At 38.8% G+C, this 288358-nt stretch overlaps 1 protein-coding gene and 1 non-coding gene across 5 annotated transcripts; one reads left to right on the forward strand and one right to left on the reverse strand.

The window, feature by feature from the left end:
* Positions 1 to 23964: 23964 nt before the first annotated feature.
* Slc24a2 (solute carrier family 24 member 2) lies at positions 23965 to 238424 on the reverse strand. Of its 4 annotated transcripts, XM_005335902.5 has the most exons (11): positions 238070 to 238421; positions 235026 to 236108; positions 106896 to 106934; positions 104122 to 104230; positions 82119 to 82169; positions 66990 to 67088; positions 63550 to 63668; positions 49193 to 49336; positions 40534 to 40623; positions 35936 to 36102; positions 23965 to 31152 (listed from the first exon to the last, which is right to left on the reverse strand). In XM_005335902.5, exons 2-11 carry the CDS (start codon positions 235953 to 235955, stop codon positions 30903 to 30905), a joined length of 1998 nt encoding a protein of 665 aa, XP_005335959.1. In that variant the 5' UTR covers positions 235956 to 236108; positions 238070 to 238421; the 3' UTR covers positions 23965 to 30902. The 4 variants fall into 4 exon arrangements, with proteins under 4 accessions (XP_005335959.1, XP_021589363.1, XP_005335961.1 ...); XM_021733688.3 differs by lacking the exon at positions 106896 to 106934 and having other exon boundaries at positions 238070 to 238424; XM_005335904.5 differs by lacking the exon at positions 82119 to 82169 and having other exon boundaries at positions 238070 to 238419.
* On the forward strand, positions 43104 to 43196 carry LOC120890166 (small nucleolar RNA SNORA20). Its single transcript, XR_005734414.1, has one exon. It is a non-coding gene; the product is annotated as a small nucleolar RNA SNORA20 (small nucleolar RNA).
* Positions 238425 to 288358: the final 49934 nt, after the last annotated feature.

Genomic DNA, 288358 nt, shown 5'->3' on the forward strand with positions numbered 1-288358 from the left:
AGATCAAGCCGGATTCTGTTACTTAAAACCAAAAGAGGCCTAATGAATACTGGATTAACCTGTAAGAAGAATTACTGGGTACAGTTAGGTCTTAGGCAATGCTGAACTGGAAAAGGAGCTTCCCCACCTCTACCCAGCTGTCCCCTTGGAGCCTACATTCAGGGTGGTGATGACACAGGCTCACCTGTAGAGACCCAGCCTGGGCTTCATTTAGTAATGCATTTCCTTTCCTAACCGCATTTCCCCATCTCATTTGAGAGAAGAAAAATCATGAAAATTTGTCTTCCCAGCTCTAGGGCCCCCAACTTTGAAACCACTTCTGCAGCTGCTAACAGAAGTGTCTTTGTGAACAGTGTGCTCTGTTCTTTTGGAGAAATCCAAGAATTAGTAAAAGAGCAGCCAGCTGTTTGTACTGTCAGGAGAAGGAAGGGAGCTTGTCAGCATTCTCTCTCCTACCTTCCTCAGCTGAATCACTCCCATCTTCCTCTTCATATTTATTTTGCACTCAGCTTCCCTGGTCCAGGAACATGCACCTCTAGCTCTGGGAAGACAGAACAGCCCAGTCCCTCTTCCTCTGTGCAAACTGGATGAACAATAATGGTTGAAGCAAACGCATGAACATTTTCTTGATCTCTTCCTTTCACAGATACATAGATGGCTTAATGTTCCAAAGACTCCTCCAAACAAAAGTCTTCTGTTGTAAGCATTGAGAGCTTCTGGAAAAGAGATGAAAGATGAGCATCAAGGTCACCGGTTGTTATTCTGCATCTGGCAAATCATGCCAGCTTTGTATTTTAAATTTGCTATTTACTAAGTGGAGTGGTCTTGGGTATCTTATTTCATCCTTTTTAAGGCTCTTCATTCTCATTTGCACAACTGAGATCATGATGGTGTCATTTCTTAGGGATGTTGTTAAGATTAAATGAAATTGGTCTGTGGGTCTCAAACTTGGCTGTACAATTGAATCTCTGGAGGAGTTTCAAAAGTCCGGTGCCAGGAAGTACCCATAACAATTAAATTGAAATTTCTAGGAGTAGCAGCCAGCATCAATATTTTAAAATCTCCCTAGGTAGTTCCAATAGTCATCTAGCATGAGAGACAGAGAGATAGTACTTATAACAAGCACTCAATGAATAATAGCTGCATTTATTAATATAATTAAAAATTGATGAGAATCTCCCAGATTTAATAGTCTGCTGAAATTGAAGACTTACTAGGACCCAAAATTCATTTCCTCTTGAATTTATCCATCCAGCAATGACTGAGAATTTACTATGCGCTAGGCTCTATGCCAAAAGTCCCCTTCTCTGATTGAAAGTGAAAGCATATTGCTTTCAAGATGAAGTTCAGGTATTTTAGAACAGTCTGACCTTCCCATCTTCTTCATGCCCTATTGCCCTCACTCTGGTAAGCCCAGTCTCTCAATGCTACTTGGGATCATTGCAGGCCCTCTGTGTCTCTGTGCCCTTCTGCATACTCTTCCACTGGCCTAGTAAGTCCTTCCACAGTTCTCCCTCTGGGTTTTCACCTGATGTACCTCCTAGAATGGAGTTCCTGAGACAGAACCTGAAGAACAGATGGGTGCCCAGCACTGACTGGCAGTCTCTACTCCTCTCTCTAAGGCAGGAACTAGAGCTAGCCAATGTCCTATCAGTTTCAGATTCCTTGAGCGCCCTGTGGTGAGTGAATGATTAGTTCTCAAGGTCTCTTGTTGCAGGAGGGCTGACATCTCTGCCTCTCTCAGCTCTCTCTCATACCTCACTCTGGTGGAAGACTGCACAGGCTGAGTCAGGCTTCCTTCCCTTTCTCTTGCTTATCTGGCTGTATAGTTCCAGGACCCCATGGTGCTCTACCCCAGGACCCCTCAAAGGGAGGGAACTCTTTTTGAACTGTCCATGAGAACAGGATGGCTTAGATTTATTACAAGGAGTAAACCGAGAAGCTGGAGGCTGGATCTCCTGTGGCCACTGCATGAGGTTGTCAGCTCTGGGGGAGCAACAAGAGACACAGACCCTTTGGTGTCTCTGAACCAGAGGTACCTAATGATACCGCTGATTATCTGCTTCCCCACATGTTGAAGTATAACATTAGAGAGGCACGTCGAAGCAAGCATATAAAGCAGGGTTTTTTTTTTTTTTTTTTAAAAAGGGGTAGACTTCTCTTGGGAGGGAGGTCGGGGCCAGAGCTGGTATCTTGGTATCCCAAGAAATGAGGCATTCTGCCTTTTTTACGTTTCCTAGGCTTCCTTTGTTCTCCTGCTCTCCTCCCCTTATCTCTCTCCTTCCAGCATTCTTGACTAGACCCAGAAAATGCTCGGTGGGATGGCCAAAAGGCGGGAAACAGGTGGGCTGAAGGGGGAAGGGCAGGATGGAGCAGCCCCGGACCTATTAATTAACGACTTTATAACTCTCTGTAGGGAGGGGCAATTCCTGAGACAGGTTTCCTTAGCAAGAGGTTGGAGCAGGGGCAAGTTCTTGATAACGGTGGAGGAAGGGCTCTGAAGGAATTAACATTTCAATCCCTCAGGGGGAAGTCCCTGACTTCCAGACTCACTCAAATTGGCCTCCTTGATTTGACCTGACTAGATTTACCTATTTATACTGACTGCCTGTCTAATTCTGGCTTCACTAATAGGTGAGGGGCTGTGGTGGCTGCTGTATCTGTGGCAAATTCTGCTGAGGCAAGCATTTCTGTTAGGGGCCTTCTGGTCCCTTCCTTGCTGAGAGCTGCCTGGTAGGGTGGCTCTGCTCAGAGAGGTCCCAGTATGCTCTGTCCATCTATGGGTCCATCGGGAGGTGGCCTAAGGGTGTGGATTAGCATGTCCTCTCACTGGGCCAAGTAGGGTATGGCTGGAAAGACCATGCCACTGAGCAAAGTTATGAATTTTGTAGGGAAGTTCAGGGCAATGCCTTCCTGTAGCTTGGAAAGGACATCCATCCTTCAAGATATATATTCTGTCACAGGCATGGAAAAGGGGAGAGGAGGCAGTCTTTAAGCCCTTTTTACATATGGTATCTCATCAAACTTGCAAAAACTTCATGTATCTGGGTAATCTTTCAAAAGAGAAAATACTATTCCTAAGGTAACGTGTTTAGTGAACAGAAAGCCAGGAACGAGAGACGGGTATACAAGAAATGAGACAGAGACCAGGCAGAGATACACACGAGTTTATTTGTCAGAGCTGACCAATAAAAGCCATCTCTCTATAGCAGAGAGAGGCAAAACAGGCTTGGGTTCCAGGACTTTTATGGGGCAGGCTCATGAATCAGAGCAGGGCAGGTCCTAATGCAGGCAGTTAGGGGTTATGTGGGTATGAGGGAGTGGTGAGCCTTTCTCAGAAACGCCTTTGGGAAAGTGAAACTTCTTCCTTAAAATGGCGGTCATCACTTAAGATGGCCGTCCAGATGCTAAACAAGGACCTTATAGTTAGGATGTTAATTAGATTCTGCTATGTCAACCCCCCCCCCGCCCCCATCCCCCAGTGGTTTAAAATGATCATAACTTACTTACTCACAATTTTAGGGACCATCTGGCTCTCAGAGGGTCATTGGAAAGAGGGTCAATTGTCTCTCTTGTCCTCCTTTAGTTTGCCTAAGCAGTTCACATGGTGGTGTGGTAGGATTTCAAGAGGAAGATAGAAGGGTGGACAGGTCTTTTGTTGTCTTAGCTTGGATGTGGCACTGCATAACTTCTGCCACTGTCTATTGGCCAAAGAAAATCATGAGGCTGCCCAGATGTGAGGGATGGTGAAATGGACTCCACTGACAATGGAAAGAACTGCAGAGTCAGTGCAAAGGGCATGAAGACAGGAGGACTCAGGATTGGTTCCACTTTTGCTGTCTACCTCAGTTGTTGAATGGTAAAGGTGGATTTTACTTTGTAATTATTAAAATATCATATGTCCTTTGAGTGTAGACCAAAGAGTAGGATAGCTGAGTCAAATGGTGGTTCCATTTCAAGTTTTCTGAGGAATCTCCACACTGTTTTCCAAAGTGGTTGCACCAATTTGCAGTCCCATCAGCAATGTATGAGTGTACCTTTTCCCCCACATCCTCACCAACATTTATTATTGCTTGTATTCTTTTTTTTTTTTTTTTAAAGAGAGAGTGAGAGGAGAGGGGAGAGAGAGAGAGAGAGAGAATTTCCAACATTTTTTATTTTTTAGTTCTCGGCGGACACAACATCTTTGTTGGTATGTGGTGCTGAGGTTCGAACCCGGGCCGCACGCATGCCAGACGAGCGCGCTACCGCTTGAGCCACATCCCCAGCCCTGCTTGTATTCTTGATAACTGCCATTTGACCCAGCTGTCCCACTCCTCTGTCTGTACCCAAAGGACTTAAAATCAGCATACTATAGTAACCCAGCCACATCAATGTTTATAGCAGCTCAATTCACAACAGCTAAACTGTGGAACCAATCTAGATGCCCTTCAATAGATAAAAGGATAAAGAAACTGGTATATATATCTTCAATGGAATATTATTCAGCATTAAAAGAGAATAAAAATATGGCATTTGCAGGTAAATGGATGAAGTTAGAGAAGATTATGCTAAGTGAAGTAAGCCAATCCCCAAAAACTAAAGGTCAAATGTTTTCTCTGATTAGTGGATGCAGATTGTTCTATGATGGAAGGGCATGGGAAAAATGGAGGAACTTTGGATTGGGCAAAGGGGAGTGTGGGGAGGGGTTTAGAGGGTAGGAAAGATGGTAGAATGAGATGGATATCACTACCCTAGGTACATATATGTTTGTACGAATGGTGCGTCTCTGCACTGTGTGCAACCAGAGAATTGAAATGCTATGCTCCATTTGTGTATGATGAATTGAAAAGCATTCTGCTATTATATACAACTAAGTAGAACAAATAATAATAATAATAATAATAATAAATAGCATCTGTACAGGAGAAAAATTTAAATAGGGAAAATGAGGAAGAGAAAGGGTTATTCTTAGTCCTAGGGTAGGAAAATGCATTCTAATCTAGTCTTACTCTTCATACGTAAGGAATTTCTTGTAACAGGGTGTGGTGGTTTGCATCTGTAGTCTCAGCTACTTGGGAGGCTGAATCAGGAGGATCGCTTGAGTCAGGAGTTTGAGGCCATACAGGACAACATAGCAAAACTCTGTCTCATGTACTCTTGTGTGCAAACTTGATATAATATTTTTTGGTGCATATATACAAATGGGTGTCCTATTGTACACATTGCTACACTTGGTTCTTCCAATTTAAAATATAGCCAAGAGCTCTTTCTATTGTAGCACAACAAGAAATAGTCCATTCCTTCTAATATCGACAACAGTAATCAACTGAATTAATGCACCATGATTGTTCAAACATATCCCTTGTTGGACATGTAGGTTGTTTCACGTTTTGTTGTTAAAAAAAAAAAAGTGCTGCAATGAACACTTGAACACTTTTGAATAGCCTTTGGATACTTATTGATTGGATTCGTAGTGGAACTTCTAGGACAACACATGCTAACATACAGATCACAGGTTCCACCTCAGTGAAGGCCTAATGTATAAATGAATGATGAGTTCACTAGTAGAACAGATAGAGATGAGTGGTAGAGGAATAAAGTGAATCATCACACAGAAAACAACAGTATAGGCCTGATGTCACACTGAAAAGGTATATTAAATGAATTCTATCATGTGCACAGTGACTCTCATGTTCATGAAAACTTAGTAGCAAATACAAAGTGAAGCAATTTCTTAAGATCTGCCGCAGTCTGGCTGGGCACAAAATCACGAGCCACTCACAGCCTTGTAGATTCAAACAGCAATTCTTTATTCCCGAACTCACACCGGCCTCTACACACACGTTCTGGGGAAATCCACGTTCTGCCAGGCTCTGAATTTCAAAATACTCTCTGAATCCCACGAGAACTCAACAGGAACTCAAGGTGCCTGAGGCAGCAGGATATGCCCTATTCCCAGCAGGGTACACCTTAAACCTGGAACCGCCAAACCCAAGGAGAGCCCTAAACCCGGATCCGCCCTGGTCCTTGAGCAAGGTCACCTTACATGCAATGTCACTGCAAATGACCTGGGTCCAATATGGAGAGTCCTTCCTCTAAGCAACATTAGGTAGGCTGACAAAGAAATTGCCATGTGTCATTCCTACTTGGCAATGGCTCTCAGCAAAGATCATGGTCTTTCATTTGTTAAAATTGATTTCAGATTTCTTCATGTATCTGAGGCCCACATTCCCCTACCTATGTGCTAACTTTTTACCAGGTATGCACAGACCTGATTTGACTATGACTAGCAGTTGGCAGCCATCAGAATCTGGAGGAGGCGGGCAAGCACACACATATATTTCACTGATTCTCATAATCCTCAGGTTTGTCCCTGAAGAAGAGATGTAACCAATAATTCTGCAGAAGGGAACAAACAACAGGGGGCTCATTTCTATGATGTGGACACTCTTCATCTCAGGGCTATTCTGCAGATACATTTAAAGCAGTGCACTTCCAGAGAATGTGGTTTCAAAAAGAACTATAAGCAGGCATCTTGAACTCCAGAGCAGGACATACTCAACCTCCCATCTGTTACTTAATAACGTAGACATTGTTGTCAAAATGGCAGAGTTTTGAAATATTCCCACGTTCATAATTCATGAGGAGCGATGTTGTATTCCACGATACATTGAACAGTGATTATTTTAAAGGCTAAGCATTGACCTTTTATATTAACTTGTTCATTTCTTAATTTACTTCTTGAAGATTTAATTTTTGAGTTTTATAACATTGTACTAGACACCATTGCTAGGTGTTGAGGAGCTAAAGATAAATCAAACACAACCACTGTCGGTCTTAGTAAACTCTTGCTATATAATAATTACCTCAAAACTTGGTGACTTAAAACAAAAACTTTTATTTAGTTTACAATGTTCTGAGTCAACAATTTGGTCTGGGGTCAACTGGCCAATATTACCATCTGACTGAACTTTTTGGTCTGCTGAAATGCTGACATTGTACATTTTTATTTTTTGCTTTATTAATTTTTATGGTGCCGAGGATCTCATCGAGGGCCTTTTGTGTGCTAGACAAGCACTCTCTCACTGAGTTATATTCCTAGCCCCAGTTTTGTCTTTTAATCTATGAGACAGTTGGAATAATCTGTGAAATATCACAACCACCAAACTGTTGGTCATATCTCACAATCATCCCCCCCTCCTCCTCTCCCCACTTTTCTTCTTCTTTGTTTGTGGAGTTAGTGATGGAGTCCAGTCATGCATGCTAGGCAAGTGCTCTTCCACCTGAGCTACATCTCCATCCCATTTCACAGTCTCTTCTATGATACCATGTTTAGGTTTGGTTGGCATATGCCTACGCACATACATCCCTTTCTTCAACTGGAGACAGAAACCATCTTGTTAAGATGCCTGGTGTGAAACCAATGAAAATAGGAGCAAATATCTGTCATAAAATAGGACCTCTAAACTGAGGGGCTCATTTTTTACTCCATCAGAAAATCTATGCCAACCCTGCCAGATGCACATAATTAAATTAATTTCAAATGCTTGCTTTTTTTTTTTTTTTAAATACTAGGGCTTGAACCCAGGGGCACTTTACCATGGAGTTACCTCCCCAGCTCTTTTTTATTATTTTATTTTATTTTTTTTTATTGTGAGACCCTATCTCATTAAATTGCTTTGGGTCTTGCTAAGTTGCTGAGGCTGGCCTCCAACTTGTGATCCTCTTACCTCAGCCTCTTAAAAAGCTGGAATTATAAGCATGTGCTACCATACCTAGCTAGGGAAAGGTTTTTGATGGTGAGGGGTAAATGGGGTGTGGAAGGTTATTATTGTTAGATAGTAGAAAAGAAGACCTGTGAAGTGTTGAGTTACTAGGATGTGTAGTCATATTGCTCTGAATTCCTCACTGTTAAAGGTGTTTATAATTAAACATTTCCTTGTTAATGTGTAATATGGGTAGACTACACTTCACAAATTAAAAGAATACCTATTATAGTTCAGCATTGGCTCTAAATTTTTATTGCAATGCTATCATCTTACACCAGGAACAACGTAGTAAACTGGGAAATACATGTGAATGATTGATTCAACTATTCAACTAAAACCCACCGATAGAATGTAGATTTTAGAATGTGTTATTCCTATGCAGTTATCATTTACACGTATCAAAACAGTCTTCTCTATAAATGTCATTGCTGGTTTTTCACAGAGGGAGTTGATGAAGGCTGCACCATACTTAAAACCCAAATTCAGGGATTGGTGATTCCTTCTCTGTACACTGTGGGGGCTATTTTTCTTTACTGTGGCTTTTGGGAAGTTTGCATGTTATTTCTAGTGGTGATGATGCTGTTGTTCTTGATCCTTACCATCTACATTTTCTCCTTTAGTGAACTTCAAAGATAGGGCCATGTGATCTAGCATGATGCTCCGCTCAGGTGCCTATTGTTTGAGAAAGAGCATCCACCCATGTGCCCTTCTCCCACCAGGTGAATCGCTGAACAGAAGAAAGCCTTAGCTGAGTGCTCCAATTTCCAATATCTAAGAATCACCAGGATGGGGGGATGCATAGAATTCCTGTTAAAAATTATATGTGGGGAAAAGGGTACACTTGTACATTGCTGATGGGACTGCAAATTGGTTCAGCCAATTTGGAAAGCAAATTGGAGATTCCTTGGAAAGCTGGGAATGGAACCACCATTTGACCCAGCTATTCCCCTTCTCAGACTATACCCAAAAAACCTAAAAAGAACATACAACAGGGACACAGCTACATCAATGTTCATAGCAGCACAATTCACAATAGCTAGACTGTGGAACCAACCCAGATGCCCTTCAATAGATGAATGGATAAAAAAATGTGGCATGGAATATTTCTCAGCTCTAAAAAATAACAAAATCATGGCATTTGCAGGGAAATGGTTGCCATTAGAGCAGATTATGCTAAGTGAAGCTAGCCAATCCCTAAAAAACAAATGCAGAATGTCTTCTTTGATATAAGGGGGGTGACTCAAAACAGAGCAGGAAGGAAGAGCATGAGAAGAAGATTACCATTAAATAGGGATGAGAGGTGCATGGGAGAGGGAGAGAGAAGGGGAATTGCACGGAAGATGGTAGGAGACCCTCATGGTTATGCAAAATTACATATAAGATGATGTGAGGGGGAAGAAAAAAGAGAGAGAAACGTGTCACAGTAGATTGGGTAGAAAGAGGTGATGGGAGGGGAGGGGGGATAAGAAGGGCAGCACAATACAATAGACACTAGTAAGGCCCTAGGTATAAATGTGGCTGTGTAACCAATGTGATCCTGCAATCTGTACACAGGGAAAAATAAGATTACATACCCCATTTGAATCAAATGTATGATATGTCATGATCATTGTAATGTTTTGAGCAACTAATAAAAAAATTAAAAAAATTATATTCTTTTATCCTACCCTCTACCCATTTTGCTAATTCTCTCAGGTAATTTTTACATAGATAGGTCAGGAGCACTCTCTGAGGATCATTGCCTTAATCTTAGAGAAAGACATTTTAGTTTCAGAAACAAACTTTGGGGTGGGAGCTGGGGGCAGATTAGGATCTTGACATTTCATCTTACTAGGTAGAAAGGGCCAGCTCTTGGTCACCTGAAGATTCTGACATGGATTAAATTTACTAGGGAACTGGGGAGGTAATAGCAATAACTTATTCACAAAGGACCCAAACGACTTTCTTTCAAAACACCCCATCTGTCACCAAGGGGAGTGACTGCAGCTGTGACTTGTGGATGGGCACATAGTGCTATGGCTGAATTTCCTGTAGGCTTGCAGAGCTCCTGAGTGTACAGGTACAAAGAGAATCTGAGGCCTCCTTGTTAAACTCTTTCACTTTAAAGAAAAACTGAAGTAGAGGGTCTACTCTAACGTGGGAGAGATAGGGCTGGGACTGTAGCTCAGTGGTAGAGTGCTTGTTCAGCATAAGTGAGGCACTGGTTTTGATCCTCAGCACTGCATCAAATAAATAAAATAAAGGTTAAAAAAAGTTTAAAAAAAGAAACTTCAAAAAAAAACCTTTGGGTGGGGGGAATAAAGTGATAGAGATACCACTAAAGCCTAGGTCTTTCAATTCTTTAAGATTCTTAAATTTCTCAAGAAATGCAGAGTGTGTGGAGCTCAGCTAAGCTTCGGGGTTGTCTGAGTCCCTCTGTGCCTCACTTTCGTTATTTATTTTTCTGCCCTTTCTCTGTGAGGCAGCCAGCCTAGTGGGGAAGAAAGACTGTCCCTGAGAATCTTCTTAGTGCCCCTTTCTGGCAGGAGTGCACTGGCTGGAGTCCGGGTCTGACTCTTTGGGCCAAAGCCAGCAGGCAGGTGCCTCAGGCAGAGGAACTTCATTCTGAGTGTGCTCTGAGCTGTGCCACGGGTACCTCTATGCTGGGGTCTGAAAGGAGGCAAGACAGCAAGACAGTGTTCTCACCTGCTTAGCGTCTGCCCCATGCTGGCTACACTGTCACTTCCCCCCCACCTCCCACCAGACCTCATTAATCCATTATGATAGTTGTTCCAGTGGAGCAAAACCTGGTTTCAGAGTCCCCAAGACAAATCTGTGGGCAGCCAGTCAGCATGAGAGAGGAGACTTGTTTGTAATCCTGCTTCAAATGAATCTGTTTAAAATCAATTCTAAAATCGATGTCTAGAGAATAGGCTCAGAAGATGATAGGGAGGCAGAAGGCACAGAGTTGGGGCTGTTGATGAACATGGGAGTTGTTCAGGGCTGGGCTACCCCTTGGTAGCCCGGCTAGAATGAGCTGGGCACAAGATAGGTATGGTGATCTCTTCCTCTTCCCATTGTATTTCCTGTCATGTGTGTGTGTGTGTGTGTGTGTGTGTGTGCATGCATGCAAAACACAAGATGACCTTTTAGAACTGTGGATTGGGCTTGCAGCTGTAGTACAGAGTGGTCTTACTGATGGAGAGCAAACTGAAGTCCTTGGCTTGTTCTAGTGTGATTCTCAACAGCTGAGCCAACAGATGAAAACCCAACAGAGAAAAATAAAGGCTCCATTGTTTGAAGTGGTTCAAGGACCAGCACACTGGCTTCTTCTGGGAACTCGTGAGAAATGTAGAATCTCAGACCTCACTCCAGACCTACTGAATAACATTTTAAAATTTAACACATTTTGCCTAGTCACGCAGGGGATTTGCATGCATATGAAAGTTTGAGAAACAGTGGCTTGGAAAAGTCACTGTATAGCGCAGTGACCTCAAACTGATTATATTTTAGGGGTCTAATGTGTGCCCAGAGGTGTGTGGACTCCTTGGCAGATACCAATCAAGCATATGAAGGTTCTGTCTTCAAAGATAGTTCTGTAGATTTAAAGCCATCAAGAAAGACTGGATCCATCAGTCATGTTGTGCTGGAGGAAAACTCTGCTCTGGTTTTGTGCCCCCCCTTTATTTGTATCCTTCCTTTGGCTCTTCTTTCACAGTTTCATGTTGCCCTGCATTGTACAGGCTCTAATAGCCAACTTTCAGAATTCCTCCCAACTTTCTTGGTGGCTTTGGGGTTGTCTGAGTCCCTCTGTTCCTCACTTTCGTTATTTACTTTTCTGCCAACTTCCTTCTGGCTCCAGATTTAAAATGAGGCCCTTGTTTTGTTTAATATACTGATGAGGTCCCACCTCAGCCGTGACTGATTTTGTTATTCTGTTTGAAAAGGACCCTGAGTCTTAGGCAATTTAGAAGGCAAATAATAAGGCTTGGAGTAGGATTGCATGATGGACCCTGTTTGCTTATTTAATTGATTCTTTAGTTGGGAGTCCTTCTTTTGTTCTGAGACTTACTAAACATGACCTTGGGCTGGAATCCCCATCTAAGTGGGCACCGAATTGCCAAATGACAGATGCCAATTACATTAACCTGATAATATACCCTAGTATCTTTCTTCTCCACATGAAGAAGGCTGAGTAATGTTAGATCATTATTATCCCTGTCATGTTCATGGCTATGAGTAAAACTCAATGATGTATGTTGATTATGTCCTTTTTTTTTTGGTTCTGTGGATTTAATGCAGGGGTGCTTAACTGCTGAGCCACATCCCCAGCCTTCTTTTGTATTTTTATTTAGAGACAGGGTCTCACTGTCTCACTGCATTGTTTAGTGCCTCACTTTTGCTGAGGCTGGCTTTGAACTCCTGATCCTCCTGCCTCAGCCTTCCAAGCCTCTGGGATTACAGGTGTGCATAAATATAAATATCCTTTTAATATTTAGAAGAACAGTGATTAGAATGAATAAGACAGGGTGTCTTTAAAGTCTGTCAAGTGACTCCAAGTTGACCTGTTGAAATGGTTCCATTAGCTTTACTGCTCTCAGTCCATTAGCTGGTGGCACAGGGCACCTACCAGCCACCATCCCTGGCTTCTGCTGGCTGCCCACAGCAGGAAAAACGGGCCTCTTTTAAATCTGGATAACTAAGGTTGCAGATTAATTGTATGTCTTTATCTCAGATGCTGTTGATAAGAATTCTGTCAGCATTTTCATTAAGAAAAGTTTAATGAATGATATGACAAACTGCTCAGATGTTTGTTCATTTCCCCTGAGGATTATTTTGGATGAAGATTTCCACGGCTATGGCATTTTTATACAACACTGTAGAATCCTCCACTATGCAATGGAATAGCTACTAACCCCATGTGGTTGTTCAAATTAATTAAAAATAAATGAAAGATTTAGTTCCTCTGTTGTACCATCTGCAACATTTTAAGTGCTGTTAAGGTTTGGATGGGAGGTATCCCCCGAAAGCTCACGTGTGAGATAATGTAAGAAGGTTCCAAGGAGAAATGGTTGGGTTGGAGAGTCTTAACTCAATCATTGGATTAATCCCCTGATGGAGATTGAGTGGTAACTGAAGGTAATAGGGTGTGGCTGGTGGAGGTGGGAACTTGGGGCGTGGCTTTGGGTATGTCTTTGTACCTGGCAAGTGGAGTCTTTCTCTCTCTGCTTCTGATCATCATGTGAGCCACTTCCCTTTGCCACACTCTTCCCCTGTGATGTTCAGCCTCACCTGGAGCCCCAAGGAATGGTGCTAAACTTTTATGGACTGAGACTTCTGGAACTGTGAGCCCTCAAATAAACTCTTCCTCTTCTACAGTAGTTCTGGTTGGGTCATCCAGTCACACCAGTGGAGAAGCCGACTAAAACATGTTCTGTAGCCCCATGTGGCTAGTGGCAATGGACAAAGGATATATCCACAGATTATTTCTCCTATTAAGTAGCTAAATGACTTTGGAAAATTCATTTGACTTCTCTAAGGGCTCAGTTTCTGCATTTGTTAATGGGATAATTCTACCTGCATGACAGGGTAGTGGTGAGGCTAAATGAGATGGTGACTGGTGTCACCATGATGAGAGTGACTGTCCAAAGTCACTCAGTCGCTCAGTGAGTGTTAATCTGCCTTTTCCTTCTGCCAAACAACCTATTTGTCTCAATCCTTAGATCATCTGCCTGAATGGAAAGTCAGTCTGAGCTTGAAGGTCCGGCTAGGAGCAGAGAATCACCTTTTCCTCAGTGGTACCAATGGGAATTGTGATGTCTTTGAGATTCTAAGATTGTGATACCTGCCCAGGCAGGGAAGGGACGGGTTTTATTTCTTCTGCACACTGCCTTACATAGTTACTCCTCTATGCTTGTAGTTATTGCCTGAAATGAATAGGTGTGTCCCAATCAGTAACATTTGTTACTTAAACAAGACACCAAGGTTTCAGATGATGATTATGTTATGTAGATTGGTGGTTCTTAAATTTTAATGGGCATTAAAGTCACTTTCAAAGCTTAAGGCAGAATTGCTGGGTTCCACCTCCAGTTTCTTACCTTGTATGAAACTTGTGTTTGCATTTGAGCTCCCAGGTGGTGGTCTGCAGCTGCACTTGAGTTCTGGAAGTAGGAACACCTGTGGTGGCAAAGATTATTTGTATTCCTGGATTACACTAAGAAAGTCTAAGGCATATTTTTGAGGGTATGAGAATTCTTTATAATGTTGCAAAAATTGCAGTTTAATTCTCAAAAAAGACCTTTTTTTTTTTTTTTGATCAGATCTCTTAGGGACTAAAGATGACCATCTCAAATCCAACTGCACATGTGACTTTTTTTTTTTTTTTTTGCCAATTTCTACTTTTGTGTTTACTGTTACATTATCACCAAGTGATTTCCAGAACTGGTGATGTTACACTTTTGATCTAGTATTTCTGTGGAGGTTGTTGGACGTACGTAGAAGTCCAGAAGTTCCTAAACTTGAGCCCCAGCAAAAGCAAGACCTTATCAGTGTTTTTCACAGGGAGCTTGCAGCATTTTGAGTGAAGAACTATTTTCCTGGCAGGACATTTAGTGTGGCCTTGCCCACTGAATGCCAGGAGATGTGTGCCAGGGTCAGGTGACAAGCCCAAACCACTTGCACACATTTTCGAATGCTCCCCTGGTTGGGGGGAGGTTATGTTCTTTTTATTTATTTTTGTGGGATCCCTTGAGGGTCCCACAGGCAATCAGGTTTGACTTAAAACAGCTTGATCTCTGCAGGTCTGGTGATCCTATGGCTGCTGCTGGGCCCCTGGGCCTCCCTGTACTTGCTTTTGTTCTTTGTGACTCCCAGGTAAGGAAGTGAGACAGCACTTGGTAGAGAAAGGGGGCGCATCATAATCTATTATTTTGCCTATAGAGGGCAGCAGCACCGAGAATGTCCTGGCCACATTTTAAGTGTGAGTAGTCAGCCCTGAATCTCTCCGTTCCCTCTGTCCTCCTTCTCACCTTGCCCTTCATTCATATCGAGAAGAGATATTTTCAAAATATCCTGCTGCCCCAGCAGCTTATGGCCAGGAAGGCGACCTGGTATTGACTGGAGATCAAACTGCTCTTTGGATGTGGTTTGGGGTGCTACCCTGTTCCCACAGCCTGAGCGTCTGTAGGAGGAGGCTGTGGGAAGCTGGCGCCTGCTGCCTGCATCTGGGGCTTTGCTCACACAAATCCTCTCTTGCTTTCTTATCCCCAAATGCCTCTTCCCAGAAAGAATCTGAGTCAGTCTCTTGTCATTAAATTAGTTCTTGCCAAACTACGACAGATGTCAAAGCAGCTGATAGGAAGTTTATATCCTCCCTGCCCCCCTTCTACAGGCAAAGGGGGTAAAGAAAAGATTTGCAGGAAGGGGGGGGGTGTTTCGGAGGGAAGATGATTGTCAGACACAGTTCAAAGGAGGGGAAGCGGCTTGATTTTGGTGGCTCAATAATTACCCCTCTTCCCTCTGTGAAGACGCAGGAAAGGGTCCCACTTAACTCCCTGTCTCAACAGCCAACACCTTTGGATTTCATGTTGTCTGGGAAGGAGACCTGATAAACATGATAAATACCCTTTGGCTTGGCCTGCACGCTTGTAAAAGTGAGGGCTTTTCTGAGGAGGATTTCTTTTGGTCTAGTGCTTTCTTTCCTGTGTGAGTTGGCTCTCACCAGCTCATGCATACAATTTCAGTTTATCTTCTTTCTCTCAAGCAGCAGCACCTGACTTGTCATTAATGACTCCTGCTCCTTGATTCTTGCTGAACCTCTGGAGGTCACTCTACAGTAAGACCCAGGGGTCTCCTTAGCTTGGGATCCTCCTGCAGTAACCCTATTCCTTTTGATTTTGTTTTTGGCTTGGGATTATTTTTTTTATTATCACCTTATCCATATTTAAGCATAAATAGTGTTGATTACATACATATTGTTGAGCAACAGGTTTCTAGAATTTTTTCAGGTTGTAAAACTCTGACTCTGTTAAACAACTCCCCATGGCCCCTCCCACGAGCCCCTGACAATCACCAATCTGCTTTATTTCTAAGTGTTTGTACTGTTCCAGGCACCTCATATAAGTGAAATGATGCAGTGTTTGTCTTTTTGTGACTGGTTTATTTCACTTAGCATAATGTCTTTGAGGTTTTATTTTGATTCCCCCATGGGTTTTTATTGCTGCATTATGGTTGTACACAATGGTGGGATTTGTTGTTACATATCTGCACATGTATTCCATGTAAAATATAATTTGGCCAACATCATTCCCCAGTATTTTCCCTTTCCCTCTCCTCCTCCCTCTCTCTGGTCCCTTTCCTCTACTCTACTGATCTCTCTTCAATTTTCACGAGACCCCTCACTTTTATTTTTCTTTTTCCTCTCTTGCTGCAAGATTTTCCTTTTCTTAGACCTCTCATTCTTCCACCTCAACTCAGGCTAAGTCTTCTCTGAAGCTTTCCCTGAACCTCCAGGTGAGGTGAATCAGGCCTCTAAAAGGACATGGAACCCCAATTTTCAGCAATTATTTATCAAATTGGGGTGTATTGTTTACTATAAGCTAGGCACCGTTCTAGGGGTGCTTCAAGTAAATATTCACTGATTAACTCACATAGAACAATGATTATGAGGTCATGTATGGGGAAATGGAGCACAGAGACCTTTAGGTCACCCGGCTAGTAGATGGAAGAACTGGAATTACAAACCAGGGTGTCTGGCTGCTTATTTTAGTACAAATTCTGTATTTGTTGCCTATTTGTCTCTTCAGCAGACTATGGAGTCTTTAAGAATAGGTATGGGGACTTATTCTCCTTAGGAGCCTTGTGCTAAGCCCTGAATCTGGTGCATTGCAGGTCCTGAGCCCCCATTAATGAACACATAAATAAAGATAGGGTGCTCTACTTAGAAAAACTTGAAGGCACAGACTCTTTCTAATGCCAGTTATAATTTTCACTGGGATGAGGGCCTTTAACTAACAGGATTTCCAATTTTGTTTCTACCCAACAATTCTATAGGTTATAACCTTGTCCCTTAATAGAGGGCTATCCATGGCTTGTACCTGGGAGAGCACATTGGAGAGGTTGGGGTTGCACCTTAGTGGATGGGGCTGGGTTTTACATATATAGTTAGAAAAAAAAAAAAACAACCTCTAGGTGTTTCTGATTTGCCCTCTGATGCAGACTTTTGGTTGGGAATCATTGAGCTGGAGTTGTAAGGCACTAAAATGAAATGCGAGGCCAGAGCCTGGAGATGGAGAATGGGGGAATCTGAGGATGCTGGGAACAGTGGGGGACTTTGCTCTACCTGCCAGCTCTTTCTAAGGACCAATGTGAATGAATACAATATTTTCGTTTTTCTCCCCACTCCTCAAGTTCAGTGGAACTGCTACTGTGGTTGGTAGCAGTGAGCTGACTGTCCTGTCTCTTTCTGGGAAGCTGACTGTCCTGTCTCTTTCTGGGTGACTCCCAGAAAGAGACAGGACAGTCAGAATGTTTACAACCTTTCCTGACCTCATTCTGTTTTAAGGACATAGGTCATTAACTGCTGACTGAGGACAGAGCGATAGAAAAACATTCCAACACCTTTGTGATTCAATTTGGGCATAACAATATATTTTTGATCCCTGAAGTAATTGTCATTATTTACTTTATAAAATCCCAGCAGCAGCAAAAGCCTTTAGAAAATCTACCCAATTTTCATTAATTAGAACCTGCTATATTCACTGCCTGACCATAACTTGTCTAATGCCCTAACTTTTAAGCATTTTAAACAAGAAATCTTCTTATCACAGTAATTTAGCTACATTAGTAAGCAGTAAATCTTTGACCCTGAGACCCATGTGTCTCATGGTTGGTATACAAGTATCCTTGGCAACACACAAAACAGCTCAGATGCAAAAATCTATGTACGGATATCCAGTTCTATGATTTAGTAGTGTACCTCAGGAATGTGAAATTGCCTGTTTAGTTCTCATTTATAATTTAGGCTAGAAAGTGTCAGCGGGCTTCCCTCTGCTGCTGTGATTGATTGGTAGTAGCTGTTTGTAATGCTTTACTGAGAAGAAGTATAGTGGGAAAGGGTGCTGTAGTTGATTGTTGATGTCTGACCTGGTGGAGGGAATATTAATACAGAATTTACTCAGTGTTTACCAACTTTAGGTTTGTAATGAGATAGTTCCTTCTCCATGGAAATATATAGAATGTGGTTAATATTCACTCTGGCCCTAAAGACAAGATCGACCAATCAATAGTTTTGGTATGTTATTAGTATGTATATATCATCAAAACCTCCAAAAGATGTGGACATTTTGTAGGTTTTGGTGCACCCCCGAAAATTTAATGTCCTGGATGAGTTTGACACACAGACTGAAATTTAATTCTTCTTGGCATGTTCTTACTGACTTGGCGAGACTTTTAGATTCCCCAGGTCACCTGCTATGTTCTGGATGAGAATATGAGGAGATAAAATCATTGGCATCCCAGGGAGTGATGGGTTTTCTTTTCTTTTTCTAGTTTTGAATTTTTAATTTGTTCTTCTTAGATATACATGATAGTAGAGTGTATTTTGACATATTATACATACAGGGAGCCTATCTTATTTTAATTAATTAATCCCATTCTTGTGGTTGTACATGATGTGGAGTTTCACTGTGGTGTATTTATGTCCAATTAATTTATTTCCAATTAATTTCACTGGAATTATGGGTTTTCTGATCATCAGTTTGATTTTGAGAGAGATTTCGCTTTGTTGCCCACGCTGGTCTTGAACTTATGGGCTCAAGCCATCCCTGCCTCAGCCTCCTGAGTAGCTGGGATGACAGGCACACCCCTATGCCCAGCTTATCCTGGTGAAACTTAGATCTGTAAAATTGTATGAATCAAAGCTGGTCTGGATGAAATAATGGAGAAGATTCTCAATAACTGAACTATGATGGGTAAAAATGTTCAGATACAAAAAAAATTAGTTCCTGTTTTAAAATTTACATAGAAAACCAGCTCTCCTTGTGAAAATTTCAATAAAATAAAAAAGGAAAAAGTGAAAAATGGTTTAACTGCATTCTATAGAGAGTCACTTAAGGATTTTAATTTACCTCATGAATATATTACCCTGAAATCAGCATTGATGAAATCAGCATTGATGTAATTCTGATTAAATATTTACATTCTTAAATATAGATGGAAAGTACCATCAGAGCCAAATCCTAGTATTTTTAAACATCATTGGGTTGAATTCAGAGTCAAAATGATTTATACCTTTTTCTCTAAATATGAAGTGATACATAAATCCTTTCTGAGAAGTGGGATTAATTTGGGGAGGCAAAGAGATGAGAGGAGTGTAGATTTCAAACTTTTAAAAAGCAAAAGAGACGTTAAATCTTCCTCCGGAAGAACTCGGCTATCAGAACTACCCCAAAGAACATTCATCAATGAGGTTACCTCAGAGTGTGGCTTTGGGGATGGGGGATTTCCATGATTGTGACTTGTAGAAATTCCTTTAGAGAACGGCAAGGCTTTGCCTAGGGAGAGATCCAGAGACTCATTAGAAGCTGACTTCTTAACCTAGATTATGTTGGTAACCTTTTCATCCTTGTGAGGGAGTGTTCCCGAGCTTAAGCTTCAGTCAAATCTGCTGTTCACACACAAGATCACTTGAGGAAATGATGCCAAATGCCTTTTTCTTGTTTGAATTTTTACCTCTTCACTTGTTGCATTTCAGTGAGGGTGTGGGATGTATGTGTGTGTGTGTGTGTGTGTGTGTGTGTGTATGGAGAGAGAGGGGGGAGGGAGGGAGGGAGGGAGGGAGAGAGGGAGATTTCTCTATAGACTATTTGACAAGATTACAGCAGAAGCTTCAAGGCAGGTACGATTTAAAGTACAGCCATCCTGAGGTAGTGGGCTGAGTTCTATCTGATTGAACAGTTCTCAACTGGGGGAAATGTTGCCCATCCTCACACTATTCCCAGAGGACACTGGGCAACATCTGGAACCATATTTTCTTTGTCGAAACTGTAGTACTGAGTGGGTAAAAACCACAATGTACAGGACAGTACCCACCAATAAATAATTTTCCGTCCCCAAATGTGAGTTGTGCCAAGATTAAAAAATCCTGTAATAGAGGTACCAAGCTCCCTTCAACCAAATACAGCTGGTGTGCACGCACTGTTTATTGAGAAATGTAAGTTTAGGAAAGCCAAGAAAAGAGGCAAGGTACTAGATTGACTTTGGTGTCTGTACTCTGTCTAGTTGCCAGGCACTTTGCAATTGTGAATTCTGGAAAATGGGGGTGGGGTGGGGTAATTATGTATATAATGTGGTAAAGTAAAAAGTAATGATTAATAGCTCAAACTTGGGTAACAGAAAGACTCAGGCTTTAGTTCTGACACTTACTATGTGACCTTGGTTGTATAACTTAGTTTCTTTGGGTCTCAAATTTCTATCTGTAAGACAGATACCCAATGATGGTACCCAACTTAGTTGTTATGAGGATCAAATAATATGATGCATGCCAAACATTTAGCATTTGTTCAAACACATAGTTGTCAATAACGTGTTTGGAAATGTGGTCAGAACAAAGAAAATTATGAACAGAATGAAGAGTCCAATCAGGCAATAAATAAATTAGTTGAATACAATCAAGTGGTATAGAAAAGGAAAAAAAAAAGGCTATCACTCAGGTAGGGCTGCAGAATTTACCTGCCCAAATGAGGAGCCAAAAATTTGAAAGGTAGCCAGGTCTAGCTGTACACACCTGTAAACTCAGTTATTTGGGAAGCGAAGTTCAAGGCTATCCTGGGTAACAAGGCTTCCACTTCCACTCCCCTTCCACTCCTTGCCCAATGCCATCTCAAAAAAAAGTTGTTTTGGAAAGGGATTTCAGTGGAAAGAACAGTAATGGTAATGGCGATGATGTCTCTTGGATTGCAAAATTAAAACATAAGTGTGGGCTTGGCAAAGACTCTCATACTCCCATCAAGGTCACTGGACAGAAAGGACTGAACAGATCTACCTGATCACCTTTGGTTCTAGTGGAATTATCCTAGCCTATATATTATGTCCTGAGTTCGATTCTCTAATAAAAAATGAAATGTGACTCAGCTTTAGTCATGTTACCTGGCCCAAGATTAGAATCTGCTCCTTGGGTGGGTGACTTTCTAAAGCATGGGAACATGTTATAGAAATGTAGAGATAATGAATTAAAATCAAATTCATAGTATGCATACTTTGGTGTGGTTTATAAATTACTGGGATATTCTATGTATGTGTTTATTTTAAGGTGTTTGAAAGAAATCTGGCATATTTGAAATGTTTAATTTATGAGATTCATTAATTTTAGAGGAATAGTAGGCATATTGTTTTTAAATGTTTTAAAAATGTTTATGACAACCCATTTTACTATATTTTAAGTTTGTTTTGTTAAGTTAATAGGAATTGCTTATGTGCTTCGGAAGATTTTGCTTTTTAGGATTGTAAGTCTATTAGACTTTTGGAGTGTTAGAATCAGGTGTTAAATATGTACAATTTAAAAAGTGCCTAAAGGAATTTCATTAACTCAATTTTAAAATTTAAATTTAGTCTTTAAAACTTATCAGTTGATTGAGCATAATCAAAGAAAAAAGTGATCATGGATTTCTATTTTTATATCAAAATATTAGATTTATAATAAGACTTCTAAATTGACCTTAAAAGATAGGGCAACACTAGTCTTTTGAATTTATGCTTCTACATATTTAACTAATTAAAATCAAATTGCCTTGGAGTAGACCTTTCATAAAGTTCCTGGAGACAATTAATAGCTCAAATGACATTAGTAGGCACTCCATCAATGATAGTTATAATTAATGGAAATGTCTGTGAGTCCTCCTGTGCCCTTGAACCTTTGCATTAAAACTTCTACCACTGCACATATATTTCTTGAGACCTGGAGGGTCCTGATTGACTTCAGGTAAGGATTACTCCAAAAAAAAACACACTCTTTTTTGAGTTGATAATTTTATTACTATTGTTTTCACACTGAGGAGACTTAGTTACATAGAGTCATATTCTATAAGTTGATTATCAGTAGTAGAAGCACAAAGATGTGGACAGTGGAACAGGAAGGAATGTCTTTTGTCAAAGTGCAGTCTGTGTGACAGAAACACATTCCTCCAAACAGCCTATGTACAAATAAATATAGCTTTCAGTTATGTATAGACATATTCACAGAGAATAAACTGACACAATATCGCCATATATCTTGTCATCCAGTGAAAATTGCTCATGATAAACGCAACACATACAAAATGACAAAAATTGTTTAGAAGTGTATCCACTGGATTCTTGAAAGGGTAAAGATAGGGAGTTTAGATGTTTTTTTAAATGGAGGCAAACAAAGGAAGATGAGACCATGTCTGTCTCTAAAAAGATCCTTTACAAAAATGGCATTTGGTACGTTTTAAAATCTTTTCCAAATATTCATGGCAATATTTAAAAAAGTGTTTTCTTTTGATTGACATAAATAGTTGTATGTACTTAGGAGTACACCATAGTGTTTGGATTCATGTATTGTTGTGTGATGATAAAATCAGAGTCATAAGCCTGGTGTTCTGTTGTACAGTAGGGTGAATATAGTTGACAACAGTATGTTGTATATCTGAAAAGAGCTAGAAGAGAAGATTTTGAATGCATTCTCATGTTTTTACTATAATTTGTCCAAAGACAGTTTACAAGTTTTAGAGCAAATATCTGTGTTGGAATCAACATTGAAAACATTTTCTCTGTCTTGAAAACAAAAAATATATTCTATTTTTCTTCTAGCAGCAACTTCATTAACTCAGATCGGTAGCTTTTGCTATTCTTGCTTTCAATGCATTGCTTTTCAAGTCTGCACTTTGAAGATGGCAACTATTGCTTGTGGAGTTTTTTTTTTTTTTTTTTTTTTCAGACGCAAGCAGAAGAAAAGTCAAGGCTAGAAGCAGGGCTCAAATGGACTCTGTGTGCAGGGCTCAATGAGGCAAAATGCCATCTTATGGACCAACAGTCTCTGCCCTTTAGAGAGACTTTTCAGGTCATAAAACAGCCTCTAATAGAGGAATATCACTGGCTCTGCATCCACACACCCTTTCTTTAGGGAGAGGTGGACATGGAAGCATCAAGTTGATGGGGTTGTCCAATTTAACACACGAGTTTATTCTACATAGATAATTTAGGTACCCAATTGTGGTGGATATTTCCAGGCTGTTAAGCGCCTTTTGGTCATATTTTAGCTTTCATTCAAAATATATAAAAACTTATGATGAAGTAAAAAATTATAAGTTTTAGTTGTAGGACGTCTGTGTATATACGTTTGCACACGGTCTACCATATTAGGTCAGAAACTGTGTGTTTTGGTAGAAAGGTGGGGGGAACCATCCAGTGCCTTACGAAGTCTGCTACTTTACATGTTCTTCCAAGGAATTTTCTTAATTCAGGCAGAAGAAATTATTGACAAGTTGTATATCTCTATGCCATTTTTATAAGGGAACCTCTTAGATCCATCCTATAGTATATAAAAATTCAAACACATCCTAAATTTCCCAGGTATGTTTGCTAATTATCAATTTCACTCTCCATATGGATGAACCTGGCTTTACATAGCAAATGGATTCCTGAAAAACAGTTAATCTATAATTATTTTTTTTAAAAAGGAAGAATTTTCAATGTAGTATCAGAACTTGTTATTTAAAGGAACTGTGTCATAAGCTATTTTGGAAATGAAGAATGCTTCTGTGAAATAAATAATTTCTTTGATTTTTCTAACAGTTATATTAAAGTACATATTTAAAATTTAGTAGTAGAATTGTCTAGAACAATAATTGTAGGTAATAAAAAATAGAACAGGTAAACTCCAATTTACAACAAACAATACAAAACAGGAATGACTCGTGGACTGCTTATTGATTGCCTATATTCAGAAGCCCTGAATATATGTATTATTGGTATTTTATGGCTTTAATTAAGACAATTGTCTCTTATGAAGTACCATAAAGTGCAATATTAAAAAAATTAAAAAACCCAAAAGGCATCCATTGTCCTTCAGTTTTATCCTGATGAGAAGAATTGGAGATTTGTTTAATTAAATGGCAAAGGATTTATCTACTCTTAATTTGTGCATGCAATTTTATTCTTTATATTATTCAAGGATTTAGACTTATTTCACTTTTTTCTTTTCTATTCTCTTGTGTGTGTGTGTGTGTGTGTGTGTGTGTGTGTATGTGACATTATTTTAAAAAATTAGCATTCTCTTTTGGTTAGCTGAGAGTTTGAGAGAACCATTGATCCCCAAGGCCTTAGTTACTTATAGATCCATTATGAAGAAATACACAACCCAAAATATAAGACTGCAGGAGTATAGTCCCATTCTTACAGTGAATTTTAGACCATTTTTCTAGGCCAGGACACCTGTCAGCGACCTTACAGTTCCTATCCATTCTACCACACGAGGAAGTAGGCTCACTGCAGTACAGATGGGTAAGCTCTGACTTACTATTTAGAATGAAAATTTTAACTCTTCTTGGAAAATCAAAGCAGGCAAACACAAGCCCAGAGTTTTGGAATGATCTTGAGTGGTGTCTCTCCTATGCTGCGTTCTTTGTGAGTGAGGGATGGTGGGCTTGAAAGCAGAGTTTGTAAGCTATGCCCAGTGCTCAGACTAGTCCCTGGAGAACCACTGCCTATTGTGCTTGTGATAAGCAAGACTCTCTGGTGCTCTACAGTTATTTCTACTGCTCTCTTCTCCTGTGGTTGTGGATTCTATCCATATTTTAGTAGCAGTTAGAAAGGATCCCCCCCCCCCCCAGCAAGTAGTCAATTATGTGAAAAAAAGGTTGGGAGCAGAGGTCTAGCATTTCTGAATCTTCCTATCAATGAGGAGGAGGAGGAGGAGAAAATGCCCAATTTGCCAAGCATAAGCACACTGGGAGGCTGGTGGTAAGAACCTTGCAGGGGTATAAGCACTGGGTCCAACCTGGACTTGAGAATTGAAAGTGGGGTTGGAAATAAGCAGGCTGAGACCTCAATAAGGCCAACTAGAGACTCTCACAGTGGGCAAAGGCCTGTGCAAATGCTTTGGACAAGCTGAAAAATGCCACTGGCTTCATCTAAATGTCTCAGAAGAGAGAGAGGGGGCCACAGAGAACACAAGATTAATGTGAATTAGCAACGAAGGATGACTTTTTAAAAGGGAAGAACAACAGAGTGTGCATAACAAGGGAGCAAGGCATTGAGTTCCAGGCTGGAACTGTCAGCACTGTTCAGACTTATACTCATGTCATGATTAGTCATAAGGTACCATAATCCAAGAGCAATATAAAGCCTTTAAAAAGTCTTAGTAAAGGTGAAGTGGGAATGATTAAGAGCATTTAAAAAAGACTCTGAAATATCAAACTAAGGAGACTTCTGATGAAAAGAGGTAAAGGGTCACATTGTGGTGACTTCCAAATATGTCAGGGGTAAAGAATGCAGAATTCCCATATGCATTTTCTCCCAGAAAGAAAATTAAATGAAGTCATCAACTGTAGGGGCCGGGGTTAACCTGAAAGAAGACTTTTCTGACACTGAAGGTTGTTAACATTGAGCTTGGTTACACCAGGAACATCTCTGCTAGGATCCCTTAGGGGTCTGTGTGAGAGTGTGTAGGGGGGATGCTGTCCTTTGGGTCAGGCCAATAGGCTGAACAAACTCTCTTAAATGGAATTAAATCTTTGGTGTGAGCCTATGCAAACTCCATGGCACTCTTTCAGACTTATTTATCTGCTTAAAAACAAACTCTTTTAGGTTTTCCAGTCTGTCAAAATTTAGTAAAAGAGCATTGGCTCAGATCATATGGTGCTCCATACAGTCACTCACCATTCGTACACTAGTTTGAACCTAGCCTATCAGAATTGCAAGGCCACCTTGGTCTTTCTAAACATGGCTGAGTAATGGATTCTTTTCTTCTTTGTGGCTCTCTCTCACTCTTTCTTAAGAAAAGTCACTAACCAGATTAGAGACCTCTGGGAATCCAGGTGGTATGGAGCAAGGCTGATGATCCACATGTGAGGAAGGAAACTACAATGGCTGTGCTCAAGTTGTTTTGGGAAAAGGGGAAACCACATTATTTCTGTTTGTAGCCAACAGGAGCACACCTATAGCTTTTGTAGGTCTCTGTTCTCCTGTTGATTAGGCATTGCAGCCTGTGCCTTCCAAAGTGCCTGGGGAGGTGAAAGAAATATTGCAGTGGTATAGTAAGAAGTAATGAAGTTGAGCTGGCTATATTTCCTTTATTGCTTTTTCGGTTTGCTATATATTTTAAAGAATATGAGCCTGCAAAATTAAAAAGAAAACACAAAGATACAGAGACAGGGAGCTAAATTTAAATGGACAGTGGATCAGAAATACAATTATCTTTCTTCTCCCAAGGCATCTTGAGAAGGGATAAAAAAAATCTAGAACTGTGTATACATAAGGGCTCTTGTAATTGTTTTAAAAGCCTGATATTTGTTATTTTAAACCACATAAGGATGTGTTTCAATGCGATGCTTTCTTTCTTAGGAATTCTAGTAAAAGTAGATTAATTTCTCCTTTCTCCCATGTGTGTGTGTGTGTGTGTGTGTGATCACATATATATGATAACCAACTACCTCATTGCCAATGCCTTACTGCTGATTGAAGATAATATTGTTTAGGGGTTGAGGATGTATCTTTTAAAAAGCCATGTGGTTATGTAAGATCTGGATTAGCTTCTATAGCACACTTTCTCAGAAATCACCCTAAGAACAGCTTTTATTTATTTATTTATTTATTTATTTATTTATTTATTTATTTATTTATTTATTTTCTGGAACAGAGCTGCCACCTGTGATATGACCACTTATTTATTAAAGTAACAATCTGTCTGGGGTTAAGGAAGCATAGCATCCACGTAATCATGTGTGTGTGTGTGTGTGTGTGTGTGTGTGTGTATGTGGGGAAGAAAGCATACTAGAATTTTCTGAAATGCTTACATTCAGACAGGCCATCAGACCCATGACAGACACTTTCAATGTAGAAATTTCAACAGAGCATTTAACTCAAGTCCTATTGTCTTCAACACTATCTGGCCAGCAGCTCTACAGGTTGTCTTTTCCTTGATCAACTTTCTGTTAAGGTGGTCTGGGATGGTGGGCTTCCCTTTATAGGAATCTCGCTGTTTTAGAGGCGTTTAAAAGATGGGAACAATGCTAGGGAGATTGCCAACTCTCTGTCTGTTAGCATTATCAAAAGTCTAATCACTGAAACAGCTGTGTTTTACTGAAATGGCTCCAAATCACCTGATTTATGCCTCCTGTATAAAAGATATTATAATGGCCCCTGTCAGGTGACACCTCACAAAGCATTTTTTTTTCTGAATATTAAACAATGCCTGCTTCTCTTTATGATCTTTTGAGCAAGGATTTAAGATATTCTGCTGTATCTTTTGAACTAATTAACAATCCTACTGGATGGTCCCTGTGCATGTGTTCTGTCTTCCCCATCTGTCATTGCCTGACTCAGTTTAGGTCCTGAGTGACACTGTTTAATCTTGTGTTTCAGTTCCCTAGGAACTGGTCAGGTCCAGAGGGCAGCTGGATATGTCATGTGCAAAATCAAATGCAATTCAGAAGTTTCCGTTTTAGAACTCTTGGTTTGATGCAAGTTGCTGGGTTCTTCTCGGCTGACTAGGGCTATCGGGGAGGTGACAGCAAGCAAGACCTGCTTGGTGTGCTATGAACCAAATGGAACCATTTGGGTGTAACTCATTTATTTTAAATCAAGTAGTAAAAAGTTGGCTTGAACTTTGGATACTATTTTATACTCTGCTCCAAAGAAGTAAAGAGAGTACTGCAGTCTAACAGTTTCTTCTGTGCTTCCTGTTGTATATTCTTTGCTTCTATGTCAGCATTAAAGATATGGCTGGGGCTGGGGCTATAGCTCAAATGGTCGAGTATCTGCATGAGAGGCTCTGGGCTTGATCCCCAGTACTAGAAAAAGCAAAGGTGGAAGAATAAGACTGGGCAGTTTCTTAAGGCTGAAACATCTATATTCTGGGGGTGGGGAAATACAGGTGTTTATGTGTGTGTTTGTATGTATATACGCATGGAAGAAAACCATCTTATGAGATCAGGAAGAAATGCTCCCTTTGGTTGGGACTGTACTTTTCTTTGACTTTGACTTTGGCAAACTCGATACTCCTTGCTTTTGAATTCTAATGTGATTGGGTCTCTCTCTCTCTCTCTCTCTCTCTCTCTCTCTCTCTCTCTCTCACACACACACACACACACACACACACACACACCACACACACATTCATGCACATGCATACACACACAGAGGCATACAGAAAAGGGGCTAGAGATGACCTACTCTGGAAATCATAATGTGGAAAGTTTTCTTTTAATTATGTGAATGAGTGTAGGCCAACACATAACCACTTATTCACAGACGCAGCAATGAAGGGAAAGCCAGGGCAAGCACTGGAAGGTGCCTGTGTGCCACTTAGGGGGACACTGCTGTCATAGTCATGCCTAGCACATGCCATTGAAGTGGGAACCAGGCTTGGAAATGTTGTCTTCTCAAAAGCATTTTTTTCATTAAAAACTACAACACTCCCTGTAAAGTGCATTCCCAGCTCTTAGGTGAGTAAAATATTTCCTGGTTGCTTGGACAAGTCTTCACTGTGAGCTGGGAATGAATGGGAAGAGTGAGGAGGAAGGGGAGGATCAGGAAGTGCTGGAATAAGAGCAGGGCTACACCTGACCTCCTGCAACCTTTCTTATTTTGTATATTCTACCTGTCATTTTGTCAAGGTCACCTATTTAAGCCTTTCAAACAACAAATTGGTCAAGAATATAGAATTCACACAATAACCACCTATGCTCCCTTCAAGTAACACACAAGAAAAATGACTTCCTCATTCTCTTTCACTCTAAGTACAAAGTCTTGCCCTTGAACAAGATGCAGGTTTCCTTCACACATTAGAAAATTCCACTTTGCAAAGCTGGAGAGATCTGAAAACAAGCCTGGGGGGCAGTCACCTTGAATTCTTGTTTTCTCAGAGGGGCTTCATTTTTCAGTACTTATTTACTTGTGGGGGAAAAGCCATGATGGGTACTGCTTGCTGATGCTTTACGGAGTGAGCTAAAGTTTTGGGGGAGAAAGGACTGACCTTGCCTGCACTCTTGGGTCACTTGACCTTTATCTTCAACTATATGTTCTGCATCCTATCTTCCCTTGTCAAGAGGAACAACACAGCACAATCAGAGCAAGCCTCAGGCACACCACAAGCTGAAGACATGAACATGTGTGGTGAAGAGGCCCATGTATGATGTGTGTCGACATTCATGTAGGCTGGGCACAGAATGATGGACCATCCTCTGTTTACTTTTGCAAATGATTTTAAGGAAATCACGACTTGGGGAAATGAAAGATTCTACATATTTTTCATCAATTTAGTTTAACCCCATCCCCCCACTAGTCTTATTTTCTAATGAAATAGACCTGAGAAATCATACAAGGTGGCAAATAGAACTTGGGGACATTGAATGAATAAAATGAAAAAAAAAATTCCAGGTAAAGTTGAGCAAAATCAGAAAATAAAAACTCGAGGTGACTGGGTTGAAGAAACTGTGGAATATAGTCTTCAGTGTACTTTAAAAACTAGAAAAAGTCCCATCTGGGGTCCTGATGGGAGGAGAGACATAGACATTGCACAGGCTTTAACCAAATCCTTGAAATAGAACCCAGAAATCTACCTGGGGTGCACCAAGTGTGCAAATGCCTTTGCAAACACCTCAAAGCTGCCTCCAGCCAAGTAGTGTTGATCAGAGTTGATTTAGATCTATTGGGAATAATGATTCTTAGACACTGAAGCCCTTTATGATCACATTGGATAATGATTTAAGGAGTCATGATGCCCTTACATTCCCATTAGGTGGCAAGTCCCGCTGAGCACCTCTACTGGATGGTGTTTCTTATCACACATCAAGGCTCTCCTGGCAGGTGTTTGACTTATATGTGAGCCCTTAGCATCAAAATATGTCTAAATGGTAATCACAGCTAAAACTGCCCTCCTTCTTTCGATGATAATGGGACATGCATTGGAACAATATAAGTTCAGTTTATGTAGTTTTGCTGTCCTAGAAAAGCACTAATTTGGTCTGCAGTCATATTTTCTACTTGCATGCTGGGGCAATATCAGAAAACAACAAAACAAAACAACCCAACCCTAGTCACCTCCCTCCTGTCCCCAAACCAGTATTCACCCAGTCTTGGTTTTATCTCCGTCTGGCTTAAGCACTCAATATGGGTACGCAGAACAGTCTTCCCTGTATGATTAGTGCAAATGGTTTGGAGGGCTCAACTCGTGGCTCCTCCAGACTCTCTCTGTTAAGCCCTCCTCCCTACAAGCAATTTTCCTAAACCATCCACCTTGTTAGGCAGGATCCCGGTAAATCGAACATAGGCTGAAGGTGACAGCAACACCACCTTTGTCTGTGGATTCCATTAGATCACCTCTTGCACCTAGAGGTAAAGTCCAGTCTGAAGGTTGAAGGTTGATGCCCCTCTTCAAAAAGGTACTATAAATATACTAGAGCTATCCCTGAAAAGATGCATTTGTACTTACATGTATATATATATATATATGACTTTGTATATATATATATATTTATATAATTTTTCTTTCTTTGTGTTTGTGTACAGTTATGTATTAATCTATAGGTATGCAAAGAGAGGAATAATACAGGAACAGGCAGGATTTGTGTGCTCGTGTGTGTATATTTATAATATGTATACTTTATAGGTGTATATATAGCCTCTGTCCTTGTTTGCTTCCTTTCAACAAATGTACCTCCGGCCAGCGAGGAGTACCTGTCAGTGGTGAATGGAGGGATGCCCCATGGTCACGGTTCTTTTTGTCTCTTACGTGGAGTCATTTCTGTAGGCAAGGGTGAAGAGCCTGTGAAGTGAAGGGTCCCATGTGAATCCATCCCTCCTCCAATCCACCAAGGAGGGACACTTGGCTGGGGCTGTGTGCCAGCTGCCTCTTCTCAGGAGGCCAAGGAGCCTAGAGCCCAGAGCAGGAAGGGACCATCCACGCTGTTGGTCCACGATATGGCTTTTCCGCTAGATGGAGACGGGACACATGAGAATTCTGTCTTCTAGGAGGACGCTGATCACCAGGAACACGAAGTAGAGGCCAAACATGATGAAGCCCAGCACTTTGTTCATCCGCCATTTGCAGAGGGCAATGGAAAGAATGACGAAGAGCAGCATGATGAAGAGGAGGACAATGGCACAGAAGAGGCCATTGCTGCTGACAGCCACTGGCTGGAATCTGTGAATGACGGTGTACAGGAGCCAGGGCAGTGGGAGCCTGGGAGGAAGAAAGGAAGAGCAGGGGAGAGCAGGCAGTCAGGCATGTTGAGAAGGTGCTCGAGGACAAATCTACCCCTGAAAAGAGTGTCATGAGATCACATAAGGAAATCAGGTAAAATTTGAAAATGTTTATCTATTTCCTGACCAAATTAGGGAGACCAGAGATTGGTCCTACAGTGAAGCAATATCAAAGACATGATTCTTGTAGGTGTTTTCTGAATTTGATTTGAAATTTTTTTGTTTTCTTCCTAATGAAGAGTAAAAAATTTTGCTCTCAGCCATAAAAAGGTGAACTGGAGGATTTGTACAGGGTGAGGGGAGAAGGCGACAAACGGAGAGAAGGCATAGAAATTGATGGTAAAAAATGGAAAACATTATTTTTAAAAAATGGAGATAAAGAATAACAATGACTTAACAATTTAAAAGCAAGTAAAATTACATGATGCTGGGCGTGGTGGCGTACACCTGTAATCCCAAAGCCTCAGGAGGCTGAGGCAGGAGGGTTGCAAGTTCAAAGCCAGCCCCAGCAACTTAGTAAGGCCCTGAGCAATTTAGTGAGACCCTGTCTCAAAATAAAAAATAATAATGGCTGGAGATGTGTCTCAATGGCTAAATACCCCTGGGTTTAAAACCCAACCAAATAACAACAATAAAAAACAAAAACCAAAACAATAACAACAAAAAACCATGATGATGGTGAGGGCCATGATAGGGTATAGAATTCTAAAGTTTATCCTGGAAAGGATACTGATCTTCTTTTTGATTTAAAAAATTGGTCTTTCTGAAAAATCTGAAGAATATAATTATCTTACATTTATAAAGTTTAAAAAAACTTTATTGTGTATTTCTAAACATGTTTTCTACCTTTACATTTGATTTTTAAAATCTAATAACATCTTTTGTTTCCCTTCCTGAGTGGTGATTCTAAAACACATCAGGAAAAACAATTGCTAGGAATTATGGTTGTTGATGGTAGGACTCTCTGGGAGGGGAACATGGCTGAAAATATCAAACCCAAGTGGCCTGGGCATCTGCAGGTGGCTGGGTGAAATGCAGCTGGTTCTTCCCACTGAGTGTAATGATGGAATGTTGGCTGGGGAGAAACTGATTCAGCTGGCTGTACCTTCTGTATGGCCAAAGAAAGTTGAGTTTTGACCTGGTCTCAGGGGTATGGAAGAGGAGCTGCCCTTTTGAAACATGAAGTGCTCCAAAGAAAAAAGCAAATAGTTTGTGAGAGAAATAATGAGGGCGAAAAGGCAAATTATGCATCTGCCTCCTCTGCTGGAGAGTGTGTAAGAGCAGAGCCCAAGCACTGCATCTTTGAATCACCAGGGCTTGACACTAGCAGGCCCCCACCTGGGTGCATATCTTAAGCAGGGTAATGCTGAAGTGACTGATGTGATGGCCTGGTGGTGATCAGTACAGGCACTTTTCTCTGGCCAGGAGTGCTCACTTCAGTGAACCCTGTTGGGTTGAGGTTCCCCAGGGGGCAGCCTGGAACAAGGTGAAATTCCAGTACTTGACAGGAGAGGGCAGCCTTGGGATCCTGGGTTCAGCAATGGAAAGTCAGAAACTGGGAGGGGAGGGCCTGACAATGTTGGTGAACTCATCCTGGTGAGTTCTTCTTCCACATTTCCCATGCCTTTTGAAGAGAAAGACCCTAAACCATTATACTCTTATTAAACCAGATGTTGTAGTTTGAATCCTGAATTGTACCCCCAAAGCACTTATGTTGAAAGCTTGCTCCCAAGCCTATGACACTATGGGGAGGTGGTGGAACCTTAGGAAGAGGGACCTAGTAGAAGGGTTTTAGACCATGGCAGGGTGGGCTCTTGAAGGGGAATATGAGGACCCAGTCCTTCCCTCTTTTTCTTTTTGTTTCCTGGCCAATGAATATCATAATCATGTAGCTACAGGCTCAAGCAACAGAGACCATGGACTGAAACCTCTAAAACTGTTGGACAAAATAAACCTTTCTTCCTTTTAAGTTGATTACCTTAGGTATTTTTCACAGTGACAAAAAGTTGACTAACACACTAGACAAATACATGTATGTTTAAATACACACACACACACACACACACACACACACACACACACACACATATACACCAGACATCCAGTTCTGGTGAAGTTGAGCTGACAGCACAATAAATAGTTTGTAAACACCCTTTGGGGGAAAATGACATTTTTCATAATAATTTGAAATGCAGATACAACTTGATTCAGAAAAATGATCATTTCAGTGTTATTTGAGTAGTAAAAAATCGAGGATATCATCTTAAAACTTCCAATGGGAAACTAGCCAAATAGTAAATCAATGTAAGTCAATGTAATGTTATATGGCTATTTAAAATCACAAGTTTATAGTGATACAGAAAATATTCATGAAATAACTTTAAATTTAGGCTTTACTTATTAATTGCAGTGCTAGCAAACTCAGAATCTTATGTGTAATTTAAATTTAGAATGAAAGATTTACATAAAAATAGCAATGCAATTTTATTTGCATAAAATATACACATTTTAAAATGTCGGTGAATTTTCACTGATGTTTATATCTAAATCCTTTATGCATTATTCTATGAGCAAATAGAAAATGCAGGTAATACTATGCAGAAACTTTTACACTCAATATTTTTGCTAATGATATCACTTAATATATTGGCAATGACATACATTGGTATAAACCTTAGGAAAGAAGCTTTTGGAAAAGAAATATATAAAATATATCATAGTCATTTTAATGTTAAAAATATTTAATCCATTATATGGCTTAAAGGCATTTATCCTAATAAAATAATTAAAAGAGAGAGATTTTCTGCATAACAAGAAATCTAAAAAAATATAAAAAGATTCTTTTAAAGGATAATGGTTAAACTGAAAGCAACAGGATGGAATATTTGGAGGTTTAAAAACACTTAGAAAATAGGTCACATAATTTACTAATTTTTAGTAATAAATGTCTCTTTTTGCTATGTACACATGGCTTCGGATGAAAAACATAAAAGCCCTATAGGAGGACAAAACTGACTGTTCACTAAGAAAACCAAAATATTTGAAAGAACATTAGAAAAATAAACTGTGTTTTAGTAGGTTAGGTGGTACTTTTCTTTAGACTCTCATTTGTTGTTATGATCTATATGTAATTTTAGACCAATGAACAAGGAGTGTCTTGCAACTTTACTAGAATAGTTATTTTTCAAACACATGGCAAAGATGCTAACTGAATACCTAACTTTTCTTAGCTTATAGGATTTTCTTTTTACGCTACAAAGAACTTTCTCTCTCTCTCTTCTTCCTTTTATTTTTTTTTAGACAAACATTGACAAAAAGGCTATTCTGAATGTGTAGCCAACAGAGCAAAGAGGTATTCTTTACATTAGGATAATTTCCTTTAAGGCATGTAACTTTGAAGGCATCCATCTGTCAGTCCTTCTGTCCGTTCCATAAGCATTTGTTAAGCCACTACCATGCAGTCGGGGATGTGCTAGGCTTTGGTGAGTGCTTGCCCTTGGGAAGTCTGCAGGCTTGTGGGCAGACACTCCGATGTGCAGAGGATCTATGGGAGTAAGAGCCCTAGCTCAGACCCACAGGGATTAGAGAAATAAGGATTTGAGCTGATACTGGAAAGGTTAAGAGAGCTTTCCAGGTAGAGAAGCAGGGTGGGCAGAAGAGGGAAGTTTCACAGGTGAGGGCACATTGGGACTCACTGGAGTTGCAGACAGTGGAGACCCAGGGTAGGGTTTTATGAACAGACAGTGTGGTGGACAGGATTTATTTCCCCCCTCAAATCCCAGCTTCTGCATTTACCAGTTGTGTGAACTCTGTGCCTTTCAGTATCCATATCTGAGGAATGGGGATGCTAATATATAACTCCATGATCATTGTCTTAAATGGAAAAAAATGTATGAATAGTATACATGGTGGACATTGTATGAAAAATGATAAATATGTGTTTTGTAATGAAAAGGTAGAAGACAACAATATTCAAGATACTTAAAGAGAACATAGATGCATTTCATTGGATTTCCAAACTCAAGTGTTAAGAGCCCTGCTCTTCTGGGAACATAAGGATAAAATCCTGTGTCTTTCTTTCTCGGGGGACTGCCATTCAGGGTCATGAGTGAGCCTACTTTTACTGTTGATAAGTTAATGTGATGGGAGAGATAATATCACTCCTCTCAATTTGGCTTACTATAGAGATTATTCATACCTAGAACTCTGGTGCACTTAATTGTAAGGAAAAAAACCCTTCATTTTCCTACTTCCAAAAAACCTAGACTATCATCACGGGCACAGGTAAACCAATGAAAACACCAAGGCTGCCAACATTTTCCGAGGAAATGGGATGTTTGTGCTGTCTCTGCTCATCCCAATCTGTCTTAAAATCCAAATCTTGCCTGAGGCTGGTCAGGGATATTAACTAGAATATGGAACAAAACCAACGTGAAACTATCAGAGCATCGAAGTCTTGTCTGAATTCTGAAGATTCATAATATGTGGTGACTACAGTTAAATAAGTGGAATTCTCCTAAAATATTTTCTAAAACATTAATTCTAAATGCAGATATGTGTTTCTGCTTATCTAGGAATGTCTTACTCTTCATTAAGTTCTCTGAAAAATAGAGTTGGTGAAACTGAATGGTTCTCCCAAGCCTTTGTTTTCTGTTGGTACTGCTGAATTTTGGGCTCAGAGAGCCTGGTCATGTCTTTACAGACTCTTGGAAGACAAAGTCAATGATGGAGCTCGTATGTACTTTTATGTAGCTCTCACTTACCCTACGGTGATGTCAAAAATATTACTTCCAACGGAGCTGGATACAGCCATGTCTCCTAGCCCTTTCCGAGCCACGATGACACTGGTGATAAGATCAGGGATGGAAGTCCCAGCAGCCAGGATGGTCAGACCCATAATCTCTTCACTAATGCCGATGGTCTCTCCAACCTATACGTCAGGACAGGGGAAAACGTAAGTGTTGCAAGTCACAAAACCATCCTAACCACAAACATTTCACCACAACCCATTTTAATGAGTTCCTTCTCTGTGTTGTGCTGAGGGCTGAGATAACAAAGATGAATGAACTACAATCATTGCCATAGAGGAGTTTATATTTTTATGACATTCAGACTCAAGAGATCAGCAATTTACGTGAAGATTAAGCAGATAATCTCAAATAAAAAAGAGCCACAGAGGGCTTGAGTGAAGCTACCATATGGTGTTTCCTAAAACCGAGGCAGGGATTCTGCAAGATTTGAGTTATGCAAGCCAACTGGACTATTGAACCCAGGGCCAAGCAGCACCAAGTCCTGGAATGTGCCCTTCAATTTACCATCAAAGATGAGGGACAGACACTCAGTGTTCCATTTGTTTTCCTTTAATATCTCTTATTGTCTGTACCACTCAAACATTTTTGGATTCCACCATTTCCACAGGAAAATTGATTTGGCGTGCGTTCAGGTTTGGTAATATGAAAAAGCAAAGCTGCTGTGTAGAGGCAAGAGCCAAGGAATCAGAGGACCTTGGCCCAAGGTCTGGTTTGGTATCTGTTAAGTGCTTAATCCACTGCTAACTGTTTCATTGTACAGTGTCTTCCGTTCTTGCTTTCTTACCCGATAAAGTGGTGTTGATAATATCTGCATTAACAAGGGGGTTGTGGGAACTGAATGATAATCTGTGGAAAATCCCTTCATAAGTATACATCACTATCAAAAAGTGAAATGGAGTTCACAGCAATTACATTTTCTTATGGTCTTTGTCTTTTAAGACTGATATTTCTTTGGGGAGGGTTGTTCTAGCCTCAGAAGCTCTTCCATTCTTTTGAGCAACTTGTCTTGTTGGGACTTATACAAATATTGAAAGTATTTTCTGGCGTTGACGAGTTGCAGTTCTGAAAATCTACATAATGCTTTCCATTTGGGCTCCAGCAGCCAACTTGATGACATCCAGAGGTTTTTTTTTTTTTTTTTTGAAAAAGTTTAAGGATAATGATAAAGGTCTTCAGGGAATAGAATACTCACTTCTTCTACTTTTTTTTATTTTTTAAGTTTATTTTGGCTCACAGTTTCAGAGGTTTTGTCCAAGGTCAACTGATTCCATAGCTCTGCACCCAAAGTGATGAAGAATATCGTGGCCGAAAAGCATGGCAGAGGAAAGCAGCTCAGAATATGACAGTGAGGAAGCAGAGAGAGCTCTGCTCACTAAGGACAAAATATAAACCCCAAAGTCATGCCCCAGTGACCCATTTCTTCCAGCTACACCCTACCTGCCTATAATTACCACCCAGTTAATCCATTCAAGTGGATTCATCCATTGCTTAGGTTCCAATTCTCATAGTCTATCACCTCTCAACATTCTGGCATTGTCTCATGCATGTGTTCTTGGGGGAAACTGCATATCCAAACCATAACAAATGAAACCTGTGTTTAATTCTAGCACTCCTAATTGTGTAACTTGGGGAAAAAATCACAAAACCTCTTACTTCTGGCTTCTTGACCTGTGCAATGAGAATGCTTCTAGTTCTTTTACATGGCCTCTTTTAAAAATATGTGTCCAGAAATTTATAGTCATTGAATTTTGAACACCATCTCTGGGGTTTGAAATATATGCTAGGCACGTACACCCCAGACAAAATTAGTGCCAAATATGCTTTTCTGTCTCACTGCATTATGCTTTCCCAGCCATAGCAAGTCAGTTACCTTTAGCAACCCAACAATAATTTTTGTTATTAAAACACTTTATAGACATGGGTTCAATCTCTAATTTAGTTAGAAAGTTAGCTCTTACCTGGTCCCAGCTGATTTCCCTACATACATAGAATACTTACTTCTGAATCTCCTTTTTTTCATTTATAAGTAACTTCTTGGCTCTTATTAGCTTAAAAGCATAGTTGAGAGCTTTATTTATTTTAATGGTCATGCTTGCTCAGAAACTGGTGAGCTGCCTTAGTTTACTATATGCTTGTGGCCCACAGATTTACTGCTTCCCATTAGAAAGTAAGGTCCTTGCCAATAGGATCCTTGGGCTCTATGTCCCTAATTTATAGAGCACAGCCTGGTAAATAGTAGGCTCCGAAGACCTGTTTGCTAAATGAACAAATCAATTCACATATGAAGGTTATTTCCATAGCATGTTTCCCCACTGATTCTTTTAGAAAAAGTTAAATAAAAATTTTGCACAAGAGTACCTTATTTGAGCAAAATGTTCTCCTTGATGTCTTATTTTTGTTATAATCAGAGTGAAATGTCAAAGACTATGAAGATGCTGACTAAATGATTGATGTACTAAGAAAGGTCTAATTTATTTAACATTTTAATTTACATTCTTAGGGAGAATTCTAAAGCAGGGATGGCTTCAAAAACCATTCGTATTTGGAGTTTGAGTGCTAGTATAGATAGGAAGGGCCAGAAATCGATGAGGAGTATGCTGGTGTGTTTAAGAGCGGTGGTTTGGGACAGAGAAAGTCCTGGGTGCATATTCTAGACTGTAATTCCAGGGCACAGGAGCCACCTTCTCTGGCTCTCAGTTTTTTCCATCTGTAACATGGTGTTAGTAGCATCTACTCAGAGTTGTTATGATGGTTATGCGTAATAATGCTTATAAAGTAAACAATATGGTGTCAGGCATAAAGTAAAGGATCAATGAATATCAGTTAGTATAACTCAGACATTACTTATTTTACTCTCCAAATTATGAGACTAGCTATCAGGGTTCTCCCAACATGGACAAGAGCTAGTTTACTGGGGTCAGCCACAGTGTGGGAAGTCACGTGAATAATGACATTTTCTTAACAAATAAGAATTTTCATTATACATTAAACCCCTGATGAATCTGGGTGGCTCTAGAACTAATATCACTGAAGAACTATTTTTTTTTGGAGGGGCACTGAGGATTGAACTCAGGGGCACTCAGCCACTGAGCCACGTCTCCAGCCCTATTTTGTATTTTATTTGGAGAAGGGTCTCACTGAGTTGCTTAGCACCTCACCATTGCTGAGGCTGGCTTCAAACTCGCCATCCTCCTGTTTCAGCCTCCTGAGCTGCTGGGATTATAGGTGTGTGCCTGGCAAGAACTGTTCTTCATAAGCATGTTTGGGTTACCCATCACTGAAGCTGATTTATGAAGAGCCAGAGGAAAGTTGAAGGTCACAGGGATGGGATCCTACCCTGATCAAATCAGGTTATGTAGATTTTCTATATTTTCTTCTAAATATTTGATAATTTTTGCTTTTAAACTTAGAACCATGATCTATTTGCATATGATATGAGGTAAGGATAAAAGTCAATTAATTATGGTGCATGGAAATCAGATTTTTCCAATGCCACTTGTTAAAAGAGTCTATTAACATGTGTTCTTGGCACATTTTATTTCAAATTGCAGTTTGATTTTATGTTAACAATTCTAAGACTATATTAAGCAAAGAATATAAATGGGCAGTTTGGCATTTATGTAGTATATAATCAAGATTAAAAGGATGAATTCTGGAATGTCCTGGGTTAGAATCTCAGTTCTGCTATTTATTCTCTATGTGACCTTGGCCAATTTTCCTATCAGTTTTAAGTTTAACTCATTTACCTGTACAGTGTATATAGTAATAGTGCCTTCTTCATAGGATTTGAACCTGTGTACGGGTTAATGTCAAGATTATAAAGACTGGGGCTGGGGCTATAGCTCAGTGGTAAAGCACTTGCCTAGCACCTGTGAGGCACTGGGTTCGATCCTAGCACCACAGAAGAATAAAGGTAGTGTGTTTATCTACAACCCAAAAATATATAAAAAAAGGTTATAAAGACAAAGAGATGTGAATTGCCCATCTTATAGTACATCATATAATAATGGTCTTCAAGGTTTCTTCATGAAACCTTGTATTTTATTCTTTCATTCATGTTTTTCGACTACAGTTACTGAGGTCATATTTTGTAATAAGCATTGCAACTGCACTGAGCTTAAAGTGATAACATTGAAAAATATTATTTTTATTAGCTGAAGCCCAAAGAAGCCATTTAGTCTCTAGGTCCTTTCTTGAGAGTCATCTGTGAAAGGCTGGTGAGAGCCATGCTGAGTGGCTTGCCCAAGATAAATACCATGAGTCAGGTACAATGTGACCTTCCTCTCAGCCCTGGGTTGGCTTGGCCTCCGGCAGGAAGCATTCAGGCTTGCCTTCCTTCATGTGGCTTTCTAGTGGCTCTACCAACTTGATTCCAGGCCACAGGGAAAGGTCCAGAGACGAGGGAAAGTTCAGTCCTGTAATCTTTAACTTGGTCAGTGTCACACTCAATATTGTTGTGACAGTTTCAGAAAGCAAACACATTGATGAACCAAGTGGCAACCAAGACTGAGAGGACATAAAGCAGATGGGTATCACCGTCCAGGTCTTACCTGATGTGCCCACCAGACCATCAAATAAGAGAAGGCTGCAATCCAGGTGATGGAGCCAAAGAATGTGATGGGAAAAAATTTCCTTGATGACTGAAAGACAACCAGAGGAGGCAAGAGTCAGAGCTACCAATTGTGATGGACCTGACAGTCTAACGCTAAAACCACCTGTGCAAACACTGTCCCCACAGTTCCTTCATTTTGGTAAGACTGGCAGTCAGAAGGCCTGAACTCTCTCTCCTCAAGTTGCATAAAATTCTTTCTTGGAAATGTGAAATTGGTGGAAGTGGAATAATTGCAATGCTGGTTCCTGGGTTGGAACTCTCTTATTAAAGAGAATACGTATTAGTTCCTACAGTTAGATGTTTAAACACCCTCTGCTCCCACCCTGTCTTAGGCCTGGTTTCTCAGTCTCTCCTTCTGACTGTTAACTACATCATATTCTCCATCCATCTCCTTCCCTCTTTTTAGATTGCTCACAAGTTCATCAGAATCAATTTCTACTTCTTACAAATGTTGTATCCTAATAATCCATATACCAGAAAACCTATGCAATTAATGACATTGAACAAGAAATGGAAAGGCTCAGTATGTTTAAAAATAGACTGGGTCATCTTATAGTCGCATTTATTATCAGGAAAGCTATCCAGGAGGCACTACAGTAGTTTATATAAATTCCTGGTGGTGGCCAGTTTCCCAGACACGGGACTCCATGTGTCAGCTGGAGAGGACAGAGGTGGAGATGCCCAACTGGGCTGATCTCCATTGGTGGGCAGGGGCAGGTCAGACCTTGTTGTTGGGGATGTTTTGTTCTCACCCCAAGCTATATAATGTCCAGTTCTGCTTCTTGCCTTGAACTTTGTACAATCTCAGGCTTCTATTTTGAGCACTTTGAAAGTTTTCTAGGATCATCAATAAAAAATTAGATACCCAAAATGCAGTGTTTCATACCTGGCCTCACCACACAGACATCCAGGCTTGCACTGAACTGTTCTGTAGATGCCCTTTGTGGAATATTTGGAATCTCTCAAAACATGCTCAGACAGCAGGAAGCTGTCTGAGAGTCTCTCACCTATTATTATCAAATATTTTTTATTTCAAAGCTTTCCATATTGAGAAAAAAATCCTCTCCTTTTTTTTTTTCACTTTGATAATGTCATCTAAGTTTGTCCAGAGAAAACAAATCCTGGAGTTGACCTGGATAAAAGTAAGTCAATTGTCTGAAGGGCTGACCTGGGGTGGTTACAAAGAACATTTTCTGCCATGGGTTTTTTTAAAAAAATGTTTTAATTATTGCATTATAGTTATACATGATAGCAGGGTTCATTTTGATATAATCATACATGCATGGAATATATATGCTTAAACACCCTCTGCTCCATTGCAGTCCCCAGTACTACCTGGTTTCCTTTCCTTGTCTCTCCCCCTAGTCAATTTCATTCCATGTTCCTCCCTTTTCATGTATCTCCCTCCAACAGTCTCCATTGCTCCAAACTAGGTTTATGTTCTCTATTAATTTCAAGTTTTCAGTAAATGTTGTTATCACTCACATAGTCCTTAAATTTTATAATCATTGTTTTTCTCTCTAAATGACTGCTGCTTTTTTGTCCATTCATTACCTGGGATGTCTGAAAGATCAAGAGGACTTGATTAAATTGTGGGAGGACATCAGGCCACAGCGAGTAACCAAAACCTTCCCCTTAAGTGCTTCCCTTGTTCCTTCCATTTCTTAGAAGGAAAATATTTTGGGCAAGGACTCAGGTCCCTGGGAACACTTCTATGGGTAATGGGGGAAAAATATTTTTTAAAGGAGACTGAGACACAGCCCTATTTTGTATTTATTTAGAGACAGGGTCTCACTGAGTTGCTTAGTGCCTTGGTTTTGAACTTGTGATCCTCCTGCCTCAGTCTCCTGAGCTGCTGGAATTACAGGCATGTGCCATCACGCCTGATGAGAACTTTATTTCTGAAGGTAAATTTCTTTAAAGCTGGGACTACAGCTGGATTCTGGAGAGCAAATTTCCTGAGCTTGGGCTAAGAGATCAAGTTTTCCCAACAAGGCATCTAGCTGATTGGACCTCCCAACTCTTCCATCTGATCTTGAGTCACTGTCTCAGGGTTCTGCGTATTGCAAAGTTTCTGATCCGGGGTCCCGCTGTGTTACAGGGAACAGAAGGGCCCTTCTTGCCATGTGGGTCCACACATGATTTAAGCATTAACCAGTGCTTGATTCTGACCATTGCATGAGGAAAATGAAGAGCTTCTCCCTACTTTAAGGTGTAGCTTCTGTGCTGCATGTCCTGGGAGAGTCTTCATTTCATAGATTGCTCACTTTTCATTTGGCTCACTTACTAAATGTGTAATTGGTATTCATTTTCATATTTAATTTTTTTTTACCTTTGCACTTTTGCTCATTGAAGTGACTTCACAAGTCAGAATCAAATCACTTGAATTGATTTCTCATCTGAAAAATGGCATCACTGAACTACAGAATAATCCCAGGCAAAAGGTAGAAAGCAAGATATCAGTCTAAGAACTTAATGAAACTAAATTCAAACAAATCTGTTAGAACTTCTCTCATTCAATACATATGGGATAAAACAATATTGGGCCATTGTAAATTGAGGTGAAGTCACTTTCATCTCTTCTTCATGGTCTAGATAGTGTTTTAGGTATATACATATAAAAGAACTTCTCTCATTCAATATTTAATGCTGTGATTATTAATCAAGAAGCTAATTAGTAATTAATGGGCATCAGAAATTACCTAATGTTATATTAGGGCATCATTAAAAGAGGTTTAAAATCAAATGTGTGAATTTTCAGGGTCTTCATGAACTAAGGGTAGGTAAAGGATGGGCACTTACTTTCCAACTAGTGATAAAATTCAAACTTGGTCTGCCTGACTACACTGCATGTATTCCTAACATGTATGTTACACTGATTCTTTTCTAAAGAAAAACCAATCGTGCTCAAAATACACCCGGCTATAGACATAATGATGATGATCATCATAATACTAGGCTCTGCTCTGAATGTCGGAAAATAAAAAAAGCACCAGGGAAACAGAGACTAGCATTCCAGCTGCATGGCCATCTGCCTCTCTAACCTCCCATATTGTTCCTGCTTCAGAAGTTTTGTGACCCTTCACGCATCAGCAGTTTGCCTTAAGTGTTTCCCTGTCAAACTACCTTGCCATGCCCAATCTCACAATCCAGGCATTCCTTCCTCTTCCATATTTTTATGGACCGTTCCCTTTCTTTGGACTCTATGACTTCATTCCAGACAGCACTTCCCTGTAGCACCTGTGAAGCTGTTTAGTTACCAGTCTCATTGGAAGGGAGAAAATATCCCTTCAAGCCAAAGTCTAACACATCAATGTATGTTTAGTCTCATCCTGACATCTGTTGGGATAGGCCTTGTACTAATTAGCAAATAAGCAAATTATGTCCATGTGCTGTCTATTCTGTTTCCAATGTAATGGTTTACTTATACAAATGACAGTGAATGTTCTCATTAGAAGCTTTTAGTACACCAGAGTGGTATTAGCTTGGCTTGAAAAAAGTTGCTGGACATTAGCTGGCTGCATAAATTGGCCATATTCTTACCTATTTAAATTCAACAAACATCCATTCAGCATCTACTCTGTGCAAGGTTCCAAAGTATATGGTTTTTCCTTGTGGGGGTTGGGATGGGTGAATGGGGGTCTTGCTATGTTGCCCAGGCTGACCTTGAACTAGTGATTCTCCTGCCTCATCTTCCTGAGTAGCTGGGGCTATAGGCCTGTAACCTACCACACCCAGCTTGGAATATGCATATTTAACAAAGTTCCCCACAAAAATCCCATTAAGATTAAAAGTGTGGTCCCTGGATTAATATGACTGGTTCTGAAATCTCTTCTCACAGATTACCAGTGATGTGCCCTTAGACCAATTACTTAATCCTCTTAAGCTTTTATTTTTTTATTTTAAAAATGGTAGAAATATAAAAATCTAGTTGTTCTGAAGATTTTACATACATAAAAGTTCTAACAAAGTGACAGGCACATAATAATTGTAGCTGTTATTAGATTTATAAAGCTTCATTTTATTTTTTAAGGAATGAGGAAACTGACATGTGGGGAGGTGTCAGTGACTGTGGAGACGTGGTCTAGAGCCTTGGCTTTGCCTCTTACTTGGTTGATTGTGTTTGGACAAGCTGACTAAACCTCTCTGGGTCTCAATCACTTCGTTCTTGCTATAGCTGTGGTTGGCTCATAGTAGGCACTCAATAAATACTTGGCAACTGAATAAATGATAGACATTGCAAATATCGAGCTGTGTTCTCAGATTCCTTTTCAGCTGTAGTGTATTCTGTTTTCATAAATCATGAGATACATTCCTGTTTTGTAAGAACATCCGTGCTAGAAGAGAAATTCGGGAGTCTTTATTTTGCTTTTTATTTTCAACTTTTCACCAAAAACATGTTCATCATTAAAGTTTACATTTTAGTTGTTTTACTTTTAAAACAAAGTCACTAATTTAAGAAAACTATAAATGTGAAGCTCATATTAATTATGTGAGCTGAATGTGTACGTGATCCAATAAACACTGTCAGGTAATTTGCATATAAATGAAGTGGAAATAAAGACAAGTGGGAGTACTATTTACACTGAAACTAGAAGTATACAAACATGTTTTCCTTGTAATTATTGTTAAGGTTTGGGATGCTTGTCTCTAGGAGTAATTAAAAAAAAAAAAAAACACTGAAAAGGCAGAGCTGCCAGGCCTCAGGATTGCCAAATATCTCTTTCTAATTTTCTCCTCTTTTTGCTATCCATGGACATTTTCTCAGGATCTCTTTGTGGAAGCATATGAGGCCTATGGTAGGGATGCATAAATGACCACAAGACTTGGTTGCTCTTCTCATCAAGAGGAGAGGTCTATCTCCTTACTCTTAGAGTCTAGCCTGGCTTTATGACTTGCTTTGATCAGTAAATGTGGTGTCAATAACAGTGTATAAATTCCAAACTAGATCTCAAAAGGGCTTTGCAGCTTTTATTCTTGCTGCTCTTGGCATTTTACCATCTAGGCTGGCCTGCTCAAGGATTAGAGGCCACGTGGAGCAGGGATATACTTCCTGCTCAAATACCCTCATGTTAACCAGCAGGCGCAGCAGAAGAATTGTCTAGCTGAGCCAAACCAATCTGCCAGGTCACAATATTGTGGATTAAAATTGCTTGTGGTTTTAAGGTTGGGGTATTGTGTTATACACCGAAGGAAAGTGAGAGACAATAAAATCTAACAAGACTCTTCTGCACTAGCATGATCAAGAGGCATCTTAATGGCCTTTGTATCAACTGGTATGGTTTCTTTCACTTGGCATATCATGTTATGTAGAGGAATCTACTTCCAAACCAGTATGTTTTGACAATAAACTGGGACTATCTTGGGAAATTTGGGATATAAGGTTACCTTAAATTTGCAATATTTTATCAATGGTTATCTTTTTGTTTGTGCTGTCCTTAATCACAGACTGTTATGGCTAACATTTTGCCTTGAGATTTTCCAACCCTTTATTCACAGTAGAGGAAAAATATGGACCAGAGTTGAAAAGTGCCTTTTGTAAAGCTACTCACACCCACTGTAGAATGTGGCAGTCAGGAGACCTGGGTACAAGTCCAGCTCCTTTTACTAATGCAGTGAAATAATCTTGCCTTGTAATTGGCTGCATATGAGCATGCCTTGTTTCCTCTACTGAACTTAGAAATTGTGAATTTTGTGTCTTTATATCTCTCAAAGGGCCAGGCCCAGCTCAGAATATAACAGGTATTCAATAAATATTTGCTGCAAAAGTTTTAAAACAACCAAATACTCCTCATAAAAATCTTATTCCTGCTTAGAATAATGCATAGTATGTATACTCAGAAAAAGACACAAACATTCTAGTAGGTCCCATGGTTGGCACTTGGGGAACAATGAGGAAAAGCCCATTGGCCACCTGAGCCCAGGGGACAGGGGCTGGCCCTCAAGTGTGGGCTGCACAGGGAAGGACAAGTCTGTGGTGCAGAGCAGTGCACCATTTTCCTGGATCGTTCTCCACAGTATCACAGCATTGGCCACAGCAATTGTCACGCTCCAGGTGACTGCTGCCTTGGTTAATTCTGGTTTGTTTTCCAGGAGTTGTTATTGGGGAGTTTTTGATGTTCTCTCACAAGCTTCCTTGACCCTTTGGCTCAATACAGGCTGAACATTTTGCCTGCCTTTGCTCTAAGAGTTCAGCCCAACCCTGAGAGCCCAGGGCCTGCGGTTATTGGCATCTTCTTCCTGTTCCCACACAGCTTCCTGGTTGCCTCTGTGGTTTGTGCTGACACCCTCTTAGCTAGTCAGCCCTCTCTCCTGTGAGGGTCATGGCACACTGGGCCATCTGGAGGGATTAGAAAGCCATAGCTATCTCCCTGATTTTCCTCCCTGGGGCAAACAGAAGTTCTGGAACAGCATAGAAATGGAGAGAGAGAGAGAGAGAGAGAGAGAGAGAGAGAGAGAGAGAGAGAGAGAGAGAGAGAGAGAGAGACTGATTTAAAAATATCAGTGTGATGTAAAGCAAGGGCAAAAAACAACTCCATCAAAAAAAAATAATAATAACCCCAAAAGCCATATACACAATACAAACAAATAAAAAACAAACAAACAAATCCCAAACATCTCTAATTATTTGATTGTGTTTTCAGGAAGCCAGGCCTTTGTATAGGATAGATGCTCTGCAGTTGTGTTTTACATAAAGAAACCTAAGTGCCACCTTAATATTTGGGTTTGAGTTCTTCCACAAGGGGGTCCTTTCCTGGTGTATACTGCATAAGAAATGGCTTTCTATCATGCTGGGTTATTTAAAGTCCAGGCTAATGATTTTTTTTTTTTTAACTGGGGATTGAACTCAGGGCACTCAACCACTGAGCCACATCCTCAGCCCTATTTTGTATTTTATTTAGAGACAGGGTCTCACTTAGTTACATAGTACCTCGCTATTGTTGAAGCTGGCTTTGAACTCACAATCCTCCTGCTTCAGCCTCCCAAACTGCTGGGATTACAGGTGAGCGCCACCTCACCTGGCTAATCCAAGCTAATGAGATGGGATTTTTCTCTTTTTTTTCTCCTTTAAGTGAGGAAAGTAGGATCATCAAGGGACTCCTGAAGATTTATGCTAAATTATGCTTGATGTTACCATAGTATTCTATTCCAAATGAATTTAGAAATGATTTTTTTCCCCTGATTCCCACTTTCTGATGTCATGATATATGAGAAGTCATGTGTTCACACAGACCTTGGTCTGAAGCTCAGTTCTATCCTCTAGAAAGTGGGCAGGGGTAAGTCTCTCTCTCTCTCTCTCTCTCTATATATATATATATATATATATACACACACACACACACACACACACACACACACACACACGTATATATATATGTATATATATGATCTGTTTCTCTCTCTCTACCCTAGAGGTTTTCTGAGATTCCACAATATAACTTACTAAAAATACTTAGTGCAGAATCTGCTGCATGGTAGGCATATGCTTTTCTTGAGTGGATATGTGTGAAGTGTCATGAAAGAGAGTAGAGCTGTTTCTCCTTTACTTCTCATTAGTTCTTTCACCTCTAAGATAAGCACTAATGGCCAGGAACCATTAATTGGCCAGCAACTCAGATTGTACTTTGCTGACCATAAGACAGTGCTGTGTTCACAGCACCCTGTATATCTGGTAGATCATCTTGATTATACAAATGATAATAATAAAGGATGAGGAGGATCACACATGAAGGCATTTTCACTACACAAATGCATTTCTTTAAATTATTTTTTGAGTTAAGTGAATAGTCCATGTATATTGCCAAAAGAAAATTCTAGGAAAAGTGAATCACCCTTCTGTCCAGACCTATAGGTGTGCTTCTCAGAAGCAATCACTATGGTTATTTTAAAATACGGTTGCAAGTTCTTTGACACTCTTATCAAGAGTGTCATATGCTATATGTGACTGATATATTCTAGGTAAACTTTTTTTTTTATCTCCACCCCTTTAATCACCACAGGATGACTGCTTTGGCCAGTAGAGTATAGTTACTATATAACTTCTGAGACTAGGACATCAAAGACCACAAAGCTGCCTTTTGCTTCTGGAACACTCACTCTTGGAGCACTGACCTCTTATGTAAGATATTTGACTATCCCGAAGCCTCCATGCTGTGAGGAAGCCCAAGTCACATGAAGAGGCCACGTTGAGGCATGCCAGTCAACAACCCCAGCTGAACCTGGCTTTTTAATCATCCCAGCCCAGGTGCCAGAAATATCAGCTAATTTGCCTCCAGGTGACTGTAGCTCCCAGCTATGAGTCACCTCAGCCACTCAAGCCTTTCCAGCTGAGGGTCCAGACACTGTGGCATAGAGGCAACCATTCTCTAGTGTGTCCTACTCCAATTCCTGATCCACAGAGTCCATGAGCAGAACAACATGGTATTTGTTTCATAAGTTCGGGGGTGGCTGGTTATGCAGGTCTGGTAATCTGAACAGTCTCTGCACATTTCTCTGTCCAGAGAAATGTCAGGTCTATGTAAGAATTCACATTTATCTGTATCACCTCTCCTCTTCCTTATGACCAGGGACTTTGTCTTCAAAAATACTTTACTCACAGGTTTGCGAACGTCAGGTAAGGTGATCCAAAGAGGAAACACTATGGGGAAGACGATCAGGAAGGTGACCTGCTTGCGGGTTTCGGAAGGCCAGGCAAGGCTCAGGGGCTGGTCGTCGTCCTCCTCAGCTGTCTCTGTGGTCTGCTGTAGAAGGAGATATAAAATGTAAGCAACCACGAGGACAGTGACACAGGCCTCAGAAAGAAGTCCACAGTGAGGGAGGGAAGTTCCAGACCTCATTAGGACTTTTCCTGAGCTGCCCCAGCTGCTTCACACACGTACTTTTTGGGTTTGTAAGAGAACCCAATCTGAGTGTGTGCCAATCTGAGTCCTAGGAACAAACAGTAAATCACTCAACCAGGAGCATTTAAGAACTTTTTTTTTCTCCTTGAACATTCCTCAGCTTCTCACTTTTGTCAACTGATTATTCAACATGGGCTACAGCTTCAGTTCAGGAACTTTTTTATGAGAAATATTTGCAGAGCAACAGACCAACAACCTCTATCTCTCATTTCCCGTCTCCTTGAGGGCTATGCCAGGGGATTCTGAATCCTTGGAAGGAAAAACACTGGTAAAAATTAAAACTCCTTTTTTTTTTTCCCTTGTGCTAATTTTTGGCAGACACATGAAAGTCACTGCAGAAACAGTTCAGTAATAATACTGAGGGGGTTCAACTCCCTCCTGCTGGCCTAGGATTGCTTAAACTCAGTGATTCTTGTGTGTGTGTGCGCGTGTGTGTGTGTGTATGTGTGTGTGTGTGTGTGTGTGTGTGTGTTAACCTGCTTAATCACCTGTTGAATTCTAAATGATTTCACTTGCAGCCAAAGGCTTATAGTGCAGATACATGCCTCCTGCCCCAGAGAAATGGAGGGTAGAAGTCAAGCAAGCCGCTGGGCCTGTACGGGGCCTCAGAGCCAGGCAGTAAAGGTCCCACTCTGATTTGGGAGCACAGCCAGTGTTTGACTTGCCAGCCAGCAGCCACTGCAGTCAGCAGCTTCCGCAGTCCCAGAGCTGGAAGAGATGAAAGGCAGATCCGCCCGGCAGGATGACCATTAGCCTGTCAGATGGGCCCCAGAGCCTCCAAAACAGCACTGCAGACACCATCCATCACTCCCTTCCCCGCTTGTTTAAAAATGAAAGTGCAGCAGTAGGACCAAGCATTAGATCTAAAAATATCAGCAGGAACTTTTCCACTGAGGCTTCCTTTTGAGACCAGAGAAACAGCCTGCGCAGGCTTCACAGAGCCCCTGCCCTCTGTGGCCCCGCTTCCAGCATCACAAAATATCCAAGCAGTAGTAGTGACCCTCCAGCATTTGTGGCCCTAAGGGGGTGGCAGGTGGGGCAGGCTCCAGCCAGATGGCTTAGGACTCAACTAGAGGTCAGGGCTGGGTGGGAGGCCTGGTTTGTGGTATGCGAGGTTACATTTAGTCCCAAAGGCTTCAGAGTGATTTACACAATTGCCCCATTTCATCTCTCTCTGGACATTAAAATTAATAATAATAATGATAATGATAATAAAGGAATCTGAAGCCTTGATGAAAAAGAGTTCTTCTGCTTTGGTGTGTGACCTCGGCTGTGGGTTAAAGATTCTGCAAACTGCAAATGTGAAAGTGTTATGGGGATTAGGTAAACAAGTTGAATTGGAACAGTGTGCATTTTGGTCACCTGGATCCTCATTAACACACTTCTATCCTTTTGCTAATGCAATTCACTACTGGTCCATTCACTGTTGTCTTTACTCCATTCAAGGACTTCCCATCCCTGATGGGATTTTGGGGGTGCTGGCTCTTGACCCTATTCCATGTAATCTCCATTCTCTCGGAGGAGATGTAGCAGGTAAGCGAAATCCTTCAAGGCATCAGCTTGCTACAAGAATAATCTGGGTGTCACAGGACTAACGAGGGTTTAGGATAGGAGACCAGTGGGTTTTAACAGGTCCCATGTAGATATGATCTTTCTGGCTTAACCCAAATAAATGACCTTCCCCTTTTCCCTGGTAGATGCCCCAGAAATGAGCATGGGAAAATAGAGGTATGCATTGTTCCTTATAAGTGCCTTGTCTGGTTTTACTCCAGCAGAGGATTGGCTGCCCTGAAGACCCATTGAGCTGATCTGATGAGTTCATCAAGCTCCTCCCCCTTCCTGGGTGGCCTCCCTCTCCTCATCCTGTCCCCACTGTCATCCACAATCTAGCAACTTCTCTTTAAACTCCAGGCTAACCTTTTTTTTTTTTTTTTTGAGAAAATACAAAAGCAACTCTTTATGACTCATATCATTTTAATGACACCAACAGATGGTGACATTTCATCAATAACCCTTCTGCTTATAACCTACGGATTAGCTTCTTTCTCCATCTGCCAAAGTCACCAGGCAGGCAGTGCCACTAGCAAATAGTAGAAAATAATTGTCTGTTTAGATGCATAAGCTCTAAACACACTACTGTCCAATGCAAACAATTAGCTATATTGTGCGGTTTCCAAAAACTGCATTTGAGGTGGCTATCGCTAGGGCAGAAATGAACTAGAAGAGACTGTGCCTCAGGCCATGTAAACAGCTTTCTGTGAGCCTCTTGGGGACCAAGACCTGCTTCAGGGAGGTGCAGACGCCTAGAACCCCATGGTGGACTGAGGAGGTGTCCCTGGAGCAAGGCTGTGAGCACCCTTTAGGAGACATTGTCTCCATCTTCTTGCCAAATGAAACCTCACTCTGGCTCCACGGGTGACAGCTTGCAAGCTGGCTGGAGAAGTAGAAGAAAAACACTAAGTTTGGGGCCTGTTTTGCTTTGCCCAGGCTGCAATGCCAGCACCGTCTTGGTTTCAACTCTTGGTAGAGGAATCCACTGAGGTTTCAGCAGTGATTTTCTGGCTTTTCCCAGAGTTCGGGCCTGTGGGCTTTGACCTTGTGATGATCCAGTCTTACTTCCTATAGCTTTGGCAGAGTGTCCCCCAAAACAAAACAAAGCAAACTGGAGAGGGATACCACTGCAATCCAGAAGAAATTCAAGTGAATTTTGATATGAGGGATTAAAATAGTTGGATATCTGCTGGGATCTCTGCAGAAGCTCTAGAATTATGCAAAATCAGAGCCAGTGATGACGGCTATAGGGCCTTGTAACCTCTGATATGGAAAATCTGAGATGAAACCACACGGCCTTTTATTCCCACGTGGTGGGTGTTGTGCTGTTGTCAGGTCTTATAGCATGATGGGAAGAGCAGGTGGTAGAGAGTCAGGAATCCTGTTTCTGCTCAGGCTGTGGTTTCTTGGGCAGTTATTGACATCACCTGTCAGCCTTTACTAAACGCATTTAGGTGCAAAGCAGTGTGCCAAATTCTAGGAGTCTTGCTTTTAAGGAGTCTTGCATTTAGAAGGGGGAGGAAAAAAAATATAACCCCCAAGAATTTATTACTGATAAGTACAGGATTGCTGGCAGGAAATGAGGCAGTATACTTTGGATTTTTCTCCAATATCTATTTTTGTCTGCTATGAATTGAATTGTGTCCCCCATTCAAATTCATGTGTTGAAACCCTAACCTCCAGTACCTCAGAACTGTATTTGAAGATAAGGTCTTAAGAGGAGGCTAAATTTAAATGAAGCTGTTAGCATGGGCTCTAGACCAGATGTCTTTATAAGAAGAGGAGATTAGGACACACAGAGACACCTGGGGTATGTATATATGAGGAAAGGCCACATGAAGAGGAGGACACAGCAAGAAAACCAGCATCTGCAAGCCAAGAAGAGAGATTCAGAGGAAATATGTCCTCCCAGCAATTTGACCTTAGACTTCCAGCCTCCTGATTGTGAGAAAATGAATTTGTGTTATTGAAACTATCTAGTCTGTGGTATTCTGTTATGGCCGCCATGAGCAATCAAATCTACTGCTTGGTAAGCAGAAAGTCCACCTCTACTGAGGCCCGGAAGACAGACTTTGCTTCTCAGCCTTCCCAAGTGAAGCTGTGGATATGTGATTAAGTTCTGGCCAATGGATGTAATCAGTATCCTCCATAACTTCCTTTAAAGGATCAGTTCTGTCCTTACTTCCTCCTTTTTGTTAGCTGGAATGGAGACATTTTGGCCAGTGAATGAGCAACCATCTTGGACCATGAGGTGGAGGCAAGAGGATCACAAGTTCAAAGCCAGCCTCAGCAACTTAGTGAGGTCCTAAGCTACTTAGTAAGACTCTGTTTCAAAATGAAGAATAAAAAGGGCTGGCTCAGTAGTTAAGCACCCCTGGGGGTTCAATTCCTGGTTAAAAAAAAAAAAAAAGCCATAGTCCTGAAAATTGACTTCAGAGAGACAGTAAACTATTTATTTAAGCCCCTGTCATTTTGAGAGTTAGGATAAGGTCACAGTGGAACCTTATCCTAACCGATCCAGTATTTTTTTTGTGAGGATTCAAGGGAGAAGTCTCATTTCTCAGCATGAGGAAAAGTCACGCTTCGTTTGAGAAGCATTAAAAAAATCTTAGACATACTGTTCATAAGGCAACTGAGTCTATTCTTTCTTTGCTTTGTCCACTGGGGAGTTCAGAACAAATGTGCAACCCCCTCCACAGTCACAGTATTGGAATCTGTGCCCCTTTACTCCAGTTTCCCTATTTTCCTTTCATCTTCATCCTTTGCTGTATTTTCTCAAAACTATTCACTTTCCCCTTTTTTCATCAGATGTTGCTTTACATGCAACCTTGAATTGTTGTGGTGTGGCAGACTTAAGTAAATAATAAAACTATTTAGTGATCTAATAAACATTTTGTTAGTCCTAAAGGTTGATATCTGGAGGTATGGCATCAGAACATCTACAGAAGATGGAATAGTTCTTAGTGTCAGAATCTTCTGTGAGGTCTCTAGAGTGATAAATTTGTTTTATTTGTATTTGTCTAGTGAACAGGAGGGGCCTGGGTGGCCTAGGATCATGAGCATCTATTATCCACCTTCTTTACCTGTGCACCTCATGCTCTGGTGTGGATGGCTTGCCCCAGAATAGGCCTCAGGTCTCCAGTGGAGGGGTCTGGACTGGATTCATTAGTTCAGAGTTTGCCTCTAAAGCCAGAAAACTACTTCTAGGAAGCAACTCCATTTCTCATTTTTTTGTCTCCTTACGATTCCAGTGGGAGGGTGAGCCCACTTTAATGTGATCTTTCTATCAGATAATTCAAATGAAAATTCAGGAAATGTCTGAAAACAGGCCACGTTCCAGATTCAATTTTAGGATGGGTGATCATATCCCATTCCCTGTTCACAGGGCACAGCCTTGGAGATCACTTGGACCTGCTGAGCCCAGCCTGACTGGGGTTTGATTTGGATCAGAATTGAAGTTTTTGACTTCTCTGTACCCCATGGACAGGAAGGACCCCTGGCTTATTGAGATTTTCGATCCCATTTGATGGATGAAGACCGTGGGAAGAAGGATATGGGAAGAAGGTCACACTGCCAGGCCAGACCTGTGTGGCTCCAAACTCCCATTTCTTTCCCATTCTAAACTGGTTCTTTTCCTCAGCCCTAAAAAATCGGTACGCATGTGCTTTATGCTCAATTATACCAGGCTTCTTCCCAGGTTTATTTTGCAATAAACTTGACCTATTTTTTTTTTTAAAGTTAGCTAAACACTAAGCACTGAATTGACATTTTTTTTTGTTGTTGTTGTTGAACCTAAAACTAATTTCTGGTGGTTTTGGGGGCCCCCATTTCTATAAAAACCTGTTAAGAAACACACGAACATTGCATTTATTCCATTTCCTAAGCATCATGTAGGATCCACAGCAGCATCGAAGGGACACAAAGGGCAGATTTGGGGTTATGGATAGGAGGAGCTGTGGTGATGCCCTCTTTTTTCCTGCAGCACTTTGAGTGATATCTCTGAGGTGCACATTTAAAAATGTAATACAGGTGCTGATAAGACACCAGGGAATAGCAGGCTTTCAAATATAGGTTAAGAAGAAAGACTGATTCTTTTACATTTGTGCCTAAGACAAAAATGCAGAGCTTTCGTCTAGGTTGCTGCAGGAGGAGTTGGCTACGTAGCACACTAATGGCTGGAGTGAGGGCTTGAGATTTTATGTGCATTTCATTGTTCGACGTGACCCTGGATTCCCATAACTGTGGATAATTCTGTACTGGCTACTTCTAAAATGGATATCTTGTGGATGTTGTAGAAGATGGATTAAGGTCTTTACAATAATAAACTTTCCTGGGGAAAACTTGAGCAAGAGCTGAAATAGAAGATGAGTGGTTATTTTCCGACTTCAGAGTTCAGTGCTTGAAGGCCAATAAAGCCCCATGGGAAGAATGTGCTTAATAAAACATCTTCTTTAAACAGGGGGTATCTGCTTCTCCTTTCCCTTCCCTCCTCTGTTTCATTATTGAAATATTAAAAATCCCCTGACAAAGCACATTTCATTTCTTCAATTAGGTTTCTGTGGGAACTGGTCCAAAGGCTTGTGTGCCTGTACAGAGGGTGGGAAGAGGGGATCCTAGGGAGAGAAGAAATCTTGACAATGCCTTATCTAATGAAGGGACAGTTGGATAAGGGATCAGCAAGGATGACCCACTTTTCATATGGTTTCCTAGTAGACAGGAAGTCAGACATAAGGTTGTCTTAAATATGAATCCTGTTCCAGAGTGTTCTTCTGTAACACTGTTGTTATACAGTTAAAAGAGATAATTTACAGAAGATACTTAGAATAGGATTTGACACATAGTAAAAACTCAAACAAAATTGGTTATTATTATTAAGGACAAATATTCAGGAAAACAATTTCTTTAAAGACATCTATGAGAAAAAAATCTGACTAGGTAAACTGTAATGACATTTCCAGCAATAAAATTCTATAATTCAATTATTTGACATAAACACGGAAACTGCAATGATTTTCTTCCTCTATTTGTCCACTCATCCAATATTTATTGAGCATTTTTGACTGTACTGATATCCACAATCTAATTTCTTTTTCTCTTAGGTAACATGAATAAATTGAAGTCCTTTGTAAGTAAGATGAAAAGGAAAATTCCACAGCCCCAAGGAGAAAATACTATTTTATTCTAGTAGGTAGGCTTTCAGTAGATTGTCTAAGAAACAAAGCTTCTAAGCAGATGGTAAGTCTCATAATATTGTGACACTTTGAATCTGTGTTTTGGGCAGAACTAAAAACAATAGTAGAGTCGGGATTCTCAAAGGTAAAATTACCAAAAAATGCTCAGTCACACTTAACAACAACTTAAATCAACACTTAAGTCAACAACTATCTGGCAAGTAAAAATTGCCTTCTAGGAAACATTTCATAGACTCCCCTCCTTTTTGTAAGCTTCAAACACAGCATGCTTTGGAACAAAGGAAATGCCTGCAAACTCCCATCCTAGAATACTGGCTGGCTCAGGGACAGTAAGTTGTTCTCATCTCTATTTCCCCCTATATGTATTGGCCAATTAATGGGGCAAATGTACAAATGGCCTAATGTCATTTTTATGTCATTCATTATATTCAACGAACTTCAGAAATGGAACATTATGCTTGAAATCATATTACTGGAAAAAAAACGGACTCATAAACATATTCAGTACTGTGTCATGGATCATTCTGGTCACATAGGCTGAAGACCTGAATTTAAAATCTCTTAAGTGAGATGTAGAAAATGAATTTTTGGGACAAAATTTGTTCTTGAACTTGCCAGACCAGGTGTGCTATGAGTCCCTTTTAAAGCAAATTCAGAGTTCTGGGATGGTTCTTCTAAAGACCACAAGTCTAGGATAAAGCTTCATTTGCCTTTCCACTGTGGAAAGACAGTGAAAACAGGAGAGTCCTGAAGAAGAAAAACTGTCTGATCAGATGATGAAAAACCAGGGAGCCATATTTGGAAAACTTCAGTTATTTAATGCTAAGATTTGAGTCCTTACTAACAAAAGACTGAGAGTTATGTTTGAAGCTCTCCCACGCAGGATGGTGTGTTTCGAGATGGAATGTCTAAGGAAGTAATTAAGGTTAAATGAAGTACTGAACCCAAAGGGTTAGTTTCCTTTAAGAAGAGATGGAGTGCTTGTTCTCTCTCATTCTCTCTCTCTCTCTCTCTCTCTCTTCCTCTTTGCTTCTGTATCTCCTCCCCTCCTCCCAGCCATCAGAAGACATAGTAGGAAGGTGGTTATCTGCAGCAGGAAGAGACCAAGTCTGCTAGAACTTGATCTTGAACATATAACCCCAGAACTGTGAGGGAACAAAGTTTCTGTTGTTTAAATTATTCAGTCCATGGTATTTTGTTATGGCGGTCTGAATAGACCAATACAATAACCATCTAGATATCGATCTTTTTTAAAAAATCTCATTTTTGAGTATAGATATGACTTTGAGATAAATAATTGTGTCTACTTTGTATGATTCACTTTTAATGAATTTTAAGCCTTGCTTTGTGATGTAGGAAAATCTATTTTTGTTCTTGGTTTCTCAGTGTCTTTATATTCATGTTTTCTACCAACATCCTTCATTCTCTGCATTCTCATCTTCTACGTTCCTATCTCTAATCGACAAAATAAGTCAAAAAGAGATAAGTCAAAAAACATCTCTTTTTGGAAGGGAGCTCCATCTGAGACATTTGTCTTGCCTTCTGTGTGGATACCCTGAATCAACAGAGCTAACATTTAAGTAGAGAACAGATTTTTTTTTAAGTGACAAATTTTTGCCTGTCTGATGGTAGGAAATAACTCACTCTCCTTATAATACCATCATATGGTTTGTTTTACATATAGATAGAAAAATTCCAGTATCAAGAATTTAGCACATTAAATACAAAATGAGGTCTCACTGAGCAATGGCAACCTGAAAACAACTTAATCTTCTTGTACAAGGCTTTGAACTGAAACCAAGCCTTCAAAATATTTTTCTGTGAGTGATGAAACTGCCTGAGCCTAAGCTCTCCAAGAAGCCAAGAAAGCATTTCATAATAATGCAAAATGGCGCCCGGAGAGTCTGGCAGAAGGCAATTACTTTCCTTCACTTTGTATTTGGCCTAAATGATTCTGGGGTTTCTTCCTAAATTGTATTGTAAATTGGTTTTTGTGTAGTTTTCATGGGCTTTGTAAATCTTGCTGATACAATTCATAAAATATTTGTTAACATAAAAGCTAACTGGATAATTATAAAAACAATCCCCAAATCATTTTTATCCTCTTATTATCAGTCAGATTAGAATGCTCTAAGAAATAGTGGCATTAATGTTAGTATTTTTTTTTTCCAGGGTGGTAATGAAGTTTTTTTTTTCCTTTTTAATAAGTAGTCAGCCCTTAATGTATCATATGTGAATGATAAATAGACATTCTTCAGAATCTGCAGAAAGCACAATGACAAATGATATCATTAACAGCAGAAATTCAAGAGTCTTGTGGTTCATTTTGTTTTTTTGGTACTGAAGATTTAACCCAAAGTTCTTAACCACTGAGCCACATCCCCGGCTCTTTTTATTTTTTTTAATTTGAGTCCGGGTTTCGCTATACTGCTGAGGCTGGCTTTGAATTTGCAATTCCTCCTGCCTCTGCACTGCCTCAGCCTCCCCAGTCATTGGGATTACAGGTGTGCCATCACACCAGCTATGCCTGAACATTTTTATCAGCATCATGAGGCTTCAGGAAAGCAGATCTTAAAACACTACTGAGTCTAGGAAAAGACAACACTAGGGAGAAATAAATCAGAGCTGTGTCCCAACAGAAGGAACAAGGGCTTAACACTGCAGGTGATATTTGAAATGTAAAGTGAGAAAACAACAATAACAACAAAGCTTGCATTTTACACATCCTCTATCTTTGTCTCTTTCTCTATCCACCTGCCTGCCATCCGTCCACCCATCAATCCAGGAAAGTGATTTCTTATATAAATCTGTTTGCCCACTAGTGCATCTTGGGCCACTCTTAACCAGCAGGGACAATTTTGATTTTTCTAAGGACAGAGAGAAAGCTTAGAGGTGAAATGAAATAAAAGCAGCAACACATAAAAAGCTTTCTCATGATGCATGAAAATGTAGGACACAATTTTTAAAAGTAAGCTCTTCAGAATTCAGAAACGAAGAACTTCGCAAGGCACTTCCCTCCCACACCTCATTGTGAGCAGTATCTGAAGGGCTTTGAAGTGTCGCAGCAGTGGGGATCCTGATGTGGCCCGGGAGACCGCACCATGGCATATGTGGGCCAAGAGCCATCACCTGTCTGTTGTCTAGATAGGCAGAATTAAAATGTAAGAAAATGCTGGGTTCTGGGGGGAGAGCGTATTTCTTTGAAGTGTCTTTTCAAACCTGGCTAAGTTCTCAACTTTGAAAATTTGGGAAGGTTGGTAATTTCTCTGTGTTGGAGTCAACACATTATGCCTACAGTTTGGGAGAAGATAATTAGCACGTTTAAAAAGTCAAACTGTTTCTTAGTTCCACAGAATATATAAATGGAGGAACCTCCCTCCTGCACGGGGGCTTGTGTCCTCTGTGAGAGAATATTCTTAAAATGCTCTTCATTGCCCATGTAAAGTCTGTACTAGAAAAACCTTTCAGAGATGAGGCGTCAATGTGAAATGAGTTCACTTGTAAATAGGGTTTTAAAACACTAGGTTAATTAACAAGTCGGGATAAACTCTCAGGAGAATACCAGCAATGAGCTTGTGGTGTATGGGACTCATCATTTCCATTAATAGAGTCGAGATACACACCTCATTCATCATGTAGCTCGATAAAAATACAACTTGGAAATAAATAAAACTAACAGAACACATAGGCACTGAATCACTTCTGTGGCACTGTGCTTCAGGTGGCCTGAATGTTCCTGATGCACATCTTTTTTCTCACTCTGGAGTCCTGGCCGTAATTCAGCCCACCACACAGTCTCTACCTTGAAACCTCAGCATTGTCTAAAGCTTTCTTTTCTTATCAACTACTGTGACCAATTTATTACCAGATCTTCTCAATTATGGATCAGAAATAGCTCTCAAATCTGCCCTTGCCACTCACTCTACCACCAATATTTTTGTCTAAAGCCCTGTCCTCTGGGCTACTTAAGAGCCATTAAAAAAGATTTTCCTAAGTACCGCTAATAATAGCAAACACCTACACTGTGCTTACTGTGTACGAAGAACTGTTCTAGGAGCAATCGATTCTCACAAGAGTGCTATGATAGATGCTGTTGTGTCTATTTCACAGAGAAAAAAGAGAGAACAGAGAGGTTAGGTAACTTGTGCAAAGTCATACAGCTGGTCAGGAGAAGAACTAGGATTTGAACTCAAATGGTGTGTCTCCAGAGTCTCTGCTCCAATGATTGTTTTAATTTAACCCATTATTATTTTATTATTATTTTTATTGTTGTTACTCCTTTGGAGTAGGCAACAGTTATCTGGTTCAAAATTCAAAGCCACAGAGGGCATATATTGAGAAGCCTCTCACCTAAGTTCTCTGTTGCACAGGCCCCTGCTCTGGAGGTATTGCATGATTAGTTTTTTCAATAGCACCCCAAGCAAATGCCTATATGCTATTTCCCTCCCTTTTTATGGTATGCAAACATAGTATACTCTCCTATAGTCTAGAATACAATTTGGCAAGTTGCCCTTTTCAGTTAACAACATGGATTGAAGATCATTCCAAATCAGTACATGAAGAGTTTCCCCATTTCTTCATTTTTTCCTCTCTTTCTTTAAAGACTGCAGATGGTCTATATTAGGAATGGACAGCTTTTTCTATAAAAGGCCAGACAGTAAATATTTCAGGCTTTGAGTTCCATATGGTCTCTGTCACATATGCTGCTGTTGCTTTCCTTCTTAAAAAGACATTTTAAAAAACAAAACCCACTCACGGGTCATACAAAGACAGGCTACTGGCCAGGTTCTCAACCTTGCCAGGTTTTTACCTTGCCTCCTGGTACTCATTCGTTTTTCTGGCCTGAACTCCTTCTTGACTATTCTAAAACGGCAAACTTCCTATAAAACATCTGAGGCTGCCCCTGCACTGTGTGAGCCCTTCACAGCTCCCCTATTCTGGTCCCTAGAGTCTGCTAGCTCTGCCCGACTGTTCTCTGACGTCATCACTCCCCATCTCCTCCCTCCCTTTCTTCCATCCTCTCCAGCTGCATGAATTTTTTCTGTTCCTCAAACTAGCCATATGCATTTCTGCCCTTGAGGTACGGCTCTGCTGGATGGCTCCTTCCTGAGGTGCAGTCTCAGTTTGTATCCTTCTCCTCAGAGAGGCCTCCCCCGCCCACCAGGGATGGCTCCCCATCCCCCACCGCTCTGTTTTCCGCGGTCCACGTGGCATCTGTAATCACACTGGTTTATCTTTACAGTCCTGGTTCCGCTAGGACAGAGGGGTACCCCAGTGCCCAGTACGTTGACTGATGCAGATGAACAAACAGAATTTTCTGATCAGGTGAATGGAGTTTTTATACCTTCCTGAGCTAGGGTCAATGTCTTCTTTGTTAGCTCTGAGAGCATTTTGTACAGACCTTCAGGATCCCACCCGGCTGTAAATAGTTGCTGATCACAAATGCTTATTGGTTGATTTATATATATCTTGAATTGCTGATCACAAATGCTTATTGGTTGATTTATATATATATCTTGAATTGCTGATCACAAATGCTTATTGGTTGATTTATATATATCTTGAATATCAAACATCATGCATATCTACAAAACCTTTTCAATAGCTACAACAAACTCCTTCAGGTCAGGGCCACCTTGAACGGGGTTTAAATGGCAAGCATCGACACACATGGTACTACTTAGCTTCTATCCCTGGGCTAAGTGCTTTCTCACATGATCTCCTTTAGCCCTTATAGTAACCTCGATGAAGAAACTAGAGCTCAGTGAGGTTTGTAAGTTCTCCCTGGCAGATTAGGAATTCACCACCAGGCCCTCCTGCAGCCAGCCATGGTGGGATGACTCTTTGAAGCTCTGTTTGCTCTAGAGGTCTGAGGACACCAGCATGTGGCACAGACCTGCCCTGTGTCCCTGCACTGGGACCTGGAGGCCCAGCTCTGCTCAGGGAGGAGTCAACCGAGACTCTCTCCCTCCCCTGCAGCAAGGTCCTCCCTTGGAGGGGCACAGATGTCCCTCTGCCAGCCAGATGGAGAGGCATGGTGATGAGGCTGCCCTCTGCACACCTGTGACTGTGCCAGCCCCAAGGGCAGCCAGATGTCCTTGGGGCCTGCCTCCTGCTGCCACATGCTGCTTATCCATGTGGACATAAGCTGCTCTGCCAGCTCACTCTCGGGCTAATGCAGAGGGACTACAGGGGCTCTGGGCAGGAGGGCCAGGCGCCTAGAAGGCAGGGGAGACAAGGGCAGCAGGAGCAGTGGTCTCTTTGTCCTTTCCTTTAAAAGAAGAAAATTTTCTCACAGATCTATCAGGGAATAATAACAGTAGACAACAATCAACCTGATTTTTCCCTCAGAAGTATGGACTCCTTCTATAGCAAAGCACTTCCCAACATCAAGGAGAAGACAGTATTGGAATATTTTAGCAGTGATCTGGTTTTATTTGTGAGCAACTTTTCCACTCCTTGGGAAAATTCTGTCAAGAGAGTGGGTTTCAAATGTTAGGCTAATGCTACTCAAGGTGTGGTCCTGGGACAGCAGCATTGACCTTACTGGGCAACTCCAGAAATCTAACAAGTGCCACTCTGATTCTGCCTATTTTTTGTGCAACTGTGGTTCAGAGGCAGTGTTGCATTTAGATGCTCCTGAGATCAGATCTCAGCTCACTGCCTGCAAACTAGGTGACCCCAACTAATTACTTCATCTCACCGAATGACAACTTCATTAACTAGTAAAATCAAGACACAATGTCCACACTTTCAGCTGTGAAGTGTAAAAGAGATAATGTACACAAAGTGCTTATATCAAATCAGCAGCCTATAGTAAGTGCTTGGTAAACATTAGGTATCACTCCTATGGGAAGAACATACCAATTGGTGTGCCATTGAACATTTGATTGGGTCAGAGTGTATTCATTTCACACATAGGGACAGAGAAACCCAAAGGGGTTCACTTAATGAAGCACAGTGACTATGGTTTCTGTGATATTTACTCTGACCTTAAAGACAAAGAAAAAGGATTATGTGGTAGTAGCTGTCAAATTATCAAACACTAAGATCTACATTTTCATCTGCAGGACTTTCGGATATATATGTCTTCCAACTTGAGAAACAGTGGCTTAGAGAATATATGTTATTCATTCTACACATGTAGGGCTTGATACCTGTGGATCCCTGGGGTGGGAAATACACACCAAGCCCTACCTGGTGTCCACCCACCTAGGAGCTGGGGCCTCCAAGAGGACTTAGGGTTTGTGCTGCTAGGCCCCGACATCAGTAAGAGCCGAAGCCCAGAAGAGCAATGCAAAAAGGCCTTACCTGGGCTTCTGCAGCTTCAATGCTGTGGGAGAGATTTCCATTTTGTACAGGTTCCGAAGCATCGCTGGAAGGTGTCATTTCAACTTCTGTGCTCGTGCTATTTGGGAGTTCGATTTTTTCTGTGACATAATTTAAACACACACACACACACACACACACACACACACACACACAAAGAAAACAATGGAATCAATGGTGGTAAAGAGTCACATTAAAAAAGAGCAACCTAAAATGCTGGGCCAGAGAGAAGATAGATGGTGGTGTCTGAGGCCTGGGGCTGGTGTTGGCTGAATGGCAAAGGGCCTTTACCATCCTTCCTGTGCCTTCTAGCATACTGCCCTCCTGCCCTTTGACAGGGCTCTGGCTTGCACTGGCATGATATCAGCTTGTGTGCCCCTCAGCCCCGTGGAGCTATCTTTCCTTTCCTTTTTCTATGATGCTGGGGATGGAACCCAGGCCATTGCACATGTTAGACAAGTGCTGCACCACTGAGCCGTGTCCCAGTCCTCAGGTCCCACGGCATGTCCTTCTCCAACAGAGGCAAACTAGCCATTCAAAATACAAATGTAGATACTCAAAACCCAAAGCCACACCCAACCTATGCACTGCTGTTCACCCTCTGGACCTTGTCCCTTAGTGTTTTCTCACCATGGGGTCTTGCACACTGTACTCTGCAGAGGGTATTGGTACCTGGGCATTCTGCCACTATAAGGTGTTGTCTTAGGCAAGTGTCCTCCTTCCTTGGGGTTTTGACAACCTTACATGTGAAGTGAGCTCTTCAACTGCTGCATCTCCAGGGCCTACTCCCTTCAGCTACTTCTCTCAGGCTTTGTGAGTAGAAACTCTGCCAGTGCCTGAGTGTTCACTGGGAAGACAGGCTTGGCAAGCTGGCCCTTCTCATGAGCCTGGGGAATGCTACTGAGCACTTTTCTCACCAGGGCATCCCATGGCAGGCCAGGCAAAGAGGAACCAGGCAAGCAAGAGAGGCCCAAGTCCTGAATGAGGCAGTAGTTGGCTAAAGGGGAGCGCTGGGTCGGCAAGTGCAAAGACAAATTTTCTTCTGAGAGTTGAGAAGTGACTCGAGGGCTATGATTGAACACTGGGACTCTGTGACGCTGGGAACCAGACAGGTCTGTGTTCTGGATCTCACTCTACTTCTTATGCAAGTGACTCAACCTCTCTGACATTGAGGCAATGTTAATAGTACTACAATTATTATTACCACTACTGCTACCCCCACCATGACTACAGGGCACTTCTATAAAGATTAAATAAGAAAATGCATATAAAGCACTTAGCATAGTTCCTGGTACAGAACAAGAAAGGAGAGACAAAAAATGTGAGCCCTGTTACAGTGCCTGCCTTTTACTAGAATTTTTTTCTCCAGGGCTAAGAGGAGCACCTCCAGGTGATCAGTGTTCAGGCAGCGCTGGGGTCACGTGGGACTTCAGTGGGAAGGAAATAAAAAGGTTTCTATTGGAATGACACGTTGTGTAGGGTCAGGCCCCGGGCTTCAGGGGAAAATGAGGCTGTATGGTGCACTATCAGGGCTGCTGGAACCTTCCAAAGGCTCATCAGTGTCAGTTATAAGCAGGATCAAGTTGCTCACAGAGTATCAGAATGTTTTTATTTCTAGAGACTTCAGAAGAATTAAAGGTTTCTGATATTCACACAGAAGAAAACAATTTGAAAGGTATATAAACATTGTTGTGCTTGAAGCTGCCTGATATCAGAAATCACAGGAAGTGCATTTAGTTGTGGCGTACAGAGATATAAACTGATTTAAATATGGAAAACCACAGAAACTCATTTTTACTTTATCTGTCCATGTTTTTAATAGTGACAGCGATTAGGAGTTGATGTTTTGTGGGGCTCTGCCAGTTTATCTTGGTATGTTTGATTACTAAGTACCTTGGGGAGTATTAAAACCCTATTTGGGAGAGCATACTGGCTGGAATGATAACCCTCAGGATTTGCCAAACTTGCTCCTAGCGACACAGGATTCTGGGTACCCAAAGGGAATAAGAGCATCCAAGGATAGACACGAAACCACCCACCAGGCCTAACACCTAACTTGAGGATGCACATCTTAGCTTAGGAAGTACTTTCGCACGGCAGGCTGAGGTTTTTGTCACCAAGGAAAAGATAAAAATAAATCTTGGACTTAACTTTGAAAGCTTGGATTTTAGACACACTTCTATTTTGTAGTTACAAAGCTATTCACAGACTGATCGACTTGCAAGGCTCCTTGGAGTCCTGTGTCCCACCTCATCATAGGTCATCGTTCAATAGGAAGAGGGCAGAGCTGGAGCCCAGGCATTTAAATCTTACTACAGACAACTTCATTCCACAAAAGAGAAATCCAGTGGAGAAGAGAAAATAGATTGTATAATTGAACCTAAATATCACAAGCCAAACTTAACCTGGACAATAGATTTTTGTGGTATGGTTTTACATTTTTATAATACAAAGGCGAAACATGCTTATTCTGAAGAAAATGTGTCCAAGTTCACAGAAGCATAAAGAAGCAGACAAAACACACAGTTCTTAGTGCTGACTTCAAGAGATCACCATTGTTAACATTTTCGCTGATTTTTGTTCAGTTTTTCTTTTCCTACCCAATCGAATCTTGACTATTTCTTGGCCAAAAATTTCCCTGAGCTACAAGTCAGGATAACAGGAGAGGCAGAGACTCTTCTACAGAGTGTCATGTATTTTGAGTGCAACACTGTTGAATTTTGTCTGCAGATAATTTTAGTTACTTGGGCAATAGCTTCGTTTATAGCATAGATCCAGATTAGGTTAAATTTAGTTTGAATTTAGAATTAGAGAACTGTATTATAGTTACAGACAGGAGAGGAGGAACATCATGTTCCAAGTTAAAATAAGATGCCTGAATGTCACAATCTGGTCACACAGGAGCTCTGGAAAAGTCAGCCAAAAGAGACCTGGGCTGGTACTACTGAATTCTTGAGAAAGAAGAGGCAGCCTCGACCCAAAGGTACCAGGCCATGCAGGGAGTGGCCAATTGTTAATTTAGTGAATGTGCTGCAAGCAATGTCCTAGGTATTAAATCTGGTTGCTATTTCAGAAGGGGTACCCTCACCTTTGGTTAAACATTAGGTGACGTGTGTGTATGTGTGTGTGTGTGTGTCCTTTATGTGGAATCCCTGAAACAAAGCCATTATCTACTCCTGAAGGGTAGTGCCTAACTGGGAGTTGGCTACTAGAATCATTTTACTCTCCTTGGACTTCCCCTAGAGTTATTGGTGGAATACTGTGTCCTTTTCTTCCTTGGATCCATGTAGGGAAGAGAGACCCATGTCCAGGTCAGGGCCAACCTACAGGGTTCTGTGTCAGCACTGAGTGAGAGGTGCCCATGCTGTGCCCTGCCTCTCAGCTCCCAGGAAGGGCATGAGATGGGGTCTCCGAGCACTCACCCACGTGATTGGCAGCCCCATTCTGCCTCTCGTTCTCATCCACTTGGCATTTCTTCTTGGCAATCTTGTGGAGAATTGAGGCCTTTTCTCTGAACCTCCCTGAAGCAAGAGAGAGTGGTGGGAAGGAGACAGAGTGAGAGGAAGATCGAGTCTGGTGGCAAAGGAGGAGCCGTGGAAAAGCATGTGGCTTCTTCAGTTCTGCTGCTCTGGAGCAGTGACCACACCATCCTGTCCAACCTAACGCCCTAAAACCTGCAGGATCTGTGATTTCTTACCTGTGTGGGGTCGTTAGCCTGGTAATCTGTTTGAGAACCTCAAGCTGCTGGAGCATAGATGAAAGGTTTGTGACTTGGACCTCTTCCCTTCCCTCCCAGTTGCTTACAAATAATCCAAAGCATCAAGCATCACTGAAACTCCCTGCTGCTGAGATCCAAAACAGGTCAAAAGAAACAGAGCTGCTCTGGAGGCACAGACATTTCTCTGGAATTAAATGCTCATCCCAGATTGGCTGTTGACAATGGATTGGGAAGAAATGCCAAGCCCAGGAGTCTTTTGTATTGACTTTGACTTTTAAGCTTTTATCATAATTAACATCACAGTTTCTAAATGAGTTAGGACTGGGCATCCATGAGCTTTCCAGATCAGCCAAGTTCGCTATAGTTAAAGCTCTAAAAAGGCACTTGGTTCCATTTGGGGATCTAGAGCAAAGAATGATCAACTGAGCATGGCAAGTAATGCTGGTGCTGAGAAACTTTAGGAAAGGTGCTGGAACAATACCCTTCCCAAAGCAATCATTTAAAACAGCTGTGCCACAAGTGGAACACATCATTTCTTCATTATGACACAATGGGTAAAGGCATGCAACAAGCACAGAAAATAAGCATGCAAAAATGTAGATTGGGGAGACAGCACATTTCTCTGGTCTTCTTTCATCTTTGATTTTCTTCCTTGGGAGCACCCAAGGTGCAAATATTCTCATTTTAAACCGACTGATCATTCAGATCTGATGAGTTCTTCAAAATGCCATGACCCATGTCATTCTTGTCATGGGGCGAAGTTTTTGTTGGCTGTGTTTCCTAGCAGCACGTTAACAGGGCTTTCCATTCCACTTTTCTAGTTAGAACCAAACCAAACTAAAATGTTCCTCCTGGAGAGGCTCCTCTGGAATGGGACACGGCAGGTGGGCGTCCACCTGCTCCTCCCATGGATGGAAATCATGGCATGTGGTGACATAGTGGTGACATGTATGACTGGTTGGGAGTAACAGAACCTGTAAGCTCCACTGGTGAATGTGGCAGGGGCTAGGGCCATTCTGCTCACAGCTCCATTAGCCATGACCTTAGACACCTTGCTACATCAAGGCAACCTCTAGGCAAAGAATGTGCAGCCCAAGGTGTATTCTCAAAGGCAGCATCAAGGGAAATATCATACACACACACAAAAAAATGCAGGTCAGTCTTCTGTGTGGGCTGCAGAAGGGACGAGAAGGAAGGATGGGGAGGGGGGCATGGCATCCATCTTTGAGGGATGCTGAAGGTCAGCCTGAGGTCAACTACCTGGAAGGTAGTTTGAATTTGGTTGTTTCTATTTAATCTCCCAGGTAAACTGTAGGAAGAAAAAGGTAAAGGAAACAAGGCTAGGGAAAGGAGGAGGAAGGAGAGCAAGGAAGGAAAGAATAAAAGAGAAAAAGAAGGAACCAGGAAGGAGGCGGGACGCAGGGGATGAGATTGTCCGGAGGTTGCCCAGGGGGTGCTGAGACCAGGTACTTGTCTGGCTGCCAGATCTAGTGTTTTCTGAAGCCCAAGAATATAAGAGTGATCTTCAGAAACTCTCTAGCCTTATGCCTAAAGAGGGGATACTCCCCATGGAAGTATCCCAAAAGTATCCAATTCCAAAAAGTCCCCAAACCACATGATTTTTACTCTAGAAAATAAAAAGGAGATTCGGAAATGTCATTGGAGATGATGCTTCTCACAAACCCTGTGGTGTCAGGATTGCTCTGTGAGCATAGATCATGCTGTAGCTCTGTGAAATAAAGATGATCAATATTTGCTATTTTAAAATTATATATAAAATAATAAAGTAGGAAAGAATTCAGAAGAGGAAATAAGATTGTGGAAATAAAACCCGAGATAATAAACCAATCCAAACAAAGTCCTAAAATCAAGAATAAAGGCAGAGAAACCAGCTAGAAACCAGCGAATGGCCTATTGTTTGTGGTTACAAGAATCTTCCCAGAGATTAGGTGTGTGCCAGAGAGAGATACTTACAAAAGGGACCTCGAAATATGTTAGGGTATAGTCAATTTACTCTGCCAGGAAGCATCCTTCAGTACAGTGTTGGTAACACACAGAGTGGGGTTTTCCTAAATTCTCCAAGGGAGGACTATGTGGACACAGTAGGGAATGATTCTCGACCTGGGATTTTGGAGTTTCTCATACATTTTACATGCCAGTGAGGGTTTTCTGAACTGTCTTAGTATTTTTTTTTTTCCACTGTAGCAGCACCTCTGATTTCCTCTGCTGTTGAAAAGTTGAAGGGATTCACCTTGTTTGCTTTCTCTTGGGATCTAGCCCTTTGGGCAGGAGGTAAAGCAGCTGAGGCTGGTTGGTGAACTATCTTTTCTGCAGATTTCAACTTCTTTCATTCACCTTTTCCTGACCATTGTTTGTCCCCACTGTCATGACCTGACAACCATTGTACATTCTAAGTGCTGCTGCTGCTGCTCTATAGCCTGGAAGGATTTCCCCCTTGAAGATTAGTTTCTTGAAAGGCAGAAATGAGGGATGACCTTCAGAATTCAGCACACACTGATGCTCCTGGGGGGTGATGGGCGGGGCTTGACAAAGGGAGGTATTCCAGTCCTGTGGACATCCCAGGGACACCCCAGAGTAGCTTCTGAGAAATGAGGCTCACAGGACAAGAATGACCATGAGATCTCTGGGGCAGAAACCAGCACAGAACCTGTGGTTTTCAAAGTGACCCTTTTGCCTTAGGGTAGGAAGACATGGCACCTTGAGGACCTGTTCAGGTTCAAGTCACAAGCAAAACGTTTGTGAAGGGGACAGCAGGGTATTGTGGTTAAAAAATTGAAGCAATTTAGAGGCAGGTGGGTCTGAGCCCAAGCCCAAGTTCTGTTGGGTGATTTTTGGTACATTCCTGCATAATTCTGGTCTTCAGTTTTCTCATCTCTTACATGGGGATTCCAATGGTATTGGATCACAAGTTAAATGTAAGTAAGCCTTACAAAAGAAAATTTGTGTATAGGGCTCATCACAGTGTAAAGAATTGGAAAAACTCTGTCAATAAGAGGAAAAAGAGAAACAAATCAACAAAATGCTCAAGGGCAACGGTGATATGGCTCCAAGTTGCTTTAGGAGGGCTATTGCTATTTTCTCTTCTTTAAATCCACATAGGCAAGAGTGGAGAATCAGTCACATGCAGACCTAGTAACATACTAAGACCTTGTGGGATTGGTGCTCTGGTTTTACAGAATCCTTAAAAAATCAGCTCCAAATTTTAGGCACATATTGCTGTAAGGGATGGCACAGAGGAACTGATCTAAGAAACAATCGTGCAACTTTGTGCTTGGTGACAAAGAGTGAAGGTATTCTTCAGTACTTTTCAAGGTCAACGAATGAGCGATTTTTATCATGTTTTAAGGCTACCTTAAAAAATATACTCTGTTGTGGCGTAAACCTTAAGGTGTTGAATTTTTATATAGCTACAGATATTTGTATACTTAGAAATCTCAGAAATAGCAAACTCTGCTCAAATCGTGAGGCACCTACGTCAAAACCTAGTGTATAATTTTAAGATAGATTAGCTTGGTCTGAAATTTGCAAGAGTACCAGCTGAGTGTCCTTAGAGGAGTGTGTGTTGTGGGGGTGGTAAGGAAGTATGGAAGGAAAAGATCAAAGCATAAAGGCCCAATGTGAATAAGAATGAATTTAGAAAAACATCCGGCAATCAAAATCTTTGACCAAATCACTCTGAAATGAAACAGAAATCCCACGCTGCAGTGCAAAGAAAACCATCGGAGGGTCTGTTCACTCAAAGGAAATAATTTGGCTTCTGTTCTGCTGGTTAATTAATTAAGACAGCCCCTTGCACATTCCCACCAAGCCTGTAATAGTCAAAAAGAATCCTTTGGGTTGGCAATCTGATTAGCTCCAGGCTGCCATGGAACATTCTGAGCATCAGCAACAGAGGAAAAAAAAAAAAAAGAAAAAAGGGACAAAAGAGATAAGATGCAAAAGGAGCTACCACACACCCCTCAGTGAGCAGCCTGTGGTTTGGGGAAAAAAAAGCAAAAAAATGAAACAGAAGGGAAAGTTTGAAAATAAGTCTTTTAAAATCTATTTTTGTGTTTTCAGCTCTGCCTGTCCTGTGTTTCTCTGAAGTTTGTGGCTTGGCAGGTAGCTTCAAAGGCAGAAGTGCACCTGAATTTGCCTCCCATTTATTCTGTGCCTTTTCTCCAGACTCAGATCATCATCAGACAGACCATCCTCACCCTGACAGGGCAACACAACTGATGTGGCACTGCGGGGTCATCCTGGGCTCCTCTTTCTCCCATCCTCCACGTGCCTTCCATCAGCAACTCTGGTGCCTCTATTTTCAAGATATTTCAGACTCTGCCCACTTCTTCCTCCCCAGGCGGTTACCCCTGGGCCCCACCAGAAACAAGTCTCTCGGGAGCAATCTGTCTAGTCTGCGTGTATCCTTCCTACCCTTACCTCTTCTTCCCCCAGGCTCAAGGACTCAACTCTCCCCAGCACACTTAGGGGTCAGTAGTGTGGACTAGGTTTCTCTCTTCTCTGTGCACAATCCTGGAATGGCTCTCTAGGTCAAAGTGAAAGTCAAGACCTTACAATGCCCTGCAAGATTCTATCCAATGAGGCTCACCCTGGCTGCCTGGACCTCATCCCCACTCCCTCTCCTTGCTGAAGGATTCTCTTTGGATACCCACACCCCTCCTTCCCATCAGAGAATGTGGAAAATTCAATATTCTTAGGGCACTTCATACACCAGTCACAGCCTCTTTTAGCTTGCTGCCCACATGTCTGCTTTGTCCACCAGAGGGCAGTCTTCTCTGGGGAAGGGACTTTCTCCCCATCATGTTACCCTTCAACAAGTATCTTAGAATAATATCTGGCTCATCACACACCCCCAGACTGCGGTGAAACTTGCTATAATCAGCTCTCCTGGGAAGCTGAGCTTCCTTTCAAGCCCGTACAAGTCACAAACAATCTTCCACACTGCAAATATTAAGCAAACTTGTGCTTTGTACTGGGTACCTAATTTGGTGAACAAGGTAGATTCAGCTGCTGCCCTTGTGGAGTTCATAGCCTGGAATGGAAAAAAGAAAAGTAACAAGGACTTCAGATTTGTTCTTTTTGACGGGGGAGGCCTTCTTGGAAGGGGTATGGATGCTCAGAGAATAAAACTGAAAGCTTCTTTGTAAGAGATGCTACCTAGCAGCTGGGGTGGGGGAGAAATGGATCCTCTTCCCATTCTATAAATTGTCTTCGTGGAGCAGTTTATATATCTAATAGGGGCTAGCTTGATTTTTATTCTTAAAAGTAAAATAGCAATGATAATAATTTCAATTTAAACAAAAAACTCACTAAGAACATAGAATTTTATTTAGCCCTAAATCTGTTTTTGAAATATAGTTTCTAAATTATTTTTTTTCTAATTTTTGTGAAACATCATGGAAATGATTTATTATACTACAATGATATGACTGAAAACTAAGCTACTCTTATGATAAAGTATTTTTTTAAAGCGTCTTTAGTGAAGGAACCACAGAATAGGGATGATTAACATAATTTGATTGTCATTTTATTTACAGACACAATCATAGGAGTAGTTTCTGTAATTAATGAATTGTATCTCAAGTGGTGGCCAAACCCATTGTATAGTGAAGGGATCAACTGGATCTCCTCATTAAGTCTCTCCTTAATGTTGTTCCTTAGGAATGACATTTGTGACCACATATAAAGAACAGATCTGTCTATGCGTTAGTTCTATCATACTCCCTAGCAAGGTCACCTGGTAATTGGGAATACAAGCTTGTTTTTGTAAATATTTTGAAATGTTTCCGATGTTTTGCAAAGGCTGGCATCCAAAAGACTGATATTTTATGTTTATGTTTCCAATTTCTTGTCTCCCCACAAAGTTTGTGGAATCAGTCGTCTCCAATCTGCAGTCTTCCCTTTCCCCTCAGCATGATCATGGTCAAATCTCTCAATTTGGGAGTTTTTCTCTGGATTTCAGATTTCCTGCTAGCATTTTCCCTCTCTTACCTGCCTTTTGCAGCTGTGCCTCTCTAAAGAACCATCTCTGCTGTGCCTCTATTTTCTTTGTCTCCTTTGTTATAATAGTAAGTCTGCATCTGGCACCTGCCAGCATTACTCCAAGGGACCTGCCTTCTGCCACTTTTTGCCTCCACGTGACTTGATTTCTCAGTGGTATTTGGTATTCCTCGCCTCTCCTCTTCTATTTCAAGAGTCCCCAAGAGTTCCCTTTAAGTGTTGGTATTCCTCAGTGTTCCCTCCTGCCTCTCTTCCCCATTCCTCACTGTCTCCGCAGAGGACCCATTTGACCATGACCTGAGTGTCTAGACTCTCCTCTTCTGCAGACTTTGAACACCTTCTCTTGGAAGTTCCTCTGACAGAAAAGCTAAACATGCCCAAACTTCACACATTGTCCTCCTTCCTAGGAATCTGTCTTTTGCTTGTATTTTCTACTGGTGATTTCTGCACTCCAAAATTCTCCCAGCCATCCTAGAGATCTCCTTGTTGCCTTTATCCAATGAGTTGCCAAGTCCTTTTTCCTCTACCTTTGAATTCTTTTGTTCCAACTTTTCCAGCCTTAATTAGCCTCCTGGTTCTCAACTGCATCTCCTCCATTCCCCCAATTTACCCTTCCTGTGGCTTGGAGTGTTTCCCACTTACATGCCTGTCTTACTGCCTTTCAATTTTCTGCTTTAGGAAAACTTCTTCTATCACATTACCCTGATACCTGTCCTATCACGGCAGTGGTCACAGAGCCTCAGAGATATTTTATTGGGGCCCTCTCCCATGCTAACATGCAGAGCCCTGGATCACAAGGCTGTAGTATCTGTCCTCCTCGAACTTACTGTCCAGGATGGTTCTCTGTTTATGAGAATAGCAACCTTCATGCAAAAAATAAAGAAGGAGATGTAAGTGGGTGGGTATGGGGGAGGTGCTTCAGTTGCTTGCTACATGAAACTATTCCGAGTTTCCCCTTTGGGTGGTGGATAGAGAAAGAAGAAGAACTCAGAAGCACATTCCAGGAAACTCATCAGTCTCTCTGCTTGGCTAATATTTTGGTTAAATTTCCTAAGTCTGAGAGCATGTATAGTTAATATTTTTCTGTTTGGATGTTCTTTTTTTTAAAATGATCTCTAATCAAGCTCAGTAAAAACTGGAACTTTACATCAAAAAACTTGCAGCAGGTAACAGGATTGCAGAGAACAATGTTTCAGGAAAAGGGCCAACTTGGCTGACTGACACTGATGGAGAGCTGATGTGTTTTATCCTTTGGTCACCTGCTTTTATTATTTTAGGAATTAAATTTTCTGAACATTTCTATCTTGTATTACAGGGACACAAATGTCTCACAGAAAGTTGCAAACAGGTTTGTCTGAGTCTCAGATTTGGAGTTCTGAGTCATGAAGCCATGAAGTCAGATATAAGCTTTAAACATCTTCCTTTTGTTTCCGTCCCTCAAGCCCTGTGGATATCTAAGATATAAACAAATGAATCACTTTACTAATAAGGCAGACCTCATATTTGAAGACCTGCCAACATTTAACCCAACTTCAACCTAATGGGTGGAAAAAGTTCTTCCAAATCAGGTTGTCAAGGATTGATCATGGATATGTCTCTCTGCAAATGGGTGGTGACATTAATCTATTCATCTGGGGAGAGTTTTGATTTGTTCACAGCACCTAGAAAATAGTAGATGCTAAATAAATGTGCATTGAATGATTACTATGACCTATGTGTAAAAAAAGCAGAACTTAAGAAAACAATTCTTGGCCTACACATTGCCTAATTATTTATCTTTAAGTGAAGTGAAAAATTTTGGATTTGGCTAAAAATTTATATAGCGACAGCTACTATTTTGTGTACATAAATCATCTGTTGTCACCTGGATTTCATGTGTCTATGAATTGGCACTTAATTTTTTTTTAAATCCTCAAGTTTATATTGTAACCTGGTACTTACAGATTACCTTTGAAATGCGGGGTTGCAACAGAAATGTCAGCACATTCTGAGTTCTTAACCAAAGGCTTAGAGGCCCATGACTAAAAATAAGATGATTCAATTCATTTCAGATTTAACTATAAGAAACTTACCATGCTTAATTGAACATGCCAGCCCCCTGGTATAACAAACTCTCAAATTTTTTTTCCTTAAAAGAGAAAGCTGTGTGTGTATGCATGTATGCGTGTGTGTGCCTGTGTGTGTGCCTGTGTGTGTGTGTGTGTGTGTGTGTGTGTGTGAATTATTCATTTATAATAACAGTATTCAAGTTTGACTGATGAAGGCAACTTAGCATTTTCAGCTCTAGGGATGTCAGAAACAGACAAAAAGAAGCATCCACAATTTGCCTTCTGCTGCCATTTAACACCTTCTACATATGCAATGTGGCAAAATCTGCCTGTACTTGCCAAGTCCAATCTTTCTGCTTTTACTGCTGACAGTTTAGATCATGAATATAAGATGCAATGAAGTTTGCAAAGCCGGATGTATTCACATCAGAGGACTTCCTTGGTCCTGGTTTTCAGGAAGACCGGGGCTTTACCCACACAGCTGGTTTGTCCTTGCAGCAGACCTAATGTTGGTTACTAGCTGGTTAGTTGGTTATGCACATTCACTAGGCTGCTGTCTTCCTAAGATCCAGCCCCAGGGATGAACTTGAAAGAATACATCTCTGAAGACATCATGTGACTAAAAACTGGTGAGTTCAAAAATACATCTATTTTTTTTTTTTTTTTTATAAAGCCCAGCCTTGAGAGAGCAACTGTTCAAGTGCCCAGAATCATCGCTTGGCCATGAAAGGTTGGACTGAATGAGTTAAACCATAAACTTGGAATGAATGAAACATAACATGTATTGGAAATGGTGTCCATGCACAAGAGGGGTTTCTTTCTTTGGTAACTATGGGGTAGAAGGTTAAGTTGCAGTGTGTCTCGACTCTCTAAAGGAAGTGAGTGGCCTGGAGGTGATAGGGGCATGTGCTGCAGCAGGAGCTTGATGTTCTGTGTAGGAGGAAGAGTCTGATCACTCAATTTTAGAGAGGACAAATACTTTCATTGTAACTGTACCCTGGCTTCAGCTCAACTTTGGTAAATATTCAGGTTTCTAAAATAGGTAAATTAGAATGTAGCTACATTACAAAGGAATATCTGCTTTGTAATGAAGTCAGAATGCATCTTTCTTCAAAGGATTTAAACTTGCTATTTGAGGCTCTCTCGGCACTGTTAGTGGGAATACAAATTGGTGAAATCAATATGGCACCATCTTTCAAAACTTGATGTGTATTTGGATCAGGCATTTCTATTTCTAGGAATTTATTTTATGTATCTCTACTCAGTAAAGTTTACAATCGGGGATACTTACGAAGATGCTCATTTAGCATTGATGTAATAACTAGATAAATAAACAAAAATGAAAATACTCTACGTGTTCATCAACAGAGGACTGATCGTACCCACCATGGAACAGCCATGAAACGAATGGGATACTATGCAGCCATCAAAAAAAATGAGGACGGCCTAAATGCACACATGTGGAAAAATCTCAAGATACTATTAATAAACAAAACTCAGGTTTCATTATAAAAGAGAATCTCTGTTAAAACACTGATGAAAGAAGTTATCTCTAAGAAATGGGTAGAATCTGGGATAGAAAGGAGATTCACTTTTTATTACTTTTCCTTAAGTAGTATCTCCTTTTTCTTTGTGCCCATAATGTTTTTATAATAAAAAAGAATAGTTAAAATTAATTTGTGATTTGAAACTTCTACTGTGATAAAAGTTTGGATTTGTAACTAAATATACTTTTTTTTTTTCCGTTTTCTTTGGTAATGGGCATTGAACCCAAGGGTTTTTAAAAATTTTTTTTTTTTTAGTTGATCATGAAGCTTTATTTTATTTATATGTGGTGCTGAGAATCAAACCCATTGCCTCACACATGCTAGGCAAGCGCGCTACCACTGAGCCACAACCCTAGCTCCCTGAGCCACAACCCCAGCTCCAAACCCAAGGGTTTTTAACCACGAAACCACATTCCCGGTCCTTTATATTTTGAGACGTGGTCTCACTAAGTTGCTCAGAGCCTAAGTTGCTGAGGCTGGCTTCACTCCCGCCATCCTTCTGCCTCAGACTCCTGAGCTGCTGGGATTACAGGTGTGCACCACCGTGCCCGACCTTTCCCATTTTTTAAAAAAGATCTATTCTATAGGAAATATCTCATGCATTGTTTGCTATGTTTAACCACATTAAAAGAGAATTTGGCTATGGATTGGATCAAATAATATGCAATCCTTTTACTTTAGACATAGTGACCTAGGCACTACCACAGTTCTGGTGGTGGCCCAACCAAGCACAAAATCAAGTTTTTAGGAGTTGGGGTCGACTGCAAGCCCGTGTCTGCCATCACTCTGAATAAAAGATAACAGGACAGAATTGTGGACATGGGACTGGAGGGGCCATCCTGTCCATTATCTGAACATCTCAGTGTTGGGGTCCTTGGCTTCTCCAGTGCAAGGCCCTTCTGTCTTTGGACATGTCTGTGAGGAAGGTTTTCCTACACCAGGATGAACCTTCTCTTCCTGAACTGAGGAAGGTAACTTAACTCCTTAACCAAGGCACCACCCGCTGGAAGACTTGCCTAGGAAAACCTTCAGCACAGCGACCTTTTCGTCCCTTTCCCCGGCACCTAGGTCTGCATGGATCCCTTCTCTCTGCCTGTGTCTTCTTCTTCGAGCTCAGGAGTTCCTTAGGAGGACTGTCTTAACTCCAGAGGCCTTGCCCCCCATCTAGCGACTGGCCTCTCCTGGGTGTCAATGAGTGAATGCACTAGGAGTGACTGAATGAGGGGACCAGAGTCTGATTGTCTTGGGCTGGGAGAGGAGGGGGGTGTGGCCCAGGGAGCTGCTTCAGTTCAGGTAGTTCACCTGAATGCCAAGGGAGGGGAAGAAAGGGCTCTGAGGGCAAGGGCAAACTTTGCAAATGCAGGAATTTTGCCCAGTGTCAGAGTAGGTATATTGTTTTATTAAAATAAATTTTTTACAGTAAAGTGTTTGAGTAGGGTTAATTTTTTTTTTTAATGTAGCTCATTGTCTACTCTGTGACATTCTTATTCTTGATCCATGGTGTACATTGGTCCTTCCCGCACCCCCCCCCCAGCCCCGTTCCCTACACTGTAGCCAATTGCACTGCCCCTATTCCTCACATGTGCCTTGTGCAGTAATCTGAGGGCTACCAAGAGGGCAGGGACTCTAGGTGACATAGTCCCAGGTTCAGGTCTTGTGTCCCTACCTGCGACCTCTGGTTCCCCAGAGCAAATTACTTTGCTACTCTGAGTTTCATTTGTTTCATCTAACAAGGTACCTCTTGGAGCCTTGGTTTTCTTATTTTAATGAAATTTGCTTGTGTGGTCATGATAGAGACTAGATGATGTATGATCTGTAAAGCCCCAGTCTGAATTTGGCAGGTTGGAGGCAGCCAGGAAGCACAGGTGTGTTCCCCATCCTTTCATCCCTCTCGCTTGGCGGGTCAGCCCTTGTCACCATTCTTTACCAATTTATCCTGTATTTCCTGATCTTTTAAGGCCAAGTTCAGAGACTACAAAATCTCTCCATAAAATCTCTTTCCCTTGCCCATCGAAGCCATCTTTCCTCCTCCTGCCATCCATCCACATCTCTGGACACCTACAGGACTTACCACTTTTTCTTGGCACCTCAAGGATAGCTGTGTGCTATTTCTCTCCCTGGTCTGAAAGCCCCACGGGAGCTAATCTCCCACCTTTTAGTCTTATTTCCCTAAAGCGCCTACAGAGTAACTTGCACACAGTAGGTGCTTAAAAATAATGATCAAAATATGTGCAGGACAATGCTGTATTTTTGGAAATCATTGCCCAATTCCTCTTTGGATATGGGGTATTGTATATACCATATCTTTGCATTGATTCACTTAGTGAGTTAAAAAAAAAGAGAGAGAGATTCATCCCAAGTAGCTGACCTCACACAATGTCCAGAATATTCCTGAAAAGTTATACATAAGCAATCATAATAAAGCCCTGCTCAAGAGTTAGTTACAGCTCTGAAATTGTGAAAATGCCTGGCTGGAGGGCAGTATTTCCCAAAGGCTAGATAGTTTACAGTAATTGTCCCCAACTTCTTCCTTTTTATTATACTTTCTTAAATTGCATAGCATGCAAATGACATCTATCAGAGCTATTCTTACTGTTTTTCAAAGAGAGGAGAAGGGCCCTTAAGAATATGAATAAGTCATGCCTGGAAATTGCCAGATTTGAGGTTACTGAGTTTAGTCTTTTTTTTTTTTTTTCAGTATTGGGGATGGAGCTAGGCAAATGCTAGGCAAATGCTCTACTACCAAGCTACACACTTTTATTTTATGTTGACACAGGATCTTGCTAAGTTGCCTGGGCTAGCCTTTAATGTGGGATCTTCCTGTCTCAGCCTCCTAAGTTGCTGGCATCACAGGTGTGCTCACTGTTCCTGGTTGGCTCCGAGTCTTTTTGAAGGAATCCCAGAAAATTAGGGTTAAGCCAAACTTCGCTTTTAGGGAAGCAGCTGCCCAAGGATATGATTCAAAGTGGTTGAACCCTTTTCTGAAATTTTATTTTCACTGGTACCTGAGAGGAATTGCTATGTGTTAGGAAGACTTTTTAATCTTTCAGAAGTTCCTATTTCAGGAGAAGGATTAACCTTAGCCAGCACTGTCCTTGGTCCCATGAGAAGCTCCTTGTTACAGTTCTCAGATCAAAGAAGTATGGGAAATCTTGTGTGTTCCTTCTGCCTTAGGATGTGCTATAAGCTGCTGCATATAGCAACATATTGAAGCTCCAAGAAATCCCGTGGGAAAGAAATCTATTTAACTCAGAAGCTTTCCCACTTATTTAACTAGGAAGTTAATTTTTTTGGGATTGTTGCAAAATAACTGGTAACATCATATGAAGCTTGCATTCATAGAAGAGCATTCTAAAATTCTGCCTTAGCTATATAAGTTGTGACCATAATGGGGATGAATGTTCACCTATGATGGGACCCAGTGGGATATGCACAAGGGGACAGGAAAGTCAAGAAGGATAGTGAATGTTAAAGTCAACCTGTGAGGCCCCAAACACAATCTGACAGTTCTGCTAAGGACCTTGGCTCACATTTCAGGTATCAATTTGATTTGCTTTCCTGCTTCAGAAGCCCAATCGTTATTACGTGCTATCATCAGGTTGGAAGTGCCACATTTGCCTCTTCACGTGATCTTGAACTGTCTAGGGCAAGGAGGAGAGAGGAAGGGAGAACTTGGACAGCGACATTTGCTCAGAGGATGTGAAAAAAAAGGAAGGAAAGGAACAGAGTAAGGAAGAAAGGGACACTGAGGTGACCAGGAGACAAAGGCATATTGGCAACAGGAGTTGAGGGTGGAGGGCAGTGGGCAAGGTGGTATAAAGAAGTACAGTGAAGATCTGTGATGGGCCAGGTAGAAGTTAGCAAAACCCTCCTCCCCAAACCAGGAATAAAATAATAACTGGTCCAGGATCCTTCCTTTAAAGATATTGCAGTGTCCTTTCTGTCCCCTGGTGGTATAGGATGCTTATTCCTGCAAGTAGCGTTCTGCTCTTGGACTTTTCACTATCCAAGGGATTACATTTCCCCCATGAGGTTGAGAGGGCCCAGTTTGAGATCCTAATAGTGGCCTGCTGCTTTGAAAAACATCGCAGAGGTTAATTTAAAGCACGGGATAGTAATGGAGAAGGGACCAGGTGTTGTGCAGAAGCCAGAGTGCGGTGGGGCTGAGAAGTGGCTTCCTCTTACCCAGGGCTGTCAGATGGTTCACTTCTTACATGCAAAGCAACTAAGAGACCTTTGGCAAGCTAAGGCAACTTAGAAATATTGGAAACTGAAAGCAAGATATGCAACACATTTGGGAATTTCTCTCTCATGTTGAAAGATAAAATTAGCTGATTCCCCTACCAGGGTGCCCTTTGATTTATTGTTAGTGTAAAAGTCATGTAAAGACCTCAAATGTTTTCATCACTTATGGATACTACAGGGGAGAAGTCCATAAAACAACTCCTTTTACAAGAATTCAAAAATTTCAAGCTGCTGTTCCGTGTTGAACTTAATTCAGAAAAAAAAAAAAAAACAAAAAAAAACCCCAACAATTCTGCTTGGAACAATGCTGTCCTCTGGGGGTACTGCCTGGAATCCATTACCAAATACATTTAAAAATAAATCTCTACTGAGGAACAATGGCTCAAATGATATGCCCAATCTCACAGAGTTGTGTCCCCGTAGAGAAAATTCCACTGGCCGGAATGGTGTCCCTGGCCTCCAAGACTAAAGCTCTTGTCTGAGTCTGAGGACATGAGCCCACAGCCTTCTGCATCAGAATTGAGTTTCAAGCAGGTTTGGGGTGTTGAGTTACTTTGGATCTCTCATTCCTTTGCATAAATCAGAAACCCATCAGAACATAACCCCTCTCTGAAATCAAGGGCATATAAGATGAGTGTTTCTAATCAGTGCTGTGAATGTGTGAGTGCTTACTTGTGTTTAAACTGCTGACACCATTTCTCTGAGTGTGTTACACAACTGGATGGTTTGGATTGTTCGAATGGAATAACATGATTACCCATGGTATTGCACGTCTCCAATTCCAAATAAATACAATGGCAAAAACTAGACAAAAGTGCAGAACAAATAATAAATCACACAATGTCACTGAAGTCATGCAAAAAGGAAAAAAAAGAAAGATTTAAGAAATGGGCAAGCAACGGACACAATAAATGAAAAGAAAAGAAAAAGGAAAGAAAGAGCCAATGCATACAATTCTAAAATCATTCTTACCTTCTTCAGTCATTGTGTCATAATATTTTAGTTTTCCATATGATCCAAGTTCTACAATATCACAGTAAAAGACACAAAGATAAGGAACGAGCTATAATGCAAGAACTTTGTTTTTACACATTCTTAATTAATCAGATTCAGAGTTATACTGTCAGATTCTGCGATCGTAACTATATGGAGATGTGCAAACATGGGCCATGTGGCAGACAGCTTTCACAGCCCATTTTCAGAAATCACTTAAAATATATTATTCTACAGAGGGTAGGATGTGCCCTGCATTACAGAATATGTTAACATCCAATGAAACAGAATAGTTGGCACAGATACTTCACCCCAGGCCAAGTCTAGCTCATGATTTTTATAGAGGTGACACTCCAGGAAAAAAGAAGAATTGGATGAGGACAATGTCCAGGTCCATGAAAGCTTGTGGACACTGGTATTTCTTGCCCTAGTTCAGCAGCCCCAGGAGTTCATTTCACAGTTTTTCTCCAACAGAAGTGCTTCCTAGAGAATAAGACAGCTACCTGGGAGAATCCAAAATGAAAAACCAGGTTTTAAACTTTCCTTTAACTTCTTAAACTTCAGGCAGAAAACTCTGTTGTGTGCAAAGCATGCTGGAAAGAGCTGTTCCTGGTGTTGAGTGCTTCTGGTGGGGAGCAAGAGTGAGGCATATTCCCAAAAAACACTGCCCGTTGCACACAGGTGACAGAGAGGCTACAACTCCCAGATCAAGGCGTCATCGCCTGCTGGCCTGCTGTGGTGTGAACAGTAGGGATGGGTAGACCCACAGCCCCTCTTCTGTATGCAGGGCACCTCTGGATTAGCCTGTAAGGGAAACCACTGGCAGACAGTTTGTTCCCAGTCAGCTGGGGGTGTGGCTGGTGGGATGGGGGGAGAGGAAAGGAGGGAATGTACCACTTCTTTTTTCTTACTTTGGTTTTAAAATAGAAACTTTATTCTTGCTTGTCTGAAAATCCCAGATTGTTCTAAGCAACACTGTGAGAAGGTTAAATATATTTTTCTTGGTCATGACAACACTCTCCCAATAAACTTCAAGAAATTAATTAGACTCAAGAGATATTCCCGTAATTCTGCAGAACACTCTATGGCCCATTAACTTGGGCAGCTGTTGGAGATCCACATATGAATCAATTTCTAATCAATGGGTTTGTGTACAAGAGAAAAGATCTAGCTTTAAATGCAACAATAAATATTCTTGGATTATTATATTATACATTTTCTATGTACTCCTTTTCACATGCCTAAAATTTTATCTAAAGCTATTTTGATATACCAGTACCAAATTGTGTCTTGGGGAGAAAAATCACCTCATTTTTATGTTCTGCAAAAATCTGCCTATTTTGACTTTTATCGGAAATACTTTTGAGTTCTCCCTCCCAGAACCTTAAAAAAAATGCAGGTTCTTCAATAAGAAAATGAATTTTGTATAAATAAGAAAATATTTTATGACTTCTGGGAATTGCCTTCAGAGGGATATATATATATATTTTTTCTGGTATTTTAGAAACAATAGTCTATTATACATTCAACATTGCACAAGTTTGAAATTCTCAAATGATCTAAATACCTTCATAAATATTAAACATATTCATAGTGGCTTCACAGATAATAGATGTGGTTGTGTGTATGTGTGTAATCTTGTAGTAAGTTGATGAATTATATCATCCAACTAATTTTTTGTAGCCTTTCTTCCTTCTCCCAGGTAAAATACTGAAACAAGCAGCTGGCATTCATGATTATTTGCTCAGGAAACAGAACATGGGTGGTTTTGTTTGCAAAGTTGGCTGTAAACCATATTTTGTACGGTGATGAAATTCCATTGCATTTTTATGGATCCATATTTTTGATGCAAACCTCTCTGTATGTGCACACCTGTTTTCATGTATCAGTTCCAAACTGTCACACCTCGATTTGTGGCAGATGATACTATTCTCAATTTCATCTCTTGTGGAAACCAGGTATACATCAATAAATACAATCATAATATTTAATTATCACTACATATTTATATTTATAGTCAGAATTGAAACTGTTCCTGTCTGATAAAACGCATACATTCTTGCCACGGTGGCAATATCTAGATTGATAGCTGCTTCCTTAGATGATGACAGAGGAACAGGAACTGGGCACAACATACCACAAATGAGGCTAACGATGGTGGAATGAGAGTAGTGACAAGCTGCAGAACAACAGTGGTGGGGAGACAACTCAAAGCACATGGAGGCAGGAGTCGAGGGAGCAGTTTCTGCCTGAGAGAAGGGAACGGTGTTTGTAGCTTAGGAATTAAAAGGCAATAAAAGTTGGAGGAGGAAACCAGCCTGTTGGAAAACAGTCTTTCACACTGGATGGTGAGATGGGGAACAAGCAGCCTCATGCGGAACAGGCAGGCAGCCCTATTTCCTGAACCAGGCCTTGAAAGGCGCAGGCTGAGGAGTGTGACATGCGACCAGGACAGACACAACATGCACGCATAAGCCAGAGCTCATCACGCACCTGGCTGTTGCCCTACAGCCCAGGATGCCTCAGGAAGAGTGGCCAATAGCCACTACTGACAGCCTGTGGCCAGGCCTAGCCAGGCTGAGAGGAGCTGGAAGGAATGAACAGACTCACCTGTGCAGGAACGTGGCTTCCCATCAGCACGCTCCCCATAATGGAAAGCCAAGGCACCTTCAACTTATTTGGATTAGGATTCAAACTGGGCCTGATCCCAGCTGAGTTTCTTTAGGGTAGAAGGGAGGAGGTTCAAGAGGGTGTTGCTTAATCCCATCTAGTGACATTCATTGTATCAACGGAGCAAGAGGCAGTGAGGATTGGAAGAGTCGTGTGGCTCACCTGTCCTATCATTCTGGTCCCATCTGATACCTCTTCTCTATAAACATTTCTTTAAGAAGGCCACATGGCCTGAAAAAAATCATTACAGAACCCAGTGGCTGATGTTTGAGTTGAGCCTATAATCGGATCATGTACTTGCTTTCAGGCCCTCTGGGGACACAGGTGTCCAAGCTCTTGCATCTTTGGGGTATGAACCTTTACTGATCCACTTTCTTCCAATCTTGCCAGAACCTAACTACCAGGATGTAAGGTACCTGTGACTTCTTGTCTACACTTTACAATTGCCAAAATCAAAGTAAAAGTTTTGCCATCAGTCTTAAAGAATGTGTGAATAAGAATTAGCATTTCTGGCTCCTAACTTCCTCCCTTTTTAAGAAGTACACAGACATAGCTCTCCCAACATTGTAGTTCTTAGCTTTACTTTTGAGGCTTCTGGCATTCTTGACCCTTACCCCACCACAAATCCTAGAACGGGGAACAGTAGAAAAATGACTTCTTACATCTGAGAACTTGAAAGTTGATATATAAAATGGAAAGTCAATGGAAGGACCTATGCTAATTCATTTTATCTGAAAGAAATCAAGGGGAGCAAGTATTTATTATTTTAAGTATTAGATGATGGGAAAAATAAGGATTGCTTAATTTTTTTCAAAGATCTAGTTTCTTTTTGGTCTTTTTCTGACCTGTGTACAAAGACCTAAAAATTAAGGCTTTCTCAACACAGACAGTAGTTTCTTGGTAAAACCCTCTTATATGGTGTGTACAACTTACTGGATCACACCAGACTCATGGAGGATTATTTTCACTAGTACATGGAAGTTAGAATATGAAGTCAGAAGTGTAGGTCTGGACCCAAGATCTGCCACATATTAGATGTGTGGCTTTGAGCAAATGGCTTCACCTCTCTGAACCTTAGAATACTCAGCTCCAAAGGGACTTGACTGTTTTCACCCTAAGGCAGCTGTGAAGATGAGGATACACACACCTATCGATTGACATGGAAGCTGTCATATTACAAGCATCACAGGAAGTGCAAAGGAGAATCCAGGGGATATGGAGCAGGGTATTTAGGGGGCTTCACATATTGTACACTCCTTAAAAAACAAATCCAACACTCCTTATAGAGGTGTAAAATAGGAATTGTGGCTCAACAAGGAAAGACGTCCCACCATGTCAGGGCTAGTATTTAAAAAAGATCTCTTCATGAATTCTGCTGGCTACTTTCAGATCTAAGGAACTCAAATATGGACTATCCCTGGGGAGCACATGTGGACCCTCCACTTCTGGAATCATCAGTGTTCCTATGTTTTCTTCTAATGTTTGCATGGGAGCCTGTCTCTCCCACAAGTTGACCCTATGTTGGAGGTGGAGATCTATTCCTCCTTAGATCTGTCCTAGTAGAGCACAGAAAGGTGCTTTTCTCACACCACACACTCTGCTCACATCTCTTAAACAAAGTGTACAAATGGACAGCTTCAAATGACAGTGCAGCTCAGGAGGCTTTGGTTTGTTGATCTTCCCCGGATTTGCCGAAGTCAAAAAGGGCTGGCACTGATGTGGCTCTTCCTCTGTGGCTACCAGGGCGTTACTATATGACTAGAGTGAGTCTGAGTGACACTGAGCAGACAGCTAATGCAAAGGCTCTACTACTCAGGATCTGGGTGACCTCTTTGAAACGGGGTCTTCTGTAAAATGAGGAAGAGCAATGACTTTGAGACATGTCTATGGGGTGGTGCCAGCATCTTGAATAGTAGGACCCCTGTTCATTAGATCCTTTGAACATCTGGTGCAAGCTAGTTAAATCCTATCCAGTGATTTTTTTTAAACTTAAAAAAAAAACCACCTTAAGAGATGGAGGTTAAATGAGGAAACCACCAAGAATCCTTACTTCTTTCACAAGTTGGAAGGAAAGGAATATTTTAACCTTCAAATTCTAAACCTCACTCAAAAAAGCTTTCAAAGTACTGACTCATTGCAGAAGCTCTTCTTAACATTCTGCGGGGGATCGATGTTCGAGCACTGAACTTCCTTAAGAGGCTCTTAAATGTGTACACGGCTGCCTGGGGACAGCTGCACTCAATATGTGGCACATATATGTCATACGCGAGGTGTTAACAGAGATGATTTTTCCCTATGGTGTTCTTCTCACATCTGACTCTTCCCAGGCTATGCTAATGAGCACTTCTTTTTGTTCTATGAGATTCAAACCTCTCAGGCTTTTGGTAGGAAGGCAAGAACTTTGCAAAGGAAAATAAAGAGCTGAGCTTGTGGGTAATTACTATGATTTGAACGTATCCTCTCAAATTCATGAATTGGAAACTTAATTTCCAATGCAACAGTGTTGTGGCTTTTGGGAGGTGCAGAGCCCTCGAGAATTGATCAGTGCCTCTAAGAAAGGGCTGTGGAGTGGGTCCTCTTTCTTGCTCTTCTGCCGTGGGACTGTGCAACATTCTTCTCCTTCAGAGACATGTGTTCAGATCTTGGAAGCAGAGAGTGGGCCCTTACCAGACTCCAAACCCACCAGTGCTTCATCTTGGCTTTTGCAGCCTCCAAAACTGTGAGAAATACATTTCTGTTCTTTGTAAATGATCCAGTCTAGGTATTCTGTTACAGCAGTACAGAATGAACTAAAATAGTCATCATGCATCAGCTATTGAATGAGTTTCAAGTAGGATCTACAACCACACACACACACACACACACACACACACACACACACACACACACACCCCTGTCATATAGTGTTGTCATCTTACTTCATGCCCTTTGAATCCAGCCCCTTCATGAAATCCTCACTCTTCCCTTGTCAAGTTTCCTGCAAACTCAGACACACTGGCTTGTTATTGCTGTGATTAATCTTCCCACTCTTCACATGTACTTCCTTGTTTATGTCCCTATGTTGATATCATTCTAAGGCCCCAACCTCTAAGAAATGCTGATGCCACATTGGTGGCCAAAAGATGAGTCAGAAAGATCCCTAGTGACTGCAGCATAGTAGGCATCTTGATAAGGTACCAGTGAACTACAGGGGCCATAGATGTGCAAAGCAGGTTGGGGAAACAATAGGGAGTAGTGGGGATTATGGAAAACTAGCACATGTCTAAAAAGCAGAGCAATCACTCAGCTCCAAGTCTCCTCTCCATGGGGGAATGCAGTCAGGTGTGTATTGACAGATCTTTTGATTATCCAACGAAAGCCAGATATTTGGATTTTTATGAGAACTCTCCTGATTTTTTTAAATGCTGCCAACTAATTCCAAATTAAAAAAAAAAACCAATAACATGGCAATATCAATCTGTAGCCCTTAGTTTAAAATCATGTTGCTTGGTCCAATTTTCTTACAAATAAGAGTTGAATAAATGAATGAGACCAACTGTTAGAACTGGAAGGAATTCTTTCTAGGCACCTTGCTTCAGAGGATCAAGGACTCTGGTTTATTTCTTTATCTCCCTCAAAGCTTATATTCCTCACCTATTAGGATACCATAATCTGCTCATCTCTGGATTAGATTGAGTGTCAGACCTCAAATTCCTCTAGGACCACCACCATGCTGATGTTAGGCAGACTGAGCTGTGATGAGCCTGTGACTAATCCCCCTCATTATCTATAGTCCTGACCAGCCAACTCCCCCATTATGCAAGCCAAGAGAGTGATTTTGTTTTGTTTTGCTTTAAATTTTAATTTGAGAGGATTAGAAATTGCTTATTAAGTGTAAATATCCCAAATGATCTTGCAGGGAAATATCTGGAGTTTTGGAAAGTCCAAGGCAAAGTTCCGAAAGGTAGGTTTGGATCACAGAGGGAGGTGTCAATATAATTATGTGAGAATTATCATTTTTGAACAGTGAACAATAATGTGTGGTCATTACTGTGGATCATCCAGATGGTTCATAATAAAATGTCCAAGTGAGTCCCCAGATACTCTGACTTCTTATAAATTTGTCACTTAATTTGCAGCCAGCTCCTCTGTGGTGTTGCTTAGCAATATCAGTGGTTACTGATGTCAGTCTGGTGATGAGCTGACTCAGGCTATATCTCACCATATTTTACATGCTCTTGATGATCAAGCAAGAAAAATGGGACCTGGATGTACTGTTCTGCTTCCCATTTGAAGTGGACTAGGGAGGAAGGAGAGTACAGAATAGAAGAAGCAGGTTTCTGGAAAGAGTTTTTAAGAAAAACAATGAGTAACCAAGGCAAGAGAAACAACCCCAACAGTTGAGTTAAATTGTGTAATTTAAAACCTCAGTAATAATCTTCAGATAATTTTCAACACTGACTCTTTGTTGGAATATGTTTTTTTTTTTCCTTTCTTTTTTCCAGAATCAAGGAGAAAAACAAGTGATGGTGTATCATGGTAGCCATGTGTAAGGTTTGGAGCCCTGCTGTCTGCCACTTACTAACCCAGATACCTTGGGCAGGTTACCTTATCTTTTTGAGACTCACTTTAAACACTTAACATAAATGGGAACCGTCATAGTTGTGTTGTTGGACTGTGGTGAGATCACAGGTCCTCAATACATAATTGACACATAATATTCACTAGAAATATGGTAGATATCAGTTCTGACCTCAAGTTAATCAGGAATTTTACATGGATAGAATTCTTTTTATCTTCACAAACATCAAAGTGAATCTGGTATCAGCAGAGCCTATCACCACCGTGCAGAAAAAGGAGAACTTGTAGCCCATCATAAGTTTTGGAATCAACAGGTTTGAGTTCTAATAATTTAGACTTAACTTCTTGTCAGCTGGGTGACTTTGTAGTAAATATTTAGACTTTCAAAGCCCTAGGATCCTCATCTGTAAAGTGGGTCTAACTCTTGGACCTTCCTTATGATGTTGTTGTAAAGGTCTTTCTGTGATTCCTGGAACATTGGAAGTGCTCATATATATGGCTCTATGATTCATTCACTGGGACCAAGCCCAGTGAGTGACGAGTTGTCCACACTGATATAAGTCACATCAAGTGACTGCCTAGGATTAAAACCTTCTTTTCACAAGGGGAAAAAATAAAACAAGTAAAAGGAGAAGAATGACAAAAAGAATGGCCAACTATGTCCAAGGAAGTCTCTGAACATCATATTCTTTTGTATAAGGTCTTTCAGTACAGAAGGACTGTCGGTGTTATCAAAAGAATGTGCAACTCAGGGAAAGAGATAAGAAAGATCTCTAAGTTTAGTTTTTGAAAGGAAAATCCAGAGGGGACTTGAGCTGTTCAGGAAAGTGGCACTGTCCAGTGAGTAAGAGGATGGGTTGTGGACTTCAGTGAACCTGAATTTGAACCTAACTCCTTCACTTACTGCCCTTTGTTTCTGAGGCAAGTTATTTAACTATTCTAACCTTCAGCATCTTTATCTATTGAATGGTTGTAACAAAATTTCCTATTTTATAGGATTGATGTGAAAAATAAATAAATGAACCTGTGTAAAATGCCCAACACAGTATATGGAATATAGAAAGTACTTAATAAATTTTAGTTATTGTTTTCATTATGATTGCCTCCATGTATATCAATTTGGAGTTGTAGCTGAATATTCAACATTTTCTCTAGTCTTTTCTTTTTCAGCTGGAGTTTCAAGAGATAAAATAGTTTCATTAAAGAGAGTGAAAAAATATGGTTTGAATAGCAAAGAACATAGAATATCTGAAACCATCCATGCAACATTTGGGATTCATTTTTTATTTCAGAAAATCTGTCTGAGCTCTTCTAATAGCACATTTCTAAAATATGTTTTTAATAATTTTTAGGGGGCTGGGAAGCTGACATTTTTACTAATGACATCTTCTCACATCTTGAGTACATTTTTGCATCTCTGGAAATTGAAAGATTATGTTTGCAAAACCAAGCAAAGAGCACTTTCTGAACAAATCCTATAAAATCTGAGGTAAGGGTTATAAACACAACTATTAACTAGTCTTAAAATCAACAAAACATTTCATTCTCTTCCTTTTTCTTTCTTTCTTTCTTTCTTTCTTTCTTTCTTTCTTTCTTCTTCTTTTTTTTTAATATATGCTTACAAGATATTATTGTACAGATAGGTCAACTTTTTTTTTTTTCCTATAGAAATGAGCTTGGAATATTTCACATAACCAGATCCATGTTGGGGACTGGTCAGCTAAGGTGAGATTGATTCTTCCATAAGCCACACCCATGATCCAACCAAAGTCCTAGCCATTCCACCTAAAGTCCTCAATTCTGTCTTCTCTGCTTTATCCCCTGCCTTCTCTGAGGCCTTACCTACACTACTGTCTTAGTCTTTTTGAACCCTCATTTCTGAATTTTTCTTACCATCTATCTACTCGCAGCATTTCTCATCTGTCTTTTATGTTTTTTTTTTTTTTTAAATCAGGGTAATCTTTTCAAAATACAAAGTGAAAATCAACACCTCAGAATCCTGTGTATACTATGTTTTTTGTTGGAATTTTATGACTTCTCCCAGCTTCCTGAATCTTCTGGAACCCCATTTTGAGGTTCCCTAGTCTAGGCAGCACTCCTGAATGCCTCTACCCCTAGTATAAGTCGTTCTCCTGCCTGTGCCCAGTATCCACTTCTGTTGCTGTGCTCATCAAATGTACCCTAATCTATGTGTTTTCTATCATTATACTCATTCTGTTAAATTTATCACCTGGCAGAGCTCTTGGCACTCTGTAGGAGTTCAACAAATGCCCCTGAATTTAATTAAATCCCCTCTCAGAGTGCTCTGTTACCCTTCTTTAGCTGGTTGCCTTTGGTACCTCTGGCCATTTTTTTGTTTGTTTGTTTTGTTTTAACGCTGCAAGTTCAGGCATTCTGCTTCAGCATCTGTGGGGAAGAAGCCTGGGAAGGGGAAAATGTATGTGGCCTCCATTCTTGGTGTCCTCTTCATTGCTTCTGTAAAGTAGGAGGAATTACACCTTGCAAAAGAGCCATCCGGAGAGTCCTCCAGCACAAAAGACAAAATGGCAGCACCACCTTGACCATGAGATGGAAAACACTGGTGCACAGAATGGGTGCTGCTTGCTGGTGAAAGAATGACTTGCATGTCCTCCTGGATCCTATCTCCCAGTCTGGCTGGACTCAGTAGTTTCTGCCAGGCAGTGAGATTCAGAGCTAAATTATATCCAACTATTGGGTCAGTACAGCTACTCTCTAGTGCATGAAGCATCAAACGATATTAGAAAAGCAAATAAGAAAAGTGTCCTAGGGGAGGAGAGGAGGAACAAAAATGGAAAAAAAAATTAAAATGCTAGTCATCCAAGGGAAAAGAAAAGCAAGGTATAAGCAAGAAGTATGCGAGGGCAAGAGAATTTGAGAACAGAATGAAATTGAAGGAAAAGAGACTGGAAGACAGAAAGGAAATTAAGGCCACTGATGTGGAAATAATTAGGAGTAAGAACTATCCTTGTAATTATGCATTCAATACCACAGTATTTTTGTGGATGCTATTTTATTCAATACTTGGATCCTGAGCACAATAGAAATGATAATTCAAAATGATGAAGAATTTAAAGGACTGAGTTCAAAGGAGAAAGACAATTTACATGATCCTCTAAATTCCATACGTTCTAAGTGTAAATCCATTTATCATTACTCCTGTTTAAATCCTGTGTGGACAAGTGGGGCTATATAAATGAGTTTAAAATCCAGGAGGCACAGAAGGGGTAGAAGATGTTTCACAAATCATCAATTATGCACCTGAGAGTAAATAGCAAATGCCTGCCAGTGAGACAGAGATCTGATGAGGTAGCAGTCAGGGTGTGCAATTATCTTCTTGCTCCCTCAAATGGTGGCCTATGTGTTTTGGCAGGATTAAAGAATTAACGCAGTAATTGCTTTTTCAGATTTTTACATGTATGTCAAAAAGAGAAAAATATTTTATTTTTTTCTGCTGAACATGTTGAATGTGTGGATCCTGGATGAAATCTAGACTTTGTGGGAGAAAACAAGTTAAGTATCATGTCCAGGGATTTCCTTGTCATGGCACAAAAGACAGGAGAACTTTATGAACACAGATTCTAATTGTATAGCTTTGGGATAATGTTTACTTCCACAGAAGCTGATCAGTAGGAAATCAGTTCTCATGTCATAGATAGGTATACCAGGACCTGAATAACTGGCACATGGTAAATAGGCTGCTTTTTATAGAAAACAGATTTCAATGATTTATTACTGAGCCACTAAGAGCTATCTAAAAGTATGATAGTTGCAATAAAAATAACACCTGAAAATAATTTATTTGGCAGATACCTATATAGACCTGGTGATGCACTCCATATAGACTTCTTTGTGCTCTGTGCATAGACTCCATTGAATACTCTGCACAGCCCTAAGAGATAGGTACTATTTTCTTCCCTACTGTATAAAAGAGGAAGCTGAATAACACGTAAGTTACATAACTTGCCCAATGTCACATAGCTAGTAAGTGGCAGAGTGGGAATTCCAACCCAGGTGGCTGGCTCCATAGTGTTTGCTCAAACATCTACACGGCTCCTCCAAAACTGTATGGGAAGAGGCTACCATGCACGTACCACACTGAGATAGAGAGTATATCTAAATGGCCACACCACAGGAGGTCTCCTTTGAGCTAGAATCAGTTTTTCACTTCTAAACCTCACTAGCATTGACCAGATGGGTTATAGTCCTGAGGTTAAGAAGAGAACTTTTAACTTTTTCCAGATTGGAAGCTTCACAGGACCCATTACATCATTCATAGAAATGCAATGCAAGAAAAAAGATAAAGAATTACATGGGTTCGTTTGTTTTTTTTTTTATTTCAGAAATGGCAGAGGAGAATTTTCATCCTAAATAGTTTTCTGACATGAGATTGATTCACTATGGGATTTAGATTCATTATGGGATTTAGCCAATGATGATTGTTGGGGACTTGAGGCCTTAAAGTTACAGCAAACCCACATTCACTACTTGGGCTTAAGTGCTACCACTCTGAGAAGTGACAAAGAGAAGCAGCTGCATAGGTACTACAACTGCATTGCTAAAGGTTAAATTCAGCTACAGCATTTAAACTATTTTCTTACAAGTTAACAAGTTTGGGGCAAGCACTGGTTGATGTTGCCCCAGAAACTTGTCTATAGTGGAGGTTTATAAAGAACCATTACCAGTGGGTTTGCCTCTCATGAAGGCCTGCAATGGTAAAGTGTTTTGTAAATAAGTAGGTGGATATGTGAATGCATATCACACACATACAAAGCAATCTGATGTAGACCTCTATAAACAACAGCTTTATATAAACAACAATGCTGTTTGACTATTTGCAAATGCATGTGTGTGCACATGCATAAAATAAGTTCAAAACAACCTGTAAAGAACTGTGTGTGTGTGTGTTGGGGGGAGTTTTTGTTTTAACAGCTGAAGTGAAGAGCCCTGATATGGTAAACCTGATCATGTGAGGTCAGGAGAGAAACGGTCCCCTGACAGCCACTTGAACATTGTGTTTACAATGTGTTCTGCATCCGGAGCTGATGCATTGCTCTGTGCAAACCCCAGATGGAAAAGCCAACTAGGAAGGGGCTGGGATTGTGGCTCTGCAGTAGAGCATTCATCTAGCATGTGCGAGGCCCTGGGTTCAATCCTCAGCACCACATTAAAAATAAATAAAATATTGTGTCCAACTACAATTAAAAAATAAATATTAAAAAGAAAAGAAAAGAAGAGAAAAGCCAACTAGGAAGAGCTGTGTGACTTGCTGAATGCAAATCATTTGACCTGCAGTTCAGTAAGTGAGGCCCTGCCATTTAGTAGATGATCAGAAATCTCTTTCATTTAAATGCCTTTCATATTCATGGAAGAAAACACCATGAATATTCCATATCACAGATGATATTCATGTATCTAAATTTTGAATGGGTCGTTTTGGGTAACATGAAGTGCTTTTTCACCTGCAGGATTGCCCTAATTCTTTGGTCTCCTACAGATTGAATGATGTCTGTGACAGTTGCCTTTCATCTCTGGGGACTGAGTCCTTCCTTCTGAAGAAAGTACTTTTTGAAGGTAAGTGCCAGAGAACAAACGCAAAACCATAATTTTATGGATGCTTCATTGTCTTTTTCATTCCCATGCTCAAAAGCATTTATTTCAGTAAAACTATTCACATTTCTTTATGTCCCAAATGATATTTATTTATAACTAAGGCAGATTCAATTTCAACCATCTTTGGTGTTCAAATATGGGAATAATGCGCTACTATTCCCTACAGAGAGGAGCTTTTAAACCTGTCTTGTGTTTGCTCTGTGAGAGGCATTAATAGCCCACTTTCCTCTATCCAGGGATTTCTACTACTGTCACCTTATTAAACTGTGGCCAGTAGATTGGATTTTTTTTCCTTCTCCCATGAAGATTTTCTCTCCTGTTTCCTATTCACTTACTGGGCTGAGTCTGAACGCAAACATCTTTCTTGCTAATTTAAACTGATGTACAACTTGGGACAGAAAGAAAGGTTCCAATATTGCTTTTCAGGGACAACTTCTCTACATTTTGAATGAATCAGGCATGAAATGGTTTTCTGTGGGATCAAATGAAAATGTAGGAAAGCTCATTTTAAGCATTTTTTTTTTTTTTGGTAAAATAGAAACTGGGAGAAATAACAAGCTCTAGTGTTTGGTGAGAGAAAAAAAAAACAGCACACAAGTGAAAGTTTAATCTTAGTGTCAGCTCCATGTTGACGTTAAATGTATATGTTACAGAACTAGAATGACTTTACAGAATAGAGAGACATATGGTTCTGTGTACAGCAGATGGGCATATGTGGCTCTAGATCAGAGTCCTCTGTGGGCGGGGGCATTCTAGCTTTGAAGTCAAACCCTGCAGCTGGGGACTGTGAGTTGGTCATGCCACCTCTTGGAACCTCAGTTTCCTCAGAGGTCAATCGCATATGAATTCCCACAGACATTGTTGAGAGAATCACATAGGTGATCACTATGTGGTGCTGAGAGGTACTCACAGTTCTACTCCCTGTTTGTTTGTTTTTTTCACCATCTCTTAGCCCCTAGCTTCCTACACCTAAATCACACATGGGGACACACACACACACACACACACACACACACACACACACACACACACACACATCCCCAGCACCCCTCAACAGGAGGGACCATTCGAATGTTTGCACAGTGGGCACATAGCCACATGCCAGCTTATGGCAAAGGAGCCCTGGTTTGGGGGATGGGCAACAATCCATAGGTTTGAGTGGTCCTGAGCCAGCCAGCTCCTCTGCTGCCCACATTGCTCACCTTCTTTGAGAACCCACTCTTAAGGTGCACTGTCTCCAGGAACACTTCCCCCATGGTCCTTCCTCGGGGTTCACACACAATTTGTGTGGATTTCCTCAGGATCTGGCAAGCCGAGCTCACCTGCATTGAGTGCTTATTCTGTGCCAGTTACCATGCTTGCTCTGGACGCCCACCAGGCCCCTTGTCATGATGTGAGGTCACACCTGTAAATGTGTGCCTCCACTGCTTCAGGAGTGAGGCCTTGACCTTCAAATGGACGATTCTGCTACTCTGGGGAGCTCCTCCCTCCCCTGCCCACCATGTTTCAACAAGAGCAGTCCACACATCCTCCAGGCCCCTCAAGCCACCTCAGGGACGACCCTGGCTGCCTCTGGTCTAGCCTCTCCTCCTTCTTCTCTAATGCTTCAACCAGAACATCCCAAAGGTGCTGATTTATGCTGACTCGCTGTCTGGTGGGGCATACCTTCCTTTTTTACTCTTTATCAAAAATGTCTTTGCTCATCTTATTCTTCATCAATTTACACATCAAATTATGAAGTTCCAAAATAATATCTTTTGGAAGTTCAATTAGGATTACATTGTGCCTAGAGTTTAATTTGAGAACTATGGCTATCTTGGTTATGTATTAACATTTATTCAGCTCTTCTTTTATGTTTATCAGAAAGGATGATGATGGTAATCATTTTTGCATAAAAGTCCTAGGTACTTTGGGGCTCTGTCACATTTGTGAGTGTACTCTTTCTTTCAATTTGTGATTGCTGATCTATAGGAAGGCTATTGAATTAGGCACACTGATAAAAGGACCTGATATGAGTAAACTCCTCGTAGTGCTAAACATTTAAATTAAGTGTTCACTCTTCTCCGTGGAAGTTCCTTTGAACAAAAGGGCCCTGCTGTTAAAAATAAATAAAAATGAAAATCCATGATCTAGGGACCGTGGAAGGTGGTAAAGAAAATAGGTATTTGCTACTCATTTGTGAGGCTTTTCCAATTAAGACATTGGAGAATCGAGGTCACTGAGGCTACCTGCTTTCTTCCCATTGCCTGAACCAGACTGATAGCCAGGAGAAGGATGACATCAGAATGTCACAGTCACTTCAGAGAGGGAAGAAAGCTGTCCTGGGAAGCTCCCCAACTGCTTTGAGGGAAGGTGACAGTGTGTTGGCTGGGAAGCACAGAGATTAGCTCTGATGATGTGAAATTACCGTGGGGAAATTTGCCTGCCTTTTTAATGGCAAATAAGGCAGGCATTGTAATATGAGGCTAGTGTCCTTTTAAGACATCTTATTACAGGGTTCTGAAGGTTTGTCAGGAAAAAGAGCCTCAAGAGAATTCCCTGTGAGGAATTACATGGGGGACCTGCTGCTGTCCTAAACTTTCTCAGCCCTGTCGGTAAATAAGCCTTGAGCTCCATGATAGCTCACTAGGCAAATATTATCTCTATTTTTTTTCTTAAGGTGACAGATCACCAGAGAAGACTGTGGTACCCCTTACTCTGAGGTCTCTGGGATAGATGGTCATCTGCCTCATAAGCTACCAGTTCCCAGTCTAGGGAGCAGGGCCTGGGTTGCAGGGGCTTTCAGGAGCACCAACATGGTGCAGTGTTCCCTTCCCTGAACTCTGGCTAGTGAAACAGCACTAGCAGGGCTTGCAGGCTGGAGAGAGGGACGTTCCCCCATTTTCTCCTATGCTTATCTTTGTTGCAAAAGGCCAATCCTAAGCATCTTTATTCCCAGCATGTTTTCTCCTCTTGCTTCAAACCTGGGGAGAGGAGAGATTTTTCTACTCTCTCTGACAAAGGAAGCAAACGTCTTCATAAGTAGGAGTGGTAACAACAGCGACAAGAGAAACTGGAGTGAAATCTCCCTATGATAATATCAAGGCGATAGACACTGGGGCTGCTTTCCGAACGTCCACCCTCCCTTCTCCCTAACCAAGCACAGCCTGGTTTCTATGTGCGGAGGCGGTGTGCCTGCTTCTGTCTCTTTTGGAAGCTGGGGTGGTCACATAGTGTTGTTCTATGTCATATGATGTAAGTGGAAGTCTACTTCCAGGAATCCTGATGGTCTTCTGATTAAAAACAGAACTTCTCTGTCCTCCCCTTCCCCTTCCTCCTGTCAGATTACAGATGCTGGATGCTGGGGAGTGTGGAGAGGGGACTAGCTGCCACCTACAAGGATGAAGATAAGGGACACACGCTGTGGATGGAAAAATGGAAAAAGCAGAAGGCGACTGGGTTTCTGATGGCAGAGCCTTGGACTGCTTACTCCAGGACTCTGGTTGAAGAAGGATAATTAAGCTCTAAAAAACTACTAAATTAAGCCAGTTGGATTCTGGTAAATGACACAGAATATCATTTTAACTGAAAAATAAGTGCCAATAGTCACGGGGTTCTCTCTACATGCTTTTGGGGTATTAATGCATTGAATCCTCATCCTAAACTTAGGAGAGTGGAACTATCTTTTCCCCCTTTATGAATGAAGAAACCAGGACATACAAGCTGGAGTGACAGCAATCATGCTTATAACAGTGTTGCTATAAGTATCCAGTTTTACAAGTGGAAAATCAAGGTCCACGAGGCTGAAAAGCTCAAGATCTCAGGGCAAGAGACGGAGGCCTGACGTGAACCCAGGCACTCTGACTCTAGAGCACATGCTGAGAGGGACCAAATGTCCCCACCTCAATCTCTCTGTTGTCATCATTAGGTCATTAAACCCTTTCAGAGTAGAACTGGTTATGGGTTCCTTTTTCTGTGTAGGGATTACAGTGGGGAACCCACACCTTTTTGGATTGAGTCATGCATAACTGGTCCAGGGATAGGTTGAGGTGTGTGGGATTTAGGTCATTGTCAACACCAAGAATGCAAGGAACACTGAGCTGGACATGAGGCTGTACCAGGAGGCACAAGAGTATAAGAAGCACCAGCACAACTTAGAGTCAGGCAGACATCAGTTCAAGCCAAGCTCTGCCAGGCTTCCTGTGCCTCAGTAGTGAGGTAAGACACAGACTCTGAATATGTCGGTGTCCTCCTGTGAATGATGGAGTGGACAGGGCTAAGGATAAGTTGGTTAATATGCAGCACTCAGCAGAGTGCCTGGCCTGCCAGTAAGCACCCTGCAAATGTTAGTGTTTTAAAATGAGACAAATTGACAGGAGAGGCTGCTTGACTCCCAGAGTGCCACATCCAGCATCTTTGTTTTAGGTTCATAAAGATGTATACCTAGGAAAGCATGATGGTTTGTTCAGAGAAAATGTTAAAATCAGCACAGGACAGTGATGTTTTTAGAAAGATCAATACAGAGAATCATGGTGTAATCTCAAAGACTGATAAATCTAGTTCCCCAAGGCTTACTTATGAATATAAGTAATATCTTTATTCCAATATCTTTATTCCAACCATTCTTAAAAGCTGTAGGCAGATTCCTTCTTTTTTCATGAAAATGTCCCTTTCAGAATTTTGTGTCCCTGAAAAGGCACCGCTCAGCTTTGCTTGGCAGACTGACTGCCATATTCCTTCCACACAGTGTGGACTGCCCAGGGCATGTCAAACAACAATGCACAATCCATGGTGTGGATCCCCAAAAAGGTCTGGGTTGAATTAAAGTGGCTTCAAATTCTTTGTATTCCTCTCATTGAGCAGGTAGAGATGCAAATCTTTCCTTGGGTCCAGGCTGGCCTTAGTGACTGCTTGACTGATGGGGAATGTAGTAGAAGTGATGTTCTGGGACTTCCCAGTCTGGGTCATGCAAACCTTGTACCTGTTGCCTAGGCCTCCAGGAAGATTTGTTCTTGGACCACTTAGCTAACAAGTAAGAAGTCTGGCTATGTGGGTACCCAGCTAAACCCAGCCTTCCAGTTGTACTTTTAAAGGTGCCAGGCATGTGAGTGAGACACTCTTGGACCTTCTAACCTACTTATCCACCAGCTGGATACCACCAAATGACCTCCACCAATACCACATAGAACAGGAAAATCAACCACCTGATCCCTGTCCAAATTTCTGATGCACAAAATCATGAGCAATAATGACGTGGTAGTGGTTTTAAGCCACTGAATGTTGGGTGCTTTGTGACGTTTCAAAAATGAGTGAAACACAAACACTGCTGGATCTTGGGCCTCAGACTCAGAGGCTGAACCAACAACCATTAATGAAAGCTTTTAGCAAGGACTCAATCACTGAATTTTAGAAGACAAAAAATACCTGAGTTGCAGAGATGAGACAAAGGGAAATGTGTTTTCCTAGGCCATCTGTCCTAGATGATGTTTTCAAATGCAGTTGAATATGTCCCTTTGTGACTGCTCGCTGATACCAGTGGTGCCTACGCATTACTCAGAGGAATGTCAGAAACATCAGTGGACTGTCTTTGGGCACAGTAGGGAAGCTACTGTAATGTTCCTGGAGTCAACATGGTGCTGTAACCTGTAAGCTCTATGGTACTCAAAGGTAGCATTTTGGCACAAGGATGTGTGAATTCAAGTGGTTTGATGCAAACTAAAAGAGAGATGACTATTTCTGAGAGCTGTGGGTTAATGTTTTTTTGGCTGTTCTTGGAATGGAAAATGATTGTGAATTTTGGGGGAAAAATACCAGAGCAATCTGTTTTCTTGGCTGTGTGCTATGGAGCAATTTTAAAGCACTCAAGTGCTTTCCATATTTTCTAATCACTCAGGTCCAGAACTGATTAGAGCTCTCAGCATCTCTCAGACTCTCACGACTGGAGCCCTCCATGTCTTTCAGGGAGAGGGTTCACCTTGAAAATAGGAGCTCAGATTCTGGAGGCACAGCTCACCACGGCAGGAATAAACAGCTTAATTGCAGCATAGCTCCACAAGGACCAGGTGTTTTGGAAAATAACTGAGGGCCCTACTTCGAGACAACCCAGATTGACTTCCTCTTATCTCACAGAAACAAAACATAACCTCCCCTCTACACAGGAAAAATACAAACAAGCCCTATCACAAACTGAATTCCTCTAAACAAAAAGAGAAATATAGATGGCCCAGACCTGTGGGCAAGGGGACACACACACACATACACACACACACAGTTATATATGATAGCATATCTCTGGAAAGAGTCCCAAGAAATTGATAACAATTGATATAACAGTAGTTTCTTCAGGAGATAATTGAGAAACGAAGAAAATTGGGGTTGGGTGTTGATGGAGGAGGAAGGCATTTTTTTCACTATAATTTTTGAATATTATAAAATTTAAAAAAAATATCACTTTTCAAAATAATGAAGTAAAATAATTCCAAGCCGGTTTATCGTACTTATATACTAGGCAACATGTTAAAAGCTGTGTACATATTCACTCCTATAATCCTTATAGTAACCCTACAGTGCAGATATTGATATGTATCATCCTGGTTTTACAGATGAGGAAGCTGAGGTACAGAGAGGTGAAGTGACTTGTTCAAGGTCATGCAACTAGTAAATGCAAAACTGGGATATGAATCCAGAGTGCGGACTTGAGTCTTTCCTCTTAATTACTACATAACACTGCCTTGTCCCCAAATAAACAGTCACTTGCTCTTGATTGAGTTGGGGGCAGATAAAATGATTCCTCTCTTCTCTCAACAATGGGGGTAGAAGAAAATGGGGGTAGAGAAGATGGTAGCTCAAAATAACTAGGAAATAATTCACCTACAGTTTTAAGGTATGGCTTTACAGGCTTCAGAAGCATGTGGCTATCAGTTCAATGTCATGACTTTGGCTAGGTTTGTAGCCTTAGCAGCTACTACGCACTCTGCTAGGATCTGGTGACAACTGGTGAATAATAGAGAGCCCCGGCTCTCAGCAAACTTATGGTATCCTGGCAGCCAGGCAACAAAAGACATAACCACACAATGCTAAAGTGTGTGATCAGGTAAACTAAAGAGTGCACTGAGAGGAGAGGGTTGGGGCCTTGATTTATACCGGATGATCAGGAATAATGGAAGAAGTACAGCTGGAGGAAATGGGAGGGGGTGGAGGGAGGGAAAAGTGCCCTGGTGGTGGGAACAGATGACTGTAAAGATCCCGAGGCCTAGAAGAGGTGTCTGTCTGAAGATGGCAAGCCCCTTGTGGTTAAAACAAAGTGGGCCCAACTGAGTTTGGAACAAAAGACAGATCATGTAGACCGTGGCTGGGGTTTCATAGTTTTCCTAAGAGCCCCGATAACCGCTGAAGATTATAAACCGGAGTGGACATAATCCAATTTACTTTTTAAGATGACTTGGGCTGCTGTGTGGAAACTGTGTGTAGATGGAGGCAACAGAAGAAGTGAAGACCTGCTAGGTAGCCTCTGGGGGAAGCGGTGAGGATGGCTTGGAAGAAAGTGTAGGCACAGGTTGCGCAGGAGAAAAACTTGAGCCTGTGCGGGGGTGGGTGGAGGCCCAGTATTTCATGAAAGGAGAATAATGTTAGCTAGGCAGCGTGAAGCACAAGTTTACAAGTATGAAAATGCTTTATTAACTGTAAAGTGCCCGACAATGAGAAATATTGCTGCAGATGAAGAAGCAAGGTTCTAGAGGGATCCTGCCTAGCCCAAAGTCACGCAAAGACTGCTTTATGGAAGTTGGTCTGCAATTCCTTTCCTCTTTCCTCTGTGATTGTACTCAAGAGAAAGAAGAAGGCTAGTGAGCAGGTCTAAATCCCCCATCTGGGTTAATAGACCTCTGGGTTAATAGAGTAATGGTATTTAGGATGCTCCAAGGAAGGATTATCACTTGCAAACAGTAATGAAATCTATGCAGCAGGGTGTACTGGGGGACTCCTCATCAGCTGCTTAACACTTTGGGGTGTAACAGGGAGAGGCTTCATAACAGAAATGCTCCATGCTCTGCAGAGGGAGGTGACCTTGTGGACCTATTCTTCTGGGGGATAGGTGTGTGTCCTCTGAGAAAAGGTAGGACCAGGGAATTGGTTTTTGGAGTTCCAGAATTTTCTTAACATCCTGTGAGACTCTTGGTTGCCTGTGACCTTGAAATTACTTAGCAAAGCTTGATACTGTTTGAGGTCTCTGATGAATGTGGTAGGACTGGCAACTGGAGCCGGTGTGTTCTGTACACATACCTGTTTCTCAGGCCATATTTTTTCCCAGGATCCCTATTAGTGCCTGTGTAACACTATGCCTCATTGCAAGGTTCGGGGTGAAGCAGAACAGACTTGGTTATATCAGAACTTCTTGCTACTGGCAAAACTCTGATATTTATTTGACACATCAGATATTTATCTAGTGGAAAAATGAATTGTTTAGGAAACTGAAATGCAACTGAAGAAACATGATGTGTTTGGCTTCATTGCACCAAGCAAACCTGTGAAAATCCACACTGGATTTTTTGTGATGGTATTTACAATTATCCTGGGAGGTGACCCAAGCTCTTTGGGTCTCCAATGACTGTTCCTTATCAGTTAGCTTAAAGATCTTCAGATGTTTAGATGCTTACTCTCCCCCCACCCCACCTTCAACTCCCCGCCCCCCAAATCAGTACAATATCAATATTCTGCTGTGAACATAACTCTTCAAATTACTCAAGGCCCTCCTAAATCCTGGAGTTCTTTTTCGCTCTCCTTTTTAAGGCACACAACTTCTCTGCATGAACAATTCTGTTTTGAAACTTAGGATGATAAAGGAAAACTGCTACTGTAGCTGGATGGGAGGGAAACCTTTGTGTCCTCTGCCTCATAATAAACTGTATTCATCCTGGAGGTATCAAAAGACAGAAACAGCACATGGAACTTACATCTTCCTCCTGGTACAAAGCCACCCACCATGAACTGAGTTGTGGCACATAAAGCACATCAGAGGGCAAGGCTTCCTCTGGTAGATGCTAACCAAGAGGAGTTTGACAGGCGTCAATATGTTTTGTGAAGAAAATCCTTTGATATCCTCTTTCCCCCACCACAAGTTCCCACACCAAAGCCTGATGTTTACCTTCTGCCAGAGGGTCCAGGGTGTGTATCATGAGCTGGAAGATGCTATTCCTCATGAGACTGTTGTGGAGGGAAGCAGAACTTCCACCTCGCTGTAAGCGCGGCTTAGCCTGAGCAGAGAAACCAAAGATACTGTTAGTTCTCAGAAGTGCATTATAGATAAGACCCTCACCTGGCCTGGTGGACACCCATTTCTATTACATGATCATATGTCATTCAACCAAAGATTTTGAGAGCACATTTCTAACCTCCTGAGGGGATAGCTTTCTCACAACCTCTCCTATTAAAAGACTTAATTGCTTCCAGTTGTTTTAGAGCTTAGTTAATGCAAGGCAACGTGCTACATGCAACACATCATTTGCTTATCTCATTCTCAAAGTTAGCCCCATGAAGTAGATCCTATTAGTCTTGGTCCTAAATGGAGGAGGAAACCTTCTTAGAGAAGTGCAATGAATGTCCAAGTCACACAGACAACAAATGACAGACAGCGGGGTGGGTTTCAAGTCTGTTTTTTTCAGGTACTAAAGAAGTGGGTTGTCTCTAAAATTTTGGATTGGTGCATGCCATTGGTAAAATTCTTGAGTGTATATCAACATCAATGTCCATATTAATAAACTATAGTTATATAATAAGTCTATATTGATATCAATGTTCACATTAATATCCCTATCAATATAGATACACACTGAATTATGAGCATATACAATGTTTTATTTTTAAACTAAGAAGAATGATACAGAAAGTATATGAAGACGATGCTAATATCTTTATCCTTGATCCCCAAAGGATCAGCTTGCATGTCTCTGGGGAGACCTTGTCTCAACCCTGGGGACCACAGCTCTAATTTAGAAAGCACTATGCTTTGTGTTACTGAAAGCTGAACAGACATGGCCTTCTACCCTGGATCCCTGGAGAATCCTCCTGGCTTCCAAGGAGGAGAGAGGGTTCTTTCTTTACACAAACTCATACTAGTTGCGATTCTTTGCCCAAATAATGGATCTGAGATGTGAGAGGACGAATGAGCTTCTAGAGATGAGTTTACCAGTACACTCTTTTTCTTTTATCTACAAAAGCAAATAGACTAAAAAAAATCTCACCACAAATTCACTATATTTTGACAGATTTTTTTTTCTTGAAGAGAAACTACTTTCTTCCTCTTGATGGATTTTGTGCTGCTTATCACAGGAGAAGATGCTCAGAGGCAGCTAAGCTTTATAGATAGACAGATTTAAGGGGGAGGGAGGTATTATAATATAAATGAATTAACTTTTTATTGAAATTTTGGTCCAAAAGCTTGATATGGAATTTTTCTGGAGTCAAATAAAAACAAAATATTATTTTCAATACAGTCTTTCAACCTTCCACATTGTAGGGTTTTCCAAAATATTTGACCATACTCCAAACCTTCAAGGGGGCTTTCTAAGAAATTTTTCATAAGAGACACCATAATTAAGTATATTTAGAAAATGCTAAACCAACTCATCTTTAGAGTTTCAAGACACACATTAGACCACTAAGTCTTCCATTAATGAGATCTGCTAACTTTGGTAGTGTTTCCAAACTGTTGCCAACATGTCCCTTATTTTGTTAAATATTTATTAATGATCATGGGTCCAAACATTTGGTGGTAAATATGAAACCTGTAGTGAGCTTGAAATATGGATAAAATCTCAATGTTAGGTACATGTAGACATCTGATTTATTATACTTGCTTTTTCTATTAAAATTATATTTCCAACTCAATAGGGTTCAGAGAAGAATCAGAGGTGCCTAAATGGTGAAAGAGATTATGAACTCCTCAATGGAAGATATTGAGGTTTGTGCCTGTAACCTGGGACTGGATCTAGAATCCTCTGGGCTCTCAATAAGTATCTTATGTCTCTGCTTTGAGCATTAAGGGAAGAAGGAGAGGGACATAGATATTTTCATTACTGGTCATTTTAGCCTTGAAAATCTGTAACACTTTTAAATGTGTTGATTAACTATTAAGTTATAGAGGGTTCAGATGATTAAGGTTTATGATATTAATATATATACCTCAGTATATATCTTAACATGTATTAAGGTTAGGAGACTTCAATAAAGTTGAAATGTAACCACTGATATTTAAACACAAGGACTCAGAGGTCTTCTCCTTGCCAGGAGGCACAATACAAAGTAGGATATGTTAATTGGACGGGGACTGGAAATTGTGTCTGTTGCTAATTATCTCTCATAACTATTGTTACCGTGGTCTTTATTCTGGGAAACTGGAAGAATTCTGTTGTGGGCATCCGTCAACAGAACAGAATTCTATCTACACAAGAACTTAAAACATTCTTTCAGGCATTATGTATATATTGAATACATAAGTTTCATGCAGCATTTCTTTTGATGAGACCAAAAGAAATTTTAAATTAAAAAGTATGTGCATGCGACACACAAGACACTTATCAAGCATTAGATTCCACGCTGGCCCCCACCAAATATCAACTCAACATCCCTTGGAATGTAGTTTGGAAATTTCTCTTTCAACTTTTTCATGAAAAAGTTCATGCCCAATGGTAGAGAGAATTCAAACTTTCAAAACCTAGGACCAAAAATAATTGTCAGCAAATGTCACAATTCAGTTGTTACTCATTGTAGGACGGAGTGTACACTTGACCCAGTGGATTAAACCATATATGTATTCCAAGGGAGAGGATGATTTGCTGACCATACAGTTTGATTTCCTCCCACCCCAGCCCGACGCTCTCCACAGGCACAGGACAGGCAGACAGGGCCACTGGTCCCTACCGGTAGAGCTGGTTCATCCTTGTCCCTGGCTGTAGATGACTGCATAAGAGGAAAAGGCAAAAACAAAAGACAAATAAATAAATAAAAGACAAATTACATATAGAATTTACATTTAATAATAAGTGTCATTATAGAGAAAGATTTGATTTTTTGCTGCTCTGGGATGAATTAAGACAAAACAGGGGGCAAAGCGTTTATGTTTGTAGATGATATACAGTGGCATATTCAGGTACGTCATCCATTCTCTTGAAAGGTTAAAGTTGAATGGCCAACTCAAATGTCTAGCAATAAAGGCCACTTAAGTAAATCACAGCCCAGATTTGTAGTGGAATACCATGTGATCATCAAAGTGAATGAGGTGAATTTGCAGGTACAGAAATGGGTAATATCTAAGAAATATTGTTAAATGAAAATTTATTTTAAAAACTTTATTCATTACCATATCACATCATAGGATAAATTATTAATACTTTATTATATGTAAAGGAAAAAATCTGCAAAAAATATTGTTAGTGGTTATTGTTAGAGGGAATGGGATTACATGGAAGGGTCACTTTCCATCTTTGGAGGGAGTCAGTATTCATTATCCCATATATCATTAATAAAACAAGACCTGAAGAAGTTAGGCTGCTGAATTAAAGACCAGGATCAAATATACATGGAAGTCAGATAATCTACTTTTTCTCGTGTTCTCTCTACTTCCAATTTTCTATTCTAAAATGAAGCTCTGTTTAGTTGGGAAAGGCTGGCTAGAACACGAGGGCACATGAGGCTCCGATCACCTATTAGAAAGAACGCAGTTTAGACAAGGAGACACTAGAATTCCCACATGACCCAGTTGATGGCTGAGCTTCTCCATCTCTGTGGACTCCTGGTCTTAAGCAGAACTGGACACCATCCTGTGATTTCTCCAGTGATACACAGGTGACTTAGACCCCTGCCCTGTCACTTCACCTCAATTATGGGTGCTTACAGCAACAGCAAAGCAGAACCTCCCTCACCCCACCTTGCCTTCTGGTCCTCCCTATTAGAATCTGAGCAGATATGCATCTGCAGGAATAATCATACACACAAAGAAGAGGTGATAGGTGCAGAACTGTTTTAGAACCTTCATGAGCTGTAGACTCTTGTTTTTTTAGGTTTTACCACATGCATCAAATAAAGAACTCTAAATGCTTCCATATACCCCCTGAAATAGACATTCCTGTGTAAAAAATGAAGAGGGTTCTTAACATTTTGAATTTCAAATTATTGGCCATATGTAATTTTTTTATGATTAGTGTGTTCAAAATCTTGGAAAGTGAGAAAATTGAATGCAGATTTGAATTCACATGTAATTTTTAAGAAAAGTAAATTAGATAATGAAGTTAATATTAGGTATTTTGTAGACATTCAATTAAATATTTAATAATATTGATTTTTATAGATATGTGGTTTTGGACTTTGGAACACTACTCTCTCTCTCTCTCTCTCTCTCTCTCTATATATATATATATATATATAGAGAGAGAGAGAGAGAGAGAGAGTTGGTGGTAATCTCTGAGTACAGCCTGTGGGCATCTCTAAGTTTGCCCAAATTCCCTGATTTGGGGCTCTGTTTAGGTGATATCTTTAAAAACACTAATAAGAAAATATCTCTAGGACCTGGTTCCCAAAATCATGCTTGGTAACTAAAGTAGACAGGAAATTATCCTTTGATTTCTCTCTTGGCTCTGAAAGGGGCCATATGAGCCTGCTTCTCTCTGGCAGATCCTTTTATTTTCTCTCCATATACATCAGACAGCTCAACAAATGGCCCCCATTCTACAGAATAATCCTCTGGGGAAATTTTCCAGTGCAGTGAGCTCAGCCTTTGGACATACATTGAGATGAACTGTCAGAGAACACCTTTTCAGTTAGCAAATTTACACCTTGTGGCTAAATGGCAGACAAATAATTATGAGTTGAGATTGATATCCCAGGAACACCCCAGAACATGAAGGAACAGGATAAAACAGAAAAGGGTGGGCTTCAGAAGAGCAAAAATATCACCAACTGAGAGTTTGGATTTAAAAAAAATATTTTATACAATTATTTGAGGAAGGAAAAATACCCAAACCCTTCTTTTGGTCTGAAAGAGAAAAATGTACCCCACTGACTTCCTTTTTCTCTCACAAACGTGGAGGATCATAAAACACAATAAATGGAAGGAAATACCCTGTACATAGATTCTATGAAGAAAAAAAAACTGTGTTGCATAGAAAGTTCTGAAAGCCTACATAAAATTTCCCACTGTTTAATGTCAATAGAAGTTGACATCTTTAATTTTCTTTCAAGTGTGTTTTGCAGATATGGATACGCATCACGCAGCAACATGTAAATTTAGGTAGATAATCTAATGGGAGCCAAGGCCATTTAAAATACCCCTGCACTTTCCTTTTATGTAGCCCTGTTGCAAAAGAGGGCATGGTGGTAATTGTCCATTTTCAGGGGCTTGCCCACATCTATTGATCGTTCCTGGTGTTCACCTGATGTAGGCTTGCTTTAATTGCATCCTGAGGCACTGTCCTGGCAATGTGCTGCTGCTGCTGATGGGAATTCACTTTTAAGGGGATTTTAGCTACTTTGGGAATAATGAACGATGGGGACAAAGAAATGATCTTTTTTTTTTTTTTTTTAAAGAGAGAGTGAGAGAGGGAGAATTCTTAATATTAGTTTTTAGTTATCGGCGGACACAACATCTTTGTTGGTATGTGGTGCTGAGGATCGAACCCGGGCCGCACGCATGCCAGGCGAGTGCGCTACCGCTTGAGCCACATCCCCAGCCCCAAGAAATAATCTTAATGTGTATAGCCAATAGGTTCTCAGTTGATGTCATGGGCCATTGAGGATCTGGCAAATTTATTCTTTATAAATTTTTCTTTTTTAAAAACGTTTTCCACATTTTTTATTGGTGCATTATAGTTGTACATAATGGTGGACTTGGTTGTTTTATATATTCTTACATGCACACAATACAATAATATAATTTGGCCAATATAATTCCCCAGCACTTTCCCCTTCCCTCCCCATTTCCTACTCCTTGGTATTTTCCTCTATGATCTCCCTTTGGTTTTTAGGAGATCTACCACCACCTTTCTTTTCCTTTTTCCTCTCTGACCTTCCACATATGAGAGAAAACATATAACACTTGACCTTCTCTTAATATGACTGTCTCTAGTTCTATCCATTTCCTGAAAAGACATGATTTCTTTTTTCTTTATGACTGAATAAAATTTCGTTATGTATCTATACCATATTTTGCTTATTCAATCATCCATTGATAGACTCCTAGGATGGTTCCATAGTTTGGCTATTGTGAATTGTGCTGCTATAAACATGGGTATGCATGAATCACTATAGTAATACGACTAATTCTTCAGAATAAATACTAAGGAGTGGTAAAACTGGGTCATATGGTGGTTCCATGCCTAGTCTTTCGAGGAAACTCCATACTGATTTCCACAGTGGTTACAGTAATTTAAAGTCCCACTAAGAGTGTAAAAGTATTTCTTTTTCTTTCTATTTCTTTTCCTCTCCAGCATTTATTATTATTATTATTATTATTATTATTATTTATTATTATTATTATTACTGAGGATTGAACCCAGGGGTGCTCAATCACTGGGCCATATCTCTAGCTGTTTTTAATATTTTATTTAGAGACAGGGACTCGCTGAGTTGCTTAGGGCTTTGCTAAATTGCTGAGGCTGGCTTTGAACTCCTGTCTCAGCCTACCAGATTGCTGGGATTACAGGTATCTACCACCACACCCAGTTATTATTATTTGTATTCTTGATGGCTGCCATTCTGACTGGTGTGAGATGAAATCCCAGAGTAGTTTTGATTTTCATTTCTCTAATTGCTAATAATGTTGAACATTTTCTCATGTATTTCTTCACCAGTTGTATTTCTTCTTCTGAGAAGTGTCTGTTTAATTCCTTTGCCCAATTTTAATTGGGGTTATTTGATTTTTTTTGTTGTAAAGTTTCTTGAGCTCTTTATTCTAGATATTAACCCTCTATAAGAAGAGTAGAGAGCAAATATTTTCTTCCATTTCCCTCTTCGTATTCCTAATTTTTTTCCTTTGCTGTGCAGAAACTTTTAAATTTGATGTCCCATTTATTACCTCTTGGCAAATTTATTCTATGTACTTAACAGAAGATGACTTCTTCAGGAAAAGACTAACGGGACTTTAAAAATTAATCTTGTCATTCTTACATTGGGCTTTGTTTTTAATCCCTGTAATTTAAATACCATCCATTATTATGCCATCCAATTTTAATACCAGCCATTATTACTCAGTGTATTATCATACACCAAATACTATCATTTTGGGCTGGACCAATTTGAAGGTGCAGATCCTGGTGGTTGATTAAAAGGCTATGCCAGCTATAGGAGAGATTAGTTAGGCCAGTCTGTGGTGTACACAGCATTTCTTGAGGATTATCTTAGAGAATTCATTAAACACATCCTGAAAGGTCTCAGGCTGGGACATTGGTGCGCCAAGGCAGGACCCCTATCTATTCATGACAATTGGACTTCTAGCAGGGCAAGATGTACATATTGCATCTTTTAATTCCAAGAAAATATTCTGTAATTCATATCTTTATTCATTTGAAATCAGCTTCCTTCCTAATTATTCCAAGTTGGTCCTGTGGCAACTGCACCTAAATTGAGCATAACTGCTGTCCATTCTATACTGGAATTGCACACTTGAAATTCAAGAATTGTTTTGAAAGTAGAAGGAAACATCTAACCTATGTGGAAGCATTTTTCTTCAGATAGTAAAGCAAGTTACATATTTGGAAGCATTTTAGTGATGTAAATCATTCTCCAGTCCTTAAATTGTCTCTCTTCCACTCTGGAAAGCTACTGGTTCAGAATAATTCTGCAGAATATAAAGTATAGTTTTGATGTAACTGTGTACAATGCTTTTTCCAAATACAGGCCGCCACTTTCACTCCCCACACATCAAAACTAGGCAAATATTGCACAGCCTAAGACCACTAGGCAAATATTGTTGCCCAAGACCACTTAGTAAAAGAATAGTAGCCCATGGATCATTTTACCATATAATTGCCACCTGCAAATCACATAATCAAGTGAGTCACTACAAAGATTTCATAGGCAGAAAAAAATATAAAATAAGGGGTAGTTTTCCTAGCCAATGGTTTGGCATCAGACACAGAGGAAAAATTTTTAAAAATTATCAGAAAAGTCCAGCAACAACTAGTAACTTCTATCACCATAACTTTCTATCAAGTCCAATTCAATGTGCCTAATTATACCAAAGACTCACAAGCACTATGAAACCTATGGAAATAAATTTAAAAGCATTATTTTGTCATAAATGTAATCCAAAATAAATATGCCAGTGATTGAAATACCAATACAGTATTTAATTTACATTAATTTTAATGTCTTAGAACTAGAAAGATTGGATGAGGGATTTTTAAATTATTATAATGAACATATGTTAATTGTACAGATAGATGGGCTTTATTGTAACATTTCCACACATGCATATGTTTTGCAATGATGGTGTCCACCTTCCTTGCTACCCACTCTCATCCTCCTCCCCATGCCTCGCCAACTCCCTTCCTTGTCCCTAATTGTCCCTCTTCTACCTTCATATTATCTTTTTTAAAATGAATTTTTAAATTTTTATTTTTAAGTCTCCACATGTGAGAGAAAGCATGAAATACTTATCTATCTCTTCTTGACTTATTTTGCATATAAGGGATGAATTGAATGATTTTCATTTAAAAAAAATGACATGAAGTGCAAAATGATGTTTTCTTCTTTTTTCAATACATTTATTTGTAGTAAACAAAACACTCCTGGGTAAAAATAAATATATCTCAAAGACACTCCTGGGTAAAAATGAAAATATCTCAAAACTTACTGAGAAGACAAGATAGAAAGGGCAAAAGCTTCAAGCTTGAAATCTAAAAGGAAAAGAAACTGGCTACCTCGCAATCACGTGGAATCTCATCTCCCTCTCCTTCTATTATGACTTAGTATATTCTCTAAAACATTAAAGGAGAAGAGATTAAATAAGTTTTTAAAGACAGGAATACTGAGAGTTACAAATTCAAATTACTTTACCACTGGTTGCTGGGAAATTATCCCACAATCCTAGTCCTTCAGAAAGGATTCCTTCAGGAATCTCAAAGATTAATGAATTTGCTGAAGCTGGCAGCCCAGGAAGCAGTAATACACAATTCACAGGCATGTTTTAAAGAGATACATCAGAATGGAGAAAAATAGTAGAAATGACTTAAGTAAGAAGAGGGTCATGGAAGCTCACATTCAGAAGAAAAACCTTTTGTTTGAATAATCTTCATTATCAGGAAATATTTGGGATAGTGGAAAGAAACTTGAGACCAGACGTTCCCAGAATGAGAATGGAAGAGAAATTGCCTAGAAACAGATAAGAAACAGTTTTTTTGCTTTTTAAAGATTTGTGTGAGATAAAAAATAAAGTAGAATGGGGCTGGGTTGTGGCTCAGCGGTAGACCCCTCACCCAACACGTGCAAAGCCCTGGATTTGATCCTCAGCACCACATAAGAATAAATAAAGGTATAAAAGAGATAAAGTAGGATGAAACGTGGTGTCACATGAAATTTAGGGCCAGGCTACTTTGATTAATTTTCTTGTTTTTGTTGATTCTTAGCTGTGTGACCTTGAGCAAATTAATTAATCTCTTCATGCTTTTGTTCCCTGCCTGTGAAATGTGGATAATGAGAGTATTTACCTTAGAGGGCTGTGTGAGAACTAATGAGTTAATACATTGCTTAGATACAATAAGCACTCTATATTAGCACGATTATCATCTTTATTAATATTAGGAACCCAAAGGGAAAGTAATGGCAAGTTACATCACAAGAGTAGATTCAGGTCATGAACTGGGTTTGGGAAGAGAGTGGCCTCTCTGGGAAGCAAGGCAAGTTTATTGACGAGGATGGTGAGAGGTGATTTGTGTAGGACACCAGAAGTTGGTCAATTGGGCAAGTCCTAGCTTGGCAGCTGTGGCAGGAGGAGATGACACAACAGATTCTATTTTCTTGACTTGGCTCCTGACCAGGTCCCATGAATTGTCCCATTTGAAGGACACAAGGTTGGCAAGGATAGGTTGGCATCTTGGATCTCCTGTAATTTAGAGGGCCTGGCTTTGATCAGGAGGCTCTCTGGATATGGAAGATTCAGAGAAGGTAGAACCCAGGCTTGAACTGAAAGGAGCCCCCCAACTCTGAAATTCTGGGGTTTGTTGTGAATACTTTCACTTGATAGGATGTTGAAAAAAGAGGAGTATCTGGAGCAGAAAGGCCGCAGGTCAGTCACAAGCTCAGGTTTGCTGGAATGTTTTCCTTCCTCAGGTGTACTGGGGATTAGAGCCTTCTGTATTCAGGATCTGTGAATACACCCAGTGTAAGCACCTGGGAGCACCAGGTACCTGTTGAAAGTCACAATTTGGCTACAGTGAAATAAGGCCCTTTTGAAAAAGTTATTCTGTGAAAGGGCAGATACAGGTAAGAAGAGGCATCTCATCTTAGGGATCTCCTCTAACATTATTAGAAAGTAGAATTTGAGAATCCTCAGTAAGGCAAGGATACCAGGGTAAATATCAGGATGTAGATCTAAACCATAGCTGACAAATTAAACCTATGTGATTGTGTTCAATCAATGTCTCCAAATTATATCCATCATATACTATTACCAGAAATATTCTGGACAAGCAACAGGTATAAGGTGAATTTTTATTCACCTTATATCATCTGTCTATCTATCTGCTACCATGAACCATTAATTAAACATGGATTAATTTATTTCCTGTTTTTTGAAAGATAAAAATAAATAGAAAGAGGTCCTAGTAAATTTCTTCTATCATCCCAAATAATTCTTTCGTGTACTCTACTGGGAAAATGGCACAAGCTTTTAAATAGGAGTTCTTTAAATGCCTCTCATAGAATTGGTAAACTACATTGGGTATATCCTGTACCCAGTTTTCCCAGATAGTTTTCTTCTGAATACTAGAAGTTGTAAGATCCTTAAGGACAGGATTCAGCTATGTGCCTTCCATGGCCTCTGACTGTGGCTACTTACAATGTAACCAACCAGGTGGCCTGGATGAGTAAGGTCACCTAGACAGAATGGGAACTCTGTTTCTGTGTGAGAAAACAAAGCTCCCCAGCTGCCTATTCCACTGACTAAATTAATAGTTATAGTGATTATTTAAGTCCACTTCTTAAAGAACTCTTTAATCTTTTTTATTAAGTAGCCACATAGAAGACAGTAATTCCCATTTTATAAATGGAGAGAGAGAGAGGCAAGAAGGGCTTCAGGCTATTTCTGTACTCAGGACACTAAGCACCAATGTTAATTCATTTAATTTAGGAGTTAATAACCCATCTACCACTGTTACCTCATGCCTTCCCCAGAAAAATCCAGATGTTGCTAATATACTTTATAATATTGTTTGAGCAATTCTCAAAATTACTAATGTACAATTTTGAGATGCCAATCAAACACAATCTGTTAGTGATGTTCTGGCATTAGTCACACAGATTTCCTCTGACTAGTTATGAACCCCAAATGCATTGCTAACTAATGCATGTATTACATTTTTATTACTTTACTTCTTTTAAGGAAAGAATGATAAGAGGGTGTGATTTTTAGAAAAGTCCAACAAATGTTGGAACTGGACAAACTAAAGAATAATTTATAGCAAGCCAGCAGATTTTAGTAATAATAGGTAATTTTATAAAAAGCTCAATATACACCAAATGTTTTATATATACTATATCTCATTGAATCCATACAGTAATAAGTATTAAAACCACCCCTGTCTCCTTTAACACATGAGGATCCTGAGGCTGAAGGAGATTGGACAAAGCCACATAGCCAGTAAATGGCAGAACTGAGAATTGAATTCAGACATCTGAGCTCCAGAGCTTTCTTAAGTGTTGGGGAAACAAGATGGTGGAATTTTCCTTGCAGTGACCTGTGAGGAGAGGGCAATGCAACTCCAAATACAGTAAAGATATTAATAACTATTTATGAGCTCTTACTTTCAATGGAAGCCAGAAAATAGCTACCAAGCAATTGTTGTGAACTCAGAATGACAGATTTTTGCTCATTGGATATGCATTCTTTTCTTTTTTTTTTTTTTGAACTTGTGAGTTAGTATCCAGGAATGAAGTATAGAAGCCATTTTTGTTGTCCTTTGTCTCTCCAGAATTATTATTTAGATTCACCCACAGTTGTCATGATTTTTCATTACTTCTCTCTTGAAGGTCATGGAGGGGACTTTTTATCACCTTCACAATGGCATAGATTCAAATAGCAATGCAAATTGAAGTTGATTTGTATTAAGGTGTTGAAGAGAGGGGAAGAGAGGGGCCCTCTGGTGGCCTCATTTATTACTGCGGCCACCAGACTGCTCTGGGATGTGGTTTATTTGAAAGCAAAGGTGTGCCAGGTTTTCAATTAATTTCTAACATTTGAAGGAAGAGTGCTGGTTTATGTTTCAAGGAAACAATAAGCTAAAAAAGAAAGAAAGAAAGAATCATTATCAGTGTTTGGAGCATCAATAGGAGACTCCGAATAGCAAGTTTTGAACAAAGGAAATCCATTTATTTAACAATATTTATTTGACAATATTTATCGAACCTTTAATATATAGCAGGCACTCCTCTATGTCTTAGGGATTTAGCTGTGACAAAACTAGCAAAAATCTCTGTTTTTGTTGACCTCATACTCCAGAATATTTATTATCACAAAATTATCTAGACAGAAAAGGTTAGTAGCAGATTACTGAAAATGAAGTATTATGTTTAAGGATATACTTAAGTGAATTAACTATGGTCTGACCATCAATTTTGCAATCATATTTTATAATTAATTTATTGATTCTGGATTTACTATGTATTCTTGTTTAAAGAGAAGGTAGTAAAGACTATTAAAAATATGAAGAACATGGTTGTGTCTACACAATGAAAATTTCAAAATATAGCAAAATTTTTTAAAATATATTTTTTGTTGATAGACCTTTTTAAAATTTATTTATATGCGATGCTGAGAATCGAACTCAGTGCCTCCCATATGCAAAGCAAGTACGCTACCATTGAGCTATAGCCCCAGCCCAAAATATAGCAAAATTTAATGAGCAAAAGGAACTAGATATTTCAAGTACATGTTAAACTAATAATATTGAAGGTATGATTTAAGTTTTGGTAGTATTATTAATAACAAATCTTTTGCCAACATTTAAAAAAATTTTCATGGAATTCAAGAGTTAAGAGAGAGACATTCTGAATTCCAAAGAGAACAAAAGATTACAAGTGTCAGGTAATGCAGTGATTTTGATATACAGTATATAGCTTTTCACATTTATAAATTTTTAGATTAAAAAATGTATCCTCATTAATACAACATATTGATTATTTACATTTTAATAACTGATCCTAGAAATTTTATTGGCACTGTTATCAACACCCAATTCCTGTAAGATTTTGACACAATTAGCTTACATGCAGAAAAGTCTAGGTATTAGATTTGCTGAATTTTGCTTCAGAATTTCCAGGAAGAAAATGAATATTATTGAGGTCAATTTAAATATTTAATAACACAAGTGAAAAATGTAAGTAAACGCAAGAGAGATAATAAAAGTCACAAATGTCAAGAATAAATTATTTTGTGTTGGAAATGTACTGATACTGAGAATTGGTCCCCTCCTTCATTTGCTCTTCTGTTCCCAAGCAAGGCCAAGAAGAAGCTAAAATCATTCACATCACAGAAGTAAGTTACGAAAGTGGGACACAGTCACTTTTGTTTCAAGCACTGCTTGGCTGCTTTCACATTGTGTTCACTCTGTGTGCCGCCCCCACCCGGCCCCATTTCCTCCCTAGTTCATTCTTCTGTATTATTTATCTCATCTTTCTTTCCCACCACTGAGCATCCTTCTGAGGGCACAGACTATGCGTATTCTACTTTATAGGATTCCATGGCACCTAGCATAGCAGTGCTAGATGCTTAACAAATGCACGTTTAATAATAAATAAACTAAATCAGATCTTATATTTTTTTAATGAGCCCATATGCTCATCTATAATAAGGCTGGCGGCAAATGGCTTCTACTCCGTCCAACACTGATCTGTGTCCCTTTCCTCTTGACTTCTGATACTGTTAATGAACTACTGCTTCTTTAATCATGCTCTTCCCAGGTAACTGGGATGTGCACTCTGAATGGGCCTTATTTCCTCCTATGTGTAGATATACAGCATCAAACCTCCTTTCTTTGAACTCCTATTTGAGTTAGATCAGCATTTCACAGCGTTTCTGCTTGCATGTGTTTGTCATTTTTCCTCCTTTGTTTGAACTATAGACTTCTTGAGCAAGGGTGTCATAGATAACACATCTTCATATTTCATATTTTGACTGTCATTATGCAGACACACCACAGATACTCAGCAGACAGTGGTGTTTTCCTGCTAGTTATAAGTAGTGGGATTAGAGGTTGCAAGGAAGGAGGATGCTCAAACAGGCAGAAAACTAAAAATGAGGCAAAAAGAATTGAAGTGCTTGGATCCACTGTTGGGGTTTAGGTCATGGTCAGCAAAAACTATTTGACTAGTATAGAGTGGTATCATTAAAAAAAAAAATTCTCTGGCTTAGTCCCTGGGATCCTGTGCCCAGATATTATAGCATGAGTCATTTAATCTGAGAGAGCCTGTTTTCCTTCTGGTGGCTCAATTGGACCTATAACACCGGTGGGACAGCTGAATTCACTCAGTGTCATCTCTTTCAGTTGGTAAAAGGATTGAATGGAGCAGGACCACCATGTAGTGAAGTGGAAAACATAGCAATAAGGAACAGTTCCACTGGGCATTGACCATGGTACAACTGGGCATCTTGGAAAAGTATAGTTCAATGTAGGGTCTAGGGATTCTACCAATGGGACTTGCCCTGAGAACGATTAACTTCTCAATTACCCCTCTAAGGCAGATGTAATTTAGTCTATGGAGGGTCTTGTTAAAGTTCAAACTTATCCTCAACATCTTCTCCAGCTGCATTTACCCTAAAACTTTGCTCTCATGGGCAGTCTAGGCAAATTATAATTTTGGCTACTTTATGTGTGTTCCATCCTGGTTAGCACCATGTCATTCCCTTTGCTGTATTTGCCAAATATCCTGCCTCATGACATAAAATCACTCTGTCACTCTTCATCTCAGGCTTCCTGCACATCTCACAGATGCTACATTCTTCTAGGTATGAGGATACAACAGGGAGCAAAACAGACCAAATCCTTGCTGTCATTGAGCTTATATTCTAGTTAAATCTTCTAAGACATGTTCTTCCAATTTAATAGCAACAGCAGCAGTTAATATATAAGATTCTTGCAGACCTTTATTGAGCATTAACTGTACCTGAGATACCATGCTGAATGCTCATCTGCAATCCTAAGTGGCAAGTGCTATTAGAAAACATAAAACAAAAACTCTTTGTGTTTTGAAGTTAAAAGGGTTAGAGTTAGGGTTAGTAATTATAGATTCACAGGGAATTGAAAAAAATGTAACTGGGCACCTTTGCCCAGTCTTCTCAATGGTAATATCTTGCATAACCATAGTACAGTACAAGACTAGGAAGTTGACACTGGTACAATCTATGGAGCTCACTCATCTGCTATCTGAGCACTCATTTATATTTGTGTGTGCAGCTCTATGCCATTGAATCACCTGTGTAGCTTCATTTAACCACCACTGCAGCCCAGGTCCTCAACAGTACATCACAGGACACCCTTGACTATCCCTTTATGTCTACACCTGCCCTCTTCCAAAAGGAAATTGGCCTTTTCCATTCATTGTGATTTCTTTGAGGTTCATCCAAGTTGTTTCACGTATCAACATTTGGTTCCTTTTTAACCATTCAGTAGCATTCTAGGTCATGGTCCATTCTTTGCCTTTTATGGTTATTCAATTGATATTACACTACTTTAAAGATTTGGAGTGGCTAATTAACTTACCCCAAATCACTCATCGTTTAGTAGCATCCCAGGGTATGGATGTATCAGTTTGTTTAATTGCCTACTTGTTCAAGGTCATCTGGATAGTTTTCAGTTTGGGGCTATAGTTGATAAAGCTGCTTTTGAGCATTCATGTACAGGTTTCTACATAAATACAAGTTATCTTAGATGTATGCTCCAAAGTTCAATTTCTGGGTCATATGACAAGACCATTTTTAGTTTTAGAAGAAATTGTTACCTCTTTTCCAGAGTAGCTGTGCCATTTTACATTCTCACCAGAAAGTTTTTTGGTATTCTTTCCAGCATTTGGTATTATCACTGTTTTTTATTTTAGTTATTCTGATAGGTACAGTGACATCTCATTATGGTATTTACGTACATTTCTCTAATGGTATATGATACTGAGCTTTTCTTTGCCTGTGCTTATTTGTCCTTTGTAGATTCTCTTCAGTGAAATATTCATGCATATTATTTGTGCTTTTGTTAACTGAATTTAAAAAAAATCATTCCACCATTCTTACTATCGCTACATCCCCTCCCCTCCCCTCATTCCCCTCTGCACTGGGATATGATTTTGCACCATGTTCAATCCAAGGAAGAAGAAGTTGTGCTCCATTTGTGTACAATGTGTCAAAATGCATTCTACTGCCAAGTATTACTAATTAGAACAAATTATAAAAAAAGAAAAGAATTTTGCAACTCTAAGGATCTTCTACCTATTTGTTAGATTTATTCCCATTGTACTGCATAATTTTGAGGCGCTAGTGTAACAGTGGATATCACGTTTATAATTTAAAATCCCAGTTGTCATTGCGGATATTAATTTCAATGAAAACAATTGACTTTTTATATCAAAAAAGCTATGTTTTGCAATGATCTTGGCCAAAATATATTGTTACATTGGGTGCATGTATGAGTGTGTAACAACAGATCCCACCATTATGTATAAGTATAATGCACCAATAAAAAATGGAAGACAGGTTATGTTTTCTAAATTTCCTATACATTTAAGATATAATTTATATATATATACACATATATACAAATATATATATGTACAAATATATATGTATATAGTTGTTGATGGACATTTATTTATTTATCTATTTATTTATTTATTTATATGTGGTGCTGAGAACCGAACCCAGTGCTTCACACGTGCTAGGCAAGTGCTCTACCATTGAGCTGTAACTCCAGCCCTCAAGATATAATTCTTTTGTCTGACATGTAGTTTGTAAATATTTTCTCTCTGTCTGTAATTTGTCTTTCATCCTTGAAATACAGCCTCTCACTTAGCAAAATTTTTATTTGTATGAGGTTCAATGGATCAATCTTTCCTTTTATGGATCAGCTTATGGTAGCAAGCCTTACAACTCTTCCTAGGTGCTGATAATTTTTGCCTGTTTTTTTTTTCCCTTGGAATTTTAATTTTGTGTTATTCATATAAGACTATGATTCAATTTGAACTAATTTTTGTATAAGGTATGGATGTATCACAGTTTTCTAATCACCTACTCATTCAAGAGCATTGGATTTTTTTCTATTTTAGTGTTGCCTTTAATCTATCGATTGTTTTTCTTATTTATATTTTTGATGCTGGTGCTGGACATTTAACCCAGGGGTGCTTTACCACTGAGTCACATCCCAACCCCTTTTTATTTATTTTTAAATTTTGAGACAAGACCTCACTAAGTTGTTTAGGGCCTTGCTAGGTTATTGAGGCTGGCCTTGAATTTGTGATCCTCCTGCCTCAACCTCCTGAGTTGTTGGGATCACAGGCATGGGACACAAATTTTAAATGGCTGCCTTTAAAATTTTTAATTGTCACATAGTAATTGCATATATTTATGGGGTACAGTATTATATTTCAATATGTGTATATAAAGTGTAATAATCACATCAGAACAATTGGCTTATTTATCTTTTGGTGATTTTGGGTCATGGTCCATTTTTTGCCTCTTATGGATATTCAGTTGCTATTATAGTCATTTTAAAGATTCGGGGTTGTGAACTAACTCACTCCAAATCATACATGTAGTATGAGAAGTGCTGGGATGAAATGTACGCAGTCTAACTTGAAACCAGATGCTCTTAATGCCTGTTCTTCCCTGGTCTAAGGTCTCACTCTTGTCGCATTCCCCAAGTAAACATAAACACACTCTGAATTTATCTTCCTTGCAGCACAACATTTACTCAGAAAATGACAGCCATTTAATCCTCATAGGCTATTTAAGGAAAACTGGAGTTCAGTCATTAGCTTTGCTTTGGACAAGAAGTCCATGATTTAAAAAATAAATAACTATTTTCAATGTCGTGAGTCCTTCTAATCTTATGAAGACAAGAATTATCTAATCTTATAAAGTGTAAAACAGAAAACAGAGATGAAATTGAGATCTGTCATTAAGGGTAGCATCCATTTTTTGCTGATGAAGTAATAATGGACTGACAATGTTGGAAATTCAGCCTTTAAATGAAAATTCTGGTTCCAGACAGTAGCCGTGGTCTCCTAGGGCATATCTTATCTGTTATCTGTCAATAGCACAACGGAAATTGTGTGCAATTGAAAACAGATGTAGTTTCACAGTAATAGAAATGGAAAAGATGTGCTCTGGAAATCCTAACTGCATTACTGTCAAATGGAGCCAGGAGGTACCAACATTACAGTCAACACCATCTTCTTGAATATTTATTCAGTGCTATTTTCAGTTGTTGGAATTAAAAAATCTGTATCAGAATTAGAGGAAAATGACATGAGAAATATCCTGAAGGAAAGCTCTTCCCTCCCCACCAATCACTGCTTGCTCTGAAGACTTGGCCATTGGGAATTTCTTAAGATAGTCCTGAAACTTTGTTTTGTAGCAGGCTTCATGGCCCAAGCTTACTGCTCAGAGAACATTTTAAATGCCAATAGTAATCATAGAATGGTGCATGATATCAGCATTGAAAGTTTGCTATTTACTCATTTTTGTTAATAGTAGATGGACTTCTTTGTATGTGATTCGAATTTACAATGAAAAATATATTTGACCTATAGGAAAATGATGCTTGTCCATTGATTAAAGTCCCAAAGTGAAAGATTGTGCTCATGCATGCTGACACTTCTCTAAAAATAATGTGTAGGTGTTCGTTCCTCATGATTTTATAATAAAGAATTTCAAACAGGAAAAGTTGAGAATAGTCATATTTTCAGTATTTAAAATCAATCATTTCTAACATTTTCTGTGCTTGTTTTCTCTCTCTCTTTCTCTCTCTCTCTCTTTTTCTCTCCTCTCTCTCTCTCTCTCCCTCTCTCCCCCTACTTATTCTGAATAATTTTAAAGTAAACTACAGATATCACAACATCTTTACCCTAAACATTTTTCTTATTCATCTTCTAAGGATACGAGCATTTTCCCGTGTGATCATAGTGACTGGGAGGGTGTGCGTTTTCTATTTATGTAATGTATGTACACTAATTGGTGACATGCTGTCTTAGAAAGTGGTTGCTTTTTAATTTTTTTTACCCACAAGGTCAATTTTGTGTTTAACTTTTACCCCAAGTCTAGTGATTAAGATATGAAAAACAAAATATTTGTGCTATTTGCTAATACGTACTCTCTTCCCTACTTTGCCACTAACCCTTGGGAACAGATCAACAAATTATTTAGTTCATTAAAAAAAAAAAATTGCTCTAGACACAAGGACTCATTTGCTGACTGCTGTTTGGCATTAGCTTACTGGTGGACAATACTGACCACACATTTACAGATACAAATACTACTCTATGACAGGTTTCTTATTTGGGGGTCTATCGTCTAAATTTGAGGGGAAAGAAGTTGGTGAAATTTCTAAAACTTTGCACCAAGTTCTGTGTGTATATGAATTTTCAGAGGGCAGAAGTTAGAGCATTCAAAGTTTGTCAGATTCTAAAAAATGCCCACGACCCTACAAAGGTTAAGAATCACTAATTTAATGCTTTCAAAATGCTTACTTACCCTTTGGGAACTGGTAGATACTATTCCAAAGGGCACACCTTGTCAACTGCTCACTGTCAGGAGGGAGGAATTCTGAAAGGACCCCTCCCGTCCACCTGATTGATGGATAGCCCAGTGCCACTGAAATGGGTTCTGGCAGAGGCAAGTGGGAGCAGAAGGCAGCACAGAGCATTTTACACACGCTGACATGTTCTCAATTAGTTCACACTCTTCAGGAAAAAGCTCGAATGTCACTGCAGATGGTCGGACTCTATTCAGTGGGCAAAGACTAGGCAGAGTGCCTAAGGTCTGCCTGGCACATCGGGCTCTCCTCTCGCCCCACTGTTGGTTCTAAACGCTGCCCCTCTGTGTGCTTTGGAGCTGACATCTGTGATTTCACTCACCTTGGAAAAAAAAAAAACACGAGGGGGAGGCAGAAAACCCCACAAATGAGAAAAGGTTAAAAGCTTCCTTTTCATCAACCCGGACATTTTGGAAATGGGCACACTTTCTCTTTTAAATACCAAAGGATACAAAATGGGGGGGGGGGAGCCAGGCACCATGCTCAGGGTTCTGCCTTGGTTGTCTCTCTCATGGCTTCCAGAGAGTGATCCATCTCTCCTTAGCATCTCTGTTTTACAGCTGGAGGAAAAAGCTCAAAGCGATGGTGTCACTGGATGCCTTAAGGACAGTTACCCAGCAGACAGGGGCAGCTGAGGTTAGCACTTGTGTCTGCTAAATTCCATTTCCCATCAGGCTTTGTCGTTGTATAAGTATGCAGTGCAGGAAGATAGAGGTGGAAAACACAAATGCAAAGTATAACAACGAGTGACTCAGCTCGGACTGTGGGGTAGTTTGCTTACTGTGCTTTATTTTGTGCTAGTTTCTGTTGAAAAACGTACAGTGGGAGACAAATCAATAGCACTTAGTATTTGAACAACTTGATTTTAATGCATTATCTCATTTAATATTTATAGCTCGGTGAGTGTTATTAATCCCATTTTACTGCTGGAGAAAGAGAGGTGCAGAGAGGAATAGGAAATAGCTTAAGGTCGGAGATGTAGTCCCTGGTAAAGCTGGCCTTTCACATCCAGGATTGTGGCCAGGAAGCTAGTGTTGTCTCTCCCTGAAGCTTTGGGGCAATGGGACAGGTGGGATTAGGAAACTGTTAACTCTTGGGAGGGTGCAGACTCTCAGAGCATTCAAATGAGAGAAGTTTCTTTTCTCCAAATGAGCCCCCTTTTATCCAACACACACAAAAGCACATTAAGAAGTTTTGTGAGAAATCACATTTTAGTAAATCGAATTTGTCTTTATTGTCTATGGATATACCTTTGGCAGATGACTCTTTTTTTTTTTTTTTTTACTTTTCTTTTACCTTCCCTCCCTCTTGAACTAGATATCCTCAAATAGGTATGTAAACATACTGGGAAATATGGGAGGCTCTATTTTGTTTGTATTTTGGAAATAGAAGAATTATTTCCCAATGAGTTTGATTTTTGCATCTGTATTTATATTTTTAGGTGTTAAAAATAAACATGAAGCCCACTGTGGTGGTACATGCCTGTAATCCCAGCAGTTCAGGAGGCTGAGGCAGGAGAATTGCAAGTTTGAAGCTGGCTTCAGAAAATTAATAAGGCCCTTAAGCAACTCAGTGAGACCCTGTCTGTAAATAAAAATATTTTTAAAAAGGTCTGGGGATATGGCTTAGTGGTTAAGAGTCCCTGGGTTCAATCCTTGTTTTCAAAAACAAAAGCAAACACAAAAATCAACCAACCAAACAAAAACCCCCACAGATATAATTTAAAAGACTAAGGCTGTGGGATGATACTGCACAATAATAGTAGGCATTTCACAGAGTCCTGGTTCTACCAGTTACCAGATCCATGGCCTCCAGATGGTTGCTAAAGGGCTCCAGTAACTGTCTCACAGGGTTCTTTAGTTAAATGACACATGTAAGATCCTGGATCCCTATAGACAATAAACATACATATGAGGATCAAAAATGACAAGAACCTCCAACTAGGAATAATTAGTGATCAAAACTTAAAGATGGCAGGTAGCCAGGTTGGAGTTTCTACCTTTGAATGAATCCTGAATCTCCCCAAAGCTTTAGCCTAGACTTTCAGTTTCATAAAACCATGGAGAACTGGGCAAGTTGGTGGTCATTATCCCACAAAGACATGTGACCTGCTTCTCTTTCCCCACTTTCACCTGGGTATTCACCATTCTGCATTTGGAAGTGGTTTTACCAACAGCAGATTCTCTCCCATAGTGCTCCATCCCCTCCTCATCCTGTTCTACTCTGGGTAAAAGTGCCACTTTATCATAGACAGTCCTGTCGGTTGTCCTACTTGATTACTGCTGGTAGTTTGCAAATTGGCTGCAGTTATTCTCTTCTGTAGATCAGCGTCCCTTTGCAGCAGTGACTTTGCAGGCCCTCTCCCCCAAAGGAGATGGATTTTATTTCCCTTTAATATCATATATGTGTGTGTGTGTGTGTGTGTGTGTGTGTGTGTGTGTATATATATATATATATATATACATATAAAATATTCGTTGTTGTTGTTTTGAGACAGGGCTGGCTATATTGCTCAGGCTGGTCTCAAACTGGGATTAGCTGGGATTATAGGCCTGTGCCACTGGGCCTGGCTCTCCACCCTCTTGGATCTGAGCTGATCTTATGACTTGCTTGAGCCAACAGAATGCAGTGGAAGTGACATATGCTAGTTGTTAGCCTAGGCCTCAAGGGGCCTTGCATACATCCAGATGGTCCCTTACAACTCTGTCCAGCTGTTATGTGAACAGGCCGGCTACCCTCATCATACCAACCATCCAGCCAGATGACAGAGATTATAACTCAGCGGTGAGGCAGACACTTTGGGGATATGTCCAAATAAAGATTATTGGCAAGAAAGACAATAATCTTTATTTGGACATCCGAATCATATTGACAATATCCAGATAATCAATTCTCACTTGTAATAATGACAGTAGTTTGTATTAGCAATTCTCAAATCTCAGAGAAACTGAGATACACATATCTTAGTCTAACATAAGAGCTTAACTAAGAGGAAAGTCAGTAATTTATAGGTCTTGCTTAATCCATTTACCCATGAAGGAAGGCAACAAACCTTAAAAACATAAGGCAAAGTGGCGGGGGAAGAGAGAGGGAAGACTAAGAGAAAGAAAACATTTCTTGTTAACTTGGAAAACCTACAAATATTTATTCTGTTAATCAAACTCCAAACCATATGTCTTCTTAAAAATATGTTTGTTAATGGATTTCCAAGATCTTTCATACATTAGCATAATAACCTGAGTTTATTAGATGAAAGTAGATATTAAGGCTGCCTTGTTCTTTCAGTTGATAACCTGGTTAATAAGAAAAACCTTTCCCTCTGTTGAAGAAGTCACAAAATAAAATTACCATCCTAACATATTTAAGCAGTCAAAAAGCATCATGTCTTATACAACTTTAATCTGCCTGGAACCTTTCCATGAAAGCATCATCAGTTCTGTCTAAAAATGGCTCTCCTGCTGTTATTAATCCATGTGCCTCGTTGGGTACTCAGTGTATAAGTAAGATCAGATCCATTGGGAAAATAAAAAGGTGAACTGTCACCTGTTTTGATGTTAAAGTCAGGTGCTTTTCTCTCTGTTTTGCTGGGCAAAGCAACTTCATATTTTTCTGGGTTTATTTTAGGTTGCTGAAACATTTTTGAAAACTTGGATTGCAGTTTGTATTTTTAACAATAAAAGCAACATGTTAACTGGAAAGTATAGGCCTTGACACAGGGTTGGTAGGGCCAACACAAGAGTGAGGGGAAACTTCACTAGCCTCCTACACAAAACTTAAGTGGGCACCAAAAATTTTAGTAATATAGGGAAATGATAATAATGTAATATTTTAAAATGTTGTAATGTCATATTTCAATAAAGATATATTTCAAAAAATGAAAATTTATGGAGGATTAAGAAAAAAGCAACAGCTGACCAAACCTCAAGATTTTAAATAAAGGCAGGCTCCCACTCTGTATTTGTATGACCCTCACTCACCTTAACCCCAGTCCTGGTCCTGGTTTCAATAAAACTTCATTTATAAAAACAAATGGCTGGTCCCTGAGCTATATTTGCCAATTCATGTTTTAAAATTTGCCAATTCATGTTTTAAAATATCATTTATCTTGATCACTAAGATTTTGAATGTTTTCTTAAGTTTTGTGCTTGAGTATCTTACTCATATCAAACTTGTCCTAGTCCTAGAAGTTTGTAATTTATTCTAAGTTCAAATATTAAGCTAATGAAGGTATTAAAGCAAGTGACTGAGAGGATTTGATATAAGTTTTACTCTTTTTTTCACATCTAATCCATCAGCAAATCCCAACAATTTTGCCAATTTTCTCAATTTTTTTTTTCAAATAAAATCAGCACCAAGTTTAGTAGGCCTAGTAAGGGTATCATTTCCTTATATTTAGGGTAGTGTCTGTCCCAGATGGAGAAGCAGAGGTTGGGGAAGAGGGCAGGGTATATAAATAGGAGTGTTCAATTTTGAGGTCAAGATATAAGTAGATAGCTGGGCAGAAGCAATAGTGTGATTTCAATATGTTAGACTAATGCTCTGAATGGAGCTATAATATGTGCATTTAAAAATGATGTTAAAGCTGGGCACAGTAGTGCATGCCTGTAATCCCAGAGGCTTGGGAGGCTGGGTAGGAGGATCAATAATTCAAAGCCAGCTTAAACAAAAGTGAGGCGCTAAACAACTCGGTGAGACCCTGTCTCTAAAATAAAAATACAATATAGGGCTGGGGATGTGGCTCAGTGGTAGAGTATCCCTGAGTTCAATTCCTGGTACCCCCCCCCCCAAAAAAAAAAAAGATATAAGTAGATGGGCTTGACTCTAGGGAAGTGGAAAAACAGGGTGGAGAGAACTGTTTTATGTGCCTGGGCGTCTCCAGGTGGGGGCAGAGACTAGAAGATGTTCCAGTTTTAGGCTTACTGTACATGCTCTGTAACATCCTGTTTGCTGGGTGTGCATAAGTGGATCTGGGACCATAGGAGGGAATCCTCCAGCAGATCTTGGTAGATGCAGCTAGTTGAGGAAACAGGGTGATCTCAATGAAGAAATGTCAAGTTATCTGCCTAAGTAGAGAGGCTTGGTGACAAAGCTCAGCTGGAGCTCAGCATCCATGGCCTGACTTAAGGATGACACCAGGTAGAAGAGTACTGAAACCACAGGGTCAGTTTTCTAAGCTAACAGTATATTTCTCAGGGAGCCAAGTTCAATAACACAGAGGCCACTTAACCAGCAATTATTCCTTACAGGTCCCACTCCCACAGAGTTTGTTTGATTGCTTGCTTGGGCTTTGAGGATGGCTTTCACGGGGGTTGTGATACTCTGACTTCTCATGCTTTGTGATTGCAAGATCCTGCTTCTAGCGATGGCGTTTATCTTTTTACAGAACTGAATAAATTTACCAATCATCTGCCCACTTACAAAAATTGGTGAATTTGATTTAGTAGTTCCTGATTTTGCATGCTCTCTGCATATAAAATGTAGGCAGTCATGACCCTATTAAGATAAAGAATTTTTCATTTAAATGCAAACTATTCAAAATTATAAATGTCTGCTTTACTTATACCTGCCAGTTTTCTAAATTCGATGGACTCTGTAACACAAAAATATTACCTCAGTCTCTCTTTGCCCCTGAAGTGTCTGCATAGATCTAAGCACCAATTATTTAGGTCATTTGTTGTCATATTTTTGTGAATCTTGTCTGGATGAAGTATCTCTAGCTTATTTGTTGACAGGCCCTGCTACTACACACTTTGTCATCACCCTTAAATTTGAATAATGGGTGGAATCATCCCTGAAACAGTAGCAAATTGAGCATAGAAACTTTGGGATATATTTCTCTGTATGGAGTGTTTATTGCTGGTTGTCCAGGAAGTGAGTCTAATCCAGATGTGCAACTGAGGATTGGGGAGAGGGGCTTGTTGCCATAGACACATGACAATTGCCCCAAACACTCTTCTACTTTTCATAAGAGTTATACTTGTCACGTGAGAGCCTCTTCACTGTAACATGTTGGCCAAAAAAAAAAAAAAAAAAAAAACAAACCTGAATGACAGTGTATTCTGTTCTAGTTGGCAAAGTCCTTGCAGTACCTCACTGTTAACATTCTGCTTAGAACAGGGGTTCTCAACTTTACCCTTTTTTTTTCAACATAAGAGGATGACATTGACATGGGTGACACTTGTTTATCAGTGAACCCACTTATATACTTAATTCACAGGGTGTAGGGTTTGCTACAATTTTACATCTTTGCTTCCTTCCTGCTGCGGGAAGCATATTGGAACTCACTTGAGTGGGGCTGAAGTTACTGAGAAAACCTTAAAACTACACAAAGTTGTCAGAGTAAATTGAGGAACTTGGATAGATAAGTCATTGTGAATAGTAAACTACTTATAACACATCTCACAACTAAGGACAAATTAGTGGGTTCCACCCTGTAGTTGTGAACTCAGAGCTTAGTGAGTAATGGCATCTCTTACCCAAAGAAAAAAGATTTACATGAGGGACTGGGGTGGTGGCTCAGTGGTAGAGCGCTTGCCTAGCATGTGTGAGGCACTGGGTTCGATCCACAGCACCACGTATCAATAAATAAAATAAAGGTCCATTGGCAACTAAAAAAAATTAAAAAAAAAAAGATTTACATGAAGTGAGGATAAGGTACAGGGGTGGAAATGCCATGTGAGTATTGGTGGTGCTCAAAATTGATGCTTTCTAGTCTATTCTGGAAATTGATAAATAGGGGTTTTAGGACAGCTAGAATAAAATGAATGTAAGAAGACAATAAGCTTCTGATAAATAGGATATTGGGCCTAAGCTGACATGCTTGTAAATTTTTAAGGGACCATTTATGGAGCGCTTCCTAGCACCAGGCAGGGTCTTTGCGTTTTACACAAGATGACATTGACAGTGAACCCACTTATATACTTAATTCACAGGGTGTAGGGTTTGCTACAATTATACAGATCCTCTCATTGAATCCTTATAACAAGACTGTAAGACAAGCTCTGTTTTCATTCCCATGTTACAGATGGGGGAAACTAAAGAATGGTAGGATTAAATCACTTGCCCCAAAGCAAGTAACAAGTGCAAGAGCTGAGATTTGAACCCAGGAAGTCCTGGCAGAAAACCAGTGCTCTAAATCAGCAGCCTATGTTCTATCTCCAATGTTAGCTTGTTTAATTTTAAATAAGAGGGCTGGGGATGTGGCTCAAGCGGTAGCATGCTCGCCTGGCATGCGTGCAGCCTGGGTTCAATCCTCAGCACCACATACAAACAAAGATGTTGTGTCTGCCAAAAGCTAAAAATAAATAAATAAATATTAAAAAATTTTCTCTCTCTCTTTATCTCTCTTTTTTAAAAAAGATTCATTTGTCTAAGCAGTCAGACACACTCACATTTAGAAAAAAAAATTTTTAAATAAGAGTCCTAATTGTTTTCCTCACTTGACCTTAATTGATGTGTATTTTCACATAAGTAATATGCTTACAAGATAAAAGTTCATGTTTATGCTTTTTAAAAACTGTGCCATCTTTCAATGTTTTACTTAGTGGATGCTTATAAATATCTGCAAATAGCAACCTTCCTATGGGATATTTGTCATCATTAATGCTACTTGTTTGCACTGAAGATTTTCCATATGCATGATAATGTTAATAAATTTTAATTCTGTCATGTCTTAAATCTAAAAGTACATCTACCTAAATAGGGTCTTTTTCAAGTTACTAACCATAGGTTGGAATTTTCAGAACAAATTTTGAAACAAGCAGAATAAGAAATACAGTTCTTAGAGGTGAGGAAAGATACCTTATTCTATTACATGTTGTTTTATAAAGCTTTTTTAGATGCTCCTCACCCCCTTTGATGAGAAGAATCTGAGTATTCATGCTACATACTGCAAAGATACAGACCTAAGAGGTAAGCTACTCAGACATAAAAAATGCTTGAACATTACAATATATCCAGTTCACAGAGATTAGTTTTAATTTATATTAACACAATTTCTATTTACATTCATTTGTGAATATTAAGATCTTGAATTTCCATCATTTTAGGACTATCTTATACTAGTAGTTGATTGAAAATTGACATTATTTTTCACTTAAAATTTCTTTCTCTTCATAGAGTCTGATGTATGGTTGCAATGAGTTATTCAGGACTATGATTTCTGCATATTTTGATTTGTAAACTTAGAGCTGTAAGAGAAAAATAGGGAGTATTTGAGCATCTCAAATATAAACTTTCCAGGATTCTTTCCAGGTATCTTTGTGTAGTCTTCTCTTTTTAGAGGCAGAAAATGATCCCTAGAGAAGTGAATTTGAAATGCAAAAAGCACTGGACCTGAGCTAGATGATTTGATCAGTCTTCTCTCTGTGTCTTCCTACCTGTGTGATCTTGAGAGTTATATCAGCCTCTCTGATGACAGCTTGCCCAGTGATACCATTATGAAAATCCCTTCTATGAATTCTAGGAAGATTAAAAGCAATTATATATATATATATATATATATATATATATATATATATATATATAATATCAATCTGGAAATGATATACAGCAATGTCACCCTTGCTCTGATGTAACTTACTTTAGGCATACAGATGACCAGGACCTGAACTTCAACCACAATGCCAAGAATTCTGGCCATTTTGTAACTAGTAGTCAAACAGAAACATTCTAGTGCCTATAAATTTTCCTATACATTCTCTTCCCCACAAAGAGTTTCTCTTCCTCACCTTTTGAATTTCTGGCTTGTTCTCAGGCTCCCCTTGAAGAAGATTGGAAGAGAAATTGGGCTTTCTCCCAACAGATCATTTCTCTCCCCTGAAATTATCCTTGCCACAGATTATCATAGAAACCTGTATCCTTCTCAGCAGCAAAAGCAGGGGGCTGTCAGTTTAGGGCTGACACACTTTCTTTCCTTCAGAAAGAAATTCCTCTAAAGCTCTGAATGCTGAATTCAAAACGTCAGTGATTTCAGGCCAGGTTTGCCTTTCAAAGAAAGGCCAGGGCTGTGAGGGATGGCTCTGTGAGCCGGACTCAAAATGGGTGGGATAAGATCAGCAGACACACCGTCCATCAGAAAGATGCTGATAGGTAATAACAAGCTTTCCTCTTTCCAGAGTGTGCTTAATCAGATAGTGATAAAATATAAATACACCATTTCCCGATCTGCTACCTCCACAATCTTATTTCTTTGGCATGTTTAGAGTGAAAATAAGTTTCGGTGGCTTTTACAGCCGTAAAAATACAGCTAAAACAAATCTCTCCAGGCAGATGTTTCCCACCACAGTTCCTCCTTCATCCTCAAACACAAATATGTGCATGCAAGCCCATGTACACACACACACACTCAGGCACACACACTCCTACACCTGCACACTGAGGGAAAGGAGTCACTGCTTACATAGTTGATTCCTTTTCTGGAATACTTTCTTTTACTCATTTCCCTATAGAAGTCAGTCAAATTTCCATCTGTCCTTTAATTCTCACCTCTTTCACAAAGCCTTCTCATGTCTTCCCAGGTAGAATTAATTTCCTGTTCCTTCTTACCATAAAGAATCCTCTGTAGTCACAGTGTTCATACCCTTGATTAGAAACTTACTTTTATTCCTGTTTTCCCCCTTTGTTGGGAACTCTCTCTTGATAAGGCATAAGTCCTGGGCATCTTCCTATCTCCCATAGAAACTAATATTTAGTAAAGATCTTCACAGGAAAATTTAGCTGTCAAAACTCTTCTCAAAGCCATCTTTTTGATCTTAGGAAACTTACAGATGGTCTGTATCAGAGTTTCCTAAATTGTCTTTATTGGAAAATTCAGCCAAAGCAGACAAGACGATAAGTCTCTAAAACTGAATAAGTAAGGAGCGCAGAGAAGGAAGAGAATGATGTGGCTGTTCATGGCCGTGTTTTCACGTGACAGGTGTTTCTGAGACAAGGTGGAGCAGCAAGCGCTGCCCAGAACAACATGACTGGCTCATGTATGCCATGGGGGATCAAAGGCAATTTAAGAGCAGAATGACATGAACATATACCAATATCAAAGAAGAAAATTTCTGTATTTATCCCCAAAGGGGAAACAAACAATGAATGAATTCAGAGAACTAGCAGGAAATTCATAAAGAAATTGAACAAAACAAAATCTAAAAAAAAAAAAAATCCATTCACTCAAATAAGTTAGATGCCACTTATGGAGATAATTTCAAAAAGAGAAAGAATGAGATGGGCTACAACTAGAACCTGGATCAACATCACACAATGCTACAAAGCAGGAAACTAAATTTGGTCGCTTAAGGAGAAGTAAAGAAAATAGAATTCACATGTAGAAATAAACCCTAGCATAGGAAATAATCTTTAAGCAGGAATTAGTTGCAATAGGGAAAGCATTATTTAATTCTTTTGGGCAGAGAGGAACTGAGGTAGACATTGTTTCACTGCAAGGAGGGACATCTAATAAAAAAAGGGTATTTTTAAGATTATTGGGTTTTATGTAAGTAAAATAATCTAAAAACGGGCCAACCTGTATTCATTTTCACAGACTGTGTATCATCCACATGTGTTGGCAGGCTAGGAACCCTAGAGCAGGGGAGGCAATGACTCAAAGTTATTCAATAAAGCTAATTTCACATAAATTGTCTGGGGCTAGACATATTAATTCCAAAATAAGAGAGCTTAGCGATTTCTATATTGTCAATTAAAAACAAAAATCCAGTAATTCCTCAGAAGATGTGGGTGATGGAAAATGTGGAGCTGTTTTAGGAAAGTTCAAGGTCAAGGATCAGTCAGACCAATTTAAAAACTAGAAAAGAATCCATTTTATATTGGAGCCAGCTTGTAAAGATTATAAGTATTCAGAGATTTGGAGCTAAAAAAAATTAAGCTTTAATAATCAAGGTATAAAAACCTTTGTTTCTTGAGACGGGGCAATTTTATTTGTATTTACTTTTATAATAAACATTGAGAAATAGCAAACTTTTCTTTCATTTTTTTTTTATCCCCAGGCAATATATGTTGATGTGTGGCTTGAATCATGGGCAAAACATGTTGGGTATTTCAAAATGGAAAGCAAAATAGGCAATACTGGTGCAGTTTTCAAAAGAAAGCACTGATGTATACCATACTGATATTTTTAAGCTGCTAGAACCATATGCTTATGATAAGGCGTGGGGAAAGGGGCTGGTGAGAATACAATGTTTGGACTTCGATGTGGGTTTCCTTTCAGCCTTTGAAAATCACTGCTAAAAATATGGTCTAGTACTCACTGACATTTGGAGAGAGTACAACAGGATCAACGACTTCCCCAAGCACAAGTTTGATTTGGTGACCAAGGCTCATATGTTCAAGCACCTCTGTACCATCAAAAGCTTCTTAGGTCTAGGCAATTGTCCACTTGTTCCCAGTGGCAAAAGTGGACAGTGCATAGCAATAAGATTTAACTAATGGCGTTGAAAGAGCTTGTCCAATTAGCACAGTTTGCAAGGTGGTCATTTCAGATCTTGCTCCAAAAAGACTGGTACAATATAGGAACATCCCCCAAATTAGGTATGAATTCAAAGCAGGGCAAATCTGTACTTATCACCCTAGCTACTCTGTCCAACATGTTGGGTTCATGGGCAAGTCTTGTAGATCAGGGCTAAGGAGCATGGATCCGGAAGTGGGATGCACAGCCTAATCCTGACTCTTCTGAGAACATTTGGCAACATAACTGCTCTAAATCTTGGTCTTCATAGGAAAAAAGGAAGATAAGCTGATTTGAAGATTAAGGGAGTTAATTTACATAGAGGGTTTTGGTACCTGGTTAAAGTATGCAGTAGGTCTTAAGTTATTAGTAGATTTTTTGGGGGCAGACTCAAGAACTGAAAAATGTAAGAAATCAAGAACAAAATAACTTCAGAAGACAATAATAATAATGGTACTCTTTGGGTTCCAGGACTCCATACTGACAATAAAGAGAACAGATGTTGACATGATGGATGTTAACATAATCTAGTCTATTGGAGACAAGAAACAGAGCCCAAAATGGATTTCTGCAGGAACCTGGAACAAGGAAATGTAAATAATCATCACATGAAGATGAAGAAGGTCAAGCCAGTAAGTGGCTATAGCTACCATTTCCCAAGGCCTCTGGTTGACCATATACCTGACCTGCAGTTGTATACCAGCCCTGGTAATCTGCTTTACCCGCCACCCTCCCAGCCCACAGAGACAGCTTGGATGTAATAATTAGGGAGCAGCCTAGCCTGTGGCTATGAGCAAAGCTAAGTGGCCAAATGGGAACTGAAGCTGTGACCTTGGCCTCATTAAAAACAGTCAGCAATGTCCTTGGGTGGACCATTTTTTTCACAGACAGCCAGGCCATCTGCAGAAAAAAACAAAACATGGCATGCACACATTCACACATAAAAATAAACAAAGAAGCAACCAAGATTCAAAATGAAACTTAAAATTAATTCACAGATATTTTTGCAAATCAGCTTCTATTTCGTATGTGTGCCTGTGCCTATGTGTGTGTGAGTGTGTGTGTGTGTGTGTGTGTGTGTGTGTGTGTGTACATTACATGCCAGCATCCAAGAGCCTCTGATGAGGTCACTTTTATTTTTGGAACCAGGGATTGAGCCTAGGGGTGCTTAACCACTAAGCCACATTTCCAGCCCTTTTTATTTTGACACAAGGTCTTGCTAAATTGCTGAGGCTGGCTTTGAACTCATGATCCTCCTGCCTTAGACTCCTGAGCTGCTGGGCTCCACTTGTCAGCAGAAGCCAGTTTTATTGGCAGGGTTGAGATGATTTTGAAGTGGAGAACTATCACTGTAGTTTACATTTGAAGAAATGTCATAGCTAAGTTTTCAATTTGCATTGATAGATGTGCTTCCATCTAAAATTTGAAAATTGAAAAACAGAAACAATCTCAGATGGGAACCTAATGTCATTAGGATCTGAAGCCCGGATTACCTCCTTTGTATTAAAATATGATATAAAATAAATACTCTTTGTAGAGCTACAATGCCCCATCTAGGAACCATGTCAGCAATAATAACACCTAATTATAATACTTACAGACGTACTTATTGGGTCCTACTCACTGTTTTAAGGACCTACACATATGTGCCTAGTTTAATCTTGCAACAACCTAATGGCGAAGGTGAAATCAGAATTCCTATTGTATAGGCCCAAAACATGAAACAGGGAGAAACTGGGTAGCTTGTGAAGGTCCCCGATGAGCAGAGTGAGGACGAAGAGCAGGCAGTCTAACTCAGAAGCCACAAATCATACACCAGTGTGCAGTGTGGCCATTGAGGCTCCTGGGAAGAGCTGACACAGGCACTGAGAAACAGTCTGTTCCTGAGAAATCTTTCTCCACCTCCAGTCTGCAGGTTTTCCTCCGTTTTCTCCCTAGAGTGTTACTTTATGAGGGCAAGTAAGCAAACTTCTACTATTTTGTAAAACTAGGTCAAAAAGCAAAACAAAAGTTCAGAGCTGTCAGAAACCCTGGAGATGATCTAACCAACACCTTTATTTTGCAGCTGAGACCAAGGATCTAAGATGAGTACTGAGGGGTCCAAAAATTATTGGGTCCTCAAACTGATGACAGTGTTTGCTGCAGAACTACCTACACCCTCCTAGTTCTTACAGGTTTCTAGGACGTGATCCACAGGCTTCAGCTGCATTCTTCCAACTCAATTTTCATTCTTGGCTACAGTGACTTCTTTTCAAAGGCAGCCAGGGTTCCTACCCTTGTCCGTCTCCTTCCTTCTTTCCATGTGGGCAGTCTTCTATTAGAAGATGTCAGCAAACCCTTACTCAAGTAAACTGCTTGGTTATAGAAGATACCCGCACTACTGTGTTCCCTAGGATTAAATTCACTAAATGTCCTCCTGCTTAGGGAGGAATTCCAAATCTTTCTAGAATTGAATCTCCCATGCTAAATCTAACTGGTAGTTCTTTCCATTTCATCTGTATGGAGTTAGAGGTTGTTGGTTACTATACTCCTCCTTTCCTGTGTTTGTTTTGGAGGTAGGGTACTTCCTCTAGGCCTTGGCTATTTCTTTGGTGAAGGAAGAGATTTAGACTTGTATCACCATGGTAGGCAGAATAATAAGCCCCCAAGATTGCCATGTCCCTGCTCTAATTCCAGGAACCTTTGAGTATGTTACTTTATATGGCAAAAGGAACTTTTTGGATATGATTAAGGATCTCATAATGGAAGGAAGTATGCTGGATTATCTGGTTGGGCCCAATGTAATCCAAGTGTGCTTGGAAAAGGGAAGAAATGGAGTTAGAGACAAGAGGAAGGTAACCATGGAACCAGACGTCTGAGTGAAGCACTTTGAAGATTAAAAAGGAAGGAACCACAAACAAACAAAAAATGCGGCTCACCTGGAGAAGATTGAAAAAGGCAAAAGGATTCCTTCTGAAGCTTCCAGAAGAAATAAAGCCTTACCAACACCTTGATTTTAGACTTCTGACCTCTGGAATTTTAACATAGTAAATATGTGTTGTCTTAAGCCACAATATTTGTGGTAATTTGTTGCAGTAACAATTGGAATCTAAAACTACCACCCTAGTTCAGATTTTTATGCTTATTCAAAACTAGTGCCCTTGATTTCAATGTTTCCTTTATAGTTTATTCTTCCAGATTCAATGAACATTTATCCTTTCATTTCACTAATATTTACTGAGCTCCTAGTAGGTGTCATGCACCATGATTATGTGACCAGAACGACATGACCAGCATTTTTCAGCCTTTTTCTCACTGTCATTTATGTCCCGACCCGTATCTGCCAGATAAAAGGCAAGCCATCCTACAGGGCGCCTCATCTGGCTCTGGCTCACTTCCAGTATACCAATTTGTGATGTCAAATATGTCTAATCATAAACTTTACCCCTTTATGCTGCCTCACTGCCTACCCCCAGATCTTGGACACAGGTGGCTAAGTTGTAAACTTGCTTCCCTTGAGGATAGAGGCCTTTTACTTTCAAAACCCAGCCTCAGATAACAGAGACCAGAGCAAACAAGAGTCATCACTGAAATCTCAACAGCCTGGCAAGAAAGTGAGTTCACACTCCTGATCACCGCAGCACATTGATGTGCTCTTAGGACATTTGTCGACACATCATCTTTGATTATGGTCAGAGTAGTGAGATGGTCTTCTGCCACTTGCTAATAATCCCTTTAAAATGAAGATTCATTCACATGTGCATCTTTGATGCTTGAGCTCTATCAAATGTTCAAAAAGTGAGCAGAATGAGTATGTCAACAAGCGAGTACTCACTGAGGATAAAGATCCCTGTCTGCGTGCACTCATAGTCACATGACTTAGCAACACTGATTAATGGTCCTCATTCTGCAAGATTTGTTCCCATCTGAAAAGTTGATCTCCTTCCTGACAAGCTTGATATAAAATGATAGAATACTAGTAGAATCTTGGAGTGTAGACCTTTATTTGGAGTTCCGACTTAAACTTTGTTTTTCCACTATCATCATCATATACCTGGGGCCTATGTGCCCAGCACATAATAAATATACAACATATATCCCAGGCCAACAGTTGGCATGGCACCTGTGCTGTGATCTCCCAGATGCCTTGTCCTCAGCCTCTCCTGTTGGTCCTCAGAGATACAGGCTCAGTATCAAGGTGTTTTGTGAGGGATTCCACTTCTGTGTCAGACGATATGCCTAATTTTTCCCAACAACTCTACTGAGACATAATTTATATACAACACAATCCATCTATGTTCAATGAACTTTGGCAAATGACAAGGCCATGTAACTACCACCTTCACAATATAGAACATTTCCATTACTTCAAAAAGCTTCCTCATGCCTCTGTGTAGTCAAGTCCCTCCCCAATCCCTGGTCCCAAGCCACCAGGGGTATGCTTTTGGTTATTATAGTTTTGCCTTTTCTAGATATTCACATAATAAGACCATATAGAATAAAGTATTTGATGTCTGGCTGTTTCACATGTTTCTGGATATGTCTGTTCTGCTCTCTGCATGTGCAGGAGTTTCTCCTTTGTCTTGCCTAGGCTGTTGACCTTAGTGTATCCTTGACATTTGACCTGGCTGCTTTGTCCTTCAGCACCTGTGTGCTCTCAGGAAGATGGGGTTTCCTAAACCATGGCCTTTTCTCCTGTGTGAGACCACAACTGCTGACCACTTGGAGAACTTGCCCCTTCTCCTTGCTTGATTAATGGCACCAGTTCTCTGCCTGCTCAGTGGTCCCAGGGAGGAACTGAGAGGTTATCTTCTATCTCCCTCTCCTTTAGACAGATTTTCTGTGAATTTCATTGCAGGTAAAGGAATAAAGCATGGCAAAACATGGTTATTAATTGTTTTTCTAATAATATCTGCTTAGCAGTCTGAGAACTTTGTGCTGCCTGCTCTTCTTTGTGAGTTCTTGGAGGCTAGATATCCTTTCTAATTTACTTATGAGGACCCTTTGGATCTGCCCCCACTGTCTCAACCTGACTTGTCATCCAAGTTCAGGATTCTACTGTCCAACTGCTTTTCTCAGCCAAGACTTGTCTGTACTCACTATACTGCAAGAAGGAGGTTTCACTCTGCAGACAATGAGAGAGGTCTTAGGGACCATCTCTGTAACTTGCAGATGAATGGTGGTTCCCTCATTTTTCTCAGGCTCATGTTTAGAAAGGCCATTCTCCTGTGGATAGTCATTGTCTATGGTCTGCCATGTAGTTAAAACCTGTGACTTTGTTTTAGACAAAGAAGTAATATAGATAAAATAGAAGGAAACCATTTTCAAGCAAGGTCCAACTATTCCATTAATCTTGAAATGACAAGTACAGGAACTCTCACATTTGTAACACAGCCTGAAATTCAGAAGTATATAAAAGAATGCCTAACACCATAGAATGAATATATTCTTCACCAAACCTTTTCACCTATCACTTTGATGTAGACAATGAGATGATGACTTAATAGTTTTAGTTACCTGGGGTCTTTGGTAACATTTCCTCATGCTTAAGGAGCTCCAGACAGAAAAGCAAGAGGTGATGAGACCACCAGAAGCTGACCCATTGGTATTCTACAGACATCTAAAGATGGAGAAGCTAATTGGAAGCAAGGACGATGTCTTCTGAGACATCTTTACAAGTGCACAAAACATTTTCAAGTATGTTGAAAATGAAGGGCGAAATCAAGAGAAGGTTAAATTATGCCTAATGTACTCCATTTCTCAAGCAGGGAAGTATATAATGAGTACTCTTAGACTTCCATTCCAAATGGCACTTGAAGCGAACAAGTTTCAGTTTTCTGGAAATTCACCCATTTATAATTCTTATTTGATGATGAGCCTGGATAAATAAGTCTTAGTAATCCTTTACTTCTAAGTGAAGGATTTTCTTTGTGACGGATTTTTAGAGTTGCCCAGTATTATAAATTCCAGTCACATGAAGTTTCTCTAAGAAAGCACATGAAAGACTCTCTGAAGGCTGGTGGCAAATGGATTTCAGCTCCCTTGCCAATTACAGTTGGTGGGTGGAGGTTGGCTGAAGTGCTGTGCTGAGAACAATTCTGAGTTCATAGCTGGCTGGGCTCAGTGGGAGAGGCTGCTGAGGCTGACAAGTGAGGTCTTCCAGTGGCATGGCGGGAGGGCATAGTGGCTTGAAAACCACATTTAACATCCCAGTCCAAAGGTGACATACTTGATTGTGAAAAACGATCACAGGTGACTACAAGTTCTAACTGCCCCTGCAGAGCCTGAATCACTTTCTCCTGGTTGGGTTCCTGAAACTTAGTCAGTAATTACCACAAGTGGACCCTTTCAGAATTGTTTGTGCAAGACCTCAGACTGTCGGCTTCAATACTGTCAACGAGATTGTGTTTCTCTCTGAAACTAGGGAATGGGTCATTTCCATAGAGAGAGCTTTCATTTAAGTTAAATTGCTATGTAAGATGCCACAATGAACAGAATACAAAGTCTTTGTGGTTGCCAAGACTACAACCAGTATTAAAAAAAATGAAAATAGAAATACTAGAAACTCAGACCTGGGACGTTTGGATTGCCATATGTGGTTAAGTCTGATTTTTATCCCTTATTATCTGCGGCAATCAAACCTATAATTATTTTGACCTTCAGAATTCTAGGATTATCTTTTACATTTGGATGGTCTAATGATCTTTATTCTAACGTATCCCCTTTAATCCCAAGTCCCTCTTTTTTCATGCATCTTCTTATGAGTTCTTGATTCCAGACACCTTTTTGAATTCCATTTCCTACCACTCCTCCTAATGTATTGAGTTTCCCCTGTTTCTTTCCCAGATTCTTACTTTGTCTGTTTAGAAAATTCATGTTTTTTTTTTATTCTCCACCTTTGGAGCCCACAGATCAGATTCACACCATTCCTGTTCCATGTTCTTGTCTTCCCACATTCCCCCCACCCCAGATCCTTTGCCTTTTTTGAAATCTGATGCACAGCTGTGGCTTCCTGTGCCTCATACCCTCTTCTCTTCCTACATCTTTTGCAACCATGACAGTTGGCATGCCTCAGATTCTCTTTTGCTCCCCCTCCCCACCTTCTGGGTGTCCAATTCTCTTGGTCCCTTACCCACCAGGTGAAGCTGAATCCTTCCTGCCATCCATCCCCGCCCCCCTCAGGATCTGGCCACACCAATCTGTGGGAGGATCTTTGCTCCCCAGGCTTCCTTCTCTAGGGGCAACTCTCCCTCTGTCCTGAGTGCCTGTGTTTGGTATGTTGGCAGTTCGTTGGTTGGTGGCTTCAAGCCTCCTTCCTTTGCAGTGGCCAAATAACTGCCCACCTCTGGATTGCAAGAATTGCCTCCTCTCAAATCCCAGGCTACAATGTCAACTCAGTCACAGAAGAGACTTTAAAAGAAACACAAATATTTAAATGGGGCAATCAGGAGAGGAAAAGTGGAGTTGGTTTACATGTGGAACATGAAAGATGTACTGCTCTGACCTAGAGAACAGTATCTATCATATATTGAGGGTTGAGTTTGAGGTGGAAACTCAGCCAGGCCTTCCTGATGCTTCACTATTATGGCTTTATGTGTCCCTTCTCCTATATGCCTATTTGTTGGCTCGTGCCTTGTATCTCACAATCTCAGTTATACCCTCAGATCTACTCACAGTTCCCCAGGCATTTTCTGTACAGTCCCATTTTGAAGTCATTGCTTCGGCTGTAGATTTCCCCTTACCCACAATCTCCATGTGCCCCAAACCTACTTTTTAAGGCCTTTTCCACAGAACCCTCTCAAATGTCCCACTGCGGAACTATCAGTCTTCTTACTCAATCTTAAGGATTTGACTGATTTCTACTTGCTGTGAGAGTTATTTGTGTCCTGCTAGACTGTGAGCGTCTGAAGTCACCAACAATAACATCCCTACTCCCAATACAATGTACATCAGGCACTGTGTTACTCTTATTCTTATGAAGAAACTGCTCAGTCTTTGCCCAAGTTGCCCTCTGCCCAGATGTTGAAGAATATTCACTTGAGTTGGTTAGTCAAAAAGTAGAGAATGGCCAGGCAAGGTGGCACATACCTGTAATCCCAGTGGCCCGGGAGGCTGAGGCAGGAGGATTGCAAGTTTAAAGCCAGCCTCAGCAAAGGTGAGACCCCAAGCAACTCAGTGAGAACCTGTCTCTAAATAAAATACAAAATAGGGCTGGGAATATGGCTCAGTGGTTGAGTGCCTTGAGTTCAATATACAGTACTGCCAACCAACTCCCCTCCCACCAAAAAAATAGTAGAGAACATAGCTGAGAACAAAGATGAACAGAGCACATCCTTGTGTCCTGTCCATGATATCTGTTCCTCTCACTTGCAACAGGTCCATAAGGTAATGGCAGGGAAGTTGGGTCATTTGAAGAGAACAAAATAATAGTTAACATTTATTTTTACTATGTGTGAGGCACCAAGCTAACAACTCTATGGATAGGCACTGTTATTATCTCCAATTCACAGCCAGGGAAGCTGATGCTTAGAGAAGCTAACAGGGTATGCTCTTCATTCTGTTTGCCTGTCCATATCCAGTATTACTCTTCTATCTGGCTCTATACTTCAGGAGGCCAGTTTTCAGATGTTGTGTCAATGAGCTCCTGCCCTTGGGTTTTCTGTCAGACTAAATGGGAGGCACGAGCAGGAGATCTGAGGTGAGGAGGAGAGAGATAAGAGCATTGCTTTCCCTGGCTCCCTCCTTGATGGATCACCAGTGGCTGTGTTTCTCTACCCAAGGCCACAGCTTCTGTTCATTGGCCCTGCTCTACAGACCACGGGTAACACAGGGTTTCAATAAGCCTCTGCATCTTGTACCTGCAAACAACAGAAGGACCCTAGTACATCATGGACCCTTGTTGGTTTCCTTAAACCCTACTGTTAGGGGTCAGATTAGGTCTATTTAAGAAAGATATTCTGAAATCCTAACCCACAATAACTCAAAATATGAGTTTATTTGGAAACAGAGTTATTGCAGATATAACCAGTTAAAACAAGGAGTATGGAAGTCCTAATGCAATATTACTGGTGTCCTTTTAAGAAGATGACATGTATCGGGGAAGAGGAATGAGGGGAGAGATTGGTCAATGGTTACAATGCTACAATTACATAGAAGAAAGAGGTTCCACTGTGCAGCAGGGTGACCACAGCTAATAACAATGCAACATATATATCAAAATAGCTGGCAGAGGATTTTTACGTTCTCACAACAAATATAACATATAATAAGGGTATGCTAATTATCTTGATTTGATCATTATACAATGTATACATGGATTAAAACATCATATTGCATTCTATAAATATGTACAATTATGTGTCAATGAAAAATGAAAGTAAAACAAAAAAAAGATGCCTCCCCCCCAAAAAAAAGATACACAGAGGGAAAATGAAGGCACAGATTCATTATCAGCAGCAAGCCAGGAAGGCCAAAGATAGCTAGGACCTCCAGAAACAAAGAGAAGGATGTTCCCACCAGCTTCAGAGGAAGCATAACCCTTCTAGCACCTTGATTTCACATTAGTCTCTAACAGCATGAGACAATGAATTTGCACTGCCTTAAGTCATTCTATGTGTGGTCCTTTGTTACAGCAGCCCTGGGTGGTGGGAGAGGTACTCTCACCTGCAATAGTTCCATCCCTTCATTAATTCTCTTCAGTTATTCTTTTGAGTGTGCTGCATATTTTCCACTGGGTCCCCAGGAACTGAATCCAGCAAAAACTCAAGTGCTTCTCTATAACAATATTTAAAGAGGCTATAGGAAATTTTATATCATGCTTATATTAACTGTCTGAGCCATCTGGCCCGAGCACGAGTATTGCAGATATATATATTTGAAGTTGACAATCTGCTTGCTTTTTTGTTGTTGTTGTTCTCAAATCAGGTGGGTCTGTGTTAACTTGGTCGAGCTTCAGGGAAGAGTAAGCACCTGAGAAAGCCAATTTCCTGAAGAGGCACCAACACAAAGAATGGCTCAAGTGGAAGCAGAGTCCACATGGGTTAGGGCTTTCAAATACGCTGCAGAGCTGGCTTCTCCTGAATGCCACAGTCATCCCACTCCTATGACCATCAAAGCTTGAAATTACAGGACGGTATCCTCATTTTTAAGGTGAACAGGCAGGAAATTGTGAGGAAACCGGGCCCCTTTTAAATGCAAATAGGCTGGCTACTCAGCAACTTGCAATTCTTTCAGATGAAAAAGGAATAAAAAGGAAACAGATGAAAGGTATACATCTGAAAGTTTTTCTCTGCTACAAAGCATCCTTCTGATTGTTCTCCCCTCTGGACCATCTCTGCACCTCTGTCTTTAGGATCCCACTGCCTGCCCAGGTGGGCAGGTAGAGGAGTAATTATTGCTCTACCATGTTTTCTTAAGGATGTCACTATTTTTAGTAGGAGTGACTCATTCATATAAGTAGGCACCCAGAGGATAGGGGAGGAGCTTCCTAGTGATGACTTAATCCCATGTTTCTGTACACTCCCACTCATCCCCATACTCCATCCCTTCTACCCCTTCTCTTGAAGAAAACAGAGATTTCCCTTTGAAAGAATTTAACGTGCTCTCCATTCAAAGATTTGGGAATGGGAAAGTTCTAAAAAATGTAAGAGTGAGAGCAATAAAGAGGAAGTAAGGAAGCATAAGGGGTCAAGTCTTCCTCGGAAATGAGATAGCAGCGACAGGAAGTGAGAGAGTGAGAGAAAGACAGAGGAGGTTCTGCCTGTGAACGCTGATGCTGTCCTCTGGAGTAGCCAGGGAAGCCCTGGGAAAGGACAGATCTTGAGCTTCTCTCTCCTCTTGTCAAAGGAAAACTTATGTAGCATCCCCAGCCCAGCCAGTTCCACCACAAGGGCACATACCCCAGCTCTGGGCAGAGGGTTTCACGGATGATCTCAGGTAGTCTTCATGACACTTGTGGGCAGGGTTATGATCCCATTTTAAAGAAAAAGAAGGTTAGCATACTAATAAAGGGCAAGGTCAAGCTTGCAATTCTGGTCTCTCTGAGCTCAGATAGCTAGTAATTCGGATCCAGTAAGCTATGACTAGTACACCAGAATCCACAGCAAGAGATTCTGTTACAAGAGCTAGTTTTTTTTTTAACATTTTTACAGATCTTCCCATATGGAATGTATTGCTTTCCTCTGTTGTGAGAAACTCCAACACTTAGATTTAACCTTTCTTGTAATTTCTCTTTATCTAACACAACAGTTTACCCAACACACACACACACACACACACACACACACACACACACTTATATTTATATCACACACAGTTGCATTTTTGTGTATTTGTTTCAAATGAAACACCCCTAAAAGATCAGCACTTGCCGTTGCCTATTGCAGAATGTGAATCCCTAAATACCATGGACAGGGACAGTTCCATATGAATTACTACATAAAGGACCCAACCCAGTATCCAGGTAGTTTTGCTTTATCATCCTTTGGACGGTCAAGGAAAAATCAGAATTAACTGTAAATCATGTGTAGGGATATCTTTCTTCTAAGTACTTTAAAAACAAAAATTAAAAAATCACGTTAGAACAATTTGGTTCAATATTTCTTGCTGCAGAGGGCTGGCGTTCATTTCATGGTGCATCTGCCACCTGTTCCTTCATCCAATCTTTCTGGCACATGTATATACTTAAAGTTCCAAGAAGTCACTGGTTGAGGAAGTCCAAATAAAGCGTAACAAGAATCAGCAAACTTCATTTTATCAAAACTTTAATTATGAGAGAGCATTTTTCTTCTTGTGGGCAGTGTTATTATCCCATTGGTCATCTCTGGTTATCCCTCTGGTCTAAGGAAGGCCATGACGACAAAGTCAACAAAAATGTAAAGTTAGGAGCCTCTTTCTGTAATCTTTTACTTTTGCTGCCAGTGATGGACATTTCTGTCTACTGATCACATGAAGCATATAACATATTTGAGTGTAGATTCTTGAAATATGCTATTTTGTCAAAACACCACTGAGAGATTTCTACTTATTCCATCCTGACAGCCTACTTTTGATTTCCTAAATACATCGTGCATATTCTGCCTTGGGGCTTACACTCATCATTCTGTCTCCTGGCAAATCCTTCCTCTCCCTCTGTCACCTGAGTCCTGCTCATTCTCCACAACAGTGTTCGAGCTCCCTGTCTTCTGCCACTGCAGGCCAAGACATTTAGATCTCTAAACCCACCAGACTGCCCAACAGAAATAGAATGTGAATTTTTTAGTAGCCACATTAAAAAATTTAAAAGAAAATGGTGAAACTGGTTTACACCATATATTTTACTTGACCCAATATATGCACATTATTATAATTTCATCTATGTGAGTCATATACAACTTAGTGATGATTTATATTTGCTATTTTATATCAACTTTTTGAAAACCAGAACACGTTTTATTAAAGCACATCTCAGTTTGGACTAGCTGAGTTTCAAGGGCTCAGTAGCCAAATGCATTGGAGATAAGGGTTGTGTTCAGATTCCCCAGAGAGGTACTGCAGAAAGTACATGAGTACTACCACCCCCAGCGGAACTCCAGACCTCCTCGCTTGGGGTATGTTCTTATTTCTGCTTGGAATATTCTTTCTGCTTATCTTTAACAAATATTTATTCTCAAAAAGCACCTGGTCTCCTGTACCCTCTCAATTTAATTTACTGTCTGCTTTCTGAATGTGTTGTACTATCAAAATTAATTTGTTTATTGGTCTTGTTCCTTGCCTGGTGTGTGTGTGTGTGTGTGTGTGTGTGTGTGTGTGTGTGTGTGTGAGAAAGAGAGAGAGAGAGAGAGAGAGAGAATGTGTGTTTTCCATATTTTTCTGGTTTCAGATCACTAATAGCTGACACCAAACCTGTAAAATTAATTCAGCAACAACAGAACATTGTATATTCTAAGTAAAATACTGGTCATCATAATTTTGAAAACAAAGTTTATGACAAAATATATTCTGTATTTATCATTTGTAAATATATAAGTGGCCAAATGTTCAATATATTGGCCATTCATTCTCGGGAATGAGAAATGGAAAGCTAGAACTTTTTTAAGCCTCATGACAACCCTGCAAAGGAGGTATCATTATTCCATTTCACATATGAGGAAAAAGGGTCTCAGAGACCTCAAGAGACTTGTTCAAGGCCACACAGCTAGTGAGTGCCGCAAAAGAATCGAGAGTTCCAGATTTTTGGTCTCTAAAGTCAATCTTTGTGTAGAGGGCCCAGTTCCAACAAAGTTGTAGAGAAGTCTCTGATTGCTTCAAACAAACCCTAGTTGAGGGTTTTTTTTAAATAGTGGACAGCATAATTCAGAGCCACAGACCTCTCTACCCCCATACTGTCAATCACAAAAGGTAGTAACCGAGGTGCTTTCTGAACTGGCAAGAGAATAGAGTCTTGGAGACATGAGATGAATCAGAACAGCAGTAAACTCCTAGATCCACATAACACAGGCAGGCAGTCAGGCTGTCAGAAAGCAGAGGTCAACACCAGCTTCTGAGTACAAGAAAATTTTTCCTGTGTTATGTTGGTTATCCAAGGAGGCCCTCGTTTCCTCTCTCATTAAGCACTTCAACCACTCCCTACTGGAGGGTGCCTAGACATCACCTAATGTAACTGATTAAGTGTTACTGGACTGTGGTTGATCTGTGGTTGATGCCATCACCTGGATCCCCGGTCTGCAAAGACTGACAATATCTGCTAAGACGGCTGATAACAAACCTGGTGGTGGCAGGGCACCAGGGTGAGGAACTGAATTTGCCAACAGGAAAGACTTTCCTTCCTATCTCTCCTCTTTCCAGGTGATAAGCAGCTGGACATCTGGAAGCAGAAGAGATTGGCAGGGCTGCCCTTGGAATGCGCCTGCCATCTGAGTGCTGTGGTACCTCCTGGTACCTCCCCTTGAAATGGTTGTGACCCTGGGAGATTGAGGATCACAAGTTCAAAGCCAGCCTCAGCAGTTTAGCAAGACCCCAAGCAACATAGTGAGAACTTGTTTCAAAATAAAAAATAAAAAGGGCTGAGGATGTGGCTTAGTGGTTAAGTACCCCTGGGTTCAATCCCTGCTACAAAAAAAAAAAAAAAATGGTTGTGATCCTGAGGGATGATGGATGGGTTTCTCTGTGAGCTTAATCCAAATTAGCATCCTTGGGTAAATTTAACTTCCGAGTTTGGATTTTGATTGGTTTTATGGCAGTCTATGTATGTATCCTACTATTCGGAGACTCAGCATATAGAAATCAGAATGAAAACATAAATTAGGGACACATATTTGCTTTGTTTCACAAGAGAGTTGGGGCAGAATTTCTTTAAATGGTAATGGTGCATTTAGAATAGAGGTTGGCTTACAGATTATTTTTTTAAAGGAAAAAGTCTGACAGGAAGTCAGAGCTGCCATTTACTGAGTGGTTTCTGTAAGACAGGCCTGGGGATAAACACTTTGCATGCATTAACTCAATTATTGCTCACAGTAACCCTGGAAATGGAAAATTAGCATTCCTCTTCTATTAATGAGAAGTCCAAGGTTTAAAGGAGTATAGAGTCAGGGGGCAAACCTGGTGAAGTGGGCTCAATTGTATCCCCTCAAAAGATATATTGATGTCCTAGCTCCTGGTACTTGTGAATGTGACCTTATTTGGTACAGGGTGTTTGCAGATTTACTTATTATTTAATTTTTTTTGCAGCTTTAGTCAAGTGAAGATGAGCTCATACTGAACCTGGGTGGGTACTAAATTTAATGACTCATGTCCTTACAAGGACAGAGAGAGAGATTTAGGCACAGAGGGTACACACAGAGAAGAAGGCCACATGAGATGATGGAGGCAGATGGAAAGATACAGCTCCCAGCCAGTGGACACCAAGGATTGCCAGCGACCACTAGATGTTAGGATTAGGCAGGGAGGGAGCTTCCCCTACCTCCTTCAGAGGGAGCATGGCCCTGCTGCCATCTTGACTTCAGGCTTCCAGCCTCCAGGACTGTGAGAGAAAACATTTCTGTTATCTTAAGCCACATATTTGTGGGAGTTTATCATGGCAGCCCTAGCACTAGGACATCTGGGATTCAAGAACCATAGTTTCTAATGGTCCATCCTCTTCCTCATAGAATATCTAGGCTGCCTGGTGCACGGTTGGTTTCTGACAACGTAAGCCCTCGTTCTTGACAATACCAGATCTGCTTGCTTCTAAGGAAAGCCAGTGAAAGGTATTAAGCAGGAGAACGAGATGACATTGTGAGCACAAGAGAACAGTTTATTATGGTTGATCTAAACCTGATAGACTTTAATTTAAATGGTTTAGTTGTAGAGTTTTAAGGGAGCAGGCTTTCAAATTAGACCAAAGCAGGAATGACCCTTAATATTGCAACTGGGCAAATCATTGAACTCACAGAGTTTCAGGGCCTTCATCTTTAAAAGTGAAGATAATACAAGTTAATATATGTAAAGAGCACATGATGATCAAATAATCAATGATTCGCTTTTATAAAATATTGTATAACTAATCTAATTCTTCCTAGAACTTTTGATGATGCATCAACTGATTATTTTTATTTCCAAATGAGGTAGAGAGAAATTTCTTTTTATTTTCTCTATTAAATGTGAGAAAGATGTGGGAAACTAGTATACAGTGGTTAAAGACCACGGCTAGCTCCCTGTAATGTTTGAAGAAAATAAAATTTATTTTCTAACTCTGTTTGTCCAAATGTACAGTATCATCATATTTTGCAGAGTTTTAAATTTTTGAGTAGAAAAGGAATGTAAGTGAATTGAAGGCCAGCAGTGTAGAATATACATTCTTTATTTCAACAATTCACGAGAACAGCATGTACCAGGCATAAAATAGTGCTTTCTCTTTCCTAGCAGATTTTTTCCCCCCTCTGAAGGGCTACTAAAACCATTAGGTTTTGTTCAATGCAGGACATCTTGTCCTTTTCCCTGAGGGTATAGTACTTGGTGCTTTTCATGGTTTCAGACAGTAAACTGCTTCCTGAGCAGAACTCTGCTCTTTATCCAGGACATTTTATCTTTTCTACAGCACAGTGTGTCCATCGTGACAGGTGCTATTTATGTGCACTTTCTCACAGCTACAAAAACAATAACTCTCACTCTTCTCTTGAAATGTTTAAGATAAAACACTCAGTACAAATTAATGAAGATCAGGCACTATTATATTTATATAATGGGGTCTGTTCTTTCAGTTGAGATACTAATAAATCTAGATGCCGCTATGAGAAGTAATTCAATTTCCTTATCATTTAAAAACATAACCTAAATGATTTATTATATTAAAAGAGAAAATAAAGTCTTGAGTTAAAATTATCATAACAAAAGAAAGAAGTTGCTAAAACAATGACAGACATCTTGCCAAAGCGCTTCCTGTTTCAACCTGGTTATTTCCCCCTTAATTTTCTCCTTAGATGTCCCAAGATAAATATTCAAATGTGGATGAACTGTGTGGTTTATCCTTTCTACTCTCCCATCTAGATCTGTTCTTCCATCCCACATTTCCCATCATAGTTGTGACCTGACCTGAGTCCTGGAGTCCTGGACACCTTCATTCTCACTACCCAAGTGCTATAGGTCACTGTATCCTGATGGTTCCACTTCCTGAACATTGTGTCACCTCCTTCCTTCCCTCCTTCCCTATGTTTACTCCTGGACCAGCAATCGTGCAATTTCATAAGAGCCTGTAGAGGTCTTATTGCCTCTAATCTTGAAGTTCTTCCAGAATTTTCCACTGTGGCCCCAGAAAGCTTTCTAAATGGCTCTTCTCCCTGGGTGAAACTCTGGCTGCAAGACCTACAAACTAGAATGCCAGATCCTTGGAATGGCTGACAGGTCTGCCAGAATAATTTTGTCCTCCTGCAGAGCCATATGCTTAGCCACTCCCTGCTGCAACCCGTACTTGATATTCTAGCTGTTCCGAGCTGCCCACGGCCTCTCAACCATATTTTGCTGCTCCCCTCTGCCTGGAAATGTTTTTCTCCACCTTAGAACCCTAGAAAATGATCCTTCTACTTATCACTAGTTTTGATAATACTTCTTCTTCCAGGAAGTCTTCTGAGATGATTCGGTAGCAAGCCCAGGACACAGTAGGTACTAAGTAATGGGCACCTATCATGGCTGCTGCTTTCCTTTGTTATTCTGACATCAGCTTCTGTGTTCTTTCTGCCACACCACCCAAGGCTCTCGGTTCTCTCTCCTATATTTATACCCAGTAAGAAGATTTGCACCCCATTCTGCAACTACCTCACCAGCAGGAGGATTTCCAAATTGGAGTATGCATTGACCTGCATTTGTGGGGTTCCATGCCTCCTAAGCACCCTGGGCTGGGAATTCTATGATAGAGGCAGAAAAATCAAGCACCTACCTTTTGATCTCTCTCTAGTGATCTTGTGTGACACTTTATATTATAGAAATAAAGCCTTGTAGGATCTTTTCATTGTCCTCACTTCTGCAAGTTTACTACTTTTCCCAAAGAAAGTCAGAGGCTCTACCATAGCAGGTTGAGAAGATATCTAAAAGACCTCTTGATAATGAACAGACACAGACTCTCAACACAGCAGCCAGAGTGGCCCTGTACAAAATGTCAGAACATGGCCCTCTGAAAACCCGTACCTCAGAGCAGAAATGGAAGCCCTTGCAGAATTCCAGCTCTCCAGCTCTCCTCCACCCCACCTGCATGGCTCACATTCAGCTATACCTCAAGATACTTTGGTATTCCTCCCTGGAAACTTCTTACCCCAGGTATCTAGAAAGATCTCCCTCCTTGCCTTCTAATTTGTGCTCAAATATTACCTTGCCCCTATGTACTTTATTTACCTTATTTATAAAATGAGAAGAATAAAGCTCCCCCCACCTAGATGGCCTTCCCTGAACACTGGGTTTAAAGTATAGCTTCTCTGCTCCATACATTTCTTCCTTCTCTGCTTCTTGCTTCTCCATAGCCCTTCTCATCTTCTAGCATCGTTCTAATTCACTTATTTTATTTTGCTTCTTGTCTGGCTCTGTCCTCTAGAATGTAATCTCTGCAGGGGCCTAGATTATTGTCTCGTTTGTTCACTGCTGCATCCCTCCCCTAGCTTGACCCAGTTGAGGTTTGGGGGTAGGCAGTGCACAAAGCAAACTACCTGTGTTCCTGCAAAACTGAGTCTCTCTGGAATTGTGGTAACTCCATATCTTGTTTTCCCTGGACTTTATTGCTCAGCTAACAAAAGTTTTAGAGGCAAGATACTTTCTAAGTAGCACAATCATTAAATAAATGAATAAATAAATAAATGAATAAATAAATAAATAAATAAATAAATAAATAAATAAAGCAAGCAAGCAAACAAGCAATGGGCAATAAAAGAGCCTACTAATATTAGCAGGGCTGGCTGTTATCTTTGTTTTCAGTTAACAGGAGCACTTCAGACACATATCCAGGATGTATAAATTAATGAGTAGGGAGTTGATTTGCTTTTTATTCTCCAGGGACTCATTCAGTCAACCTTCAACTGGAAAACAGTGTATTATATTTGCAGAATATTTGAGAGAGGAGTGACAAATATGAGTTTGCAAAAACAACTCCTTTATGGAAAGGAAATAGGCGCTGACTGATAGGTTCCATCAGGGTGATTTATCATCATTTCTTCTGCCCAAATCCACCAGCCTGATTTTGCTGTTGACACTTCTCATGCAGTTCTCTCTGTCGCAGGTTAATTGGAACTGGGAATTAGATAAGGGCCTCTGAAACTCATTATCCTGCATCATGGATGAGCTCTATGTGAACATTTACTAGACATGGGTGAGATTCTAATTATAACAATGCTTTCTTGCAGTGATGAATATCCAGAAGTGTTCACTGAGCCAGGACTCAGATTTTCAACGTCTAAGGCAGCACACCTGAAATTATATTTAATTATTCCTTTTGGTGCTGATAGTAGATAGTTGCATAGAGAATGGAGATTACTGAGTGCAAAACCTGCACCATTCTGTAAACCCAATTAGGAGAAACGTTACCTGAAATTAAGTTGCTAATGAATACTAACAGGAATAAAGATGTCAGTTTCCTGCAATAAAACATCTCCCTTAGAGATATTTCCCTCTTATAAATTTTAACTAAAATGGTGAAGCAGGGGCATCAATAGCAAACTGCAGAAGTGGAACAGACTCAATCTCTGTGGCCATGGAATGCACAAAGCCCCAAAGGAAGGGTCTGTTTCCATGGCAAAGTGTAACTACTGCATTATACAATGTGACACAGCAATTCGGGGAGCAGGAGATGCACATCATAAGCTTCAGCACCTCTAAACACGTGGGTGCACCATAAGAAATAGCATGGCATCTTTAACTTGGGATCAAACACACATTTATAGCTGATCTGAAAACGTGTAATTGTCAAAACTAATTTGTACTTATTCTGAGCAAGTGAAAGATGTGGAAGAGTTCTGAAGGAGGGTCTATGGGGAAAAGTCATGGCTTACGTCCACTTTACATTCTTTTTACTTTACACAATTAATTGGCTGTACTGATTGAAAACAAAAACAAAACCGGAAGTACCTGTTTCCAAAAAAAAAAAAAAAGGAAGAAAAAAAGAAAGGTTTATAGTTAAAAAACATAGTACAAATTAAGATTGCAATAAATCTCTGAACCCAGAATGTAAATTCAGCTCCAAACTTCATTCCTAGCATAATGGAAAATTCTAGTGCAGAGCTTTTGCCAAAGAGGGAGAGAGCAAGGTATACTATAAAGTCCTTTTAAAGGACAATAAATTAACTACCAATTGCTCACTCCGTGCAAGATGCATGCATATGTGCTCCAGTAAAACATCGAGGGCAAAGCCCCACAGGCTAGGAGATCGCAGGCTGGTGGGAGAACCTGATGGGTGAACCTGAGCAATTACAAAAGTGGCAACCGGAAATACAGGGCTCCATTGGCAGAGCTGCTGGAGCAAGGGCAAGGAGCTATAGCCAGGTAGCCTCGGTATAGGTCAGGGAGATAACATGAACGTGAGCTGCATCTCGAAGGGTGCAGAGGGGTTCACTGTCCTTTTGGAGGTGGCAAGGTGTGAAGAAAGTGACAGGCATTTGTTCTGGCCACCAGCAGCCGTTCTGTTCAAGGGACCTGCATGCATTTCATACTTAGCAGCAGAATCCTTCCTGAAAATTATGCTCTTAACTTTTTTTTTTTAATCACCAAGAAATGTCATTTTACTTGTTTATGACAGATATGACCAAAAAACTTCAATAACTAAACAATTGTTTAGTTCATTTTCTCAATTCTTTGAACTGAGACTTCAACCAAAGCTTCTGGTTTAGTGAGGACCACTCCACTGAGAGGGGAAAATCTAGCCCTTTTATGCATAAAATCTGACATTTTATGCAGCCAGGAAGCTTTCCTGGGTTTAGAGTAGATATTTTTAAAACTTTTTTTTTGGGGGGGGGCGGGGGTGAGTGGGGAGACACACTTAAAAAAGTGATCTGATGCCCAGGACACCTGGTTTGGAGCCTCCAGTCTTAGGCACAGGGCTCCACACCCTTTTTTGTTCATTCCCTTTTTGACAGTTCTTCTACTTGTCTCTTGCTCTTCACCATTTCCCCTCTTAGGGAGCAGCCCTGAGAACTCTAAGGTTTTAAGAGAAAGAATTGGTCTCTCTCTCTCTATCTCTTTTAAATAAATTTCTTTTTTATAATATCTATTTTTTAGTTAGGTGGTGCTGAGGATCGAACCTAGGGCCTCACACCCACTAGGCACACACTCTACCACTGAGCCACAACCCCAGCCAGAAATGGTCTCTTTTACATGGAAAAGCAAACCTGTTGGAAAGAGGGGGAATCTCTGAATTGAAGCAATATGCATAAGGCTCTCTGGAAATGCAGGTAGCAGGAATGGAAGGGCAATCTCTTCAATCAGCTCCAATCATCTCTCCCTGTTTTGAGTGTCATTTCCTTTAAATTTTCATCTTCTGGAGAGAGGTAGAGATTCATCCTTGGACCATGTGGTTTGTGCTACAAGAGGCAAAGAGCCCTTTCTGCAACAGAAAGTAGAAGGCTGCCCTGGAGGAATCCTCTCTCCTCCCCAAAGAAGTTCTTCTAGCACCAGAGTAACATTTTAGAGTAAACTCCTGTGCAGGAAGTCTGGCAATGCCCTTTCTGACCAAAAAACAGTTTGGCTAAAAGAATCAAAAACAGTTTCCATGATGACCACGGAGAGATGCTGTGTTTTTCTGAAGCAGTTCATATATGTAGCTGGAGTAATAGTGCTTTGTGGACCCACACACTACAACTGAGCATGACTGTGCCACGTAACTAAGAAACAAGACATCCTAGATTATTTGACAGGTGAAGGTGACCTTCAAACATTTTGGGGGTTTCAGGGTGCTGAATTTCTTCTAGGACTGTTGATTTCTGAAATAGAGGTTTTTCTGTTTATGAAAGTCCAATTATGAGGAGAGTGGGTATAAAAGAACCCAGGAAGCCCGTCGACTCATTGCAGAATAATACAAGATAGCAGCATTTGCAGTGCTGACTTTTAACCTGGCCCCTGGATGGGTGATTAGCAAATTTATTGTGTTGTGTTTTGGGTATACAATGTGTAAAATGGCATGTTATTTATGCTCTGTGCATAGATAATCCTAATGTTATGTAAGTTGTATAAGCTGTTATGAAACTAGGAATTCATGTGGTAGACTTGAAAGTAGAATCAATTAGGGAACACATAGAAAAATAAGTTCCTTTAGCCCACTTGGGTGGCCTTTATAGCTCAGGCAGTGGGTGTTACAGATAAAGGTCTTTTGACTTCCTTAAGGAGTTCACATTCTGCATTCTAAAATAGTTGTTTCAGTGTGTTCCAATCCGGGCTTCTCAATTTCTTCTGAGCTTCTTTTAGATCTCATGATTTGCTTTCCTGCTTGGGGTTTTACCTTACCTCTTTGCACCTGTCCTTGGTACTTGCTCTCTGACTTTGAACTTTGCTTCTCTCACCGAGTCTGACTTAGGTTCTCACCAGGTAATACTTTCAGCTGTCTTGATAGCACCCAAATTATAGGATTGATTTTGGACCCTGTAACTTGAGTGACAAATGTTCTAGTCAGTACCCTGATCCCTCCAGAGAACCCAGGCAATAACCAATAAAGCTTATATTACTTAAATGTTACTTATTCAACCAAAACAGGCCAATGGGGAATCATCCTTCTGGCCCCCTGTATGTCTTCAACTGTTTAAGCATAAATACTCCTGTAGTTTCCAATAATTTCTCTCTCTCCTTTCTTAATTTCATTAAACTGCCAGGCAATATTTTTGTATGGTTTTTGAAAAGCTCTGTAAAGGCTGCTTTCAGTGATGGGTGAAATGATTTCTAAAAATAACTCGCAAATCAATTTGTTCAGCCTGTAGAAATCTTGATGAAAAAAGGTGCTATTAAATGTGCAAAATAAAAAAAAAATTTAGTTTAGGGTATGCTACTAATACTCTGTGAAAAGAGCCCTAGATTTAAAGCAGGGTAAATCAGGGCTTGATAATCCTGGCTTCGTGGATTACTGACTGCATGGCTTCAGATAAATCACAAAACTTCTCTGGAACCTAAGTTTCTTTGACTACAAAATGGTGGAATGACATCTCCCTTTCAATATTATGGCAAAAGCAAAATGAGAGAATGCATGAAAATGTTGCTGATAGAATGCATGGGACCCTTTGATAGACTTATTACATTTGTGTTAATCTAAATTGAAGGCAATTCTTAAAAGGGATTCCAAGTAGTGCATCATATTTCCTTAAAATGAGTTTTGTTCTTATCTTCACCTTAAGAATGCAAATCAAATGTGTTCTTGGTGAATAGCTTTCATTTAATAATTACACTAGGAATACATCTGCAGAAATTTTTATCATTTCAATGATGCTGGGTTTCTTATCTGTTCCCAACAAGCATGTCTGCTCTACGCCAGAAGAATATTTCTAATTTTGTATATACACTCAAATCATGTCCTGAAGCATACAGAACTTAAATTCTTTTGGTCTTTTAGTCGAATCAATACATAGTCTCATAGTATTAAGCTTGAATTGTTACTACTACCACTGAGTTTTAGTAAACATATATGTATATTCAGTACAAATATTGTACACATTTGAGATCTTAAATCCTATGAAACAAATTAATGTTCTTTTATCAAGACTAGAAATTTTTAATGAAAGATACCCTACTGAAATGAGAGAAAAAGACCTGATATTTATACACTGCCTCAATTTCAGCTATTTCCTAGTTGTTTTACTTACATCACTTCATCATACTCAATACAATCTACTTTAAAAAATCATCTTTGCCAATGATGGATCCTTACAGATGAGGTAGGTAAGGCCCAGTGAAGCCTACTTAAGTGGCTTATGTCATAAATGGCATAGATTCCCTGGCTCCTTTGCCAGTGTCCTTCTCCATAGAAGAAAGTGCAGTAATGAGTCCCAAAAGAGGAAAAAAGAGCAATGAAATCAGCCATTTATTCTACAATTTTGCCAACTTAGTTTTCTCAATTTAGTTTCAGTATGCTTGAAATAGCTCTGATGAATGATTTGATATCCTCACTAGTAAGGAAAGCTAGTGAAAGAGTTTTAGATGAAAGGACTACTGGGCACTTCCTTCAACATATCTGACTAATGCTCAGAATATCCTTTCTACCACAGAGTAGGGCATTGTGATATATGATATCATGTTCATTCTGGTTTTCAGGGAGTAAACACCACAGGCCAGGTGACACAATGGAGGAAGGGCTTGTCGGTGGCACAGCTAACGTGATCACCATAAGCAAAGGCTTCCACTTCTGGCTCTGCCTGCTCTCTCTATGCTGGGTCTGTGTGGAGCATCCACCCCTCCTTGTCTTTGGAAATAGCAGCTCAAGTGTCTAGAAAGATCTTTTTCAGTTGGTTGATTTTATGTGTCAACCAGATATTTTGTTAAACATTATTTCTGGGTGTCTGTGAGGGTGTTTCTGCAAAAGATTATCATTTGAATTGGTGGATTAAGTAATGCAGATAGGCTCTCCTAAGGGTAGGTGAACATCACCTAACACATTGAATTGGATTGTCTTCCCAGCATCTAGCAAGATATCTAGTAAGTAGTGCTCAATAAAAGTTTGTTGAATGAATGAATGTTGATCCATAACTAGACACTTACAATGAGCAAATCCTCTCATTTTTCAGGCTGTATGCACTGGTTCCCAGATCTGCTAAAGACAAACCTTTTAGCCATTTGACCTTTGTTACAAGTCGTTCAATCACATAACCTTTAACAGTTTGTTTTTTCTGTCTGTGGAAATGGGGGCGGTGGACACCATCAACTTACAGAGCATTTGAAAGAACAAAATGAGGTAACATCTATGCCTCTCTGTGGAAGCAATCAGGTATCTACCCATCTGTAGACCTGTGTGTGAATGAAACCTTTGATGAAGGACCTAGCCATAGCAGCCACTCTACGGCCGCTAATCCCTTCATTCATTTTTCACTCTCTTTTTGGTACAGAATGTAATTAGTTGTTTTCTAGTTGTTGATGTCCCAACTAAACCAAGGACAAGAAATCAATAAGTGAAAACATAGCATTTATATATCTAAACTCTTACCCTTTCTATATCTACAAGATGAAGAGGTTTAAAAACACAGTGTTCTCACCAGTCAAGTACATTTAGAGGACAAAAATACTAACAGGGCATTGACAAGACGGATAAGCTCCAAAGTCTTCATTTTTTTGTTCCTCCTGAAAGGTCAGTTCTGTTTTTATGGTGCTTCCCACATACAGAATGGAGAGGAGGAACTTGATTTTTAGAAAGGTGATTTCCAAGGCACTCCTGTTTTTTCAGACTAACCTCCCTTCCTCTTTCTCACCCTCTCATCTCCCTTCCTCTTTTCTTCCTTTTATTTTTCCTTGAGTGGTTTTAACTAGAATTAAATTTATGGTTTTGTTTCTTTCTCACTTAAGATAAATATATAAAGATAGGTAGATTGGAAGAGGAAAAAAATAGTTAATACAAACTTTCCTAAAAGATGAATGCATGAATGCAAAAGATAAATCCTCTTCAAATTAGAATATTCAACTTCTCACCACTAAGACAAATGGCTGAATTATAACAGAGGTGCCAATTAAAACAGGGTAAACCAGTTTACCTAAAAAATATATGTGAATCATTTCAATGTTCATTCTAAAAAAGTTTTTTAAAACATTAGGAAAGTAATGGCATATTTGCACAAGAAAATAATAAATGATGAAATTTCGACCAGGAAATTAAAAGTATTCTTACAGAAAGTTATTTTAGCAATTGATCTAATCACTTTCCACTCAATTTAAATGTGTCAATAGAGATGTTTTATATGAGGGAAGGATTACAATAGACAGATTTTTACAGATTACATTTGCACGAGTATGTGTTCCCCTTTCCAGTAGAGAACTTTCCTTCTATTTTGATAGCTTCCCTAAAGAACAGATTTGTTATGGGGGATGGGGAATGTATGTTCTAATATTCATTCTACCAAGGACTTACAATTTATTTTAATTTTATTCTCTGATAGAGAGGGCTACAGGGAAACTAATAGGCTAAAGACTGTAAAACTCAATGCTCCATCAAAGGAAAGAACAAGAGCCGTGATTAGATGAACCCACACAGTGCGCACTAGTGGTTAAAATGTGTATAAGAGAAATACATTTTAAATTGCACAGGTTTTTAAATACCACTTTTAGGAATTTATCATAAAGAATTCAAATATGCATAAAGCTATGCTATAAAAGGACATGCCAATGTTGGTTACAGAGGTTAAAAAAAAAATCTTATCTATGTTTCCCACCCCATTCAGGCATGGGGGATTCTTCTATGGAGTCAGGAGGCTGGGTGGTGGAGAGAAAATAACCCCTGAGACTTTGGAGTCAGGCATGCCAAACACAGTCAAGGACAAGTATCGAGTATAGAGCGCAAACCGAGGACCTGGATGAACAGCCACATCAGTTCCTTCATCAAGTCGACTTCCCTGTTCTCCCTCCACCAAGGAAAAGAGATGGAAGAACTTATCTGAAGAGAAGGCTCTGGAGTCTTACATTTGGGGCAAACAAAATGGCTAGCCAGACACAGAATTATCCTAGAGCAGTGGCTCTCAAGTGGAAGTGGGGGTCTGGGGTGGTTCCAGAAGACTCTTGTGGATATTTTTGGTTGCCATGATTGGGGGGAGGAGTGTTGCCAGAATCCAATGGGCAGAGGCCAGGTAGGTTCTTAAACAGCCCCTGCAACATGAATTATCCAGTCCCTAAGCCAAAAGTGCTACTGTAAGAAACTTTGTCTTAGAGTGTAGCCCACAGCTAACACTTATCCTTGTCCCCGCCTCCCCACAGGACTTCAAAAGGCTTATTTGGGCTCCACTCTTAAGTATGAATTCCTGGCCTTTCACCAAATATTTGAGGAAAGCCATTATAATGAGTCAGAGACTAAAACAACCTACCAAGATAAACAACTGAATTTTAAAAAAAAAGAATTGAAGGAAACAGAGATCATGAAAAAACTTAAAAGGAAACTATAATTGGTACAACTAAACCTGAAATGTGATTTGGCAATGCCTAGTAAGCTTGAAGTTGGAAAAAAAAAAACCTCTTTATCTCAGGCATTCTAGATAAGGGATTCATCTCAGATTCATGCACATGATGCTAGGAGACATGTACTGATCATTCAAAGCAGCATTGTTAGCAGGGAAAACAAAAGAAAAACACCTCCTAGAAACAATCTAATTGTTCACCAAAAAGAGAATGCATAGATTAATTGTAGTCTACTCATATAATCAATTCCATAAATCACTTAAAATGACATAGAACTAAGTACTTCTCTTTCCTCCCAACCCTTTATCTATTTTTTCCATATTTTTTTTTAAATTGGTGCATTATAGTTGTATATAATGGTGGGATTTGTTGCTACCTAATTGTATGGGCACACAATATACAGTAGAATTTGGCTACCATCATTCTCCAGTGTTTCCCCTTTCCCTGCCCTCCCCCACTTTCCTCTACTCTATGGATCTCCCTTTGATTTTCATAAGACCCCTCACCTTTCATTTCCCTTTTCCTTTTTTACTTCCACCTATGACAGAAAACATATAACCCTTGACTTTCTGAGTTTAGCTTATTTCACTTAACATAATGTTTTCAAGTTTTCTCCATTTTCCTGCAAGTGCCAAAATTTCATTTTTCTTTATGGCTGAATAAAACTGTATTGTGTATATATACTACATTTTCTTTATCCATTCATCTATTTATAGACACCAAAGCTGGTCCCATAGTTTGGCTGTTGTGAACTGTGCTACTATAAACTTGGATATGCATGTATTGCTATAGTATGCTAACTTTAATTCCTTAGAATAAATTCTGAGGAGTGGTGTAGCTTGGTCATATGGCGGTTCCATTCCTAGTCTTCTGAGGAAAGTTTATACTGATTTCAATAGTGATTGTACTATTTACAATCCCACCAACAATGTAAAAATGTTCCTTTTTCTCCACATCTTCCACATCCTCTTCAGCATTTATTACTGTTTGTATTCTTCAAGACTGCCATTCTGACTGGAGTGAGATGAAATCCCAGTGTAGTTTTGATTTGCATTTCCCTAAATGCTAATGATGTTAAGTATTTATTTCATATATTTGTTGGCCATTTGTATTTATTCTTTTGAAAAGTGTATGTTTCATTATTTTTCCCATTTATTAATTGGGTTTTTTTTTAATTTCTTCATATATCTGGACATTAATCCTCTGTCACTGGAGTAGCTAGCAAAGATTTTCTCCCATTTTTTAGGTTCTCTATTCACATTCCTAATTATTTTCTTTGCTGCACGGAAGTTTTTAGTTTGATGCTATCCCATTTATTAACTCTTGACATTATTTCCTGAGCTTTCAGGGGTCTTACTGAGAAAGTGGTTGACTGTGCCTACATGTTGGAGTGTTGGCCCTAAGTTTTCTTCTAGAGCTACAAATTTTCTGGTATAATTCCTAGATCTTTGCTCCATTTTGAGTTGACTTTTGTGCAGGTTGAGAGATAAGGATCTAGTCTCATTCTTCTATATATGGATTACCAATTTTTCTGACACCATTTGTTAAAAAGTCTGTCTTTTCTCCAATATGTTTTTGGCACCTTGTCAAGGATCAGATTGCTGAATCTTTGTGTATTTGTCTCTGTATCATCTATCCTTTACCACTAGTTTATGTGTCTATTTTTATGCTAGTACCATGCAGTTTTTGTTACTATAGCTCTGTAGTATAATTTGAAGTCAGGTGTTGTGATGCCTCCTGCATTGCTTTTTTGGCTTAGGAGCTAAGTATTTCAATACAGATAAACTTCACAGACAAAATAGTGAATTTAAAAAGCATACCTGTATTGAAATGTTACAGTGTAGTCCTAAATAGGAAGGAGCAGGAGGAGGTGGAGGAGATCACAGAAGATCACATTGATGAAGATATAATTTATGTAAAGTTTAGGAATATTGAAGAAACTTCAATACATATCCTTAGGATTCATATCTACCTACCAAGTCTGCAAAACAATGCATTCCCACTCTCTACAAGTCAGGAAGGAAGTTACTTCTTGGAGGCTGACTTGAAAATGTGACTAGGACAGGGATATAGGAGAACTTCAACTGCAACATATTTCATTTCTTATACTACATTTTGGGCTTACTGGTTCTTGTTATAGTGTTCTTTCGTATTTTGAGTATGTTTTAAATTATATTAAATAAACTTTCTCTTTAACATCTTCAGAAAGATAAAATATTGCTACTTCTGCAATTATTTAACAAGTACCTTTTTCTTTGGCACTAATTTGCTCTGACTAGAGAACTCACTTGGGATTTGAGAAAAGCATGAAAGTTCTGTCATTTTAAATTTTATAAGCCAGGGATATGCAAAAAGTTGTGTTATATAAGTAAACATTTTAATCTCCTTACACTGGCTTAGCTAAAATTATCATTTTGTCTAGTTAGAAATACTGTATAATTATACCAGGTAGCGAAACTTTAAAAAGTACACATACGTTGTAGGTTAAAATATTCATGTTCTTTATGTTGGAGAAAAAGATTCTCAAAGATGATGCAATTTATACTTTCCATTTTTTACTAGTTTTATAAGTACAAATCTAGATAAATTAACTTTGAAAACTGAAGTAACTTTACAATTTGTTTTTAACATGGTTACAAAGTTCATCAGGAAAAGATAAATTTCTAATATAATCATTCCTACATAGTGTGCTTCCTCTAAAAGTGAAAACTCTATACTTCTAAATATCTATAAATATGTATTAAGGCCATGACCAATAACAAAACAAGCAAAGCAAAAATGAACACAATGTTTTTTAAATACATTTTTAAATTAAATTCCCTGACTAGTTATTGAAATTAATTTTATTTAAATAATTTTATTCCAGCAAGTGCTTATAAGATGAAAATGCTAATATAGCTGTGTTTACAGAAAGAAAAGGGCAATCTATACAATAACCCCTAAAATGAGTTTTATAAGAGCGCCCTCCTCTCTGATCAATTATCCATCCTTTTAGCATTAATGACTTTGTTTCATTCTTTCTTCCTTATAAGAACTTTCTATGGGCCATGAACTGTGCCAGTTGTAGGCAAAAAAAGAAACAAAATGGGATCTGCTCCAAGAACAGGACATCAGCTTGAAAAGTGGGAGGAGACAAACTGGAATCTTTAAGACACATGGAGTTCTCCACTCTGCATTGGGGAAGGAAGGAAATTCTGCCTAAGTGATGTACACATAGAAAGACTTTAATGGAAGTTGTACCTTTTTTTTTTTTTTTTTTTAGCACTTTGTTCTCTAAGTTTCTATTCATTTATAATTGAAGACATGAAGACACAGAGAGGCGATCTAATTTGTTGGAAGTCACAGAGCAACTTAGAAGGCCAAAATCAGAACATATGGCCTATTGTAATGTTTTCAACAAGCGTATTGATAACCTGCCACGTGTTTGGTTCAGAGCCAGGTATGGTGACAAGAACAATGAATGACCCAGTTCTGGCCCAGAGATGCTCATGCTCTGGTCTTGGCAGTGGCTGGTTGGGAGTTCTGGGAATTATTGTAACATTTGATAATCTTGGTACCCACTGCTGGGTCTCTGAGGACTTTGGCAACACATAAACAATTCTGGGATTGTGTGGGGACCAGAACACCTGGAAAGCAGACATGGGGAACAAATTCAGTTAAACTATAATTCATAAAATGTGAATTTGAAGAATTTGTTTTCACCTTTCAATCTTGCAAAGGTTTTAAAGAACATCATTTAAAATGGAGAAATTGGCCCTCTCAACTGCTGCTTTGGGGAATGTAAATTTTTATGTTCAGATACTAAAATTGCAGCATCGCATGTAATAGCTTACAACCAGGAATGATTATGTCCAATAGTAAGTGAAGATTTCAATAAATTAGTTTGCATTCCTCCAATCTGATGGGATGTGAGGCAGTTTGTTAAGATGATTTAATGGTGTGCAAAAACACTCATCCTCTAATGTTATTAGAAAACCAACACATCAAACTATATACAGCATGATCCTTCTTTTCTAAAATTGCAACATGCATATAAGTCTGTATTACAAGCACTGGAAGGAAATGTATCAAATTAATACTTGTGATTATTCTTGGATGGTGATAATACAAGTGATTTTTGTTTTCTCTCTTTTTATATTCAAATTGCTTGCAAGGAGTCTCCTTTAATAATTAAGAAAGAAACCTAGAGAATCTTTATCAATTTTTTTTTTCTTATCAGAATGATTTTCTCAAATGAAATGCTTTCTACTGACTGGTGACTCAGCCCCTTCCAGTTTGGACATGACTGTGTGCAGGAAAGGTCATGAGACCTAAGCCCCATGACCTGGACTTGTCTCACTGCTTACTGACTGTGTCTCTTTGGCAAAACAGTTCTGAGCCTTTGTAATTAAATCTGCAAAATGTGGCCATTGATATTTGCCCCCCCCCAGATGAAATAAAAAGAGCTTTAGAAAAATGCTTTGAAAACTGCTATAAAAGGCATATCTTAAACAGGAGATAGCTAAGAGAATGTGAGCTCCTGAAACAAATAGAGGCTCCAATATAAAATGTCTAACTTCCTAGTTTTATGACATCAGACAAATTGCATAACTTCGTTGAAATTCAGCCTTGTAATTTGCTAAGCAGAGGACCTTTTTAGAGGGCCTCTGTTTATTACTGCATTATTGCATAACTAAACCCCTTATGCAGTATTGGTAAACATCAGTTTGCTTCTTATCTTATGCTCTGCCTTTTACAGCTCCACCTTACTCTGAAACAAGGATTAAAACAAACAGAACAAACAAAAACCCCTCTAGCATCACACTTTCTGTTTTAATTTTAAAGCATATTTGTTTTAATTATTTGATAAATTAAAAAATGTGCAGACTCTCTTTTTCATTTCTCTCTTCTTTTATGTTTTAGACCAATAGCAAGCACAAAGTCAGCACATTTGGGAAAATTAGTGTGAAGACTGTGGACAAATTTGAAGCGGTCATTTGAGCCTGAAAAATCTTCTACACGATGGCTGTGAAATGTTAAGTACTTCCCATTCGGATGAGCAGAGTGGGAAGGTGAAGGTCCTCGCTCTGTGAATGCCCTGGCATTGCTGGGCTGATGATATTTCAGCTATTAGATCTCCTAAATATACATGTGATGTTCTGTAAATGTGCAGAACTCAGAATTTCTCAAGCTCTGTTCTCTAGTGTCAATTGACAACCACATGTCTTAAATGTTTCCTTTAATTAACCTTCTTCATTTTCAAATCAATTTTCTCACTTCCTCATGGTGTTACTGCTATTCTAAGGAATGCAGACCTAAGGGACCAGCATTTCAAGGCTCCGAAGGTTCATATGCCAAGCTTGGAACTTTGTACACAAATAGATAGCTCAGCACATCCGCTGTCCCTTCTGCATACCCAAAGTCAAATATTCAAAGATCAAGATTCAGCCTGTCAGGGAATTCAGCCCTCACTTGAATGACTGGACACCTTTTGTAGGGCTGGAGAAGAATTGGAGAGTTTTGAGAAGGGGAGCAACCTACTTAAGACCCTCCCTGGTTGGGGAAGATTAACCCGGTACGTGCCCGTGGTTGACTGGAGAGGATGATCTGCAAGTGAGGCGATTATGAGGACAGATTAAAAGAGCAGCAGCAGATGAAGGGCACATTGCAGCAGATTCTGTTGGAGCCCAGTCCATTTCCCTGGGGTCCTGGATCTTCAGTGTCCCCCGGCTGGCTTCTATCAGCCAGCTCAGTGCCAAGAAATTGGCACCACCCCCCTATGCCCGGCAGCTCTCAGCCAATGACTAGTAGAAGCCAATATGTAAACATGCCAGCTCCCTGGTCCTTTGGGTGCAAGAACTCTGAGATGTGTTGTAATAGTTTCTTATCACTGCTGTAGGAAATGACCACCAATCTGAGAGCTAAAGAAAGTATTTCATTGTCTAACAGTTCTGGAGGGCATGAGTTTGAAATGGGTCTTACTGGGCTGAAGTCAAGGCATTGGTAGTGCTGTCCTTTGTTTGGATACTCTGGGGAGAATCTATTTCCTTGTCTTTCCAGAATCTAGATGTTGCCTATGTTCCTTGGCTCTTGACCTTTCTTCCATCTTCAAAGGGAACAGTGGAGTACCTTTGAACCTCTCTGTGTCTGACCTGTTGTCTCTTCCTTATAAGTATAGACCCCTGAGACTACTTTGGGTTTACTTGGATACCCAAGATAATCTTCCCATCTCATGGTCCTTAATTTAATAGTAACAAGGCAACATGTTTACAGACTCTAAGAATTAGGACATGGATATCTTCCCTTGGCCAGTGAATAGGTATTTTATGCTATTTCCTAGAGTTTCCTTCCAAGGAAACTCGTCACCCTAGATTTGCATCTCACGTTTATTTGTCTGCTTTCTCCTCTTTGCTTACTTCTCAGCTCTCCTGCTGGTGTTTTCTGGGCCCATCAAGCAAACCACTTGTGCTCAAAGCCTTGTCTCAGGATCTGTTTCTGGTGAACCACATGAGACAAGCTTTGTGAAGGGGAGAAGCCCATGGTAGGGAGAGGAAGAAGTCTAGAAATATGGTTGGGCCCTTGTGGGATAAGGAAACAATGGGAGGCTACGAGGGAATCTGATTGTGAAGAGATGGCATTGAGTTCCATTTTGGTTGAGGGGGCCACTGGACAACAGAGTTGAAATGGCGCTTAGAGGAGTAGAGTGTCTCTTATGGGCAGAGGCTCTGAGAGTTGGAAAAGGTTGTACTTAGAATTTTATTTTTAATATAAAAAATATAATAGCTATTTGTTAATGAAACAAACATGATATCTAAATGGCATTGCTTATAACTAAAAAGAAGCAAAAATAAAGGATACTGCTATCATTTGAAGGAAGGAGAATAATTTCTATTCCAGAGGCAGGACTATAAGTCCTCTAGGAGCATGGAGTGTCTAAAACTTAGCTCATGTTTTCCTTTCAGAAATCATGTTCATCTTGATCATGAGCACTTTACATATCATAGGCTGGCACTGTTCCAAACACATTCTTTGTTTGATCATTTTGAATCCTCATTATAATCCTATGGGGTATGACTGTTCTCATTTAATAGTTGAACTAAAAATCCAGAGGGGTTAAATAACTTGTCCAGTATCCCATGGACAATGGTGGAAGTCAGATTTGAAATTGAGCTGATGCAACTCTGAGCCTGAAAACTGTACTCCCAACATTCTTATGCTTTGGTTTGATGGTTAAGAAAAGAGGAATTCAAGAAGCCTTCTTTAGATCTCATGAAAACAAGTTATCCACAGTTTGGTCTACTTGTGTCAGAAGTTTAGTCAAGTTTCAAAGCAAAGTTTCATTTCTCTCCACCATCTTCAAACAAACAATATTAAGCATGATAGTAATCTCACTTAGTTTAATTTATTCTCCCAACTTAATTTAATCCTGCATTGCACATCCCAAGTCTAGAACCCTTGAATTAAATTATCTAATACTCTTGATAGGAAGAGTTAAGTTTTAGGAGCCTGTGCTGGGGCCGGGGGGGGGGGGCGCTGGGGAGAGTCAATGAATTACAAAGTGCATAAAAAAGAATCTCTTGTTTATCATTCTGGCTATAAATAACATATGATCTTAGACCAATCACTTAATATGACTTCATTTCTTCATGAGGAGGTAGAATTACTAAAACGTGCCCCTTCTTTGGGAGATTTCATAGGGTTAAATGGAAACTCTGTGAACATCTTTGAGTTATAATATAGTAGTGGTAATTGTGTTGATTTGGAGCACAGTAAACCTTTTGTTTTTTTCCATGAATGCAAGTTTTAGTCAAATCTTTCCCAGAAAAGAATCCTCTGTACAATTGGTGCTCCTCAGATAATTGTTGTTTTTGATAATGAAAAGAACTCTCATGTTGTCAACTGATCTATTCACCACTTTCTCCCAATTGGAACCAGTGTATGTTGAGCCACCCTAATTACTTTAATAAAAGAGCTTTACTATATTTACATCTAACTTCTTTATCAAAACCAAACTATCTTCTTTATGCATGTTGGATATTTCTGCAAGATGATATAATGGATAGTCACTCGTCAAATCTCAGAACTCTTTGACTTTTTGGTCTACCTTTAATCACAATTGGGTAATTTTTATTGAGAATCTATGATGTCCAGGGCTCTGCTGGAGAACAACCAATAGATCTGGTCTTGCAGTAGTTTACATGATAATAGCTAAAATAACAACTGATATCTGAATATGATTTTATAGCTGGTTTCCTATAGGCAAATGTTTCTCCAACTTCAATTGTTTTAATAATGTCAGCATGATGTCTTGCCATAATTTTATAATTTATGCTTTACTGTTTACCAAGCTTTTTGCTTTAAAATTTTATTTCTCTTTTTACTTAAATAAGATTATTTTAAAAATTAACTTCATATCACCATCATAACTCCAAAACCAATATTGAGTGATGTTGTAGATGACCTTAATGAAATGCCAAGTATCCATCCCTCTCTCAAACACTTATAATCGGGTCAAGGAAGTGAGAGGAGCATGAAATGTCTAAACTTGCCTCATGTTTAGATACATCAAATGATGTATCTAATGGCATCAAGGGAAAGTACATAAGTGTGTTTTGAGATGGTTGGCTCAGAGAATAATGGTAATATTTTGCTAGTGAGCTCACTGTAAATTGGACTGTGAGGTGACCTTTTGGAAGAGTGATATTAAAAGTGCATGTTGCAGGATGGATCAAATAGATGAAATGAAGACAGAGGAAAAAACATTTTAAGTAAAAACAATACTGTGATCACTATTAACAAACATAGCAAAGAAAACACTTTTTTGGGCTACTGCAAATAGAAGAAGAAGTAGACATACGACAGGAAATACCACAGCTACATTTACTGTCTTATAAGTTATGAAGTGAAGTTAATAACTACTTGGATTGGATTCTTTACTAATACATTACTTCCCTTAAAATATATATATATAAAACCTAGCAAACTCCTTACAAGTTTTTGATTTTAAGGAACTGATGATAGGTATGTGCTAATATGTACAAGGAAGTGCCCCATCTTGAAATAGAAATTAGAAAGAATTCCAATGTTTGACCATTTAACTGCATCAACACCAGGATGTGCTGCATTTATCATAAAAGATATCAACCTTTGCAATTGAAATGTGGCCCTTGGACCAATATCATTACTTTTGCTGGGAACTTGTTAAAATGCAGTTTCTAATGTGGTTGTCTGGAAGAAGGTCTTACATTATGCATCTCTAACAAGGTCCCGAGTGCTTCACACATGCATTAAAGTTTGATTTGGAGAGGTAGAGGAGTAGATTTGCATGGAGAAATATTTGCATCTAAATAAAATGGGCTGGTTTCACAAGACTTCATTTTTATGATGCTATACTGGTAAAATTTTGAAATTGTATAAACTCATACATGAGAGAAAGAGTGAATGAGACAGAAGAATACATACTGAAATACCAATAATTGTTGAATATAAAAAAATCATTTCCATTTTTTCTGTTTGCTTATCTGTATTTTCTACTATGAGCGTGCCTCTTTAATAAATAAAGGTTATAAAATCATATTTGAGATTATTTTTCTGTTTTCCAAATTTCACTGAGATCTTTCTAGAAAAATAAACATAACCAACAAGGAAATAACTCACAGGGGTTTCAACAGTATAGCAAGAAAACATTATAAGAATTTTCCCCTAGGTGTGAAATAAGTTTGTGTAACGTTCATGTCCCTGGAGCTCTTGAAGTGTGTGTGTGTGTGTGTGTGTGTGTGTGTATCTATCTATCTATCTATCTATCTATCTGTCTGTCTATCTATCTCCATCAAGCATATATATATATATATATATATATATCTTATACATATATATATAATATATATATATCTTATACATATATATAATATATATATTATACATATATATGTATATATATATATATATATATATATATATATATATATATATATATATATATATATATCAAACTTATTTTTTTAAGCAAAGCTATAAAGCTCCAGAGCCTAGTTTCAAGACCGCAAGCTGAGAAAGTACTTTTATGATGAAACAACTCAGTTTCCCTTAACAGGTATTTTCAGTGGCTTTACTCTGAGGTCTGGTTGGGAGTATTCCTGCAATATCACTCAGAATTTAAAAAAGGACCCAGTTGCTTTGTTGGAGGGATTCTTTGCCTGCATCTTCCTTTGAAAATTTACCATAAATGTTAGTCTTTCAGTTGTCCCTCATTTTGTGAACCTTTTTTTTAAAGCATCTGATAGTAGAAAAGAGATTCGAATCCCAGCTTAAATATTTTCTGGCTGCTAGAATGTTTAAGCAATGGAAGTAAAGGCCTCACACTCCTTTAAATTGGAGAAGCTGTATCTACTTTAGTTAAGAGGATTAAGTGAAATAACACACATACAGCATTTATAATGGAGCAAAAAGGAATGGTTAAGAAGTTGACTGACTGGCTTATTCATTCCTCGTTTAACAGCTATGGTCACGTGTTCATGCCATGCCAGAATATGGATGCAAACAATGCCAAACAAATTCTTTCCCATCGACTGTTTTCAAATAAGGGAGAAAAACACAACTATCCTGAAGCATAAGAAATGCCACAACACAGAGGGGTCCAAGTATCTTGGGGACAAATGATATCACCTTGGGTGCAGTGGTGGTAAAGAGAAGAAATGGAAAAAATAGCCTCTAAACTGAGATCTGGTGAGCCAGGTGTTGCTCAGGAGTGGTTAGAAGGCTCCAGTCAGTGGGACTGACATTCTGAAAGACTCAAATGTGAGAAAGAACAGAAATGTTCCGGGGTTCAGCTAACTCAAAACCAGACATGAGTTTGGAGTAGAGCTGGGGGCAGTGGAAAGAGGAAGAAAATACTGGAGGGGTCAGGAGCGCCTCGTCACTAACTATATCCAAAGAACAAAGGGAAGGGTCAAGCATCAGATATGTTCTACTTGGGGTTTTAGAAAAATTCCTCTGGCCACAGTGTGAAGAAAGGACTAGAGGCAGGATAGGAGGATCACAGATAGAAGAATGCAGCCCAAACACAAGTGAGAGGTGATCCTGTATATGGAGTGTGACTGGAGACTGACTAGAAGAAGGCAGGTGATGGAACAGGCACCACTTATGTGCTCAATACATGATAAATTCCATCCTTTTCTCTCCATGGGCATTTATTGACCATTTTAGGCCAAGAGAAAGTTAACCCAGAGGTAATGGAAAATGCCCATCTCTCCTTGGTACTTCTCAAAGCAAGGTCTAAGGATCCCCGTGGGTCACTACACTTTCATGTAAGAAGTGTGTGAAGCCAAAACTACTTTCATAATACTAAAACACTACCATCACCCCTCTATATCCATGGCCCATACCTATAGATTCAACCAAATGAGGATCCAAAGTATTCAGGAAAAAAATTGCATCTGTACTGTGTATGTGCAGATTTCTTTCTTGTCATTCTTCTCCAAACAGTGCAGTCTACAAAATATTTACATAGAATTTACATTGCACTAGCTATTATTAGTAATATAGAGATGATTTAAAGTACCTGGGAGAATGTACATAGGTTATATACAAATACTACACCATTTTATAGAAAGGATTTGAGCATCTGAGGATTTTGGTATCTTGGGGGTCCTGGAACCCAATATCCTTCAGATATCAAGGGATAACTATGTTTGCCTTTTTTGGCTTTTAGTCTTTCAGAAGCACACAGTGGAATTTTCCAAAGGCCACATGATGTGTGATGCCACAATTGCTCTGATGGCTGATGCTCACTGTGCTTGGATTTTCGTGAGCTTTAAATGTTTCCCAGTCTTAATTTGAATATGGTAAAAACGGAAAGCTATAACCCCCATGAAAATAAGCTTTTGGGGGGTCTCAATATTGAAGTGGGTAAGGGTACCTAAGGCCATACCATTTGAGAGCCAAGGCCATAAACATTTAAAGGCCTTTTGAAGGCAGCCACTACCAGTAGGGTAGAGAACATGTGAGGGTAAACTCGACCGATGGAAGGGGCCAATTCTTATCTGAGTTTTGTTGTCCTTTCAAATCAGAGCTGTTGCTTGCACAGTACAAGGATAATGCAAGGGATTTCATTTATAGAAGATCACATCTAACTAAAGAAATCACAACATATACATACATACATACAGTGTAGTAAGTACAAATATGAAATCTATAGCTGCGATTCTGAAGATGCTTTGTTCTTTAAATTTATTTTTAAAGTTAGAAAACAGAGGCACTGAGTAACACTCATAACTTAGAGAAAGATCTCTGTTGTGTGGGAAGAAAAGCAAAATAGAAGCTGCAGTGTGGGCAAGTGGAAAATAACACAGAGAGGAGAAATGATGTAAACGAGACTTGGAATGGGAGCTCTTAAGCTCAAGTTCCCAACCTGGAAGGACTTTAGGATCCCTTGTGAATCATTCTTAAAAAAGAAAAGAAAAATAATGGGCAGCAAGCTAAATAAGCAAGCACAAACCTGCACACCATCCCGAATGTCTGGAGACAGTAGAGGAAACTTTACTGTGTCCCTGAGTGACAGTTTGGTGTCTGTCTTGCCAAGAGGCCATTGGATGTCTCAGCATGAAAAGTCTGAGGAAGGTCGGAATAAGGACAATATAGAACACCGTCCTGGAGAAAAGGGGCACTAACGTTCAAGACAGAAGGCTAGGATTCATGGCTGTTAGGAATAAAATGTGGCTACTATATCTGAAGAATTGAATTTTTGTTTCATTTTTTTTAAAATTTAAATTCAAATAGCCAATAGACTATTGCAGAACTCTATTCCAGAACATCAGCGAAATGATCTTCCTAATGTTTTCAGAGCCAACTCAGATCCTCATCACTGGGCAAGATGGGTATGAATTCACTCTTTACATAAACCAGCAAGTGAAACCCTTGTCTCCCACAAAAACCTGGAGTCAGCTTCCTAGTATGTCCACTGGCAAAGCCAACTAGAGATGTGGGGTAGGAGCTTCAATCAAGTGGGAAGCTGAGCAGAGCAGAGAGGCAGAGGTCTTGACTGTTACCCCACATGACCTAGTCCTGAGCTATCTTTCAAATCCGTTTTCTGATGTGTTTCTCCTTGTCACTGTGTTCCCGCCACATAAGCCTCTTAGGTCCTCCTCGAACACGCCAAGCGAGCTTCCATCTCGGGCCTGTCCTGTATTTTCTATCATTTTAGCTGAAACGCTCTTTCCCTAGACCAGGATTTCTTAGCTTCAGTGCTACTGACATTTGGGGATGAATAATTCTTTGTTACAGCGGCTCATCCAGTGTATTTAAGATGTTTAGCAGCATCTCTGGCCTCTACCACCAGATGCCAGTAGCACTCTCACCCCCAGTTGTGACAGTTAAAAATGTCTCCAGATGCCATATGTCCCTTGAGAGGCAAAGTAACCCCTGGTTAAGAATCACTGCCCTAGATATCTGCATGATTCACTCCCTCACTTAATTTAGGTCTTGTACTCAAATGTCACCTCTAGGGAAACTTTTTCAAAACCCAGTCTAAAACAGAAACCTGTCTCTCTCTGTCCCCTTTCCTCTTATTTTCCCTCATACTTTCAATCATGAGCTAACATTATATCAGATACTTTTTATTTTGTATTTATCTGTTTTGTTCATGGCTGTACTTCTAGTGTTTAGTACCTAGACAGTTGGTAGATGCCTTATAAATATTTGGAGGAAGGAGGCACTCATGCTTTAGAAAATCAGAAGAGAGACAGGAAGTTCCCATTTCTAGGGGGATGGAGACGTGGCACCAACAGAAAGGCTTCCCCTGGATTTATGATAGTGGTGGTTATACATAACAATGAAGAGATTTTAGGAATTTTCTAATAATGGACACACTTTACTCACCTTTTCTAAAATGATACTTTGAATGTAGAAATAAATTATAAATTTTAAACCCATTTCCAGTTACACTTATGAATGGTATGCACTTAGGAGACCTCAAATTGTCATCATTTCCTATCATCAAGAAACGACATTCTTATCCAATCTTAACATTGATGTCTGCTTGCTATTGAGCAAAAATCATTTTGAGAATTAGAAAAGCATCTGATTAAAGATCTTCAAATTTGCTTCTAAGTTTATATGTTGAAAATGTGTTTCTGAGGGTTTTTATTAGCCTTGTTGTATAATCCTATTAAGTCAGTAACCATCATCTGGACTCAGTCCTTGTAAATGTTTTCATGAAATAAAATCCTTACTTAATTGTAAGATTGAGGTTTTCTCCCCCTTGAAGATTTGATACAGTCTTCCTGAATGTGTTAAAACTGATCTAATTTCTAAGACGCTTTTTTTTTTTTTTTCTGGAAAGAGCAGCAAATCTTCAAGAGAAATTATAAATGCCAAGTAAATTGCACACTTTGGAAATGAAGTTAAGGGCATCTCTTAACTGTTGCAGATCTTGTGGGTGGTCCAAGTACGCTCATAAAACCTGAATGTAGCTAGCTATTAAAGGAAGTTCCATAACACCTCAGCTCCTGAGACTCTCCAGGGAATGAGAACTTCTGAATACATTAAATAGAACTTTTGAAGATTAAGCGATTCTGTTTTCACATTTTCCAAATTTTCAAGGGTGAAACTCTTTCTACAGCAAGATAATACTTCCTTCTTTTTTTCTGTCTTAATAGAATATCTGGAACTGTGTATGTGTTGTGTGTGTGTGTGTGTGTGTGTGTGTGTGTGTGTGTGTGTGTGTGAAATGTGCTAAAGACATAGGATCATCCTGTGAAGCTGCACATTAACAGAACTAAGAATGAGTGCAGACTCAGGATTAGGACTCAAAGAGTGACCCTAACACTTGCCTCCTCTCAGAGATGCAACATACACAGAGCCACCTAGACTGTGCCACAGGATGCCTGTTTCGAAACTGACTTCTGAGTCAAAGGCTGAGAAGTACCCCATCTTCCCACCTGGTGTTCAATTTTTTTTTTTTTAAATATCAACTTCTTCTTTTTTCTACTTTTTGGTCTTATCAACTTCTCGGTAACTCTTCAAACCTTGTTTCTGATTTTCATAGTCCTTTTGGCAACTTCCAGCTCCTATCTCTTTCCCTTTCACTCTATGAATGGAGGAGGAACAGTTCTCATTATTGCTCCAAGGATTTTTAGAAAGTAAATTTTATTGTCTATATTTAAGGCTTATAGCATGACTTTATGAGGTATGATATCATTGAAGACAGAGAATAAATGATGCTTATGGGGGAAGGTGGGGAGGGAGGAGATGGGGAGATGTAGGTCAAAAGATACCAAGTGGTCCAAGAATTTACATGAGAAGAAGGGTGGAAAATTTGCTTCAAGATGCCTCTGCCTAACATCATGAGCACCACCACCACATCATTACTATCATCAGAACAGAATGGCTTCCAGACATATGATCACAGACTACAATTGTTCTCAAAGCATTTCCCCAGATCTATAAAATGCATTTTAATGGATAATGAGTTTGGTTATGTTACATAGTATTTTAAGGACATATTAAATACCTCTTGTATTTTGCTCTCTGCATAATCTCAGCTGATACACCAATAGGCAGAAAGATGATCAAAGAGAGTAACCCTACCTCTTGCAGATTAGACCCATAATCACCTACCTGGAGAGAAGCTGAGCATCCTCTCATAGGACTCAGGTCTGAAATAATCTTTCCCTGAAGGTACCCAAAGATGATGGAACCTCTAGGGAAGTACACTGTGTCCTCCTGTGCATTAGCTTGTCCTCTGGATTCAACACCATAATTCCTCTGATAACTCTGTGCTAAAGTTGTTTTTTCTTAAAAATTAAAGGGTTTATTTATTTTTCAGGAATCTACATGACCAGTCCCAATAGGCACAGTCAATCTGCCCTCATTTTGTTTGAACCCAGTCCATAGGGAAGCTGGCAAATGTGACTAAACACATATTTATGTACTTCTCAGAGAGTAGGAGAGAATTTACAAATGAATTCTTGAAAGGAAGGAGCAACTAACAATTCTTATATAGCTGCATTGTATGCTAGCTACTTACAAAAGTTAAAACAAGTTAAAGCACCTAGCAGAAAATACCTGTGTGTTATTCAAATCTTAAGAATCAATTACTTTTCTAATTCATTCTTTAAAATTTGTCTTTTCAAGCAGTTTAAAGGTGCAGGTCATTGGGGAGAAGGGGAAGAAAACGTATTCTCTCTTTTTATTGAGAAATAGTCAGACAAAAGATGTACTCATTTAGCTAAACAGCAGCTCTTACAACATCAAAACTTATAGAATCAGAGGGCTTTAAATAGAGCATATTTTTTAGCCAAGTTATTACAGAACATCTGAAAATTAATAATACACTTATCAGGCTGAGTTTTCCAGACTTGCCCATTTTATATTACCTTTGGGTTTCCTGTTCTTCAGCTTGTCTCCATTCCCTTTCTCAACCTGTACTGCAAGATGCTGTGTACAACACACCTAGCCCCCCACCCCACGTTCAACTGCATGTGTTTATGTCATTCTACAGCCAAAGGCTCCACCACCTGACAACGATGATGGCTTACTTATCATTTTATCCAGGATAGCTCTTGTGGCAGCCCATGTGTAGGTCCTAGTGATAGAACAAAGTCTTTGGCTTCCTGGGGCTTATAATCACTAGTTAATTACATGCCTGAAGGCCTTCAGTAAATTTTTTACACTATGACACCCCTGTGTGATCCTGGGGGTGATTTTTATTTATTTTTACATTAACTATAACCCTCCCCACTACAGTAGTGTTATGTAAGGGCTGATATCTGATTTCTGCTTTTGACCTTGTCTTGAGAGACTCCTCAGTTCTACAATAGCTGGACCCACTTTCCTTCTTGGTGGTTCATTTCTTACAGGCTATCAGCCTCTGCAGCTTATAACTACTTCCAGGGCCCCTTCTTTTCCTAACTCTCTGTTGGCCACATATCCTCTGCTTCTGTTTCCTTCCTTCTTTTGCCTTGGACATGTCTTCATGCTTTTAGTCTATCCAGACAGCCAGTGGTCCTACTATGACCCCTGGATATCAAATTCTTGCTAGATGCTATTGTTATTTTTGTTTGCTCAAAGTCTATGCAAAGAATTCTTTAAACACACATTTAACTGTGTGTCGTGGCATGTATCTAAGTCAAACTGTGAGGCTGGAGGATTGAGAGTGCAGCCTGAGCAACATAGCAAGATCCCATCTCAAAAAAAAAAAAAGTTATACTAAAATACCCCAATTTTATTATTCCACCCTTGTCCATTTTCCCCCCCATCAAACTTGGTTTGGTGATATTCCAGATGCTTGAAGTTGTTGCAATCTGATATCTGAGCTCTGGATGATGGATGAACTACTCCAGTGCCCTTTGCCAGAGACAGTGAGAGCATCGCCTGAAACACCAGGTGACTCACATCATTTGATAAAACGCAATGGCAGACTTAGAACTAATGACTGGCACCCTAGAAAACAGGCCAAAGAGCTCTGAGCTTCTCAGTATATTTCCCTGAAACCCTGAACTTTTCAAGATGCCTCACTGGTTCTCCAGTTTCAGAAAAGAAAATGGGAATGTTAAATCACAAAGAGATAAATAAGCTTCCATGGGATAAAAAGATGCTGCACGAGTATCCCAGTATACAGCAGTTTGTTTCTAAATGGAGGTGAAATGAAATTGTTAGGTCAATTTAATTTTTTTTATTGACTAAGAAATGGTCCTATGCCATGTATATGGATTTCCATTTTTTTCCAATTTCTTTTTTCTTTTTTATTATCTTTTATTGATTTTATTTTTTTAAATACACGACAGCAATGGAATGCATTACAATTCTTGTAAAACATATAGAGCACAATTTTTCATATCTCTGTATATAAAGTATGTTCATGCCAATTTATGCCTTTATACATGTATTTTGTTTTTTTCGCATTACAACTCTTAATATACATATATACTACAATTTTTATATCTGTTTGTATGTAAAGTATGTTGACATGCAATTCAAGTCTTTATACATGTACTTTGTATAATGATGTCCATCACATTCCACCATCTTTACTAATCCCCTGCCCCCTCTTCTCCCCTTCTACCCCTCTTCCCTATCTAGAATTCATCTAATCCTCCCATGCTCTCCCTCCCTACCCCACTATGAGTCAACCTCCTTATATCAGAGAAAACATTCAGCATTTGTTTTTTTTTTTTTTTGGATTGGCTAACTTCACTTAGTATTATCTTCTCCAATGCCATCCATTTACCTGCAAATGCCATAATTTTGTTCTTTTTTAATGCTGAGTAAAATTCCATTGTGTATATATGCCACATTCATCCACAAAATACACTTATCAATAAAAAGCTACTGTCAAAATATTGATCTCAGAGGTCATCATGAACATTTTCATAACAAAAAAAAAACCTACCTGTGTGATTTTTGTTTGGATTCTAGAAGAATAAGAGTCTACACTAAGCATTTGGATATTAGATTACTCAACATAAAGATATATAATGTCCACCTGATCTGGACCACTATTTTGCTTGAGATTCTGAATTCTAAATTGTTTTAGAATAATTATTATAACTAAATTATTTTCTTAGTTATCTTATGCAGCTTCACCTCTTTTTCTATGATTAAGAAATTTTGAAGGCCCTTGCAGGGCTTAGACTGGTGTAGACTTTTCCATAAAAGAGTCATCAAAAGATTAACTTTTCAGTGACTCAATTAAATAAAAATTCCATTCAAAACTTTAGCTACAAGATGAAAATGCCTGCATGTGTTAAGATCTAAATGGATTGGGATTCCTGAAGACAAGGTTGACAGCCGGATGACCTCACATGGCTACAGCAGCACTGTTTCTTGGGGAGGCCTCTGTGACCCTTGCTGCCAGCCAGAACATGAAGTGACTAGACCTGGCGAAGGATCACTTGCATGTTCCAAAGCTTGGATCAACAGTTCCTGCTGTAGGAATGTCTTTCTATTAGTTCATCAAAAGGTGACCCATTTTCACTCCTCTTCAACTTTGAGAACTTTAGAGTGTGGTGTCAACTTATTTCCCCCATGACTCTCTGAATATATATTGGCTTCTAGCCTTTTGAAAATTTAGAGTTGGTTTGAGAAAATGGGACACATTTCCCATGACATATTTCAAACTATATGAGAAAGAGGGACCCATCTGCAATAAACTGTTAAACTGAATATTGGCAGAAAGTAATAAAGTCCTTCACAAAGTGGGTCTTGCCCAGCTCTCTTCCGCCTACACTTCATAAAATACCCCAAATGCGAAGGCTCCAAATGCATCTTCCTTCTGGGCATAAACTACTAAGATTTTTTACGGTCTGAAGGAGTTTTCAGGGGCATCATTTGCTAGCCTGCTGCTCATACTTAACAAGACATTCTTTTCCTTGGTTCCTGGCATGGAGAGCTTTGAGTAAGAGAGTCTCACTGTTTTTTTCAGAGGCTTGCTGCCACATTCTGGTCTCCAAAAATGGATCAGGAAGTGTGTTTAAGAGCCTAAAACATTGTAGACAATTAACTTCCCAGTATTAGTTTCTTTAGCACTATGATTCTTTTTCATGTCTCACCTAGACTGTTCCACTTTATTATTATTGTTTTTTTTCCTGAGTTCATTATAATGCTCTTAGGCAAAGAGAGTTTTCTGCCTTTAACCATCTTGCTTTCTAGATCATGGCTCTTCAGGGTGAGAGCTGAGGCTGAGAAATGACAGTAGTGGGTTGCTCGAAGGTTTGCACATAAAACTCTCATTGATAGCAGAAGAGAAAGGATCCAGAAGATAAGAAGAAGAGCAGAGAAAGAAGGAATGGATTGGTAGAGTTTAGCCATTCAGGGAAAGTTTCATTTATCAATTAAGGACAAATCTTGAGTACTTAGAAGAAAATCAGCAAGTTCAGTGATGAAGTAAATTTCAAACTTAGCTAAACTGCATCTAACCACCTCAATGACTAAGAAGGTTTTATCTTATGTTGTTATGTTGTTATCTATCTTTTTTGGATTATGCTCTCTCTAGGTTCCATTAGTGCATTTAATCGGGCTGATCAAACCTAGAAACTGTGTCGGCAATACATTCACAAAATATTTACACTGCTATGTGACTTCAAGCAAGCTACATCAGCCTTTAGGGTCTTGGTGTTTATCTGAGACAACCCTAAAGTATGTCTGGATCCTCTTAGAGCTTTATAATATGGTTTATACATTATAAAGAATTCCCAGAAATACAACCTATCTTTGCTTTGCTATATTAAACCTATACTATTTTCTAAATTAAAAACCTCTGGATGTACTGCATAAAACCAAACCCAGGTAGATGAGGGGCTTTTGGAACATCAATTTGACTTATTCTGGGAATCTACAGTAAGGGACCAGGTACAGTGAAAGGACTTGGGGAAGATGTTACACAAACTGTTCAACAACAGGGTGAAGATGAACTGCTGTCTTGAGAGAGCCTTGTGAGAAAATTCAAGGGTGGAATTTCACAGAGAACACATGAATTATGAGCCCTGAACGAATCCTTAACTGGCCCTGCATGTTATGAAACTATAGATCTGCAGAAAATAAGCACACTGGACACCTGGGGTGCTCAAGGGCTCCTTGGGGTTGCAGCCTCTTCTCAAAGTCTGTGGAACAGAGATCCTGTACATCGAACATGTATGTTAAAAACAGCAACAAGAAGAAACTAGCAAAAATATTCCAAGGAGTCGCTTGAATGTGGCCCAAGAGGATCCGTTGTAACTGTGAAGCAATAGCAAACCCTTAAATAGACACTCATGTTCTTGATTTCCTCTCTATAGTTGTGAAACCATTTGTATGTATATGGAGTGGTGTGTGTGCGTGTGTGTGTATGTGTGTGTGTGTGTGTGTGTGTGTGTGTGTGTGTAGTGTGTGTAGCTAGCACCATCAACAAAATAAGAAAAACACAGAGAAAAAGGACCAAAATATATGTTCCAATAGAGTAACCAAACATTAATGCCATTTCCCTTTTTCACATGAATTTTTTTAAAAAAAGCTTTAATAATGAAATTATGATAAATCTGACAAAATCAAGGAAGTTAATAAAGAAATTAAATAATAAATGTGAAGGAATCTTAAAACCCATTAAAAGAGGAGGCTCTTTAAAATGTCGTTTAATCCCCATCATCTGAGACCCTCGTGTGTCTTCTTCATTCCGAGCATTTCCTAATGCAGTGATCCCACAGTCCTTCTGAATTAATCATTCCAACACTGAGCAGCTTTCATTTTGAGGACATTTTCATCCCATTTGAACTTAATCTTTATCATATCAAGTTTATTTTATTTTTGTTACACCTTGATGTCTGCATATTTGTAGAGAAAACATCGATCATTATTCTCCATGTAACTAAACATGAAGAAAATTCATGACTCTTTTTCAAATAAATAGGTTCACTTTGTGGACCTTTTATTTTCCATATTCTAATATATGGTTAGTCCTCCCTGTTACTTTTCCACATTCCTCATACCCCCTTTGTGACATCATCTTTCGTGGGAGGAGAAAGCCTTCCAGAAACTGCCTATCAGCTGCTATTACAGTTTTTGTACTTGTTACTTTAACAGTCATTCTTAAATTGAAATGGAAATTATAGAGAACAGTATTTGTTTTATGTATGGTAGGCATCAGGTATGAGTGGATTCTGTAGCTGAAAAAATTTTTTAAATCTGAATTAAGGAATCTTGAAGCAGGTGAAAGAATGTTCCCTGGAAAAGATTATGAAGCTAGGGACTCTTTTGAAACATTTAAAAATATAATTCCTTATATTTATTTATTGCTTTTTGAAGCAATGAAACACAGAACTCCTTATAGGAGCTAATTGCACTGAGCTGAGAATGCTGGGTTCAATATACATTTTAGTATTTTAAAATAAAAAAATTACTTGTTATATAGTAATGTGAATAACAATACCTGCTTTCTTTGGCACTATTACATCTTTAGAACACTATTACATCTTTTTTTTTTAAGAGAGTGAGAGAGGAGAGAGAGAGAGAGAGAGAGAGAGAGAGAGAGAGAGAGAGAGAGAGGAGAATTTTTTTTAATATTTATTCGCACTACTGCTTGAGCCACATCCCCAGCCCCACTATTACATCTTTTTTTTTTTAAGAGAGAGTGAGAGAGGAGATCGAGAGAGAGAGAGAGAGAGAGAGAATTTTTTTTAATATTTATTTTTTAGTTCTAGGCGGACACAACATCTTTGTTGGTATGTGGTGCTGAGGATCGAACCCGGGCCGCACGCATGCCAGGCGAGCGCGCTACCGCTTGAGCCACATCCCCAGCCCCACTAGTACATCTTTTAAAGTTGCAACTAGTTATAAATATTTAGTCTGTATTTCTTGGGAAATACCTAAAAATACAGATAAATTAAGATAGTCTTTAAAGGAATCATGGAGTATTTCATTAGAAAAAAACATTTTATAAAATTACCAATGTCCATTAAGTACATGGAAGTGAATTAGGATTTCTGAGAAGTAATGAAAAAAATGGGATATTCAATTCCTATCTTTAAAGCACTTCAGGGGACCAACTCTCATCTTGAAGAGCCCGAGAACAAAAATTTAAGTATCAGAATCATATAAACAGATCAAAAGAGAAGCTGACTCCCAAACAACCTCACACATATCTATTACTCAGGCTGGGAAGGGCAAGGAGAAGGAGAAATGCAAAGGAAGAGTTTCTAGAGCATTTTGAGGTGCTAGAATCAAGCAAAACCAGAATGGGAAGACAGGTTTTGAGTGACATTGTTAAAGGCTATTTTCTTGTCCTAATAGAATATGGAAGGTCACCTCTGAAAGTAATGAAATCCTTTCTGCACTGCAATAAGATTGTTCAATTTTTAATTCAGGGAAAATCCCAAAGCAAACGGCACATAAAATACTGGGGCTTGGGGGTGGAAGTGATAAAATTATCATCAAAATTTAAAGACCTGTCAATCCGAGCAGTGCTCAAGGATCCATTTTTAAATAAATTATATTGTTTTTAAAAATGACAGATGCCACTTTTATCATGCACACCCCTGCAATCTAATTCACAATAAATCTCCAAATAGCTTATGCAATTATTTTAGGTAGTGCTTTATCTAGCAGTCACATCACTTTGCTTTCTTACTCTATTTTTGTTTTATAGATGTGAAGGAGTTTTAACTTATTTCATATTTCAGCTAATAACACAGGAAAACAAAATACCTCCCCCCAAAAGATGAAGCCACAGAACATCTGGTGCTCATTTTAAAATAATATTATTTAAAATAATATTTAATAAAGGTATTTTAATTTCAAACGTCATATTACCTTGCATTTAATTCAGTTAAGGTGTACCCCTTAAGCTCCATGTAATGTCATAAATTGCATCTTTCATCTCATAGTGACTTTTACATAGTCTCTCTGAAATAAGAATTTTTTGCCATTTGACTTTAGGTCTATTATAACACTAGAAGGGACCCCAAGACATTTTTGAGGCTATTATCTATCTCTCAATAGAGTTGAGTCAGGCAGAGACCAGCCATTTACTCTCCTATTCATAGAATTTTCCTTGAAACCTAACTTCAAGGGAATTTCTGTTAATAATTAATAATAGAAGTCCAGGGTCACAGTCAAACAGAGAACAAACCATTGTGGCAAAATTCACAGTTTAGAAAGTGTTCTCTATTTGTATTTCAGGATGGACATTATATTAACATAAATTGCTTAATTTAATAAACATTATGAAAAGTCTGCTAGACATTGGGTCCTGTATAAGGTATGTCTCTGATGTATTTTTCTCATACTGAGTATTTTCAATTCAAAAATTCATGGTTATTTGGATGCATTTGATATTTAGGTAGCTGAAATTTATAATTCTACTTAATTTATGATATAAATTTGTGGTAGATCCATCATAAGGGCAGTATCCAAAAGCAACTTCTGCCACAATCTTTTCATGTAATTTGCTACGTAGTCATATTGACTTGAAATAATTATCACACCTGGGAGAGAATAAGAAAACATTAAAGAAGAATTTAAGAGTGTGTCTTCCTATAATACCCCCTTTTTGAATAATTCAGAGCCACAAAGTTTGGTGGACATGGAATCATGATTAATATCACACATGTGGTTAAATGCATCACTGACTGTGGCGAAGAGGAAGAGAACGACACTCCTACACAGCAATATCTGATTTTTAAACAAGGTAAAATTTGAGCAAGTCACTTCCTTTGATAAAGGTGATATATTCAAAGTTAATATTAAATTTAAGATTTGGCAAATGTTCTAAAGACAACTGTGTACAATTTTGATCTATAAAAGATGAGTTTGGAATAGGATAGAATACTTAAACAACATGATATGCATTTGGGTTTTTTTTAAGAGGTAGTGTAGAGGTTAGGAGGAGGTCCTGCCACTAACATTATTAATGAAATAGTGGACATATTATTTCCTTTTCAGTAAAACAATGCCAAATGTCTCCGTGGCATTTATAAATGGAGAGCATTGAGTCTATGCCCAATCCAATTATCTTTAATTCCAAAAGACACACAATATTAAGTTCAGAGATAATTTATTGTTAGTTTAAAAAGGGAGATAAAAATAATTTAATTTTTTCCAATTTCTGATTCATGTGCAAAATGATAATGTGGGCATAGTTACAAATTTAAACACCTTTGAAACCAATAGGGATTGTTTCAAACACCAGTTGGATTAGATATGATTAAAAGGAAGAAAAATAAGCAAATTACAGTTTAATCCAAAATTCTATATGCGCTTGGAGAGCCAGTCGGCTACAGGCTTCCCTATAGCCTCCCCAAGATTCCCTATTGGAGGAGATGGTCCAGCTTCACATCTCTTACAGTCCTGGAAGGCACCATTTAAAACCTCTGTTTTACACTGTAGTTATATTTACCCACTATGGTGTGTACCAGTGGGGTGATTTTGCCCACTAGGAGGCAATGTCTGGAGACATTGTCCCACCTGGAGGGTGACTGTGCTATTAGTATCTGCTGGGTAGAAGCCAGGGATGCTGCCAAGGTACTTAGGATAGTCCTCTCTAACAGAGAAATGGGCCTGGTTGAGAAACCACGGTGTATACCTTGTTCATTGTACATGTGGTAAGTATTTTACTTCATATTAAACATTATAATTATAACATTCAATCAATTGTTTTTTTCAGGAGCTAAGAGAGCTAATGCCAATTCAAATGTGCCTCTTTCAAAATGGGTAAACAGTTTAGGTAAGAGAATTTGACTCAACATTTTATTTTTACTCTATTTTGGCTTGAGATGAAATATGTACAATTTTTGTTAAATGTTTTGATAAAATTACTCGGACTTGGAGGTAAACTGTCTACAAAATAAGCTATCTTCTCAGGTCTTCACTTATACTCACCACAGCATTTTATTTTATTATTTTCTTTACAGTATTTTATTTTATGTACATTTTTTTGCTGTTTTAAAAGAAATACAAGAATATGTTGAGATGGTTATGAATAAAGAGTGTAGCATTAAAAATACATATGAAGGCTACATATAGTGTTTCAATAGTGAGAGTTTCATGGAAATAGATTACATGTACTCCACAGCCCTAAATGCAGAGCTGAATAGGGGTAATGTTATCCACACATCAGCAAATAGCATATTCTAGAGCAGATTTCTCTTATCCCCAGGACACAGTCACTGCCTATATTACTCTGTATCAGACCTGAAAGAGAAGTCCACTTTCTACTATGTCCTGGCCCTTTATTCAGACATAGATAGGCACTGAGGAAAAATTTTTGCATCCACTATACATGCTTCTTAATAAGGAATATCTACAAACACTGTGATCACCAATTTCTTAAAGAAAACTCAGCTCTAGGGAGGCCACATTCTCCCCAAGGAACAGGAGTAGAGTTAAGACCTTGTGCCCTGATCAAGATTTCTCTCTCCAAGGTCGGAGCTCTTCAAACACTCATCCTATTGGAGTCATCCACCCCTTGTCGAGACCTTTACACAGCAGAGGAACATTTCCCATTAAACACTGCTTAGGATTCCACTTCCTCCCAAAAGTCAGTCTCTTTGTTAAAGAAATAATATTCTAATTGCCTGGAAGAGAATATAACTTCAAAAATATCTTATATTCAACCAGAAAGGTAGAAGGAAAAGGCAACATCCAGTTCCATAGCCAAGGGTACAATCTTCCTATATGTATGAGTGGAAATTTGTGCTAATTTTTGTGTACGTTGTTTTTGTTTATCTTGTTTTGTTTTAATATGAAAGCAAATGAAATTGCAGTGTGGTTCCAAAGAGTAATTAGAAGTCACAGCACTGCCCCTAAAACAGCAAGGGAGACCCAGGAGAAGGCTATGTTTAGTCCTCAGAGACCTGAGCAACCTCCTCCCATCCGTACATACAGTGGGGAAATGGGTGTTTTCTAAGAAAGATGACCAAATGTCTGTTGGTTAATATAACCATTTGGCATGAAATATCTTCTACTTGCCATGCAGATGACTCACTTCAGATCATTACAGGATGACGTTCTTCACATACGGTTATCACAGCTAAATTCATCTGCAGTTTACCAAATGTTCTATAGAATATTTTTGCACCCTAGAATTGATCTGTTTACCCCAAGGCAAACTCGATGTGATATAGAGAGCTTTTCTTAAAAAAAAAAAAAAAGAGTTTTAAAGTTAACTTTAAAGTTACAATAAATGCTCCTGGGTACATTTGCTTTTTTTCCTTCCATGTCAGAATGATGGCATTTATTTATTGCTCGGTAGTATGTGGCAGATCATCACAGTGTCGAATGCTGCTGTGAAGTCAATCCCAGATTTACTGTTTGTTCGTATTTCATTCAGGCACCTAAATAATTTGGGATATAAATTTGTCATCCATAAGGAAATAAAGATTGTGTTACCTCATTTATAAAGGAAAATAAAAACAGCAATTATGTATCACTTCTGGATTCTTCTTATCAAGAAAATCTGTTGAGATTTCATGCTATGGGCTCAGCCTAAGTTAGCATAAGTACTATACATTTTAATTTGGAACCAAAGAATAAGTGAGATCTTTATGTAGTGACATTTTTGCCATCCCTCACAAAACAAAAATGCATTTGATATCATTCAAGTTTTGAAAAGTGGCCTTCAATAAAGTACATCACATTAGGTATGTGATCATTTTGCATTAGAATTTGAATTATGATTCCCCCATCCTTTTCCCGTTCTTTCTCTACAGCATGTTGCATCTTTCTGCTTGTTATCTTATATTGTCTGTCTCCTCTACAGACAGAAAAGCTTAAGATGCAGGGATGTCGGCCAGTTGTGTTCCCTGCAGGAACTCAAGCACTTAATACTAGAGCTCCTTCTAGTAGACTCTTGTTGGATGGATGGATTCTGCATCTTTCACTCCTTCTCTAACTATTTTTTCAAGTATTCAATTAATTTTGCTGTAAACCCTTTTCTAGAAAAAATATTTTTTAAAGAATTATTTATTGTAAGTATGGGAAGGAAGACTATCTGGAAAAATACCCCATAATAATTTACCTTACATCCCTTTAGACAAAGATCTTATTAATTTTACATTTACTTCAAAACACAGTCATTTACTATTAAGAATAGGAAAAATAAGAAATTGTAAACCCCGCTCATTCCCATCTGTTTCTCAGAGGCTAAAGGGGCTGCTTCCAGTATTCATAGCATGACTCTAGGCCTTCAGAAGAACAAGTAGCTTAGCCCTGGAGGGCCTGACAGCTCAGGAGGGTGATGGTGGGGGAGGTGGGGGAGGGTCAGTGATTTTTTTTTTTTCAAGTGAAAAGCTGAGGCTCAGAGTGGTTCAACTGTTGGCCAGGTGAGGAAGTGGGGAGTTGTGAGCAGGGTAGGGGTGTAGGCGCAGAGGCTGTGCCCTGTCTAAGTACCTCAGTCCCAGCCCAGTTCTGAGGAGTGATATTCCTCTTGTTCTTTGGGCAGTTGAGGTTTTTAGAAAAGCAGCTGGTCTCTCCTGAGTTGCATTGTGTGGCTGGCATTTTTAATGAATTAGTGACAGAAAAAAAAAAAAACTGACTCATTCCCAGCTGAATAATTTCAAAAAATGCCAAACTGAAAAAGAATGATATCTCATAAATTCAGGCAATGGGCATTAAGGGGGCTAAGCTGGCTGTCCTTTTAATATATTGAGTATTAGCATTTTCCGGGGCTTCAGTTCAGTCCTGTGAATTGAGCTCAGGAGAGCACACCTTTCATTAAGACTCTTTTATTCTTTATGCTTTGTTATAATGAAAAAAAAAATCTTAAAGTTGTCACACATGTAATGATGGTAGGATGTTCTCCACTGTGGGGGGAAAAGAGTCAGAACAGGCAGGTATGATTTTCAAAGACCATATACTGCTTACTTCCACAAAATTAACAGTTGTCACCAACATTTTACTTAGAAAATAAACATATGAAATAAATTAAATTATAGAGCCTCGTGCTTTAGGACACTCCAGATATTGGAAAGCTTCTTGATGGTTGTATAGCCACAGTCCCAAAGAACTCTAAGTTAGCTGATTTGACTCACTGACAGGATAAAGGGTATATTCAATACCAGTTATTTTTATTTGAATTGAGGCTTGGATTTAAAACGCAAGGAAGTACACTAAAATGAGTAGATTTTACTATCTGCAAGTTAAAAAAAATAAAATAATGACCTACCAAAACAGAAAAATAAAAGACAAGAGTGGCCATCTTTGCCTTACATCTGGAATAATTCTAGTACCCACCACTTGACTTCTGCATAATAAGACTTAGTGCATGTTTTCTGGGTGAATTGGAAGAATGAGAAGTGGGAAGTACTTTTCTTTTTCTGAGTTTGGCTTATTTCATTCAGCATTATGTTCTATAGTTCCATCCATTTTCCAGCAAATGACATATTTTTCCATTCTTCTTTATAGCTGAATAAAACTCTATGGTGTATATATACCACATTATCTTCATCTATTCATCTGCTGATGGATACTTAGGCTGGTTCCATAACTTGACTATTGGGAATTGTGCTGCTATAAACATGAGTATGCATGCATCATATCTAGTATGCTGTCAGTCCAGATTCTTAATGGGAGTTGCTGTGAAGAATTTGTGGAAATATTTAACAATGTCAGTTTACCTTACACCAGCCTACAGGTAAATTTAATGGGCTACTGGTTTTGCTAGCACATAAAATAGCTAGATGGCTGTCTTCCTCACTTCCTTCAAGCCTCTCATCAAGTATCACCAATAAAAAGGGAAAGAAAACAGTGAGGACCTTGACTATGTCTTATCGCATTCAGTGTATAACAAGTCTTTGGAAAATAGTAAATGTGAAAGTTTAATTGGAGGTAGTTTGGCAACATTAGCAGGTGCATGTTTTTGGTGCAGTAATTGTATTTATTTCACAGATAAGTTATATCATTACATTGTAGAATATATAGCTGTATAAATATAATTGTATACTCTGCAGAATTTATGTTTATTTATATATATATAAAAGTACAGAGATGTTAGAATACGTACTTTTGTGACTGTAGAAAAATACCTAAATGTCCACCAATAGGGGAACAGTTCAACTAATGATGTTATGATCTTACTGTGGAATGCTGGACCACTATTTCACAAAATGAGGTAAATATACATAGAGGCAATATGAAAGTGTATCCAACTTACATATTAAAGAAAAAAGGCAAGTTGCAGAATATAATGTCTATTTTAAGAGTTTTTGTTTAAAAAAACAAATACGTGTATTAATATTGGGTTTTATAATTTTCTATTGCTTGAATTGGCTAAAATATAAATATATCACTTTTGCATTAAATGTTAATTACACTTAAAGATTTTTATAAAAAATTACTTGGTGCATATCTTTTCTTAGCATCCATGAGTACATTTAATTTCACATTTATAATAGTGTTTTTTTTTTAATACCAATGATTGAACCCAGGGATGCTTAACCACTGAGTCACATCTCCAGTCCTTTTTTATTTTTTTATTTGAGACAAGGTCTCGCTAAGTTACTTAGTGCCTCTCTAAGTTGCTGAGGCTGGCTTTGTACTTGCATTCCTCCTGCCTGAGCCTCCCGAGTTGCTGGTATTACAGGTGTGCACCTCTGTATCTAGCTCTTCTCATTCAATAGTGTTTTAAACCATCACTCCTACTCCTTTCTATACTTAAACTTTATAGTTCATAGGTTATTTTTTTATGTGATGGAAAAAAAAGATAACTTGTTTTCCAAGCACTGGATCTTACTTAAAGCTGTCACACTCTCCAGTTCATTTTGCTTTATAGTCACTTTGTTTGGATGCTAAGTGATATTGATTTGTATTGAGTACATCTTTCAAAACAAGCCAGCACAAAACAAACCAGCAGAGTATGTCAACTGATAAATCAAGTTTAACTATTATCCTCATTTATAGTGTCTTGATATCAAGCCACTAAATAAAGTTTAGGAAGTGGTCTAGCTAGTGGAAGAGGTATAAATTTTGGAATTGGATCTCAGTATCCTATTTCTGACAGGAGCTACCACTATGATTGACCTTTTCTGAGCTTCAATTTCTCTATCTGCAAAATGTGTTTCCTTTAAGGATTATATACATAGTGTTTATTGACTGAATGTTTGTGTACTCCCCAAATTCACCCGTTGAAGCTTACCCTACAATGTGATTGTATTTGGGAATATGAACTATAAGGAAGTGATTAAGATTAAATGAAATCATAAAGGTGGACTCTAATCTAAATATACAAAAAAAAATACTAGAGATATTCTCCCCACCGACCGGCCCCTGCATAAAGACATAGCAAGATGGTCATCTGTAAGCCAAAAAGACATTGAATCAACTGGCACCTTGATCTTGGACTTCCAACCTCTAGAACTGTGAGAAAGACATTTCTGTTGTGTAAGCTACCCAGGCTGTGGTATGTTTCTTAGAGCAGAGACACATATATAAGCTAAGACCTATATCATGGACAAAACACCTAGTATCAGGTACACAGGACACGAAATAAATGGTGAATATGGGCATTCCACTCTTTGCTTAGCAACCTGTTTGTGGAACCTCAAGCATATTGGAACTGTGTCCTCACTTTGCCTAGAAGCTACTTCAGAAAAATACAAAGTGAGTACTGCTTGTATGCTTAGAATTCATATATTTATTATAATACTCCTACATCACAACTATACTTTTTACTCTATCCAAAATATATTTATAAGTATGATATAATTTGATTGCTAATATAATTCATAACAATAATAAAAATGTTACCAAAAATAGTAATAATGGTGATAACAACTAGAAAAAAGATTGTGGATTGTTGATATCAGTCTATTCAAATGAAATTGCTTTTGATATAAATAGACACTAAAATCCCTGGCTACTGTACCTATTCAAAATGAGGAACTATAGGACTGAAAATTCATCTCTTAGCTGAAGTGATTGTCTTAGCACTCTATATTTTTTGCTTTGAAGAGAAGGAGAGTATTATTGAGAAGAAAAATGATCATCACCTTGACATTGCTTGAGTGATAACATATAAAGAGGAGAGAGAAGGTTCTGATGGGGGGTGATCCCTTTATACAAGTTGCATGCTCAGCTGGTCAGAGATATGGAAACCCTGATTGTATAACTGCTTATAGAGATAGCAGCATAAATTAATAGTAAGGGGAACTAATTGTAATGGATACTGTCACATACACAGAGTTTTCAAAGGTGCACCATGTCCCTAAATGAACTGGATAGGAATCTGAGTTTTGCAACCCATACCACGTAAATCAGTTTCTTCAACTATTTGAGCAGACGTTATCTTTCTGGTCTGTGTGTGAAATAGGTAGAACAGTGTCTACCAGGATTGTGGGGTTTTGAAAACAAGAAAGAAAAGCACTGAAGTAGTGTTGGCACACTGAAGGTACTCAGTGTGATACCTATTATCACACTTTTATAAATGTCCAATATAAAACCTTGAGGAGTTCCTTGCTAGGTAAAAAAGAAAAATTCTCTTTTAGATATATCCAAAAGAAGGCAGGCGTCGATTGTTTCTTGGCTACACTTAGCCCAGAACCTGAGGCCTCATGGACACTCAGTCATTTATGTCCAATACCTAATCGTTCCAAGTGGTTAAGCCCCATTTGCTGACATCAAAAAGGCAAAGGATGTAAGATTAACTTCCACAGTTTGATTAGCTTTCAGGAAAAACTCCAAGTTCCAACTCAGAGCTACAGCTTGGAATGACACAGCACATTGAGACCACCCCTCTTAGGAATGCTAGAGATACTGGCTATTACATAACATGAGCATGACCATCCGGGCACCTCCATCAGGGCGGGAGTCTCTCCAGGCTGCTTCAGGGGTGTCTGGCTGCACTATGATATGATGCACACACTACAACCCCAGGGCTACTTCTTCCCCATAGCTGTGTTGATTCTTCTGCTGTCACTCTGCCAATCACAGTCCATATGTAGAACCCAGGCCCAACTCTCTCAGGGCAGAGCAAGAAACAGACACTGGCTGCCAGGGTCACTTTTTATTGCAGAGCCAGCTGTTCTTCCATCTGTCTGCATCCCCAAGGTAAAAAAAAAAATAAATAAATCCCAAATTTTCAATTGCTATTCTGCGAATGGAACCTAAGAATTAACCTGTGGCCTTTCTGTTTTATTATTTCAGAAGTTGACTAAAGCCAGAGGGAAGTATCTGAGGCAATCGCTGCAAGGGAAGAAAATAGTGACTTCACATAAGGACAGAACATTTGGAAGTCTTAAGATGTGACTGGAGGGTTTTATGTTGTTATTTTTGTTGTTACTGTTTTGCTTTTCCCCCTAAAGGCTAATATGGCTCCAAGCAAACTCTGAGCTAATCTTTGGATAATACCCTGGTTCAAGTTTGCAAGGATGGTGACCTCTGGCTTAGCAATGAGGAAAATAGCGCACTCAATATAAATCCAGGGTTCTGGATTTGGAATTGTCTTAGATTTGTTCTTAGCATCTTTCTTTTTTATTATGTATTTTTTAGTTGTAGTTGGACACAATACCTTTATTTTACTTATTTATTTATTTTAATGTGGTGCTGAGGATCGAACCCAGGGCCCTCACACTTGCTAGGCGAGTGCTCTACCACTGAGCCACAACCCCAGCCCTGTTCTTAGCATCTTTCTGTGTGAATGCCCCTTAAAATCATTTTGAGACTGTCTCAACACTGATGACCAAAAGGCACCAGATTTCCTTTGGCCCAAGAATGCCTCACCAGCACGATGATTTCCATTCCTTTTATTACAATGTTCTCTTTAGTTATCCAGCTCATGCCCTCCTCACTTGGCACACATTAGCCAGGTGTTGTTTCCAGGGTGACCTGTGAGGGACCGTTACAGAGATGGCAGCATGAAGTCTAGCATGGCACCAGCAGCTCCCTCAGAGCCCCTATCTGCACAGGTGTTCAGGAAGTGTTGAATGAATGCAAAGGCATGAATAGAGGAAATCTGCCTACTTAGTTATTTCTGGAGCCATCTCAGTATCACTCCCAAGTTTTCTTGACATAAGAATCCTCCCACTTGTGATTTGCAGCATCTCCAATGCCATATGGGTCCCTGATTTCCCTAATTCTGGAGAGTTAGTGATTGTGTTCTCTTTTTTTGGCACCTCTGACCTAAATTTGTGATTTAACAAATATTCACCAAGTGCCTACTGGGCCACATCCTAGTGAACAAGGTAGACAAAAGCCTGCCCTCATGAAGATTACATTCTAAGGGAGAGCTGGAAACAAACAAGAAAGCAAACAAACAAAACGCTCCTATTTCCATGGAGGAAAACAAAACAGAATAAGGAGGTGGGAGAGGAAAGAGGTAGAGATGAGGTTATTAGAATTAAGACAGGCAAGGCTCTCTGAGGAAGAAACAATCAAGCAGAGACCAGACCAGTTTGAGTCATGAAAAGATGCTGTTAGAAATAAAATATCTGGCAATGGTAGATTAAAAAGTGGAGGGGATTAAATAAATTGAAATATCCTAGTGTTTTTAGTACCTGTTACCTAGAAAGTGGTAAAAATACTCCTTAATATTGGACTTTAGTACCCATGCATTGCATAGTCTCTACAACTTTAATAGAAGAATAATAAAATAAAGAAAGAAAAAAATGAAATAATACTTGATTAATACAAAAAGTACAGGGAGAGAAGGAGAGAAGAACAAGACTCAATAAAAACACCTAGAAAACAAATAAGATAATGGATTTGAACCCCACAGGTACCCATAACTACATCAAATGTAAGAGGACTAAATACTTCACTTAAAGAAAAATATTGTAAACCAAACTTATACATAGCTTATAAGAAAAATGTTTGAATACAAGGGCATGAAAAAGTCGAAAATAAAGGGTAGAAAATTCGAGACAAACATTAACCAAAAGAAGAGTGGTTTTGCAATATTACAAAGTATACTTTAAAGCCAGAAGAATTACTGGAAACCAAGAGGCCATTTCACAATTTTGTAAATATATATACACAAACACATATACATGGATGTATATGTTTGTATGTATTTATACATACATATGTATATATATTTTCATATGCATATATGAAATACACCTAAAATGCCTGTGTTTTGCTTCTTAATCTTTTAAATCATTATTGTCAATAGTATATCAATTAAATGTATATATATACATATATATTCATACGTACACAAAGCAAAAATTAGCAAAAGTAAATGGTGAAATAGACAATCTATAATTCTAATGGGAGATTATAATACATTTCTTCCAGAAATTGAGAAAGCAGACAAAAAAAGAAAAAAGGAATCATCATTAAACTAACTGAACATTTAAAGAACGTGATGAAAAAGGATGTCCCATATATTTTTCTCCTTGTGACAACACTGCGTCAAAAGCTTTGCCAGACTCACCCAGCCTCATTGTGAGGACAGAGAAGACGAATGGAGGTCTGTGTTCTATATATCTAACTATGTTAACATAATAAATCAAGGTAAGAAACTCTTGAAATATGTTCTTCTCTCCTACACTGACAAATATACCTTTATTATGATAAATTAAAGTAAAAAACTATCATTTATATGTGACTAAAAACTGGCAAATATGAAACAAGATTACATTTAATTATTAATGGTACCCCTCCAGGTGTTCTGTTGATAGGCCAGCCATGTTTGAATAAATCACAAAATGAAGAAATGATCCAACAGTAATTATATATTTATTCCATAAATTTTTAATGCTTCTATTTTAGCAAACTTCTCATGTTAAAAAGATTTTCATATAATCTGTAACTATGGACAATAATTAAAAGATTTAAAAAGTAAAATGCACAGCATTCAGAGTATATAAGTTTATATTTTGGCATGTGGGCAGGGTAGTTGCTGGGATTGAACCCAGGGCCTTGTGCATACTAGACAAGCACTGTACTATGAGCTAAATTCCAGCCCTTTTTATTTTTTATTTTGAGATGAGTCTCATGATGTTGAAGTCTGGCCTTAAACTTGTGATTCTTCTGTCTCAGCCTCCTGAGTATCTGGGAGTACAGGTATATACCACTGTGCCCAGCCAAGTTTTGATTTATTCTTATAAAAATTAAAAAATATCAAATATCAAAAAAACTTTTTATGATTTTAAAAATGTGATTTCTTTCTTCTCAAAGACTCAATAATAAAATTAAAATCAAGATACAAATGAATTTATGAGTCTCAAAATTTTAGATCAAAATTGTTTAAGTAAACCTTACATTTTAAATTTAATTTCTGAAAATTTAATCAATTTAATATGTTTATAAAAATGAAACATTTTCAATTCTAGCGTGCAATGTCCCTCTATATAGGAATGAAAATAATTAGTATGATAGGTCTAGACCCTAAACATATGCAAATTTAAGAGAATGTTTCTCAGCTGGAGTGCATAACAACTGCAAATATATTTCTAATTTATAAATAATATACTGATCCTGAATTAAAAGTAATGTCACAAGGACAAGTAAGAAAATACAATTTCAGATCCACTGGAAAACAATTGGTTTTAACAAGTTCAATAAAATAAGAGAAAGAAATGTGAAATATAAGGGTTGGAAAGGCAGAAATTATCACAAGTCACATGTTGTTGTAGACATGATGTAAGGAATGTGTGCATTCATGCTCTCTAGGATAATAGGTATCAAGTTAATTTGTCTTTTATCTTAGTGCTTCTGCCATTATGATCTCCCTTCACTGAAAAGCAGTGTTTGTCTCCACTACCAACATGAAAACACAACTCACAAACTGTCTTGGAATCTGGATGCCACTGCCTTTTATTTCAAAGATGTAGGGAGACAGATATGGGAAACCATTTTTTCTGGAGGTTGGATGATGTTAGTACAAAAATGTGCATTTGGAATAATAGCTCCCAAGTGAGAATGTCCACATGTTCTTTAATGAATTTTTTGTGGTCAGTATGTGCATTTGTGATGTGCAGGTCTCAAAGTGGTATTGATTTTTATCAATGCAATAAAAAAAGAAAGAAATGAAAGGTAAAAGGACTGGACAGGCAGAAATAAAATGTTATATTTTGTAGAAAACAAAAAATATAAAAAAATATAAAAATATAAAAAATTAAAATTATTTTCAAATAGACCAAATAGTTGAATTAATAACTAAATTTAGCCAATAAATTATATTTCCATATGCTAGTAAAAAATGTTTAAAGTTATTCCTTTTAAAATAGCATAAAAAATCAAAAATATAGAAATAAACTCAATTTAAGAGTGGGTTTCTTTTGTGATCTCTGCAAAGAAAATTCCATTACTGACTGAAAATAAAGAAGTCTACATCAATGAAAGGGCAAATGTTGGTCAAATTATATTGTTATATTGTGTGCATGTACTAATATGTAACAACAAATCCCACCATTATGTCCAACTGTAATGCACCAATAAAAATTTTGTGGGAAAACAAAAAAGAAAAAAGTTTTATGGACAGAATGATTCTATATTACAAAGAAGTCATTTCTATTTAAATTGTAGGTTGAAAGAAATTCTAATAAATTCTTTTTTTAAAATTATTTTTAGTTGTCAATGGACTTATTTATTTATTTATATGCAGTGCTGAGAATTGAACCCAGTGCCTCACACATGGTAGGCAAGTACTCTAACACTCAGCCATAATCCCAGCCCTAATAAGTTCTATTAGGTAATTTAAAAAACAATAAGCTAATTTAAAATTTTAATGAAAATGAAAAAGGTCAATAAAGTTCTGAAGATAAAACAAATCTTAGGAATATATACTGTCAGAGCTGGGCGTGGTGGTGGTGCATGCCTATAATTCCTGTGACTCAGGAGGCTGAGATAGGAAATTGTGAGCTCAAAGCCAGCCTCAGCAATTTAACAAGGCCCTAAGCAATTTAGTGAGAACCTGTGTCTAAACAGAATATTTTAAAAAGGTTTGTGGATGTGGCTTAGTGGTTAAACACCCCTGGATTCAATCCCCAGTTCAAAAAAAAAAAAAACAATAAAAAAGGAATGCACACTGTTCAATATGTCAATTCTTACTACAATTAACATAATCTGGTATTCAAACAAAAGTGTACAAATAGAAACCAAAAAGAGACTCATATCATCACCTGATTTATGATGAAGGTGAAACTATAATGTGATGAGGAAATGACAGTCTTTTTAATACCGGGTAGTTTTTTTCCCATATGGGAAATAGAAAAGAATCTTGACCCCTATCTCATCTCAGAAAGTTCAACTGCAGCTGAATTTCAGACCTAAATGTGAAATATTGAAAAAAAAAGCTTCTAAAACATAAGAGAATATTTTTATGACACTGGGGTAGGCAAAAATTTCTTAAGACTGTATTTACAAAGAAAAGATCTGACAAACTGGATTATATTAAAATTACTAACTTTTTTAAAAATCAAAATTCCATTAAAAGAATAAAAGGATGAGTTGGTATGCAAGAAGATATCTGCAATGTTTATGTCTGAAAAAGGAATAATACTCAAAATATATGAAGAACTTCTACAAGTCAATAAGAAAATACATTGTTATAAAAACATGCAAAAGACTTGAACAGTTTTCAAAATATATCCAAGTAGTCAATTAAGCATCAGAAAAATGTACTCATCAAGGAAATGCAAAATAACTTGAAAATGAGAAATCATGACACACCTATTAGAATAGTTAAAATAAAAAATGCATTGTTAAGTGTTGACGTACAAATGGAATAAATGGTAGGTAAACTGGTGTAACTACCTTGCAGTTGAATATAAATATAAAGTTGAATATACTCATATTTTAATGCACAGTAATTCTTTTCTTGATACCCAAAAGAGATCCATACAAGTGTGTACCAAAATACATGTATAAAAATGTTCAGAGAAGCATTTTTTGTGGTAGCCAAAAAAATAAGAAAACAACTAAACTTTCAAAGGTACAATGAATGATAAATTGTAGCATGTCCATACACTAAACTACTATAGCTCAATGGGAAGAAATGAATTATGGCTACATGCAACAGGGATAAATCTCATCAACAATGTTGAGCAAATGAAGCCGAAGTCAAGAAAGCACATACTCTGTGAGTCTATATATCCAAAATTCACAACAAGTGAAGTGGTTACTCCTCTGAGAGAGTGACGGGGACTTCAGACAGTTCTATAAAGGGGACTCCAGGTGCTTGTAGTATTATATTTCTGGATCTAATGGGCTTTACATGAGCATGTTTGCTTTGTGAAAATTAATTGAGCCACAATGAAACACACTGAATTGTTTTTTGAGTGAAATTATCTAGTTCAATGAGAAGCTGGAAGGATAGGTAGGAGATGTGGGGACAGCAGGAAAACAAGCGTGACCAAATGCTTACTCCAGCTGGGTCATGAGGGTTCACTGTACTATTCTTTCTACTTCATGTACATTTGAAAATTTCCATTAGATAACAGACCCCTCCCAGCCCCCTCCAAAAAAAAAAAAAACCTATTCACAGAGACCTATGAGAGCCTTGTGATGTTTTTTACCGCCCTCTTTTACTGAATCACAGTTACACTGTGGCTTTATTTGAAGGTAAATAAATACTGTGACGATGGAATGTCATTTGAGGACACTGATTAAGATGCTGCCACATTCTGTGGGCCCTTCCTGGCACTAGGATGCTGTCTCGCCCTTCACAGGCGCTCACAGGTTGGTCTCTGCTGCTGCCACGTTAACAGAGCCTGAAACCTTCTGTGCCACCCACCAGGCGACTGCCTCTCAGCCCCATGTTTGTCCTTCCATATTCTGGGAAATTGGAGAGGACTCAGCAAACCTTGTTTCCCATTTGTTGTTTGGTCTTTTGGATCTGAGACAAAGGGGATTTAGAGGGAGACAGGGAGCTGTAAGAAGAAGAGATTGGCTTTTTTCTTTTTACTTCTTGTGCATTTTCTGTTTCCAGATCCTTTGAGTTCCACCCCAGGGGTGACAGTGCCTTCTCTTGACAGCAGCTGAATCGAATACCCCTTTTGCAACACTCCTAAACACTTGCTTCACCCTCTATTCCAAGTACCAGCTGAGAAACTCCCTTCTCTAAATTTCTAAGATTTAATAATTCTAGCCTCAAGATTCTATTGAGTCCCTGGAGTGGCAGCTGTTCCCCTACAATTCTACCTTCTTGATACCTGAAAGTTCTTTACACTTTAGGTAATTAACACCTTTCTACATAGTTAACAATTCTTTATATTAAACATGTTCTGTTCAAATATGAGGTTTAATTGCTGCCTCCTGATTGGATCCTGACTGACAGGAACTTCAAGAGCCTATCCTCGCTATTTCTGTGACTTGACATCAAATTATTGATTATTTTCTCATACTGGGCATACATTTGGGTAAAAAGTCAATGGCCTTGTCTCCTTCCTGCACTCACCCCAGGCAAGAAGAACAACAATTTCATCTATTGGGAAATTCAGCTTTCTCAATTTGTATTTTTAAAAATGATGTATTGAAAATTAAATCATTAAGTGTGATCTTTAACAATACTTTAGTTAGCATGCTATGTAGTGGGAGAAGTTTTGACAAAGTCATCTGAGCTCTAAGCCACACATCTTTCACATTTTCACTATTTCTCTTTAAGCTTCCCATTGTGAGTAAGATTGATAGGGCAATATTTGAAATTCAGAGATCAAAAAGCCACATTTCATCTGTTGTAAGTCAGTTTTTACATGGCTGTGACCAAAATACCTGATAAGAACAACTTAGAGGAAGAAAAGTTTATTGGGGGCTCATGGTTTCAGTGGCCTCAGTCTATAGACTTCTGACTCATTGCTTTGGGATCACGTGAGACAAATCAAGTGATTTTAATTTCCCATTAAAATCAGCATATCATGGGGGAAAGGGCATGGCAGAATGAACCTGCTTTCCTTATGGCAGTTGGGAAGGGGAGAGAGAGAGAGAGAGAGAGAGAGAGAGAGAGAGAGAGAGAGAGAGAGAGAGAGAGAGAGAAGAAGAAGAAGAAGAAGAGGAGGAGGAGGAGGAGGAGGAGGAGGAGGAGGAGGAGGAGGAGGAAGAAGAGAGAATGCATGCAAGGGAAAGAGAAAGAAGGGGAAAGGGACCACCACAGGGAATATACACTCTTCCAGGGCACCCCCTTCCCCCAGAAACCCACCTTCTCCAGCTATGTCCCACCTGCCTACAGTTATTGCCCAGTCAGTACAAACTAGGAAGGACCGAACAGGTTATAGTTCTCACAATTCAATCATTTCACTTCTGAATATTCTACATTAACATACGAGTTTTGGGAGAGGGACACCTCATATCCAAACCATAACCCCATCTCAGAAACAGTTTCCATGAAAATGTGGATGTCATTAAGTATATTGAAGCTATGAGGTAGCTGCTTAATTTAAAAGCAGATGAGCAGAAAGTTGCATATTACATGAATGAATACTGCCCCAAACAAAGAGCTCCATCTTGGGAATTTAGCTAAAATGTGTTGTGGGAAAGATGGATAGTTATTGTCCTCAGAACAAGATTCAATAAATGCTAATGAATTCACCTGGATTAGATTAAAGGCAAGATATTGTTAGCTCATCTCTTTCATGTTAACAGACTATTCTTAGGGGCCCATCCTTTCTGAAGGTGTGAAGACAAGAAATGAGGCCCCCAATAGTGTGCAAATTATTCTAGAGTCTTAAACCAATGGATATCTATTCCTTTAAGTTAGAAACTTTAGGGAGGAAAACCCATTTCTTTGTTTTCATTAGATCTTGGAGTAGTCACATTAAAACAAATTCTCTTTGAATAAAAGTCTAAATACAGACATTTTTGTTATTCTACTAAACAATAGATGATATTTATATATAGCAAGATTCCTCCCCAAGGAGCATTCACTAGTATGACCCCATTGGATTTTCGCATCACTCTTATGGAATACAGCTGGTTTTATCACTACCTTTTTCCACTCTACCTCCCTCATATTCACTAAGTTTTTTTTTTTTAAGCATAGGAAGTTCAAGTGTATATAATAAGTGGCAAAAGAGGGGCTAGATTCTTGTCTTCAGATTTGTAGCCTAGACCTTCTTCCATAAAGACTCTCTGGCCAGCATAAGAATGTGTCTCCTTTAGGAGCAAGGCCAATTAAAAAGAGACCTATGAAGAGAATCAATAAACTTATCTCCCATCTCCCCACACACCTGTCCTCAGGATGTCTCAGGAATCAGTTGGCTTCCGTGGGTTACAAATATACCCGTGAGGAAGTGGCACTGCCTTGGGAATGCATGACAAGTGATGGAACCACATTGACTAGTTTGGAGAGAAACAGGGAGACCATTTACCAACAGATGAAAATCTCAAAGGGAAAGGAGAATTTCCCATTAAAATCAGAGTACTCTTATGTTCACTAACATAAGAGTCTTCAATGAAAGACTTAAATCATTTAAATGTCTCAATTTTTTCCTAAAGTCTTAAAAAAATTTCTTTTGAGCAATAGAGGAATTTTGAGTTGTACTCACTCAACAACTCTTCGTGAAACAACAGCCTATAAAAATTTAAAAAGTAAAAATCGGTTTCCCATTCCTCCGTCAGCATTAAGGAGTTAGGCTAAGGAAGTAGTTATGTCTGGGCTGGATAATTACTGCTGAGGTTATGTTATAGGTCAATTAGTTTATCACTTCTGTTCATAGCAAACTTGATCATGTACTCATTTGTAATTCAACTTATAAATTATACAGCATTTTAATAAGCTACTTTTGAGTGAAACTTTTAAATACAGCTGACCTGATTTTCTGCATTTTTAAAACAATGATTATTTTATTGCACTGTAAGTTTAACTTTGAAGAATGAATATCTTCCTTTAGTGTCACTTCTCAAATTGCTATTGTCCTGGGGCAAAGGACAGAGTAGGTATGCCACTGGGGGCCCAGTAGGGCTATACAGGCCAAAGTAGTGGCTGGGAAGTACAATTTCTTTGTACCTGATTTTGTAGTCAACAGAGACAGAGGTATTCTGCATTCCATAATATGATCTTGTTTGTATAACATTAAAAAAATTTGAATTATTCTTTAGGTAAATTATTTAACTGATGCCCTCCTTTAAAATAAACCAGCAATAAAATGAAGCTTAGAGGTATGCGATGGCGCATACCTGGAATGATCCCAGTAGGAGCAAGATCGGCAGCCTGGGAATCTCCTAGTTCTACAGAGTTTTATGCCCCTTCCAAGACCTACCAAATCATCCTGGGGTGGACCCAGCAAGCTATGTGTTGACAAGCCCTCCAGGAAATTTTGATGACTGCAAGTCTGAGAATCACTTCCCTAAACAAACCTGCTTGTGGGCCAGGCGCCGTGGCACATCCCAGTAATCCCAGTGGCTCCAGAGGCTGAGACAGGGAGGATCCCAGTTTCAAAGCCAGGCTCAGCAATAAGCAACTGAGTCAGACCCTGTCTCTAAATAAAATACAAAATAGGGCTGTTGATGTGGCTCAGTGGCTGAGTGCCCCTGAGTTCAATCCCTAGTACCTCACTCCCCCCCCACCACCCCCCCCAAAAAAAAAAAAAAAACTCTGCTTGTGAGAACACAAGGAGTTTGGGGAGTGGAACTTCTGTCTGAAAGGACTAAGCTACTTCTCTGGATTTCACCCTACAACTTTAGTACTTCTCTTGTATCCTAGGGAAAGGATGGATTCATGTAGCACTTTTTGTTGAAGGGTTTTCCTATTATTATTATTATTATTTGTAGATGGGCAAATACCTTTATTTTGTTTATTTATTTTTATGTGGTCCTGAGGATCAAACCCAGGGCCCCGTATATTTTTAGGCGAGCACTCTACCACTGAGCCACAACCTCAGCCTGGGTTTTCCTATTTTATTACCTAATTTTTGCATATAAAAATCCAAATATTAGGCAAACAGTAAAAAGTTTATTTCCTCCATTCTGACCATCTTATAAATGTGAAAATCAGCAATAAGAGGTTAAGTAGTTATCAAAGTCTCAGAATAAATATCAACCTGGTTTCCTGACATAAGTCTTTTGTTTTAGAAATAGTATTTTTCCAACTTGTAGGAATCAATTATATTAGTTGCAAAGAAGCTGACAATATAGAAAAGACTACAGAAGAAAGTAAATAGAAATCATTCAAAATTCCACCATCCATTATTTTGGATTTCCTTTTTTTTTTTTTTTTAATGCAGGAATGCACACTGCACACTAGTGTAGGTGCAATCCCTTTTTCCATTGCATAACACAACATTTTCAGGAGGTAAATAGCTTCCTTGTTTTCAGAGCCTATGTTGACTTCCGCCTGGGACCATACTTGAGAAATGTTAGTATTTAATTATCTTTTGTTCATCAAGTTTTGAAGTAACTCTAAAAGTAGATACGAAATCTAAATAAAATGAAATTAGCTTTGCCTACTTTTCTGGTAACCATGACAGACAAAGAGAAATTGCTAAATCTGATAGGAAAATATTCAATATCTCTTACAGTACGAGGGATGCCTAAAAGAACTGCAGGTAGCATATGTATGTTTAATATGATTAGCTGTAATAGAATTCAATAATAATGATAAACTTCCATTACTATAATACTGTGTCAATAAAACTGATACTTCTTCCAGAATAAGAGAAAAAAATATATAAAATACACCCAAGGGCAAGCAATGGAAGCTTTTAATTTTTATTTACTGATCCAGAGAATTATTTTTCCTTGATTCTGGCATTACTCTAAAATCCAGTATTGCTTTTCTCACTTCATTAACTCACATATTTAAAAAGCTAAGGCTGAAGAGCCTAAGTAAAATTCACTGGAAGGCCCAGCTGAGTGCTGTTTCTAACAAATAACATTACTTGAGTGTACTTACAGATGCTTACTTTTAGCCACACTTGTCTGTCTAGTTGTTTTACCCAACTGCTAGCAAGATCATTTCCATGGATTTCCTGAGTTCTTTTTGTTTTATTGTAATCTGCTAGATCTTCTCTTCAAATGCAGTTCCAAGACCAAAATAAACAGTTTTACTTTACAGTACTGTTTAGAGGGGGGAAATTCCACTAACAAGAACAATTACTTTTGTTGAGTGTCAATTATGTGCCAGTACATACATGTTGGGGCTCTCCGAACCACTATGAAATGACATCTTTCTACAATTTATGAAATATTTTATTTTGGTACCATGGTTTGAACTCAGGAGCACGTACGTAACCAATACATCCCAAGTGCTTTTTATTTTTTATTTTGAGACAGGGTATTTGCTAAGTTGCTTAGGGCCTAAATTGCTAAGACTGGCTTTGAACTTTGAATCCTCCTGCCTCAGCCTCCTGAGCTGCTGGGATTATAGGTATGTGCCAGTGTACCCGTCAAAAAAAAAATCAATATTTTAAACATTCAAAAAGATATAGAAAAGAATATAATAATTAACTTTGAAACTATGGCCTGACCTTCAAATTTTAACATTTCCCATAATAACACTTATTTGAAAGAAATATTACTAATAAAGTTGAAACTCCTTTGTGGCTCCCTGTCCATCCCATTTCCTGCTCTCCCTTCCTTTGCCACTCTGTAAGTTACCATCTGACACATCACTCTGCCTTTCAAGAGATTTGCCAAAGGGATTTCTTCTTGCCTTATCTAGAAGTCACTTTCACTTTGACTGCCTTTGATAAGTTCAAGTATAGTCACCAAATGTGAGTATAGCACCATAGACTACTGGGACCCTTCTGATGGCACAGACACACACACATGCACATAACACACACAAAGTCTGCGTGCCAGAAACTCACTAAAATCGCTGTTACACCATTTCATTCAACTCTATTTCTATTTTAGAGATGAGGAAACTGAGGCACAAAGAGACTAATAAATTGCCCAAGATCACAAAGCTAACGAGGGGTGTCACAACAGGATGCTTGGTGCAAGTCATCTTGCTGCTGAGCCCAAGCCTAGACTGACACTTGCTGCCTCTCGACCTCTTTGCCTATACAGCTTTTTCTCTTTTTTGGTTTTGCAAAAGCTACAAATTCATAAAAGAGACACAGGACAGTAAATATCATGTTGGGTTCCCACGTACTTACTGAATTATTTACTAAAAACAAATGCCTAAAATCCATTTGCATCGGACAGTGGCTCATACTCTGCTCAGATGGAGCAGATATGAAGATATTGTGCAAGACAGCAGATCCACGGGTACAGTTACCCGAATCCCAAGCTAGCAGGCCTGTTTCCCTCTTTACCACCAGGCTGGTTTCTTTATGCTCAATAAAATAACAAAACAACCTCTTTCCTTTGAAATTATAGCAGGGAATGACATGAGAAGTTTTAGGACTGGCTTTCCATTGATACAGTGGGTAAGTGATGAAAAAAATTGTTGTGGTACCTTGGTGAGAAGGTTTAATTAAACTTCTGTGTAGCCACAGATGATGAGTGAAGGATTTTGTAGGATGTGGCTAGATAGTGTCAAAATTACCATCTTTGTAACTGAACCAGATAATAAATGTTCAGTCATACTGGACAGAAACTTTCATCTAGCTAGACTAGGTTCAATTATTTTTTGTTGTTCATGTTTTTACTTAGTTTTTACAACATAGTTCAAGAAATCCTCCCAGCTTCCCGATAGCACTGGCCTGACCAGAGGGGACAAATTATCTCTAGGTGCAGAAGGAAAGGTGAATCACAAGGTTTAGTTTAGCCCCAGGAGAGGACGATAAACAACCCTTCTCCATTTTCAGTGGAGAGAGCCCAGGAGGAAATGGGTTTGTTTAAATTAGAAATAACAAGATTCTGCTCCTATCTCAAGCAGGTTGCTGCACCAGATTATGCAATGTCCGTCTCTCTAGAGACGTTGAGGTACAGGATAAAACATATCTGATCAGCACAACCGGCTTCTAGAGCTATTTCCAGATGCCATCAATAAGCCCCTAAATTCCCATGAATCAGCAAAATTGATGTGTGCTTTACAGACACTGACCCAGGTCACCTCACTTTCTTTTCTCTCAGCTCAGGTTGCTTAAGTGAGAAATGGTAGAATGAATAGTGAAAAGGTTCATACTCCAGATACCCCAAATCTTCAACAAGCCACAAGTATTCACTAATTCATAGTAAAAGAGGCACACAGGACACATATCTTTTGGCCTGTTTCCTGTATGAATATTAAGAAACCACCCCAAATCTTTGTTGGTTGAATTTTCACATTGAGTTAGATGTTCTATTATGGTTTGGAAATGCTCCCTGCCCTAAAAGGCTCATGTGTTAAAGGTCTCCAGCCTGAGATGTGACTGGGAAGTATTGGTGGGGTCTAGTAGAAGGAAATTAAGTCCCTTGAGGAGAATACCGGACCTTTGGCTGCTTGTTGTCTCTCTTTGCTTTTCCACTGCCATGAGAAGAGTACTTTCAATCCCACAAGTTCCCTGCCATGGTGTACTGTGCTGCCACAGGCCCAAAGGCAACCGAGACCAGCTACCATGGACTGGAACCAGGAGGCAAAATCAAACTTTTCTCCTTTAAGTTGATTTTTCTCAGGTATTTGGAAAGCTAACACAGATCTACTGGGTGGGTGGTACTGGGGATTGAACTCAGGGGCACTTGACCACCCAGCCACATCCCCAGCCCTATTTTGCATTTTATTTAGAGACAGGATCTCACTGAGTTGCTTAGTACTTTGCCATTGCTGAGGCTAGTTTTGAACTGGCAATCCTCCTGCCCCAGCCTCCTGAGATTACAGGCATGCACCGTTCATCCATTTTTAATGGTATATCTGTATTTTTGAAGGAAAAAATAAATACCACCAGAGATTTAAAAAGAGAGAAGAAGGACATAGAAGAAGCAGAGGAGGAGGAAGAAGAGAAGGAGGAGGAGGAGGAGGAGGAGGAGGAGACCAGCAAAGATGAGTTTATTCCTTGTGGGATGAGAGATTGCCAGAGCCACATCACTCAGGGAACTAATGCAGCTGGCCTCCCAGTTTAGGTTTATGGTCTTCCAGTGCAAAAGAGAAGAGATTCTATGCATTACATGAAAGGGTCAAGATAGATAAGGTTTAGGGTAGCCAGATTTAGTAAACAAAGATTCATGATGCTCAGTTAAGTTTGCATTATGGAAAAACAATGAACCATTTTTAGTATGTTTGTCCCATGCAATATTTGAGACATACTAAAAATATACTCAGTGTTTATTAGAAATTCAAACTTTTTCAGCAATCTTAATTAGTGAGGGAACTGTGGGGTTCAAGGTTATGCAGCACCAACGAATTTCTTGCTTGTGAGGCTGGTTGAAGAATAATGTTTCACCAAGGTCCAGCATGCAGGAAGATTCACTGGGAAGACCTGGGGGCATAGCCATCCCTTTGTTCTCCCCATCTGCTTAAGGAACATCTTAACCTAAACATCCTCCACCTGCACAGGCGTTAGGGATCTCAAACTCAACATGTTCATCTCTTAATTTCTTCTTTTTCTCTCCCACCTGCTCTTCTCCTATAATCCTGCCTCAGTTATACAGTAAGACTCCAACAGCCCAGCCTGGAAGCCTATAGTCATCCTGGCAGGAAATCAAATGCCAATTTCTTTTGAGCCTGCCCCTTTCTTAGCTGAAGGTGGCAACCTCTTTGACCTCTATATTGGCAAGAGGGTCTGGACTGAGATCCTACTGCCATTCCGTTTCCTTTTTTAACTACTCTTTTCATTACCACATGAGATACCTTTCTAAAATGCAATTTTGAGGATGTTTCTCCAATCATTAAAAACCAAAGCAGCTTTTGCTTAGAGGATAAAATCCAAATTGCCTCTGGGCAAGTACACAGGTCCTTCAAGGTTTGGCTTTAGTCTTTCGTTCCAGCCCCCTGACCATTACTTTTCCCAACTATAGACAGTGCCAAACTATCAGCTGGTTGTCTGCCATCTAATGATCTCAGGGTCTTGATAACTTTGCACAGACCTTTTCTTTAGCTGGGATGCCCTCCACCTACTCAGTCTGTGTCTGGCAAACTAATTTCAAGAGCCTACACAAGAGTCAGCCCTGGGGATGGGGTTGTAGCTCAATAGTAGAGCGCTTGCCTAGCACATGTGAGGCACTGGGTTTGATCCTCATCACCACATACAAATAAATAAATAAAGGTATTGTGTCCATCTGCAACTAAAAATATTAAAAAAAAAAAAAAAAGGTCAGCCCTGTACTTCTTTCTCCAATGGAGATGCAGCCACTCCCTGGTTTATCCCCACAGTACACTGTCCCTGCCTCCACAATGGGGCTTACCACTTCAGACTGAGTCTGTGTCTCCATGGGATTATGAGCTTGAGGTGGAGACCATGATTTACTCATCTTCATCTTCAGGGCTTCACATAAACATCGACTGCAATAATTATAGCAATAAAAATTATGGCAAATACTGGCCAAGTGCTTCTGTGCTGGGCAATTTTCTACAGCCCTTTTTCCATTTTGACTCTATAATATTGCCAACAACCTTATGAGTCCAGGGCTATTATTATCTCCATTTGACAGCAGAAAAAAAAGGGGAAAAGTGTGACGGATTGGGCAAATAACACAGCTAGCAAACTGCTGTTTTCAACTCAGCTACAACGTAGAAGTACCAGAGATACTTTTTTTAAAAATATGGTACTCAGGTCTGCTCAGGAACCACTGAAAGAGAAACTCTAGTGGGCTAGGACCTACAGGATCTTATGAAAACTTTCCAGGGGGTTTTCATGTGCACCTAGTGTTGAGAACCACAGGTCTATTTATTTCCTTTTAAGAAACTTCAACTTGTTCTGAAGAGGGGAAAAAAGGATCTAGAGAACTTAGGTGGGGTGGGATGGGAGTGTAAAAAGAGACCCAAACACTGGCAGCTGAGAGTTCAGGAGCTTTGCAACCATGGTCCTTCAGGTCCCATCAAGCAGGAGACCCTGTAGAGAGCAGTGTGCCAGGCATTCAGGACCTGCCACTCTTCCTCCCTCTGAACACTGCGGATAGGATCTCAGAGCTTCCTCTATCCCACACTTGGCTGCAGCACCAGCTGTTGGAAGGGAGGTAGAGATAGCTCCTTTCTAACCCAAGAGGCAGAGGGAGGCTCAGGCTGAATTAGACATTTCTGAGCACATAGATTTTTTCCTCCTAATCTTCTCCAGAGACAGAACAGGTCCTGCTCCTCTTTGTGCACCAGCTGCTTCTTTGCAAAAAGAAAAAAGAAAAAAAAAAAAGAAATCTATTTCCTCCCCCAAGTTAGAAAGAATAGCACAGTAACCACTTTCCATGTAGTCAAAATGTTGTCAAATGCCAGCATTTGACCTTAAAAATGCTCACTTGATGAGTGTCTGACAGGCATTTGCTTATGTGGCAGCAATGCTAGATGCTAGCTGCTTTTCAGGGAGGAAGAAGAAGCAAGAACAGAAACTGGAGAGACTAGATGCAGAGAGAATGAGTACTTGATTCTGGATGGGGAAAAATTGGAAGCCTGTTTTTCATGGAAGATGTAAAATACCTAGGAAAGGTGCATTACTAAATAAGTTTTAGGAGGAATCAAATGTGAGACAATGATGGGGATTCATGAAGGGACAAAGAGGTCAATCCTGACCCAGAAACTGGGTCAGCCCAGCCTTGGGCATTTCAACCTCCAAACCTTGACCTCTTCTTCAGTGAAAGACAAACTAGTGTTCAGCATCTACTCCTTGAATAGATGAATATGGTTTAAATATGATTCACGATTCTCAAGGCTCTACTGCAATTAAAGGCTTGGTCCTCACATTGGTGCTATTTGAAGGTGGCAGAAACTAGTTCATTTCAAGTGTGTCCTTGGAAGAGACTGTAGGACCCCAGTCTCTTTCTCTGTGCTCCTGGTTCAAGTTGAAATCACTTGCTTATTCCAACATGTGCTCCACCATCCACCACCTGGCATGTACCTTCACTGGAATTTATCTGGTTCAAGTGCCATGCCCATGAACCTCCAAAATTGAGGTAAATAAACCTCTTTTCTTTTAAGTCTCCTGTGTCAGGTATTTCATTATGGTGATTCAAAACTAACTATGCATGGCATTTGCCAGCCTCCCTTGCAGCTAGGGCATAAGATATTTTGTAGGTTTAGTCATTTTACACTTTCATGGTACTTTTAGAAGAAGGAATCAGGGTAGTGTTTATGCTCTTTCTTCTGGAAATCATGGGAAAGAGTTTATTTTATTCTTAAAATTTTGTTAATCTGTTGCACTTACTAATTAGTATCATAAACACTGAGAAGCAGGGTACTGGTGGTTTGTTCCAGAATGCAACTGTTCTAAGTTTCCTGATTCCTAACATTCCTGACTGAGGCAGAAGCAACAGCCCTTCAGGCAGGCCAGTCTTACAGAATGGTCTCAAAATCTCCCAATGAGTTTTAAGTTTGCAGTTCCTTATTAAGCCTCTTTCTCTCTTATTTTAAAGAGAGCTTTTATATTTTTCTGAAACTGAGTCTAGAACTGATACACATTTCCGTTCTTCAGAGTGGGTATAAGGACCAAAAGACTCAGGAGACGTAGCAGAGCAAAGCAGTTAAGAACATAAGCTCTGGGCTCAGATGGCCTGGGCTTAAATCCTGGTCCTGGCTTTTTCTTGCTTTGTAACCCTAGGCAAGTTCTTTAATCTCTGGTTCCTACATGATGGGGTTATTATAGGATTACATGAGATAATATATGGAGAATCCTCATCCCAATGCTTGGTTCCTAGTATGAATTCAATAAATGTTAGTTCCCACAGATGTTCTGAATACTTCTGTTACAGTACTGTATGTCATATTGTATCCATTGGTCTTCTTTGAGCACAAACCCTGTCTGTAATGTGCAAATCCTCCTGTATCACCCTCCCAAGCCACTGGGATTACAGGCATGGGCACCCAACAGTTACATCACTCCTTAGGCCTCTTTGTTAATGTCTGTTTACTTTTATCATGTCCAGAATTCAAACCAGTTAGTTTGCTTGGCTTTCCAGCCAATAAGAAATCATAAGTAGCAAATGCAGTTTGTATGGGGTGGGAATTGGAAGGGTTTTGAGACAAGTAGACTTCTTCATGCACATTGAGAGCCAGGCCTGCTACTGAACTCTTCAGTTTCTTCAGGCCTGCTACTGAACTCTTCAGTTTCTTCAAACAGACTTTAAAAAGCCCCCCATTCTGAGCAGTCCAATTAGACACACCCACACACACACATAAGTGTAGACAGACATGTAAGTGCAGGACTTGATGGGCATCTAGCATCTTTGTGAAAAGAGAAAGGTGCCCTCTCCTCTGGATGAGCAGATGCAGTGTCCACAGTGGCTCACAGCTTACAGTATGGAGCATGAGGTTTGCTCCATCCTTAACCATGTACCCATGGTCCACAGCTATGCTGTCCCCATCAGTAGGATAGCCCATGGAAACAAGAATCAGAAGAACTTTAACAATACACAGGAATATATCTGTCTGGGGTCAGAAAGTATAAAGTCAAATCACAGAACTTCATTTTTCTCACGGTTCCTGTGGCATGAGGGTAATATATAGTCATTAATGTTGGTAATACCCACAGAAACTTTGAGAAAATCTGAACCATGTTCAGTGTGGTCTGTAGTAGAGACAGTTAGGCAGTTGAGACACCCCATAGAGTTAAGGGCAGCAGCAGAGAGACTCTCTTATTCAAAGACAGGGGTCATCATCCAGGGACTGATGATGGTGGCCTGGCCAGGATGGTGCCAACAGAGGCAAAGAGAAGTGGTCAGATTCTGGACATATCTTGAAAGTAGAGTTAACGGCATCTACCAGTAGATTAGATGTGTTAGGTATAGAGGACAACAAAAAGACAGAAATCAGGATGACACTAAGTGTTTTGGGCCATGTACCTAGACAAATGGAATTGTTGTTAATTGAGATGGACAAGACTCCAGGACAAGCAGCTTTCCAGTAGAAGATAAGCTTGTTCAATTTTGGCTTTAAGTTGGAGATCTCAATGGTTAAACATTTAAATGGAGATGCAGTGGGATGTTAGTTTGCTTGGCTTTCCAGCCAATAAGAAATCATAAGTAGCAAATGCAGTTTGTATGGGGTGGGAATTGGAAGGGTTTTGAGACAAGTAGACTTCTTCATGCACATTGAGAGCCAGGCCTGCTACTGAACTCTTCAGTCTGGGATTCAGAATAAAAATACAACTTCAGAAATTATGAGATAGTATATAAATCTAGAAGCCACAGGTAGTCCATCAAGCCATGGACCTGAATACAATCACCCAGGAGCTAGTAAAGAGGTTAAAAACTGGCTTGTGAGTCTCACAGCACTGTGGCACGGAAACAAGGAGGAGCTAGCAAAGGAACCTGGCCAGCAGCTGCTACCGAGGAAGGAGAGACCCAATGGGATGGATGGGGAAACCGAAGGAAGAAAGTGTCTCAAAGAAAAGCAAGTGAGTGTATGAAGGTTGAGGACAGAAAATTGTGCACTGGATTTAGCGTTTGAATGAGGAGGTCATTGGTAACTTGGCAAAAACAATATTGGTGAAGTGATGGGGTGAAATACTGGTGAGGCCAGTTCAAGAATAATAGGAGGCATTTATAGAGGGGACAATCAAATCCTAGAAGCTGGAAGAAAATAGAAGGTCTAGAGATTTTTTTTTAAGTGGAAAAAATAACACGTCTATGTAGGAATAGGACTGACAAAAGTAAAAGGAGATTCATCCATGCAGAGGTTGAAGGGTGAATTGCTGGTACAGTGTTCTTGAGTAAGTGGGGAGGGGTGGGAGATCCCACACACAAGTAGAGGGGCTGGGCCTAGTGAGCACTGCACAGGAGGAGGAAAGCCTGGTAATTTCAGAGCTGCAGGTCAGGGGTGTGTGCATCATTGGGACTTGTGGAGGTCCTTTTTATTTCTATTTTCTCATTAAAACAGGAAGCAACAGATTCCCCAAATTTGAAAAATGATTGATGAATAATAAAACTCATCTGTCAATCATACCAACATTCATCCAAATAAAGTTACATGGGTCAGATTGAGTTGCAAAAAATCTGTACATTTTGGGAAGCCAAGAAGCAGAATGATATTAACTTACTTTGTTAAAAAAAAGACCACAGGATATAGCAAAGCATTTATATGCAGGTTGATAGACCTAAAGGATGACTCCCTCACTCCCTCAGTAGCCTCTGTTAGGCAATACGTGGTTTATCGTAGAAACACAGAAGTTACTGAAGTACAACAGTCATCAGGGCAGAAATTTCTTTTGATTCACACATGAATCCCTAATGCCTAAGAGTGTGTGCAAAGTAATAGGTGCTCGGTAAATAATTATTGAATGATTGACATCAAAACCAAGGGAAACCAGAGTATGCTTCACTTAAAAGGATACAGAAATTATTTTAAATGGTCTGTTTCTAAATTCTCAATTTTTCACCATTTAAGCAAAAGTGCCCATATGGCCACAGTGCTGCCATTTTCCTCCAAACACTTTGTTCCTGTGAAGTGACTAAAGAATATTGCTTATGGCTCTGCTTTTATGGGATAATTTCAGAGGCTTCAATCCATAAATTCACTTTGTAGTTGAAAAGCTGGCAGAATCGCTGTGCAGAATCTAAATCAGCTCTCTAATCTTATCTGGCCCAATCTCGTTATTAAATGGTGATGGAGATCATAATGTTTAATGGGTAAAATGCCGGCCACCATCTGTTGGTGAGTTGGACACCTACACTGAGAGACCAGATATGGTTATGGGGATTCAAAACAAGGTCCTCTGGTATTTAAGTTATGCCAACTTGCTACCATATGGCAATCAGAAGCTAAAAAGGAGTGCTATGCTTTGTATTCCGGGTCTAGGGGCCTCTTTGTCATTGTCTTTTGTTTGATCTTCTTTGTAAACAGCAGGATCCCGGAGTAAGCTAATTGTTCTTTATTTTCCTTTGCTTGGCAAGGAATGTCCTCACATCGCTGCACACTGCTGTGCCATCTTCCCACACAAGGGCTGTGCAAGCACTTTTGCACTCTCTCAGAGCCTCAGGAGAGGTGCACTGTGGTATGGGATGAGCTCCTGAGTCAAGGAGGACGGGTGACTTTTCCTTAGAAGAAGGACAGGGCGGGTTTTAGCCCCAGCTTACCTGTTTAGCAGGAGTTATTGACAGACACCAGTGATGAATTGGGAGTAATCGAATTTCTTTAATTAAGGTGTTGGATTTAGTGCTGTTTAAAGGAATCAGCCTTATTAAAAAAACAAGCCAAAGTTGGCAAGGTCCTCCTCCCCTTGGGCCCTCTCACCTGAACAACCTAACCCCATTTAATAGCCTGTATGATATACACTTCTCCTGTGGGACCTCCTGGTTCTGTGGGCAAACAGAAGGAAACCATGAGATCGTGTTCCTTTATAGCAAGAGGAATTTATTTTCAACCTTCTGTTCTAAATCTTATGTGTGCTTTTAAATTAAAGACGTAATGGAAGCAAACAAGGAAAGGTCAAAAATCCATAAGCAATGATTCCAATTGTAAAGTGCAATTTTATGACCCCACAAACAGGTTATTTATGGGTATGTCTTCCTCCCTCTTCCAGAGGAGGGCTGAAGACTTATTTAGGCAGACAAGCAAAGAAGAATGATAGGAAGGGAATCTAGGGGTCCATGGGTCCTCTTGAACCAGATTAGTTCAGACAGGTCACAAGTTATTTTCCTTAATGCTCTATAAGTTTCTTGCTTGACATTAAGATTATCCTAACATAGACTCAATGGTGAAATCTCTTCAGTCTATCTATTGGTATGTCCAGATCTTTGACAAAATATTAACTAGATTGCATGTATTTCAAAAGCTAGGAAATTCCATTGACACATTGTGGATATTTGAATTTTTTTTTTAATTTCAATTCTGGATTTAACTTTTTCCTTAAGCTACTTTATAACTATTGAGGCAATAGTTCTATTTCACATTTTTTTTTTGCTAACAAAGGAAAAAAAAATAACCTCCTAGCATTTTGAGGTTAACATTATTTAAAGCAAAAAGGAGAAAGGAGAAGAGAAAAAAAGGGAAAACATACAATAAAATGAATTGCTTTAATTTTTTTCTTTCTTTTTTTCAAATAAGCATGAACCAGTGACATTTTTAATTAACAATTGTTTTTATACAGTCCTGTGTTTTACTGCCATGTTTATTTTTATACAAAACTCTCAAATATCTCACACATTCATTATGCTCAATACATGACGTGCCCCATGCTCAGTTCTTGGGGTTCAGAGATAAGCAAGATGTGCCCTTCCCCTCAAGGAATTTATAATCTGGCATCATTCAGCCAATGAGTTGTTTCAATTATGAGTTGGAAAATTGAATTAAAAGACTCCATAATTTTCAAGTAGACATTTCTGTTTTTAAGAAGCTACAGTAGAAGCCTGGAACATGGATTACAAGCTCTAGTTTTATATATCACAGATACCACACACACACACACCCTTACCTCCTATAATCTTCCCTGAATTTGTGCATTTACTAGAAGGACTACAGAAATGTGATCTTTTCCTGAGCGAAGTGAATAGACTTAAGATTTCTTTCAAAGAATCTACCCCAAAACAGGTAAAATGTGGGGTTTTAGTTCCAGAATAATCTGGAACTCTAAGATAATCTTTAGAGTCTTCCAAGGCTGAATTAGTTGTCATATAACATATCCAAGCACACACCATGCTGAGCCATGCTGTGCCTGGACTTCTTACCTATGGAAACTGTAAAAAAATAAATGTATGTTATAAGCTTCAAGGTTTGTAGTGATATGTTAGAGCTGCAATAAAAAACTCATGAATCAATGATATCAATGTTTAAAAAAAACTATCCCAAAATGTTAAAATGCCAATAGCTAAGCTTTGAGTATTTTTCAAGAATCATCATAGAATATTTAAGCCTATTGTTCAACTCTTTTTGGAGTCCCTTTGGAATTGTTTCATTTTCCTCTTTGTTTCTACAGTTTTTTTTTTAACTCCTCTGCAAAAGGACACATCCATTTGTTTATGGATTCCTTCATCAAATATTTATTATATATCAACTATGTATGTGTCTGGCACTCAGTTGGGCATTAGGAGGTAAAATCAGACTAAGAAATGCTCACTGCACATCAAGAACTCACAGACAAAAAAACAGATCATTGTGTACAGTTTGGATACTCAAGTCTGAAGGTTAAATCTGGTCACATAGAGCACTGAAGGCAGGTAGCAGGCAACTTGGTGACTTTGCCATGGTCAGAAGCCTGTCTCTCAGCCCAGTGGGATCAAAAGCCTGTGCTGTGGCTCACTGGAAAGAGATTCTCTTAGAGATGGACTTCTATTAACCAAGCTCATTATGACTGCTATATATTAATACAAATCCAATTAGGACCCATTAAAACACAATAATAGCTACATCTCTAAAACTGAATGGAAAACTCATATCAGTGTCTTATATGCCTGTAGGCAAGTACGTGGGAAGCAATATTATAATAATCAGAATGACAATCTATTAATTTACAACAAGAAATTAAACTGTCAAGTTGACTGGTCTGACCAGCACGTTGAGATTTTTTTTTATTATTTTTATTCTGGATGAAAAAATGGGGAGCCAAATGATGGCATTTTGATGAACTTAAGAAGTGTGACTTTGCTAAAATAGCTTGACAGATTCTTACCCACAGCAAGGATGACCTCACTGAGAAGAAAGAAGCATTTGCTCAGCCAGGGTTTCCTCTACCCATGAGCTGACTTGGCCAAGTCTGACTCTTGCTGTAGTTCCACACCCAGCCACGGTGTCACACTGTATTTCCATAACAGAGTACAATGGAGACAATTATATTTTTATTGAATCATTACAATCATTTTTCAGTTTTCCTTTAAGGTTACTCCTGAGTCATTCTGGTTTGAATTCAGGATATTCCTACACTGCATCTCCATTTAAATGTTTAACCATTGAGATCTCCAACTTAAAGCCAAATTTGAACAAGCTCATCTTCCACTGGAAACCTGCTTGTCCTGGAGTCTTCTCCATCTCAATTAACAATTATTCCATTTGTCTAGGTACCTGGCCCAAAATACTTAGTGTCATCCTGATTTCTGTCTTTTTGTTGCCCTCTATACCTACCTAACACATCTAAGCCACTGGTAGATGCTGTTAACTCTACCTTCAAGATATGTCCAGAATCTGACCACTTCTCTTTGCCTCTGTTGGCACCACCCTGGCCAGGCCACCATCATCAGTCCCTAGATGATGGCACCTGCCTTTGAATAAGAGAGTCTCTCTGCTGCTGCCCTTAACATTATGGGCTGTCTCAACAGCCTAACTGTTCTCTACTATAGGCCACACTGAACATGGTTCAGATTTTCTCAAAGTTTCTGTGGGTATTACCAGCATTAATGACTATATATCACTCTCATACCACAGGTACCGTGAGAAGATAAAGTACTGTGATTTGACTTTATACTTTCTGACCCCAGACAAATACATTCCTGTGTTTGTTAAAGTTCTTCTGATTCTTGTTTCCATGGGCTATCCTACTGATAGGGACAGCATAGCTGTGGCATATGTGAGGCCCATGGGTACATGGTTAGGGATGGAGCAAACCCCATGTTCCACACTCCAAGCTGTGAGCCACTGTGGACACTGCATCTGCTCATCCAGAGGAGAGGGCACCTTTCTCTTTGCACAAAGATGCTAGATGCCCATCAAGTCCTGCACTTACATGTCTGTCTACACTTATGTGTGTGAGTGTGTCTAATTGGACTGCTCAGAACAGGGGGCTTTTAAAGTCTGTTTGAAGAAACTGAAGAGTTCAGTAGCAGGCCTGGCTCTCATTGTGCATGAAGAAGTCTACTTGTCTCAAAACCCTTCCAATTCCCACCCCATACAAACTGCATCTGCTACTTAAGATTTCTTATTGGCTAGAAAGCCAAGCAAACTAACTTGTTTGAATTCTGGATATGATAAAAGTAAACAGACACTAACAAAGAGGCCTAAGGAGTGATGTAACTGTTGGGTGCCCATGCCTGTAATCCCAGCGGCTCAGGAGACTGAGGCAGGAGGATTGCAAGTTCAAAGCCAGTCTCATCAAATTAGCAAGGACCTAAGCAACTCACTAAAACCCTGTACCAATATAAAAATTTTAAAATATGGTCTGGGATGTGGCTCAGTGGTTAAACATCTATGTTTTCAATCTTGCTCTTCAAGAATCTCTTTTGCTTGGGATCTTGATTCTGGATAAGAAACTACTAGAGAAATTGAAGTTTATGGGCTTGAAATTATACCCCAATATATTAATTTCTCAAGATCATTACTCAACCTTTTAAAAAACATATTCTTATCAGAGCAACCTTTTCTATAAATACTACTTGAACCCTACACTAAAATGTGATTGAAGTCATTCTAATCCTATTTCCTAGTATACCCCCTTAGCACCCACTCTGTCTCGGTGTCTGCAGTTTAGGTCTAACGTTGCCTAGCTGGAGATTCACTCTTATTGCCTCATGAATTATCCCATTGTTCTGCGAAGCAAGGGGAAAATATCCACTCTGATGTAGAAAATTGGAGACATATCAATAAATAAATAACACTTGAAATGTTTTTAGCCTTTAATGAACTAGGAAAAATATAAAAATATCTTAAAATATGACACTAAAAACCTGACCATTCAATGAGTCAGTACAGTTCTCAGACAGGGATTTATTTCTCAGGACTGATTAGGTTAAAAAGAGAGCAGGACAGCTCATAGCACATCACAAATACTTAATGTTATTTTTTAAAGATAATTATATCTGGATAACCCAACTTGAGGACTTCAAGAATTTAAATAAGAGGCCCCATGCTGATAATATTTTTAAACAAACTGTTCAACTACTGTAGGTTCATCCTGTGCTCCTCATTTTTTAAGAGACTGAACGGAAATGGTGGTATGTTCTCTAGGTGTTGTTTTACTAAAAATTCATAGCCAAAAGCATGTATTGGGGTCACTGAGACAAAGGGTGCATGGCTCGGTCATGTTATGGGGCAGAGGTGCTAATCCGAGGTGACTGAAGGTTGCTGGCAATACCCCTTATTTGGGGCTAGTCTCCCAGAACCAACTAGTGAAGTGGAGATACAGTTGGATTAATTTTTAGCCCAGTTTATGATTCTCCACCAGTAGAGCATGTGGTGCTACTTCCCAAAGCACTAAATTCTTCCTCCTACAGCACAACACTATCTTGTCTTGTTCTATTTATTTTCCTTAAGTATGTGTGACTTGCAGAGCATTAGCACATCAAAACATATGTTTCCTAAGCCTGTTCTCTCATCTCACCTTCACTTAGACTTTCAAGGTCAGAGCTATTTGTGGCTATCTACTTAATTGGACTTAAAATAAAAGGCAGCAGAAAATAGTGGATTTGTAATGGTCCTTCTTCGTAAGCATAAAAAAAGCAGTCTAGCTCATCTGAATGCCATTTAAATAAATCAGCCTCTTGATGAGGGCCACAAAATTCCATCCACCAGGCCACCAGTTACTATGCAGCTGATGCAAGCTAGAAGCAATGGAGTGGATATTTCCTGGGCCCTTTGGAAACCACCAGAGTTTTGAACCAATTGTGCATTAAAAGCGTAATCATCTGTTTACCCTCAGAATGTGCACATTAATCAGGTTCGCAGGATTAGTGTTCATACTAGACAATGATGGAGTAGATCATTACTAGTATTGTTATTATTTACAGTATATAGCTCCATACATTAACAAAGCTTTGTTCAAGATGAATGCAAATGTTCCTAGGCCCTGGAATGGGAAGGATTGTATGTATTTGGAGAGAATAGGTAGGCAAACAGATTGGCCCATGACCCAGAAGTATAAAGTTAAGTACCAATGTCAGATGGCAAATTAGGCCAAGTTCACACTGAGGAGTGAAGGACTGTGGCCGATTGCTCTATTGAGAGGGCTTCTGGACAAGAAGTAGGGAAGGGAGATTTGTTGGTAAGAAATTCTTAGATGAGACAGAGAAAACCACAAGTGGGCAAAGAAGGGTGATACAGCAACCAGATGACCAACATCCTGGGTCCAGTGTGCAAGTAGATTTGCATTTCTGGGCTCTCCATAATCAGGCGGTCCTGGATGCCAAGTGACTCTGGGATCCTCCCCCAGTCCTTAGCTTCAAGGAATTCATTTTTTTTTTCCCCATGACCAACTTTTCCCCAAAGCTTCCAGGGAGGATTGATCTAGATATGTCTCTAGCATAATATGAACAGCTGAGATCCCTAAAGGTTCCCAGTCTTGGAGCTGCTGCATCAGTAGAGCACCTTTTCTAAAAGCCCACAGAATGGCAGGAAGTATTGTAAGTCATATATTTGATAAGGGACTGGTAACCAGAATATATAAAGAATTCTAAAACTCAACACTAAAGCAAATAGCCGAATTTAAAAATAGCCAAAGGATTTGAATAGACTTTTCTCCAAATGCTCATAAAAAGATGCTTGACATCATTCATCCATCAGGGAAATGCAAATCAAAATCACACTGAGGTGCCACTTCATACCCATAAGGATGAGAGGAGCCAAAAAAGATAATATGAAATGTTAGCAAAAATATAGAGAAATTGGAACTCTCATATACCATTGGTGGGAATGCAAAATGGCGCTGGGACTTTGAGAAAACAGTTTGGCAGTTCCTTAAAATGTTAAACTCGGAGTTAGCATATGGCCCAGCATTTCTATTCCTAAGTATATAACAAAGAATATTGAAAATATATATCCACACAAGAGCTTTTAAACAAATACCCATTGCAACATTATTTACAATGATACAAAAGGATAAACAATCCAAATGGCCCTCAACTGATGAATGGATTAAAAATGTTTATATCCATGTAATGGGATACTATTTGACTATAAAAAGGTATAACATGAGTGAACCTTAAAAATTTTATGCTAAATAAAAGAAGCCAAACACAAAAAAGTCAAATATTATGAGGTTTTATTTAGATGACATGCGCAGAATAGACAAATCTTTAGTGACAAAGTAGATTAGTGGCTACTGGGGAACGGGGAGAGGGAGGATGGGGGAGGGACTCCTAGTGGGTATCAGGTTTCTTTGGAGGATGATTAAAATGTTCTAAAATTAGTGGAGATGGTTATATAATTTTGAATATACTAAAAAAGCACTGCACTGTATACCTGAGGTGAATGCTGTAGTAAATGAATTAAATCTCAAAAGAGCTCTTATAGAAAAACTAATTGAGAAATACTATAAAATGCTAGAAGACAAGGAAAACTATTTAGGACCACAGCTAGAATAATCTGGCTTTTGGAATTGAAGGCCCTTATCTTCCCTCACACCCAACTTAAAACCTGAGAGCATTGGAGTATTTCTAATCCCTTCTGTTTTTTTCTTTTTAAATAGGAATTTATTATTTGCATTTGACTTTAATACATAAGCCACAACATTTTATGACTGATCTCGCCAGACATTTATCATTTCATCACTACCATGATCAACTTCTTGAAGCATGACAGTGAGCCCAGCACCCTCTACCGCAGGGGCCCAGTTAGTTACCAAATAAAGGGGAGGTTCAATCTGAGACAGAAAACACAGATGCTAGCAAACCAACACAAAGTATAGCGATGATGATATGAACATGTGAACAAGTAAGATTAAATAATGATGACATATATAAGAAAAAAAGTAAATACAATTTTAGGGCAGCGATAGGAGGGCTCAAGATAATTTCATGGTTGAGAGAGGTTCAGTTTCACAGATAGGAAAACTGCTATTCTCGCAATCCTGTGCAAGAGTAAAGGGAGAGCAATTTGAAGTCCAAACATTGAGGGTTCGTTGAGGGAACTGCATATTCATATGGCTTCAAAGGAGGGGCAGAGATGGGGGGGGCCTATGAAATAAAGCAAGGGCCTAAAATGTTGGGAGGAAAACACTGTGGGGAGAAAGACAAGACTGAGAGCAGACCAGATCAGAGAGGGAAGGGAATCAGAGCAAAAGAGGCTGAGAGTAGAACATCTTTAGTAGAGCATCTTGGATGGTGATGGTGATGGTGGTGGGGGTGTGGAGGGGTGTTGGTTAATATTTTTCCTATTCAATCTGACTCAAAATTCACAGTCTCCCTATGAAGAAAATTCTAGCATTTTCTTAACTTAGGGATAAACTAATAATATGAGCCCAAAGAGGGTTAAGTAATAGGTCAAAGATCACACAACTAGGAAGCTCCATTCTATCAATAACACACAATTCCATGGTGTTAATGCTTAACCGGCACACTTCTTCTCAGAAAACAAAGTAATAGCTTTCTAGAATATACCAACGGTCAGTGCTCTCCACAAGCTAAAAATAATAGAAGAGCTCAACACATAACTTGACTGTTATCAGTTGCAGAGAAAAATGAACCTGAGTTCAAATGAGCCTTCTTGAGTGTTGGCACAACAGATAACAGATAGTGAGTGGGAAGAAGAGGAGCCCAAGATGAGCCTGCAGTTCTATCTGCAGTGGGCTTGCCCAATTCCATGTCCATCAAGCAGTAAAAGAGAAAGCTACTTGCAGAACACCACTAGCTCACTTGGCCTTTTCCAAGAAGGTGCTACAGATTGGTAATGAAGCCTTATTACCTTTCCAAATGAACTTATTTTCTTTAATTAGAATTCTTAGTGGAAAAACACTCCTATCGGTAAATTCAGGGCTTGGCTAGGTAATGAATTGTCAATCCATCATTACACACAAGTATACAGTTGGCCCTTTGTGCCCATGGATTCAACCAATGGTGCAGTGAAATTATTTAAAAAGAAATTATGTCTGTATTGAACATACATATATTCATACAGTATTTTTCCTTGTTATTATTTTCTAAACAATACAGCCTACCAATGCAGCATATGCTGTGTTAGATACAGGTAATCTAGAAAAAATTTAAAATATATAGGAGGAGATATATAGGTTATATGCAATACTAGACCATTTTATATAGGGGACTTGAGCATCCTTAGATTTTGGTACCCTTGTGGGTTAATGGAACTGATTCTCCATGGATACAGAGGCATGATTATACTTGTTTCTTTCCCATTCATAGAGAAATACAGAGTTATCAGAAGTACAGAGTTATCAGGTCTGGGGACCTTAGAGATAAACTGGTTTATATGCTTGGTCCATCGATATGCAGCCATTTTGTTGGATAAAAGAAACTCCATTTCTCCAGGCTTAGTCCCTTCCAATGCACAATTCTGAGTGCATCCTTTAAAGCTGTGAACACAGTATTAAATATGGCCTCATGCCCAGACCCTTTCCAAAACCACCAATTTTACCAGTATTAGAACCATGTCTGTATCATTTGGTTTACAAATCCAACACTTCATAAAAAGGAAACCAATCTAATTGAAATGCAGCTTCAGCCTTCTTGTTGAGGTTCTGCTTCTCTGTGATTTCATAACCTTTCTCTTCACCCATGTTTATTTTCTACCTGATGACAAGCTCACTGGGAACCACGGATATGTTGAGGCTCAACAAACTCATGCTGCAATCTATACTCTCCTTACCCTGCAATCAGCCTATTTCAAAGCAAGATGGCAATACAAAGTTTGGTGCATGTCAGCCTCTCAGAACTCCATAGGCATCTACATTGGCCAGAGAGCCAGAGTTACCCAACTGGACACAAATAGTTTGTGTGCTTGGGGAGGAAGCTGCAATAACATGTAGATCCAGTTCTAAATAACTGAAAGAGTCCCAATTACATGTACTTAAAAGTCCCTTGGGTTTCATGGCTCTGAAACTCTAAACTATAAAAAGAAGTTGAAGATAAGAAACAAGCGCAGCACCAGCCCAAAGGGCACCTTAATTAAATAAGAAAAGGTGGCTCTTCCTCTAGGTAGCAACAGTCCCATACCAAAGCACACTGCATTTCTGCTCCTACTCATCCCATTGATCAGATGGATACCTTTGAGCAGTATACTTCTAGCACAGCTTGGGGAGGGTAGTCCTGCTGAAAGGAAGTATGAGAAAAAAGAAATTTCCTAACAATAACTTTCAAAAACTAGGATTATGACCCATTGGAAGGTCATAAAATTATTTTTGAAGGTTAAAATATTTTTAATTAATGGAAAATGTAAGAAACCTATAAGTGCCTTGCACTTAGATTTTACTTTTACATGTATATCAAATATGTACATATGTAAGTGAGGTCTATGCACATATATCTTTTGGATTGAGATGTAAAATATTTTTCTCTTTTTCAATTGGTGCATTATAATTATTCATAATAATGAGATTCATTATACCATATTCACAAATGCATATAACATGATTTACTCAATCTCATTCCTCAGTGCCTTCCCTTTTCCTCCCCTGATTCACTTACTCTACTCATCTCCCTTCTATTATTATTATTATTTCCATTAGTGCATTATAATTTTATGCATTAAAATATATGTTATATATATTTATATATAATGTACATATATTATACTTTATTACATACATGTATATGTGTATACATATGTACATATTATATATGTGTATATATATGTATATATGATTCATTGAGGTATATTCAAACATGAACATAGCATAATTTGGTAGATATTGTTCCTCAGAACTTCCCATACCCTTCCTTCTCCCTCCTTCTGGATTCTCTTCCTCTATTCTATTCATCTCCCTTCTACCAATAGTGTAACATATATTTCTTAGTGTGGATCATGGTCAAAAATACTTGAAATCCACTGACTAAAAGAGAGCTTGATATAAAAAGTGAATCTAATTTGAAGGCTTACTTTGTTTTTACTCTGAACTGCCCAATGAGAAGCACTAATATAGAAGAAACTAGCATGCATTTTTGGAGTCAGCCAGATTCAAGTTCAAGTGCAGTTTAAATACCACTAAATCTGGGCCTTGGGTAATCATTGGTTTCCTGATCCTCAGATTCCTGATCTGCAGGTAGAGATAATAATATCTATTTTCACAGTGTGGACATAATAAGTACCTGGTGTGGTGCTATGCCTGGTTTTCAGATCCCTTTCTGCTCTTGACTTATGGAAGATAAGCACAGTCCAAAAATCACCAGCAGGTTAGGGACACACATGCAGTGTCAAGGAGGGTTTTCACTGCCAGAAGTCACAAATGCTGAGAAGGTTTAGGGTTCTGCAGTAAACTTTAAATGACATTCCCCCATGCACATTGTTTTCCCATCTGTCTGGAAGAGCTATCTCGCACAGCATGCGTAAGCTAAAATGATAGTTTGATAAAGTCAATTAAAGCATTTTAGTGAAAATATTACCTGCAAACCAATTAAAGAAAAGTTAAGGCTAGTCTCTGGTCTTCTGTTAGAGTAAACACATTAGATTGCTATTTTGGCCCAGTTGGGATATTTCACAGATTAACTATTATAGCTTCTGAGTATAGAAATGACAAACTGAAATCTCAGTATATTAGGTCATCTCAAATGTATTAGATCTTCTTAATCTATTAGGTCATGTAGGTCAAAGCTCCCTTTTCCAGATGAGCATATTGGCATCCTGGGAGGTAGAAAATTTCCCAAGGTCGTATAGCAAGGGAGCAGATCCCAGTTCTTGAGAACCTCATCTGCCAACTCCTTTGTTACAGGCCTTCTCTTCAGAATAATTCACCAATTAAAACAAAAACAAAAACTGTTTTATTTAGGTGGGAAATGTGGGGAAGGATGAGAACTAAAGTTAGTGAGTCTCAGTATAGATTTGTAAGAGATCTTTGTATGAGTCATCACAGCGAACTTTAAAATTGACACAAAAGACACATAGGAAACAGGCAATCTATAAAAGAAAAACTTAATTTGTCATAAACATATGTTTCAAAGCTCAACCCCCAAATTAATCAGAGAAATGTAAATTGAAACTAATTAAAATTCTACATTTCACCTTTCAAATTGTAAAACATTGAAAATTATAATATTCAACACTACCAAGTATGTAGCAAAGTGGCAGAAACTTAAAAGAGCTCATAAACTTTAGTCTAGAATTTCTGCTTCTACTAAATCAGAAATTCATGTATAAGGTAATTTATTGTAGCACTTCTTATGGCACTAAAATATTACAATACATGACAACACAAAAAAGGCTCTCTGTTTTATAATTCCAAACAGCTAATATTTTAGAATTTTTTAAAGCCTTCATTTTTAAAAATATTTATTTTTTAGCTTTAGGTAGACACAATATCTTTATTTTATTTTTATGTGGTGCTGAAGATCGAACCCAGTAGCTCACGCATGCCAAGCGAGCATGCTACTACTTGAGACTATTCCCAGCCCCTAGAATTCTTAATGACATATGACATGTTCATTACAGGCTAAGATTTTTAAAAACTGTATTAAAATTGTAAATATTCTATATAACTTTAAAATTGTGCATATCCAATACTACTTCAATTTATTGAAATAAATAGTTATAGATACATGTATATAAACATGTGTATATGTGTGTATATGAGAAGTCTGGAAGAATATATGCAAAAGTTGTCTTTGGATGGTGCACAGTTATTTTTGGATGGTACAATGTAGAGATTATAAGCTATTTAAGATTTTCTTTTTAAAGTTTCGATGTTTTTATAATCTTGTGCAATGAATACATTGCCCTAATATCTGGATAAAAAATGTTATATAAAAGGCAAGTCTAAAATTTAAAGTGGCCCCATATAAAAAATTTCTTATTAGATTTGCCTCAGAATTGATTTGACTAAGATTTTTGCTGTTGGTAGGATTTTTGTTGATGAGGAGTGTTACTACCATGGTCAGACTGTGTTAATCATTTTGAGCATATAGCAGCAAATTTTCAGGTCAGTGCCATTGTTGTATGTATTACCTTTTGACAAATCAATGGTCTGAAACATATATTTTTGGCAACATGATGCATTAAACATTCAGAGAAGCCTTTTCCAATATATTACTTCCTGAAATGTTGGATGTTATAGTTTTAATATACTTTTAAAATACCCAATTATGTTAGTGACGAATAAGGGATCTAATTCCCTAATTCCAGAACACCCTGTAAGCATAAATCCAGAGGCATCTGTTGTATTGCTTTGACTCTCAGGTATCTGCTATTTCCCAGTGACCTAGAGAGTAGGCTATTAGAAGCTACTAGCATGAGATCTGATGAGGGGAGGTAGTTCAAAGGTATCTTTTCCCTGGAAGCTGGGAATCTTGAGGGCCATACTCTTGATGGGTAGATAAGGAGGAAAATCTACTTAGCAAAGGTAGGATTTGCCTATTTTGGTGGGATGTGCCTATTTTGGTTTTGGCAGGGGTGACTCTTCCTTAAGAATTTCTAGACACAGGCTTATTTGTGTGGGTTTGAGATCTGATTCACCTACTACCTGGGTAGGAAAAAAGTCAAACATTTATATTAGAATGGTTCCAAGTTAGTAATAATACCAGGCCCTTAGCAGAAGAGCAATACCTCTGAAGGAATGCACTTAAAACCTGTCAATAAATTCCCACAAGTAAAGTTGGAACGAATATTTGTCCCAGATTAAATCATCAAGTTTTAAAATAAATCACTAAATATAAGGAAGCAACCTCACACAGTCAAGACTCAATAAAACAAAAAACTAGACCCATAACTGTATTGATACTGAAATTATCAAACACGAAATAGAAAATAAATATATTTAATATGTTTAGAGGAATGAAAGTAGGCATTAAGAGCAAAATGAGAGTAAGAAACAATGAAAATCAATTTGGCCAATTTGAAAAAGAGCCACAAAGAATTTGTAGAAATGAAAAATATGATGATGAAAATCAATAGATGAATTTCAGCAGGTTAGACAAAGCTGAAGAGAAAATGGGAAATTGGAAGACAGAAAGAAACGACTAGAATGAAGATCAGAGATGGCAAAAGGTTGAACAGTGAAAATGAATGAAAAACATTCAGAATGGTCCCAGGAATGCCTAATGGGAATTCAAGAAGGTAATACAGTGAGACCAAGAGGGTAGAGACACTAAGCCTCAGAGTCAGGAAGCCGAGTGAGTCACAAGTAGGGGACACAGAAATGAGGCAAACATGCCTGACATGGCTTAAGGAAAATGCTGAACAAGGAAAACAAAGTCTTACCAGGAATCACAATTCACCCCGACAGTATCTTTTCAACAGTAAAAATGGAATTCATACACAGTGAAATGTTTTTTTCAAAATGGGAAGAGAACATCATTTTTTATCCATCAGAACTACCTTTCAAGAACAAAAGCAAAATACATTTCTAAGCAAATAAAAACTAGGGACATTTACTATTAATAGAATCTTGATTAGGGAATTTATAAAGAATATGCATCAGGAATAGAGGGAAAAATTAGGAAAAAATCTGATACACAAAAAAGGAATGAGAAAAGAAATTGGTAAAATTGTGGGGAAATCTAAAAATATTGACAACATAGTGTCAATGCCTAATTTGTGGATTTAAAAAAACTTCAAAGCTATACCTCAATAAAACTACCACAAAACATCAAGGTAAAACATAAATCCTGGACTTTGAATCTTATATAAGAGGAAAGAGGTGGTTGGGTTAGTACCAGGTTGCTTAGCTAACATATAAAGACACTAATTTTGTCCTGTGTTAAGTTAAATATAAATATTAAATTTTTTAATGTAAATACTTTAAAAAAGAATATGATGTCTAAATTCTAAACTATTATAGAGAGAAACAGATTTAGGGGGAAAAAGCAACAAAAAAAGACAAGGAAAACTATAAAAATAAACAGAAAGAACAAACTGAAAGCATAAAAATAGAGTGATAGAAAAGAATCCAAATATAACAATAATCACAATCAGCAAACTAAACAATCTAGTTAAAAGAAAATGATTGTGAGACTGACAATCTGACATTTCAAACAGAGTTCAGGTATATTCTGTTCACCAGAGATTTACCTAAAAAGAAGGTTGAAATTTTCTAAAAAATGAAAAAAATAAAACCTGCCGAATTCACACTGTAAAGGTACTTGTGTTCCCAGCAGCCAGAGAGAAGGTTAATGTAACAATCCCAGTCTTTGCTAAATTTGAAACAATTTGTACACACACACACACACACACACACACACACACACACACACACCTCAGTACGTCAGGGATTAGGGGTGAGAGGGTAGAAGGGAAAGGTAAGGAGTGGAGAGGAAAAGGGGAGGGAAGAGAGTTGACAGGGAGGATGTGGTGTCTGCTTTTCTCCCTTGCCTGAAGGACTGACCAAGTTTAGGTCCTCTCTTGCCACAGGAAACCTCAGCGGTAAAGGAAACAGCCAGAGGCAATTTGAATTTAATGTCCTGAAAACTCCTAGGCTCTTTTGGGTCTTAAAATGCTTCACTTACCTCTGAAACACATGTAGTAACTGATGGGTTAGTAGGGGAAAACAAAATAAGAAAAATACCACCATGCTGCATCTCTATGTAAAAAAACATCATATTCATAGGCATCTAGTCAGTGAAGCATTTTAATGCCTAAATTCTCTTTCTTTTGAGGATAGGAAATTAGTTTCCACATTCATCAACAAGCATATCCTTTTTCTTTTCGTAAGGACAATCTTGCCTTCCTTGAAGTTTGTACATTAATTTTACTAATTAATTAGGCTTGGGGGGTGAGTTTTATAAGATTTTGAACCTTAAGCCAGCTTTGGGCTGCACATGGGCATTTATAACATTATTTATGATTTAATGCATTAAATACTTATATAAGGAGTATTTGTTGTTTTAATTCTGATTTTCTCAAGAATATCAATAACAATTTAAATCACAAAAACTGTTTACAACTTTTTAAGCATACACACTGGGTAAAGGTACACCTAAATTACCAAGGAGTCTGATTCTCCAACTATCCAGCTTTAGCATCTTTATTTAGATCATTCCCTTTATTAGAACCTGGCCGACTTGCTGTCAGATTACAGTGCCAAGTCTACAAGGTTAAATACCATGGACAGCTGCTTTCTAGGCCAATGACAGCCTTGCACGGTAGCAGATCAACGGGATCCCAGCAGTCAGGCCAGGCACTCAGCAAAATGTGCTTGGCTGTCCTGAAATTCAACTGCTTTACATCCTGCAAGATGCAAGTTTATTCCCAGCTGGCTATAATGGATTTTAAGAAGAGAGTTCTAGTCATTTATAAAACTACCCTGAAAACAAGTCTATTAGTACAGATATTATTAAACCCTAGTCAATGTCCTCCTTATTTCATATAAAATTCTACAAAATACTTTCAGGACCAAAAAAAGTCATTTGGAGATTTCTTGGGAGTTTACAATAATACTTAAACTGCATATATTCACCACATGTGAACTAGGGCATGAATATATGACAGATATTTTATATCTCTAAGGGGTATGACAGCCTGCTTAACTCAGTGATTTGTTGCAGTAAATTCAATCTTTAAGGAATGATTTATAATCTCAAATCTAAAGTAATTGATTCTGATTCATTTTCATTTAAGAACAGAACATAAAAGGAAAGGAACTTATATTTATTGAACAATCCATATTTGCCAAGGACTTTGTTAAACACTTAACAATAATGTCTCTTCATTTAATAGTTTCCCCAAACATATAAAGTAGGTATTATTACTCTCATTTTCCATATTAGGAGATTGAGGCTCAGACAGTTGAAATGACTTCTCCAAGGCCTCTGGGCTTATTATATGGCTAGGCTTAAAATCCTTTCCTCCCTGAGTTGAAGCTCCAGGGTCTCTCCACCATATATACTATACAACAAGTACTTGGGGCTGAAAGGGAAATAATATAGTGAACACATCTGGTGGTGGTGAGGAAGCATAAATAGGAGAAACAGTTATGAATATAACATGCTTTCTTTTTTGATTAGGGATGTCCAAAATTTCCAAATTAAAAAACAAACAGTATTGAACATAGTGGAAAATTATGGATTGGGTATAACTGCTAAGGAATGTCAGTCGGAATTGCTGAGTAAATTATCAGAAAAATGACTCTACAGCAACCTAATTGAATAGTTAAAGATCTTGCCAGGACTACTTTAAAGAATGACATAGAATTGATTAAATACAGCCTGTAACCTCTATTTAAAAAGTTATTTCCCAAATGCATGAAACTGGCTCCTCATTCCCACTTCTACTAAAATCAAAACATAAAATCCTGCAATCCTGTATACACCACTGGATTGCTCTGCAAATTTCTTCCTCACAAATGTTGCTAATATAAGTTAATGAAATTACACTGTAGTGTAATAAAACAAAAAAAGTACTGAGATCTCAAAAAGACTTTCTACTGTTGATGTGCCCAAGATATTTATAAGACACCAAATCATGTCCTTGCCTCTAAAGTACATACCTTTCTTTGACAGCTGTTCAGTACTCTGATTGGAAAAAAACAGACTACTTATGCAAACCAGTTAAATGGGCTTTAGGAGAGGGTTGAGGGATCTTCCTCTTGGTTACCAAGATAGAGAGAGGAAAGAGGCTCCAGGGATAGCCCTATCTTATGTCCTGAAGGGTATGTACTCAGTTGTCACATCTGAATGATGTTTGCCAGATATTTTGCTAAATATTTGAGATGTTAAAAAAATGTTAGTAAAAACATTTCTCCTTTGCATGTAATAAACAGAAATATTATTTCTTTCTATAATTTCTCCCTACATATTCCTGTTTGTTTGTTTTTTCCAGCACTTTACTTCCATTTCATAGCTGCTACAAAAATGATGGTCATTAAAAGTGACTATTATATAAATTTAGCTAAAATAATGATATATTTTTAAAAAATTCTTTTTGGAAAAATATCTTACCCCATACTCAAGTATCTGTTTTATACATACAGGAGAATTTTCCCAGATGCTAGTAAGAAAGAATCTGTATAAGTACCTGGATTTTTCTGTTTAAAATCATGTTCAGAGATGACATTCTTTGTTAGGAAATGAATCAAAGCTTCATTATGACATGACATAAAATTTTATTGATTCTGCTTATTCATTATTTTTTTTTAATTTTACATTTTTGATAATCAATTTCTTAAGCACTTTACCAATCTGCTTTCCAACTAAGCAGTAGGATTGGCACTATCATCATTAAAACTTCCTCAAATTCTGCAAAAATATGTTGAGTCACATTTCTTGTGGTATACAAAAAAGGGTCATTGCAATACAGACACAGGTGGCAGGGCTGTCTATTTGCTCTCTGGATGGTGAATGCTGATCAGATCCCAATCAAGTGATCTGAAATATTTTCTATGGATCAAGAAAAATGATGGGTTTGGGGATGGGCTCAATGGGAGAGTGCTTGCCTAGCACATGCAGACCCTGGGTTCAATCCCAGCACTACAAAATAAAATAAAATTTAAAAAGAAAAAAAAAACAGCCATGACCCCTCTAGTTACTATACTTGCTGGGCCCCAGACTGCTGATTTGAAGGTACAACTTTGATGAAGCAAACTTTCTGCCCTAAACATTTTCAAAGAGATGCTGCTTGATAAATATCACCTGTCCATTTAAAAATCAAGAGCCTTACAATTTGTTAGGAACGTATACACTTTCCTATGAAAATTAAATCGCTCACAAAATCATTAAGCTTAGTTTCCTAAAAATAGAAGACAAGTAAATGCTGAGCTGGCTATGGGGTGCTTACGTAACCTATATGTTCAAGTGTTTTTGCTATGAAGCAAGTAGCTTAGGAACTTGGTAGACATTTAGAAGAATGCCAAGTTATTTTTTCTTACGCCACTGGTAGTCTGGATATCACAAAAATGCAGAATGCAATCTGCGATCCACTGCAACCACAAACACCATCACATTAAAAAAAGTTGCAGATCTCAAAGACATAATTATGGTCAAGAAAAGCATTAAATAAATCCCATTACCAACCTTTGCTTGGGCCTCTGGTGCTGTCACCTTGACGACTTTATTGCGATTTATCATTTGCTTCACCCATGTTTCCACTTGGACGTTGAATTTCATGAAAACCACATAGCCAAAATAAGCTGTCAAGAGGAGCAAGCTTTCCCACCACATGATAAAATTATCCAGAAAAAATATAATCAGCATGATCAAGTCAACGATGTAGAACGACACATCCCGAAAGAGCGGCCACCATGTCAGGTTTAGTATTTCTCTAGAAAACAGAGCACACATGCCAATAACGAAGAGGATATTGAACACTGCTGAACCTACAATTGTGCCTATGCCAACATTGCTGTGAGCAATGAACACCCCTATGAGAGAAGTGAAAAGTTCTGGGGCTGAACCGCCTGCAGCCATAAAGGTGGCTCCAGCCACATCATCGGAGATGCCCAGCTTCTCGGTGATGACCGTCAAAGAAGGAACAAAGAACTCATCGCAGACAATGGCTAAGGCTATGAACATGTAGATCATTCCTATGACGTGGAGGATGATGGCGCCTTTTCTCCGATCCTCAAGGGAGAAGATGTCTCTCGGGTAGTCTCCTTGGGCATGGTCTGTGCTGTTCTCAGATGTGCCTTCCTGAGAAAGAGGTGGCTGTGGAGTGTAATCCTGAATCTTGTCATTTAAATCTAAGAGAGTTCTTTGAGGGTAACTGTGTGCTACCCTCGGGCCACTGACAACACTGGCTTCCCCTGTGCTCTGTGTGTCTGTCTCAGAAAAGGCACTGATTGAAAATGGGACAGTGCTAATGGCCACCAGGCCCATGAGGAGGCCTACAATTCGAATTAACTTCAGTTTTTTCCTGACATTATAATGTCTTCTGTAGCCAGATGGTGATTGGTTGGAACACCATTTCTCAAGGAGGGTGACAGTGGTGCTTTGGTGCAGATCCATCCTGGGTCTTCTGGTGGATGTGGTGGTCTTCAAAACTTTAAACTCTCCCAGATGTTTGTCATACTTTTCTGTACTTTTATAGTTAATGGTACTTGTGGGGCACTTCCACAATCAGGGAGTCTTAGGTTTCACAAGAAGTTTTCATCATTTATGCTTAAATTAAAAAAAAAAAAGATAAGTATATTATAAAACCTTGTCTTAAAAAAAAAAAAAGAACTTTGCAGATCTGATAAAACCCTTTCTGGCAGTATATGATCATGGATGAATTACTAATTCCTCTGTGCCTTAGTTTCCTCATTGTAATTATACCTCAATACTCGTAATGGTTTTTATTTATTTTTATTTATTTATTTATTTATTTATTTATTTGTGATGCTTGGGAGAAAAGCCAGGACCTCCTATATGCTAGGCCAGTGCTCTAACACTGAGCTACATCCCCAGCCCCACGGGATTGCTTTAGGAAGAGTTAAAAAATACATAGCACTTAGAATAGAAAGTGTCACATAGTAGGCACTTATTTGGGCTTATGTAAGCATGAACCTAAATATACATTTTGGTAAATCTGATGTTAGGAGACATAAGTATAAAATGGAGACAGAAGTATAAACATTTTATACATGGAAATTAATTTATTCACCTTAAATCATGTAACAACATCTAATAGTAAAAAGATCAGACTTCTTTCAGAACTATCTAGGTTCTTGTCAACTGACATTTATTCACTGTGTTTTCTTCTAGTCCAATTACATAATTCCCTCTTACAGGTACATTTCCTGATTTAATCTATCATCTGGAGAGGGTTGTGTTTGGGAGAAGGTAATACTCTTTTCGTGAATACATAATGATCACAGGATCTTGTTTTTCAGAAAAGTCTCTTCTGTATCAGTTACAGAAAAGTAGCCCTTTAAGATTTTAAGCAATGTTTTGGTGACATGAACAAGCTGTTTTCTTAAAACATCTAGATATGGTTTACAGATAAAGCTTTCTTTTTTTTTTTTTTAAAGCAACCTTTAGTGGTATTCAAAATAGCTTAATCAAACAAATCCCAAAGCAGTGAAATAACAAGTAGGCTATTTTGAGAGACCAAATGTGTGTTTCATAAACAACATGCAAGTTGCAGCAATACCTCCATCCAAAAAAATCTGCCACAAATAATTCCAACACCGACCCTGTAATAGATTAGATATCCGACTCAAGAGTTTGTATTCTCTATTCCACTAAAGAGATGGGTAAAATACCTGGACACAATCACTGATATACTGAAGGTTCCTCTTTATTTTAAAAAGCAGTACCCCCACCCCTCATCAACGATTTAATTTTAGAGGTATTCCCTGAGATCATCTCAGGTGTAAAATAAGATAATTAAACACACGCCACATAAACACTGGGATTAGCTGGAGCTCAGATTTTTAAAGCAGAGCAAAAGTACAAGTCAATCCAGGTTGACTTGCTGCTCCTCCTGAGATAACCCGAACCGTCAGATTCCAGGCTAGCTGCGGTTGTGGATGCTTAGCACCAACGATTAAGCGACTCACAGCGCTTCAGGGATTGTCACAATACCCGGCCCGGGCTACCGGCAGAGACTGACTCAACTCCAGGGGCGCACGATCAGCTCCAGCCTATCTAGGCTTTCCCTGCAAACCCACCGCTCAGCTCGCTGGGATCTATCCACAGGCGAAGTGAGCCCCCAGCCGTGCCCCAACTTTGCCTTGCGTGGTCCCAAACTTTCCCTGGTGGGTTAATAGGAAAATAAAACTAAAGGGCAGATGCTCCACCTGCAAACCGGGAGATGCATTTTGGAGTGGCTCCTGACCCGCATTTCTCTGGATTGTTTGTGGGTGGCTGGGAAGCAGGAGCGTCCCTTTGCGCATTTTCCCCCAAGGCAGGCCCTGCCAGGTGTCCCCAACTGGAACCAGAGGGTGGGAAAAGCAGGGGGCTCGGAAACCACGCCCCGAAGCGGAGAGAGTTGGCTAACTCCTAGCCGGGCCTGGGGCCCCCACATCCACCGCCGAGCCACCTGTGAGCCTGCTGCGAGGCAGCGGGATGCGCGCAATGGGGATCCGGGGACCACCACCGCGGCTGGAGGCTGGCAGGGCGCTGCCGCCCGCACTTACCGGGATCGGTTTGGAGCACTCGCACAAGCTGGGGGCAGAGCGCGCGGCCCGCCTCACCGGTCTGCCGCCTCTTCTGGTCCTCCACCTAGCCTCTCCGAGGCCCGGGCTCCAGCTCGCTCTGGTAGCCGCTCTTGGCAGCCGGGGCTGGCCTCGCGATGAGACTGAGCCGCGGCGAGCCGGGCGCTAGGCGTCTGGCACTGCCGGCCCCCTGCAGCCCCTCCCTCTCGGCCGTGCGGCTGGAGCCGGGCCGCAGCGCGCTCAGCTCCCTCCCGAGTCCCTGCTCCACGCCTCCTGGGCGCAGAGGCGACGCCCGCAGCCGTCTCTTAGGAGATTTCTCCGCAGTGGGGACAGGGGTCAGGATTAGCAGGCAAGCAAGGGCAGAGAGGAGAGATCATTTGGTCAGTGACGCGCGCCTGATTCCGAAAGCCTGAAAGTGCTGTCAACTTTGGGGTCATCTATGCTGGGCACCTCCTCTCCAATTATCTGCAAAAATATGATACGAGTCGGGTCTGTCTTTAGGAGGCGATGTAATATGTAATGGTGGGAAAGATGCCCATTAAAAAAGCACAGAGGCTGTAGTGCAGGGTATTTGGGTCCAGGTTGCTGGAGGCTTAGGTTTGGATAGTTGGGACACTGAAAGGTCTTTATTACGTGCGTGATGAGACTAAGAGGCAAGACATGGTGTCATTTTGAGTCACTGAGAGGGTTCAGATTTTGCCTCTGGACTCCCAGCCTAGTGCTCTTTCCTGCCCTGTCTGGACAGCAAGATCCCCTTGAGTCAGTCTTGTTGGGGATTAGAGGCAGGAATTTGGGTCAAAGAGTGGTAGAGCACGATACACACCTGCTGCTGAGGGAAACCCCTTTTACCCAGGCCTGGGAAGTAATGCTCACTGCCTGAAGATTTTTAGGCTTCTGTGCACTGTGCCCACTGTCTTTGCCCTCCGTCCTTCTACTCACATCAAAGTAGGTTTCTTTAGGGGGGTCAGCTCAGGCTGAGGTGATATCAGTTAAAATCCCCAAACTCACTACCACTATCCTCAGACCTGTGGGCTTGCTAAATCAAGGGAAGCCTTAGAAACTTAGAACTTGAGATTAAGCATTCAATAGGATTTCAAAATTTCAATAGGAATTCAAAACTTCTAGGATTTCAAAATCCTAGAAGTCAGAGGCCAAACTTTTGTATCTTTAGTTTGGAAAATTTCGAACTTATTCAAATATTAGAAAATATAATGAACCTTTATGGGGTCACGGTAATCTTGCAAAATTATCCACTCGTGGTAGACTGTATTTTATACCTATCCCTGTGCCAACACCTTGAAACAAATCTCAGACATCATTATTTTACTGAAAGACGTCAAATATTTATGGAAAGCACCAGAGCTATCAACTACTATTAGCAATGTATCAAAAAGAAACCATCCAAATAGGCCCCCATTGATCAAAGATGGGCCAATTCAAGCATCAAAGATAATTACAATCGTTTCAAACACATCAAATATTATAAGTTCATAATTTTTCCAAAAATAACTCAACAGATTGATAACTGTTAATGGTGAAGAAGGAACCAACTCATTGGTTTCAGAAAAAAAGAAAACAAATCAGGCATTTATTCTGCCTTTTGTATACAAACTAGACTTGAGGGCAATCAGTTAGGTTTTACTTAAGTTACCCTTCCTCTGTCTTTCCTTTCCTGGTTTAACAATCCTAATCCTTCAAGGCAATAGATGCTTCTGAATACATAGGGAAAGGATGGAGGTATATTGTACCAGGTTCTGCTTAAAATACAACTATTATTATATATTTTCATGGGGTTTTTTTTGTTGTTGTTCTCAACTACATCAGACCTTCTCTTACCAAGATCTTTATGAATGTCATTCTGCTCATTCCCACCACTGCCCTGCGATGACTCTGCATCATTTTGTGGAAAAGAGAATGAGACCCAGTAAAGACTTCATGAATCTGCAGGTTGTATTGGTTGGAATTTGCACTTGACTGCTTATAGTCACCTTCTAGAAAATTAAAGTTCTCTTAATCACAGAGAAGGGAGAAATAAATGTTGAATGAGCAACTAATATTATTCATACAGTTTCAAAGCATCTCAGTGAGATCTACAATGGACTGAAGATTTTGCAGTTGATCAAGAACTTGGCAATCAACTTCCATGACTGTTGAGAGGGTTGGAGTAGTAAAGGAGAGACACATGGCTTGGCATCTATCCAACTCACATGCCATAGGAGAACAACTGAGTAGCTGATGTAGGTCTCCCAGATCCACAGAAATTATGGCCTGATCATGAAGAAAAGGGAATTTCATGGGAAAATTTGCTAACACCACAGATGAGTAAAACAGTAACATTGACCAACTCCTCCCTAACAGATTCAATGGTGCAAGCATTGGGCCTCTTTGTATGAATTATTAAAGAGCCACTTCTTTAGTTTTTTTTTAAATAAGGTTGCTGTATGAGTATCAACATTAGTAGCATTATACTTACCTTCTATAAAGTGGATGATTTGTTTGAACTTAGAGTTTATGAGAGTTATTGGTAATTATCAGTTAAGAATGCTAGCTCTTTCCATAATTCTGGAGAGGATGTTCAAAACTCAATAGCTTTAAAAATCATGGGATCACACTTAAGCTAATAAAGAGTTATAATAATTATTAGCAATTTTTTATTGTTTTTGATTTGACAGTTGGTCTAAAAGAAAAGGCAAACTAGTAAATTATGACGAAGGGAAGGTAAAGAGAGTCAGCTGAATCAGGATGTTGTGGGCAATTTAGGAACAAGATGAAGTGTTCAGATTTTACTTTGTCAGTTTACCCACCCCTTTCTTCATTCTCTCCACATATATCACCTTTCTTTCTGTCTTTCGTATTAGTCTCTAGCCTCTCTGTTATCAAAATCTGCAGGCAATCAGGATACATGCAAAGCATTCAGTATGTATGAAAGTACTAGTTGTTAACCTTGATGCTAGCCAAACATGTGAACCAACTGGGGATATTTTTTAATACTCCTGACCACAACCCTAACTCTTCCTGTTAAGAGCGCCTTGAGGTCAAGAAGAAGTACATGCAATTTTCAGTATTTGGCAAAGTGCTTGACCCTACATGTTCTTATGCCCATACCAAACTTTGTCCAGCTCTATTTCTTTAATGAAATGAAATCCATAGGTATATACTTAATTTAAAAGATAAATTAAATTAATGAATTAATAAGATGCTAGCAAATGTTACTTAAAGTCAATCGGGAGGCTGTAGGTTAGTCAGTGGTAACAGAAAGCTGAAAAGTCACAGTGGTTTAAACAACAAAGAGTTCTGTTTCTTTCTTACACTTCCTGTCCTTCGTGAATATTGTTGCTATTCTCACTCTGGACTCCAAGCTGGTTATCATTTGGAACATTTCTAATTACGATCATATAAAAGGTACATAGCAAATATTTTTTGAAAGTTTTAATAAATTTTATTGAGATGTGATTAACCACAAGAAAATGGAAATATTTTTAACTTTTATTTGAATGATTTTTGACAAATATATGTATATATCTTTCAAATCACCAGAAAAAGAAAAAGATTTTTATTTGCAATGGTTAAAAAAAGTTGCCTATTGCTTCACTGCAGTTCATTCTGACATCTGTTTTCCCAATTTCCTCTGATCTGCTTTCTTTCACTATAATACATTTTCTATTTTCTAGAATTTTGTGTAAGTGAAATCATGAGGTGATATTCTATTCTGGAAGGAGGCACAACTTTTTTTCCTTAGCATAATATCATGGAGACTCATACATATTCTTATGCCTATACCAAACTTTGTCCAGCTCTATTTCTTTAATGAAATGAAATCCATAGGTATATACTTAATTTAAAAAAGATAAATAAAATTAATTTTATAGAGAGATATCATATGCTACAATGTAAAGGTACAGGTATGTGTAAGACACTAAGATAGTTCAATATTTGAACCTGTAACAGAAATGATAAATTAATACATTTAGCATTGTAATTCCTGTAATATTATTCCTGGAAATGTTATTTGGCCTAAAATTTAAAATTTTAATATTATTTATAGCTATTTCAGTTTGAATTTGAGTAAAGCTAGCATGGTCTATAAATTTTTTTGCTTTCATCTATGTGTATCTTACATTTTAGGTGTATTTCTTATATTCAACATATTATATTTTTATTCCAGGTTTTTTTAACTGGTTCTTCTTAGTTATACATGATAGTAGAATCTGTTTTGATAAAATTATACAAGCATGGAGCAAATCTTGTATACTTTTAAAGTTCAGCTTGGAAGCAAGGCATCACTGTAGCTTAGGTCTCATTGGCTGAAACAAGTCACACGACCACATCTATATTTAAGAGAAGTAAAAATGCAATTGCTCTTGTGCTTGGGAGAAGAATGGAAAGATCTGATGGCCAACTCCAATGACTACCACAATGAGCAACAAAAGAAGAAAAAGGAACTAAAGAATTTTTCACTAGGAAAAAAGATTTCACTTTTCAATGTCATGAGCTTTTTCCACAATTATTTGATTATTCCCATCTTCCAGATGAGGAACTGGCACTCTGAGAGGTTAAATAGTTTGCCCAATATCAGACAGCTCTCACTAGAACCCAGGATTGGTTCCAAACCCTGGATTCTTTATATTATTTCTCACCAAATTTGACTGAGGTATTTACTCCCTCCCTAATTAATAGTTGCATTTTTGCTGTTGAGATTACATTCTTAGGTGGTTCCTGTGAATTGTTCCTACTGACAGCTGATCTACACCTAGGATAACTCTTCCTAAAAGCAACCGTTTTGCTTATTTAAAAACCACAAGTGTAAATATCAAAATAAAATTCTGGTGTTCTATAAAAATGTTCTTCACAGGCTTCCAAACCTGGGCTCACTTTATTTTCTCTTGCATTTGGCTCATTCCTTTTGGACAGTGGCTTTTTCCTTCCAGTTCAATAAGAAGCATAAAAGCAGAAGAAAAAAAAATCTATTGGGCTGAGGGACGATAAGTACAGGCTTTCTTTGCTCTTGACAGTGGTTTTTCAACGGTACTTAAAGCCACATACACAAATCATTGCTTTTTTCTTTTTCTTATCTATTTATAAGATGAGAAGCAATGAATATCTATTATTTTTACACTAGGAACAGGAATTTCTTTGGATTTTAATGCCCAGGAAGCACAAATCTTAAGCTCCTCCTTGCAACACCAGCTCAGCTTCATTGCTCCTGAGTGCCAAGATAGGGCACAGTGCTGAGGTGAGGGCTCAGAGGAAGGCAGAGCATGGTTTATTGATTTCATCAAGGGACTTGGAGGCTAAAACCTTGCCTGTCTTTCTGATTCCAACAGGAACTTCCAGAGTGCCCCTTTGTCTCTCAGAGCCACATGAGCATGGAAATAGGGATAAATAATAGTGGTCAGAGGAGGCTCTGGAGTGGAAGGCAGAGCTCCAGCAAGCCTAGCAAGAAGCACTTCCTTCAGGGAGCTTAAAAAGCCGTGCTTCTGTTGCCTTCTTCATAGGCTACACTCTCTCTTTCCCTAACACTGGTTCGGAATTTCAGCATAAAATTTTACAGTACTGGGAAGGAGTCACACGCCTTGAAACTCAAACCTAGGACAAGCCAGCAGGAGTATGCTACTGTGTCTTTTTGGGAGGTAGGGGTGGGGTAGGGGATACGCATACCAAGGATTGAACTGAGGGCCACATCCCCAGCCCTATTTTGTATTTTATTTAGAGACAGGGTCTCACTGAGTTGCTTAGTGCCTCACTTTTGCTGAGGCTGGCTTTGAACTTGTGATTCTTCTGCCTCAGCCTACTGAGCTACTGGGATTATAGGCGTGCACCACTATGCCCAGCTGTGTCTTTGGTTTTGATTATTGAAATAAAATAGTATTTTTTTCAGTTTATAAAATGAAATGAATATATCCCTAATCATTTTTCCCAGCTGAAGCGTGTCAAGTCCCACATTGGAGCCACCCTCCTCCCACCCCTCCAAATAGTGTGGGATGTGATGGGGGTGAGTCTCAACATTCTGATGCCCTGTGAGTAGGCTTTCCCTGACCCAACTTTGGGATCAATTAATGAGGCTGTTTGGTGTTTAATTCATCCTCTCCCGCAAGTAGTCTTTGCTGGTAACAATAGTTACAGTTTCTCTTCTACCTGCCAATCTTCCTGCCTGTCTCTCAGTTTATTGGAGACCAAGTTGGAAAGATAGGTGATACATATAAAGTTCTCAAATACTCCAAACATTACTACATGCTTCTATTGAAAAACTGCAATTTCTTTTTCCCATAATTCCTGCTTCCAGGTCTGTAGAAGTAACCATATTCAAAATTTATAGCTATTTTTAGTTTTTAGTCTTTTTTGGTTTCCTGTTATTTATCACAGTATTCAAAATACTAAGGTTATTTTGTTCTCTCTTGATTTTTCCGATTTGGATGTTAACTATTTAATTCCTATTACGGAAGAGGGGTGCAATACCCTGCCTCTCTTCCTGCACACCTCATCTTGGCTCTATCTGTCCAACATAGTTATAGTATCATTTGAATAAATTAATATTCATTGCTTGCTTCTTTTAGTTATGCAAATATAGTCTTGAGTTGAGCTGCATTGTGTACAGCTATATATTCACTCCAGATTCTCTGACTGGACTGCATATTTCCCCTGCTTGTTCTCAAACACATCTGTCCACCACCTAGTTTATTGTTTCCCTCTTAGAAGATGTTTCTCCAGGATCCCCAACTGTCCTGCAGCCATGTTGACTGGCACCTGTCAAGATTGGCTACTTGACCCTCATTTGAGGACTCATTTTTTGAAAGCTTCTATTTCCTGAATCCTCCTTCTTATTAACTACTCTTCCTTGTTTATTGGAGCAGGCTTCCAGTGTCAACCTCAGAAAGTGGGAAAGAAGAGAAAATTTTGATTCTTATGAATCTTAAATATCTTTATTCTACTCCGCTACTGTATTCAAAATCTGGCTATGTGTAAACTTCTGAGTTAGAATCCTCTTCCCTTGGAATGTTGAATGTATCTCTTTCTTCACTCTAATGTTTCATTGTTTCTGCGCAGAAGTGTGCTACCACATGGGTTCCTGTCCTTTTCCATAGGATCAGATTTTTCTTTTCTTTTTTAAAATATTTGTTTTTAGGTGTAGATGGACACAACACAATGTCTTTATTTTTTATGTGGGGCTGAGGATCGAATCCGGGTCTCACCCATGCTAGGCGAGGGCTCTACCACTGAGCCACCATCCCAGCCCCAGATTTTTCTTTTAAGAAGATTTTTAGAACTTCTTTTCTTATTCAGAGTGTATAAAAACTTCAAGGGTCTTGGAGTGGCTGTTTTCTCATGCATTATTTTCGGTCCTGGAAATTCATTTGTTTCTGGGGATTTATTATTGAATTTTTGTGTATTTAAAAATAATTTTCTTCACTTTCTCTTTCATTTCTGGGATCCCTATTATTTTATATTAATTTTGCTTCCCTAATTAAAATTTTTTTCCCCACTTTCCATCTCTTGAGAGAGTTTCTCAACTTTATCATCTAATACTTCTAGTGGCAAAAAGTTCCAATTATCACAATTTTTGCTTTTCTATTTAAAATTGTATAATGTATCTCTATATATTATATATAATTTTAAATATATTGTATAAATATGTAATATTTTATATAAAGAAAGAGGAAGAGAGAGAGCGCGCGCGCGCGCGCGAGAGAGAGAGAGAGAGAGAGAGAGAGAGAGAGAGAGAGAGAGAGATTCAATACCTATACACAATATGTAATGATCAAGTTGGGTGAATTGGCTTAATTTTTTAGATGCTCTGTCTTGTTCTTTCTTTGCATATTTTCCATATAGAATTTCAAATTTTTATTTCATAGGTCTACCAGCTTCTCTATGTCTCTGAGACAATGAGCTTCATAAAACTATGGACTTTATCCACTTTGTTCATTACTTTATGTTCTACACTAAAACACTGAGTGCCTAGGGTAGTAAATGTTCAATATATATATCTTTGAATGAATGAGAATGTTTACTATTTATCACACCTTTTTTTCTGCTCCCAGAAGTTTCTATTTCTTACAAATTCTTTTTTCCTGTTTTCCAGGGTGCTCATATCACAGCACTTTCTGAAGTGCCTAGTCATCTTTAGTATCTGTTAATAATTAAGAATGAGGCACTCAAAATGCTAATGGAAAGCTCTTGCTTGGATGGGACCTTTACTACAGGGTAATTAGGTGAGTGAGGGCTTCACCATTATACTCCCAAAAGTATAAGTGTCAGCTTCTGTACATAATTTTTCTTAGGTTGATCAGTTTCCCCAGAGATATGTTCTCCAACTCCTGTCTGAAGTATTTGTGCTTGGCTGCCAGCATTATGTGAGTTGAGTGAAAGAGACTGAGAAATTTTTATTGTTCAGTTTGCAGATTTTAAGATAGTTTACCCCTGGTTCAGCATTGTTGGATGTCCCAGGAATACTCTGGTATAGCTTCTTCAGACAGTGTCCAGTCTTCTGGCAGGGTGATTCAATTGGAGATTCAATTGTTCATTTGAGACTTTCAATCAAACTTCCTATTTCCAGCTCCATCCTGCACTATTGCTCTATTAGTTTTCAATCACAACTGCAACAAATTATTACTACCTTTGTGTCCTACAATAACATGAATTTATGTTCTTATAGTTCTGGAAGTCAGAAGTCCCGTATATACTAAGTCTTTCCTTGAGGCTGTGTCTTATTTATACAGCATATAAATAGCTTTTATTTTTCAATCCAATCTGAGATTAAATTTCCATTTATCCATTTCACTTATGGTTGTTTGGAATGTTTTATTTTTCAATTTGACATTTCATTTGATATTATGTATTTGTTTTTAATATTTCCTCAAATTCTTTTGTATTATTTTTATATAATATGATTACATTTGTATTTGTTGACTTGTCAGCTTGATAGTATTGATTTGTTATTAAAAACACAAGGGCATTTATAAATTTAAATTTCCACATACTTTTTTCCCACTGAATAGAATAAAGTGGATTCCTAAAGCCATATTTAGCCTTAGTTTTATGCCAAATAAGTTGCATGTTCCATCTAATACTTTCACAATATGACTTTCTATTTCTATGACTTTTATATTAGTCAGATTTAGTTATCCAGTCATTTTTTTCAAGGACAGCATATGGTAAGGCCTTCTATCCTAATGAATCTTTTTGTTGCCTTTATAAATAAACAGTAAATCTGATCAAATCCTTTTTCTCACACATGCATACACACACTACCTACCTATAGACACTGCTCCGCCACCTCTTTCTGTCATCCAGTGTAGCTACTGTAGAGAAACACAGATCTCTCATTGTTTTTATGTGACAAGTCTCAGTGAGCATTTGTAGCTACAGTGCATTCTCTTCTCTCTCTCTCTGTCTCTCTGTCTCTCTGTCTCTCTCTCTCATACACACACACACACACACACACACACACACACACACATACACACATTTCTGTAATAAGATATGCCTTTTGTTTTTAAGTGTTCATTTCTTGTTGAAAACATATTTTATTATTTTTCTGTTCCTCATCTTATCATCTTTGGCAACAATTACAACTTGTACGTATTGTTTCTGGTCTTCTGTCTCTACTATCCCCTCCTTCCCTTTTGTCTTTATGTTGCATTTTAGTCTCAAAAAAAAAAAAAAAAGCAGCAAGGGTTTGAGTATGAAACTCTGAAATTCACATTGAGATTGAATCCCCATTAGAAGGTACTAAGAGGTGGGACCAGGTGGGACCTTGAAGAAGTGAATGGGACTCTGCCCTCGTGAATGGATTAATGGACTAACGGGTTATTTCTAGAGTGACTCTTTTACAATAGCCAGTTGTGCTAGGTCTCTTGGGCACTCCCTCTCTCTTACCATGTGATGTCCTGCACTACTTGGGGACTCTGCCAGGAAGAAGACCATCACCAGATGCAGCCTCTTGACACTGGACCTCCAGAAGCATGAGCCAAAATAACTGCTCTTCCTAACTTATCCAGTCTGTAGTATTGTTTCATTATCAATAGAAAACAAACTAAGATTTTTTAAAAGCCCCTTTACTATTTCACTGATTTTTTTTGGTAGATTTTGCTTCTCCCTACTTCTATGACTTTTATTTCTAATCTTTCTATTGTTTTTTAAATATTTGATCATTTTCTCAACTGTTCTACCTCATGTTTTTATCTTCTATTATCTTATTTCTCCAATTTGCTCTTTTACCCATACTTTTAGCTTTATTTCTTTTATCCATTTAGAAAAAGAACTTGCAATGTTTACTTCTTTGAGTGTATGGTAAATATTTGCATGATATTTGTTTCTTAAAGTAATTCTTCTGTATATTACTCATCTGCCTTTTGCATGGGGTGACTCCCCCTTTCCAAGTATCTACACGTACATATGGTAGAGTCCATATTGTAATCTTTATTTATTATTAACCTTGGTAATAAATCTTTACATGTGTCTCATAGGGAGCATGGGGGAGGAATGGGAGATGAGGACAGAAGAGTCGTCATCTGAGATACCTGGAAGCTTAAAATCAACTTAAGAACATGTATTTTCCTGAGCCACCTATCTCCATGATATTTTGACTTTCTTAATTGCAGTGGGAAGCTCATTTAGGTGAGCTCTGGGTTCAGTAGCCCTTTGTGGCTAATAACAAAGGATAATAGATATAAGTATTTTTTACTTAGTAAGTTGCTGTTTATTTCTTGGCAGTCCATTTTATACAGCCCTATAAAATTGTATATAATACTCCACTCTCCTGAATCACACTTAAGTTGTGTGTGTGGGCAGAGGGGTATATTAATTTTCTCAGGTGCCATAACAAATTACCACAAACTTGATGATTTGAAACACTCAGAATTTATTCTTTCACGGTTATGGAGGCTAGAAATCTGAAATCAAGATATTGGCATGGTAAAGGCTCCAAGGAGAATTTTTCATTGATCCTTCTTGGCTTCTAGCATGTTCCAGCTGGGCATTCTTTGAGACTGCATTATTCTGATCTCTGTCTACTTCCTCATGATTTTCTTTTCTGTGGGTGTCTCTTTATTGTCTCTTCTTTTTAAAAGACATCAGTCTCTGGTTTTGGAGTCCATTCAAAATCTGGAATGTTACTGAACTAATTTTTTTTTGCAGACATTATTTCCAAAAAGAATCATATTCTGAAGTGCAAGTGGGCACAAATTCAAGGACATTATTCTGCATGTGCAGGTGGAAGCCAAGGTTGAAAAACTAGTAAGGTTGCTCACATTCTGAACCTGTATCCCTGTCAATCTGTGATGAGAAACTTGAGGCCCCAAGGTGTATCTCCTCTGTTAGCCTACATCTTCAGTTTTTATTTTTCTAAGCAAGAGAATAGATTTCTTACATCTTATCACTTATTTTGAGGGAATAACATTGAACTCTAGGATAGTATCTATTAGTATTTTTTTGTATTCATCCTTAATTTGTCCAAATAGCACTATATTTTGCAAAAATTCTTTGTCATTATCAGTTTGAGATAGGACTGTTTCCTGAGTTTATTCTAGATGGATTTGCCTTCACCATATAATGTTGTCATTTTGTTGATTGTTGATTTGGAGGCATTTAAACGAGATGAATGATACTATTGCCTTTGCTGAAAGACTAATTTTTAGGTATTCCATAATATTCCATCATATAAGTGGATCATAATTCATTTAACAATTCCTTTATTATCATATTATTGCTTTCTAATTACAAACAATACTGCAGTGAACATTATTGTACATATAACCTGATTGGAAAGACTCTTTTGTTTGCCTTGAGGTTTGTTTCTTGCTGCTTGAAATGATCTGGGAATTTACATGTGTCTCTTTCGTGAGTGTAGTAGGCAGGAAGAGTCTTCACTGTCAATGTTCTTCATGGTTGATCCACTTCTTTCAATGACCACCAGTGAGTCCACCTTACTGTTAATCCACAGTAAGGACCAATGGGCCTCCAGCTTTATCTTGGTAAAAGACCTTAACAGAAGTACAGGGGAAGAGTTGCTATTTCCTTAAGTATTTCTTGTCTTTTTAGTTCTCCATAAACCAAACACACATCAAAATATAAGATAGTCTTTTATTAAGAATAATTCTCATATGTTATATAAGGAGAGATCCACATGACTTAGGGCTAATAGTTCACATACAGATTTGTTGTTCATGTATTGAAATATTTCTATACCTCTTGATGAAATTCATTATAATAGTGAAAAATAATAAAATTAGTACATAATATATACATATAAACTGTAATTCAGTGATTTAAGTGAGATGATAAAGAATATCTTAATAACATCTGATAAACAAGCCACCTGTCACACGACATCTAAGACAAGTCACAGCTCTGTGGCTAGTTAGTCAATGTCTACTAAGCAGTGCAGATGTGCTGTGAATTTTTTATAAATTCTCTCCTTTGGGTGAATTACTAGTTTATTTTCATCCTAGAGTTTTAAATTGCTATTGCATCTAAGTAGTTTGGGTTTTGACATAAAATTTTAAGTTATTATGATAGAATTCTTATATAAGTATACATTTAAATATTTCACAACATAAGAATTTATAATAAAATATTAATACAAACACCTAGAATGAAGGAATCACAAAGTTTGGAGGTATGTCTAAACATTTACTATGTATAATAAACAGGAATCATTTTCATCTGTGAGAATATAAAGAAGAAATAATAACAAAATTATATCATTAAAAGATAAAATATTAAACATAAACATTTAATTAGATTAGGAATCATGTTCTTCAAAGTTTCATGTCTTGACCATGGGAACATAAACATAATTAGTGAGGGAAAACATTTAAAGCTGTCAAGAATGAATGAAATAATAAAAATGTTCAAAAGTTTGCAAATCAAGTTCTTGAAAAAAGAAGTGAAGGTACTTGAAAATCTGCAAGAACAGTGAACAGCTCTAGGCATGAATATTTAATAGAACCTCAAAAAGAGAATAATATCAATATGGACATGTAATTATAATCTGTATTTGTAGTCTTGGCTTGTTAAAAAACATATCTACTGAAATGCAAATGCTACTTTTAGAAAGCATGAATCAAGACAGTAAAATTCCAATAATTATTGATGAGACTTCAACTTCTCTGTGTAAATATCTGGAATAATTTCCCTTAAATAAAAAATTCAATACTTTGAAGAGAGTTGGAAGTTTTTTTCTCTTTAATCTTGGGAAGCTGACATCAATAAGAACTGAATTGATGTACGGGTTTTTGTTGGTGATTCGTGAGTAAAATGGTTTCAGTGAAATATATTGACATAAAAAACTTCACTGAATTTTATATAGATATGACGGAAAGTTTGGAATTTTACCTATGATTTTAAAAGTTCTGAATATTTTATTTTGCCACCACCAAAACCATCAGATTGAATCACTTCTGGATGATGCAATAAATACATAAAATATACAAGTTTTCTTGATAACTTAATATTTACTGCTATTCATCAAATAAGCATAAGAGAAAATTACCCAATATTTCTGAAGATATGATAAATGAAAAAAATAGAGAAATACTGTATTTGCACCTTACTTGGCAGTTTACAGAGCAGTTTGGAAATCATGCTATTATTAAAAATCATAAAAGAAGATAGTTTGAGAAGGAAAACTTTTTTAGAGAACTAAGGTATTAAAATATTAATATATAAATTACACACCATTAAATTCATAAATTGAATTGGTTTTTATTGACAAGAAATAAGATTTAGTGAAGAATATATGATATTGACAATGAACTTTGGTCTGTAAAATCTTCTGATGTGAAAAAAAAAATCTTCTGATGGAGTGACTTCTCCAGCAGTCCTATTTTGCAGTATTGATTTGGCCATTCTGGGCCTTTTACATTTCCATATGAAATATAAGACCAGCTTCTCTAATTCTGCAAAGAAACTAGCTGGAATTTTGGTAGGGATTATGTTAAACTGGTAGATCAATTTGGGGAGAATTGATACCTTCACAATATATAGCCTTTCAATCCACAAGCAAAGGAATTTTTCAATTTATTTAGGTCTTCTTTAGTTTCTTTCAATAATATTTTGTTACTTTCCAAAGTATATATTTTGTACCTTTTTGCAAAATATAATCCTAAGTATTTTCTTCTTTTCAAAGCTATTGTAAATGGAATGCCTTTCTTAATTTTCTTTTTTGGATTGCCCATTGCTAGCATACAGAAAAGCAATTGGTTTTTGTATATTATCTTACATTGTGCAACCTTGCAGTTTAGCATTTATTTATTTAGCATTTATTTACTATAATACATTCTAGAGGGTTTCTTAGGATTTCCTATGTAGGAGACCATATCATTTGTAAATAGAGAGTTTAGTTCTTCCTGATGAGGGTAACTTTTACTTAATTTTCTATTTGCTCAGGAAGGAAAACGTTCGATCTTCTATTAAGTACGATAATGCTTGTAAATTTTTCATAGATGGCTTTTGTCAGGTTGAGGAAGTTCCCTCTTATTTCTAGGTTATTGAATATTTTTATCAGGAAAACATTTAATTTTGTCAATGCTTTTTCTGCACATATCAAGGTGATCCTGTAGTTTTGGTCCTTTTTTTTTTCCTAATAATATGGAATATTAATTCAGATGTTTGGAGATTTAGTTTTAATAAGTGGTGTGTTATCAAAGATGTCTGTACTTTCTTTAGAAAGAAATTTCATTATTAAAATTTCATTATTAAAGCTGACATATTAATTTGGCAAAACTATCACAGTGATTGAACACGTGATACTAACATATTCTCAACACATGTCAACACAACATGATATGTGATTTAATTGTGTTAATAATGGAATAGACTTACATGAAAGCCCACCTACGTTTCATAAAAAAATATTGTTGAGTCTTGACTTTGTGATGTGTAATATTGACTTTCTCTTTTAGCTGTATGTTTAAAGTTATCTTTTTGTTATCTTTTTTAGTCACAGGGACAAAAAGTTATCTTTTTGTCCCTGTGACTAAAATATCTGTTAAGAACAATTTACAGGGGGAAAGATTTATTTTGACTCATGATTTCAGAGGTTTCAGTCTGTGACCAGCTCCAGTGTGAGGTGAGGCAGAACATCATGGCAGAAGAGAGTATGGGAGGAAAGCTGCTCACCTGTCCCCTAATTGCCACTGGAAAGGAGAGAGACAGAAACAAAGTGAGACGGGGGAGAAAAGTCAGAATCAAAATATAGTCCCCAAGGGCATGTCCCCCTGTAGCCCAGTTTTTCCAACCATGTTCCTTCTGCCTATAGTTTCTACCTCTTCTCAGTAGTCCATTCAGATTATTCATCTATCAAATGGTCTAATCTTCTGATGAGATTATAGCTATCTCACCCAATTGCTTCCCAAAGACCAACCTCTGGACATTGCTCTATTAGGGACTCTGTCTTTAACACATAAAACTTGAGGGGACATTTCAGATCCAGACCAGAATGATCGCATTTGACACTTGGGTTGTTAGTATACTAATTGGACAAGGTAATGCTGTAGATAGACCTTTCTCATGGCATTCTTCCAGAGACTATTGTCCAGGTTGACATCAATCCATTAATCAAGCTTTATTTTTTTGTTTATTCATCTAAAAACAAGTCCACCTAACAATACTATTAAACAGAGCAACATTATTTCATCTTTCAAAATTCATCTTAGGAGACTTACTCAAAATGAAGATATTTGTGGTTGATTCCATAGGATCATGCTCTGAGAATACAGGTACTATGTCAGTGTGGTAGCTCCAAACCCTTGAATAGTGTCTGACACAGAGAGGCTCTTAGCAAACATTTGTTACATGATTGAATGAATTCAACCAACCCCTTGGTGTACTAGCCTAGTAAGCAGTCAAAACAGAAAGAAATTAAGTTGCCATGATTAGTTTTTGGTGAACCCATGCCTTCAGATGCATCCTGGTGAGAGTCTTGACAATTCTTTTCTACTCTTAGATGAATTTCATTTGTGTGGAATGAAGTTCAAACACTTTTGTAGGCCTAACTAAAAGAATGCAGTTTAATTATAAGGTCTTAGAAAGAGCCTGAGTCTTAAGCTTTATTACCTCCTCAGTAAAATGTCACTGTGGATTAATGCATGTTGAATAAATGAATGAATGAAATTGCTTTTCCTCCTAAAATTTACAGCAAAGCTTTTTACATTCAACAGTATGCATCCTAAACCAGAAGAAATTAGAATAAGCACACTATTACTCAAGGATTCAGATAATTCAGACTAAACAGTGTTACTTAATTTTATTTGAAAAATTTAATTGCTTGGAAAATTATGGTCTAGAATAAAATCCCAAAATTTAAGGTTATAAGGGATATAGTTGTTGGGGCTCAAAACATGATACCTAAAAATATGGTATTGAGGTATGATATAATAAATAAGAATTAGGTAGAAAGGAGACCTAAGATAAACGACAAGGAAATAATATTTTAATTCAAAAGTCCCTCATACTTTTCCAGGCCTGTTTTTCCCTAGGCCAGTTTTTTTTTTCTCAGTCGGGTGACTCTAAAAGTCCTAGATAATTTATAAATTTACCTTTGCACTGTTCATTAATCCCCCAATAGACAAATGAAGCAAAGACAGAGATGATATTTTGAGAAATCTATAATTTAAGGAACTTCCCAGTGTTCTCTACAGATCAGATAAGGAAGATCATGTCAGCCTAAGTATCTGGAGATAGGACCACCATAAACCACCTGGAGTCCACCAGACTGATTTCATTCCTATGTATTTTCCCATGCCCACCCCTCACCAAGTTTCCTTTAAAAGAAGAGCTGGGAATCCTAAAACTGCTTCTCTCACTTTCGAGATGGCCCGCACTCTCCCTTGAATGTATATCTACTTTCCTATATGGACTTCTACCTGTGTCTCTGTCTGGCTAGTGCTGAAATCATTCTCTGCACCTAAACTAAGGCCTCCACTGTTCCTGAGTCAAATTCCCCTTTGCCCTCCAGGAACTCCTTGGACCTTTCTTTGGAGACATTTCTTCTGTCATAACAGTACGTTGGTATGCTGAGTGCTTTGAACATATAAGGGTCCGGCAAAGCATCGGAGAAAGAGACTACCAAGAGACCACTCATGCAATTGGCAGAAGGGGATTTATTGAACCAACATGCTGGGGCTCCGTGCCCACTCAAGAAAGGAGAGCAGCCCAGAGCCCAGAGCAGGGGTTGAACAATGCTTAAGTACACTTTTTGGGGAGGGCGGGGGGTGGGGGGCTTTGCATACATCAGAACAAATCATCATGAGGCGCGGGAAAATTGAACAACAACTCTTAGACATGATTAGTACATTCATTGGCGGGAACAGGCTGGGCAGGGGTGATTGGTCACTTCTAAGCGGGGTACACATTCAAACTGATTGGTTTTGGGGCCTGGATGCCTACGTGTGGAGCTACACAGAGCCCTTAGTTATTAAACAGCCAGAAGATCAGGAGGAATATTTACTGGGCAGTTTGGGTATTGTCCTAACACTACAGGAATTTCAGGTTTTAGAGGTAGTAGAGGAATTTAACGATACCTGGTCCTTTACTTTTTAACTCAGGCCTTGCAGCTTAGAAAGTTTACAATGCCGGGTCTTTTACACTTTAACTTTTACACTTTAGCTTCAATTTCTTTTATTCTTACAAACAGAGCTTGGAAGGGCCTCAGAAGCAGGTCTCTAATCTTCCTCGGTCCTCCCGACTCCCCCTTCTCTTCCTCTCCCAAAGCAATCTGTAAAACCTAGAAAAGTCACTCTCTCCCTTCTCCCTCTAAGACCTTCACTCCGGAGGGGTCCTGCTTCCTACCCAGGAAAGAGGAAAGCTACACAGAGAGGCTAATAAGAATCTGGATAGGCTTTCCCCACTCAAGGTAGTACTCTTTTGTCAAATCATATTTCCACATGGTCATCCATTGAGAAACTAATGTGACTCCATTTTAAAAAATAAATGAATAACAGCAGTTTCTACCTGTCCTAAGGAAGGGGGCATGACCCTTGTTCTTGGAAAAACCCACAGAGCACTCCTAAGCACATACCCACCCTGCTGAGCTGTTTGTCTGTAAATAACAGGAGAGGTCTGAGGCACCGGGTGTCCCCTGACTCAGTTAGGCTAGGTGAGGACCCATAGCAACCCCCCTAGCAACCTCCAATCAGCATGAGACAGGGAAAATACCTGGAATGCCAGAGGACCCCCAAGTAGTTTATGATGATTGATAACATGTTGGGAAATCATGTAGTTTAGCACGTACACCCCTCGTGGCCTAAACCAATCAGTTCAAACGAATCCCCCTTTTGTACTAATCAATCACCCCTACCCAACTTGTTCCCACCATTGAATGTGCTAATCAATGTTAAGAGTTGTTTGATTTTCCTGCGGTATGGAATGATTTGCTGTGTGATGTTGTGACGTATAGAGTATCCCCCCAAAACCTATAAAATCTCACTGAACAAAGGACCGGGACTCACTCCCTGGGACTGCTGCGTTGGGAACGGTTGTGAGTCCAGGCTCCACTTTGCAATAAAGACTCTTGTGTGCTTGCATCGGATTCGGCTCCTGGAGGTCTATTGGGGTCCCACGAATCTGGCATAACACCATTCTTCATCCAACCTAAGTATAGAAAGTTTTACCTGGGTTTTTTGGCTTTTCATTATGAAAGCTCCATGTCATGTAAAATTATGATTAAATTCATTTGCTATGCTTTCTTCTTCTTCACCTGTCTTTTGTTAAGAGTGTCAACTGGGAATTCTGATGCCAGGTAAGAAAAGGTGACATTCCTTCTGCTCCTGCTTGGTGGAACCAGCATGGCTTGAAGAAAATCATAAAAAAACAAAACAAAACAATGTGCTCCGGGATCAGGAGTTAGACTTCTAGCCATTAACTAGACAAGTGAGCAGATCAGGTCTCTCATTTCCTTGCAGTCTCAGTTTTCTCACTGGGATGGGGGAGGGAGAGCTTCGGACTAGACACACTCTGAGATTCCTTCTGCTCTGAAGTTCTAAATAGAATGGATTTAAAAACTCATGTCTGTAATCAAAAAATCAGATGTCGAAACAGACACTAAAAGAGAAAACATAGGAGAAAATGCAAATTTGATGTTATGTCTTATAAATCTCATTTGAGATTTTCCTTTATAAATAAAAAGAAACAGAACATGAATTTAAATTCTCTCCCATGTTTGGAGCCTGTTCTTTTTTAGGAAGCAATCTTGCTGACCTGACCCTTGAATTTTATAACCCCAGTGGGATCCTTTAAAAATCCCAAGAACTTAAGTCAGTAAAGTGGTATATTATTATGGTAAGGGGGATCAAAAAGAAAGCATTAATTAGAAATTTATGTAAGAGCTTTGCTTCTGTCATACGTCTGAACACAGTAATGTCCTTCCTTCCCTTACAGTGCAGGAGATGAATAGGAATTTGGGGATAGAGAAAAGGAAAGACACTGAGAGTCTCAAAAGAGAAACATCCAGGAGCCCAGGACACACAGGAAATGCCAGGAACCTTTGAAATACAAAACAAGCAACTCAGGAGCAGCCCAGCCCAGCCCAGGTCCTTAGTCCAAGTCCTAGTCTTTCATTGGGTAACAGGATTTGAGGGCAACTAAGCAAGAAGAGGGAAAGACAGCCAAGACTGTGTAACTCAGCTCAAGTTCAGCCCCTTTCTACTGTCCCTCTATAAGTATTCAAACCCCAGACCAAGGTGTTGCTGTCCCTCTTGCTGGAGACAAACAGCATTCTCCCTTGAATGTGTATTTCTTGCTTTACCTCCAAAGCTTCTCACTATCCAGATAGTCCACATTCTCCTTCAAAGATATATCTGCTTCCACAAATCTGTGTCTCTGACTGGTGCATGCTGAAATTATTTTCCAAGGACTACACTTGTCCTGAGTCAAGTTCCCCTCTCCAGGAACTCCTCCTGTAGCAGAGACAGTTTCCAAGTTTTATTATTCAATATGATTACTTACTTTGCTTTTTCTCACATCTTTAGCAAGAACTAAATTGTAGAAGAAAAAGTACCACAGTGGATTTTGTTAGAAAGACTAAAGGGAAAAGAAAACAGGTACCTATTAGAGGAAGCATAAAATGAATGGTTCAAGTAGATGTGTAGCTGCAACCAAATCTAAATATAAAAGGGTTACTATGACTACAAAGGCGGTATATTTGAATAAAAATGGATATGAAAGTCTTTTAAATGCTAATTGCAATTGGAGGAAGTCTGTCATTTCAAACTGCAGAGGGTCCCCCCACCTCTTCCTGTACTTCATAGCTTCTGGGTAGAATTTACTTTAAACAAAACTACTGTCCTGTGAAATTGAAAAGTATTCTGAGTTCCTTTGTTTAAGGACTACATTACATCAGTTCCAACATTGTGTGTGACTCGGATTCTTAGTTTGTTCAGTCAGAGGCTCAGGACCCTCTCGTTATTTTTGTTTGTTTGTTTTTTGTTTGGTTTTGTTTTTTGTGATGAGGAAAAAGAATGCTGATCTATTTGAAAAATCTTTAAGGTATAAATAATCCCTTCTGAGTGTTAGTCAATTCAGAGAACAATTATAGAACAAGTTCTAAAAGTAAGGCATTGTGTGGGGGCAACTCAAACAAATTTGGGTATGTTTCCCAAGGACTCCCATAGATCAGGAGTTAGACTGAGTGATTTGCATGGGTTCTTTCCAGATCTTGTTTCAGTCTCCTAAGAACTAGCCTCTGTTCCTTGTAGTTAAATATAGATTGTGCTGGAAGGTGCCTGAAATAAAACTACCATGATAGTGTCAGCATTACCAGATGACAAAGAAGTACTTGAGTTTACCGCAGTATTTTCTCTCTGATACTTTAAAAGATATGTATGGATTCTGCTTTAAAAGAATGTAAGAAATAAAATTAGAACCCACTGTTTTAGTCAGCTTTATTGCTGCTGAGAACAAAAGACCTGACAAGAAAAATTTTAGAGGAGAAAAAGTTTATTTTGGGGCTTATGGTTTCACTCCATAGATGGCTGACTCTATTGCTAGGGGCCCAAGGTAAGGCATCCTGGCAGAATAATGTGGTGAAGGAAAACAGCTGAGAACATGGCACCAGGAAGTAGAGAGAGAGATAGAGATAGAGAGAGAGATAGAGATAGAGAGAGAGATAGAGATAGAGATAGAGATAGAGAGAGAGAGAGAGAGAGAGAGAATGTGTTCTCCTCACCAAGGACATATAACCCCCCAAAGCAAGCCCCTAATGACCCACCTCCTCCAGCCACATCCCTTTTGCCTAGAGTTAGTCCCTGTCAGAGGATTAATGCACTGATTAGGTTAAGGACTCATCACTCAATCATTTCACCTCTAAACTACACATGAGCTCTTGGGGATGCCATAACACTTACTTTATATTACATGAAAGAAATGGCTGTCATTTACCTGAAAAATACTTCATTTTTATTTTGATTAACAAGTGTAAGAACAAAAGGGTTTTCTTTTTTTTTTTTAAATAAAAGTGTGGGGAATTAACATTTTATGATTATTTAAGAAGGCTATTCTGTCTAACCACAATAAAAACTTATTCAGGATGGGCCCTTGCCTCAGGACCCAAGACTGGAAAATCCGATTCTCATGTCTGGTCTAGTCAAGATCCCTGGTTACATATTTACAAACAAACTGGTTAACAAAAATATCTTTCCACATTTGTTTTGTTCTTCTGCTATGAACTTTCTAATTATGAATGTGTGTTACTTCAATTTAAAAAAAAATATCTGCAGGAGTTATCTGGGTAGTGGAATGATTGATGGGTTAGCCTCCCCTTCTTTATACCACTCTTGTTAGGGTAGTTGGCGCAAATATCCATGAGAGACACATCTCTCTGAGTCAAGCAAAGGTTTATTGACGGAGAATATCTGCCAGACTGCCCTTCTGCAAGACGCAGCAGCAGCCTGGAAAAACTTCGTAACTGTATCGTCATGTACAATCTTGTAGTTAACCATCTGGTCCTGTGATTATTACTTGGTGTCTTTGTTGTGGTTTTGATTGATAGTTAGGGACTCTTTGGGGTGGGCTTAATGAGAAGGTCATTCCTGGGTGGGCTTCTTAAAATGGTGGGTGCTGATTTTCAAAATGGAGTTACTTTGGCCTAAAGACCTAACATCACTATAGTTGGAAAAAAAAAAAAATCCATCATCAATCTATTTAGAAAACAAGGCAATACACCCATGTGTTAGTTGGCTTTTTGTTGCTATGACCAAAAAGCAGGGAAGATTTATTTTGGCTCACAGTTTCAGAGGATTTGGTTCATTGTCAGCTTGCTTCAAGGCAGAAACATCATGGTGGAAGGACATGGTGGAGGAAAGCTGTTCAGCTTATGACAGCTAGAAAAGAGAGAGAGAGCGTGTGGGGGGGGAGCAACCAACAGAGAGATCCTTCCAGCCATCCTCCCACTGACCTCTTTTTCCAACAAAATTTCATCTCCCAGTAGTTTATCCTTCTATCATTTGATCAGGTCAGAGCCCCCAAGATCCAATTGTTGCCTAAAATGCCCACCTCTGAACCTCATTGCATTGAGATTAATGCTTTCACCACCTGAGTGTTTGGCAGATATTGCAGATCGAAATTTAACAATATTCCAACCCCGTTGAATTTTCCTACCATATAGGAACAGGTTAAATGCTATGAGATGTAATTGAGTAAAAAGAAAATAAAAAATTTCAAATGTTAAAATTGTATTTTAAAAACTTACATACTTGGTTGAAGATTAATTCTTAGCATACCAGTCAACAGCCTGTGGAATATTTTACAGACTAAGAAACTTTGATCTAGTCTCTGGGGCATAGATGCTAGACTGCTAACTGGAATCCTAGGATGCAACAAGGAGAAATTTAGTCCTGCATAAGGACAACATTCTAAAGAAGGCCTAGGCAAGATAGCATCTCCAAATAGTAGATTCCCAGCCACAGGGAATTTGGGTGGTCAGAATAGAGGGACCTCAGAGCTTGAGATTGAGTCACTTGGTGGAGCAAATGGGGTTCATATGTGGAGGTATTTTATTTAATCTATTAATAAATTGTCTTTTCAAAAATCTAGTTTTTTTTAAAAAAGTATGTGTTAAATAGGAAAGAACACAGGGAACTATAATTAAGCCAAACAGTTTCAGAAAAAAATAGGAACTACATTAAGAACACAAAGAACTGATCAGCTCTAATAATCACAGCTGGACATGAGTCTCAAAGATCATCAGCAGTACACACCTTTGTTACCAAGAAGAAAGAGGGTGCACCCACATATCATCCCACTATGCTAACTCATTCTCTTTCTACTTATCTGTGCAGTTTTATTAAGTCTCTACCTATCTCTGTCCTCTGCTCCTTGCAGGGTGTACCATTACAGGGCTTCCAACCAAGAGCCCAATGTATTATTCTCTGAGCTCCTCTACCTGCAAAATCCAAACCTCTAATCCTTGCCTCTCTGCTGAAAACTCTTCTGTTTATCAGAATGTTCTACTTGGCTTTTTAGCTACATGATCTTTGTAGTTTCAGAATTTGTTAAATGGTTAAAGGAAAAACTAGCTACTTGTCAGATTTATGGTCTTGGTCCAAGATATCTCTGATTTTTGACTCTCTAAGTCCCATGAAAGCATCAAAATCTCTGCTGGTTTCCTTGTGCCCTGGAATAAGCCCTCTGGATGTGCAAAGCCTGGACTTCCAGCCTCTAACCCTGGCTCAGAAGAAAAAGCAGTTGCAAATAATCAGTTCACTTTTCTATTGTTTCCCATTTCCAAAATCCTGGTCCCCACTCCCCATCCCCTCCCAAATTTATGGGTTGATGCTTACTTCCCAAAATGGTAGTAATTGGAGGTGGGACCTTTGGGATGTAATTAGGTCATGAGAGTGGATCCCTCGTGAATGAGATATGTGTCTCGTCATGAGCCCATTAAGAGTTGGCTATCCCCTTAAACCATGTAAGGACTCAGGGAGGTGTCATTTCCACCAACAAGGAATAGGGCCCTCACCAGACACTGACTCTGCAGTGCCTGGATCTTGAAATTCTCAAACTCCAGAACCAAGAGGAATTTCTGTTGTTTACAAGCTACTCTGTTGTTGTGTTACAGCAGCCTGAGGACTAAAAGAGTTCTCTAGCTCTGTCTGCTTTAGCAGTTCTTGAATGACTTTAAATATACTTGTTGTTCACTTGTTCTGTGTTTTTATTTGGCTTTTCTAACTGTTCTTGGTGGGGGAGTTGGTCAACTGTAAGCCATCATCATACCTACCAATATTTCATTGTCCAGACTTAACCATTTGGTCATACCTCACCCAGGGAAATTTTTTTTTCCCCCATGAATGGTAATGTGCTCTACTGAAAACCAGTATTCTGAACTTGGGAAAGATGAAGAATGGGTGTTCGGGTTAACAACTAACATTATCCCAAAGAGGGAGACAGAAGGCAGTTAGGGGTTCAGGATAGGAGAGAGAGTGGTCTTCCTCATACAGGGACTATGTGTTGCCAGAGCATCTCTGACTTATAGAAGCTCATAGAGCAACTATCATTTGATTACTTCAAGCTATCAAAATCATCCAACCCCCCTTGTTGCTCACCAAACAACCCGGAGTAGTCATTTAGCTTTCCTTAGAAACTTGGAATGCGCTAATCAACAGATATAAATCTATCAATTTATCTGGCAGTTATATTGATTAAGGAAAATAATCAAAATCAATCTCATACCCTATCATAACTCTTCATGATAAACCAGTCTTCTTGAACCCACTTTGTGCTGGATAAAAATGACAGTTTCTTGACCTACTATGATTTGATATATTTTTTTATGGCCTTCTTGCTAAAGTACTGTCAACATTTAGATATTAGGCATCCCTTGTATAGTCAGCAACCTTTTCCCAGGCTTATATAGTCTAATTCAGTGGATGTTGCTCAGTGGTTAAGCACCTCTGGGTTCAATTCTGGTACCCAGCCACCCCCCCCCTAAAAAAAATCTTGCAAATGATACTGTAATTTCTGATAGAAAATAATAATAAAGCATATCTGTGATGAACATTAGAAAGATCAAATGTGAAAACTTTTTTCTCTTTATGTCAGATAAGCAGATGGAAAATGTGGTTCTGAAATTGCTGAAAATGAAACTCAGAAAATTCCAAAAGACTATTCCTCAGACTGATTGGCCTGCAAATTGGGGGTTATAAAAAAATGTTTGCTCCTTTTGAAGGTAGAGCAGAATTATAGATTTTAACCAATCTGAAAGAACTTTCCTATTAAGTTAATCACTGAAAACATTGGGCCCTAACACACAGAAGAGGTATGAATTCTGAGAGTAAGAGCCCTCTTGTAACCCATTTCAATTTTAGGCGAATAATAAGATGATTAAGAGAAAAAAAATTAGTGACTCAAGAGGTCCTTGGGATTCTCCTGAAAATTCTGAATACAGCACTTAATTTTTCTCACTTTCATTTCTTCTTCTTTGACTCCATTATGGAAAATAAAATATGACCTTTGGGGATATATTGCTTGTGCTAATAAAATAATAACTGGAAGGATACTGAGTTCATTGCATGAGCTCTGGGAAATTTTTCCTAAAATCCATTCTTGTTTTATTACCAGTTCACTTAAAATTCAGCACTTTATTAATATTTTTGCATCATTCAAGGTGTTCAATTCTCTTCTTTCCTTTTAAAAGTATTTCTAGACACTAATTCATTTAATTCTTCATTTGTTGGATCAGAGATATGTTGCAGAACTTATTCCGAGAAAAATTCATCTATTCATAAAACCACAAACATTTGCCTGTAGTTTCAGGAGATTAACAGACTCCTAAATTAAAGGAGAGATAACACATTTAATACTTTTTCTGATACACACACAATTTATGTATATATGTATATAAATATATATATATGTATATAATATATATATATATATATGGATTCAAACATTTTATAAACAATTAAGAGCTTATGTATCCCTCAGGATAAATATCTGCTTTTGAACAGTTTGTTTCTCAACATCTTAAGTTCATAAAAATATGCTGGATCATAAAACATGAAATATACACAGCACTGGTGTCTAATGTAACGGGCAATGAAACACAGTGTTTCCCTTAACTTCCATGTTGAGATAGGTGATATTATTCATTTTTAAAAATCTTAATCAGAATATGTTATTTCCCAATGCTTTGATGACTTTTCTCAGGCTTGTATGGTTGTGGTGACCAGCTGCTGCAATCAACAGAATCATGCTGGTCTCCTAGTTCCTTATGAATGCACTTTCTTTCTGGAAATACTCTGTGTGTGCTCTTCCCTTCTGTCTTTCTTCCTCTTCTTGGCATTGTTAAATCCTCCTCATCCTGACCTAATTGGTAAGTGGTTTTCCTCCACATGATTTTTCAGACACCAAGCTCTTTGGGCTTTGTAGTTCTACTATCCCCTTGGACTTCAGGATCCTCCAACAGGACAAAAAGGAAATAGAGACAGCACCCATTCCTAATCTCCTTGACCGGCACTGATATACATCACCTTCAAATACATTCTGATGGCAAGAATGATTCACAAGGCCCACCTAAGATGCAAGGGGGTTTGGGAAGTGTCACCTCTGGCTGGGCATACTTCCTAGAGGCAATTCAACACTGTGAAAGGGAGACCATGACTTTTTAGTGGCAGCTACCTGTCTCTGCTACACCACAGTGTTACCACCAGCATTTAGCATAGTGACACTCAATAAATATTTTGGAATGAATGAATGAAAATGAGCAAATGCAATCATTTGGAGTAGTTTGTGATGAGCAGCGTTATAACAATTTCACGTCTGATGTGCAGAGTTTGGAGAAGCAGCAGCTCCCTTACATTGTAGATGTTCAAATTACATAGTCTCAAAATAATAGTCCAGGAGACACCGTGCTTTCTCAGGCTTAATATATCAAAAGGATGGTTAGCATCACTCTTAATCTCTGCTTCAGTGTGCTGGCTTATATCATTCCATAAATGCATCCATAGAAATGGCAGAACAACTATAATGAATTATGCCTGAGAACCCCACTTGTGTTGGTTTTAGCCTGACCATTTCAAACTGACAATGGATAAATAGCCAATAAAAAGTAGGTTGAATTTAGATAAACTGATTATTAGATAAATATTAGTGTGTGTGTGTGTGTGTGTGTGTGTAGTTGCATGTCATTTAATGTTTTGATCAACAATGGACTGTGTGTATGATAGTGATCTTAGAGTAATAATGGAGCTAAAAAATTCCTGTGATGTAAACAGACCTACTGTGCTATTGGTAATATAAAAGCATAGCATGTATGATTATGAAAAGTATATAATATTTGATGATAGCAAATGACTATGTTACTGGTGTATATATTTACTATACTGTACTTTTTGTTATTTTAGAGAATTCTTTCTACTTTTTAAAATAAGTATTTCCAATAGAAACGAACAAAGCAATTATAAAACAGTTTTGTGTCACGCCAGCAACTCATACATCTTGCATTTACCACATCCCTGGAGTGTAACAAAGAGGCCATGTTGAGACTGGTGTGTATCATCTAGGTTTATGTAGGCATGTTCTATGATGTGCACACAACAAAATCACTTAATGACACTATTTTCTTAGCGCATGACTCCATTGTTAAGTGATTCATGATGTCCTATAAGGGGCTCCATGTTCTCATCAGTCCTAATTTAGCTGGAAAAGAAAGCAGAGAATCAGAATTTCTAATTTGGGAAGGACTTCATCTTCATGTGATGAACCTGCTATGACCTAAAAATTTACTCCAAAATAAAGAGCTAAGGACTTTATAAGTGATGTATAACTGAAAAAACTATTTCTTAACTATCATCAGGATGATATATGAGATAGTGAATTAATGGTAAAGGTAACTCAGGATTCTGCATGTGTGTGTGTTTGTGTGTTTGTGTGTGTGTGTGTGTGTGTGCATATGTGCATATGTGAGATCCATATGAAACAGAAGGAGGAGGCTTGAATTCTTCAAATCATACAAGAACAACCTACTTTTGCTCGCAAATCTACTCGTTCTCACTATATCCCATAAAAAAACTTAGATATGGCATTATGCTTTCTGCAACATTAAGGAAGCTGGCATACTTTATACCCCAGTCTCATGTTTCTATAAAGAGGTCTTCAATGAGTAACCAAAGTAATTTTTTGAAAATGTTATATTTTTTGAAAAATTCTTCTATTCATTTAAATATTTGGTACTCTCTTAACAGTTTTGGCTTGCTTTGGAAACACTTTTTTTTTTCATTTGCTATTGTAGACAAATTGGAGTGGAAAAGACCAAGTCAACTGCTCACTCTTGTGTATCTCTTGGAGTGGTTCCAATTTTTACAGTACAGGTCAAATTGAGAACTGGAAAACAGAAAAGACTGGAGCTAAATCTGGGGTGCATGAAGGAGATCAAGTTTGATTCCCAAAATGAAATTTGATCTGAGAATTTGTAATCTAGATTCTGCATCTAGAATATACAAATAGTCACTTTGTTTTGTTTCATTAATTAGCATACTGATAATGATACTCCATATTGCCATTCATCTTACAGATTATTAATGGATTTACTTTTTGTCTTTTGGGTATAGACTTGTAAGTAACCCCCAAAACATATTGAGAATGTGATATCAACTTTAAGGAAACACCAGCCTAAGATGCTGGGAGACTTTATTTTAGTGTCTAATGACCATTAATGACCTTAATGGTACATGGGATCATTTCTGTAGCAGGCTCCCAAACTTTTGGAACATAACACCCATTTTGTAACTCGAGTCATGTATCATCAGTAGCTGTATGCTGGGAGATGTACTATAAGTATCTATTGATTGAGAAATAACCTAATGATCACAACTGTTCTAAGTCTAGCAATGCTTTAAGATACATTTGCTGGCTATTCAATCATTACAGTAGTAGCATGCAAAGTACAAGGGACATCTATGCCAATGATGTTTGGCCTGCAAATTAACTTATAGACTCTTCAAAGGCTTGTCACCCACAGACTAGAAAGTATTGACTGAGATTAAAATATATATATTGATGAGAGGCAAACATTTGAATTTTTATGAAAAGTATTCCTTGACTAAAGTTTATGAGAGCTTTATGTAAAATTTCTTCTTTCAGGGATCATTACTTATTCTGGTCTCATCACCTCTACCCCAAGCCCCCACCAGATGCCTGTTTTGTTTTGTTTTATTTTGTTTTTTTTTTTTTTTTTTGTGTGTGTGTGTGTGTGTGTGTGTATGTGTAGTCTCATGAGGATTGAAAGATTTATCATTGATGGAATGATACTGTTTATCCCAAAGTTATGATTTAAGATTGATGCTTATAGCACTGAGGAATTGGATAGGAAGAATTTCAGGGCTGATTAATTAGGTAATCTGCTAATATACAGCCCACTTTGCAGTATCTATGAAATAATATGATAATATAGACTTAAAGAAATTAAGACCACAAGGTAAAATTTAAAAAAAAATAAGTGTTATTTGTAAGAACTGCAATGCAGGATAGAAGGGGGTGCTCACCAGTTTGAGGAAGGGTACCATCACATACCAGTTCCTTAATTCAGTAAAATTAAAAGCGTGTTTAATTTACATCATTCACATTCACAGAATCTTTCTCCATTAATTGGAGGTGGGGGGACTCTTTCCTTTTCTCTTTCTCAAGAGTCAGAGGTGTTTGGGTTGGGGATGTGGCTCAAGTGGTAGCGCGCTCACCTGGCATGCTGCGGCCTGGGTTGGACCCTCAGCACCACATACAAAAACAGAGATGTTGTGTCTGCTAAAAACTGAAAAATAAATGTTAAAATTCTCTCTCTCTCTCTCTCTCTCTCTCTCTCTAAAAAAAAAAAAAAAAAAAAAAAAAAAATCAGAGGTGCATCACAGTCTGAAGGCTCACCCTGCCCACTCCTGTTTCTCTTCTCTTTTCTTTTTACAGAAATTACCTCCAACAAAATCTCTTCCACTTTGCTATGGTATGGATGTGGTTGCCCTCTGAGGGTTCATGTGCAGGAGGCTTGGTCCCCAGTGTGTTGGTATTAAGGTGTGGTGGAAATGGGGAGGTGAGCCTAGTGCAAGGTCATTAGGTCATTGGGGCATTGGAAGAGATTAATGCTCTTCTCTCTGAGTTGAGTTGTTCTTATGTGAGCAAGTTGTTGTAAGAGCCCCTGAATCTCTCTGGTTTCTTGTGTTGCCACATGATCTCTCCTGCTTGTGCTCCTGCCATTCAGATGTCATCTGCCATGAGGACCTCCCCAGGGCCGAGCAGATGCTAGTGTCATGCTCTTCAAAAACCTCTAGAACTAAATAAACTTCTTTTCTTTATGAAGTGCCTAACACCATGCATTTTGTTGTAGCAATGGAAAAATGGAATAATACATACAGTTAGTTTCTTCTTTGTATCTCATTCTTAGAAGACCTGGACTATCATACCAATACTTAGCTTAGATGAGTTACTTCATCTTTAAAAATAGGGACTACCTCAACAGTAACAAGGGTAAAATAATAGCATTTAAGTTTTATGAGGCTTTTATGAGGATAAAATTGGATCATGGATAAAAACATTATAGTAGATAACAATTCTACCCTGGCACATGGCAAGCAGTCAATAAATATTAGTTGTCATTATTGTGACTGCTATCCTTCAGATCTTCTGGAATTCTCTTAGAAAGAAGTTGAGAAAATTGAAGGTTACCTTGGAGGAACCCTGTATTCATGGACATAGATGAGAAAGAAACCTGACAGAATTCTTAGGCCAATCATAATCCAAATCCATGGTAGCTGCCCACATTAGGGTTTCCTTGCTTTTGGGTTTTGTGTTCATTTTACTTGAGAAGTTCCATTGGAAAAGCTTTCTGATATATTGAGACTAAGGAAAGGGTAGGATGGGGACCTCAGGCATATGCTTGCTCAGTCTCCAAAAGAACTTCTGCTCCTTATGACTTTTTTCTTTTTCATTTCATTAGATTTACACAAAAGTTGCAAGAATAGTACAAAGATAGAGAATATTTGAATACCTTTATCAAGATTGCCCTAGTGCCGATATTTGTGTGTATGTATGTATATGTGGGTGTGTGGGTGTGTGTATGTGTGTGTGTGGTGTGTATGTATTAACATATATACACTTTTTTTCTGAACTCTCTAAGCCAAGACACAGGGCCAATGCCCTTATACTTCTAAACATTTCAGTGTGTGTTTTCTGAAATTAAAGAATTTTCTACATAGCCACAGTGCAATTTTCAGTCAGAAAATTAATATCATTTCACCTCTATTATCTAATAGTCCTTGTTCATTGTGTCAATAATGTCTTTGATTGCAATAGAAAATTCAAGATCTAGCATTAGAGTCTCTGCTTTTATTTTGCCTGAAATGTAAGTTTATGAATTCTCAGTAAGTGCCAACTAAGTGCCAGGTAGTAACCGACCAGACCCAGGCAGGGAACAAAGGGTCCCTGTGAATAAAAAGCTTATACCTTACTGGAGGGCTGTGGACACATTCCTAACTAGGGTACAAGCTAAGCTGTGTAGACTCATCTGGTACGGGGTGTAGGATCTAAATTCAGCATAGACAGTGAAACTTGCCCAGCTGGAGTCTCACATCCTGTCCACAATAAATGCAGAACAACCAGATTTTGTCTCTTACACTAGGACAGATCATTTCTTTGCATAGGCAGCTGATAAAGTAGTTATTTTGCTCATGGTAATCACGATGTCTGAACAATCAGTATTTTTAAGAAGCAAACTTAATCTTGGCAGAGACTCTCCTGGGAAAGGCACATGGGAAAACTCCCAAAGGTGATTCTGGCTGGTCTTCTGCCTAGAAATCTCTCCAGACGTCTGCCCATCGAAGTCTGAATTGCCTCCATTGTTTTTGTTATTTCTTTCTGATTATTTTTATTGAAACATTTTCTGTTAAATACTCACATGACTTTGAATGACTATTTTAAATGCTCAGAGAGTGGGAAATTATTAAGAGAAAAATATCTGCCTTGAATGCAAAGCAAACATAAACATTCTAACCACAGCAAGGGTGGAGAGAGATCTAAGCAGACGGTGGAGTCCCTGGGAGTGTGGTCCCCTGCAAATCCTCTCCTGGTTCTCCATGTGAATCCTGGGAGCTATTCTTTCTTCTCACTTTTTCTCAGCTTTCCTCTTCCTGGTTCTCTCCTTTTTCTGTTCTTTCTCTTGGCATCCAGAGGTCTGCGAAATTGGACAAAGACTTCTCGCTCCCTAAACTCAGTCTCATGCCATTTTGTTAACACACAGGGCAACTTTTTTCATCTTTCTAATTTATCACAAAACCATAAGCTGAGGGACACAGACACACACATCACAGTCAATAAGTTGTGGGGGTTGAATGAGGAGTGGGCTCAGCATCAGCTTTCTTCTGTATGGTCCCACGACGTACCTGGACCAGATTAGTATAGGAAGCTATAATCAGGTTCAAGATTTTAGTCAAGTTAGTGGTTTACTTCCACTCCCCACTGTGCCATTGTTGTAGACTTAAGGTGTCTTGGATGAACATTTTAAAAACTCTTTAAATTCAAAGGACTGCTTTCTTCCTGAGATTGCTAATCCACATTGCTAAAAAGTTACCGGAACTTTGTTTCCTTGTTAGATGGATTCAAATGACCATGAAGAAAGAATAAATATGAGTTTGTAATTTCAAAATGGTCTTGTTAGTTTTATTACCATATTTCCTTATGTCTATTTTTGTTCATTTTGACATTTCTGGATGTGTCTGTAAACTAAGGCTTACTTTCCACCTTCATGTTTAAGTAGTGTTTTTGTTTTCCTTCACTTTCTCTCTCCCCATCCTCAACAACAAATGGACAAATCAAAAGCTCCTCTTAAATTGCTGTCTTTACAGTCAAGGGAATAGGAGGATTTTTTTAGCTTCTCACTCCTGTCCCCTAGAGATATCCTTCCTGCTTATTAGCTTGGTGAACAGAAGTCATCTACTTTAAAATGTCCTGTTGATGGTTAAGCATCCTTCTCTAGAGGATGCCAGAAATTCTGGAATCATCCATGAACAATACAAATCTAGACTCTTTCCACTAGCTGATGCCCTTTCTTCTCCTGCAGTCTAAGTCTCATCTGAATAATTCCCACATGTGCCTGTCCTTGTGCTGTCCAATTGTCCTCCTGAGAGACTTCATGATGAAATCAGAAAAATTAATTTTAATAATCCCAGCTTGTTTTATGATAACAATTATTATATTTTAATAATATAATGATTATATTTTAACGTACAAAAAGTTCAAATGGTACAAACTAAATATTTTTTCAAAGTAGGAAATGGGGTTGTTTGCATAGTGATTTGGGTGTAAAGTTGTGAACAAGAGGGGTTCATATCTAGATTCATATTGGGACTGGGTAAATCATATCCTGTTTCTGTCCATAGTTTTCCCAACCAAGTTTTAAAAACAAGTTAAAATCTGGTTGAAGTGGACAGATTGGATGGCTGCAAAACATTTTAAAGAATGAACAACTCTTATAAGATAGTGGATTACCTAAAGGGGTATATCTGTGGCAGGTCACTCACTACCAGATGTTTACTGTTGGATGACGGGAAGCTGAGGAAAGGGAAGAGTCTGCTGCTCCATCCCAAAGTTGTATTTGCTATCTATTTAACAAATCCAGCAATTGCCTGCCTAGATCACGAATGAACACCAGCAACCCTTCACTGCCAACTAATCCCCTCACTGCCTGATCCCTTACCCCATGTTCTTTACCTACCCTTTTTTTTTCATCCTTATCCCTTTTCTTAGACTCTTTTGGTCTCTTCACAAGAACTGAAATCTGACTTTTCTGTAAAACTCTCATAGTAGAGCTTATGCTTCTTCATATACTAAAACTCATAGAAGATGAGAATTTGCAAAATTCTTGGTCATCTTTGCTTCCTTATAGCTCTACCCTGTTACTCAAAACTCTCCTCCTGTGCATGCTGTTGGAGTCCCTTACATGGCTCACCTAAAGAGGAAAAGAGAGTAGTTTGGAGCATAGAAGTGCCTGACACTGGCCCCCTCCAAGGAGAGATGAGAAGACTATCTTGGGTGATCGTGAAATTAAATGATTCATTTGGTAAAGAGCATTTAACAGAGGGTCTGGCATGTTGCAAACACTCAAAAATTGGTAAGATATTTCATCTTTCAAATTGATGGCCTCTCTAATCCCTTGGCTTCATAATTCTTTAATGCTATTTTAATTACCTTAGTCCTGAACAGCTTTGTCTTTTGCAAGACCATGAACTCCTGCTTTTTTTTTTTACCATCTGCTTCTGAATCTGAAACCCATCTCTAATACTAATATTATAGAATTAAAATTTATGACATTGCATTTTTCTTTTAATGAGGACTGAACAGGGAAAGAAAGGGTTATATGTCCAATAAAGAATGTCATTTCATTAAAAAAAAAAAAAGAAATAACAAAGTTGATAGTAAGGGCCGATATATCTTGTGCTCAATATTTTCTTATTTAGACATTTTCCTCCTAAGTGAACCTCCTTTTTTTTTGTATCAGGGATTTTACTCAGGGGTGCTTGACCACTGAGCCACAACCCTATTTTGACTTTTATTTAGAGGCAGGTTCTCACTGACTCACTTTCGCTGAGGCTGATCTTGAACTCAAGATCCTCCTGCCTCAGCCTGCAGAGCTGCTGGTATTACAGGAGTGTGTCACTGTGCCCGGCTGAATCTCCTGTTTTATAAAATCAGGAAAATGGTGATTCCACTGTTGATTTGGTCAATGCCTGGTAAGTAGAGAAATCTTCAATTTTTACTACTTTGTTTTGACCATTAGAAAACTCAGGTCTTTTTTTCCTTTTTTTCTCTTTTTAAAAGAAAATTATAACATTTTTCTTTAATTCTGTTAGTAGAATGATTCTTTTTCTTTTTATTTCTTAAGATTCAGATTTCTCAGAATATAGATTTTCTACATTCTCAATCTTTCTTTCTTTCTTTCTTTCTTTCTTTTTCTTTCTTCTTTTTTTTTTTTTATATATAAGAGGGACAGTACATAGATACCACTTGGAGTAAGACTGAACTAGGGAAGGTGGCAGATGGGTGATGAGAGAGAAGGCCTGTGATAGAGGAGTCTTTCTTATAGTTTTTCAGCAAAGTTCTAAGGTACTTCTCTGGGGCATATTGTGTTTTGTTTCTGATATGTCATTGCCCCAGAAAAAGTAAGTTTATTTTGAGAATTCCTCAAGCATCTGAGGTCTTTTATATTAATTAATGTATTTTTACAATAACATGCTCTATGAGTTTATTGGCTGTGAGATTTGGTGCTGAATTTGACATGCATTGGTTCACTGGATTCTCACAACAATGTAGCAACCTTTTACAAGCCAGAAAGCTAACTCTTAGAAATCATTCATTGGAAATTTGAACTCCCGACTCTATTAGGGTATTTCAGGATGCAATGAAACTGTTCAGTCACCCAGGAATCATCCACTCTAGTGGACAACAGGACCCCAGAAGTCTGATTTGAGAAGCTCTGCAGTGTGCTGAGTCATCTGGTAGATTCCAGACTCCTGCCCTTTCCTTAGTGGACATTATACTCCAAAGATTCAGCATTCCCCATTAGCTAAGGCACCTAGGAGAGGATATTGAATGAATGACATATGCCTGATTAGCTCAATTTGTTAGTGCTGCTATTACATGATACCTGAGGACTTGGTAATTTATAAACAATAGATATTTATTTGTCACAGCTGGATTGTCCATGAGTTAAGTGTTGATAAGACTGGTACCTGGTGAGGGCTGCTTTCTGCTTCTAAGATGGCACCTTGTTGCTATATCCCTTGGAGACCACTGCAGGGTCTTTACATGGTGGAAGTAACAGAGGGCAGGAGAGTGCTCCTTTCAACTTCAGCCAACTTATAAGGGTGCTTAATCATTTGTGAAGGTGGAGTCCTCATGACTTACCCACCTCCTACAGATCACTTCTCCTAATGTTGCCCTGGGGACTAAGCTTCACCTTGAACTCTGGAGGGGTCACTGCCATTCAAACCACTGACTCAAGGATTGTGGTCACCAGCTATAGTTAGTGCACAAAATATACTAATGTATTCTAGTCTGGCTGGCTGGGGAGGGGACCCATTCATGGCCTCCTTGTCATGCATGTTTCCCACTTCTTGCATGTCTGAATTAAAAGCAAATCCATTGTTTTTATTGCTTATTTTAAAATTCTCCACTACTCTTACTCTTTAACTATCCTTTCTATCTAAAATGCCTCCCTTTTACTAGACCATAATATAAAGCTACTTCTAAGTTATGTTGAAATGTGGAGAAAAAAATAAACATGCTTTTCAAGAATGTCCCCAAATAAACTTGAAATCAAATCAGCTTGAACAATTGTCATGCTACAAATGTCATTAGATTCACAATTACATTTGATTCATAGATTTTTTTAATTTCCCCAACTGAATTTCTAAAATGATTTCTAATTAGGAAGACATAATATTGTCTTAAAATTTATTCAGTGGTTCACAAGACAAAAAATGGAAAAGAAAGGGACAAAGATTCTGGTAGCAAGGAAAAAAAAAATCTCCAACCATCAACATGCCAAATATTTATTTTCCTTCTGAAACAAAGTTATTGATTTCCAAATAAAGAAACCATTTAGAGACAAGATACGCCATTCAAATCATAATTGCTCTTTCTTGCTAAAATTAGAATAGAAAAATGTACACAATAAAAATGTTAGCAATTCTAGAAGCAAACATTTTGCCCGTGATACATACCAAACTAAAAATATTCTAGCATAATGGAACAGATAGCATTGTTGATCCAGCAGCACTCAGATATTTGTTTTGTTTTCTTTTTTTTGTTTGAAATTCAAATTTTAGCAGTGAGATTTAGATCCTACCTATGCCTGTCTGCCCTGTCTCACCCACTTGTCACAATCTATTGCTGAAGTGCAAAAGCAGGGTCAGGGTTGTTGTTCACGTGACAAAAATATTCCAGCTGTAACCAGAAACTCTGTACCATTCAGAACTTAAATAGGCAGCCTCAAATCTATGCCATCAGAGTTAAACTATTAGCTACTCCAATCTGTGTCAGAGGAACATTATCATTCTATACACAGACCTTTTCCACACTTGTTTAGGCTCAGTATGAGTCATTCAAACAAGTGCTTAATAACAGATTTGGTTAAAATGGTCATCCCAGGCCTGTTGTATAGAAATTTCCAGAGTGAGTTCTGTGCAATACTAATTCATCAGGATGTTTAAAAATGGTACTTAAACACGCACAAAAAAAATCAATGGTCCACTAAGCTTGGAAATATAGAGGTAAATGAGAGTAAACATGACATTTAGTGTACGATTTCTACACTGGTCAAATACAGACTTAGTAACAACCAAGCCTATATCCATTTCACCTTTTCCTGATGTGTGAAAGAAAAAAGAGATGAAAGCCTACATTCAGAACTATTGTCTTATGCCAAATAGGTGGTGCAAATAAGTGCAGATTTCTTATTGATTTCAAAGAGCCTCACCTGTTTATTTCATCTTCAATTACCTGAGGACTGCCATCTTCATTTTCCTCTTTCTTGTTGCCTTTTCCATTTTTACATCATGCTCAGAGATAGAGATATTTCTACAGGTGTGATGGCACAGTGCTTCCTTCCCTACCCAGGTAATGTTATTAGGTCAGTATGGTATGGATTCTATTTCTCCCTTTCTTTTTGAAACTACCTGATATACTCAGTTGCATAGTGGATTGATAAAATAACTCAAGCAGCATCACACATTTTTTTGTATAAGAGATGAATAATAATCACAGTTGTCTGAAGAAGTGTGAGTTGAAGTCCAGCCTGGTTAAAATTGATGAAGAAAGATCAGGAATTTAGGAATACATTTGGTGAAAGTTTTCTCATCGGTTTCCAAAACACAGCAGGAATCTAGCAATAATTCCAAGAAATTGTAGTATGTAGTATGTCATCTTCTAAATGGCAAAATCATGGGAACCCAAGTCATGGGAACCTAAAAGAGAATTGGGATTTGCAATTCCAGGACCCTTGCCTATTATTCTCCATATAGGTTAGCTGTAGTCTCTATGCTACACCTATGCAGCCTTTCTTCAGAAATAATGGAGGTAAACACTACAACTTCCCTAGGTAGTTTCCTGCAATCATTTACTATCATTACATCTATAATTCCTTCTAGAATTAAACCAGTTCCCAGCCTTGAACAGCAGTAGCCATCATCAAGAATAACAAAACTAAAAGAGACATACTGAAAAGGAAAAAATATCTGTAGCCTTTTTAATTTTGAATTAAACCTCCCAGGTCTCTGTTTAACTATAGATGAGCTTTTCTTTTTATTTTCTCCTTTTTGCCTTATTTCTGGGGAATTAGCTAAAATCCTCCTGTCCATATGGTCAAAACTTGGATTTTTTACTTTAGTCTTTTTGGTGAATGAGAAAGACATGAATTGTTGCCCTGGTTTGATGAACAGATTATCATCAAATTGGAATTACAGATGGTTTTTGTGACTTTACATTTATTTTGTATCTAAATTATTACAAGTTTTTCATTGAGGTCAAATTACACATGATGAAATCTACTAATTTTCAGTGTGTGTCCAATGAGCCTTCATAAATATATAGCACTGTGTAACCTCCATCCCAGTTAAGAGTTAGAACATTTCTACCACCTTGGAAAACACCCTTAGTTCCTGTCTCCTTTCCATATACAAAAACCATTCTTTAAAATTTTATTTTCTGTTTTGATTGACACATAATAATTGTACAGGATTTTGTGGTATAATGTAACGATGAAATCCATGTATATAATATATAATGATCAAATCAGGATAATTGACATTTTCACCTCTTTATCAGTTCTTGGGAGTCTTCAAACTCCTCTCTTCCAGTTCTTCATAAAATATATATATTTGACTGTGTTATAGAACATTAGAACCCATTCCACCTATGTTTTGGCAACTGTTATTAAGCCTTATTCTACCCCTTCTGGCCTCACCCTTCCCAGACTCCACAAGTCGCAATTATACTCTTTTCTTGAGATCAACATCTTTAGCTTCTACATATGAGAGAGTACATGCAGCATTTATCTATGTCTGGCTTAATTCACTTAACATAATGACTTTTGCAAAAATGATAGAATTTCATTCTTTTTATGGATAAATATATATACTTACATCACATTTTCTTTATCCATTCTTCTGCTAAGAAGAATCAACTAAGAGGATGTAAGCATCTCTTTGATTTGCTGATTTCATTTATGCAAACACTATTTTTATTCCTACCACAACAAATTAGTTTTACCAGTTCTGGAACTTTATATAAATGGAATCATAGAGTATACACATTTTGTAATGAGTTTCTTTTGCTCAACATGTTTTCCAAAGTTACCTATGTTGCTGAGCTTATCAGTTAATACCTTTTTATTGATGAATAGTATTTTAATATAAAAATATACATTAATTCTCCCATTGGTGGAGAGTTTGTAGTTTTTAGCTATTGTGAATGGAGTAATAAATATTATTGTAAAAGCATTTTCCGTACATACACTTACATTTTTTAAAACTATATTCTTTCTTATCACTTTTGACTGAAATGAGCACAAATAACACAATTATTTTAAGGACTATTCACTAAACGCATATTTTTCAAGTTCCTGCTCTGTACTAAGCACTGTTCTAAATGCTAAGGATAAGATAATGAGCAATATAGTTAGATTCTCTGTTTTTGTGGAGGTTACTTTCTAGAGAGGGCACACAAAAAAATAAAGATAATAAAGAAAAAGACATAGTGCATTATGTTATAGAGTAAAATAAGGCAGAGAAAGGAACAGAGAGTGTGGGTAGCCAGGGTGCTATCAGTAAGAGGGTGAAATTTGAGAGCAAAGACCTGAAGCATGTGAAGGGTGTATCTCCCTGGGAGAGGAGCATTCTGGGCAAAAGAAGAGCAAGGCAAATACCTTGAGTCAGGCATCTACCTGGTGGGTTCAATGGGCAATGGAGGGATAAGAAGGGGATGATGAATGGAGGGAAGGGCATATAGTTAGGATAATATGCCTGTCATACATTTGTTGAATTTGTCCTGTTTGCCTGTTCTATGTAATTGAATTTGGGCCCTTTAAAATGTTTTGCCCTTGCAGTTCACATTGAAGCCCACGGAGGGCATTGAATGGAATTGTAATATTGGTGAAGAGAAAGTCAGTAGAAGAATAATGTGGTTGGATCTCTCTGAATGGACACAAACTGTGTCCATATGAATGCCCATCAAAAGGCATCTTCTGAAAAGGAGACTCTTAAAAATAATCTTTAGGGACAAAAATGTCTTTCTCTTTGAGTGTCAGCTGCTGCCCTCTATACCCAGTGCTTAATGCGACCACAATGAAGGTGGTTATGGTGGCAGGGAGGGAGGCTCTACATGGGCTGGACAACATGAACTTCCCTTGATGAAGAGCGACCTACTTAATGTGATTGTTGAGTACCTAATCTGCCAAGAGCAGAGATACCAAGGTGGAGTCCTGCACAGGTCTCCAATTCCCTGTGGGAACTGGACAGCCCCCTTGTTGAGAGCCACAGCCAAAGGGGCCCCAGCAAACTTCCAGCTGCTGGCTGATGATTGGCTCACAGCGGGCCAAGCAACATCTAGCCGATTGGCTCCTCTTCGGTGATGTTCATTGGGCGGTTTCCCCGCCCTTCAGACTGCCAGCTGACAATTGGCTCACAGCAGCCCCAGCAACATCTAGCTGATTGGCTCCTGTGCAGTGATGCTCATTGGGCTGTTTCCCTGCCCTTTCAGACCACGGAGCTGTTCATTGGGGGACTTCTTTGGCTCCGCCCACGCAACCCAGCCAATTGGCCTCAAGAGCAGGAGGATTGTGGGAGGTGGAGGGGCTGATGTTGGGGTGAGAGTCTTGTGGGAAGCCGGTGGTGGCAGTTGGGCTCTGAGGGTTTTTTCCTGAGGAGCTGTTTTGTTTGGCGTGTGTAGTTCTAAAAATAAAGTTAGTTTCTTTTGACAAGTGGCTCCTGAATTGTGCCCTCTGGTGGCAGTTTAATTCCATTAGACCTCTTCTATCATGGAGGTGTCAGATTCATCTCTCCAGGAATCATAAATATTCTGGGTATGATTTTTGCCTTCCCTGTTTGCAGTGCTTCTGCCAGCAGCCCATCTGAGACCCTCAGAATGTCTCATCCACCATCATGACATTCTGCACAGAATCAAATCTGATCAAAGACTCCTTTACTGCAAAAAAAAAAAAAAAAAGTTCCCTGGCTTCATGATCATTGAATAATTTTCTTATTACATATCCACATTCCCAGAAGCAGCTAGCCAACTGAAAGTTAGAATAGCTTAGTGAAGACTCAGTCATGATACAGCTGATAACAACAGAAAAGAAGGGTTCTATTATATAGGACACAGAATACCCCTTGACTCAAGAACCTTTATATACCGTTGTCCTTATCATCAGAATACAGGGGTTCAGGAATGAAGGGATAGAAGTAGATGTGGCTCTTCTCTTTATTACACCTATTAACTCACTCACAGAAATTCTGCTTATCCTAGCAACTTTGAGCTTTTACTCTTTTAGAGGTATTAGTCTCCATGGGTGGGTGTGGGGAGAAGCAGGGAATAATTCCCACCATTGGACAGGACAATATGACTACCACCTGGAAATTTTGAGCTTCTTATGCCATTGACCCAGCAGATCCACTGCATTTGTGTTTTCTCTACTATACATGATACTTCTGATATTCCTCCTCTAAAACTTTCAGTCTCTTTCTGGTTTCAAAATGTGACACAGGCCACTATGCTTCCACGAAGCCCTGCAGTGAGCTCCCTATAGCCCCTGGAGATCTCCCCTTCAAAGAATGAACAATTTATACTCTAGGATCTCTCATAATGTTGTATCATCATTTATGGTTATCATTAGCTCTTCAATGTTTGTATTTTATTCTCCCCAGCTGATTGTAGGGCCACTTGAAGTCAGAGCTATGTCCTTGTACTTCTGCACATTCTCTGTGGTAGTGTCTCTAGAGCACTGGTGACAGGCTATGAGCAATGCTGTCACCAGCCTACAGCAAAAGGTTACATAGCCAGGTTTTTAAAGAGCCAACACATTCCAATTAGAGGATTGCCCTTTTATTTTGAGCTCTTTATACTCTCATTGAGTCAACATGCTCCTTTTAGAATTACAGTAAAAATAGATAGTAGGGTTTTTTGAAATCTTTACTTATTGAAGTTGAAAAATCATCAGGTCTATATTAATTTCCCCAAGTGTGAGTAATTACATTCCTCCATAAAATTCTAAAGTCTAAAAAGTAGTTCCCCCAGCAGTCAGCACAACATTTTTGGAGAATTGTTGTTTCATTTGCATTTATTTACTGGGGACATCAGTCACGAATGAGTCCTTTTCCTTGAAATACCAATGGCATTCTAAACTCTACTCATTTAGAAATTTCACTTACATTAAACATGGGAACAGAAATGTAGATCTGGCTTAGATTCTATTCATATGATTTTGAGGTAATTCTGTAGGAGGAAAAAGCTTCCCTAATTATTGGACACTATGCAATGGTCATATTGGACTCTTTGTGAGGAGAGGGATCCAATTCTACAAAAATGCAAGAAAATATGTGGGGCAAAGGGGAATAATTCAGAAGAAAAAAAGTGTAAGTTCATTTTTTAATAAGACTTCTATCCATCTGTTAATTTACTATTGTTCCTTACTGATATATTCTGGGAAGAAGTTCCTTTTAGAATATAATGTTAGCAAAACCATGTGGGTCATAAAGAATAAACTGCATTATTGTATCAGATAATACAAACTATGTAATTTATAATGTTTCTCATTTAGTCCTGATTACCTAATAAAAGGTCAATGCCAAATGTACCTCTGAATTGCATTAACCTACCTTCTCAGTGTTTACTGATATAAATTTCTCCCTCTTCTCTCTGGTTCTTGCATAATATATATATAATATATATATACACACACATACTATATATATGTGTATATATATATATATATACACACACACATACTATATATGTATGTATATATATACACAAACAAATATATTTATACAGAATAGATACATAAGAATGTATATACACTATATATACAGAATACACGTACATATATAGATACGTGTGTATATATATATGTGTGTGTGTATATATACTCACACATGAACATAAATACACTTGAGGCAATTTTCTCAATTGCTTATGGAAAGCAGGTAAAGTAAAAATGATCATTGCATTACTAATGAAAACAATTATCCACATGGGAGAAAACTTGGAGCTTACACCAAAGGCACATTTAATTTGCTCCCTCATATGAGCAGTTTCAACTATCTTAATCTATTTCATAATTTACTACATAAATGTGAATTTATTTGGACAAATTCCACTTTTTGTTCATACCTGTAAACAGTGACCTCATTTGCTGAATGAGAATGTGGTGAGTTCATGGGACCCACAGTAATTGTCTGGTAATTTTATGTTTGGATGAAAGAAGCTGTCGACCTGGGCTGACTTCGGAGCTTGATCCCAGCTTTGAATCTGATTGTTGGAGGACTTCTCTTTTTCAATAGGAAGCTGCAATTCAATTTTGACAGCTATCAGCAAATCCCTTGTAACCACAATTATTGCGTGGGATCAGACTATGCTATAAGCCTTTGTGTTACTATTTACACTATTCAGAACAAATGGATTTTTCTGAATTTAGACACAAGTGAATTTGATGACATTAAACATGTATTGGTGTGCAGGTTTTAACTGTAGATTAGCTAAAAATTTAATGCTAAAACTCAGGGGAGAAAATGAGTGAGTTCAGATTTTGACTCTGTGATCTTCTAAGTTGTTCCCTGTACAAGTTACTCAACTTTCTTGTGCTCCTGTTTCCTCATCTATAAAATGGGGAAAAGAATAGTATTGATGTGGAGAGTAAATGCCATATATAGTAGTGTAGGTAAAGTATTATCATAACTCATATATGTATATAGTGTATATATGGTAGTATATGAAAATTGTTATGTGTAAATGGCATACAGTATTATGTTAAGTGCTTATGATGGTCCCAAGTAAGAGTTAGAAACTATTAATATTTCAGAACTATAGAAATTTAATCACATAATAAGCATTACAAATAGGTACTTAGATTTTTTAGTTTCTAATTATAAGATTATGTTATGCTCGAATTCAGGACCCCCAAAGACCACCAGAGACCCAAGATCGATGTAAGCAGCAAAGAGGTGTTTATTGCGAGCTAGTTTGGTCCTCCGAGTGCACACACAGCAACTGGTGACGCTGAGAGGCCCTGAGCCCAGGGTTTGCAGCATTTTTATACATTTTATACACATACATCATAGCAAATCATCACACACCTCGGGAAAATCAAATAGCAACTCTAAAACATGATTAGCACATTCACTGGCGGGAACAAGTTGGGTAGGGGTGATTTGTCAGAACAAAAGGGGTATTGGTTTGAACTGATTGGTTTGAGCCAAGAGGGGTGTACGTGCTGAACTACATGGTTTCCCAATATATTATCAACCACCATAAACTACTGGGAGGGTCATCTGGCATCCCAGGTATTTCCCTGTCTCATGCTGATTGGTGGCTGCTGGGGTTGCTATGGATCCCCACCTAGCCTGACTGAGTCAGGGACACCTGGGGCAGCAGATCTCTCCTGTTATTTGTAGATAAACAACTTAGCAGGGTGGGAATGTGCCTAGGAGTGCTCTGTGGGTTTTTCCAAGGACAAAGGTCATGTCCCTTTCTTGGACAGGCTTTACTCTGAGATAGAGGCTGGTTTTTCAATATTCACAATTTACTTAAAGAATGGTAGGCGAGTTAAAACATACAAAAATCTTCTAACCACAAAAGATCATTCTAAAAAAAGAGATCATTCTTCATGATTTAAATTGGGATACACGTAAGTTCCTGGGGTCAGTGGAGCTGTGTCCACTTATTTTGTGTTCCATGCTTGACCTGAGCATTTATTGAATAGCAGATGTTCAATAAATGTTGACCTGAAACAATCTGAATTCTGACTAGTTGCTATTCAAGAGCCGTATTTATTGAGTTCCAGAGTTGCTGCAGACCTTGGGGATATGTGGATGAATAAAATATGGATAAGGAGGAGGCAGGTGTGAGGGAAACAACTGCCTCCTAGGGAGATGGTCCTGTGGCAGAAGACCAATGAGCACTGGTGTGCAGAGGCCCTTTGGGAAGGGGGAATTAGAGGAGGGTTTCCTGGTCATGTGCCCTTGCTGTGTCTCTGCTCTGTGTTTGGGGCTAGACTCTTCAATGGCTGAGGCAAGGAAAAAACCCAGCACACAGAGGACCAAATTACGCTTAAAAAATCTATTGCCCATGAAGGAGGAATACATCCATACACATGTGAAATGTCTCTGATAATGTAAAGTGTATCAATGAAGCCAGCTTTAAAGATAGGTAGTTAGATAAATCAGGTCTGATATCAGGTTTAATACAGAAAATTGACCCCGATTTGAGTCTGGGAAATCAGAAATTGCATTTGGGAGATTGAAATGTTAGTGTTTCCAAAGCCAGGCCTATTCTGCCCATCCTAAAGAACTGTTAATGAAGCAACTCCTAGCAAATGGAGAATTGCTAATTAACTTGCCCTGGGCCCATTTCCTGTTGGGGATCACTCTTCCCCCACACCATCAGCCCACCTGTTTCCCATCTTTTGGCCATCCCACCTGCATCCCCCATCACATGCAGGATGAAGGGAAATAAACAAGATAAAGGAGAGGAATGTAGAGGGACAAAGAAAACTTCAGATATAAAAGGGATGGGACTTCCTCAACCCTTGGATTCCGCCTTTCACCTTTAGGATCCCCTTCTTCCTCCAGGGGAGAAGTCTGTTTTATTATCCTTTAAATAAGGACTCTTACTTTCTGCTCTACCCTGGCCTGGGCATGCTGGTGTTATACTTCAGCACTGGGGGAAGTATCAAGACTCGTCAAGGTAACCAGAGGTATCATTAATACATAAGATTATTTTTACAGTACTCTAAGTTTTAAAAATTATTATTTTGTTGAAGCTTTATGACTCAATTCAGTTAACTTAAAGTTGTATACGAAGAGATTCTGCTGAAAATAGAAGACAAGACTTAAGTTTTAACAATATTTGTTAATGAAAGAGTGTACTATTTATGATCCAAGTTGGTTAGTGTTTCAATTGAGAAATAAAGCAACAATTTAAAAAAGCTTTATATATATTCTTAAAAATGAAACTCATCATAAATTAGTTGTATGAGTGAAAATGCAATTTACTCCCTGTTTTGTTGTCTCCAGCCTAGAAATGATTGTTTCTATGCTATAGACTTTCTGTCAAGTAACCAAACCTCTCCATCCTTCTGTCTGGGATGTTATGATTCCAAGAAGACATAAATATAGCTGGCACCAATCTAAATGTTGAAGATCCAAACATTGAGAGGATATTCCATCAACAATCAAGGATAGTTAAAGTGAATGTTTCTATGATAGATTTAGATATAGAAAGTTCTTAAAGGGTTGCTGTGAAAGAAAAAGAAAACAACTAATATATGTAAATGAGATCAGAACTCAGTTATTATGTTCACAGTAGGCTGTTATCCCAGAAGAGAGGGCTCAAGTCTAAATAGCAACAAAGTTGCTTTTCTTAGAGGATGAATGTGATAATAGAGGGCTGTTGCTTCTCAGTTCTTTATAAGAATGCTCCACAAAATTATACAAATGCCTGCCCACCAGGAAGATTTCAAAATAGCTAAAATCTATTAAGCAGCTATCAGAATAGTTAATGATTTAAAAGTATATTTAATATGTGTAAGCAATGATACTTTCTCACGAGTATACATACCTTTTATTTGTAGCTTTATTAATGTATAGTTTACATATCATAAAATTCATCCACGCAAAGTGTCTTGTACAGTGATTTTTAGCCGTCTACAAAGTGGTGCCATCATCACTAAAATCCAGTTTTAGAATAGGTCCCAAATTCCCTTAAGCTGTTTTCAGTTAACGTTTTCTTCCACTGCAGGCACAGACAACCACAGATCTGCTTGGTTTCCACAAATTTGAATGATCTGAATATTTCATATGAATGAAGTCACATGGTTCCTTCACTTAACATGTTATTTCACTTAACATGTTATTCTTAGCACAAAGTAAGGTATATCTATGTTGAAGCATATATTGATGTTTCATGACATTCCTTCCTTTTTAAAATTGCTGAATCAGTTTCCAGTTTATGTGTATACTACATGATATGTTGGTCTAGTTGCCAGATAATGGATACTTGATAGTTCCCAGGTTCCGGCTACTGTGATCATTCATGTACAAGGGCTCATAAAAGCAGATGTTTTCTTTTTCAATTTTTTAAAATTTGTTTCAATTAGTTATACATGATAATAGAATGTATTTTGACATATCACACATATATGGTGTATATTTTTTCATTCTTCTGGTTGTACATGATGTAGAATTACATTGGTCACGTAATCATATATGCACATAGGATAGGAATGTTCAATTCATTCTACTATCTTTCTTACTCCCATTCCCCCTCCTTTTGCTTTATTCCTCTTTGACTAATCCTAAGTAATTCCATTCTTCTCTACCCCCACCATTGTGAATTAGCATCTGCATATCAGAGAAAACATTTGGCTTTTGAGTTTGGGGGGATTAGTTTATTTCACTTAACATGTTATTCTTACTGGCAAATGCCATAATTTCATTCTTCTTTATGGCTGAGTAATATTTTATTGTGTATATATACCACATTTTCTTTATGAATTCATCTGTTGAAGGGCACCTAGGTTGATTCCATAGGTTAGCTATTGTTAAAGTTGAGCTGCTATAAACATTGATGTGGCTGTATCACTGTAGTATGCTATTTTTAAGTCCTTTGGATATAAACCAAAGAATGGGATAACTGGGTCAAATGGTGGTTTTATTCCAAGTTTTCTGAGGAATCTCCATACTGCTTTCTAGAGTTGTTGTGCCAATTTGCAGTTCCACCAGCAATATATGAGTGAACATTTTTCCCCACATCTTCACCAACAATTATTGTTACTTGTATTCTTGGTAATTTTCCTTCTGACTGGAGTGAGATGAAATCTCAGTGTAGTTTTAATCTATATTTCTCTAATTGCCAGTGATGTTGAACATTTTTTCATATATTTGTTGATTGATCGTATTTCTTCTTTTGTGAAGTACTTGTTCAGTTCCTTTGCTCATTTATTGATTAGATTATTTGTTTGTTTTTTTTCTTTTCTTTCTTTCTTTTTTTTTTTTTGTTGTTTAGATTTTTGAGTTCTTTATATATCCTGGAGATTTATGCTCTATCTGAGGTGCAGGTTCAAAGATTTTCTCCCATTCTGTAGGTTCTCTCTTCATGTTCTTGATTGTTTCCTTTGCTGTGAAGAAGCTTTTTAGTTTGATTCCTTTCCATTTATTAATTCTTGATTTTATTTCTTGTGCTTTAGGAGTCTTGTTAAGGAAATCAGTTCCTAAGCCAACATGATATAGATTTAGGCCTACTTTTTTCTTCTAGTAGATGCAGGTTCTCTGTTCTATTGCCTAAGTCTTTGATCCACTTTGAATTGAGTTTTGTGCAGGGAGAGAAATAGAGCTTTAATTTAATTTTGCTACATATGGGTTTCTAGTTTTCCTGGCACTATTTGTTGAAGAGGCTATGTCTTCCCTAATAAATGTTTTTGGCACCCTTGTCTAATATGCAATATTATTCATGTGAGTTTTTGTCTCTGTGACCTTTATATTGTACCATTGAACTAGATGTCTGTTTTGGTGCCAATACCATGCCGTTTTTGTTTAGCTCTATAGTATAATTTAAGGTCTGATAGTGTGATGCCTCCTGCTTCACTTTTCTTGCTAAGGATCACTTTGGTTTTTCTGGGTCTTTTATTTTTCCAAATGAATTTAATGACTGCTTTTTCTATTTCTATTAAGAATGTCATTGGGATTTTAATAGGAATTGAATTAAGTCTGTATAGCCCTTTTGGTAGTATGGCCATTTTAATAATGTTAATTCTTTCTATCCAAGAGCATGGGAGATCTTTTCACCTTCTAAGGTCTTCAACTTCTTTCTTTAGTGTTCTGTAGTTTTCATTGTAGAGGTCTTTCACCTCTTTTGTTACATTGATTTTCAAATATATTTTTAAGCTATTATGAATGGGGTAGCTTTCCTAATTATTTTTCAGTACATCACTGATGTATAGGTAAACATTTGATTTATGGGTGTTAATTCTATATCCTGCTACTTTGCTGAATTCATTTATGAGCTCTAGAAGTTTCCTGGTAGAATTTTTTGAGCCTTTTAAATTTAGATTAATGTCATCATTGAATAGGGATAATTTGAGTTTTCCTTTTCCCTGTAATTTCTTTCTTATGTATAACTGCTCTGGCTAGAGTTTCAAGGACAGTGTTGAATAAAAGTTGTGAAAGAGGGCATTCCTGTCTTGTTCCCATTTTTAGAGGGAATGCTATCAATTTTTCTCCATTTAAAATGATCTTGACCTTGGGCTTAGCATAGATAGCTTTTACAATGTTGAGGTATGCTCCTACTATCCCTAATTTTTCTAGTGTTTTGAAAACATGAAGGGGTGCTCAAATGCTTTTTCTGCATCTATTGAGATAATTATATGATTCTTGTCTTTAAGTCTATTGATGTGATGAATTACTTTTATTGATTTTCATATGTTGAACCAAACTTGCATCCCTGGGATGAACCCCACTGGATCACAGTGCTCTATATTTTTAATATGTTTTTGTATATGATTTGCCAGAATTTTATTGAGAATTTTTGCATTTATGTTCATCAGGGATATTGGTCTGAAGTTTTCTTTCCTTGATGTTTTTTTGTCTGGTTTTGGTATTGGGGTAATACTAGTTTCATAGAATGAGTTAGGAATGGTTCCCTCCTTTTCTATTTCAGGAAATAATTTGAAGAGTATTGATGTTAGTTCTGCTTTGAAGGTCTTGTGAATTCAGCCGAGAATCTATCTGGTCCTGAGCTTTTCTTGGTTGTTAGACTTTTGGTAGTATATTCTATTTCATTGCTTGATATTGATCTGTTTAAATTGTGTATGTCCTCCTGATTCAGTTTGGGTAGGTCATATGTCTCTAGAAAATTGCTGATGTCTTCAAGGTTTTCTGTTTTGTTGCAGTATAAATTTTCAAAATAGTTTCTAATTATCATCTATATTTCAGAAATGTCCTTTTTCATCACAAATTTTTGTAATTTGAGTTTTCTTTTTCTCTTCATTAAGGCTAAGGGTTTATAAATTTCATTTTTTAAAAACAACCAACTTTTTGT

This window comes from Ictidomys tridecemlineatus, chromosome 4 (genome assembly GCF_052094955.1).
Source record: "Ictidomys tridecemlineatus isolate mIctTri1 chromosome 4, mIctTri1.hap1, whole genome shotgun sequence".
Taxonomy (NCBI): Eukaryota; Metazoa; Chordata; class Mammalia; order Rodentia; family Sciuridae; genus Ictidomys; species Ictidomys tridecemlineatus.

Excerpts from the sequence above, each read along its gene's own strand:
- Slc24a2 (XM_005335902.5), bottom strand. The coding sequence starts at position 235,955 with ATGGATCTGCACCAAAGCACCACTGTCACCCTCCTTGAGAAATGGTGT. Across the intron at positions 49,337-63,549 it reads TTGAAGCTGCAGAAGCCCAG|CAGACCACAGAGACAGCTGA; the intron begins GTAAGGCCTTTT and ends CTCCTTCTACAG. Across the intron at positions 36,103-40,533 it reads TGGTCTGGTGGGCACATCAG|GTTGGAGAGACCATCGGCAT; the intron begins GTAAGACCTGGA and ends CCTGACGTATAG.